At 43.3% G+C, this 288,358-nt stretch overlaps 7 protein-coding genes and 4 long non-coding RNA genes across 17 annotated transcripts; 5 read left to right on the top strand and 6 right to left on the bottom strand.

Annotated features, from left to right (window-relative positions):
• Window positions 1-1,946: 1,946 nt before the first annotated feature.
• On the top strand, window positions 1,947-3,997 carry LOC139538365 (relaxin-3-like). The gene is made up of 2 exons (XM_071340339.1): window positions 1,947-2,348; window positions 3,160-3,997. The coding sequence occupies exons 1-2, from the start codon at window positions 2,171-2,173 to the stop codon at window positions 3,507-3,509; spliced, it is 528 nt and encodes a 175-aa protein (XP_071196440.1). The 5' UTR covers window positions 1,947-2,170; the 3' UTR covers window positions 3,510-3,997.
• Window positions 3,998-4,637: 640 nt separating this feature from the next.
• Window positions 4,638-79,492, bottom strand: LOC139538359 (tyrosine-protein kinase JAK2-like). The gene is made up of 24 exons (XM_071340325.1): window positions 79,233-79,492; window positions 56,055-56,282; window positions 32,145-32,268; window positions 31,800-31,911; window positions 27,745-27,890; window positions 25,269-25,560; window positions 24,861-24,980; window positions 24,439-24,596; window positions 22,431-22,542; window positions 22,025-22,211; window positions 20,937-21,061; window positions 20,390-20,524; window positions 20,074-20,161; window positions 17,762-17,883; window positions 17,084-17,222; window positions 16,634-16,785; window positions 15,949-16,099; window positions 15,546-15,679; window positions 14,090-14,279; window positions 11,671-11,795; window positions 9,281-9,453; window positions 8,977-9,088; window positions 7,307-7,420; window positions 4,638-7,238 (listed from the first exon to the last, which is right to left on the bottom strand). The coding sequence occupies exons 1-24, from the start codon at window positions 79,291-79,293 to the stop codon at window positions 7,131-7,133; spliced, it is 3,408 nt and encodes a 1,135-aa protein (XP_071196426.1). The 5' UTR covers window positions 79,294-79,492; the 3' UTR covers window positions 4,638-7,130.
• Window positions 79,493-103,998: 24,506 nt separating this feature from the next.
• LOC139538357 (uncharacterized) lies at window positions 103,999-106,263 on the bottom strand. Its single transcript, XR_011667717.1, has 2 exons — window positions 106,111-106,263; window positions 103,999-104,406 (listed from the first exon to the last, which is right to left on the bottom strand). It is a non-coding gene; the product is annotated as an uncharacterized lncRNA (long non-coding RNA).
• Window positions 106,264-109,423: 3,160 nt separating this feature from the next.
• Window positions 109,424-127,151, bottom strand: LOC139538350 (uncharacterized). Of its 2 annotated transcripts, XR_011667715.1 has the most exons (4): window positions 126,572-126,749; window positions 125,906-126,109; window positions 109,640-109,766; window positions 109,424-109,523 (listed from the first exon to the last, which is right to left on the bottom strand). It is a non-coding gene; the product is annotated as an uncharacterized lncRNA (long non-coding RNA). The 2 variants fall into 2 exon arrangements; XR_011667714.1 differs by lacking the exon at window positions 125,906-126,109 and having other exon boundaries at window positions 109,640-109,714; window positions 126,572-127,151.
• A 6,894-nt stretch (window positions 127,152-134,045) lies between these two features.
• Window positions 134,046-148,645, top strand: LOC139538344 (GTP:AMP phosphotransferase AK3, mitochondrial-like). The gene is made up of 5 exons (XM_071340293.1): window positions 134,046-134,688; window positions 138,038-138,157; window positions 144,620-144,792; window positions 146,674-146,792; window positions 147,495-148,645. Exons 1-5 carry the CDS (start codon window positions 134,541-134,543, stop codon window positions 147,613-147,615), a joined length of 681 nt encoding a protein of 226 aa, XP_071196394.1. The 5' UTR covers window positions 134,046-134,540; the 3' UTR covers window positions 147,616-148,645.
• A 5,953-nt stretch (window positions 148,646-154,598) lies between these two features.
• Window positions 154,599-166,987, bottom strand: LOC139538330 (hsp90 co-chaperone Cdc37-like 1). The gene is made up of 8 exons (XM_071340274.1): window positions 166,813-166,987; window positions 165,298-165,576; window positions 162,499-162,589; window positions 162,257-162,372; window positions 161,743-161,865; window positions 160,308-160,484; window positions 160,125-160,196; window positions 154,599-156,209 (listed from the first exon to the last, which is right to left on the bottom strand). The coding sequence occupies exons 1-8, from the start codon at window positions 166,918-166,920 to the stop codon at window positions 156,090-156,092; spliced, it is 1,086 nt and encodes a 361-aa protein (XP_071196375.1). The 5' UTR covers window positions 166,921-166,987; the 3' UTR covers window positions 154,599-156,089.
• exd3 (exonuclease 3'-5' domain containing 3) lies at window positions 166,975-231,162 on the top strand. Of its 4 annotated transcripts, none has more exons than XM_071340252.1 (21): window positions 166,975-167,112; window positions 170,276-170,350; window positions 175,628-175,692; window positions 176,215-176,376; window positions 176,756-176,941; window positions 177,111-177,164; window positions 177,253-177,392; window positions 177,480-177,586; window positions 177,788-177,861; window positions 178,031-178,069; window positions 178,240-178,406; window positions 178,548-178,695; window positions 178,975-179,176; window positions 182,406-182,515; window positions 183,116-183,299; window positions 183,965-184,131; window positions 184,353-184,574; window positions 184,660-184,713; window positions 184,831-184,962; window positions 229,568-229,634; window positions 229,767-231,162. In XM_071340252.1, exons 2-21 carry the CDS (start codon window positions 170,326-170,328, stop codon window positions 230,147-230,149), a joined length of 2,688 nt encoding a protein of 895 aa, XP_071196353.1. In that variant the 5' UTR covers window positions 166,975-167,112; window positions 170,276-170,325; the 3' UTR covers window positions 230,150-231,162. The 4 variants fall into 4 exon arrangements, with proteins under 4 accessions (XP_071196353.1, XP_071196342.1, XP_071196333.1 ...); XM_071340241.1 differs by lacking the exon at window positions 166,975-167,112 and adding an exon at window positions 167,171-167,296; XM_071340232.1 differs by lacking the exon at window positions 166,975-167,112 and adding an exon at window positions 167,408-167,509.
• On the bottom strand, window positions 199,811-238,194 carry LOC139538338 (uncharacterized). The gene is made up of 2 exons (XR_011667711.1): window positions 238,055-238,194; window positions 199,811-200,472 (listed from the first exon to the last, which is right to left on the bottom strand). It is a non-coding gene; the product is annotated as an uncharacterized lncRNA (long non-coding RNA).
• Window positions 238,195-239,989: 1,795 nt separating this feature from the next.
• Window positions 239,990-240,622, top strand: LOC139538314 (notch-regulated ankyrin repeat-containing protein A-like). The gene has a single exon (XM_071340222.1). The coding sequence runs from the start codon at window positions 240,133-240,135 to the stop codon at window positions 240,469-240,471; it is 339 nt and encodes a 112-aa protein (XP_071196323.1). The 5' UTR covers window positions 239,990-240,132; the 3' UTR covers window positions 240,472-240,622.
• A 19,118-nt stretch (window positions 240,623-259,740) lies between these two features.
• On the top strand, window positions 259,741-276,339 carry LOC139538311 (uncharacterized). Its single transcript, XR_011667704.1, has 2 exons — window positions 259,741-260,167; window positions 274,663-276,339. It is a non-coding gene; the product is annotated as an uncharacterized lncRNA (long non-coding RNA).
• LOC139538305 (protein AMBP-like) lies at window positions 275,154-282,263 on the bottom strand. Of its 3 annotated transcripts, XM_071340187.1 has the most exons (11): window positions 282,034-282,263; window positions 281,609-281,751; window positions 281,019-281,095; window positions 280,559-280,675; window positions 280,082-280,183; window positions 279,698-279,759; window positions 279,381-279,462; window positions 276,044-276,211; window positions 275,563-275,739; window positions 275,288-275,358; window positions 275,154-275,251 (listed from the first exon to the last, which is right to left on the bottom strand). In XM_071340187.1, exons 1-10 carry the CDS (start codon window positions 282,145-282,147, stop codon window positions 275,330-275,332), a joined length of 1,071 nt encoding a protein of 356 aa, XP_071196288.1. In that variant the 5' UTR covers window positions 282,148-282,263; the 3' UTR covers window positions 275,154-275,251; window positions 275,288-275,329. The 3 variants fall into 3 exon arrangements, with proteins under 3 accessions (XP_071196288.1, XP_071196277.1, XP_071196299.1); XM_071340176.1 differs by having other exon boundaries at window positions 275,154-275,358; XM_071340198.1 differs by lacking the exon at window positions 280,559-280,675 and having other exon boundaries at window positions 275,154-275,358; window positions 282,034-282,228.
• Window positions 282,264-288,358: the final 6,095 nt, after the last annotated feature.

Genomic DNA, 288,358 nt, shown 5'->3' with positions numbered 1-288,358 from the left:
GAGTTTCTATTGGACAAATTCAGGTATGTTTATCCCTGTTTCGCTACGTTTGCTCCCGTTCAAGAAAGGTTTTTCATATACAGCCATAATCACACGTAAACTCAGTTCACTTTCATAGCAGCCACGTTGTTTTCCTCATCACATCTATGCGCTCTCCCCCTCTCACCTTTTCCCTTCGTTTGTGGACTTCAATGCACAACACATCAGCTGTATGTAGCCAGGCGTATGTGACCTTTCCAAGCCAAACCATATCATAACTGCTACACAGCCTACATCTTTGTCACCATATTAGTTGAAGTAACGGCATAGTCAACACAGATACTAGAACTAATGCATTAGTAAGCCCGCTACAATCATGCAGTAACATTAAAGTGTATAGTCAGTAAGCAGTTTAGCAGTTACATCGGCAGGCCCCGGTGGCAATACATTTGTAAAACCGAAAGCTTACCTTGACTTGGAAGAGTTACAGTGTTGTGTTGGATAGTCATAGCCAGATAGCTAACATAGCATCCCTCTGTTTGAGCAGGGTGTTTGAGTATGCTTAACTAGCTAGCTGCATTTGTTAGCTAACTAAGTCAAACTGAAAGTGAAATAAAATGACAAATTATCTCGCTCTCTTACTTCTCCTTCATTTTTGAAGAAATCAATTTGTTAAAAACTGTTCAACTATTGTCTTTCTCACTATTTCAGTCAAATACTCAACACATTTTATGCACAGCAGTGCTGTAGATTAGCTGTAGATTATTCTTTCAGAACTAGATTCATTCTCTGATCTTTTGATTGGGTGGACAACATGTCAGTTCACACTGCAAGAGCTCTGATAGGTTGGAGGACGTCCTCCGGAAGTTGTCATAATTACTGTGTAAGTCTATGGAAGGGGTTGAGCCTCCTAGGTTTTGTACTGAAGTCAATGTTCCCAGAGGAGAACGAAAGCTAGCTGTCCTCCGGCTACACCATGGTGCTACCCTACAGAGTGCTGTTGAGGCTACTGTAGACTTTCATGGCAAAACAGTTTTAATCAATTATTTGGTGACGTGAATTTATATTTAAACAATTTAATTTAAACTTTATTTAACTAGGCAAGTCAGTTAAGAACAAATTCTTATGTACAATGACGGCCTACCAAAAGGCAAAAGGCCTCCTGCGGGGATGGGGGCTGGGATTAAAATAAAATAATATTGGACAAAACACACATCACAACAAGAGAGACACCACAACACTACATAAACAGAGACCTAAGACAACCTATTCATGGAACATTTGTTTTTCAATACTGATGTCACATTGTGTGACGATATGTACATCATATTACTGCTGATGATACTTTTCCTAACTTGAATAAAAGACGATGGTCTGATATTTCTCTTGACAAAGTTTACTTTCTCAAATAGAGAAAAAAATCGGATCCATCCATTTCCACAGAAATTATTAATTTTCTGCTGTCATAGTACCATCTCCACACACACACACACACACACACACACACACACACACACACACACACACACACACACACACACACACACACACACACACACACACACACACACACACACACACACACACACACACACACACAGTCAGTTATTAGCCTGTCATCATTTACAACACAGGTTGTTTATTGTAGATTAAGATTTGATTGGAGCCAGTCTCAGGTGTTTAGCTCTGAGCTGTTTCTCTAGAACCACACCAAACCCAAACACAGATATTTCACTGTAATTCTGCCATATGAAAAATTATACTCGGAATACTGAAAAACTAAAAATATGAGGTCATTAATTATTACGCATCTAAGTGTGTGCGTGCGTGTGTGAGAGAGAATGCACACGTGCGTGGGTGTGTGCAATGTACGCGCTTGCATGGTATGTGTGCGCGTGTGTGAGCGAGCATGTTGGGGAGGAAGGGGAGTTGGCATCAGGTTGATGTGTATGGAGAGTAGGGTATCATGACTCGCACACAAGATAGTGAGGGGTAGAGACTATAAGAAGCAGCAAATGGTAGCGAGAGAGAGTCACTTCATGATATCCTACTGACGTCTACATTGACAGAAAACGTTGACGATAGAGTAGCAACGGCATCTAAAGAAACTCTTCACACTTGCACTAGAACCGCACGCTAGGGCGACTTCAGTTTCTCTACAACGAAACCAGCTCTACTTCTTTAACTGAAAATGCCTCTAAAGCTTACTACTGTTATCCTTGTGTGTGTTGGTAGTTTGTTCTTGTGTGCGAGCGCTCAAAGCCTATCACGAGACTACGGGGTGAAACTGTGCGGCAGAGAGTTTATAAGAGCCGTTATCTTCACGTGCGGCGGGTCCCGTTGGAAACGATCCTTAGATGAAGACTTGGGTACGTCTGCTAAAACATAATTTACGATCTTCTAAATGCAAACACTCGTCGGTCATGTTGAACTGGTAAAACTGACTTTTATTCGCAGCTGCTGTATAATCTTGTTACTTTCATGCGAACGTTTTTGAAAGCAGACTTTAAAAAAACTTTAACATGAGCTACATTATTAATTTCCATTGTGTTAAAGTTAAAACAGTAGCTATATTCTTAAATCAAAGTTGTTTCCTAACGTTTCGAAAGTCCCATTTTTGGAAATCGTATTTTGCCCGAGAACGCCGAAGAAACATAATCTGCTTGATAATGCCACTTCAGCACCACAGACAGCTCCTTGATTGGAAAATGAGCGTACCCTACTTTCGCCTCAAAGAATATGTTACCCTGATTACTGAGAAGTAGCCTAATTGAAATGCAATCATAGGTTAATTGTTGTCACTTAGGCTAATTTGTAATTTCCTATTCAACGGCTGTTCAGAGCTCTTTCAATTTATTTAGCCAGGTGGGTCTGCAAGGCACTCAGCATGGTTTCTGAGAGATTGCTAGCCATGTAGAAACATTCTAGGACCTCTGATTTTCACTTAAATTAATTGTAAGGGTGTCTTGACACATGGTGGGAAAAGTTTAAAAAAATAACCCAAATCATTTAGTATTTTGGAGGGATTTTACGGGATTTTATTTATTCACTTTAGAGTTTGTGTACCGGTATTCACATTACAGTCTATGCAGTGGAGATCTTAATCCCCCCAAAAATGTATCAAAATAAAACAGGTGTCAACACTAACTGTACCACTCCCTCTGCTCTGACTCCTTCCAGATCCCTTCCAGCCCGGTTCCTACAGTGATGTCACGGAGGGCAGCAGAATCAACTGGCCTCACGGACATGGTCAAGACCAGGCAGCAGACCACCCTCTCCAGCTATCTTCATCCTCCCTGGCAGACCTCCTCTCACTCTTGGGTGGAGTGGGAGACCTCAGGGGGTCAATGGTTGATGTCAACCCCAGCGAGGGGCTTCAGAACCAGGCTTCAGTGCTGGGAGGAGTGGCCAAGAACCCAAGCGTCAACTGGCCACGCCGTGACAGACAAAAGAGGAACTTTTCCCTGGGCTTAGCTGGCATGTGTTGTAACCAGGGCTGCACTAAGAATGACATTGGGCGTCTGTGCTGAGTGAGACTGGGGCAGAACAGAGGTGGTGGACACTGGCTGAGGGAGCTCCCCCTGTGCAGAACGGAGAACGTTGATCAAATTCTCCTTTCTCGTACAGGGTGAGGAGAGCTCCACCTTCTCTCTGTGTTGCTGGACTGGGTGTGAGAGACAGCAGTTTTAAGTTTTCATTTCAGTGTTCCAAGACAATCACAAGGTTTGGGTTGTTGATGGGGGAACTTTAAAATGGCTTTGTATACTTTTCTGTATAATGTGAAAGGAAAATAGTTTACATTTCATTTTAATTATTGCTCAAATTTTGTCTCATCATTAAATTAATGACTTTGCTACTGAAGCAAGAGCATCATTGTACTTCCCTGAGAAATAAAATAGTTTGAATGACATGTATCTCCCCTAACAACCCACCACACATACCCCATTACAATACTGAGAAAATATGTTGTGTATGTTAAACTAATCAAATATCAATATAAAGTATCTTTTGGAAATCACATCTTGTCCATGTCAAAATGTCTCATCCACTCAATGGAAAAGCGCCAAAAAAATGTGCTAGTTATATAATGCTATTGCACGGAAAGATATTTATTATTCTAATAAAAATTAATGATTTCATATGTGCATTCTACCAGAGTTAAAACCACTAATCCATCAGTCATAATCATGGTTACAACGCTTCTACAGAACATCGGTTACACTTACCACCACTACCAAGGTGTACCTGGGACAGACCTCAAAGCTGTTGACCAACTCGTGATTCAACCCCATTAGTCTCAAAGCGATCATGATAGACCATTGCCTGTATTTTACGTGTAATTGACAAGCTCAGTCAAGGCATTGAGGAGACATGTCTCTCTGAGGAGGAGCTGCGAGCATCTTCACTGTGTTTCTCTCAGGAGGAGCTGGGAGCATCTTCACTGTGTTTCTCTCAGGAGGAGCTGCGAGCATCTTCACTGTGTTTCTCTCAGGAGGAGCTGGGAGCATCTTCACTGTGTTTCTCTCAGGAGGAGCTGCGAGCATCTTCACTGTGTTTCTCTCAGGAGGAGCTGGGAGCATCTTTACCATATGTAAATGATATTTGAGAGCCGACTGTACAGTGTGGACGGAGACGTTATAACGGAGACGAGCCACTGATCAATCTAATATGTTTAATGTGAGGCAAGACAGGATGACTACAACCAAATAACATTGCAGATCAACTTTAATAGTGGCTCTCTTATAAATAAAAAAACATGAAGGTTACCCAAAGCAACAAAAGCCATTTCTGACCAGTTCTGCAATAACATTGACTGCTTTGATATAAAATAGCTGACAGTTTACAATCAATTTAGCCTACGGATTATTATTCATATTCAACAACAGCAGATTTACATTCAACACGCAAACACAGGGAAATACTGGCTTGTATATATAAAAAAACAAGTTGTTTTTTTAAAGACACTTCCCACTTCTTCGTGATCATGTCATGATTTTTTAATGAAAAAAACAACATGTTCACACAAAACACTGACCTTGACATGACAGCATCATGTATGACTGTCAGCACAGCTACCATAACATTCAATAAAAAGTAGACAGAAACAAACAAGCAGACAGATTAAACCAGGGTTCCCCAACCGGCGGCCTGTGGGCCAAATTTGGACCATGGGTGGTTTTATTTGGCTCCCCAAGTTCTGAGCAAAAATGTAAAAAAAATTGGGGTGTGTGGAGTTTCCATTGTTGGACATGAAAGACAGTACAAAAATATCAGGAAATCAGCTACAAGTGAGTTTTATGTAAGAAATCTGTTCCCAAGTATTCCCATGCATAAGAGACACAATGTGATCGTATACAAATTTAAGAAATGTTTGAAATGATTATGTTGTAGACAAACATCTGTTTGTGCTTCTTGCGGTCAATTTGCTGTTCACAAATGATTTGTAATTATGTTCCAACCCTCTGACCATCCGCTCAAGAAAAAAACCACATCGTCCCGCTTCTGGATCTAGTTGATGATCGCTGGATTAAACTCAATTATTACAATAGAGTAGTGGGACAAACAAAGCCTGTCAGCGCACGTTGCTGCTTTACAGTTACAGATCAGAGAGTCACTCTGACAGAATTAAAGACAGCATTACATTGCATCTCTATGGACAGGTCACAGGGGGGCACTATGTGTTTTGTCACGGGGGGCACTGTGTTTTGTCACACACCAGATAGGTATAGTGAAATGTGCTGTTTTACAGGGTCAACCCCTGGAGTAAATTAAGTACTTCGCTCATGGACAGATTTTTCACCTTGTCGGCTTGGACATTCAAACCAGAGACCGTTTACTCTAACCGCTAGGCTACCTGCATACTTACTTAAATGTCCATGAACTGAAATTCCACCTCGTCTCTGCACTTCTCGTCTGTTGATGCTTTCACCTACACCATTTAGTCTGTTGATGCTTTCACCTACAGCATTTAGTCAGTCTCATTCCAAATATTGCTATGTAGCAACACTATAATGAAGATATTATTTTCCAACTGGCAGTGCACAGCATCCTAGACTCGTCAAGTTAGAGAATATTATAAAAAGGGGAAGCGCATAAGTCAACAATTCCTTCTGCATGTTACTTTGCAATAGCCCAAGATTTCAGGGTATGACGATAAGTAGGCGGGAGCTTAGAGAAAAATTAAATAAAGGTTGCACCCTTTGTCAGACATCTCCTTTCATTGTTTTTTTATCACCCTTTTCTCCCACATCTTTGTGTCTCTAAAAGCAGTATTGCTTTATTAGTTCTTCCCTTAGGTGAAAAAGAGAAATGTGGTTTGACATAATCCACTTGAGTTAAGGAAGAAGGCAGTTGAACATCCTTTACTAACTGTACAGTACATCTTCTGTGTTGCTTTCCCTCACGTGCCTTCTGTGTTGCCGTTAACACATCATCAACAGCTGGGTGTTCTGTGTTGCCTTTAACACATCATCAACAGCTGGGTGTTCTGTGTTGCCGTTAACACATCATCAACAGCTGGGTGTTCTGTGTTGCTGTTAACACATCATCAACAGCTGGGTGTTCTGTGTTGCCGTTAACACATCATCAACAGCTGGGTGTTCTGTGTTGCCTTTAACACATCATCAACAGCTGGGTGTTCTGTGTTGCCGTTAACACATCATCAACAGCTGGGTGTTCTGTGTTGCCTTTAACACATCATCAACAGCTGGGTGTTCTGTGCTGGAGAGAGTCTGAGACCCTGACAGAAGTCAAACAGTGAAAACATCTCCAAATGGAGAAATGACGGCAACAAAGTAACAGCATATGGTAATTTCAGAGATCCCCAGAATCCCTGAAAAAGTGGGTAGGTTTGAACACAAAGTAGACCGTTTTTGAGACGTTGTCCCAAAATGCCATTGGTAATGCTCCAGAAGACGGTTGGGTCAGGTGACTTCATTGTCGTCGTCTTTTAGAGTTGAGGCGTCGTCAGGGATGTTTTTTAGGGCACACCGTAGCAAAACGCTTTGCAACAGAAAAGGAAACCGAGCGTTTCTTATTGGACAAGTCCAGGTAATCCCTTTCAGTCCGTTTGGTGCCTAATGAACACAACCCAGGTGATCGGTGTGGGCTGGGCCAGGTACCCTCCAGCAGAGACCTCCAGGAAGGGTTCCTCAGCCCTCCTTACTGTCCCGGAACATGTCCACGGTCTGGGCTAACTTCTTGAAGGTGGGCCGCAGGGCTGGGTCATTGTTCCAGCACTCGGTCATCATGTGCTGGATCTGAGGGGTACAGAGGGAGGCTCAAGGTCACGTTGCAATCAGAGATACACTAAATTAGAGACACTCACCTCCTCAGGACATCCCTGGGGAGCAGGCAGTCTGTATCCTCTCTTCAGGAGATCTATGAGGTGATATACTATCATCTGACCCTGCTTGTCACGGCCCATCTTATCCATGAACGCCTGGAGAGGAGGAGGGGGAGGAGAAAGAGGAGCAGGATGAGAAATATGGGGGAGGATGATGAGGGGGGAGGATGAGGGGCAAGGGGAAGAGGGGAGGAGAGTGAGGGGGAAGGAGAAGGAGGAGTAGGGAGTGAGTTGGAAGTGGCGGTAAGAGCTGTGTTAATTACAGCATACAGTTTAAGGACTAATCAAATTTGCAAAGAGAAATGCATTAGTGGAATTATCTATTAACCTTGTACAGAGACCAGAATGGGATAAGAAAGTCTCAATGGACATAATTATGACTAACAAGTGTTATTCAAGCTCTTTCCACAGTAAGCGGCATCAAAGAGAGAAAGGTTGACAGACAGAGGAGGCATCAAAGAGAGAAAGGTTGACAGACAGAGGAGGCATCAAAGAGAGAAAGGTTGACAGAGACAGAGGAGGCATCAAAGAGAGAAAGGTTGACTGATACAGAGGAGTCATCAAAGAGAGAAAGGTTGACTGACACAGAGGAGTCATCAAAGAGAGAAAGGTTGACAGACAGAGGAGTCATCAAAGAGAGAAAGGTTGACTGACACAGAGGAGTCATCAAAGAGAGAAAGGTTGACAGACAGAGGAGTCATCAAAGAGAGAAAGGTTGACTGATACAGAGGAGTCATCAAAGAGAGAAAGGTTGACTGACACAGAGGAGTCATCAAAGAGAGAAAGGTTGACTGATACAGAGGAGTCATCAAAGAGAGAAAGGTTGACAGAGACAGAGGAGTCATCAAAGAGAGAAAGGTTGACTGACACAGAGGAGTCATCAAAGAGAGAAAGGTTGACTGACACAGAGGAGTCATCAAAGAGAGAAAGGTTGACTGATACAGAGGAGTCATCAAAGAGAGAAAGGTTGACAGACAGAGGAGTCATCAAAGAGAGAAAGGTTGCCAGACAGAGGAGTCATCAAAGAGAGAAAGGTTGCCAGACACAGAGGAGGCATCAAAGAGAGAAAGGTTGCCAGACACAGAGGAGGCATCAAAGAGAGAAAGGTTGCCAGACACAGAGGAGGCATCAAAGAGAGAAAGGTTGACTGACACAGAGGAGGCATCAAAGAGAGAAAGGTTGACTGACACAGAGGAGGCATCAAAGAGAGAAAGGTTGACTGACACAGAGGAGGCATCAAAGAGAGAAAGGTTGACTGACACAGAGGAGGCATCAAAGAGAGAAAGGTTGACTGACACAGAGGAGGCATCAAAGAGAGAAAGGTTGCCAGACACAGAGGAGGCATCAAAGAGAGAAAGGTTGACTGACACAGAGGAGGCATCAAAGAGAGAAAGGTTGACTGACACAGAGGAGGCATCAAAGAGAGAAAGGTTGACAGACAGAGGAGTCATCAAAGAGAGAAAGGTTGACTGATACAGAGGAGTCATCAAAGAGAGAAAGGTTGCCAGACACAGAGGAGGCATCAAAGAGAGAAAGGTTGCCAGACACAGAGGAGGCATCAAAGAGAGAAAGGTTGACAGACAGAGGAGTCATGAAAGCATTACAGATGAAAAGTGAAAGTGTGAGGTGGAAGAGGAGGAGAAGATACGTACTGCAGGAGGACTGCAGTTCTTGTCACTGAACAGCTCATAGAGGACCACTCCAAAGCTCCACACGTCTGAGCCCACTGAAAACTTACTCTCTGTCAGAGACTCCGGGGCATACCTTCAACACAACAAAGTCAAATAAACACAAACCAAATAAATACATAGAGGATTGTGTCAGAAAAATCCAGATTACTTTAAAATCAGGGAAAAAATATGCCGACTCATTCAAAAGACTAAGAGATGTTGGAGGGAAACAAACGTATGACTCTCCCCTCTGCTTGCTGAGAGATGTTATGGTATCTTTTCTCACCAGAAGATGGGGCTCTCGCCCGGCTCTCTGACAGTGTAGTAGTCCTTGTCCTGAGGCAGGACCTTGGTAAGGCCAAAGTCTCCTATCTTCACCCTCAGCTCACTCTCTACCAGGATGTTACGCGTGGCCAAGTCGCGGTGGATGTAGCGTTTGGTCGCCAGGTAGTCCATACCCTACAGAACACACAGGTGGAGGTAAGGCTGTTGTTTTACCATGGAAACCTCAAGGATGCTCCACATACCTCAACAATATATCTATATACATAACTCTGAAATAGATATTGATAAAATAGATATTAACTGATGGTTCAATTCATTGTAAGAGATTTCTTTCCGCCGTTTTCTTTTGACCTCAGTAATGATGAGCAGCAGTGATGACATAACATCAATTATCATCATCATTTGATTGATTGATGGTATAACATACCATCTCCGTACAGCTGTTTTTACAGTATTACAGGAGTAGAGGAGTACACTATTACAGGAGTAGAGGAGTACAGTATTACAGGAGTAGAGGAGTACAGGAGTAGAGGAGTACACTATTACAGGAGTAGAGGAGTACAGTATTACAGGAGTAGAGGAGTACACTATTACAGGAGTAGAGGAGTACAGTATTACAGGAGTAGAGGAGTACACTATTACAGGAGTAGAGGAGTACAGTATTACAGGAGTAGAGGAGTACACTATTACAGGAGTAGAGGAGTACAGTATTACAGGAGTAGAGGAGTACACTATTACAGGAGTAGAGGAGTACACTATTACAGGAGTAGAGGAGTACAGTATTACAGGAGAACAGTATTACAGGAGTAGAGGAGTACAATATTACAGGAGTACAGTATTACAGGAGTAGAGGAGTACAATATTACAGGAGTACAGTACTACAGGAGTACAGTATTACAGGAGTACAGGAGTAGAGGAGTACAGTATTACAGGAGTAGAGGAGTACAATATTACAGGAGTACAGTACTACAGGAGTACAGTATTACAGGAGTACAGTATTACAGGAGTACAGTATTACAGGAGTACAGTATTACAGTAGTAGAGGAGTACAGTATTACAGGAGTAGAGGAGTACACTATTACAGGAGTAGAGGAGTACACTATTACAGGAGTAGAGGAGTACAGTATTACAGGAGTAGAGGAGTACAGTATTACAGGAGTAGAGGAGTACAGTATTACAGGAGTAGAGGAGTACACTATTACAGGAGTAGAGGAGTACACTATTACAGGAGTAGAGGAGTACACTATTACAGGAGTAGAGGAGTACACTATTACAGGAGTAGAGGAGTACAGTATTACAGGAGTACAGTATTACAGGAGTACAGTATTACAGGAGTAGAGGAGTACAATATTACAGGAGTACAGTACTACAGGAGTACAGTATTACAGGAGTACAGGAGTAGAGGAGTACAGTATTACAGGAGTAGAGGAGTACAATATTACAGGAGTACAGTACTACAGGAGTACAGTATTACAGGAGTACAGTATTACAGGAGTACAGTATTACAGGAGTACAGTATTACAGGAGTAGAGGAGTACAGTATTACAGGAGTACAGTATTACAGGAGTACAGTATTACAGGAGTACAGTATTACAGGAGTACAGTATTACAGGAGTACAGTATTACAGGAGTAGAGGAGTACAGTATTACAGGAGTACAGTATTACAGGAGTACAGTATTACAGGAGTAGAGGAGTACAGTATTACAGGAGTAGAGGAGTACAATATTACAGGAGTACAGTACTACAGGAGTACAGTATTACAGGAGTACAGTATTACAGGAGTACAGTATTACAGGAGTACAGTATTACAGGAGTAGAGGAGTACAGTATTACAGGAGTACAGTACTACAGGAGTACAGTATTACAGTAGTAGAGGAGTACACTATTACAGGAGTAGAGGAGTACACTATTACAGGAGTAGAGGAGTACAGTATTACAGGAGTACAGTATTACAGGAGTAGAGGAGTACAATATTACAGGAGTACAGTACTACAGGAGTACAGTATTACAGGAGTAGAGGAGTACAGTATTACAGGAGTACAGTACTACAGGAGTACAGTATTACAGTATTACAGGAGTAGAGGAGTACAGTATTACAGGAGTAGAGGAGTACAGTATTACAGGAGTACAGTAATACAGGAGTACAGTATTACAGGAGTACAGTATTACAGGAGTAGAGGAGTACAGTAATACAGGAGTACAGTATTACAGGAGTAGAGGAGTACAGTAATACAGGAGTACAGTATTACAGGAGTACAGTATTACAGGAGTACAGTATTACAGTATTACAGTATTACAGGAGTACAGTATTACAGTATTACAGGAGTACAGTATTACAGGAGTACAGTATTACAGGAGTACAGTATTACAGGAGTAGAGAAGTAGTGTACCTTGCAGATCTGTGAGGCGTAGTGCAGGAGCTTCTTGTAGTCGAAGCGGTCCTTGTTCTTGATGAGGTAGTCCCTCAGACTGCCGTAGGGGAGGTACTCCATGATGAGACGCAGATTCCTCCGGCCTAGGAATAGGGGAGGAAGAGTATCAGACAGGCACCCAACAGAGGGAGGGACAGACAGGCACAGAAGAGGGAGGGAGAGGGTCAGGGGGGTCAGGAAACAGCAGAGGGAGCACCCCTCTATCCACATCGACGGGTCAGTAGTGGAGAAGGTGGAAAGTTTTAAGTTCCTCGGTGTACACATCACGGACAAACTGAACTGGTCCACCCACACAGACAGCGTTGTGAAGAAGGCGCAGCAGCGCCTCTTCAACCTCAGGAGGCTGAAGAAATTCGGCTTGTCACCAAAAGCACTCACAAACTTCTACAGATGCACAATCGAGAGCATCCTGTCGGGCTGTATCACCGCCTGGTACGGCAACTGCTCCGCCCACAACCGTAAGGCTCTCCAGAGGGTAGTGAGGTCTGCAGAACGCATCACCAGGGGCAAACTACCTGCCCTCCAGGACACCTACACCACCCGATGTCACAGGAAGGCCATAAAGATCATCAAGGACAACAACCACCCAAGCCACTGCCTGTTCACCCCGCTATCATCCAGAAGGCGAGGTCAGTACAGGTGCATCAAAGCAGGGACCGAGAGACTGAAAAACAGCTTCTATCTCAAGGCCATCAGACTGTTAAACAGCCACCACTAACATTTAGCGGCCGCTGCCAACATACTGACTCAACTCCAGCCACTTTAAAAATGGGAATTGATGGAAATTATGTAAAAATGTACCACTAGCCACTTTAAGCAATGCCACTTAATACAATGTTTACATACCCTACATTACCCATCTCATATGTATATATACTGTACTCTATATCATCTACTGCATCTTGCCATCTTTATGCAATACATGTACCACTAGCCACTTTAAACTATGCCACTTATGTTTACATACCCTACAGTACTCATCTCATATGTATATACCGTACTCTATACCATCTACTGCATCTGCCATGCCGTTCTGTACCACCACTCATTCATATATCTTTATGTACATATTCTTTATCCCTTTACACTTGTGTGTGTGTGTAAGGTAGTAGTGTGGAATTGTTAGGTTAGATTACTGTTGGTTATTACTGCATTGTCGGAACTAGAAGCACAAGCATTTCGCTACACTCGCATTAACATCTGCTAACCATGTGTATGTGACTAATAAAATTTGATTTGATTTGATTTGAGACAGACACAGAGTCAGAGAGGAACCCAACAGAGGGAGGGAGAGAGAGGGTCAGACAGACCCAGAACAGAGGGAGGGAGAGAGAGGGTCAGACAGACCCAGAACAGAGGGAGGGAGAGAGAGGGTCAGACAGACCCAGAACAGAGGGAGGGAGAGAGAGGGTCAGACAGACCCAGAACAGAGGGAGGGAGAGGGAGGGTCAGACAGACACAGAACAGAGGGAGGGAGAGAGAGGGTCAGACAGACACAGAACAGAGGGAGGGAGAGAGAGGGTCAGACAGACACAGAACAGAGGGAGGGAGAGAGAGGGTCAGACAGACACAGAACAGAGGGAGGGAGAGGGAGGGTCAGACAGACACAGAACAGAGGGAGGGAGAGAGAGGGTCAGACAGACCCAGAACAGAGGGAGGGAGAGAGAGGGTCAGACAGACCCAGAACAGAGGGAGGGAGAGAGAGGGTCAGACAGACACAGAACAGAGGGAGGGAGAGAGAGGGTCAGACAGACACAGAACAGAGGGTCAGAGAGGAACGCAACAGAGGGAGGGAGAGAGAGAGTCAGACAGACACAGAACAGAGGGTCAGAGAGGAACGCAACAGAGGGAGAGGAGATCAGGGTCTTACTCCGTTTTTAATTTTTCTATGGAGAGCTACAGTTTGAACTTGTTCAATAAGAACAGATGTTTGTTTTACCCTGCAAAACGTCTTGTTACAGTGTACGCTGAGGGTCCCCCTCTTCAGGGACCCTCAGCCGTTCCTTATTGAACTGGTCAGCTAATTATCAAGCCCCTGATTAGGTAAATCAGTCCAGGGCTACAATAACATTGTGAAACATCTGGAGGTCCCAGAGGAAAAAGTTTGAAAACCTCTGGCCTGTCTTTCACAAAATGGACACGATGCACTGATCTCCTGCCTTGGTGATTCAACCTCTATGGGATCGGGTGTTTCAAAGTGTTTCCTTTCAAATGATATTAAGAAAATGCATATCCTTGGTTCAAGTCCTGAGCTACAGGCAGTTAGATTTGGGTTTGTAATTTTAGGTGAAAATAGAAAGGGGCGAATCCTTAAGATGCACTGATCTCCTGCCTTGGTGATTTAAGTTACTGTAGTTATGATGATGGTAAATCTCACCAGCGCTGTAACACACTCCCTTGTACTTGACGATGTTTTCATGCTGAAGAGACTTGAGGATCTCTATCTCCCGTTCAAAGTCTCGGAGGTGTTCTGCTGTGCTGTGCTGCAGCTTCTTGACTGCCACAACCTCCCCCGTGTTATCCTGCAGAGGGTCATACCTACACATCTCCACACTGCCAAAGTTACCCTGAGAGAGAGAGAGAGAGAGAGAGAGAGAGGGGAGAGAGAGTTAGAGAGGGGAGAGAGAGAGGGGGAGTAAAAAGTGCGGAGGGAGTGAAAAGAGAGAAAAAGAGCGAGAGAGACACAGAGACAGAGACATGGAGACAGAGCGAGAGAGACACAGAGACAGAGACATGGAGACAGAGCGAGAGCGGCAGAGCGAGACACACAGAGCGAGACTCCCATATCTACTGGGTGAAATACCACAGTGTGCCATCACAGCAGCTAGATTTGTAACCTGTTGCCACAAGAAAAGGTCTACCAGTGAATAAAAAACACCATTGTAAATACAACCTATATTTATGTTTATTTATTTTCCCTTTTATACTTTAACCATTTGTACATTGTTACAACACTGTATATAGACATAATATGACATTCAAAATGTCTTTATTCTTCAGGAACTTCTGTGAGTGTAATGTTTACTGTTCATTTTTATTGTTTATTTCACTTTTGTATATTATCTACTTCACTTGCTTTGGCAATGTTAACATGTTTCCCATGCTAATAAAGCCCCTTGAATTGAGACAGAGTGAGTGACTGACAGAGTGACAGACCGAGTGAGAGAGAGAGTGAGTGAGAGACAGAGAGTGAGTGAGAGACAGAGAGTGAGTGAGAGACAGAGAGAGTGAGTGAGAGACAGAGAGAGAGTGAGTGAGAGACAGAGAGAGAGTGAGTGAGAGACAGAGAGAGAGTGAGTGAGAGACAGAGAGAGAGTGAGTGAGAGACAGAGAGAGAGTGAGTGAGAGACAGAGAGTGAGTGAGTGAGAGACAGAGAGTGAGTGAGAGACAGAGTGAGAGAGTGAGAGACAGAGTGAGAGAGAGAGTGAGTGAGTGACAGAGTGAGAGACAGAGAGTGAGTGAGAGACAGAGTGAGAGAGTGAGAGACAGAGAGTGAGTGAGAGACAGAGTGAGAGACAGAGAGTGAGTGAGAGACAGAGTGAGAGAGAGAGTGAGTGAGTGACAGAGTGAGAGACAGAGAGTGAGTGAGAGACAGAGTGAGAGAGTGAGAGACAGAGAGTGAGTGAGAGACAGAGTGAGAGAGAGAGACAGAGTGAGAGAGAGTGAGAGAGAGTGAGTGAGAGACAGAGTGAGAGAGAGAGTGAGAGACAGAGAGTGAGTGAGAGACAGAGTGAGAGAGAGAGAGTGAGAGACAGAGAGTGAGTGAGAGACAGAGTGAGACAGAGTGAGAGAGAGAGAGAGTGAGTGACAGAGAGTGTGTGTGTTGTCTAACCTTGCCCAGCTGCTTGAGGAAGATGAGATGTCTCTCTTCAAACTGAGCAGGGTTTTGGTTCTCAAAGGCCCCTGGGAACCCAAACCCTCTGGCCCTGTTGGGCACCATGTCACTCTCCACCAGCAACTCATAGTCTGCAGCAGGAGACAGGACACAATCAACACCTTCTGGAAATAAACCAAAACATTCATACATTTTTACCCAAAAGTGTCAGAGAACTATCAACACTGACAGTGACCTCTAGCCTACATTCAGTATATGTTGCAATCCATGCGAGAATGGAACTGACGTTGGCAGTGCCATGGTTTAACACACTGAGCCACTGAAACAGTATCAGTGAAATGACTAGAAGGACATGTTTGTCTGTCTGCAGAGAGCACTAGAAAGAGAGGAGACAACCGACCAGGAGTGAAGAGGCTGTTGAGGTCTCTGATGACAGCTCTGAAGGTGGGTCTGTTGGACGGCTCATAGTCCATACAGCTGTTGATCAGGTTGGCCAGCTCTGTCCACTTCGGAGCAGGCAGCTGGTGGTGGTCCTCATAGAACAGTCGTTTCTACAGAGGACAATAAGACTACATCAACTATAAACACAGGAACTCTAATACGTCACTAACAATAGATTATTATGCTGTGCATGACAGTTGGATAGTGTTTGTTAACAAGACAAAGACAAATAACCTGATGAAGACCATGTCAGAAGACAGTTTTAGTCCCTGTGTCCAGACAAGAGAACAGTACATCAACTATGTCTCTCTAAACATAACATACTGTAACATACCAGTAAACTGAGCCACAAAACCCTCAGGTTGGACATCTTCCACTTTGATTTAAATTGATTTGATTTCCTGCTTGTAAAAACCACCTTGATACTTGGCTGTAATTTACAGTGGAGCTATACCAACAATGATACAGAAGAGATGGACTCCTGCCCTATAGACCATTCTGGCTCGCACAAAGCTTACCATTACTAACTAAATTAAATGGTATTAGAATTATATATATGAATATAATTATTAATATATATATATATAGCAATATATAATTATTCCATGAATAAAACTGTTAATTGCACCTCCAGCAATCCTTACCTTGGAGGAGTCCAGTGTGCCGAGTGGTCTGTCTCCTCCACTACAGATCTCCCACAGAGTGGTGCCGAAGGCCCACTTATCTGTAGCCAGAGTCAGATGTCTGTCCTCCTCTAAACACTCTGGAGGTATCCAGGGGATACGCTCCACAAGGACTGGAGGGGCAGTGGAGGGCAGGACAATGGGATGGGAATACATAGAGCACACAGACATTACATATACTCCCTTCCTGACTTCCTGAGCTACTGTTCTTGTTTGTTTGTGCGTTGTATGCTTTCAGCTGGTAGTGTACAAAACATTAGGAACAAACCCCTCAAAACACCATGTGTTGCTGCGTAACCAAGCCAAATAGTCTACACATAGTATTGTAAAACAACGTGCAAAAGTTCAGTAAAGTACAATTTCTTAGTACAGTATCTCTTTGTAATAACTAATACAAGGGCTGGTACTCACCATCTTTGGGCAGCACAGTGATGCTGATTCCAGGGTCACTCAGTTTGATGAAGGGGGGGTTCCCAGTCTTCCTGTCCTCCTCTCGGATCAACAGGACATTCTTGGCACATACATTCCCATGCACCAGGTTCTTATCCTCCTGTTATTAAATTGAACATGGCGGACTGATTAGTGGCAGATTGAACACAAAAGTTACACCATTACAGCGAGATATCTGCCACTTAGCAGATGCAGTGGTATTGAATATGTTTTACTGGACAGAGAGGAGAGAGAAAGTGGGAAAGATAGGGGGGGGGGGGGTGTGCATCACATAGGCTGCTTTAACACAGGCAGCCCATTCCGATCGATTGCCGGTTTATTGGCGAAAGAGCTGATCTGATTGTCCAAAAGATCAATTGGTGGAAAAAGATCAGAATTGGGCTGCCTGTGTAAACGCAGCCAAAGGCAGCGGGTCAGATTTGAACCCATGGAAACGCTGGTATACGAGACATAGGCCGCAACGCTGACCACCAGACCACCCAGGACACATAGCAGACGGCTTCTTTCCAAAACCATTTACTGTTCAGGGAGTGCATCCAGTCAGTGAACCGTGTGGGGCCTTATGAATGGAGTTTCTTCCAGATTATTATGATTAGGGTGTCTTACTAGGTAATTGGTTAATTGATGGATTGGTCTTACCAGGTAATGCATAGCCCAGGCCAGCTGCTTGGCCACCTCTAGCTTCCAGGTGATGTTCACAGAGCTCTTCTTTAGGTATGTATCCAGAGAGCCAAGCTTCCCATACTCCTGCACCATCATGTCTGAAAGGGTTAGAATTCCACAAATCACAGCTGGACCAGTGTAGCACATCAAATAAAGGGATTATAACTGCCATACTGTTTTGATGAGCCACTTCTCTGGTCAATAAGGACTGGTGGGTAAAAGCATCCAATTTCAATCCACATGGATATTCTTATTCATACTGTATCAAATCAATCTTCATTGATCCACTTGAGTGCTGGATCACACACACACACACACACACACACACACACCTTTAAAACCAGGCATGACCATGCATAGCGATATATAGAGCGAAGCCTACTTCATATGCTGAGCCAGTACTTCATACAACAGCTGGCTGCTCCAGTCCTTACATAAGATAGGATTAACCTAGAGCCTCGGCCAGTTCAGCAGGCACAGGTCACAGCAGGCACAGCTACCGTTACAAAAAGGATTTTATTCCAGACCGATGCTGGCCCTGATGTTACCCAGAAAGCACAAGTCATGTGGTCAGAGTCGTGTTCATTAGGCTACAAACTGAAGAAAACTGCCTGAAACGGGGGAGGGACTACCTGGACTTGTCCAATAAGAAACGTTAATTTCCGTGTTCTGTTGAATGCCCTAATGAACTGCTGTGTTTAATCCACATCCCCCACAGTTGGACTTAACTAGGAATAGGCCCCTATCCCATTGCTAAAAACAGAGACAGACAGAGACAGACAGACAGACAGACAGAGACAGACAGACAGAGACAGACAGACAGAGACAGAGACAGACAGAGACAGAGAGAGACAGAGAGAGACAGACACAGAGAGAGACAGACACAGAGACAGACACAGAGACAGACACAGAGACAGACACAGAGACAGACACAGAGACAGACACAGAGACAGACACAGAGACAGACACAGAGACAGACACAGAGACAGACACAGAGACAGACACAGAGACAGACACAGAGACAGAAAGAGAGAGACAGAAAGAGAGAGACAGAAAGAGAGAGACAGAAAGAGAGAGACAGAAAGAGAGAGACAGAAAGAGAGAGACAGAAAGAGAGAGACAGAAAGAGAGAGACAGAAAGAGAGAGACAGAAAGAGAGAGACAGAAAGAGAGAGACAGAAAGAGAGAGACAGACAACAGTTTTGTAGTGAGGGCAGGGAGGTAGAGTTCGGGGGGAGAGAAGGTCAGAACCCTGAGGGATAGAGTGGTAAGAAGAGTCGGCTTGGGTTAGTTTAGGCCATCGTTTCCAAAACTCGGTCCTGGAGAACCCAAGCGGTGCACGTTTTGGTTGTTGCCCTAAAACTACACAGCTGATTCAAACAATCAACTCATCATCAAGCTTTGATTATTTGAACCACTAGAGTAGGACCCAGGACCGAGTTTGGGAAACGCTGGCTTAGGCCCATTGACCCATGGAGCATAGGCCAAGGTTGGGATGGAGACAGAAGTAGGCTAACAGAGGAAAAGGTTGGGATGGAGACAGAGGTAGGCTAACAGACGCCAAGGTTGGGATGGAGACAGAAGTAGGCTAACAGAGGCCAAGGTTGGGATGGAGACAGAAGTAGGCTAACAGAGGAAAAGGTTGGGATGGAGACAGAGGTAGGCTAACAGAGGAAAAGGTTGGGATGGAGACAGAGGTAGGCTAACAGAGGCCAAGGTTGGGATGGAGACAGAAGTAGGCTAACAGAGGAAAAGGTTGGGATGGAGACAGAAGTAGGCTAACAGAGGAAAAGGTTGGGATGGAGACAGAAGTAGGCTAACAGAGGAAAAGGTTGGGATGGAGACAGAGGTAGGCTAACAGAGGCCAAGGTTGGGATGGAGACAGAAGTAGGCTAACAGAGGACAAGGTTGGGATGGAGACAGAGGTAGGCTAACAGAGGCCAAGGTTGGGATGGAGACAGAGGGAGGCTAACAGAGGCCAAGGTTGGGATGGAGACAGAAGTAGGCTAACAGAGGAAAAGGTTGGGATGGAGACAGAAGTAGGCTAACAGAGGAAAAGGTTGGGATGGAGACAGAGGTAGGCTAACAGAGGCCAAGGTTGGGATGGAGACAGAAGTAGGCTAACAGAGGAAAAGGTTGGGATGGAGACAGAGGTAGGCTAACAGAGGAAAAGGTTGGGATGTAGACAGAGGTAGGCTAACAGAGGAAAAGGTTGGGATGGAGACAGAGGTAGGCTAACAGAGGTAAAACAGGTGAGAGGTATAATTTAGTTTGGTAATGTCACTTACTCTCCTCTCCGCAGACACACACGCCATAGGTGAGGAGCAGGTGCTTATGGGATAGCTGGCTCATCATACTGGCGGCTTCAAAAAACGACTGGAGAGAAGAGAGAGAAGAGCAGTCAGACAGAGTTAAATATTGTATCGTAGGAAATGTAAGCAAACATAGAAAATGAACACATTAATTGGCAAAACATTGTGCTAAATAAAATGACTGCAATGGAAGAGTCATGTCCCTTTCAAGAACTAATCCAAAAAGACTCCAAGTCCGTCTCCTTAACACTACATGTTGTTGGCTGGAGTTGAGGAGAGGTTCTCCACCAACCTCGGAGTAGTTTCGGTGAGCCTTATCCAGGATCTTAACAATGACATCCATCTGGTGAATCTCTCCGTAGTCTCCCAGCTCCTTCCTCACGCCACAGAAGATCTTCGTAAACGTCCCCTGACCCAGACTGTCTTTCTGTAACACACAGGGAACACCGGGTCTGAGATCCTCTCCCCTGGTCATCCAAAACATGTTGTGATGATGCCAACACATCCGCCCCTTATTTCAATTGTATTTGTGAGTGTTTATTTCTATGTATATTTAATATTTTATTAATCTACATTATTCATATCATGTCATAGTTGAGATCTCATGCCACCATTTCACCTGAACCAGTTAAGGAGTGACCATTCAGTCTCTGATTGAAGTCCTCTATCATGTGTGTGAGTGGCAATGTCTGCAGGTACATGCAGGTGTATGTGACCGTGTCACAGGTAAAAGAGATCACAGGTGAAAGAGGTCATTACACCCATAATAGGAATTGATGTTAACTGACCTTTCAGTCATGGGTGAAGAAGGAGAGTGAGTGACAGAGAGGTAATCTTACGATGACAAGATCCTCCTTGCGTATCTTGTGAAAGACCATCTGGCTGATGTTGTGTCTGTGCAGAGAGGGGGACAGGGGGACCTCAGCACCCTGGTTACTGCGGCACACCAACAGGTTAGACTTGTCTGCAGATACAGGGAACACAGAGACGAGGACGCTAAGCGAGTTAGGAGTACATCATCTAGTACTCTTTATAGGTCGTATTCATTAGGGCATACCGCAGCAAAAAAGGTTTTAAACGCTAAACAAAAACAAGTTGGAAATGTTTAGGTACACCCTGAACAGAGTGTGCAAAGCTGTCATCAAGGCAAAGGGTGGCTACTTTGCAAAATCTCAAATATATTTTGATTTGTTTAACACTGTTTTGGTTACTACATGATTCCATGTGTGTTATTTCATAGTTTTAATGTCTTCACTATTATTATACAATGTAGAAAATAGTGAAAAATAAAATAAAAACACTTCAATGAGTAGGTGTGTCCAAACTTTTGACTGGTACTGTATGTGACAAGATAATGTTATGTACATTGTGTCGACGCAGCTCACAGGCCTTGTCCAAGTGTTTGACTATAGACAAAGGAATTGAACATCATGGTGAACATACGTGACCAAAATAAACCCTTTTGAACGTTATGACCTAGATGATGATCGTTTCACAAGAGCAAGATCTACAATACTTGTGCCACGTCTCCTTTTAAACGACAGTGCATTCTTTTTATATAGTTAACCTTTATTTAACTAGGCAAGTCAGTTGAGAACAAATTCTTATTTACAATGACGGCCTACCAAAAGGCCTCCTGATGGGGACGGGGGCTGGGATTAAAAATACATTAAATAAAAATATAGGACAACACACACATCACGACAAGAGAGACAACACTACATAAAGAGAGACCAAAGACCACATAGCATGGCAGCAACACATGACAACACAGCATGGCAGCAACACAACAACATTGTTAATCAAACTACTGTGAGAATATAGACTTAGTGTTGAGTGTGGCTGGAAAGCTGACGTCAGCCCACAGTTTATGATATTGTTTTAATCACAAAACACAGCTATGACCCGTATTCCCTGACCTCCTCACCTTTAGCTTTAGGCGGGCAGCACTTGGTGAACTGGAAGATGTGTCCGTCAGAGCGCAGAGCTTCTTTCTGGTAGCGGTGGAGCAGCTCCCTCAGAGAACCAAACATCTTCTTGGCCCCAGAGAGGACGTAGTCTCCCTGGTCTGTCTTCACTATCTGGCAGTGCTTGTACTCAACTAGGCTGTCACACTGCAGGGGGACACAGATCAGATATGCACCCTACCACTTCCCCATTGGTCCTTACCCTTCAAAGTTTGTAGATTTGTAAGGTGTTAGCAATACGGTGAAAGGTGCACCAGTACGCCTGCATACCAATCCAGACCCTTTCAGACCTGGAAACATTGAAGGGTCTGGACTAAACACACTTAGCACCATGTCTTTCAACAACCTGTACGGTATGATACTCACGCCCACTACAAAAGACAGGAAGTATTTGTCGTAGTCCTTAGGGCTGCTACGGAGGATGTACAGACCCTTGTGATTCCCAGACCGCCGCAGCTTACTGATAGCAAAGTCCATCCTGAGGATAGAGAGACAGGACAGATGAGATATGGTCAGTCATGGTCGTACTCTGCGTGAGTATATATGTGCAAGTTAGTGATGAGCGGGTTGATGGGGTTATATCCGCGGGACAAACGGGTTTAGGGTCATGACATTTTGTGTGGATGAAGGCCGGGTTGAATAAAAACAGAAAACAATGCCTTTAAAAATGCATAACTGTGCAATTTATATCTATAGGCTACATGAAATTATTTTAGATTATCTGTCATTAGTGCGTAAGCCTAAACTTTAGAGCCTAACTGTACGTTCGCCAAATAGCCTACACGCCAAATAGCCTACACGCCAAATAGCCTACACGCCAATCGCCAAATAGTCTACACACCAAATAGCCTACACGCCAATCGACAAAATAGCCTACACACTAATCACCAAATGCTTTTGGGAACGGACAGAAAAAGTTAACGTAGATCCATGGAAGCAAAAAGGACCATGTTGGAGTTTACTTCAGTAAAAGAATAGCTGTGAAATGTAGAGTTGAAAATAAAGAGAAGGGACGACCAGAAAGTCATGTTTGGGAAAGTGGTAAAAGAGGATGATGACAGTGTTGTGTGGTGATTGTGAGGCGCTATACACATTCAACAGTCACAAGATCGGAATTAAAATAGGCCTATGACACGTCAAGGGAACTGTAGCCTACTGTTCAGATGAGTAAAATGGAAAGTGAAATCTGGACACTGACTGTAGGTCTATAACCTCTCACAGAGCCTTAACATTAACTCTCGTTGAATGAAGCTTTTCTTGCACTGCCTGAGTGGAAACGCGTTGCAGTTGTGCGTTCTGATGTTCTATGCGGTCTGCTCCGCGTTATTTTGTAAATATATTCCGTTAATAGTTCACTACAGTTTATTGCAACGTACCAGCTGCCTTACTTGTCCTCTTTCTTTGCATTTCTTGCACTAAAATGATACACCAAATGTAGGCTACATTATTACTAGGGAACAGGAGTGGAGAAATATGATTTATTTATTTCAGTATCTTGAGAGAACGTGAATACAGATGGTATCTAACTGATCAGAGGTGCTATATTTATCAGCATCATAAAAACAGATAGTATTTCAACCACATTAAATATGCATCCGAACTGAAATCTAATCAGAAACATGTTGGTGTCGTTTACGAAGTCGGCTAGCCGAACAAGTGTGCTCGCATACTCCCTTAAAAGACCTTCCCTTGAAAAACTTTTAAAAAGTGGCAATAGTACTGTTTGTCTATTTTGAAACACCGTAGCCAGTATACACTTCCTCAAAATAGTCAGAATTAATCGACGATAACTCAAGCAATCTGTCATTAACTTCAAAGTTTTTGCCGAAGAGATCTTAATTGCGCACTTTTTACATCTAACTCCGACGTTTGGTGCAGTATTTCTCAAATGAAAAAATGTGCATGAAAACGAGTCGTCTCTCGTTGAATGACAACAAATAACTTAATGAAGAATCCCTACTGTTGACCAATCACCGACGAAGGGACGTGGACTTCAGCTCTGAAATTCGGCTTGCCTCCAGAAAAATGTGTGCCCGAACAACCGAAAAAAACACTACCCGAAGTCCAAAACAAACAAAAACTTCCTAAAATGTTATAATATATACACAAACTCTACCGAACTGTTTCGCATGGGAAGCATGCGGACGCCTAAAGAGTTTATTTAGTGTTCTAGGGCAACATAATGACAGAAGAGAAGCTGCATTTATCTAATTATAGACAAGTTATCACATATAGGTCGGGTGGTTGCGGATGGGTTATTAGCAATTGCGGGAGGGTGAACAAACCTGCTGAGCCACACACCCCTAGTTCACGTGTCTGTGTGTGTGTGGATGTTCTTGTGTTTGTACAGTATATGTGCCTAGTCTAGACTTACGAGACTGGACCATGGCAGTAACTCTGAATGGCCTCCAGCAGCCTAGGGGGCGCCACTTCTTTACACAGGAAGTGGTGAGCGTCTGCTATGAGCCGGTAGTAGCCATCCACCAAAGACACAAAGGACAGAGCCTCCGACAGGGAACGGAACTCCAGCTCCTGTGTAGCAGAGAGAGATGGAGGAGGATAAGAGGAGGGATGAATCAGTCCTCTGTTACACATAATACATGAGAAATGTTCCTGTTCTGATCTAACATAACAGCTGGTCTGAGTCTAAAATGTCACACTGTTCCCCTACAAAGTGCACTTGGCCCTATGGCCCTGCTCAAAAGTAGTGCACTATAATGGAAATAGCTTGTCATTTCAGACACAAATGATGTCCTTGTCCCTGTCTGAGTTATGAGGTTAGCAGAGTCGTCGTACCAGAGTCTGACTGTCCTGTCTGTTGATGGTGACGATGCGACTCTCGATAGAGCCATCCTTGTTGGCTTGTTTGATGCTGATGTCAATAACTTCAGGGAAATCGCAGTACGTCTGGATACCCTATAGAGAGAGAGAGTAAGAGTAGTAGCAGCCATCCCGAATGAACAACCGTTTCAAACATCCTTTCTCTGACTGACATTATTACAGGAGACTATTTGAACACATGACTAACTCTAGCCCCTTTGTGGTTGTCTCAACAGGTCATATGTGCTTTCAGAAAATAGAAAGATAAAAGGAGAAGACGAGAAGGAAAAATAGGAAAGAAAAAGACGAGGAGAACAAGGAACAAGAATAAAAAGGAAGAGAGTGAAAGAAGAATAGAGAAGAGAGCGCCACTTCTCCCCCTACCTTGTCTGCCTCCTTATCCTCCTCCCGGGACCACTGGATGCCGTTATTTCCTGTGACGACGATGGTGACCTCTCCTTCCAAGGACTCAGTGACACGGAAGCACTCCGAGTAGAAGGCTGGGTGCAGCGTCTCCAGGTTCACCAGGTATTTGAGCTTGAGGTCACGAGCCGTGGCTTTACACTGGCTGAACTGATGGATGAACTTCCTGAAGCGATGGCGGATCCTCTTCCGGGTCACAAAGTGGTACTCTTGGATATGGGCACGCATATTCTTGGGCAGGAACGATTTATAGCTAGGGAGGGAAGGTGAAAGAATTGGTTTAGTTACAATTGGGTCCATTACATACTAGTATCAATAGCAGCAAAGAGCTGAATTATGTGATACAACAAACACAATACAGGTTTTAAGAACATGGGCGGGGTGGATTGGAGTGAGGTGTGGTGATGTGGGGTGGATTGGAGTGAGGTGTGGTGATGTGGGGTGGATTAGAGTGAGGTGTGGTGATGTGGGGCGGATTAGAGTGAGGTGTGGTGATGTGGGGCGGATTAGAGTGGGGTGTGGTGATGTAGGGCGGATTAGAGTGGGGTGTGGTGATGTGGGGCGGATTAGAGTGGGGTGTGGTGATGTGGGGCGGATTAGAGTGGGGTGTGGTGATGTGGGGCGGATTAGAGTGGGGTGTGGTGATGTGGGGCGGATTAGAGTGAGGCGGGGGTGGACTGGAGTGAGGCGGGGGTGGACTGGAGTGAGGCGGGGGTGGACTGGAGTGAGGCGGGGGTGGACTGGAGTGAGGCGGATTGGAGTGAGGCGGATTGGAGTGAGGCGGATTAGGCGGGGGTGGATTAGGCGGGGGTGGATTAGGCGGGGGTGGATTGGAGTGAGGTGTGGTGGAGTGAGGTGATGTGGATTGGAGTGAGGCGGGGGTGGATTGGAGTGAGGCGGGGGTGGATTGGAGTGAGGCGGGGGTGGATTGGAGTGAGGCGGGGGTGGATTGGAGTGAGGCGGGGGTGGACTGGAGTGAGGCGGGGGTGGACTGGAGTGAGGCGGGGGTGGACTGGAGTGAGGCGGGGGTGGATTGGAGTGAGGCGGGGGTGGATTGAGTGAGGCGGGGGTGGATTGGAGTGAGGCGGGGGTGGACTGGAGTGAGGCGGGGGTGGACTGGAGTGAGGCGGGGGTGGACTGGAGTGAGGCGGGGGTGGACTGGAGTGAGGCGGGGGTGGACTAGAGTGAGGCGGGGGTAGATTGGAGTGAGGCGGGGGTAGATTGGAGTGAGGCGGGGGTAGATTGGAGTGAGGCGGGGGTAGATTGGAGTGAGGCGGGGGTAGATTGGAGTGAGGCGTGGGGGATTGGAGTGAGGTGTGGTGATGTGGATTGGAGTGAGGCTGGGGTGGATTGGAGTGAGGCGGGGGTGGAGTGGAGTGAGGTGGATTGGAGTGAGGCGGGGGTGGACTGGAGTGAGGTGGAGTGAGGTGGATTGGAGTGGGGCGGGGGTGGAGGAGTGAGGCGGGGGTGGAGTGGAGTGAGGTGGAGTGAGGTGGATTGGAGTGAGGTGGGGTAGATTGGAGTGAGGCGTGGGGGATTGGAGTGAGGTGTGGTGATGTGAATTGGAGTGAGGCGGGGGTGGAGGAGTGAGGTGTGGTGATGTGAATTGGAGTGAGGCGGGGGTGGAGGAGTGAGGTGTGGTGATGTGAATTGGAGTGAGGCGGGGGTGGAGGAGTGAGGTGTGGTGATGTGAATTGGAGTGAGGCGGGGGTGGAGGAGTGAGGCGGGGGTGGATTGGAGTGAGGCGGGGGTAGATTGGAGTGAGGCGTGGGGGATTGGAGTGAGGTGTGGTGATGTGAATTGGAGTGAGGCGGGGGTGGAGGAGTGAGGTGTGGTGATGTGAATTGGAGTGAGGCGGGGATGGAGGAGTGAGGTGTGGTGATGTGAATTGGAGTGAGGCGGGGGTGGAGGAGTGAGGCGGGGATGGAGGAGTGAGGCGGGGATGGAGTGAGGTGATTTGTTTAACACTTTTTTTGTTACTACATGATTCCATACGTGTTATTTCATAGTTTTTATGTCTTCACTATTATTCTAGAATGTAGAAAATAGTAAAAATAAAGAAAAACCCTTGAATGAGTAGGTGTTCTAAAACTTTTGACCGGTAGTGTACACATATCAGATATTATTGCCCACTACAATATCATATGCCAAAACATGATTTGTATTGAACTCTGATTGTGAAGTGTATGAACAGTACAAGTCAGGGGTTGAAGGGGATCTAGGGATGATTAGGTGGCCAGGAAAGTAAAACAACTGGTAGGTTTGGATGTTAGACAGGACACCGCCCAGGGTTAACATCCCTTCTTTAGTGACCGCAAGGAAGGCTCTGCACCTGGTTTGACCGGTGTACACATTGCTTTGTGACCAAACGTTTTTCAGCTCTGACAGTTTCTTCTAGGTTCAACGTGCTCCATCTTCCTCCTACCAGCCTACTCACCTGGTGTCGTTATAGATGTCCACGGGGGACTGGCTACTCTCCTGAGCCATCCTCATAATGTCCAACACAGCCATGCCAAGACACTCCTCCTGGGCCTCATGGTTCACTGGGATAATCACCCAGCTATGCACAAAGTCACTACGCCACTGAGAGGAGGGAGGGAGGGAGATGTAGTGGATAGAAGTGCCATAAGGTGAAAACAAACAAGGCAAACGAGGGAGGGAGAGAGCGTAGGGAGATAGAGAAGGGAGATAGAGAGAGTAGGGAGAGAGAGAGAGTAGGAGGGTTGGTAACGTTAACATATGACAGACAGCCACAGCAGACTGGCAGACAACAGACATGTGATATGTTAGGGGTAAGGCATGAGGCAGTTGTTATACACCACTATCTGTGGCATGCCCCGGTCTCTGTGGCATGCCCCGGTCTCTGTGGCATGCCCCGGTCTCTGTGGCATGCCCCGGTCTCTGTGGCATGCCCCGGTCTCTGTGGCATGCCCCGGTCTCGTCTAAACAAATCGGACCTTCGGCAACACAGTGACCACGGTCTCAGTTCAATAATGCACTCGTGGAATAGAGGAACTATGTCCCTACATCAATGCCTACGTACAGTATAACTGAATCACTGCAATAGCAAGATGGAGATCACTGAGCTTATTTTTTTAAACTAGACCTTAGTCCCCGTGTTGCTTATGGTCGGGTTTTCCAGACTACATATAGTGTTGAAACTAGACCTTAGTCCCCGTGTTGCTTATGGTCGGGTTTTCCAGACTACATATAGTGTTGAAACTAGACCTTAGTCCCCGTGTTGCTTATGGTCGGGTTTTCCAGACTACATATAGTGTTGAAACTAGACCTTAGTCCCCGTGTTGCTTATGGTCGGGTTTTCCAGACTACATATAGTGTTGAAACTAGACCTTAGTCCCCGTGTTGCCTATGGTCGGGTTTTCCAGACTACATATAGTGTTGAAACTAGACCTTAGTCCCCGTGTTGCCTATGGTCGGGTTTTCCAGACTACATATAGTGTTGAAACTAGACCTTAGTCCCCGTGTTGCCTATGGTCAGGTTTTCCAGACTACATATAGTGTTGAAACTAGACCTTAGTCCCCGTGTTGCTTATGGTCGGGTTTTCCAGACTACATATAGTGTTGAAACTAGACCTTAGTCCCCGTGTTGCTTATGGTCGGGTTTTCCAGACTACATATAGTGTTGAAACTAGACCTTAGTCCCTGTGTTGCCTATGGTCGGGTTTTCCAGACTACATATAGTGTTGAAACTAGACCTTAGTCCCCGTGTTGCCTATGGTCGGGTTTTCCAGACTACATTTTCTGCACTACTTTTGACCAGAGCCCTATGGGCCGTGGTCTAAAGTATTGCACCAGAGCCCTATGGCCCGTGGTCTAAAGTAGTGCACCAGAGCCCTATGGCCCGTGGTCTAAAGTATTGCACCAGAGCCCTATGGCCCGTGGTCTAAAGTAGTGCACCAGAGCCCTATGGCCCGTGGTCTAAAGCAGTGCACCAGAGCCCTATGGGCCGTGGTCTAAAGTAGTGCACCAGAGCCCTATGGGCCGTGGTCTAAAGTAGTGCACCAGAGCCCTATGGCCCATGGTCTAAAGTAGTGCACCAGAGCCCTTTGGCCCGTGGTCTAAAGTATTGCACCAGAGCCCTATGGCCCGTGGTCTAAAGTAGTGCACCAGAGCCCTATGGCCCGTGGTCTAAAGTATTGCACCAGAGCCCTATGGCCCGTGGTCTAAAGTAGTGCACCAGAGCCCTATGGCCCGTGGTCTAAAGCAGTGCACCAGAGCCCTATGGGCCGTGGTCTAAAGTAGTGCACCAGAGCCCTATGGGCCGTGGTCTAAAGTAGTGCACCAGAGCCCTATGGCCCATGGTCTAAAGTAGTGCACCAGAGCCCTTTGGCCCGTGGTCTAAAGTATTGCACCAGAGCCCTATGGCCCGTGGTCTAAAGTAGTGCACCAGAGCCCTATGGCCCGTGGTCTAAAGTATTGCACCAGAGCCCTATGGCCCGTGGTCTAAAGTAGTGCACCAGAGCCCTATGGCCCGTGGTCTAAAGCAGTGCACCAGAGCCCTATGGGCCGTGGTCTAAAGTATTGCACCAGAGCCCTATGGCCCGTGGTCTAAAGTAGTGCACCAGAGCCCTATGGCCCGTGGTCTAAAGTATTGCACCAGAGCCCTATGGGCCGTGGTCTAAAGTAGTGCACCAGAGCCCTATGGGCCGTGGTCTAAAGTAGTGCACTATATTGGGAATAGGGTGCCATTTGGGACGCACACTTTGTCTGTTCATGCTGGCTAGCTCCACACAGGCAGGGTTACAACCTAACTGGGGAGAAAAGACTGCCTGTGTTTGAGGAGATCCATTTAACCAAGGCAGGATGCAGGCACAACCACTTCATTACATAATGATTAGTTAAGCTATTTAAGACGCAAGGTGATTTGCAGTTCAGTGATTCCGACTGCAATGTTGTCCATCTCAAACACGTGCACCCTGCATCTCTGCATCCCTCGTCTTCCTGACTGCACCACCACTTTTCTAGTTACAGCAAATAACAGCCTGACATGGTATGTGGGATACACAAAGCCATGTTTCCACAAGCTACACCGGAAGTAGTACACTCCCTCTTCCATTGTTTTGCTCAACAACTTTCTGTGCTGCACCAAAAGCGATAGGGATCTTAGTGTGTTGTGTGTGTGTGCTCTAGAACTATGGCCAGTCCAGTTGAACTTCTATTCTCTCTGTGGATAAACATCAAGTGAAACCACAAGAGACATCGGCCTCGGCTATACAAACACCACATCAGCAGAAAGAACGTCTTGAGGAACATAACCCACACTTCCAAGAATAGAAACTAAAGAAAACTAGTTATTTTTTTTTTACATGGAAACAAGGTCCCTCAGTTCTCAGAACTGTGGAATAAAGTCAACACCGTTTTCCTCACAGCAACCCAGGGCCTCCATTCCTCTAGAATACAGACTTAAAGGGGCCATCCACTGTTGAAACAATAAACTAAAGGGATCCTCCCCCAGCCTCTGTTTTGGTAAAAAGCTGAGGGATGGACCTGGAGAAATGTAACCACTCTTAAATTCATAAACGGAGGTATTGATGCAAGGACTGACCATCCAAAATATCAACATTATAGTTATAAGCAGTTGTATACAGTGTTTGTTTACATTTTCAATCTTTACAAATATTGAAGTAAAACAAGCTTGTATTTCAGGTGCTGATGGGGTATTACAGTTGAACTAAGCTCATAAAGGCATTTATAAGTTATACTCTTCAAGAATCAATGGATGTAGCAATTGTGGCTTGCTCTTTAAAACGACAGCAGGACCTCGCATAGTAACTAACGTATACAGGGTAATCTCTCACACCCAGTGTGTTTTGTGACAATGTGAATGTGAAGATAAAAACTGAAAAGGACACCACAGTCCACACAGACATTCTAAAACACACGCACGTCCACACAAAAACACACCCTACCAGCCACAGCTTTCACCACTGCCTCTCACCCTCCCAACACTGCTTCCCCTTTTCTTCAGCATATGTACGGACACACACACACGGACACACACACACACGGACACACACACACGGGTAGATTAGGCAGTTATTTACACCACACAGACTTTACAGCTTCGCTGATTGGTTTATAGAAACCAGTCGCCCCTAAAATTGATTTTGCTTGGAATTATGGTCTCACCAGCTGGCTCTCTCTCTGTAGCAATTGAGCCCGGGGATGAGGTTACTTAATACTTCAGGTTACTGAAAGGTGGCTTTACAGGTAGGCCATTTTAGGGGAGTCTGTAGCATACATGTCAGAATAGAGCGCATATTTACAAAGCAACTCAGAGTAGAAGTGCTCATGTAAATGAGAACTTGTTCTCAACTTGCCTACCTGGTTAAATAAAAGGTGAAATAAATAAAAAAATAAAAAATGATCTTTAAGGCAAAGCTGATCCAAGATCAGCACGCCTACACTCTTCTATTTCACACTACCAGACTGAGAAAACTTTCCTGGTAAAAAATATAGCCCAAGACTAACCTGAGCGAAGAGGTAGGACATGACGGTATCGTCTAACACCGGGCTGTCCATTCCCTTGTTGACCCCATAGCGGTGGGAACAGGAGTCTCCATACCAGCCAGGGAAGTAGTACCTGGGGGGACGACGACGCAGAAAGGGAGAACAGGAAGAGGAGAGAAGATAAAGAGGACTATATAGAAGACAAGCACAATGTGTCTAATACTACTACCGTACAATGATACTTTAATTAAACGTCACTGCATATTTCACACTTTAATTCCTTAATATTTTTAATAGTCAATCTAATTGTTTTCCTTTTCAACAGAAAAATAAAATCTAGACCCCTGACCACACGCCACATCCTACCTCACTCTGAAGAGGAGACTGTCATTTGCTGATTGGTCGAGTTTGAGGATGTGATTGGGTGGGAACCACATGCGGTCGCTCTCCCTCATCAGGCCAAACAGGCTGCAATACAACGGTGAAAGGCCTGGGAGACAGGAGAGAACAGAACAACATAAACATTAACACCAAACACATCCATAGGGATAAGCAGAGCCATATGTATCCCTGTGGTTAGTGCGTCAGCCCTGAGATTGGAAGGTTGGGGGATTTGATCCCCCGTCAAGTCATACCAAAGACTCCAAAACTGGGACCTGATGCCTCTATGCTTGGAACGTCAGTATTTAGGAGATGGATTAGGGGTAAGGCCCTGCGATAGACTAGCGTTCTGTCCAGGGGGTGTCTCACCCTACAGAAATGGGAGGCAGAGCAATGGACATTAGACCGGTGGAAATCTGTCCCTTTGTCCAAATTTGAGATTTTTGGTTACAACCGCCGTGTCTTTGTGAGATACAGAGTAGGTGAACAGATGACCTCTGCAAGTGTACTTCCCACCGTGAAGCATGGAGGAGGAGGTGTGATGGTGTTTTGCTGGTGACAGTCTGATTTATTTAGAATTCAAGGCATACTTAGCCAGCATGGCTACCACAGCATTGTGCAGCGATACGCCATCCCATCTGGTTTGCGCTTAGTGGGACTATCATTTGTTTTTCAACAGAACAACGACCCAAAACACACCTCCAGGATGTGTAAGGGCTATTTGACCAAGAAGGAGAGTGATGGAGTGCTGCATCAGATGATCTGGCCTCCACAATCCCCTGACCTCAACCCAATTGAGATGAGTTGGACCGCTGAGTGAAGGAAAAGCAGCCAACAAGTGCTTAGCATATGTGGGAACTCCTTCAACTGACTGTTGGAAAAGCATTCCTCATTATGACCTTTAAGGCAAAGCCAATCCTAGATCAGCACTCCTACTCATGCACAAACACAAAGGTGGTTATGGTCAACTGGTCCCTGTAAGAGGGTTGGGGTTGTGAGGGTTTAGAGTTTAGGATTTTAAGCTTGCGGCGAGACATTTTAGTGGATAGTATTGGGAATCAGTCAGCTGTGCTCTAGTCTGGAATCTGGGAGTGAAATCTGCTGCTCTGGTCTGGGTTCTGGGAGTGAAATCAGCCTCAGCTGTGCTCTGGTCTGGGCTCTGGGAGTGAAATCACTCGCAGCTGTGTTGTCTGGTCTGGGCTCTGGGAGTGAAATCTGATTAACTGGCCAAAAGGCACCTACTGTATGAAATGTCACTCTTCTCAGCATGGAAATAACGTTGTAAAATGGTGTAAAAACTTGCCATTTCAGGAGCATTAAACACACTAGCCATTTCAACAGCTTTAAAGTTATAAATAGATGTATGTTTTTCCCACGTATGTAGGCCTATAGCTTCGGGCTGCAATGTGTCCACTATGTGAGAATGCTTATCATTGACTACAGCTCAGCGTTCAACACCATAGTACCCTCAAAGCTCATCACTAAGCTAAGGAACCTGGGATTAAACACCTCCCTCTGCAACTGGATCCTGGACATCCTGACGGGCCGCCCTCAGGTGGTGAGGGTAGGTAGCAACACATCTGCCACGCTGATCCTCAACACTGGAGCTCCCCAGGGGTGCGTGCTCAGTCCCTTCCTGTACTCCCTGTTCACTAATGACTGCATGGCCAGGCACGACTCCAACACCATCATTAAGTTTGCAGATGACACAACAGACCTGATCACCGACAACGACGAGACAGCCAATAGGGAGGAGGTCAGAGACCTGACCGTGTGGTGCAAGGACAACAACCTCTCCCTCAACGTGATCAAGACAAAGATGATGATCGTGGACTACAGGAAAAGGAGGACCAAGCACGCCCCCATTCTCATCGATGGGGCTGTAGTGGAAAAGGTTGAGAGCTTCAAGTTCCTTGGCGTCCACATCACCAACAAACTAACATGGTCCAAGCACACTAAGACAGTCGTGAAGAGGGCACAACAAACCTATTCCCCCTCAGGAGACAGAAAAGATTTGGCATGGGTCCTCAGATCCTCAAAAAGGTTTGACAGCTGCACCAGAGAGCATCCTGACGGGTTGCATCACTGCCTGGTATGGCAACTGCTTGGCCTCCGACCGCAAGTCACTACAGAAGGTAGTGCATACAGCCCAGTACATCACTGGGGCCAAGCTTCCGGCCACCTAGGACCTCTATACCAGGCGGTGTCAAAGGAAGGCCCTAAAAATTGTCAAAGACTCCAGCCACCCTAGTCAGACTGTTCTCTCTGCTACCGCACCGCAAGCGGTACCGGAGCACCAAGTCCAGGTCCAAGAGGCTTCTTAACAGCTTCTACCCCCAAGCCTTAAGACTCCTGAACATCTAATCAAATGGCTACCCAGACTATTTGCATTGCTCCCCCGCCCACTGCTGCTACTCTGTTATTATCTATGCATAGCCACTTTAATAACTCTACCTACATGTACATAATTACCTCAATACCGGTGCCCCCTGCACATTGACACTGTACCGGTACCCCCTGTACATAACCCCACTATTGTTATTTGCTGCTGCTCTTTAATTATTTGTTAGGTCTTAACTCTTACTTTTTTAGGGATTTTCTTAAAACGGCATTGATGGTTAAAAGCTTGTACGTAAGCATTTCACTGTAAGGTGTACACTTGTTGTCGTCGGCGCATGTGACAAATAACATTTAATTTTAGTTAACTTCGGTCAACTCTGATGTTCTCAGATGTTGTGTGTTTAAAAAAAAGAAGTACGTTAAAATACCTGTCATATTACACATCTAGTAATGACCGAAGGCATTTGAACCTTCACAGTAAAACTTGTGTACTACTTAATATAATTATTGTATCGCTCGGAGTGGAGGGGAAAGTTGCTTGTGCATTGATAAACACACTGAAGATGGTATTACATTGTTACATTACATTTTTATTTTCTATTTAAACCTTTATTTAAAGGCAAGTCAGTTAAGAACAAATTCTTATTTACAATGGCGGCCTAAACCGGCCAAACCCGGACGACGCTGGGCCAATTGTGCACCGCCCTATGGGACTCCCAATCACGACTGGATTCGAACCAGGGTGTCTGCAGTGACGCTTCTAGCACTGAGATGCAGTGCCTTAGACCGCTGCAGGAGCCACAAAAACGGTAAGTTAACAGTAAGTAATACATAAAGACGTCTATTTCACCCCATGGCCTGCTGAATTTGCAAATAGGGATAGGCATGACGGAGTACTGAACAGACATACTCTTTTTCCCCCCAAATACTGTAAAACTAAGATTTGTCTTGAGTCTAGAGTTCCATTTGTACATGTGCAAGCTCCCGTTAGTCCTACAGAAATAAATGCTCATTAAAAACACATAACATTCGTTGTTAAATGTGGAGTTTCATCACAAATCCAAAATGGACTGGTTGATTGAAGTAGGGAAATATGTGTTCCAACAACGAGCTGCAGTTCTGGAATAATTGCGTCCAGCCTATTTTCCGCTTAGTCTACTTTGCGGTTGTCATTAGTTACCACAGACACAAAGTCTGGCTATGTCGTAAAAATGTAAGAAAACAAACATTTGTTTGTTGGTCTTAATTTAAGGCTAGGGTTAAGGTTAGCAGTGTGGTTAAGGTTAGGTTAAAATTCAGATTTTAATTAGATAAATTGTAGAAATAGGCAGGATTTATGACTGTGGCAACTAGTTTATTTAAATATTTTATTATAAATAAAAATGCAGTTTTTTTTTTACCCGAAAGATTTTGAGACAAAAACAAAGAACATTGACATACATTTCCACAAACGATGACATCACCGTATCCACAGCCAAAGGTGATTGGGGTGGCAGGTAGCCTGGGGGGGGATAGCATTGGCGAGTAACCAAAATGTTGCTGGATTGAATCCCTGAGCTGACAAGGTAAAAATCTGTCATTATGTTGTTTGTTTGTAGCCCTAAAAAAATCTATATTTAAATAAAGCATTTGTTTCTTCCATTCTCTTAAAAAGTTGGAGTATTATTTTTACTTCTAATATTTAATGAACAGCTTCTTCAATATACAGTGGGGAGAACAAGTATTTGATACACTGCCGATTTTGCAGGTTTTCCTACTTACAAAGCATGTAGAGGTCTGTCATTTTTATCATAGGTACACTTCAACTGTGAGAGACGGAATCTAAAACAAAAATCCAGAAAATCACATTGTATGATTTTTAAATAATTAATTTGCATTTTATTGCATGACATAAGTATTTGATAACCTACCAACCAGTAAGAATTCCGGCTCTCACAGACCTGTTAGTTTTTCTTTAAGCCCTCCTGTTCTCCACTCATTACCTGTATTAACTGCACCTGTTTGAACTCGTTACCTGTATAAAAGACACCTGTCCACACACTCAATCAAACAGATTCCAACCTCTCCACAATAGCCAAGACCAGAGAGCTGTGTAAGGACATCAGGGATAAAATTGTAGACCTGCACAAGGCTGGGATGGGCTACAGGACAATAGGCAAGCAGCTTGGTGAGAAGGAAACAACTGTTGGCGCAATTATTAGAAAATGGAAGAAGTTCAAGATGACGGTCAATCACCCTCGGTCTGGGGCTCCATGCAAGATTTCACCTCGTGGGGCATCAATGATCATGAGGAAGGTGAGGGATCAGCCCAGAACTACACGGCAGGACCTGGTCAATGACCTGAAGAGAGCTGGGACCACAGTCTCAAAGAAAACCATTAGTAACACACTACGCCGTCATGGATTAAAATCCTGCAGCGCACGCAAGGTCCCCCTGCTTAAGCCAGTGCATGTCCAGGCCCGTCTGAAGTTTGCCAATGACCATCTGGATGATCCAGAGGAGGAATGGGAGAAGGTCATGTGGTCTGATGAGACAAAAATAGAGCTTTTTGGTCTAACTCCACTCGCCGTGTTTGGAGGAAGAAGAAGTATGAGTACAACCCCAAGAACACCATCCCAACCGTGAAGCATGGAGGTGGAAACATCATTCTTTGGGGATGCTTTTCTGCAAAGGGGACAGGACGACTGCACCGTATTGAGGGGAGGATGGATGGGGCCATGTATCGCGAGATCTTGGCCAACAACCTCCTTCCCTCAGTAAGAGCATTGAAGATGGGTCGTGGCTGGGTCTTCCAGCATGACAACGACACGAAGCACACAGCCATGGCAACTAAGGAGTGGCTCCGTAAGAAGCATCTCAAGGTCCTGGAGTGGCCTAGCCAGTCTCCAGACCTGAACCCAATAGAAAATCTTTGGAGGGAGCTGAAAGTCCGTATTGCCCAGCGACAGCCCCGAAACCTGAAGGATCTGGAGAAGATCTGTAGGGAGGAGTGGGCCAAAATCCCTGCTGCAGTGTGTGCAAACCTAGTCAAGAACTACAGGAAACGTATGATCTCTGTAATTGCAAACAAAGGTTTCTGTACCAAATATTAAGTTCTGCTTTTCTGATGTATCAAATACTTATGTCATGCAATAAAATGCAAATTAATTACTTAAAAATCATACAATGTGATTTTCTGGATTTTTGTTTTAGATTCCGTCTCTCATAGTTGAAGTGTACCTATGATAAAAATTACAGACCTCTACATGCTTTGTAAGTAGGAAAACCTGCAAAATCGGCAGTGTATCAAATACTTGTTCTCCCCACTGTACACAGAGCGTACAAAACATTAGCAACACCTGCTCTTTCCATGACAGACTGACCAGGTGAATCCAGGCGAAAGCTATGAGCCCTTATATCACTTGTTAAAGCCACTTCAATCAGTGTAGATGAAGGGGAGGCGCCAGGTTAAAGAAGGATTTTAAATCCGGGAGACAGTTGAGACATGGATTGTGTATGTGTTCTATTCAGAGGGTGAATGGGCAGGACAAAAGATTCAAGTGTCTTTGAACGGGGTATGGTAGTAGGTGACAGGCGCACCGGTTTGACTGTGCCAAGCACTGCAACGCTGCTGGGTTTTTCACAGTTTCCTGTGTGTATCAAGAATGGTCCAACTCCCAAAGGACATCCAGCCAACTTGACACAACTGTGGGAAGCACTGGAGTCAACATGGGCCAGCATCCCTGTGGAACGCTTTTGACATCTTGCAGAGGCTATGCCCTGATACACTTGCTGATGAATTGAGGCTGTTCTGTAGGCAAAAAGGGGGGAAGCAACGTAATATTAGGAAGGTTTTTCCTAATGTTTGGTATACTCTGTGTAAGTGACAAAAATAATATTGTCCAACCCATTGGGTATCTCACCGCACACCCAAATGCCATGTCTTGAAATATGCACATAGACAGATTAAAAGTAATCTTACATTGTAAAACTTCTGACAGCCAGCTTTCTAGCTCTGCCAATAACTTTTGAACATTATAGTATTGCCAGAAGCCATGAATTATTGAGTCATTGTTAGTTTTACACTGAAGACATGACTCTGTGGTAACTGGCTGTGGTAACTAGTGACGACCCTACTTTGCGAACTGCTAGTTCCATTTAGTAGTATTGGTTAGCCTAGGCTATAACCCCCCCTAATCATAGACAGGTTCCACACTGAAAATATGCATTAGTTTGATAAAGACAAATAGTGTATGTTTGTCAGAATTATTATGCCTAGACCTACTCACCAAACAGATGCCGTGTCCGTAATTCATCCTCATGCAGTGTTTAATGTGGAATTGTTCATCCATTTTGAAAATGCCCAAGAACATGCAGAATAAACTAAATCAAACATCTGTATATATCGAAAAGAGACATTTTGGTTTGTAACCCTGAAAAAAATGGCGCTCCGTTTCAAATGATCACTGTTTGATAATAACGGTTCCAGACAGGAGACGTGCATCACTTCACACTGGTCACTTTGTTCATTTGGTGAAATATTCTGTTCTACAGTTGCGCACTGTTGGCATATAGAGGCACACATTTTCCCCCAGTTCTTTTTTTAAATCATGGGAGTACTCCTAACAGTAAAACATGTCAAATGCCCATCCCTATTTGCAACTTTTCTTTCATTTTTATTTCGGCCCCCCAAAGATGGGCCGAAATGTGCCATTGACTCGCCCATGGATTGATGTTTCAACATTATCTCAATGAAGAGTTTGGCGTTCGACTAGCATTGTGCAGTTACAAGCCTGCTAGAGTTAGCGGCAGGCGGACAAGCAATATCCACCGTCGTAGTACAGATGAAACCTGAGCTGGGAGCTGGACAGTTTTAGAAAACCCTGACTAGATCTAGTTTCAATAGTAGTATACCCCTTTGGGCCAAGTCCTCAAAAACAACAACGTCTATGAGACGAGAGTGTGACAGACAGTAGATGAGAAACCGGAAGTGAGAATAGAGTGCCGTGTGACAAGAGGAAGAGAAGCCTAGGCGAGCGTATTGCATAGTGGAGGTTAATAAGTTTGTTAGCTAGCCAGCCCCACTTTCTGCCTGTCGGGGGAGACTGCGATAAGGAAGCCTGGGGGAGCAGAGGAAGAATAGAATACAAGTCAACAACACCAGCCATCAGAGGGCTGACTGTCCCCATATAAACAAAAGTACTAGATTGAGTGTATCCGTCAAATTTCTGTGGTCTGAGGAGCTTTTCCCATTCTACTAGACCTAATTATATGGTTGTCACCTTCTCCCTTAGGTGCTCAGAATAACGTCACTGTCTCTCTAAACTTCGTAACATAATAACTCTGACATGGCAAAATAATCACTCAAGCATGTTGGTCTACACTGCAGTGTGGAGTAGTTAAACGTCAGAAGGAATAGGTGGACACAGAGAGAGAGCGAGAGACAGCCAGAGAGAGAGCGAGCCAGAGACAGAGAGAGAGAGAGAGACAGAGAGAGAGAGAGACAGAGAGAGAGACAGAGAGAGAGAGACAGACAGAGAGAGACAGAGAGAGAAAATGAAAGTAAATGAGTAAATGAAAGCGAGAGAGTAAATGAAAAAGAGAGAGAGTGCGAGAGAGAGTGCTGCAGGGTGCATATCAGAGACATTGTGTTTGAGAGAGATAGAGACATAGAGAACTAAAAATCAACAAGTCAACAGCCTGCTGAGGTCAGTGTATGAACATCCAGGTCAGGGGTTGGCTATATTCAACATAACTACACGACATGACTGTGGCTTCAAGCCAAATTCAAGCAAAACTGCTATCAAGGCTTTTCCGGATTAGGACTAAGAATATATTCTCCTTAAACTACGTGTCGATGCATATTTACACTTTACAGATTAAACTACCAGATACAGAACAATGTTTACACTTTGAAGTAAAATTGAAAAAGGATAATTTGGAATGAAAAGAAGTAATTTTTTTGAGTGCTCTGTAAACCGGGCCAAACAGATAGCAGTTTGACACATTTGTCCTCTTGCACAGATGAGCTGACCTCTGCAAGTGGAGGTGTCAAATAGGTTTTAAAGCTAAAAATACACCGACTGTTGGACATCTAGTTAAACAACCACCACCACAACTGTATAACTGCTTAAAATGACATTAAGACTGATCAAGGAGAGATGGGTCTAAGTAGGCTGGTACTGCTCTAACGTAAGAGCAGATTATGCTTCAACTCAGGTGACTGTACACCACTCGCTACCTACCACCAAACATTGCACACTACCTTGGCAAGAAGCACAATGCTCAAATACTGCTGCGTTAGTCAAAGACTAATCAAATAATTAATTTATCAAATAATGAGTAATGAATCTGCTTACAGCCTCTCCAGGCCCAGATTACCCTAGTCACAAAACAGGTCTAAATCAGGGGGATATGAAGCTGGATTTACTGCCACAGTGGCTAGGCTGGTTACACACGTGCGGAATCCCAAATCGACTCTTCGCTTGCCATTGCCAGACGTTCTATGCGTCTACATCTTAAATTGGACGGGTGTTGCAGTGTCCCATATCCAGTAAGCATCACACCCACAACCTCAGTTTACATTTACCGCTTGATGACATACAATGGCGCCGTCTATGTCAAGACAAAATGAGGAACCCCGTCTGCAGTAAACAATGACCTGAGTTGTAGTTACACAAAACTGAGAGACTGTGCTCGTGAAAAAGAGAAGTAAAGCTGAGAGACTGTGCTCGTGAAAAAGAGAAGTAAAGCTGAGAGACTGTGCTCGTGAAAAAGAGAAGTAAAGCTGAGAGACTGTGCTCGTGAAAAAGAGAAGTAAAGCTGAGAGACTGTGCTCGTGAAAAAGAGAAGTAAAGCTGAGAGACTGTGCTCGTGAAAAAGAGAAGTAAAGCTGAGAGACTGTGCTCGTGAAAAAGAGAAGTAAAGCTGAGAGACTGTGCTCGTGAAAAAGAGAAGTAAAGCTGAGAGACTGTGCTCGTGAAAAAGAGAAGTAAAGCTGAGAGACTGTGCTCGTGAAGAAGAGAAGTAAAGCTGAGAGACTGTGCTCGTGAAGAAGAGGTCAGAGGAGATATGTGTGGATTACACTCCCTCCTCATTGAAACCTCTTCCATGTGCTTCTGTCTGCGCTGAAAAGGTTGACTATTATGGGTTAGGGCTTGTTTTGATGTTTGTTGTGTGGGAAATAAGAGCAAACGTGATGTACTTTAGGCCCTGTAGGGCAGGAGATCGTCTCTGTGGGCAATTTTTGTATGTATTTTTTTATTTTTACATTCTAGTCATTTAGCAGACTTGCAGTTATAGTGCATTCATGTCAAAGAGATTCTCCAGTACTTTTGTATACTTTTCAGCCAGTAGTTCTGAAAGTAGCGCTCACGAGCCAAAAGTGGTCGCCAACAGTTGTGTACTTCGTCATCACGTCACTGTTCTCGAGCCTCTGTAGAATGCACAAAGAGAATTTAAAAAAAAACTCCTGTGCTTAGCCTCACCTCACAACCTCATTGGACAATGCTGTGCCGATCTGATCCCGCCTTCCACTTCAACCTTGAAACCCTCATTGTACATCATTCCACCTGTCAATCAACATTGTCCCTCAAGCTTGGTTGCAGCTAATTGCCATTGTTGTACAGACTAGTATGGCAAGCAAGCGATTGTCATCATGTAATTTATACAAGGCAAAAGGTATAACATACTTAGACTACGGTTTGCATCCAATGACCTACTCCTTTAAAGTCACCTAATGATTATATATAGGCCTAGCATTTGTCTACATGATGAATGATGATCACTGGCAATCAACTGCAGTTTTGGCTTTACCCCATATAATGGAATACCTGCTGTGTGCAGATATGACAAAAGGTGGACGGATACAGAAATTATTTGAATGGATGGTTGAAACAAAGATAGGGTGATATTTTCTTATGTAAAAATGTTCTTATCTAAAAATTAAGTGGGTGAAAGTTTGCAGTATACATTTCTCTAGCGCATCAACTAGGTGTGTTGAGTCCGTGATTCACGCCTGGTAAAAACAGTCTATTCAGCAATATATTCCAAAAGTCAAACAAAATCCACCAGTGACACCATTTAGTAGATTCAGGTTGTGAGCATAGTGTTTCTGATTGGTTGACTATTGTCTTTTAATGTATTCGTCTGGCTACAACGCCATGTTTACACCGATTTTCTGCTTGCTTCCAGAGAAATGTAGTCTGTTGAAAGAAATTAAAACTACAAATGCGGTCTAATAGATCTAACTTTAATTTTCAAAAGTTTTCTAATTTAGGATGCCTGGATTTGATCAACGTATTCCATGCATTTTCGCTGTTATCAAAACAACTCATGGTAAGGTCACGTAGCCAGGCAATCCCACTCGCTTCAGAGCGCGCGCTACCTACATAAGATGAATGACCGCGTATCTCGTGTGCACTAAATTATGGCAGGTTAGAACGTAAGGATTATGTGCTTTCTCTGCTGGGAGAAGACTGAAGATGGTTTAAGACAGACAGACAGACGACAAAGTCGGAAGTTTACATACACCTTAGCCAAATACATTTATATTCCTGACATTTAATCCTAGTAACAATTCCCTGTCTTAGGTCAGTTAGGATCACCACTTTATTTTAAGAATGTGAAATGTCAGAATAATAGTAGAGAGAATGATTTATTTCAGCTTTTATTTCTTTCATGACATTCCCAGTGGGTCAGAAGTTTACATACAATCAATTTGTATTTGGTAGCATTGCCTTTAAATTGTTTAACTTTGTCAAACGTTTCAGGTAGCCTTCCACAAGCTTCCCACGATAAGTTGGGTGAAATTTGGCCCATTCCTCCTGACAGAGCTGGTGTAACTGAGTCAGGTTTGTAGGCCTCCTTGCTCGCACACACTTTTTCAGTTCTGCCCACGGATTTTCTATGGGATTGAGATCAGGGCTTTATGATGGCCACTCCAATACCCTGACTTTGTTGTCCTTAAGCCATTTTGCCACAACTTTGGAAGTATGCTTGGGGTTATTGTCCATTTCTCCATGATGCTGCCACCACCATGCTTCAATGTGGGGATGTTGTTCTCGGGGTGATGAGAGGTGTTGGGTTTGCACCAGACATAGCATTTTCCTTGATGGACAAAAAGCTCAATTTTATCTGACAAGAGAACCTTCTTCCATATGTTTGGGGAGTCTCCCACATTTTTTTTCTTCATACAATGGCTTTTTTTCTGGCCACTCTTCTGTAAAGCCCAGCTCTGTGGAGTGTACGGCTTAAAGTGGTCCTATGGACAGATACTCCAATCTCCACTGTCAAGCTTTGCAGCTCCTTCAGGGTTATCTTTGGTCTCTTTGTTGCCTCTCTGATTAATGCACTCCATGCCTGGTCCGTGAGTTTTGGTGGGCGGCCCTCTCTTGGCAGGTTTGTTGTGGTGCCATCTGTGAGATGTTACAAGTTTCAGTTTTTTTTTTTTATAACTCAACCCTGATCTGTACTTCTCCACAATTTTGTCCCTCACCTGTTTGGAGAGCTCCTTGGTCTTCATGGTGCCACTTACTTGGTGGTGCCCCTTGCTTTGTGGTGTTGCAGACTCTTGGGCCTTTCATAACAAGTGTATATATACACCGAGATCATGTGACACTTAAATAAAGTCCACCTGTGTGCAATCTAACTAATTATGTGACTTCTGAAGGTAATTGCTTGCACCAGATCTTTATTTAGGGGCTTCATAGCAAAGGGGGTGAATACATGCACACACTACTTTTCATTTATTTAAAAATATATATATAATTCAAACAAGTTATTTTTTTCATTTCACTTCACCAATTTGGAATATTTTGTCTATGTCCATTACATGAAATCCAAATAAAAATCGATTTAAAATTACAGGTTGTAATGCAACACAATAGGAAAACACCAAGGGAGATGAATACTTTTGCAAGGCACTGTACAGGAGAGGGCTGAGAACGCACCCTTGTGGGGCCCCAGTGTTGAGGATCCGCGGGGTTGAGATGTTTCCTACCTTCACCACTAGGGGGCAGCCCGTCAGAAAGTACAGGACCCAGTTGCACAGGGCGGGATCGAGACCCGGGGTCTCGAGCTTGATGACGAGTTGAGGGTACTATGGTGTTAAATGCTGAGCTGTAGTCAATGAACAGCATTCTTTCATAGGTATTCCTCTTGTCCAGATGGGATAGGGCAGTGTGTAGTGTGATGACGATTGCATCGTCAGAGGACCTATTGGGGTGGTAAGCAAATTGGAGTGGGTCTAGGGTTTCAGGTAGGGTGGAGGTGATATGGTCTTTGACTAGTCTCATCAAAGCACTTAATGATGACAAAAATGAGTGCAATGGGGCGATAGCTTAGGTAACTGAACTAAATGACTTTCTTGGGAACAGGAACAATGGTGGCCATCTTGAAGCATGTGGGGACAACAGACTGGGATAGGGATTGGTTGAATATGTCCGTAAACACACCAGACAGCTGGTTTGCGCATGTTCTGAGTGCGCGGCTAATGATACCGTCTTGGCCGGCAGCCTTGCGAGGGTTAACACGTTTAAATATTTTACTCACGTTGGCCACGGAGAAGGAGAGCCCGCAGGTTTTGGAAAGCGGGTCGTGTCAGTGGCACTGTATTTATTGTCCTCAAAGCGAGCAAAGAAGTTGTTTAATTTGTCTGGATTAGGACCTGCTCCGCTTTCTGTGTGAGGAAAGGTAGTGGTGTTGTAGAGCATAAACCTGCAGGAGAGAGTCAATGCCTTGATGTTTGCAGAGAATGACTGGGTGTTGTCCAGAATCACAACAAGACACTAATGTCAGGCCGGACACTAGTCTTGTGTTCAGAGCCAATGTTGGTTCTGATGGAGGCTGGGGCCAGTCTGTGATATGGGCATTGTGTGGATTTGGATGAGCGGTGGAGTCTGGGCCCTTTGGTGTCAACAGCAGTCACAGGACATGGACGTGTGTTGGTATGTGGTTTTCAGAGGAGGTTGGTGTGAAGAGCTATAGGAAGACAGGCTCATTGTAATGGCTGGAATGGAATAAACACATCAAGCATATTGAAACCACAATTTGACTCCATTCCAGCCATTACAAGACAGTCCTCCTATAGCTCCTCCCACCAGCCTCCACTGGTGGAAAGTGTCATCCACCCAGATGTTTGTGTCAGCGTCAGAGTTTCAGTTAGCCGGTAATTGCTTGCTTTTGGCCTCTTTCCCCCCCCCGATAAAAAAAATAGTTGCCAGCCAAATTGACCGGGGAAAAAACAATCCCATGGCAAAATAATGCTTTTTGTTCATTGATGGAAATACTTTTACCCGACATGCTTATCGGCCTATAAGTTCATTTGCATATTTTAGTGTAATTAAAATTGGCATGTGTGTATTTTCTTATTTATATAACTAACTATCACAGGCATACAGAGCCTATTTTGAGCGGGATGTCTGCTCAGTTGTGTAAAGTACTTAAGTAAAAAATACTTTGAAGTACTACTTAACTCGTTTTTTGGAGGTATCTGTAATTTACTTTTTATATATTTGGGACAACTTTTACGTCACTACATTACTAAAGAAAATAATGTACTTATTACTCCATACATTTTCCTTGACACCCAGAAGTACTAGTTACATTTTGAATACTTTTAGCAGGACAGGAAAATGGTCCAATTTACACACTTATCAAGAGAACATCCCTGGTCATCCCTACTGCCTCTGGCCTGGCGGACTCACTAAACACAAATGCTTTGTTTGTAAATGATGTCAGTGTTGGAGTGTGCCCCTGGCTATCTGGTAAAAAAAGAATTGTGCTGTCTGATTTAAAATAATTGATACTTTTACTTTTGATACTTAGGTATATTTTAGCAATTAAATGTACTTTTGGGTATTTTTTCCTATTTTATTAGGATTCCCATTAGCTGTTGCAAAAGCAGCAGCTACTCTTCCTGGGGTCCACACAAAACATTACATAATACAGAACATTAAAAGACAAGAACAGAACTACATAAATTATTTTAAAGGCACACGTAGCCTACATATCAATACATAGACACAAACTATCTAGGTCAAATAGGGGAGAGGCGTTGTGCCGTGAGGTGTTGCTTTATCTGTTTTTTGAAACCAGGTTTGTTCTTAATTTGAACAATATGCTATGGAAAAGGAGTTCCATGCAATAATGGCTCTATATAATACTGTACCCTTTCTTGAATTTGTTCTGATTTGAGGACTGTGAAAAGACCCCTGGTGGCATGTATGGTCGGCTAAGTGTGTGTGTGTATATATACAGTGGGGAGAACAAGTATTTGATACACTGCCGATTTTGCAGGTTTTCCTACTTACAAAGCATGTAGAGGTCTGTAATTTTTATCATAGGTACACTTCAACTATGAGAGACGGAATCTAAAACAAAAATCCAGAAAATCACATTGTATGATTTTTAAGTAATTAATTTGCATTTTATTGCATGACATAAGTATTTGATACATCAGAAAAGCAGAACTTAATATTTGGTACAGAAACCTTTGTTTGCAATTACAGAGATCATACGTTTCCTGTAGTTCTTGACTAGGTTTGCACACACTGCAGCAGGGATTTTGGCCCACTCCTCCCTACAGATCTTCTCCAGATCCTTCAGGTTTCGGGGCTGTCGCTGGGCAATACGGACTTTCAGCTCCCTCCAAAGATTTTCTATTGGGTTCAGGTCTGGAGACTGGCTAGGCCACTCCAGGACCTTGAGATGCTTCTTACGGAGCCACTCCTTAGTTGCCATGGCTGTGTGCTTCGTGTCGTTGTCATGCTGGAAGACCCAGCCACGACCCATCTTCAATGCTCTTACTGAGGGAAGGAGGTTGTTGGCCAAGATCTCGCGATACATGGCCCCATCCATCCTCCCCTCAATACGGTGCAGTCGTCCTGTCCCCTTTGCAGAAAAGCATCCCCAAAGAATGATGTTTCCACCTCCATGCTTCACGGTTGGGATGGTGTTCTTGGGGTTGTACTCATACTTCTTCTTCCTCCAAACACGGCGAGTGGAGTTAGACCAAAAAGCTATATTTTTGTCTCATCAGACCACATGACCTTCTCCCATTCCTCCTCTGGATCATCCAGATGGTCATTGGCAAACTTCAGACAGGCCTGGACATGCACTGGCTTCAGCAGGGGGACCTTGCGTGCGCTGCAGGATTTTAATCCATGACGGCGTAGTGTGTTACTAATGGTTTTCTTTGAGACTGTGGTCCCAGCTCTCTTCAGGTCATTGACCAGGTCCTGCCGTGTAGTTCTGGGCTGATCCCTCACCTTCCTCATGATTATTGATGCCCCACGAGGTGAAATCTTGCATGGAGCCCCAGACCGAGGGTGATTGACCGTCATCTTGAACTTCTTCCATTTTCTAATAATTGCGCCAACAGTTGTTTCCTTCTCACCAAGCTGCTTGCCTATTGTCCTGTAGCCCATCCCAGCCTTGTGCAGGTCTACAATTTTATCCCTGATGTCCTTACACAGCTCTCTGGTCTTGGCCATTGTGGAGAGGTTGGAATCTGTTTTATTGAGTGTGTGGACAGGTGTCTTTTATACAGGTAACGAGTTCAAACAGGTGCAGTTAATACAGGTAATGAGTGGAGAACAGGAGGGCTTCTTAAAGAAAAACTAACAGGTCTGTGAGAGCCGGAATTCTTACTGGTTGGTAGGTGATCAAATACTTATGTCATGCAATAAAATGCAAATTAATTATTTAAAAATCATACAATGTGATTTTCTGGATTTTTGTTTTAGATTCCGTCTCTCACAGTTGAAGTGTACCTATGATAAAAATTACAGACCTCTACATGCTTTGTAAGTAGGAAAACCTGCAAAATCGGCAGTGTATCAAATACTTGTTCTCCCCACTGTATGTGTCAGAGCTGTGTGTGTACGTTGACTACGCAAACAATTTGGGATTTTCAATATATTGTTTCTTACAAAAAGACAAAGTGATGCAGTCAGTCTCTCCTCAACGCTTCGCCAAGAGAGAATGCCACTCTGTTCTGGGCCAGCTGCAGCTTAACTAGGTCTTTCCTTGCAGCACTCGACCACACGACTGGACAATAATCAAGATTAGACAAAACTTGAGCCTGCAGGACTTGCTTTTAGGAGTGTGGTGTCAAAAAAGCAGAGCTTCTTTTTATTACGGACAGACCTGTCCCCATCTTAACAACCATTGAATCTATATGTTTTTACCATGACAGTTTACAATCTAAAGGTAACACCAAGTAATTTAGTCTCTTCAACTTGTCACACCATAACATTACCAGATTTAGCTGAGGTCTAGAACTTATGGAATGATTTGTACCAAATTTCAATGCTCTTAGTTTTAGAGATGTTCATGACCAGTTTATTACTGGCCACCCATTCCAAAACAGACTGGAAGTCTTTGTTAAGGGTTTCAGTGACTTCATTAGTTGTGGTTGCTGATACGTACGTGGCTGAAGCATCAGCATACATGGACACACATGCTTTGTTTAATGCCAGTGGCAGGTCATTGGTAAAAATAGAAAAGAGTACAGGGCCTAAAAAACTGCCCTGCGGTACACCACACTTTACCTAGAAAACTGCCCTGCGGTACACCACACTTTACCTAGAAAAGCTTCCATGAAAAGAAATCCCTTTAAATTCTATTAGAAAGATATCTCTGAATCCACGCTATTGAAGGGGGTTCACCTAGGGGTCGTGATAGGGGCTGAACCAAATGTTTGATGTATTATAATAATTGATTATGCTCATGTTGTATTAATAGAAGGGGAGGGGTTATAAGACCCCTCCCTCTTTACATTTATAGGGTCCTAGACTACAGATTAACAATATATATACACATTATAAGGTTTAATATTGTTCCACAGTACTTTTCTAGGCTCTCTGCCTCTCATGAAGAAACTGTCTGAGAAATGTGTGACTGAAGACAGAACTCTGCAGGGGAGCATAAGAGATATGAGACTAGTTAGACATTCCACTATAAATCAACTTGGACATTTACTGCTAAGCTTTTAGATAACACTAAAAGCTTTGTTTATATAGCTGTGTAGGCATAGTTTTGGTCTCATGAGTAAAAGGTAATGACTTAGGCAGTGACATCACTAAGGCTGGACTTGGGGTTTAATAAAAACAACTTGGGACTTTTCCTATTTTGCAGAACTTACTCAGAAACATGCGTCATGTTCCTGTTGTCAACTTCTGTCTGCAATTGCATTAATAAAAGGTTTTTGAATGATTTAATTAAAAGATAGTCACAATGCTAATTTCACCAATGAGCCAATGATTGACAAAGAACAAGGAAACGAACCCCAACACTATGACAGAGGTTGAAAAGCCATAACACATGAGTGTTTTAAACAACAGGTTATGGTCAATAATATCAAAGGTTGCACTGAAATCTAACAGTACAGATCCCACAATCTTCTTATCAATTTCTTTTAACCAATCATCAGTCGTTTGTGTCAATGTGTCACATGTTGAGTGTGCTTCTCTATAAGCATGCTGAAAGTCTTATTACTAATTTGTTTACAGAGAAACACACTTTTCCCCAACAGTTTGCTAAGAACTGGCAGCAAGCTGAAATGTCTGCTGTTAGAACCAGTAAAGGCCGCTTTACCACTCTTGGGTAGCGGAATTACTTTGGCTTCCCTCCAGGCCTGAGGACAGACTTTCCTCTAGACTCAGATTAAAGATATGACAGATATCTACCTTCCTCAGTAGCTTTCCATCTAAGTTGTCAATGCCAGGAGGTTTGTCATTACTGATCCATAACAATCATTTTTCCACCTTTCCCACAATACTTTACAGAATTTAAACTTGCAATGCTTTTCTTTCATTATTTCTTATTTTTTTATGCATAAATACGATGTCTCACTGTTCGTTGTTGGCATTTCCTGCCTAAGTTTGCCAATTAAGTAATCATAAAAATGATTGTCAACATCAAATGGTTTTGTGATGAATAAGCCATCTGATTCGATGAAAGATGGAGTTGAATGTCTTTCTGGCCATAATTTCATTTAAAAAGTACTCAAATGTATCATTGATCTTGGTTTCACAATACAGTTTCTTCTTTCGGTTGAATTTAGTCACAATCTCTCAATTTGCAGTAAGTCAGCCAGACAGATGTGCAGCCAGACTTTTGCCTCATTTCATTTTTCAACCATACAGATTTTAAATTGCTCATCAATCCAAGGAGCCTTAACAGTTCTAACAGTCAGTTTCTATGCAGGTGCATGTTTTTCAATAATTGGAAGAAGCAATTTCATAAATTCATCAAGAGCAGCGTCTGGAGGCTCCTTATTAAATCACATCGAACCTACATGTTTTTAACATCATCTACATAAGTCACAGCAAAATATTTTGTATTATCTCTTGTACGCTATTTTAGGCCCAGCTGTTGAAACTTTGGCTTTCCTGGATAAAGCCACTCTATTGTGATCTCTGCATCCAATGGGTACAGATACAGCTTTAGAACAAAGTTCTACAGTATTAGTCAACATGTGATCTAAACAGTACATGTGGATGATCTTGTTCCTGTAGTGTTTGTAAACACCCTGGTAGGTTGATTAATAACCTGAACCAGATTACAGGCACTGGTTACAGTGAGAAGCTTCCTCTTGAGTGGACAACTTGATGAAAACCAGTCAATATTCAGGTCCCCATGAAAGTAGACCTCTTTACATCACATACACTATCAAGCATTTCACACATTATTAAGATACTGACTGCTAGCACTATCTGGCATATAGCAACACCCCAAAAGAAAAGGCTTTAGATGTGCCAAGTGAACCTGCAACCACAACACTTCAATAACACTTGACATAACATCTTCTCTAAGCATTACAGGGTTATGGCTCTGAATATATATACAGCAACACCTCCCCCATAAGCATTCCTGTCTCTTCTATAGATGTTATCCTTGTATTGCTACTGTTGTATCAAATGAATTATCTAAGTGAGTCTCAGAAATGGCTAAAATATTAATGTTATCAAGTTATTGACTTAATGAACCTTATTTCTAAGGCTACCTATAATATGGTCTATTTTCAGGCCTTTCCTGGGTCGCTTATCAGAGATAGACATAATATGGAAAAGAGCAAACAAAGCAAGATAAAAAATATACATTCAGCAGTCCATTAATCAGTTGGTGTGTGTAAGTAAATATATATATATATATATAGCGGGGTTGAAGCTAGGAACTCTGGCTTGGCTCTCTTATCCCTTCCAGGCTTCTGGGAGGAAGGGTGTACAATGAGTGTCATAATGGATGTAAGCAATGTCCCCATGTGCTCTGGCAGCTTTCATGGCTGGGAAAAGTTATTTTTGAGTATAAGTATAAACAGTGCCTTTGGGAAGTATTCAGACCCCTTGACTTTTTCCACATTTTGTTAGGTTACAACCTAATTCTAAAAATGATACAATTATTTTGTTCATCAATCTAGACACAATACGTCATAACGGCAAAGCAAAAGCAGGTTTTTAGAAATTGTTAATTTATAAAATAAAAATATCACATTTACATAAGTATTCAGACCCTTTACTCAGTACTTTGTTGACGCACCTTTGGCAGCGATTACAGCCTTGAGTCTTCTTGGGTATGATGCTACAAGCTTGGCACACCTGTATTTAGGGAGTTTCTCCCATTCTTTCTGCAGATCCTCTCAAGCTCTGTCAGGTTGGATGGGGAGCGTTGCTGCACAGCTATTATCAGGTCTCTCCAGAGATGTTCGATCGGGTTCAAGTTCAGGCTCTGGCTGGGCAATTCAAGGACATTCAGAGACTTGTCCCGAAGCCACACCTGCATTGTCTTGGCTGTGTGCTTAGGGAAGGTTCCAACAGGACAACAACCAGTCTGAGGTCCTGAGCGCTCTGAAGCAGGTTTTCATCCAAGATCTATCTGTACTTTGCTCCGTTCATCTTTCCCTCGATCCTGACTAGTCTCCCAGTCCCTGCCGCCGAAAAACATCACCACAGCATGATGCTGCCACCACAATGCTTCACCGTAGGGATGGTGCCAGGTTTCCTCCAGACGTGACGCTTGGCATTCAGGCCAAATAGTTAAACCAGAGAATCTTGTTTCTCATGGTTTGAGAGTCTTTAGGTGCCTTTTGGCAAACTCCAAGCGGGCTGAAATGTGCCTTTTACTGAGGCACATGGCAGCCCGTTACTAGAAGTAACTAGTCTGCTGGGAGCAAATGTAGGAAAGTGCCCATTTGGGGATGTCCGATTTTCTGATTGTCTTAACTCACCACTTCCACCACTAATAAGCTGAACTCCTCAAAAATGTTTTCAGCTCACACAGTAAGTGAACGATGTCTTTTTTTTAAAACTTTTTTTTTTATCCTGTTATCATGATCACTATTATCATGCAAATGATAATAGTTCTTCACAGTATTTTATAAATCTTTCCAACAATCTTTCCCTCAATGCATTAGTCATCAATGCATTCAATGCGTTCTACGTGTGCTGAGGCGTGTGCTCAGGCGTGTGCTCAGGCGTGTGCTCAGGCGTGTGCTCAGGCGTGTGCGCTCCCTCAATATTAACAGGACAGAGAAACCAGACACATGCTCATTGCTCACATGGAGCCCTCCAAACAAAATCCTTTTTTTTTTTTTTTTTTTTTTTTTTTTTTACAAAACTTGTGATGGTTCTGAAATAAATCAAAACTGATTTCTCACACGTGTAGCAGGTTGTGAACTCTGCAAACAATGTTTCCACTGCGAGAATGAGAACAGTAAATTACTAATGCATTAACATAAATGTATGTAACCAAATGACAGGGATTAACAGTAAATTTACTACTGGTTACATATGTAATGGGGAATTGATAAAAAATAAACAAACAAAGGACAAACAATTCACATGAAACAATGAATGCGCAAGAATTGACTGGAGACAGCTGAGCGCATTCTGGAGAGCTGAGAGACGTGCCTATATCTTCGCCACACCCCTCCCCTTCTTGTGTCAACATTTAAAATGATACTCAAGACACCATCTTCAAATATATTTTAGATGCTTTTCACTGACAGCTAATCAGCTAGGCCTATTGCCATGTGGGCTTCACAAACAGACACAGGCCTACGAGCCTGTGATGTCAAACAGTCCACAGCTCATTCTGTAAAGAAGCTAATGATTCTCCATTCCTCTGTGGCCAAGTGATGCTCTCTGGTGAAGTATTTTGGATGATTTTATTAATTTCTGTATAGAAAGGAGTAATTATATAAATATATTTTTTTACTTTAAGGACTAATTAGACATGCCGCCTATGAAAGACTTCCTCATATGACATTCCTCTCCTGTTCCACTGGTTTTCATATCAACTTTCTTTCGTTGTGCAGAAGCCAAAGGCACAATCCTAGTCATATTATCAACCCATCCTAGTCATATTATCAACCCATCCTAGTCATATTAGCAACCGATCCTAGTCATATTAACAACCCATCCTAGTCATTAACAACCCATCCTAGTCATATTAACAACCCATCCTGGTCATATTAACAACCCATCCTAGTCATATTAACAACCCATCCTAGTCATATTAACAACCCATCCTAGTCATATTAACAACCCATCCTAGTCATATTAGCAACCCATCCTAGTCATATTATCAACCCATCCTAGTCATATTATCAACCCATCCTAGTCATTAACAACCCATCCTAGTCATATTATCAACCCATCCTAGTCATATTATCAACCCATCCTAGTCATATTATCAACCCATCCTAGTCATATTATCAACCCATCCTAGTCATATTAGCAACCCATCCTAGTCATATTAGCAACCCATCCTAGTCATATTAGCAACCCATCCTAGTCATATTAGCAACCCATCCTAGTCATATTAGCAACCCATCCTAGTCATATTAGCAACCCATCCTAGTCATATTAGCAACCCATCCTAGTCATATTAGCAACACATCCTAGTCATATTAGCAACACATCCTAGTCATATTAGCAACCCATCCTAGTCATATTATCAACCCATCCTAGTCATATTAGCAACCCATCCTAGTCATATTAGCAACACATCCTAGTCATATTAGCAACCCATCCTAGTCATATTATCAACCCATCCTAGCCATATTAGCAACCCATCCTAGTCATATTAGCAACCCATCCTAGTCATATTAGCAACCCATCCTAGTCATATTAGCAACACATCCTAGTCATATTAGCAACCCATCCTAGTCATATTAGCAACACATCCTAGTCATATTAGCAACACATCCTAGTCATATTAGCAACACATCCTAGTCATATTAGCAACACATCCTAGTCATATTAGCAACACATCCTAGTTGTTTCATCTTTAGAGTCCTTCTTTCTAAGGTTCTAACAGAGATTTTCATCTCTGTCACATATGGAATCAAATTTCAATTAAATGTATTTATAAGGCCCTTTTTACATCAACAGAAGTCACAAAGTGCTATACAGAAACCCAGCCTAAAACCCCAAACAGCAAGCAATGCAGAAGCACGGTGGCTAGGAAAAACTCCCTAGAAAGAAACCTAGAGAGGAACCAGGCTCTGAGGGGTCCCCTTCTGGCTGTGCCAGGTGGATATCATAACAACACATGGCCATTAAGGCCAGATTGTTCTCCAAGATGTTCAAAAGTTCATAATGACCAGCAGGGTCAAATAATAATCACAGTGGTTGTAGAGGGTGCAACAGGTCAGTACATCAGGAGTAAATGTCACTTGGCTTTTCATAGCTGGGCATTCAGATGTCGAAATAGCAGGTGTGGTAGAGAGAGAGAGTGGTGCGCTGCTGGAATGGCATGTTCCCGCAAATCGCATTTTGTCAAATGTTTGAAAATTACATGTTATTTCATGTTTCATTACAGGAGTTGCATGTTCCGTTAAGATACATTACCATAGCCTAAATGGGATCTGTAATTCTGGCCACCGTAGGTAGACACCCTAATGGGCAACACACCCAATGCATACGAGTCCGGTACATTTCTCAAATGGCCGGTAAATTAAAATCTTCCCAGTCACGTTGTCCGGCGTCACATTTCCCTAACGGAAACCCTGGTGTGTGTGGATCTGGATCACCAAGCAGACACACCAGGCCCCTGAAGCCTGCGGGCAGTGGTTTCTGGGCCCTGTTGTGTCAACAGCAGTTACAAACAAGGAAAAGGGTGGGGAAGGTGTGTGTGTGTTTGGCTACTGGTGTAGGCCTATGCTGTGGCCTAAGCATTTTAAATGAATCTGGCACAAACCTGAACCACTCACAGTCTATCAACACTAGAAACAATCACTAAAGTGTTTTAGCCAAACGTTAAGGCTAACGAAACAAGCGCTGAAGTGTTTTGGTTAAAGGCCAGAGATGACGCTTTAGAGTTAAAGTCAGAGACAGGGGAGCACAGTGAACATAACGGCAAAGTCTCATAAACCTGCCCACACTTTAATACCTCAAACAAGCACCGAGGGGGAAATAGCAAGTCTATTATCTCGTTCCCAAACTAAGCACTACTAACACAATGCAGTATGTGTCAGTCCTTGTTTATGGCTTTAGTTCCACTCAACATTGTTCATGCTTTATTAAATAATCTCCTTTAGAGCAGAAAAACATTGAGCACTGGCTCACTCACCGCATGCCTTGGCCGCGTCGATGCACAGCTCCTCAGCCACATAGTCCCCTGCCGGATAGGTGAGGTCTTGGCTGTTGGCTCCGCCCTGGCCCAGGTGGTACAGGTGCACCCTCAGACAGGGAGGTGGAGCTACTTCCTGTTCCTGTTTGGTCTCGGAGACAGGAAGTGGGTTCAGGATGCAGCCGTTCTGATTGGACGAGGGACATACTGCAGACTCCATGTCCATCACTGCAATCCATTGAGAGATGGAGAGGGGAAGACATAGCAGGAAAGGGAGATAAATGTGGTGTAGAGGGGAGGAGGAGGGAGGATAAAGAGAATACGGGGAGCGAGAGAGAAAGAGGTGGTGGGGGAGGGGCAGAGGGGAGAGTCAGCAGTCAGTTGAGTGTCATGATTACGACGCGTGTCATTAGTGAACTATAAACATGAACTGCTCTGCATTGTTTACAGTTCGTTATGGCCTATGCTGAGAATAGAACTTACAGACTAGGGGTTTTTCTGGATCCAAAAGGGACTTAGGTGGTGGGCTTGGCAGGGGGTGTGGCAAACAGCACAGTCACACCGGCCCGTCGACGCGGCTAGATTTTAGAGCACTCCCATCTTGGCGATGTACAGACATTTTTAAGCCAATCAGAATGAGTCTTTCCACACAAAAAGGCTTTATTACAGAAATAAATAATCCAGTTTCATTAGCTGTCCGGGTGGCTGGTCTCAGACAATCCCGCAGGTGAAGAAGCCGGATGTAGAGGTCCTGAGCTGGCGTGGTAACACATGGTCTGCGGTTGTAAAGCCAGGTTGGATGTACTGCCAAATTTTCGAAACAGACGCTGGAGGCGGCTTATGGTAGAGAAATGAACATTCAAGCTTCAACTTCCTGACTGATGTCTTGAGATGTGGATATATTGAAGCAACAATTTTCCTACCTCATGATGCCATCTATTTGGTGAAGTGTACCAGTCCCTCCTGCAGCAAAGCACCACCACAGCATGATGCTGCCACCCCCGTGCTTCACGGTTGGGATGGTGTTCTTCTGCTTGCGAGTATCCCCCTTTTTCCTCCAAACATAACGATGGTCATTATGGCCAACAGTTCTATTTTTTTTTTTTTTTCATCAGACCAGAGGACATTTCTCCAAAAAGTACGATCTTTGTCCCCATGTGCAGTTGCAAAACTTAGTCTGGCTTTTTTATTGCGGTTTTGGAGCAGTGGCTTCTTCCTTGCTGAGCAGCCTTTCAGGTTATGTTGATATGGGGCGGCAGGTAGCCTAGTGGTTAGAGCGTTGGACTAATAACCAAAAGGTTGCAAGATCGAATCCCCGAGCCGACAAGGTAAAAATCTGCAGTTCTGCCCCTGAACAAGGCAGTTAACCCACTGTTCCTAGCCCGTCATTGAAAATAAGAATTTGTTCTTAATTGACTTGCCTAGTTGTGGATATAGATACTTTTGTACCTGTTTCCTCCAGTCCTTTGCTGTTGTTCTGGGATTGAATTGCACATTTCGTACCAAAGTACGTTCATCTCCAGGAGACAGAACGCGTCTCCTTCCTGAGCTGTATGACGGCTGCGTGGTACCATGGTGTTATAATGGTGTTATACTTGACTCAAATTATGTCAATTAGCCTATCAGAAGCTTCTAAAGCCATGACATCCTTTTCTGGAATTTTCCTGGCTGCTTAAGGCACAGTCAACTTAGTGTATGTAAACTTATTTAAAAAAAAAAAAAAAAAAAATTACTTGTCATGCTCAAAGTAGGTGTCCTAACCGACTTGCCAAAACTATAGTTTGTTAACAAGAAATTGTGGAGTGGTTGAAAACCGAGTTTTAATGACTCCAACCTAAGTGTTTGTAAACTTCCGACTTCAACTGTATGCATATGCACGCACACACGGAAAGTACTCAGACCCTTTGAATCTTTCCATGTTACTTTACAGCCTTATTCTAAAATGAATCAAATAAAACAAATCCTCATCAATCTAAAACAATACCCCATAATGACAAAGCGAAAACAGGTTTAGAAATTTTTGCACATTTATTAAAAATAAAAAACAGAAAAACCTTAAGTATTCAGACCCATTGCAATGAGACTCAAAATTGAGCTCAGGTGCATCCTGTTTCCTTTGGTCATCCTTGAAATGTATCTACAACAGGATTCTCTGGTCTGATGAAACCTAGATTGAACTCTTTGACCTGAATGCCAAGCGTCACGTCTGGAAGAAACCTGGCACCATCCCTATGGTGAAGCATGGTGGTGGCAGCATCATGCTGTGGGGATGTTTTTCAGTGGCAGGGACTGGGAGACTAGTCAGGATTGAGGGAAAGATGAACGGAGCAAAGTACAGAGAGATCCTTGATGAAAACCTGCGCTCAGCACCACAGACTGGGGTGAAGGTTCACCTTTCAACAGGACAACGACCCTAAGCACACAGCCAAGACAACGCAGGAGTGGCTTCGGGACAAGTCTTTGAATGTCCTTGAGTGGCCCAGCCAGAGCCCAGACTTGAACCCGATTGAACATCTCTGGAGAGACCTGAAAATAGCTGTGCAGCGACGCTCCCCATCCAACCTGACCAAGCTTGAGAGGATCTGCAGAGAAGAATAGGAGAAACTCCCCAAATACAGGTGTGCCAAGCATGTAGCGTCATACCCAAGAAGACCAAAGTACTGAGTAAAAGGGTCTGAATGCTTATGTAAATGTGATATTTCCGGGTTATTATTATTTTGCAAAAATCTCTAATAACCTGTTTTTGTTTGTCATTGTAGGGTATTGTGTATAGATTGATGAATGATAAAACAATTTAATACATTTTAGAATAAGGTAAACGTAACAAAATGTGGACAGTCAAGGGGTCTGAATACTTCCGAAGGCACTGTTTATAGGTCCATTATCTTGTTCTACATACTTTCTCTCTGGTTTTAGTCTTACGTTTACACTGGAAAATGTTTGTCCATCACAAATTATTGAAATTCTCTCAATGTTTTGGACTTCGCACACAAAGATAACAATGACGGCAAAATCCCTGCAATGTCAATATTTGTATTTATTACAGATCCACATTAGCTGCTGCCAAGGCAACTCTTCCTGGGGTCCAGCAAAATTAAGGTAGTTATACAATTTTAAAAATATTACAATACATTCACAGATTTCACAACACACTGTGTGCCCTCAGGCCCCTACTCCACCACTACCACATATCTACAGTACTAAATCCATGTGTATGTATGTATGGTGCGCGTGTGTGTGTGTGTGTGTGTGTGTGTGTGTGTGTGTGTGTGTGTGTGTGTGTGTGTGTGTGTGTGTGTGTGTGTGTGCACGCGCGTATCTGTGCCAATGTTTGTGTTGCTTCACATCCCTGCTGTTCCATAAGGTGTTTTGTAATCTGTTTTTTTAATCTAATTTTACTGCTTGCGTCAGTTACTTGATGTGGAATAGAGTTCCATGTAGTCATGGCTCTATGTAGTACTGTGTGCCTCCCATAGTCTGTTCTGAACTTGGGGACTGTGAAGAGACCTCTTGTGGGGTATGCATGGGTGTCAGAACTGTGTGCCAGTAGTTGACAGACAGCTTGGTGCATTCAACATGTCAATACCTCTCATAAATAAAAGTAGTGATGAAGTCAATCCCTCCTCCACTTTCAGCCAGGGGAGATTAATATTAGCTCCCCGTGTAAATCCAAGGGCCAGCCGTGCTGCTGTATTCTGAGCCAATTGCAATTTACCTAAGTCCTTTTTTGTGGCACCTGACCACACGACTGAACAGTAATCAAGGTGCGACAACTAGGGCTTGTAGGACCTGCCTTGTTGATAGGGATGTGAATCACTGTCTATGCAAGTGTTATGCCTGCAGACTGTTGACAGTTGAATCGATTAACTCTTTTTCCATTCAATATTTTGTTCCTCAGAGTTAGCAGCTAGAGACGGGTGATGTTCTGAAAACAAAAGGTCAAAGTTGACTCATGTCCAGGGTGTTCTTGAAAGCATTAGATTAAATCAAATCCAATTTTATTAGTCACATGCGCCGAATACAACATTTCACCTTAGAGTGAAATACTTACTCACAAGCCCATAACCAACAATGCAGTTACATTTTTTTTTTTTTTATGAATAAGAAATATAAGTAACAAGTAATTAAAGAGCAGCAATAACAATAGCGAGACTATATACAGGGGGGTACTGGTACAGAGTCAATGTGTGGGGGCACCGGTTAGTTGAGGTATAGAGTGGAGGTGGAGTTATTAAAGTGACTATGCATAGATGATAACAACAGAGTAGCAGCAGTGTAAAAGAGGTGGGGGGGTCAAAATACTAGCATGTATGAGGAACAAATCATCATACCAACATTCCAGTAAAAATGGTGTCCGTCTGTGGTATAGGCGGGCGTCTATACCACATTCAGGCCAATCGCAACCAGAAAGAGTCGTCCATTCGTCTTCCTGCTACAATGAATGGGTTAAATGCAGGGGGGGGTTCAGTAATCACATCTAAGCTGACAGTGCTACTCTTGGGATGGCAAACTACAATATGTCTGGAGCTAAGGGTCTTGTTCTGGAGTCTTTGTTCAGCGACAGGCCTGATTTGAGGGTGGCTAGCTGGGATTCGTACAGAACAGTACAGGGGACAGGCCCATGTGAGCTGGCCTCGACTGGCAGAGCTCAGATGGTACTGCTGGGAAGGCCTGACAAGCCCATTTAGCATCAGCAGCCATCTGGAATTAGGCCTAATCTGTGATAAATAGCCAGCCAGGAAAGCACATTACGCATATCCTACACCATCGACATGAGCAAGAGCAAACAGCCTCAGGCGGAGATAAGCTAGAAATCTGAATTTAAAAATGTAAAAAACAGTCCAGGGAATGTTCTAGAAACTAAAATGTAGCCTAATTAGGGTGTACTGTTTGCATTCTTTATTGATTTATTGTAGTGGCATCATCGGGATTTGCTCGATGACTTCTAGATGCCATGTAGGGAAGCAAACAATTATCTGCAGGTAGCAAGATTGATGCTGCTTTGCTGAGTCAGCGACCACCACCTACCTCAGATTGAAACCTGATGATTCATAGGTAAGCGGTCGTCAGCCTAAAGCTGAAGGATAGAAAAGTACTGGGAAATAGCATGAGTAACAGCACCAGAGGGACAGTGTAATCATGTCAAACGGTAGGCTTGCATCATCGCTCTGATATAGTTGGTGGATCATATACTCTGCCTCATCTCCTCTCTCTCTTGGATTGCTTTTGTATCACTGTTTATCAATACATCTTATTATAAAAGTATGGTTATTATACATTATGGATATCAGAATTGTTGGTGTAATTACAGGATCTTAAAATTGTATTTTTGTATAATCTTTGTTCCACCATGTGAAACATCTAACTGGTCACTGCAACTGTAAAGAAATGTGCAAATTGCTACCTTTACACAACAGATAGATGTCTACCCCAGGTATGACATGGGAACAACAGTGAGTATATATACAGTAGGTTATATGTTGTACTTAAATAAATACAGTAAGTTATACAAGGGCAATTCCACATTAACAGATCGACACCGAGCGTGTTTCTCAATATGCATACTACTGTGCTTCACACTCTAATGCTCCGAGTGCATTCTCCGACGACTTTTTCTTGATTACGTTCTTGTGAGGACGAGAGTGTGGAGAACGTATAAAACATGCTCAGCCTCTATTTGATAAGCACTCCCCCTACTGTATTACCTCACGCTGAGCAGCACTCCCCCCTACTGTATTACCTCACGCTGAGCAGCACTCCCCCTACTGTATTACCTCACGCTGAGCAGCACTCCCCCTACTGTATTACCTCACGCTGAGCAGCACTCCCCCCTACTGTATTACCTCACGCCGAGCAGCACTCCCCCTACTGTATTACCTCACGCCGAGCAGCACTCCCCCTACTGTATTACCTCACGGCGAGCAGCACTCCCCCCTACTGTATTACCTCACGCTGAGCAGCACTCCCCCTACTGTATTACCTCACGCTGAGCAGCACTCCCCCTACTGTATTACCTCACGCTGAGCAGCACTCCCCCTACTGTATTACCTCACGCTGAGCAGCACTCCCCCTTACTGTATTACCTCAGGCTGAGCAGCACTCCCCCTACTGTATTACCTCAGGCTGAGCAGCTCTCCCCCTACTGTATTACCTCACGCTGAGCAGCACTCCCCCTTACTGTATTACCTCAGGCTGAGCAGCACTCCCCCTACTGTATTACCTCAGGCTGAGCAGCACTCCCCCTACTGTATTACCTCACGCTGAGCAGCACTCCCCCTACTGTATTACCTCACGCTGAGCAGCACTCCCCCTACTGTATTACCTCACGCTGAGCAGCACTCCCCCTACTGTATTACCTCACGCTGAGCAGCACTCCCCCTACTGTACTACCTCACGCTGAGCAGCACTCCTCCTACTGTATTACCTCATGCTGAGCAGCACTCCCCCTACTGTATTACCTCATGCTGAGCAGCACTCCCCCTACTGTATTACCTCACGCTGAGCAGCACTCCCCCTACTGTATTACCTCACGCTAAGCAGCACTCCCCCTACTGTATTACCTCACGCTGAGCAGCACTCCCCCTACTGTATTACCTCACGCTGAGCAGCACTCCCCCTACTGTATTACCTCACGCTAAGCAGCAGTCCCCCTACTGTATTACCTCACGCTGAGCAGCACTCCCCCCTACTGTATTACCTCACGCTGAGCAGCACTCCCCCCTACTGTATTACCTCACGCTGAGCAGCACTCCCCCCTACTGTATTACCTCACGCTGAGCAGCACTCCCCCCTACTGTATTACCTCACGCTGAGCAGCACTCCCCCCTACTGTATTACCTCACGCTGAGCAGCACTCCCCCCTACTGTATTACCTCACGCTGAGCAGCACTCCCCCCTACTGTATTACCTCACGCTGAGCAGCACTCCCCCTACTGTATTACCTCACGCTGAGCAGCACTCCCCCCTACTGTATTACCTCACGCTGAGCAGCACTCCCCCCTACTGTATTACCTCACGCTGAGCAGCACTCCCCCTACTGTATTACCTCACGCTGAGCAGCACTCCCCCCTACTGTATTACCTCACGCTGAGCAGCACTCCCCCTACTGTATTACCTCACGCTGAGCAGCACTCCCCCTACTGTATTACCTCACGCTGAGCAGCACTCCCCCTACTGTATTACCTCACGCTGAACCTTCTTCCAGTCAGGACATTGACAACAATAGAGACCAAACAAGATATACACAAAGCAAATGTTTTACTTAATAATAATCAACTAGCTATATGTGAATCGTAATAATCTAGCAAACCAGATAGTTTAACAGGCAGAAATTACCTCAAACTAAATGTTTAACAAGGTAGATGTCAATTCTTTGTGCGTAGCTAGCTAGCTAGCTACCAATTCTTTGTGGCCATTTAGCTGGCTAACAATAGTAGCTAGCCAGTTCGCCCAATTGAGTTACTATGGGCTTGTGATCGTCACACACTACAGTGGGTATTGTAGACAGGTAAACCTGCCAAAATTAACACAGTACGTATTTGTTAACGTATCAAGATAAAATATAGTAGTCAGGCAAAATATGTTATGTGAATGGGCAATATTTCATTCTGAAGTCAGAGTTTATTTTCTCTCGCTTCAGCTCAAATAATGTCCGCCATTGATTTCCATTGAAGCTTGCATCTATGCATTCTTCAAAACATGTACAAAAGGATTACACATCAGAGAAGTGTCCCTCCGTGCTCTGTTTCACATACTTTGATTTGGACTCATCCTCCGACCCTCCTGTGCTCGGACAGTAGTATGCATTTTGAGGAACACCCCCAGGACTCAGATTTTTCACTTTAAAATGCATGTCAAACAAATACCAATGATAGCAAAGTTAAACAAACCATACAACTTCATGCACAAGGACTACTTTTGTACAATTTTCACGGAACATTTTACCAGAACACATTTACTTGAAGAACAGTGCGGATGCAAAGTTAGATAAACGAATGACGGCACAAACAGCGCAAATCGTCATTCTGTTACCAAACTTTGCATTTTCATGTCTCAGGGTCACTATTACCGTGGTAATCGCCCATAAGAGACATCACCACACATCACAAAACATTGCTACCAAACCTCTTACAGTACGTGACCCAGGACATATTAAAAAAAGGGCCTCCTACCTACAGTACATGAAGCATCTTCAACACTCCTACTCTGAGACGCTTGATACACAACCCCTGGTTTCAAACAGTGTAGCTCAATTGTCTTTCTCAAAGAGGACCTTGCCCTATAGACCCAAAACTTAGATTCTCAAACTTGCCCACAAAACTTCAGCCTGTATTGGTGTACCGTTGTGTGGCCAGACTAATGATGTGACGGATCTTGAATGGTCCGGAATGAAATGACCTGAAATAAACTTGAAGTATGAATGAACCGATATGGAAGCACATCTGAAATGCTGATCTCAACAGACTGTGTGCAGTTCATGTATAGGACTAATGTATGAATGAACCGATATGGCAGCACATCTGAAATGCTGATCTCAACAGACTGTGTGCAGTTCATGTATAGGACTAATGTATGAATGAACCGATATGGCAGCACATCTGAAATGCTGATCTCAACAGACTGTGTGCAGTTCATGTATAGGACTAATGTATGAATGACATAGACTATGCAACCAGACAATGATCTGATCATATTTGATCTTAGCATGCTGTAAGCCTACAGTGCACTTTCAGTCTACCTTGCTACCTATGTGTGCACTGACACAAAGTCCAAGGGTACACATCCTATACATGAGAAGAGGTCATATGGTTTGAATAAGTAGGCTTAAATGGTTTTTACTGCTGTCAACACATGCTGTATCCTAGGTCAAAAAAATATATATCTCAGCACACAGAGGAGAGGTAGGCAACTCATTTGCAGTGCTACTGCAGCCCAGTGTGTGTAGCGTTGTAAACCTAACTGCCAGTCTTCATGTTAGCATTGCCATAAGAAGCTAGGCTCCCTTGCCTCCAACCCAGATATTGGCACTCCTATAAAATATATATACATTTCAGAAAGTATTCAAGGGTTTCCATGATATGCAACTTTAACAAATTAAGGCTAGTGATAAATCTTTTAATTGGTGCAGCGAAACTAGGCTACACTGACTTCTTCTGTCAAGATGACGACTACATGCTCCTGGGCAGGTTCTGTGTGCTCCTGGGCAGGTTCTGTGTGCTCCTGGGCAGGTTCTGTGTGCTCCTGGGCAGGTTCTGTGTGCTCCTGGGCAGGTTCTGTGTGCTCCTGGGCAGGTTCTGTGTGCTCCTGGGCAGGTTCTGTGTGCTCCTGGGCAGGTTCTGTGTGCTGCTTGGTAGGTTCTGTGTGTTTTTAACTGTAGTTACTTACTGGGTATGCTGTGTTCATATCTATACACATGTTATATGATCTGTATGTTTTCATTGGAACCCAGGACTCCCTGGAAAACAGTGGCAATTGTTACTGACTATCCTGGCTAAATAAAACAAACTCATTGCACGCGGGTGCTTGCTGCCATTATGTTTCATAACCATAAAGATGCAAACCACACACAGGCTAAACAAGGTCCACATAAACATGTTTCAGGCCCTCTGCGTCACACCACAGCTTGTTATTGTGCTTCACTTTTGCACTGTGGTGTCCCTGCAGACCGACGACAGCCCGACGACGGCAGGAGAGAAAAAAAAGAAAAACGTGAACATAAGGTTGGCATGTAAACATACTGCCTTAACCTTAGTGTGACTATTTACGCAGCACTTTGACACTTCCTCTATTAGAACTCCTGCGTCTCTCTTAAAAAGGTCCAGAATGCACAGCTCCCGTCACAGACAGTAGCCCAGAAAGAGCTGAACATGCCCTTCCTCTATGTTAAGCAACATTGAAAAGTGAACTGACGCCACTTCACACGGCTGTTGTTCAGTTTCACACGTCATCAACTGAGCTAGTCTAAAATCTATATTTCTACAGCTGTTTGAACTCCTAAAGGTGGGTGGAGTTAATCAAAGGGTGTCTCCCAAATGGCACCCTATTCCCTATATAGCACACTACTTTTTGACAAGAGCCCTATTGGGAATAGGGTGACATTTTGGGCAGCCATGCCAATGTCAATTAGGCTAGCTCAGTGTTCCCTCCGCAGTCTCCACGCCAATGTCAATTAGGCTAGCTCAGTGTTCCCTCCGCAGTCTCCACGCCAATGTCAATTAGGTTCGCTCAGTGTTCCCTCCGCAGTCTCCACGCCAATGTCAATTAGGTTCGCTCAGTGTTCCCTCCGCAGTCTCCACGCCAATGTCAATTAGGTTCGCTCAGTGTTCCTTCCACAGTCTCTGTTTTGGTGAAACAATAAAAACATGCTGCATGGGGTTCTCCCTGATAAATCCTCTAAACCACCAACCCCCTCACTTGTTTAGATCACACACACACACACACACACACACACACACACACACACACACACACACACACACACACACACAATATGGCAACACACAACTCTGTACATACCCCTAGTTTGTCAATGGTGTTTTGCTGTTATCGGCCCGCAGGCAGAGAGAGTTAGCCTACTTGTTCCAGGCTTATCAGGGCTTTGGGGGAAACTGGGGTCAACCACTATCACTGTAGCCAGACTATGTCCTGTAGGCTGCCCTGCCTTGATGTCACATGGCTTGCTATATCGACTCTAATGGGTCTACAACTCTTACAAATGCTCCCGTCCTCGGTCCCGTCACTGACCTAATGTCAAAAGGAGCCTCATGCACTGCATCCGAGGCATATTCACAGAGTTCTACCACTGGACACGGAATTCATGAGCAGGATGTTGTAAAGACGCAAAGCTTGTGTAAAGATGACAGGCAGCGCACGACAACGAGGAAGCTGCTCAAACACCCTTCTTCACAGGCTGTTGTAGGGGTGAGGTGGTAGCAACTCGCAAGACCCCCTACCAACTCCACAATCAGGTCAATCACAAGGCATTATGGCAGAGAAACATTGACAGAATGTTCCATGGTTAGGTTGAGGGGTGGCTGGGTATAGCTACCATACCAGCCAGGGGTATTCAGATCTTACCCTGCGACATCCAGACTACTGCTGGTTGTGTTCTACCTGATAATGAATTGAACCCACCAGTCCATGAGAAGAGGGGAAGACTGAAAAAAAAACAGTGGAAATGGTTTGGAGGTCAAGATTTGAAATTGTGGGCACTATACTATACACAGGAAGCTATAGGGGCAAGGTGAGGGGAAGCCCCAAAGTGCTGCATTATGGCAGAGGAACATTGACAGCATGTTAGTTTTCAGGCAAGGGATGTGGGATAAGGGGCTTTGAGACTGATTAGGCTACTTTTGCCATGCAAGAGAGACAGCAGCTCCGAGTTGACCTGTGGTTGTCAGGTCTGCTACCTGGGATAATCCTCTCACACAGCTAAGTCAGTTTGTTTCATCCAACAAATACTGTGGGTCCTCTACGCTGGCTGACGCAAGCCAACAAAGCCAATCAGACGTCCTGTGAGAGAAACGAAGGACTGGCACTCAACTAGTTGTATTGTGTGCTGTATAGGGGAGAAGTGACCAATGAGTGGACACTTGATCATCATACTTGCATAGAAACTGAAAGCTGCAAATACACTGAACAAAAATATAAAAGGCAACAGGTAAAGTGTTGGTCCCGTGTTTCATGAGCTGAAATAAAACATCACAGAATTTTTCCCATACACACAAAGAGCTTATTTCTCTCAAATGTTGTAAACACATTTTTTACATCCATGATAGTGAGCATTTCTCCTTTGCCAAGATAATCCATCCACCTGACTGGTGTGGCATATCATGAAGCTGATAAAAAAAAGCATGATCATTACACAGGTGCATCTGGAGGCGAAAGAAACACCTGTTTAGGTGAGGTGCTGGCTAGCGGAGTAGAACACCTGTTTAGGTGAGGTGCTGGCTAGCGGAGTAGAACACCTGTTTAGGTGAGGTGCTGGCTAGCGGAGTAGAACACCTGTTTAGGTGAGGTGCTGGCTAGCGGAGTAGAACACCTGTTTAGGTGAGGTGCTGGCTAGCGGAGTAGAACACCTGTTTAGGTGAGGTGCTGGCTAGCGGAGTAGAACACCTGTTTAGGTGAGGTGCTGGCTAGCGGAGTAGAACACTTGAAAAAGAAAAAGGAGAGTCTCACACTCTAGGAGCTCAGATGCGATAATTGAAATACCTAATAACCAACGTTTCGACAAACAAGCTGTCTTCATCAGGGTATAATGACAAACACTGCAGGCCACTAGTTTATATAGTGTCAAAGGATACACAGGTGTCTGTAATCATGGCCGGGTGTGGCTTGATATCATTTGTTAATTTACAGATACAAATAGAACATATAAAAAAACAAATGGATAGCATACGATCATAGATACAATTTGGCTAGTAGTGAAGACATCAAAACTATGAAATAACACATACGGAATCATGTAGTAACCAAAGAAAGTGTTAAAGTTTTTATATTTGATATTCTTGAAAGTAGCCACTGTTTGCCTTGATGACAGCTTTGCACACTCTTGGCATTCTCTCAACCAGCTTCACCTGGAATGCTTTTCCAACAGTCTTGGAGTTCCCACATATGCTGAACACTTGTTGGCTGTTTTTACCTCAGTCTGCAATCCAACTCATCCCAAACCATCTCAATTGGGTTGAGGTCAGGTGATTGTGAAGGCCAGGTCACCTGATGCAGCACTCCATCACTCTCCTAGGTCAAATAGCTCTTACACAGCCTGGAGGTGGGTTGGGTCATTGTCTTGTTGAAAAACAAATGATAGTGGGACTAAGCCCAAACCAGATGGGATGGCGTATCGCTGCAGAATGCTGTGGTAGCCATGCTGGTTAAGTGTGCCTTGAATTCTAAATAAATCACAGACAGTGTCATCAGCAAAGCACCCCCACACCATCACACCTCCTCCTCCATGCTTCACGGTGGGAACCACACATGCGGAAATCATCCGCTCACCCACACCACGGCGGTTGGAACCAAAAATCAGACCAAAGAACACATTTCCACGGGTCTAATGTCCATTGCTCGTGTTTCTTGGCTCAAGCAAGTCTCTTCTTATTATTGGTGTCCTTTAGTTGTGGTTTCTTTGCAGGAATTCGACCATGAAGGCCTGATTCACACAGTCTCCTCTGAACAGTTGATGTTGAGATGTGTCTGTTACTTGAACTCTGTGAAGCATTTATTTGGGCTGCAATTTCTGAGGCTGGTAACTCTTATGAACTTATTCTCTGCAGCAGAGGTAACTCTGGGTCTTACATTCCTGTGGCGGTCCTCATGAGAGCCAGTTTCATCATAGCGCTTGATGGTTTTTGCGACTGCACTTGAAGAAATTTTAAAAGTTCTTGAAATTTCCCAGATTGACTGACCTTCATGTCTTAAAGTAATGATAGACTGTAGTTTTTCTCAGCTTATTTGAGCTATTCTTGCCATAATATGGACTTGGTCTTTTACCAAATAGGGCAATCGTCTGTAAACCACCTCTACCTTGTCACAACAACTGATTGGCTCAAACGCATTAAGAAGGAAAGAAATTCCACAAATTAACTTTTAACAAGGCACACCTGTTAATTGAAATGCATTCTAGATGACTACCTCATGAAGCTGGTTGAGAGAATGCCAAGAGTGTGCAAAGCTGTCATCAAGGCAAAGGGTGGCTACTTTGAAGAATCTGGAATATAAAATATATTTTGATTTGTTTAACACTTTTTTGGTTACTACATGATTCCATGTGTTGTTTCATAGTTTTGATGTCTTCTCTATTATTCTACAATGTAGAACATAGTAAAAATAGAAGAAAAACCCTGGAATGAGTAGATGTGTCCAAAATTTTGACTGGTACTGTATATGGAGACTGTTAAGTGACAAAAATAACAGGTTAAATACATGTCCCAAAAAAATGGTGTTTCCTGATCTTTCTTATCTCTCTCAGATACAGAACAGACACTTCAGAACAAACGTCCTTTAGATCTTTTTGGGGACTCTCTGTAGTGTATCTGTAATTCAATGCGTTTGTATGGGCTAATAGCAGTAAGGCTAAAAATACATACATATAATAATATATATATGTTTTTTTAGATACTTCAAGGGCCCAAAAACATTTTTGGCCGTTCTGGCAATCGTAATTTACATAGGCTTTCTAGGGCAGCCCAGGGCACAGTTTCCCGATAGCAATGGAACTTAGGCTTACGAGTGTTTTAACGATGCATCTTTCCTACAACAGTCGAAGATGTAACATGCGTTTCCCAAAATACCACGTAGAGACAACAGTCGCTAGGTGCATCGTTGAGGCACCTAGCGATTGATAGGATCGAAAGAAAGGAAGCACTGCTCTCGGATCAGCATTCTCCCTTTCCAAGCTTACCTTAACATTAGAATTATTCCACAATACTGACGACGGATCAGCTCCTAGAGAGATATCACGTATGGCTACAAATATTGAGGCGGCTTATTCTAATACTTACCCTATAATAATGTATTAATCAAGATTTGGCACATCATTGTGGACGTTAATTAAACATCATGAAATAGGCTATGTCGAGGCAAAAATGTCAGAGTAGCGTACAAATAGCTAAATAAAACTCAGTTGAATTACCATGAAATTGATTTTAATATATAGGTCTTTGTAGTCTATTCTGTATTTATCTTTTAACACAGTAATCTCGGTTTTCATGGGAAGTGTCTTCATACCCTTCACTTGTTATGCAAATAAATGGGCAACTGTATTTGTAGTCACTGTCACATTCATTCTGAAGTTATCAGCAGTCACAGAAAAACAGATAAACATCTTGATTTTGTGTTTAGTGGAGATTGTGATAAGTGGGAGGGAGCATTTAATGACATACTTAGCTGTTCTAGGAGTGGTCTGAGTTGGTCATTAAATAACGAGCGTTTTCTAGAGCAACTTTAGAGATTAAATTATGCTAACAATTGAACATAGCCTTAAAACTACAATATGTAACTTCTTGGGCGACCTGACCAAATTCACATAGAAAAGGTGTGATATACAGTATATACATATTTATAAACTGGGTGGTTCGATCATTGAATGCTGATTGGGGGAAAGCCGTGGTATATAAACACAGTATACTGTCATGACGTTGGCCTCTTTGGGTATAGAAAGCCCCATCCTCCTCTCCCTGCCTCCAACTAGGCTGCAGTGGTCAGAGAGAGGTTGTAAATTCCTGAGGAGAAGACCCTGCCACATGGCCACACTGCCTCTTATACTGAGTGAGCTTTCATAGAAAAGAAAGGAATTTCTTCCACCTCACAGAACTTGAGGTCGGAACAACATTTACGTTCCGGAGAAGGTATAAAAGATCGGTGAAGAATCCAGCTACGAACTTGTCCGTTTGTTACAACTTGGGGAAGCTCGTGGGAGACGGTGCGGCCACATTACCATAACGCTGTTTATATAATAGCCTCAGATATGAGGTTTACATCTAATTGTTGTATAAGATGAATGAGTGAGTATGATACTGTTCACACAATTTTACAATGTGATTTTGGACCGTTTAATGAAGAAAAACTCAAAAGGGAATTGGAGTTAACTAAATCAGAGGACCGCCCCTGAGCCCAGTTAGGGTCAGGCATCCTGGGACAGCCCCTTTTCTGCAATTCCGAATAAAACCCAAGTTTGAGAAATTATCACCAGACCATGTTTTTCTCCATTAGGAGGGGACAAAGTTTGCAGACCATTGCTGAATCTTTTAACCATACCACGTGGTTAAACTCTTAGACTATCGATACCGACAGAATAAGAACAAGTCTTTGATATGAATTACTAGTCTGCAGCTAGGAATTCGGTATCATGGAACGCGAAGAACGACAACCGCCGAAACATCCATTCTACAACAACACGAATGAATGTCACTCTGAACTATCCACTCTAACCACGACGACAGAGAGAGAGAGAGAGAGAGGACGGAAACTCTCCAACAGAAACTAACTTTTCAACAGCGATCAAGACGACACACTGAGCGTAAATATATATATTGATTGCAATTGTTCCCGAATGAGTGAGCGTTCATGTGCAAAGGATTAGCATTTCAATTGTTATAATTATTAACTCTGTAGTGACTTCTCAGTCGACCCCCACTTCCCTTTGGTCTAACAAGCCGCCATAGCCCACATTCTCCTATCATTTCTTGTAACCATATTTACGTTGTTTGTTTGTTTATGCATTTCTGTGAATTACTTAGTAATATTTTTTATTTTATTTAAGACAATTGATGGATGGATGACTCATAGTGAAGACGGTTTGTGCAGATAACCAACAATTTACGATGTTTGGAATGAGACTAACGTGAGGTAAAATAAATAATTCATTAATTAAGAAGACTATTGATCAGATATGAAAATATCTGAAAGGTTATATTGGGAAATTATAACTTTGTAATCTGAATATTTTCCTTGGTGCCTCAACTTCCTAGTTAATTACAGTTACATGATTATTCAGTTTAATCGCGTAATACTAATTACAGGAATCTTTGATAAAAACTAAGTCTTCAATTTAATGATAGTAAAGACACGACAATACCATGAGTATGACAAAACACGGAGTCATGGGTATGACTGTCGTGCTTAACAGCCCTTAACTGTGGTATATTGGCCATATATCACAAACCCCCGAGGAGCTTATTGCTATTATATAAACTGGTTACCAACATAATTAGAGCAGTAAAAATAAATGTTTTGATGAATTTATGAAATTGCTTCTTCCAATGATTGATAAACATGCACCTGCATAGAAACTGACTGTTAGAACTGTTAAGGCTCCTTCGATTGATGAGGAATTAAAAAACTGTATGGTTGAAAGAGATGAGGCAGAAGGAGTGGCTAATAAGTCTGGCTGCACATTTGACTGGCTGACTTACTGAAAATTGAGAAATGTGACTAAACTCAACAAAGAAGAAACTGTATTGTGAAACCAAGATCAATGATACATTTGAGTACTTTTTAAATGAAATTATGGCCAGAAAGACATTCAACTCCATCTTTCACAAAAACATTTGATGTTGACAATAATTTTTATGATTACTTCATTGGCAAAGTGGGCAAACTAAGGCAGGAAATGCCAACAACGAACAGTGAGCTATTGTATTCATGAAGAAAAAAAGAAAGAATGAAAGAAAAGCATTGCAAGTTTAAATTCTGTAAAGTATTGTGGGAAAGCTGGAAAAATGATTGTTATGGATCAGTAATGACAAACCTCCTGGCATTGACAACTTAGATGGAAAGCTACTGAGGAAGGTAGCTGACTCTATAGCCACTCCTATCTGTCATAACGTTTATCTGAGCCTAGAGGAAAGTCTTTGTCCTCAGGCCTGGAGGGAAGCCAAAGTAATTCCGCTACCCAAGAGTGGTAAAGCGGCCTTTACTGGTTCTAACAGCAGACCTATAAGCTTCCTGCCAGCTCTTAGCAAACTGTTGGGGGAAAATTGTGTTTGCCCAAATTCAATGCTATTTCTCTGTAAACAAAGTAACAACAGACATTCAGCATGCACATAGAGAAGGGCACTCGACATGTACTGCACTGACACAAACGACTGATGATTGGTTGAAATAAATTGATAAGAAGATTGTGGGGTCTGTACTGTTAGATTTCAGTGCAACCTTTGATATTATTGACCATAACCTGTTGTTGAAAAAAACTTGTGTTTTGGCTTTTCAACCTCTGTCATAGCGTGGATTCAGAGATATCTTTCTAATAGAACTTAAAGGGTTTTCTTTTAATGGAAGCTTTTCTAGGTAAAGTGTGGTGTACCGCAGGGCAGTTTTCTAGGTAAAGTGTGGTGTACCGCAGGGCAGTTTTCTAGGTCTCTCCCTAACACAGCGCCTCTCCCCTATTTGACCTAGATAGTTTGTGTGTAATAGAGGTCGACCGGCACGGCCGATTTCAAGTTTTCATAACAATCAGTAATTGGCATTTTTGGACGCCGATTATGGCCGATTACATTGCACTCCATGAGTAGACTGCGTGGCAGGCTGAACACTTGTTACGTGAGTGCATCAGGTAGCCAAGGTAAGTTGCTAGCTAGCATTAAACTTATCTTATAAAAAATAAAAAAAATCTTAACATAATCGCTAGTTAACTACACATATTTGATGATATTACTAGTTTATCTAGCTTGTCCTGCATTGCATATAATCAATGCAGTGCATGTTCATTTATCATCGAATCACAGCCTACTTCGCCAAACGGGTGAGGATTTAACAAGCGCATTCGCGAAAAAAGCACTGCCGTTGCACCAATGTGTACCTAACCATAAACATCAATGCCTTTCTTAAAATCAATACACAAGTATATTTTTTTTAAACCTGCATATTTAGTTAATATTGCCTGTTAACAGGAATTTTTTTTCACTAGGGAAATTGTGTCACTTCTTTTGCGTTCTGTGCAAGCAGAGTCAGGGTATATGCAGCAGTTTGGGCTGCCTGGCTCGTTGCGAACTGTGTTTAGACCATTTCTTCCTAACAAAGACCGTAATTAATTTGCCAGAATTTTACATAATTATGACATAACATTGAAGGTTGTGCAATGTAACAGCAATATATTAGACTTATGGATGCCACCCGTTCGATAACATACGGAACGTTTCCGTATTTCACTGAAAGAATAAACGTTTTGTTTTTTAAATGATAGTTTCTGGATTTTACCATATTAATGACCTAAGGCTCGTATTTCTGTGTTTATTATTATATAATAATATTATAAGTCTTATATATTATTATAAGTCTATGATTTGATATTTGATAGAGCAGTCTGAGCGGTGGTAGGTAGTTTTAAGCAAGGAACTTAAACATTAGCTTTTTTACATGGCACATATTGCACTTTTACTTTCTTCTCCAACACTGTGTTTTTGCATCATTTAAACCAAATTGAACATGTTCCATTATTTATTTGAGACTAAATTTATTTTATTGATGTATTATATTAAGTTAAAATAAAAGTGTTCATTCAGAATTGTTGGAATTGTCATTATTACAAATATATATATATAAAAATCATCCGATAAATCGGTATGGGCTTTTTTTTGGTCCTCCAATAAATCGGTATCGGCGTTGAAGAATCATAAAATTGGTTGACCTCTAGTGTGTATGCATTGATATGTAGGCTGTGTGCCTTTTAAAATGCATGTAGTTCTGTCCTTGAGCTGTTCTTGTCTATTAATGTTCTGTATTATGTCATGTTTAAAGTTGTGTGAACCCCAGGAAGAGTAGCTGCTGCTTTTGCAAAAGCTAATGGGGTTCGTAATAAAATATCAAATACCAAAAACCATCAAGCTCTATGATGAAACTGGCTCTCATGAGGACAACCACAGAAAAGGAAGAGCCAGAGTTACCTCTGCTGCAGAAGATACGTTCATTACAGTTACCTGCTTCAGAAATTGCAGCCCAAATAAATGCTTTAAAAGAGTTCAAGTAACAGACACATCTCAACATCAACTGTTCAGAGGAGACTGCGTGAAGCAGGCCTTCATGGTCAAATTGCTGCAAAGAAACCACTACTAAAAGGACACCAATAAGAAGAAGAGACTTGCTTAGGCCAACAAACCTGAGCAATTACTTTAGACCAGTGAAAATCTATCCTTTGCTCTGAGGAGTCCACATTTGAGATTTTTGGTTCCAACCGCCGTATCTTAATGAGACACATAGGTGAACGGATGATTTCCGCATGTGTGGTTCCCACCGTGAAGCATGGAGGAGGAGGTGTGAAGGTGCTTTGCTGGTAACACTGTCAGTGATTTATTTAGAATTATTTTTCTCCCCAAGTTTGTGATATCCAACTGATAGTTACAGTCTTGTCTCATCGCTGCAACTCCCGTACGGACTCTGGAAAGGTGAAGGTTGAGAGCCGTGAGTCCTCCAAAACACAACCAAGCCGTACTGCTTCTTGACACAATGCCCACTTAACTCGGAAGCCAGCCGCACCAATGTGTCGGATGAAACACCGTACACCTGGCGACTGTCAGCATGCACTGCACCCGGCCCACCACAGGAGTCGCTAGTTCGCAATGTACCAAGAACATCCCTGCTGGCCAAACCCTCCCTTAACCCGGACGACGCTGGCCCAAATGTGCGCCGCCCCATGGGTCTCCTGGTCACGGCCGGCTGCGAAAGAACCTGGACTCAAACCCAGAATCTCTAGTGGCACAGCGATGCAGTGCCTTAGACCACTGCCACTCGGGAGGCCCTATCATTTGTTTTTCAACAGGACAATGACCCAAAACACACCTCCAGGCTGTGTAAGGGCTATTTGACTAAGAAGGAGAGTGATGGAGTGCTGCATCAGATGGCCTGTCCTCCACAATCACCCGACCTCAATCCAATTGAAATTGTTTGGAATGAGTTGGACCGCAGAGTGAAGGAAAAGCAGCCAACAAGTGCTCAGCATATGTGGAAACTCCTTCAAGACTGTTGGAAAAGCATTCCAGGTGAAGCTGGTTTAGAGAATGCCAAGAGTGTGCAAAGCATCATCAAGGCAAAGGGTGGCTACTTTAAAGACTCTAAAATAAAATATATTTTGATTTGTTTGACACTTTTTTGGTTTCTACATGATTCCATGTGTTATTTCATAGTTTTGATATCGTCACTATTATTCTACAATGTCTAAAATAGTAAAAATAAAGAAAACCCCTTGAATGAGTAGGTGTTCAAACTTTTAACTGGTACTGTATGTCGATCTCATTAAACGCAAGTCTTAGAAGAGGTAGATCTGTCCTATGCTTCCTGTTCTAAAGTTTAATTTATTTTACTTCGGTTTTGTACACCAGCTTTAAACAGCTGAAAATACAATATTTGGGGTTATGGAAAAGATGTCACAGCGGTTTAGATTGTACAATGATTCTCTACACTAAAATTGCTTGTTTTGTCACAATCAGAAATTAAGCGGACTACTAGAATTTTAGTAAATGGCGGTTCTGCATAGCGCATATTTAAGATGCTTTTAGGAAACCAGGCTCAGGGCTTTTGGCACCTCTAGGTTGCTACTCAGTAGCCAGCCAGCAGAGCTCTTGACTTCATGTTCCAGACAGGACACGTTACAACCTTATTCGAAAATCGATATAATTCATTTCCCCCCCCATCAATCTACACACAATACCCGATAATGACAAAAGCGAAAAATAGGTTTTTAGAAATGTTTGCAAATGTTTTAAAAATAAAAAACAGAAATACCTTATTTAAATAAGTATTCAGAACCTTTGCTATGAGACTCAACATTGAGCTCAGGTGCATCCTGTTTCCATTGATCATCCTTGAGATGTTTCTACAGCTTGATTGGAGTCCACCTGTAGTAAATTCAATTGATTGGACATGATTTGGAAAGGCACACGCCTGTCTAGATAAGGTCCCACAGTTGACAGTGCATGTCAGAGCAAAAACCAAGCCATGAGGTCAAAGGAATTTTCTGTAGAGCTCTGAGACATGATTGTGTCAAGGCACAGATCTGGGGACATTTCTGCAGCATTGAAAGTCCCCAAGAACACAGTGGCCTCCATCAATCTTAAATGGAAGAAGTTACAAAACACCAAGACTCTTCCTAGAGCTGGCTGCCCAGCCAAACTGAGCAATCGGGGGAGAAGGGCCATGGTCAGGGAGGTGACCAAGAACCCGATAGTCACTGACAGAGCTCCAGAGTTCCTCTGGAGATGGGAGAACCTTCCAGAAGGACAACCATCTCTGCAGCACTTCACCAATCAGGCCTTTATGGTAGAGTGGCCAAACGGAAGTCACTCCTCAGTAAAAGGCACAACAGCCCACTTGGATTTTGCCAAAAGGCACCTAAAGACTCTCAGACCATGAGAGACAAGATTATTTGGTCTGATGATACCTAGATTTAACTATTTGGACTGAATGCCAAGCATCATGTCTGGAGGAAACCTGGCACCATCCCTACGGTGAAGCATGGTGTTGGCAGTGTCATGCTGTGGGGATATTTTTCAGCAGCAGGGACTGGGAGACTAGTCAGGATCAAGGAAGGAAAAGATGAACGGTGCAAAGTACTGAGAGTTCCTTGATGAAAACCTGCACTCAGGACCTCAGACTGGGGTGAAGGTTCACCTTTCAACAGGACAACGACCCTAAGCACACAGCCAAGACAACGCAGGAGTGGCTTCGGGACAAGTCTCAATGTCCTTGAATGGCCCAGCCACAGCCCAGACTTGAACCGGATTGAAAATCTCTGGAGACCTGAAAATAGCTGTGCAGCAATGCTAACCTGACAGAGCTTGAGAGGATCTGCAGAGAAGAATGGGAGAAACTCCCCAAATACAGGTGTGCCAAGCTTGTAGTGTCATACCCAAGACTTTAATAGCTACCAAAAGGTGCTTCAAACTGAGTAAAGGGTCTGAATACTTATGTAAATGTGAAGATTTTTATTTTATTTTATACATTTGCAAAAAGTTCTAAAACTGTTTTAGCTTTGTCAATGTGGGTGTGCAGATTGGAGAAAAACGATTTAATACATTTTAGAATAAGGCTGTAACGTGGAAAAGTCAAGGGGTATGAATACTTTCCGAATGCACTGTAAATCAGATGCATCACAGATATTGACTGTCCGTGAATCCGCGTATGCAAACCTGAGTAGATTACCTTAAACAATGGTTGGACATCTTGGAAACATTCTCCAGTTCTTATTATACCTCAGTGAGGTGACTCTTCGTTTGGTTCTTAAACGGTTTCAGTAATGAATACACCCCTGGGCTGGGTTTCCCAAAAGCATCGTAGTACTAAGATTGTCTCTAGTTTCAATGGATGATCTTAGTTCAACGATACTTTTGGGAAACCCAGCCAATGTCTGTCAGTTTCGCAACGCGTTTCCCCAGAAGTATCGGGATGTTGCGCCTCTGCTTGAAAACTGACAAGTGTGTAGGAGGCACTTTGTGCTTCTCTGCAGTTCATGCTCTGAGACTGACTGTGTCACAGTGAATCACTGAAGGAAATAGAAAATAAAATCCCCTTGAATTACTTGAAATTCCTTAATAAAAAATGTACTGAAAACAGCCTCACTTGCTAATGTTAACCACCCTGCTGTACAGTTCTCTTTGTAGCAAGTGAAGAGGACTGAACTAGCTAGCTGGTCAGCTAATTTATCTAGTTAACCGATAAGCGATTGACAGCAGCTGTACGGTTACTTACGTGAATGTTGCCCAACAGTTACCGTTTTGAATGTCGTGGTTGTCGCTGTTCCGAATGACATGAGTTTTGCAGAAATCAAGACCGCTAAAGTTACAGTCCGCGTGCTTCACCATCCATTTCGGCTCCTTCGTGTCACATTCATTAAAAGCCAGTAAGGCGTTAAACGTGTCTATACCTCGATTGTAATATTCAACTAACTGACAAGGCAATGCCGCAATAGAGTGATCATTGGAAGACACCGACTGCTCGTGCAACGAGAACCGGAAGTGACGACTGTTCAGAGGAGGAGAGGACGATTTTAAGTGGAAATGTCATTGCAAACTTCATTGGAAAACTGTTGTGGAGAAGTAGAGGGAGGGAAACGGTAGGGTGCAATATGTGTAGCTACAGCTCAGACTGCTGGACTGTTGAGTGGAACTTGTTATGTGTAATGACTAGCTAGTGCAGTGTTACTCACTGTTTTGTTGTAAGGAGGCCACTTTGGGTTGAGAGAATCATTCAGAGGGCTGCACATATCTTTAATATGTTGTACTTTTTCTTCCAATATTATCAATTGAGAGCAAATATCGAGCACATGCAATTGATTTGACGTACAGCACATCACAAATATATACATACACACATCAAATAGGCTACGTCACATGTAATAGTTTGTGTCAGGGGCTAGAGTCAGTCTGTTATATCTGGAGTATTTCTCCCGTCTTATCCGGTGTCCTGTGTGAATTTAAGTATGGTCCCTCTAATTATCTCCCTCCCCTCTCGGAGGACCTGAGCCCTGGGACCATGCCTCAGGACTACCTGGCCTGATGACTCCTTGCTGTCCCCAGTCCACCAGGTCGTGCTGCTGCTCCAGTTTCAACTGTTCTGCCTGCGGCTATGGAACCCCGACCTGTTCACCGGATGTGCTACCTTGTCCCTTCTCTCTCTCTCTACCACACCTGCTGTCTCTAACTCTGAATGCTCGGCAATGAAAAGCCAACTGACATTTACTCCTGAGATGCTGACCTGTTGCACCCTCTACAACCACTGTGATTATTATTTGACCCTGCTGGTCATCTATGAACGTTTGAACATCTTGGCCATGTACTGTTATAATCTCCACCCGGCACAGCCAGAAGAGGACTGGCCACACCTCAGAGCCTAGTTCCTCTCTAGGTTTCTTCCTAGGTTCCTTCCTTTCTAGGGAGTTTTTCCTAGCCACCGTGCTTCTGCATTGTTTGGGGTTTAAGGCTGGTTTTCTGTATAGCACTTTGTGACAGATGTAAAATCGTCAGATGTAAAAGGGCTTTATAAATTAATTAGATTTGATTGATATTAAGGGTTACCTCAGTAGTTGGGTGAGCGAAAATGTCCCTTCTGCTCCTTGACTGAATTCATTCAAAATGTATAGTCTGTTGTTCCTATCCTTGTGAGGCAATCCAGGTGTGCATTGGTCAGTCTGTTTCTCTGTTTTCGTTTCACAATGTTCATTGTTCAAAATGTTGCTTCGCATGAATAAGTGCTGACAGAAAAGTGTCCCCTTTGGTACACACTGCTTCAGAAGTGGATACACTGTATCTGACACAGGGCTCAAGAAATATGTAACACCTTCACCTTGCAATGTGTCATTTGCCTGCAGCTCCACTATCTCACTCTCTATTCCAGCACGGTCAGGACAGAGGGCTGTGATGACTGCGGTCAGAGATGACACTGGCACATGAAAGAGGTTCTCAATGAAGTTGAAAAACTCCTTGTACTCCATGATATCCTTGAATTTTGACTCAAACTCCCAACTTCAACTCATCCAACACACGCACAAAAGCATCATAGCTGAAATGTTGCTGTATGTCTGGGTTGGATGTGGTGACTGCACTAAGTTTTTGGAAACAAACTGTCAGGTATGAACAGTGTGGTGATTTTATTTTGAAATACTGTGACCAAATGCAGCATTTTTCCCAGAGTTTTAGCTTTCCCTTGGAGCTGGAGATTCACTGTGTTCGGGTGGCAGGTGATTTCAGTTAAAAAAGCCAGCTTTAATATCCACTGTGGATTATCCAGGCTCTCTATCTCTGGCTCCTCTCTCCCCTTGCTTGCAACAAATTCACGGAATTGAGGGAGGAGAGAGAGAAATCTTACCAAATCTCTGCCACAAGACAACCATCTCACCTCATTGTGAAATATCAAGTTGCTGGATTCTGTCTGGTATTCCTCCAGCAACTGGCGGAATTGTCGGTGATTCAGTACCCTCGCAATAATAATTTTCACCAGGCGCACCACTTGCTGCATCACATTCTGTAAGTCACAGTCTTTGAATTTAGCCACAAGTGCTTCCTGATGAATGATACAATGAAACGTAACAAATTCGGGAATATCCTCTTTCTCATCAGTCCCTTCTCCTTCCCTCGCATGTTTGGGGCGCCGTAAGGCACACAGATGGCAGATTTTAAAAATGTAACAAGGGCTTTCAGAATATCCTCTCCTCATGTTTGTCCTTGAAGGGGCAGTAAACATAAAAGTTCCTCTCTGAACGACTCGTTTTGAGGGAATCGGACCCAAACACATAATTGGGCAATGTCACTTACATCAAGCGTCAAGCGCAATACTAAAACAGGGCACCAAGGATATGTCAGTAATCAGTTGCTTACTGATGTCCTCACCAACGTTTTTAATGCGTCTTGTTATGGTCGAGTCTGAGAGTTGCAATCCCTTAATTTGCTTTAAAATATAGCTTCCTTGTTTGTGAAATCAGCATACAATATTTTGTTTGAGGCCAAAAAACATTATTTGACAATCTCCGCGTCTGTGAAGGCCTTCTTGTTTCTCACATGTATCCAAGCAATCTCATATGTTGCCTCTGTGGTTTTCTCTGCAACAGTGCTAGATCTGTCCATCATTTGTTGTTGTCCTTTTGAGTTGAGCTATTTTGTTGTTTCTGAGGTTACTTTGTGGTGGATATGTTTTGTCAAAGTAGGCAGGGTGTGACTGGAAATGTCGCTCTAAATTTGCTCGTTTAGAACAAGTGACTGTCTTCTGGCAAATAAAACAAAGTGAGCTAGTCCCATCATGCAGTACAAAAAAATACTTGTCTGTCCATTTCTCTTGGAACTGTCTGTGTTCTTCTTGAATCGACCGTATTCTTTTCTTAGCCACCAGAACCATGTTAGCTACATTAGCTAGCTGCATTTCCCCGCCGCCATCTTTGTGATTTTCCTGGTTCTCCAGTGGTTGTTCGTTCACAGCTGTCATGTTGTTCTCCAGCTCTTCCCCCTCATTTTCATTGTCAATAGATTTCCGTTTATTTTTTACAATAAATCGATCCATGTCGACAAGACTGCAAAATGAGCTAGTAGCAAACCGATATGTGTCGGTCGCTGTAGCTGAGCAGTTGCATTCTATTTCGGCAAATGTTCTATTTAGGCCTTTCTGTTCAACATCTGCGCTATACTGCCATCTATCTGCCATCCAGGGAACAATAGATATATTCAATGAAGTAATTCAGGCCTGCATTAAACACATTGAATTGAAATTGTATTATGAATGGAAAACAGGAAAATCACCGCGAGCCACAAATTAAGGGATCGTGGGCCGCATGCGGCCTGCGGGCCACGCAATGAGTACCACTGAGCTAGTGTGTAGTCCAGGGGATGGAATGGAACCGTACAGAGAATCAACATTTTGCTAGCCTGATCCCAGATCTGTTTATGCTATTTTGCCAAGTCCTACTGTATGATTGTTGTCATGCCATGTTACCATGGGAGTAGGCTATACATAGACATTATCTATCTGGCACAAATAGATCAAAGACCACGCTTACATTTGTTGTTGGCTTTGTTACAGGAAAAATAGGTGGTTTGTTTGTGTAGCACCTTAATGTAAGGGCAAATGGTTATGCATAGTAAGGGACCTAAATTGTTTTATATTGTGGCACTCTATACCTCATCATTTATCATAAGGAACAATATACCTCATCATTTATCATAAGGAACAATATACCTCATCATTTATCATAAGGAACAATATACCTCATCATTTATCATAAGGAACAATATACATCATCATTTTTCATAAGGAACGATATACTTCATAGCACCATCACACACTCATACTACACAAGCGGCCAAAGCACAATAACACACTGTCTGATATGCAACCGACCTCACTCCCACGCACGGCTTCACAAACTATCAACTTCACATTGGGGAAGAAAGTACTTCTGGGAATCCTAGATTCTAGTAAAATCCTTGAATTCAAATTATTTAACTTTGCGAACTCTATGGGAACAACATCATGTCCCACGCGTCCACCCTAATTCCACCCCAACACACAATATAATCCCTACTACACACACTGTAAAACACTGTCCTGAATCCTGAATGATATGTCAACTGAATATGATCTACCCAGAGAGACAACCAACACCTCAGTGATACCAGCCTTCAGCACACTGGTGGATGTCATGACAACACACCATTTTGACTCTCTAACTCACATCAACACCAACCTTCCCCCACACGTTTGACTAAGTTTATTTTGTACACAGCAGAGACTGTTCCCAGTCAGCACACCAAGGTGAACATAAGGATGAAAGAGATTCCTTCGTGTTGCTACTGGGTTGTTCTGGTGTGTGGTTTTCCCCCCGACATGTAACCAAACACGTGAAGACAGCTTTGCCAGATTGTGGACCGATTAACCAGTGTCAAAATGGTGTGTGTGTGTGTGTGTGTGTGTGTGTATCAGAGCCAGATTGTGAAACCAACATCATAATAGTTTCCATGTGGCGTCTCCTCCCTCCTCCTATTTCCACTCTCTTCCCAGCAGTAGTCAGTTATATGCCCTGTGGACTGACAAGGACTACAGTGTACTACTGTGCGAATTCCCATTTGAATTCATTGGTGGACTAAACCCATCCAGCCCAGACATGCTTGGCTCAATGAAGCATTATTCATCATAGGCTTAGAATGAATGATGGGATGGAGACACACACAAACGCACACACACACACACACACACACACACACACACACACACACACACACACACACACACACACACACACACACACACACACACACACACACACACACACACACACACACACACACACACACAAATACACATACACTGTAAGCAAGTAATGGCAGGTAAGCAAAGGTGTGTTTGTCCTCACATCTTGGGCCAAATCCAATTCTTTGACGTATACCTTAAAGCTAGAATCCTTCATTGCCACATAACTTTTTGGACTTATAAATTAATGATATTGACCAATTTATTCTTGAGGAATATAACTTATAAAAGCATTGTGAGCTTAGTTCAACTGTCATACCCCACCAAAACCTGAAATATATGCTGTTCTTACACAAATGTTTGTAAACAATGTAAAAGTAAACAAAGACTGTATTAAACATGGTTAAAACTATAATTTTGATATCATGGATGATCAGTCCTTGCATCCATAGCTCTCGCTATGAATTTGAGAGTGGCTACATTTCTCCAGGCCCATTCCTCAGCCTTTTACCGAAACAGAGGTTTGGTGTGCGCTTTGTTATTGTTTCAATTAAGGACTCTAGCTTTAATCTATGCAAAGAACAGACTGAAACGTGATATTTTGGTAAGAGAGAGAGAGAGACATGTATCAGATGCTTAGCAGGCTCTGCTCACACTTACTGTGGAGATAATCCACACGACTAACAACATATGACACTTTATGGAACACAAAGCCTTCACTATCTCATCCTGGAACATCCCAGGACTGAGGTCATCTGCCTTTGGCCTAAAGAGCAGGAACCTGGACTTCACCAAAGAAATTAGAAATACAGACATTGTCATCCTACAATAAACATGGTATGGAGGAGATGGATCCACTGGTTGCCCTCTAGGTTACAGAGATCTGGTAGTCCCATCCACCAAACTACCAGGTGTGAAACAGGGAAGGGACGGGGGTATGCTAATTTGGTATGAAGCAGACCTAACTCACTCTATTAAATTAATCAAAACAGGAACATTTTACATGTGTCTAGAAATTAAAAAGGAAATTATCTCAACAGAGAAAAATGTCCTCCTGTGTGCTACCTATATCCCCCCACTAGAATACACATACTTTAATGAAGACAGCTCCTCCATCCTGGAGGGGGGAATTAATCATTTCCAGGCCCAGGGACATATACTAGTCTGTGGTGACCTAAATGCCAGAACTGGACAAGAACCTGACATCCTCAGCACACAGGGGGACAATCAATCAAGTTTATTTTATATAGCCCTTCGTACATCAGCTAATATATCGAAGTGCTGTACAGAAACCCAGCCAAAAACCCCAAACAGCAAGCAATGCAGGTGTAGAAGCACGGTGGCTAGGAAAAACTCCCTAGAAAGGCCAAAACCTAGGAAGAAACCTAGAGATGAACCAGGCTATGAGGGGTGGCCAGTCCTCTTCTGGCTGTGCCGGGTGGAGATTATAACAGAACATGGCCAAGATGTTCAAATGTTCATAAATGACCAGCATGGTCAAATAATAATCAGGAGTAAAACACCTACCTGGAGGTGACAGCATTCCCTCCCCCAAATGCCCCCTTGGCACAACTACAAAAACACAACCAACAAAAACGGGTCACAACACCTGCAGCTTTGTCGCACGCTGGGCATATACATAGTCAATGGTAGGCTTCGAGGGGACTCCTATGGTAGGTACACCTATAGCTCATCTCTTGGCAGTAGTACTGTAGACTACTTTATCATTGACCTCAACCCAGAGTCTCTCAGAGCGTTCACAGTCAGCCCATTGACACCCCTATGAGATCACAGCAAAATCACAGTTTACTTGAACAGAGCATTACTGAATCATGAGGCATCAAAGCCAAAGGAACTGAATAATATAAATAAACTCAGCAAAGAAAGAAACGTCATCTCACTGTCAACTGCGTTTATTTTCAGCAAACTTAACGTGTAAATATTTGTATGAACATAACAAGATTCAACAACTGAGACATAAACTGAACAAGTTCCACAGACATGTGACCAACAGAAATTGAATAATGTGTCCCTGAACAAAGGGGGGGTCAAAGTAACAGTCAGTATCTGGTGTGTCCACCAGCTGCATTAAGTACTGCAGTGCATCTCCTCCTCATGGACTGCACCAGATTTGCCAGCTCTTGCTGTGAGATGTTACCCCACTCTTCCACCAAGGCTCCTGCAAGTTCCCGGACATTTCTGGGGGGGAATGGCCCTAGCCTTACCCTCCGATCCAACAGGTCCCAGATGTGCTTAATGGGATTGAGATCCGGGCTCTTCGCTGGCCATGGCAGAACACTGACATTCCTGTCTTGCAGGAAATCACGCACAGAACGAGCAGTATGGCTGGTGGCATTGTCATGCTGGAGGGTCATGTCAGGATGAGCCTGCAGGAAAGGTACCACATGAGGGAGGAGGATGTCTTCCCTGTAACGCACAGCGTTGAGATTGCCTGCAATGACAAGCTCAGTCCGATGATGCTGTGACACACCGCCCCAGACCATGACGGACCCTCCACCTCGATCCCGCTCCAGAGTACACGCCTCGGTGTAACGCTCATTTCTTCGACGATAAACGCAAATCCAACCATCACCCCTGGTGAGACAAAACCGCGACTCGTCAGTGAAGAGCACTTTTTGCCAGTCCTGTCTGGTCCAGCGACAGTGGGTTTGTGCCCATAGGCGATGTTGTTGCCAGTGATGTCTGGTGAGGACCTGCCTTACAACAGGCCTACAAGCCCTCAGTCCAGCCTCTCTCAGCCTATTGCGGACAGTCTGAGCACTGATGGAGGGATTGTGCATTCCTGGTGTAACTCGGGCAGTTGTTGCTGCCATTCTGTACCTGTCCCGCAGGTGTGATGTTCGGATGTACGATCCTGTGCAGGTGTTGTTACACGTGGTCTGCCGCTGCGAGGACGATCAGCTGTCCATCCTGTCTCCCTGTAGCGCTGTCTTAGACGTCTCACAGTACGGACATTACAATTTATTGCCCTGGCCACATCTGCAGTCCTCATGCCTCCTTGCAGCATCTTTTTTTGCTTAGTTTATGTAGTGGGTATATGATAAGATAATTTTGTTCTCCAGGTACATAACCCAATTTAATTATATTACTCAGTCTGCCAACCAGAATTTGTAAGATCCTGGTCGAATGAAACAGACGGTGGCCCAGCTACAATAGATAGTCAAAAAGGTTTATTCAGAGAACGTTCTAAAGTCAGGAATACAAAACAATTCATTTCATACTGACTTCTCATGCCCACACACACACACACACACACACACACACACACACACACACACACACACACACACACACACACACACACACACACACACACACACACACACACACGCATACAAAAAGACGCACACACATGTCCTGCTACCCAGCCGCCAGAGATTAGTGACCTTGTCCTTGAGACATACTCCCTGTTCTCTCCCAAATCTCTAGTCAGGTCGGCACCAAGCTCAGACAGTCTGTGTTTATAATACCATAAAGACATATTGCCTTTACCCTAATTCTGACTAGACTACACATTTATTGATTATGATGTTATACATTCTAATCACTTCCATACAATTATATGTTTCAGGGCGGAATATTCTAATCATTCAATTAACCGATAATTCTCACCTAACAGTATACTTTCCAAGTTACAGTATTTCCTTTGTAAAATGTTTTATGAAATCACAAAATAACAAATAAAATGACATTAGTGTTTAATAGATCGCCTCTGACCATTCCCCAAGCTCTACGTTAGAAATATTGATCCAGTATTCGCTTTTGAATGTGTTAGAGTTTCAGCAGGAAAAGGTCTTGAGACAAAGCACAATCCTTTGGTGAATTTGGAGAGCACAGGCCTGGATCTTCTCTGTTGATTTACAACAGGACGTGAGAGTCAAGCTCCACTAGTTCTTTCGTCCCTCCTCTACGGGTGAAAGGGGTTCTGATTGAAGTTATTCATTGCAAACCTGATCTGACCTATTTGGATTCTCGTGGTCAGTCATGACACAGTTCATATGAGGAAATCAGTCAATTGAAATAGATTCATTAAGCCCTAATCTATGGATTTCACATGACTGGGAATACAGATATGCATCTGTTGGTCACAGATATCTTTAAAATACAATGGGACTCACAATGTGTCTCAAGATCTCGTCATGGTATTTTTGTGCTTTGAAATTGCCATCGATAAAATGCAATTGTGTTTGTGGATGTTCTTCTCCACTGAACATGTGAGGTATTGTAAGGGACTGGAACTCTGCATCCAGCGTCTCTATGGAGAATTAAGATTCTACACACAGAGAGTCAAATACAAAGTACATTTAGTTAATTGCACATTACACATTGTCCCTGTCCCTCCCCAGAAAAAACAGAGGGGCATGTCATGATACTCTAGTATATACAGAGCCATACCATGCAAGGCAGGGAAGGGCAGCCGTGTTGTGCCTGCCTATATGTGTAGTGTCACTGTCAACACTGCCAGCTTCAATCTCACCCAGTGGTGCAGGTGTAATGCTGGCCATATGCAGGGATACTCATTATGCCCACCTATTTCTCTACAGATATACTCACCTACACTCACTAATTACCATTGAGAATAATTGAATGATTGAACAATTGACTAATCCATCTTAATTCCTTTCATCTCTGCCATTATTAGCTGGAGGGAATGACCACCTACAGCTAGCTACCTACACCATATAGACAATTGATAATAATTCATTCATACTCACCTGATGGCAGAGAGAGGGTGATGGTCAAAACTTGGTATGACAAGCCGTGTTAGCTGGGGCTGGATAGTCTTGAACCATCCTTGCACATTATCCACATACTCAGACAGAGAGACAGAGAGACAGAGAGACAGACACACACACACACACACACCTGTTTGGTATGATAGCTAGCTAGCTGGGTCATTCTTACAATGCGTTGCCTTTTCTGTCCCCAGGAAATATCACTTCTTATTTAGTGTAAAATGTGGAAATATAATGTCAGGTGTCATTTACCTGAAAAACACATTTTTATTTGATTTATTATAATTTTATTTAAGATGTTCTGTGTGTTCCTAATATCCCTTTCCACCCTGTTAGTTTGTTTTAATTCTCCATTTAAGAAAACAACCCCTTCCTACAATGACACCACATTCAGTAAGTGTTGTAATTCTCCATTTAAGAAAACAAGCCCTTCCTACAATGACACCACATTCAGGAAGTGTTGTAATTCTCCATTTAAGAAAACAACCCCTTCCTACAATGACACCACATTCAGGAAGTGTTGTAATTCTCCATTTAAGAAAACAACCCCTTCCTACAATGACACCACATTCAGGAAGTGTTGTAATTCTCCATTTAAGAAAACCGCCCCTTCCTACAATGACACCACATTCAGGAAGTGTCATCATTTCTTTGGTGGGAAAACAATAGTGCAAAGGTAAATAAATGTAAACACTCAGCTTTATCTGTTCTTCCATGTTTCATGTTGTTAGTCTGTATGTCCCACTCATACATTTACACCCTGCTAGGCTTAATTATAGAGAAAAATCAACCACATTTCAAATATGTTTGATAGGGAAGTAAAAATCCTGTTCAAGTGTTCAACAATGTTGCTCACTCACAGAGCTATGGCTAATTTAGGCTCCAAATGTCCACCCTGTTAGGTTCCACCATGTTAGAATTATGCACCTAGCAGGTTGGAAAACGCACCTAAAAAAAAGGCATGAGCTTGACCAATATGTTTTTCTGAAAGTCAATCATTTCCTTTTTCTGATTTCCTTTTTTCTAAGATTTTTCCCCCAGAAGTTACGACGTCCAAAAGGCACTGCATAGTAGACATGACCCAGCTAGCTAGCTTTAGCCTTTAGCTCAATGGTGGCTTTTAATATAAGCTCCATGTGTTGTCTGTCAGTAAAGCCACCAAGCATTGAAGGAAGCAGCTAACATTACTTGTTGGTGACCCTTATTATAACCAACCTGGCGAAAGCTAGCTGGAGCGATGGTCAGGTAAGTTCAGAGTCACACAGCTTTTACTTTGAAAACCGCTAGCACACGTATACTGTTACAGCCCCTCCTCTCCACGCGGACACCGTCTCTGTTCATGAATTCAATCTTGTGGACGACATGACAAAATCCATTCACGCAGTCGAAATTATTATCCATCTTCGTTGTTTAAATTCGGATCTTGATTGAACGAACCGTACATGGATCTATAACTATAGGTTATTTTCATACAGTGCCTTGCAAAAGTATTCATCCCCCTTGGCGTTTTTCCTATTTTGTTGTATTACAACTTGGAAATTAAATGGATTTTTATTTGGATTCATGTCATGGACATACACAAAATAGTCCAAATTGGTGAAGTGAAATTAAAATAATAACTTGTTAAAATTAAATTAAAATAAAAAAAATAAAGGAAAAGTGGTGTCAAATCAAATCCAATTTTATTTGTCACATACACATGGTTAGCAGATGTTAATGGGAGTGTAGCGAAATGCTTGTGCTTCTAGTTCTGACAATGCAGTAATAACCAACGAGTAATCTAACCTAACAATTTCACAACAACTACCTTATACACACAAGTGTAAAGGGATGAAGAATATGTATATAAAAATATATGAATGAGGGATGGTACAGAACGGCATAGGCAAGATGCAGTAGATGGTATCGAGTACAGTATATACATATGAGATGAGTAATGTAGGGTATGTAAACATATAAAAGTGGCGTTGTTTAAAGTGGCTAGTGATACATGTATTACATAAAGATGGCAAGATGCAGTAGATGGTATAGAGCACAGTATATACATATGAGATGAGTAATGTAGGGTATGTAAACATTATATTAAGTGGCATTGTTTAAAGGTGCTAGTGATACATTTATTACATCAATTTTTCCATTATTAAAGTGGCTGGAGTTGAGTCAGTATGTTGGCAGCAGCCACTCAATGTTAGTGGTGGCTGTTTAACAGTCTGATGGCCTTGAGATAGAAGCTGTTTTTCAGTCTCTCGTTCCCCGCTTTGATGCACCTGTACTGACCTCGCCTTCTGGATGATAGCGGGGTGAACAGGCAGTGGCTCGGGTGGTTGTTGTCCTTGATGATCTTTATGGCCTTCCTGTGACATCGAGTGGTGTAGGAGTCCTGGAGGGCAGGTAGTTTGCCCCCGGTGATGCGTTGTGTAGACCTCACTACCCTCTGGAGAGCCTTACGGTTGTGGGCGGAGCAGTTGCCGTACCAGGCGGTGATACAGCCCGACAGGATGCTCTCGATTGTGCATCTGTAAAAGTTTGTGAGTGCTTTTGGTGACAAGCCAAATTTCTTCAGCCTCCTGAGGTTGAAGAGGCGCTGCTGCGCCTTCACCACGCTGTCTGTGTGGGTGGACCAATTCAGTTTGTCCGTGATGTGTACGCCGAGGAACTTAAAACTTACTACCCTCTCCACTACTGTCCCGTCGATGTGGATAGGGGGGTGCTCCCTCTGCTGTTTCCTGAAGTTCACAATCATCTCCTTTGTTTTGTTGACGTTGAGTGTAAGGTTATTTTCCTGACACCACACTCCGAGGGCCCTCACCCCCTCCCTGTAGGCCGTCTCGTCGTTGTTGGTAATCAAGCCTACCACTGTAGTGTCGTCTGAAAACTTGATGATTGAGTTGGAGGCGTGCATGGCCACGCAGTCGTGGGTCAACAGGGAGTACAGGAGAGGGCTCAGAACGCACCCTTGTGGGGCCCCAGTGTTGAGGATCAGCGGGGTGGAGATGTTGTTACCTACCCTCACCACCTGGGGGCGGCCCGTCAGGAAGTCCAGGACCCAGTTGCACAGGGCGGGGTCGAGACCCAGGGTCTCGAGCTTGATGACAAGTTTGGAGGTTACTATGGTGTTAAATGCTGAGCTGTAGTCGATGAACAGCATTCTCACATAGGTATTCCTCTTGTCCAGATGGGTTAGGGCAGTGTGGTTGCGACTGCATCGTCTGTGGACCTATTGGGGCGGTAAGCAAATTGGAGTGGATCTAGGGTGTCAGGTAGGGTGGAGCATATCCTTGACTAGTCTCTCATAGCACTTCATGATGACGGAAGTGAGTGCTACGGGGCGGTAGTCATTTAGCTCAGTTACCTTAGCTTTCTTGGGAACAGGAACAAGGCTGGCCCTCTTGAAGCATGTGGGAACAGCAGACTGGGATAAGGATTGATTGAATATGTCCGTAAACACACCAGCCAGCTGGTCTGCGCATGCTCTGAGGACGCGACTGGGGATACCGTCTGGGCTTGCAGCCTTGCGAGGGTTAACACGTTTAAATGTTTTACTCACGTCGGAGAGTCCGCAGGTTTTGGTAGCGGGCTGTGTCAGTAGCACTGTATTGTCCTCAAAGCGAGCAAAGAAGTTGTTTAGTCTGTCTGGGAGCTAGACATCCTGGTCCGCGACGGGGCTGGTTTTCTTTTCGTAGTCCGTGATTGACTGTAGACCCTGCCACATACCTCTTGTGTCTGAGCCGTTGAATTGCGACTCTACTTTGTCTCTATACTGACGCTTAGCTTGTTTGATTGCCTTGCGGAGGGAATAGCTACACTGTTTGTATTCGGTCATGTTTCCGGTCACCTTGCCCTGATTAAAAGCAGTGGTTCACGCTTTCAGTTTTGCGCGAATGCTGCCATCAATCCACAGTTTCTGGTTTGGGAATGTTTTAATATTTGCTGTGGGTAGGACATCGCCGATGCACTTGCTAATATACTCACTCACCCGAATCAGCGTATTCGTCAATGTTGTTGTTTAACGCAATGCTGAACATATCCCAGTCCACGTGATCGAAGCAATCATGAAGCGTGGAATCAGATTGGTCGGACCAGCGTTGAACAGACCTGAGCGTGGGAGCTTCCTGTTTTAGTCTCTGTCTATAGGCAGGAAGCAACAAAATGGAGTCGTGGTCAGCTTTTCCGAAAGGAGGGCGGGGGAGGGCCTTATATGCGTCACGGAAGTTAGAATAACAATGATCCAGGGTTTTACCAGCCCTGGTAGCACAATCGATATGCTGATAGAATTTAGGGGGTCTTATTTTCAGATTAGCCTTGTTAAAATCCTCAACTACAATGAATCAGGATATGTGGTTTCCAGTTTACATAGAGTCAAATTAAGTTCGTTCAGGGCCATCGATGTGTCTGCTTGGGGGGGAATATATGCGGCTGTGATTATTATCGAAGAGAATTCTCTTGGTAGATAATGCGGTCGACATTTGATTGTGAGGAATTCTAAGTCAGGTGAACAGAAGGAATTGAGTTCCTGTATGTTGTTCTGATCACACCACATCTCGTTAATCATAAGGCATAACCCCCTGCCCCTCTTCTTACCAGAAAGATGCTTGTTTCTGTCGGCGCGATGCATGAAGAAACCAGCTGGCTGTACCGACTCCGATAGCGTGTCTCGAGCGAGCCATGTTTCCTTGAAGCAAAGAACGTTACAGTCTCTTATGTCTCTCTGGAATGCTACCCTTGCTAGGATTTCATCTACCTTGTTGTCAAGAGACTGGACATTGGCGAGTAGTATGCTCAGGAGTGGTGCGCGATGTGCCTGTCTCTGGAGCCTGACCAGAAGACCGCTTCGTCTGCCTCTTTTACGGCGTCGTTGTTTTGGTTCGCCTGCTGGGATCCGATCCATTGTCCTGGGTGGTGGACAAAACAGAGGATCCGTTTCGAAAGTCGTATTCCTGGTCGTAATGATGGTGAGTTGACGTTGCTCTTATATCCAATAGTTCCTCCCGACTGTATGTAATAAAACCTAAGATTACCTGGGGTACCAATGTAAGAAATAACACATAAAAAAAACAAAATACTGCATAGTTTCCTAGGAACGTGAAGCGAGGCGGCCATCTTTGTCGGCGCCGGAAGTAAGTGTATTCACCCCCTTTGCTATGAAGCCCCTAAATAAGAACTGGTGCAACCAATTACCTTCAGAAGTCACATAATTATTTAAATAAAGTCCAAATGTGTGCAATCTAAGTGTCACATGATCTGTCACATGATCTCAGTATATATATACACCTGTTCTGAATGGCCCCAGAGTCTGCAACACCACTAAGCAAGGGGCACCACCAAGCAAGCGGCATCATGAAGAGCAAGGAGCTCTACAAACAGGTCAGGCACAAAGTTGTGGAGAAGTACAGATCAGGGTTTTGTTTATAAAACAATATCCGAAACTTTGAACATCCCACGGAGCGCCATTAAATCCATTATAAAAAAAAATAAGATTATGGCACCACAACAAACCTGCCAGGAGAGGGCTGCCCACCAAAACTCACGAACCTGGTAAAGAGGGCATTAATCAGAGAGGCAACAAAGATTGGGGTATTGTCCATAGGACTACTTTAAGCCGTACACTCCAAAGAGCTGGGCTTTACAGAAGACTGGTGTCACGATCGTCGTATGGTGGAAGAGAGGAGGACCAAGGCGCAGCGTGAAGTGAATACATACTACGTTTAATGACACGAAACGAAGAACACTTGACAAACTAAACAAAACAACAAACCGACGAACGTGACGCTAAAGCTAAACAGTGCAGACACAGGCAACTGACATAGACAATAACCCACCAACTACCCAATGCATATGGCTGCCTAAATGTGGTTCCCAATCAGAGACAACGATAGACAGCTGTCTCTAATTGAGAACCAATCTAGGCAACCATAGACATACATACACCTAGACTAGACATTGCCCCATAAACATACAAACCCCTAGACAATACAAAACACATACCTCCCCCATGTCACACCCTGACCTAACTAAAATAATAAAGAAAACAAAGATAACTAAGGCCAGGACGTGACAACTGGCCAGAATAAAGACATTGCTTAAAGAAAAAAATAAGCAAACACATTTGGTGTTTGCCAAAAGGCATGTGGGAGACTCCCCAAACATATGGAATAAGGTACTCTGGTCAGATCAGACAAAAATTTAGATTTTTGGCCATCAAGGAAAACGCTATGTGTGACGCAAACCCAAGACCTCTCATCACCCCGAGAACACCATCCTCACAGTGAAGCATGGTGGTGGCAGCATCATGCTGTGGGGATGTTTTTCATCGGCAGGGACTGGGAAACTGGTCAGAATTGAAGGAATGATGGATGGCACTAAATACAGGGAAATTCTTGAGGGAAACCTGTTCAGTCTTCCAAAGATTTGAGACTGGGACGGAGGTTCAACTTCCAGCAGGACAATGACCCTAAGCATACTGCTAAAGCAACACTAGAGTGGTTTAAGGGGAAACATTTAAATGTCTTGGAATGGCCTAGTCAAAGCCCAGACCTCAATCCAATTGAGAATCTGCGGTATGACTTAAAGACTGCTGTACACCAGCGGAACCCATCCAACTTGATGGAGCTGGAGCAGTTTTGCCTTGAAGAATGGGCAAAAATCCCAGTGGCTAGATGTGCCAAGCTTATAGAGACATACCCCAAGAGACTTGCAGCTGTAATTGCTGCAAACGGTGGCTCTACAAAGTATTGAATTTGGGAGGTGAATAGTTATTCGCGCTCAAGTTTTCTGTTAATTTGTCTATTTTCTTGTTTGTTTCACAATAGAAAATATTTAGCATCTTCAAAGTGGTAGGCATGTTGTGTAAATTCAATGATACAAACCCCCAAAAATTGAATTTCAATTCCAGGTTGTAAGGCAACAAAATTGGAAAAATGCCAAAAGGGGATTGAATACTTTCGCAAGCCACTGTATACCATACTATTGTATATCTAACATGTTTACATACAACTGCACAATACAGTACACAGAAGACACAGTACAGGACCAGAGGACCTGTAGCACTCACTTCTGTAATTATGAAGTGCTTTGAAAGCACAGTCTCAATTGCACTTCACACTGCCCCAAGAGGAGAAGTAAGCATGTAAGAATGATGTTCATCGACTACACCTCAGTGTTCAACATCATAGTCCCCTCCAAGCTCATCACCAAGCCAGGAACCCTGGGACTGAACACCTCCCTCTGCAACTGGATGCTGGACTTCCTGACGGGCCGGCCCTAGCTGGTGAGGGTAGGCAACAACCCCTCCGCCACGCTGACCCTCAACACGGGGGCCCCTCAGGGGTTTGTGCTTAGTCCCCTCCTGTACTCCCTGTTCACCCATGACTGCGTGGCCACGCACCACTCCAACACCTTCATCAAGTTTGCTGACGACACAACAGTGGTAGGCCTGATCACAGACGGCGATGAGACAGCCTACAGGGAGGAGGTCAGAGACTTAGCAGTGTGGTGCCAGGACAACAACCTCTCCCTCAACGTCAGTAAGACCAAGGAGCTGATCATGGACTATAGGAGAAGAGAGGAGAGCAAGCCCCCCATTCACATCGACGGGGCTGTAGTAGAGCAGTGTTGAGAGCTTCAAGTTCCATTGCGTCCACATCACTAAGGACTTGTCCACACACATTGCACAATCATGAAGAGGGCATGGCAGCACCTCTTCCCTCTCAGGAGGCTGAAAAGATTTGGCAAAAAGTTCTGAACCTGCACAATCAAGTGCATCTTGACTCATTGAATCACCGCTTGGTATGGCAAATGCACCACCCTCAACCCCAGGGGGTGGTGCGGGCGGGCCAGTACATCACTGGAGCCGAGCTCCCTGTCATCCAGAACCTCCAGGCTGTGTCAGAGGAAGGCCCAAAACATTGCCAAAGACTCCAGCCTCTCAAGCCATAGACTGTTCATTCTGCTTCTGTCCGGCAAATAGTATTGGAGCATCGGCTCTTGGAACAACAGGCTCTGAGACAGCCTCTACCCCTAAGCCATAAGACTGCTCAATAGCCATAATACTGCTAAATAGTCAGTTAAGGGTTACACAAACTATCTGCACTGACCCTATCTTGCACTGACCCTACATACAGTAATATGCTGATTAGTGATTGACCTTGTCTCCCCTCATTATTGATTAGAAGTTCCAAGACAGGGTATGTAAACAGCGTATGTAAACAGCGTATTCCACGACAGCATATGTAAACTTCTGACTTCAACTGTATAAGTCTCCAGCTTCAGTGATTTCCTTTGTCCTCTCTCGCCTACTTTTGAAAAAGGTCAAAGGTAATCGAGGAGAGGGAATGTAGACTTTCTTTCTCCACTTGCGAATGACATTTACAGGGGTGGATGACAAAAACAAATGGAATCTGTTGCGCAAGACATTTAATAGATAAAATGAAAAAAGTTGCATGTTGTTTTTAAACACATGCATGCTTTTCTCCTCAGACTAACTGAACTAACTCTTCTGGGAAGGACTCCTTTATGATACACATGACTATCCTCGATGAAAGGTGGCTATCGAGGAGGGGAGGACTCTTCCGTTTACCTACTAACCAATTGACATCGCTATCAGTTTCCGAGTCACGGAGGAGGACTTTTGTCTAAATGAGAATAAGTCTATTAGTAGTAGGCTACAACATCCTGCTCAGCATCATAACGTCGTCGACCAATTCATCTTATTTTATTTAATACTTTGGTGTGAAAAGTGAAAATCAATCCCAGAACAACAGCAAAGGACCTTGTGAAGATGCTGGAGGAAACAGGTACAAAAGTATCTATATCCACAGTAAAATGAGTCCTATATCGACCTAACCTGAAAGGACGCTCAGCAAGGATGAAGCCACTACTCCAAAACCGCCATAAAAAAGCCAGACTACAGTTTACAACTCCACATAGGTGGCAAAGATCGTACTTTTTGGAGAAATATCCTCTGGTCTGATGAAACTGTTTGGCCATAATGACCATCGTTATGTTTGGAGGAAAAAGTGGGAGGCTTGCAAGCCGAAGAACACCATCCCAACCGTGAAGCACGGGGGTGGCAGCATCATGTTGTGGGGGTGCTTTGCTGCAGGAGGGACTGGTACACTTCACAAAATAGATGGCATCATGAGGAAGACAAATTATGTGGATATATAAAAGCAACATCTCAAGACATCAGTCAGGAAGTTAAAGCTTGGTCGAAAATGGGTCTTCCAAATGAACAATGACCCCAAGCATACTTCCAAAGTTGTGGCAAAATGGCTTAAGGACAACAAAGTCAAGGTATTGGAGTGGCCATCACAAAGCCCTGACCTCAATCCCATAGAACATTTGTGGGCAGAACTGAAAAAGTGTGTGCGAGTAAGGAGGCCTACAAACCTGACTCAGTTACACCAGCTCTGTCAGGAGGAATGGGCCAAATTTCACCCAACTTATTGTGGGAAGCTTGTGGAAGGCTACCCAAAACGTTTGACCCAAGTTAAACAATTTAAAGGCAATGCTACCAAATACTAATTAAGTGTATGTAAACTTCTGACCCACTGGGAATGTGATGAAAGAAATAAAAGCTGAAATAAATCATTCTCTCTACTATTATTCTGACATTTCACATTCTTAAAATAAAGTGGTGATCCTAACTGACCTAAGACAGGGAATTATTACTAGGATTAAATGTCAGGAATTGTGAAAAACTGAGTTTAAAGGTATTTGGCTAAGGTGTATGTAAACTTCCAACTTCAACTGTAGTTGTGGTGTGGTTTTTATATCAGCCTTTGGGCTTCCAACCTGCAAACCATTTTATATTTATTAGTTTTTATCTGTATTGTAGTTTATCACTTATTTTCTTTGGTACAAATAAATTAAACCTAAAACATTAAAAGACTTGTTTCCAGTATGGTCTTCTGTTGAGCTGCAAGGCAAAAATGAAGTGACATGGGCACTCTGTCAGCCTCAACTATTTCACATCACAACCTACCCAGTGAAAGAAACACTAAGTGACCAGATCACAAAAAAAAGTGTTAACATCACACACTTATATTTTCACAAATCAGAGAAACTTTATAAATGGCTAGTTACATATAACTAACTATAGGTTACAGTTTCATACCATACCACTGTATATCTTAACTTGTTTACATACAACTACACAGTACAGTAGCAGAGGACTGTTAGACAAATAGCTAGCGCCACCCTGTGGCTGTTGAAGCAGCCCTGTGCGGATAATGAAGGCACACAAGGTTTCTTCTTTCAGCACATTGACGACTACAGTTGGTCCCAATTCAATCTCTACCTACCCCTTCCCCTTGGCCCTAATGTGGACATGTTTGCCGATCTGAAGGGTCTGGATAGATATTAGCAGTGTAGAGGTGAAGCTTCCGCCATACAGATCTGCAAACATCAAAGGTTAGGTCCATGGGCAGTAGGTGGAGGGAGGCCTTTGCTGAGCCACTGGGGCGTTCTGATGCTGCTGCAGGGCACTGTTGGCTATGTAGAACAGCTACTGTAGCTGGCGGCCTGTCACCATGGGCGGGCACCATAGACATACATATTAACTATGGGCGGGCACCATAGACATACATATTAACCCTGGGCGGGGACCATAGACATACATATTAACCCTGGGCGGGGACCATAGACATACATATTAACCCTGGGCGGGGACCATAGACATACATATTAACCCTGGGCAGGCACCATAGACATACATATTAACCCTGGGTGGAGACCATAGACATACATATTAACCCTGGGCAGGCACCATAGACATACATATTAACCCTGGGTGGAGACCATAGACATACATATTAACCCTGGGCGGGCACCATAGACATACATATTAACCCTGGGCGGGCACCATAGACATACATATTAACCCTGGGCGGGCACCATAGACATACATATTAACCATGGGCAGGCACCATAGTCATACATATTAACCCTGGGCAGGCACCATAGACATACATATTGTGCTTCTACACCTGCAATGCTTGCTGTTTGGGGTTTTAGGCTGGCTTTCTGTACAGCACTTTGAGATATCAGCTGATGTAAGAAGGGCTTTATAAATATATTTGATTTGATATTGACCATGGGTGTGCACCTCAGGGAGTCAGTGAAAGGGACTCCAAACGAACACTGATTACAGTATCACAGGGCATACGGTATGCACATACCCATTTATTTAACCTGCTGAATTACTGAAATGGATCCTACGGAGGGATGTTCATTTAATGTTCTATAGCAGGAGAGAATCCAGATGATGAAAACTGGAAGGATCATTATCGGCAACATAACTAAATAAATATGAACACAATTAGTAACAACAATGAAAGGCACATTAAAGGTACGAATAAAATACAAGACTCATTGCAATTTTGGAGGAGGGTCAGAGAGAGAACACTCAGGTACCAAGGACAGAACAATCCAACAACATAGCCTACAGACAGGTATCTTGGCATACCAAAGTGCCTCGGAGACACGGGTGAGAGTGCCACAGAATCATACATGGTTCATTCTTGAATTGTGGTGGCATGTGTCCCTTAAAAACCATGAAAAACTGACAAATAGTTAGACAATAATAAAACAATTTGTATTTATTATGGATCCCCATTAGCTGCTGCCAAGGCAGCAAAATTAAGGCAGTTTATACAATTGTAAAAACAATACATTCACAGACTGTGTGCCCTCAGGTTCCCTACTCCACCACATATATACAGTACAAAATCCATGTGCGCGTGAGTGTATAGTGCGTATGCTATCGTGTGTTTATGCTCCTCTGTTTGTATTGATTCACAGTCCCCGCTGTTCCATAAGGTGTTTAAACATTTTTTTTAATATTATATTTTTTTGTATCTAATTTTTGTGCTTGCATGAGTTACGAGATTTGGAATAGAGTTCCATGTAGTCATGGCTCTATTTAGTACTGTGCGCTTTCCATATTCTGTTCTGGACTTGGGGACTGTGAAGAGACCTCTTGTGACATGTCTTGTGGGGATATGCATGGGTGTCCGAGCTGTGCGCCAGTAGTTCAAACAGACAGCCTGGTGCATTCAACATGTCAATTCCTCTCATAAATACAAGCAGTGATGAAGTCTATCTCTCCTCCATTTTGAACCAGGAGAGATTGACATGCATATTATTAATATTAGCTCTCTGTGTACATCCAAGGGCCAGCCGCGCTGCCCTGTTCTGAACCAGTACTGTGTGCCTCCCATAGTCTGTTCTGGACTTGGGGACTGTGAAGAGACCTCTTGTGGGGTATGCATGGGTGTCAGAACTGTGTGCCAGTAGTTTAGACAGACAGCTTGGTGCATTCAACATGTCAATACCTCTCATAAAAAAGTAGTGATGAAGTCAATCCCTCCTCCACTTTCAGCCAGGAGAGATTAATATTAGCTCCCCGTGTACATCCAAGGGCCAGCCATGCTGCCGTATTCTGATCCAATTGCAATTTACCTAAGTCCTTCTTTGTGGCACCTGACCACACGACTGAACAGTAGTCCAGGTGCGACAAAACTAGGGCCTGTAGGACCTGCCTTGTTGACCGTGCTGTTAAGAAGGTAGAGCAGCGCCTTATCATAGACATACTTCTCCACCTCTTAGCTACTGTAATGCAAATCCATTAAACAATGTATTAACAGAAAGTTTTGCAGTATAAAGTACTTAGGGTAAGTAATCACATTGGCTTGTCCCAGTAGTGATGTGTGAAGTTGTAGTGACATTTTGGGGATTTAGAGCTATATATTATTTTGAATGTTAGAAAATGAAAAAGGTATTTAATATATTGTATAGATCAATAAAAACAAAGGCTATTAAAACACTTTTTTTTTTACTACTATATCTGTCCCTCAGTTTTATTTCCTTGGTGTTACCGCCTTGACAACCACTCATTACAAAGATATACAAGGACCTCGACCATTCCATCCAGTGGAAAACATCAGGGGAGGGGGTCTTTATTAAAGTAAATTGTTAGCTAATCACACTTTTTTTTTTTTATTATGTCATACATTTGAGGATTCCATTGATAATGTGGTGTGTCTAAATCCAGTGTCATTTGGGGTTAGTCAATTTAAAAAGGGAAATAACATTATGAGCTAAATTATTAATCATATCCCTTTAGTCAACTATTTTATGCGTTAATGACCTTAGATTTAAGCATCTGTGGCCTCCATTTAAGAAAATCCTCAATAAAACACAATTCTCATTGGTGTTACGACTCCTACTGGTGGCACAATGTTATCCTAATGGTAAATACATTTCAATAAATACAAATCTAGAAAGAATGTTGTTTTTAATTACGCCATACCCAAATGCCACCGCAATTCAAGAACGACTCTGGTATAAAAATATTGATTTGCTGATGTTGGTAAAGCCGGCTCTCAATACAGGTCATTGGTACTTGGTCTCCTCCTTTTCTCTTGTCCTCCGATGATTTAAAAAAAATGTTATCTTTATTTAACTAGGCAAGTCAGTTAAGAACAAATTCTTATTTTCAATGACGGCAGAACGACAGATTTGATGATGTCGCAGTCTCCATCTTAAACCTCATCTGGAAGAAGTCTGTCGTGTCTGAGTATGTGAAACCTGGGAGAGAGTATTTCAGGTGGGTGGCTTGGCAACTCAAATACAGCAGTGCAACAGGCTAGCTCACGAAACAGATTATTTGTTATTTTACAAACACAGTCAAATACAAAACACGAGAGCATCCTACAAACAGGCTGTGAAGGCCAGAGGGGAAGTCAAAACACAATGGAATACTGAGAAGCACTGTGACCTCTGCCCATGTGTGATGTCAGAGAGATGACCCAGGACAGTGTGTGCTTTGGGATACCTTCAAACAACTAAATAGCAGCTCAAAGGTCTCCATGATCCCCCATAGACAACAAAATATACACGTCAGGGAAATTCTAAATAGGACAACATCATTACTGAGAATTCAGAATCAGAAAACGGATAATACATATAGTAGATTCTAGAATGTTGATACTCAGAATTGAAAGAAACCAGTGAGCTTTAGATCTGGCTGCCTCAGAAGGTTGCACAGAGAACCATTGCGATGGCACTGCCAATCTTCAGTTATCATAGTACTGTACTTGACAGGCACACAGCACCGGTACCATGATAACTGAAAATGGACAGTTCATAGTCTGAGGTCTAACTCTGAGAGGATTGATGAACCCACTGTCCTCCTGATTGAGCCACCTGATGAGACACTACAAGGTATAACATGTCAACACACACACGTAGAAATCTAAATGTAACTGAAAACGGACAGTTCATAGTCGGAGGTCTGACAGAGGAGTGACGCACTCCTCCTGAATGAGCCGCCTCCTGGCTGACTGCTCCTGAATGAGCCGCCTCCTGGCTGACTGCTCCTGAATGAGCCGCCTCCTGGCTGACTGCTCCTGAATGAGCCGCCTCCTGGCTGACTGCTCCTGAATGAGCCGCCTCCTGGCTGACTGCTCCTGAATGAGCCGCCTCCTGGCTGACTGCTCCTGAATGAGCCGCCTCCTGGCTGACTGCTCCTGAATGAGCCGCCTCCTGGCTGACTGCTCCTGAATGAGCCGCCTCCTGGCTGACTGGTATCAGGGGGTACAATGTAAACACATGGAGAAACACACACCAACATTCATATAGTCCTCTCTGTAGCTCAGTTAGACCAGCAGTACGTGAAATGTATGCACGCATTAGATAAAAGCATCTGCTAAATGGCATATATTATTATATATTAAGTACAAATGTAAACACACACCAACTTACAGTATATGTAGAAACACACCAATACTCAAGTAGATATGTTAAACAGAAGGTTACAAGCTATTTACCATTATGGCTTGGTCTTAACTTATTAACATTGGGATATTAATTGGTTAGATTACATTTCAAACTTTTCTCGCGAGATAATTAAATTCAAAATTAAAACAAAATGTGCTTTAAATATTAGTTATTTTTCAATCATTTGTAAAACGGCATTGTTGGTTAAGGGTTGTAAGTAAGCATTTCACTGTAAGGTGAACCTGTTGTTTTCCGTGCATGTGACAAATAACATTTTATTAAAACAATATTTTGAAGTTCGTAGAAGAATCCAAAGTATTCACCCTAAATGTTTTGCACAAATCGACAAACAAATGATTCTACAAAAATGCGAACAAATGTTTATCGGAAATGACAGAAAATATACTTGTTTGCGTTCCACCTTCAAGTTAGTCCCCGTTTTTTTGTTATGCTTTCAGCAGTTTCCGTTATAGGAATTCCTGCTACAGGAGAGAACTTTGGATCGGACGTCCTGCCAAGCCGACTGTGAAAAAAATACAAATAAAGGTACGTGTATGGAGAGAGAGGTGGCCGTGCAGCGCAATACATACATGTTCTTGGCCCAGGGTCATGTACATGAGTGCCAGGCTCTGATTGGTTGAGTCGATACAGCCGACCTGAAAGACAGAGTAAAGTGGTGGGGTGTCAGTGTATCAGAAACAACAGCACAACACACAAATGTCACAAGGGGAGCGACTTGATGTCCTCAAAGTGAAATGTGGCATTGTGGTCAAGCAGATTAGACTGATCATTTAGTGTTATACTGGTATTCAAAATTCAACATTGATATAACCCATCTAGGAATACTTACAATATTAGTGCTAGTGACACAACAAGTATAGCAGCTCTGATATTGAAGTATTTGCAATTTCAAAGGGTTTCCAGACAGACAGGGTTTCAGTATTCAGGTTTTTAGTCTGGAAGACACAGAGGGTGGGTAGTCTGGAAGACACAGAGGGTGGGTAGTCTGGAAGACACAGAGGGTGGGTAGTCTGGAAGACACAGAGGGTGGGTAGTCTGGAAGACACAGAGGGTGGGTAGTCTGGAAGACACAGAGGGTGGGTAGTCTGGAAGACACAGAGGGTAGTCTGGCTGTCTGCATCACATGCCATGTCAGCATGCAGTGTCAGTGACTGTGGCCTTTATGCCTAAAATCTGGTCTTCAGCTTGAATATGATTCAATTACTTAACCACTTTATCTTAGAACTAAGGCAACATTGTCTCACGTCATTCCGTGTTCCATGAGACTACTGGGATTCCAAACTCAGTTTTTTGTCAGAACCAAATATGTAGGAAAGGTCTGTCCTGATGAAAACGTAACAGAAACAGGACATAAGAGCTACATTGAAAATCATATTATAAAAAACACAGTCTAGACCTAGCATTTACAATGGTCATTTTCAAACCGTAACATTGCATAAGGAGATCTTCTCTCACGACAAAGTATCCCTCTCCCACTTCAACCAGTCTACAAACCTCCTGATGGGACACTAAGCAACTGCAGTCACGAGGCTTGTAAACAGATGCTTAGGTTAGAACCTCAAGACTCATCATTGAATCATATCAGGTTTTCCACTAAAGCCATCAACATAGATGAATAACCCTGACATCTGCTTCCATACATGTAAACAAACACTACACAATATCAGTTTTAGAGTGAGGAGGTTTTTGAGGATGCTCATTAAACATGGCCCTGTTCTCAACTGTCATTGGGTGAGGCCTGAGGGGAAATGTCTAGAATCCACAGCTCCAATATGTTTTCAGTTGCAGCCATTCTCGCCTTTCAAATGATCAGACCCTGTGACCTAGACATTACACACTACAATGAGTGAGTGGAAAGAAAGGGGGGGGGAATGTTGTTCTCAATTCAAGCCATTGCCATTATATTTGGCATCTCCTGACCTGGCCGATGTGAAATTGTAAAATTGAATTAGTTCACATTGGAAGCCATTACATTGATAAATAATTTTGCCAAGAAATAAGGATGCCAAGGGAGTGGTATAATCCCCTGCCCAAGAAGCGTAGTTGTCTCTAAACAAGGAATATGAACTTTTTTTTTTTAAGTATTCCACTATGTTGGTCTGTCATCATGCATAGAAAAATCATCAGAAGCGCAAGGAGACATATGACATAAGGTAACATATGGTCAATTACTGGACGTAACAAACTTGCAATCGGTCTTCAACCAGACATACAACAAACATGCAGATACTGTCAAATAATTTCAAACCGAAAAGTTCAAGCTCACATACTTCATATCATATTTAACAATTTGCTAAATCCACTAAATTGAGTCAACTTTCAACAGATAAATAACTCACATAAATAGTCCACCACTACGTACATCAGCTCTCCTCACCGGGCGCTCCTAAATGCAGTGATGGTAACATAGCTCCCGTTTACTACGACCGCTAAGCTAGCTGCCCGCCTGCCGACCTGCTGCCAGTACTACTCATTAGCCACTGAACAAACACACAGAGGCCTCAAAAATAAACCTTATATGCTTCAAATATTAACCATTCCCAGGAGACCCCAGTGACTCCTCTATCGCCTAGTCTTCTCCTTCCCTCCTCTCGGCCAATGAGCAGACTCTCTCCACGGGCCTAGTTTAGTAGAAAAGAGAACAACAATACTGGGCATTCAAAATGATTCATCAAATTCTCCTGGATAACTGGACTCACATGCTCTTATGAAGGGGGTGGCCAGTGGGAGTCAGGAGTAAATTGGTGTCAGACTCAGTAGCTAATTTAATATTTTTTTTATAAAGTGCATTTTGACTCTTAAAAGAGGAGAGTTCTGCATCACATTCACATCGTTATCATATCACCATATAGATGCAGTGAATTAACTTTCAATTCTAATTATAAAAATGCTAAATAGGCATTGGTCTGAAGCGGGGAAAAACGAAGGAAATTCACATGAGCACCACAATGCCTACTACTCCAGCCATGCTCTACCAAGGTTTTCCACCACACAGCTTTCACCTACTACAGTAGCTGTGTTACTTCAAACAATGTGTAGGCAGGTTGTTTAGGATTCAAACCTTCTCAAAACAGCCTAATTCATACTCTTGGAGGAGGTGCTCCCACAATAATGTAATCTTCACACGTACACCACACTAATCCCATTCCACTACCTTTTCAAACTTTTTATTTTTAGAAAACAAGATTTGCTTTTATACTAACAAGACCATCATGCTTGATTGATTGAGCTGTTTTGTATTGTAGTAACGTGGTGCCTGCCTGTATTTCCCTAAACATGTATTTAGAAATTCATGTCATTGATCAAATAAAATAAAAGTATAAATGTTTTTGGGGTCTTTTTTATTTAACTAGGCAAGGGGTCAGTAGGTATCCAACATAACCCTAACTCCATATCCACATACTACCTCAATCCGCCTGACTAACCAGTGTCTGTATGTAGCCCTGCTACTTTTATAGCCTCGCTACTGTATACTGTCTTTTTACTGTTGTTTTATTTCTTTACTTACCTATCGTTCACCTAATAATTTTTTTTTGCACTATTGGTTAGAGTAAGCATTTCACTGTAAGGTCTACACCTGTTGTATTCGGCGCACGTGACAAATAAACTTTGATTTGATGTGGATGGAGTGTGTTGGACACAGTAACTCATACACACCACTTGACCTTTCCAACATGTTGTTGTGTTACAGCCGGAATTTAAAATGGATTCCATTGAAATTGTGTCACTGGCCTATACACTATACTTCATAATGTCAAAGTGGAATTATGTTTACAAATTAATAAAACATTTAAAAGCTGAAAATGTCAAGTCAATAAGTGTTCAACTCCTTTGTTACTGCAAGCCTAAATACACTCAGGAGTAACAATGTGCTTAACAGGCAGACGAAGGCAGTCTTGTCCTGACTGACGGGATCCATTGCCACCTGTCAATATCCGCTGTTCAGATCCAGATGACTGAAAATAGTTGCTCCAGCCAGAGATTCCTTTATGACATTGATGTTCGGTAGAGGAAAGTCATCGCTTCAGCCTGAAATCAGTCCATTTCCAGGTTGAAAAGGTCAGAGCGCAGCCAATGGGATGGTTCTGACATCAAACTGGTCAGTCCAATGAAGAACATAAAGTTCAGGCCAAGGACCACAGCAAATGCAAGGCACGGATCTGGAATAGTCACAGGAAGGGTGATAATCTCATCATGCAGCTTTATCTCCATATCAATCCAGCCCTAGGGATTGGTCGGTTCTCCATCGGCCAAGTACAATGGTCTTTCCTCCCAGGTTCGAAGCTCCTCATGCAGTAATACCATCTTTCTCCAGAGAGGCTCCTGCATCAGGGTGTAAGTTGACCCTGTGTCCATTATGGCTTTCCTTCTCCAGTTCCTAACATTCAAGGGGACCAACAGTTGTTGAGGAATAGGAATAAGACAGCTAGCGGTCTGAAGGCTTCATGGATGGCATTGAGACCGACCCAATTGAATGGAAGCCCCCATGCCTGTCAGTCTTCTGTCCTTTGACCTTTTTCTGTATCCTAACGCTGGCCATAGAGAGGGAGGAACCTGGAGGATGTTGGACCTTACACCTCCAGCACATCACTGGACTCTTGTCTTGGTTCTTGGGCACAAACTGTTGAGACGGTTTAGCCCCAGGAAAGTTGTTGGGATACCGGGATGAGGGAACAAGGTTGAGTTTAGAGGTGGGGCTTCCAGTCCTTCTCAAACTGGGTCCCAAGACACACCAGATCCTCCACATTCTGCACACGTTCGTGAAGTTGGCTGGCAAGGCGGGAAGATTCCTCAATCATAAATCGCATTTCCCCTGTGAGAGAGTTTTTCCATGTCATCCATAACATCTTTCAGGTGAGCACACACTTCTTTCACAAGAGGCCAACGCCTCTGCTTTCTGTTCCCCCTCAAGACAGGTCATGACTAAATGATGGTTAGTTTGAGTGTTTTGAAATTTAGCATTTTCCCTTGAACATCCTGTTTAGGAGAGTCTTGCTAATTATTCTGTCTCTGAACATTTTGTTAACCTCAGCCACACATCTTTCTGATGGGCCTCCACACTTCCATTAAGTTTTGCGAATGCCATTCTTCTGCATTGTAAAACTATACTGAACAAAAATATAAACACAACATGTAAGTCCCATGTTTCATGAGTTGAAATAAAAGATCACAGAAATGTCCATATGCATAAAAAAAGCTTATTTCTCTCAGATTTTGTGCATATATATATCCCTTTAAAAAAAATATATATATCCCTGTTATTGAGCATTTGTCCTTTACTAAGATAATCCATCCACCTGACAGGTGTGGAATATCAAAAAGCTGATTAAACAGCATGAGCATTACACAGGTGCACCTTGTGCTGGGGGACAATAACATGCCACTCAAATGTGCAGTTTTGTTACACAACACAATGCCACAGATGTCTCAAGTTAAGGGAGTGTGCAATTGGCATGCTGATTGCAGGAATGTCTACCAGAACTGTCTGGTGGTAATGGGGCTACATTATCAAACCTGTCAGTGGTCATACCTTCCTGTGTGGTTTCCTGTATACAACAAGAGTTCCCTGATCCTGGTGCAAATACACAGGATTTCCCACTCCTCATATTGACTGATAAATTTAATAATAAAAAAAGACAATACAAGTAAAAGTTGTCTAGTAAAATTTTAATGCCGAGTGCCAGGTCTCTCTCCATTTAGAGACATCAGTATCAAGCCCGTCTGTCTCCATGTGCTGGCTCCATACATGTTTCTGTGAATGCATACACACACAGTCACTGTTCTATTACCAAAGGCAGTTAGGATAGGTCATATCTGATACACAAACAGGTACTATGTTGAAATTTGAACAGGTCAGACTAAACCTACCTAATTCTGTTGTCATCGACGACCATTGGTGAGCAGGCAAGAGGTGAGGCTGGAGGTGAGGTCTTTGTCAGAGCCCTATTGATGGGAATAGCAGCATAGATCAGCTCCTGGCCCCCCATCAAAGATACTGGTTGGTCACACACACACACACACACACACAGCACTGATTACATTATCAATGGTGGTTATGATCAGCCTGGTGAAACCAACCTGATCTCTGTGTTCACCTTTCTATTTCACTTCAAATATCATAAAATGTGACGTGAAATAGAATGATGAACACAGGGATCAGGTTCTTCCAGGCTAGATTATGACCTGGCCATTACAGTGCCTTCAGAAAGTATTCACACCCCTTGACTTTTTCCACATTGTTGTGTTACAGCCTGAATTTAACATGTATTAGATTTATATTTTGTGTCACTGGACTACACACAATACCTCATAATGTCAAAGTGGAATTATGTTGAGACATTTTAACAAATTAATAAAAAAATGAAAAGCTGAAATGTCCCGAGTCAATAAGTATTCAACCCCTTTGTTATGGAAACGCCTAAATAAGTTCAGGAGTAAAAATGTGCTTAACAAGTCACATAATAAGTTGTATGGACTCACTCTGTGTGCAATAATAGTGTTTAAAATGATTGTTGAATGACTATCTCTATCTATCTCTTTACCCCACACATACAATAATCTGTAATGTCCGTCAGTCGAGCAGTGAATTTCCAACACAGATTCAACCACAAAGACCAGGGAGGTTTTCCAATGACTCGCAAAGAAAGGCACCTATTGGTAGATGGGTAAAAATTTAAAATGCAGACATTGAATATCCCTTTGAGCATGGTGAAGTTATTAATTACACTTTGGATGGTGTATCAGTTAGTACAAAGATACAGACATCCTTCCTAACTAAGTCGCTGGAGAGAACGGAAACTGCTCAGGGATTTCACCATGAGGCCAATAGTGACTTTAAAACAGTTACTGAGGATGGATCAACAACATTGTAGTTACACCACAATACTAACCTAACTGACAAAGTGAAAAAAAGGAAGCCTGTGCGGAATAAAATTATTACAAAACATGCGTCCTGTTTGAAATAAGGCACTAAAGTAAAACTGAAAAATAAATTAACTTTATGTCCTGAATACAAAGCGTTATGTTTGGGGCAAATCGAACACACCACATCACTGAGTACCACTCTTCATATTTCCAAGCATAGTGGAGGCTGCATCATGTTTTGGGTATGCTTGTCATTGGAAAGGACTAGGGATTTTTAGGGGATAAAAAGAAACAGAATAGAGCTAAGCACAGGCAAAATCCTAGAGGAAAACCTGGTTCAGTCTGCTTTCCAACAGACACTGGGAGACAAATTCACCTTTCAGCAGGACAATAATCTAGAACACAAGGCCAAATAGAGATAAGGTGCAGCCTGCCAGCTTAGTGGAGACTGCCACTAGCACAGTCAGTGTAGTCAGCTCAGCTATCACCATTGAGACCGTGTCTGTGCCTCAATGTAGGTTGGGTAAAACTAAATATGGCGGTGTTCGCTTTAGTAATCTCACTGGAATAAAGACCTCCTCCATTCCTGTCATTATTGAAAGAGATTGTGATACCTCACATCTCAAAATAGGGCTACTTAATGTTAGATCCCTCACTTCCAAGGCAGTTATAGTCAATGAACTAATCACTGATCATAAACTTGATGTGATTGGCCTGACTATCATGGCTTAAGCCTGATGAATTTACTGTGTTAAATGAGGCCTTTCCTCCTGGTTACACTAGTGACCATATCCCTTGCGCAACCCGCAAAGGCGGAGGTGTTGCTAACATTTACGATACCAAATTTCAATTTACAATTATTATGTTTTTACTGCGTTTGTCTTTTGAGCTTCTAGTCATGAAATCTATGCAGCCTACTCAATCACTTTTTATAGCTACTGTTTACAGGCCTCCTGGGTCGCATACAGCGTTCCTCACTGAGTTCCCTGAATTCCTATTGGACCTTGTAGTCATGGCAGATAATATTCACATTTTTGGTGACTTTAATATTCACATGGAAAAGTCCACAGACCTCCTCCAAAAAGCTTTCGGAGCCATCATCGACTCAGTGGGTGTTCTGGACCTGTTAGTTGTTTAGCAACCCCTAGTGGCAGTTTAAGTTCAGCAGTCTAGAATTTACCTGTTTGTGTCATGTGACAGGAAGCAGTTTCAGAAGTAAAGCAATGTATAAGATGTGAGTAGTTACAATCCATCTTTATAAACTTTGTATGATGCAATGTCTGTACGTACATTTGTTTATTAACACAAGATAAATGTTTGTCACAATTTTCATGTTTCTGTAAAAGATTAATAATTGAGTTAGCTGTTCGCTACTTTGCATTAGCTTCAATGCTATTTCTCCATAGGGATATCTAGCTGAGTAATATCAAGCATACAGTTGCATTCTAGTAACTTTATTTTATATTTGGCTTCAGATTGAGTACTCTTATTCCTTATTTCATTCATTTAGTGCAGTTATTGTGGAAGACATTATGCGCTCTACACTACTGTAACTGAAAACATGTACTTTTGTGTTTGTTGCAGTTTCCCAATGTGATTCAAGTAAACTTCCAAAACGGCATCCTGCTTCCCACAGAGTTATTTGAATGAGTGTTTAGCTAACTGGATAGCTGGATAAGGGCTACTGTACATTTAGCAAGTCCCGTATAGTGGGTTTTGTCCAACATGTCTCCAGACCTACTCTGGACCTAGTTTTGTCCCGTGGTATAAATATTGTGGATCTAAATGTTTTTCCTCATAATCCTGGAATATCGGACCACCATTTTATTACGTTTGCAATCACAACAAATAATCTGCTCAGACCCCAACCAAGGATCCTCAAAAGCCGTGCTATAAATTCTCAGACAACCCAAAGATTCCTAGATGCCCTTCCAGACTCCCTCCACCTACCCAAGGACGTCAGAGTAAAACAATCGGTTAACCACCTAACTGAGGAACTACATTTAACCTTGCGTAATACTCTAGATGCAGTCGCACCCCTAAAAACATGTGTCATAAGAAACTAGCTCCCTGGTATACAGAAAAACCCAGAGCCCTGAAGCAAGCTTCCAGAAAATTGGAACGGAAATGGCGCTACACCAAATTGGAAGTCTTCCGACTAGCTTGGAAAGACAGTACCGTGCAGTATCGAAGAGCCCTCACTGCTGTTTGATCATCCTATTTTCCAACTTAATTGAGGGAAATAAGAACAATCCTACATTTATTTTTGATACTGTCACAAAGCTAACTAAAAAGCAGCATTCCCCAAGAGAGGATGGCTTTCACTTCAGCAGTGATAAATTCGTGAACTTCTTTGACGAAAAGATCATGATCATTAGAAAGCTGCGTATTTCTCCAAAGCTCAGTTGTCCTGAGTCTGCACAACACTGCCAGGACCTAGGAACAAGGGAGACACTCACGTTTTTTAATACTATATCTCTTGACACATTGATGAAAATTGTCTTGGCCTCTAAACCTTTAAGCTGCATACTGGACATTATTCCAACTAACCTACTGAAAGAGCTGCTTCTTATGCTTGGCCCTCCTATGTTGAACATAATAAACGGCTCCCTATCTACCGGATGTGTACCAAACTCAGTGAAAGTGGCAGTAATAAAGCCTCTCTTGAAAAGGCCAAACATCGACCTGCTAGAATCTTGACTAGAACCAATTTTTAAAATAATATTACTCCAGTGCTAACCTCTTTACACTGGCTTCCTGTTAAGGCTAGGGATCAATCGAAGGTTTTACTGTCAACCTACAAAGCATTACATGGGCTTGCTCCTATCTATCTTTTCGATTTGGTCCTGCCGTACATACCTACACGTACGCTACGGTCACAAGATGCAGGCCTCCTTATTGTCGCTAGAATTTCTAAGCAAACAGCTGGAGGCAGGGCTTTCTCCTATGGAGCTCCATTTTTATGGAGACGCAGACTCGGTCTCGACCTTTAAGTCTTTATTGAAGACTCATCTCTTCAGTAGGTCCTATGATTGACTGTAGTCTGGCCCAGGGGTGTGAAGGTGAACGGAAAGGCACTGGAGCGATGAACAACCCTTGCTGTCTCTGCCTGGCCGGTTCCCCTCTCTCCACTGGGATTCTGTCTCAAATCACTGGATTACTGGTGCTCTTCCATGGTGTCCCAAGGAGGGGAGCGTCACTTGAGTGGGTTGAGTCACTGACGTGATCTTCCTGGTTGGCGCCCGCCTCGGGTTCGTGCCGTGGGGGAGATCTTCGTGGGCTATACTCGGCCTTGTCTCAGGGTAGTAAGTTGGTGGTTGAAGATAGCTGTGCTGGTTGGTGGTGTGGATAGCTGTGCTGGTTGGCTGTGCTTTGGCAAAGTGCGTGGGGTTATATCCTGCCCGGTTGGCCCTGTCTGGGGGTATAGTCGGACGTGGCCACAGTCTCGCTGCAATTGTTTATGTGTCGGGGGGCTAGGGTCAGTCTGTTATATCTGGAGTATTTCTCCTGTCTTATCCGATGTCCTGTGTGAATTTAAGTATGCTCCCTCCAATTCTCTCTCTCTCTTTCTCTTCTCTCGGAGGACCTGACCCTAGGACCATGTCTCAGGACTACCTGGCCTGATGACTCCTTGCTGTCCCCAGTCCACCAGGTCGTGCTGCTGCTCCAGTTTCAACTGTTCTGCCTGCGGCTATGGAATCATGACCTGTTCACCGGACGTGCTACCGTGTCCCGGACCTGTTGTTTTTGACTCTCTCTCACTACCACACCTGCTGTCTCTAACTCTGAATGCTTGGCTATGAAACGCCAACTGACATTTACTCCTGAGATACAGACCTGTTGCACCCTCTACAACCACTGTGATTATTATTATTTGACCCTGCTGGCCATCTATGAACGTTTGAAAATCTTGGCCATGTACTGTTATAATCTCCACCCGGCACAGCCAGAAGAGGACTGGCCACACCTCAGAGCCTGGTTCATCTCTAGGTTTCTTCCTAGGTTCCTGCCTTTCTAGGGAGTTTTTCCTAGCCACCGTGCTTCTGCATTGCTTGCTGTTTGGGGTTTTAGGCTGGGTTTCTGTACAGCACTTTGTGACATTGGCTGATGTAAAATGATCTTAATAATACATTTGATTGACTGATTGAAATATACACAGGATTTTCTTACGAAGACGAAATTGAATGAGACTGAGTAGCCTAGTTACAGTTTTGACTTAAATATACTTCAAAATGTATGGAAATACTGGCTGTTTAGCAATTATCAATAACCAACTTGACTGAGCTTAAACTTTTTTTTTTTAAAGGGACATTTAAAAAATGTATTTAACTATTGTACAATCCAGGTGTGTAAAGCTCTTAGAGACTTACCCAGAAAGACACACAGATTTTGTTGATGTCAAAGGTGAATCTAACATGTATTGACTCAGGTGTGTGAATACTTACAGTACCAATCAAAAGTTTGGAAAAACTATTCATTCCTATTCAACTATTAATTTTTACTATTTTCTACATTGTAGAATAATAGTGAAGTCATTAAAACTATGAAATAACACATGGAATCATGTATTAACCAAAAGTGTTAAACAAATCAAAATATATTTTATATTTGAGATTCTTCAAAGTAGCTACCCTTTGACTTGATGACAGCTTTGCACACGCTTGGCATTCTCTCAACCAGCTTCATAAGGTAGTCACCTGGAATGCATTTAACATGTGTGTCTTGTTAAAAGTTCATTTGTGGAATTTCTTTCCTTCTTAATGTGTTTGAGCCAATCAGTTGTGTTGTGACAAGGTAGGGGAATGTTGTATTTCATTAGGATCCCCATTAGCTGTTGCAAAAGCGGCATCTACTCTTCCTGGGTTCCACACAAAACATGAAACATAATATCAATAGACAAAAACAACTCAAGGACAGAACTACATTAAAAAAAATGTAAAGGCACATGTAGCATACATATCAATGCATACACAAACTATCTAGGTCAAATAGGGGAGAGGTGTTGTGCCGTGAGGTGTTGCTTGATCTGTTTTTTGAAACCAGGTTTGATTTTTATTTGAGCAATATGAGATGGAAGGAAGTTCATGCAATAAGGGCTCTATATAATACCGTACGCTTTCTTGAATTCGTTCTGGATTTGGGGATTGTGAAAAGACCCCTGGTGGCATGTCTGGTGGGATAAGTGTGTGTGTCAGAGCTGTGTGGAAGTTGACAAAGCAAACAATTTGGGATTTAACACAATGTTTCTTATAAAAAGAAGAAGTGATGGAGTCAGTCTCTCCTCAACTCTTAGCCAAGAGAGACTGGCATGCATAGTATTTATATCAGCCCTCTGATCACTATAGATCAAGATGTGCAGCTCTGTTCTGGGCCAGCTGCAGCTTAACTATGTCTTTCCTTGCAGCACTGGACCACACGACTGGACAATAATTATGATTAGACAAAACTGGAGCCTGCAGAACTTGCTTTTTGGAGTGTGGTGTCAAAAAAGCAGAGCATCTCTTCATTACGGCCAGACCTCTCCCCATCTTTACAACCATTTAATCTATACGTTTTGACCATGACAGTTTACAATCTAAGGTAACACCAAGTCATTTAGTCTTCTCAATTTGTTCAACAGCCACACCATTCATTACCAGATGATTCAGCTGAGGTCTAGAACTTAGGGAATGATTTGTACCAAATACAATGCTCTTAGTTTAAGAGATGTTCAGGACCAGTTTATTACTGGCCACCCATTCCAAAACATTCTTTGTTAAAAGTTTCAGTGACTTCATTAGCTGTGGTTGCTGATGTGTATATGGTTGAATCATCAGCATACAGGACGCACATGCTTTGTTTAATGCCAGTGGCAGGTCATTGGTAAAAACAGAAAAGAGTAGAGGGTCTAGAGAGCTGCCCTGCGGTACACCACACTTTACATGTTTGACAGAGAAGTTTCCCTTAAAGAAAACCCTTTGAGTTCTATTAGATAGATAGCTCTGAATCCACGATATCGCAGAGATTGAAAAGCCATAACACATACGTTTTTTTCAACAACAGGTTATGGTCAATGATGTCAAAGGCTGCACTGAAATCTAACAGTACAGCTCCCACAATCTTCTTATTATCAATTTATTTTAACCAATCATCAGTCATTTGTGTCAGTGCAGTACATGTTGAGTGCCCTTCTCTATAAGCATGCTGAAAGTCTGTTAAATTTGTTTACAGAGAAATAGCATTGTATTTGGAATACAGAAGATAGCCCTATTTAGTAAAAGACCAAGTCCATATTATGGCAACAGCAGCTCAAATAAGCAAAGAGAAACGACAGTCCATCATTACTTTAAGACATGAAGGTCAGTCAATCCGGAACATTTGAAGAACATTGAAAGTTTCTACAAGTGCAGTCGCAAAAACCATCAAGCGCTATGATGAAACTGGCTCTCATGAGGACCGCCACAGGAATGTAAGACCCAGAGTTACCTCTGCTGCAGAGAATAAGTTCATAAGAGTTACCAGCCTCAGAAATTGCAGCCCAAATAAATGCTTCACAGAGTTCAAGTAACAGACACATCTCAACATCAACTGTTCAGAGGAGACTGTGTGAATCAGGCCTTCATGGTCGAATTCCTGCAAAGAAACCACAACTAAAGGACACCAATAATAAGAAGAGACTTGCTTGAGCCAAGAAACACGAGCAATGGACATTAGACCCGTGGAAATGTGTTCTTTGGTCTGATTTTTGGTTCCAACCGTCGTGGTGTGGGTGAACGGAGGATTTCCGCATGTGTGGTTCCCACCGTGAAGCATGGAGGAGGAGGTGTGATGGTGTGGGGGTGCTTTTCTGATGACACTGTCTGTGATTTATTTAGAATTCAAGGCACACTTAACCAGCATGGCTACCACAGCATTCTGCAGCGATACGCCATCCCATCTGGTTTGGGCTTAGTCCCACTATCATTTGTTTTTCAACAAGACAATGACCCAACCCACCTCCAGGCTGTGTAAGAGCTATTTGACCTAGGAGAGTGATGGAGTGCTGCATCAGGTGACCTGGCCTTCACAATCACCTGACCTCAACCCAATTGAGATGGTTTGGGATGAGTTGGAACCAGAGTGAAGGAAAAGCAGCCAACAACTGCTCAGCATATGTCCTTCAAGACTGTTGGAAAAGCATTCCAGGTGATGCTGGTTGAGAGAATTTTTAAAATGAATTACATTTCACCTTTATTTAACCAGGTAGGCCAGTTGAGAACAAGTTCTCATTTAAACTGAACTCTGTCTGAGAAGTAGTTAGTGAACTAGGCGAGGCAGTCATTAGAGAAACCAAGCTGTTGAGTCTGCCGATAAGAATACGGTGATTGACAGAGTCGAAAGCCTTGGCCAGGTCGATGAAGACGGCTGCACAGTAGTCTTTTATCGATGGCGGTTATGATATCATTTAGGAGCTGGAGCGTGGCTGAAGTGCACCCGTGACCAGCTCAGAAAACGGATTGCATAGCGGAGAAGTTACGAATGCCAAGAGATTGCAGGAATGTGTAGGAATGCCAAGAGAGTGCAAAGCTGTCATCAAGGCAAAGGGTGACTACTTTGAAGAATCTCAAATATAAAATATATTTTTATTTGTTTAACACTTTTTTGCCTACTACAGTCATGGCCAAAAGTTTTGAGAATGACACAAATATGAATTTTCACAAAGTTTGCTGCTTCAGTGTCTTTAGATATTTTTGTCAGATGTTACTATGGAATACTGAAGTATAATTACAAGCATTTTATAAGTGTCAAAGGCTTTTATTGACAATTACATGAAGTTGATGCAAAGTCAACATTTGCAGTGTTGATCCTTCTTTTTCAAGATCTCTGCAATCCCCCCTGACATGCTGTCAATTAACTTCTGGGCCACATCCTGACTGATGGCAGCCCATCCTTGCATAATCAATGCTTGGAGTTTGTCAGAATTTGTGGGTTTTTGTTTGTCTACCCGCTTCTTGAGGATTGACCACAAGTTCTCAATGGGATTAAGGTCTGGGGAGTTTCCTGGCCATGGACCCAAAATATCAATGTTTTGTTCCCCGAGCCACTTTAGTCATCTCTTTTGCCTTATGGCAAGGTGCTCCATCATGCTGGAAAAGGCACTGTTCATCACCAAACTGTTCCTGGAAGGTTGGGAGAAGTTGCGCTCGGAGGATGTGTTGGTACCATTCTTTATTCATGGCTGCGTTCTTAGGCAAAATTGTGAGTGAGCCCACTCCATTGGTTGAGAAGCAACCCTAAACATGAATGGTCTCAGGAAGCTTTCCTGTTGGCATGACACAGGATTGATGGTAGCGCTCACCTTGTCTTCTCCAGACAAGCTTTATTCCGGATGCCCCAAACAATTGGAAAGGGGATTCAGAGAAAATTACTTTACCCCAGTCCTCAGCAGTCCAATCCCTGTACCTTTTGCAGAATATCAGTCTGTCCCTGATGTTTTTCCTGGAGAGAAGTGGCTTCTTTGCTGCCCTTCTTGACACCAGGCCATCCTCCAAAAGTCTTTGCCTCACTGTGCGTGCAGATGCACTCACACCTACCTGCTGCCATTCCTGAGCAAGCTCTGTACTGGTGGTGCCGCGATCCCGCAGCTGAATCAACTTTAGGAGACGGTCCTGGCGCTTGCTGGACTTTCTTGGGCGCACTGAAGCCTTCTTCACAACAATTGAACCGCTCTCCTTGAAGTTCTTGATGATCCGATAAATGATTGATTTAGGTGCAATCTTACTGGCAGCAAAATCCTTGCCTGTGAAGCCCTTTTTGTGCAAAGCAATGATGAAGGCACGTGTTTCCTTGCAGATAACCATGGTTGACAGAGGAAGAACAATGATTCCAACCACCACCCTCCTTTTGAAGCTTGCAGTCTGTTATTCTAACTCAATCAGCATGACAGAGTGATCTCCAGCCCTGTCCTCGTCAACACTCACACCTGTGTTAACGAGAGAATCACTGACATGATGTCAGCTGGTCCTTTTGTGGCGGGGCTGAAATGCAGTGGAAATGTTTTTGGGGGATTCAGTTAAATTGCATAGCAAAGAGGGTCTTTGCAATTCATTGCAATTCATCTGATCACTCTTCATAACATTCTGGAGTATATGCAAATTGCCATCATACAAACTGAGGCAGCAGACTTTGTGAAAATATATATTTGTGTCATTCTCAACTTTTGGCCACGACTGTACATGATGTGTTATTTCATAGTGTTGATGTCTTCACTATTATTCTACAATGTAGAAAATAGTAAAAAGAAAAGAAAAACCCTTGAATGAGTACGTGTGTTCAAACTTGACTGGTACTGTATGTAAATGAGATATTCATTATGGGGTATTGTGTGCAAAACATTTATTGGCTTTGAATTTTTTATTCATTTTAAATTCAGGCTATAACACAAAAAAATAAAAAAATAAAAAATAAATATTTCACCAGGTAGGCCAGTTGAGAACAAGTTCACATTTACAACTGAGACCTGGCCAAGATAAAGCAAAGCAGTGCGACAAAAACAACACCGAGTTACACATGGAATAAACAAACGTACAGTCAATAACACAATAGAAAGTGTATATACAGTGTGTGGAATAAGTCAAGGCATCCATGAATACACGCCAATGTAAAGGTAGCAGCGTGGCAATTTGCCCAAAGTTGGTGTTGGTTTTGAACTGATGTACATTAGCTAGCTACCTATGTTTTGTGGAATGTAGGACTAGCATTTGGACATGAGCTAGCTAGCATTGGCTAGCTTCTGTGACAAGGTCAGCTGTTGTGTTCTGGCTCTATCTAGCTAGCTAGCAAATGACTTAAGTAATTTGTGTAAAAACTTTCCAGAACCAAATATAGCTAGCTACGTTTCTTTCCCTGTTCAGTAGCTAGCTAGCTTTTAGCTGACTGATGTTACCTAGCTACAGAGGCTAGCTGTTGGACTTTGAACAAGCAAGCTAACGTTAGTTAGCTAGCTAATCAAAATATCTGTTTGCATTTATTGATTAACATCAGCTTGAATACCACTATATAGCTAGCTATCTACATTAGCCTAGGTTTGTTCCATACACTTCTGATTGGCAGCCTTGTGCAAGCAGCTGTGTTGTTGCAGAGCAACGGAGTTGATCGACACGGTGTTAGAACTGAGCTTAGGCTAAAAAAGATGTTAGCATTGTCAGAAATGCTACAAAAAGGTAGCACATCATTGGTTGTTAATGGACAGAATACATTTAATCAAAACTATTGCCCCTACAAACTTATTCAGTCCGAAAGGTGGCAAGTCTAATGGTCACTTTATGGATGCTGTAGTCTCGTTCTTATCTGACGCCTAGATGTTGAGCTAGGTCGGGGCTAGAAATATATATTTTTTTTCCCCTAATGCTAACGACCCTGTTAAAAATCAAGTATGTGGTTCTCTGTAATGGCCGGACGGCTCACAAGAGGCAGGGAGTGCATTGTGTACCTCCAATCAAGATGATTTGAAAATTTTCATCGACATTGGTGTCATATTGGCTTAGATATTATGGTAGGGAGACTTTAATTTAACATTGAGCTTCAATTAAAGCAAATTATTGGTCAGCGCAACAATCTAAATTCAAGCCCTTTTTAAACCAACCACTTAGCTAACCAACATTAACACTTATTGCATTCCACTGGTGATTAAAGACGTGGAACACATTTCTTCACGCGTTAAATCACAAAACTACAGTGCCTTGCGAAAATATTCAGACCCCTTGGATTTCTTCACATTTTATTGTGTTACAAAGTGGGATTCAAATTGATTTGTAATTTTTTTGTCAACAATCTACACAAAATCATCTGTAATGTCAAAGTGGAAGAAAAATTCTAACACTTTTTAAAAGATTAATAAAAAAAGGATATTAACTAAAATATAGTCGTATTCAGCTCCCTGAGTTGAAACCTGTTAGAAACACTTTGGGCATTGAGTCTATGAGAGCTTTGCACACCAGGATTGTGCAATATTTGCCCATTTTACTCCTGAACTAATTTAGGCTTGCTAAACAAAAAAGGGGCGGAATACTTAGTTATTCATATTTTATTTATCTTTAAAAATATATATAATTTATCTTCCACTATGAGTGTGTGTGTGTGCATATTGTTGACAAAAAAAAGACAATTAAATCCATTTTAATCCCACTTTGTAACACAAACAAATGTGAAGAAATCCAAGTGGTCTGAATGCTTTTGCACTCTTGTATAAACTTTAATGAACACTCCATTTAAAAACACTCCATTAACCACATTACATAGAACATGCAGTGTAATGTGTCCCTAGATTGGTAGTCACTATAGTCTAGACTGACATCCTAACATAGTCTTAACATTACTCACACCACAAGGCTTCATTGTCTGTCACCGACTCGTGTTAGATAAACCCATGCAGGCACTGGTTATAACATACAGACCAGGGCCTGCGTTATCAAACCATCTCAGGGTAGGGGTGTTGATTTTGGATCAGTTATGCCTTGTCAGTCATAATGAATAAGATTATATGGACATGGGGGGGGGACTGATTCTAGATCAGCACTCCTACTTTGACACGCTTCGTCAATACCGGCCCAGATGTCCGCAGCACATAAGGGTCTATAACACAGCGGAGGGCTTGACTCAATCACAACATGTAAAACACTGCATCCAGCCTGTTTACCTACATTCCCCTGTAACGATGAGCCAAGTCTAATCTCTATCTGAGGGACGGCTGTCTGTCTGTTTCCCTCTGTGCATCACTGATGGTACATACCACACACTGAGAATGGCAAACGTTTTGTTTTATACATAAACAGATGGTGATTTAAAACGTGTGAATTAAGGAGTCCAAGTAAAGCCACTCTGTGCCTGGCATGCAGTGTACTGTACACAACAGCTGTAATGAGAGTTATACATAGTCCAGGGCCCATATCCACAAAGCATCTTTGAGTAAGAGTGCTGATCTAGTATCTGTTTAGCCTTTTAGATCATAATGAATAAGATTATATGGACAGATCCTAGATCAGCGCTCCTACTCAGATGCTTTGGAAAAGAGGTCTTCTGACCTCTATGGGACATCATGGCTAAATAAATAGTCCTTTCACCAACAATAAGAGCTTAAACATGACTTAATAGAGCTACAAATGAAGAGCCAGTTTTGTTGCTATTCTTAAAACTAGATTTTCAAGCAAATATTCTAAAATCTCCATAAAAACAATATGCACATTTTCCCACCAGAGGTGTGTTTACATCAAACTGACTTGTTGTGGACAAAAAGGCTGTGAGTGATGACGTAGTGCACACAAAAAATATGTTGTTGTTAAGTTCCCATGTACCGAATAAAAACACAAACGTCACTGATGAAAACTTCATAACTCAATGTTAAACCAATTTTCATATTTTTTAGGTGTTTTGAAAGCAGTAACCCCCTGAATGTACTCTGAACATTTCATGACTCTAGGACCAAGAACATTTATTCAAAATAGCATGTTCGTTATTAATGGTAGATTATGGCAGCTTTTTCCATTTCCTAAAAAGTTTATGATTTGGAGATGAGGTTTTCATCCAAAAGCGACGATAAGTTAAATAGGCTTCCATCGCAATTTCAACTCCACCAATGTTTTGTCACAAAAAAACTCTGTGATAAATAGCAATCTTACATGTGGTTTTGGTGCATGCTCTCTAGATAAGACAGGGGGTTATATGAGATATGGACAAGATCATTTTATTTGATAATTGGCAGCCAATTGATGGGCTACCTGTTGGAGACCCATGGGCTAAAGCCAGCAACAGGTCAGTGGAGCAGGCAGTGCGCTCGCGCTATAAGGAGACATCTGTTGGGCTGATAGACTTGATCTTCTCTCAATCAGTAGACCGACGTCGGTTCAATTATTTTAATTCCATTTTGTTAATTTCTTATTTCAGTGAGCTCAATGCGCAGTTTCTGTAGAGATAAATTAGATCAAGCCTGAACTGTGCGATGTAGTAGGGAGCTGTAGTGTTCAACAGTCCAATGTTCGACATATTTTAATTACCACGTTTTCTGCGCTAAACTAAGCGTTTATCCAAGGTCTCCCATTTTCCATTTATTGAAGTGGGAGATTACGTTGTAGTTTACTCTCGCGTGACTGCGTGGTCTACAATGGAATACAATTGCAGCCCACAGGTGGAAAATGGGAGGACACATTCAACATGTCGAATCGAAAGTATTGTTCCTAGAGATACAATTAAAAAATATATTTTTTATTTAACTAGGCAAACCAGTTAAAGACAAATTCTTATTTACAATGATGGCCTAACCCCGGGCAAACCCTCCCCTATGCCAGACAACCCTGGGCCAATTGTGGGCCGCCCTATGGGACTCCCGATCACGGCCGGTTGTGACAAAGCCTGGTAACGAACCAGGGTCTGTAGTGACACGTCTAGCATTGCAGTGCCTTTAGACCGCTGCGCCACTTGGGTATGCCTCTGTTGACTGGAAACGTTATTTTGGTGATACCGAATAGTTTAGATATGGTTGATCAAGGACACCAGGCTACAGAAGTTTCCTCAACGAATCATCTCTAAACAATTTTCTCGTTGCGGGACAGAGCAAAAATAATAGCTGCAGTCCGATTCTCTACGAGTGCACACTTTTGAGAGAAGGGGGAAGAATTGGAACACAACCAATATCATTCTTTCAGCAGGCAGATATAATCAGTCATATCTATTTATAAAGACATTTTTACGCCAGCAGTTTTCACAAAGTACTTTTAAGGTAGGAAAGGAACATGGTATCACCGAGAAGTCCATGGGATCGTTGGTGACCCCCTTCAGCACAGCCTTCAAAGGGTGCTTCATGAAGGGAGCCAGCATAAGCAGGATAACCAGGTTAATATCCCAGAGAGCGCTGGGTGTAAGTGATGTTCCACCACGCCGCCATACAGCAGGCCTAGTTGGTAGAACAGCAACGTTCCTACAAAACAGGGAGGTTCCACTTCAACTTAATCTGTGTCCACAGACGCAACTATACCCACACTAGCATGTGCCTTGCAAATGCTGTGTTTCAACATCTATGACAATGTGAGGGGGTCCAAGGCCTCCAAAATAGATTGGATACATTTCCCAACTTAAAATACATTCAAGAGCTGGAGGGCAACATTCATGTTACAAGGAGAGATCATTACGGATAATCAATAATATTACAGGGCTACAAATTATTATGCATGTTTTAGTAATACCAATATGTTAATTATCCTTAAAGGGCTGATGAGTTCATGCGTGTGTGTGACACTGAAGTGTGAACTGCCATGGACAGTTTGATGTACATGCATTCACAGGTATGTGGCTGTGTAACGGATGTGAAATGGCTAGCTAGTTAGCGGGTACGCGCTAGTAGCGTTTCAATCAGTTACGTCACTTGCTCTGAAACGTATTAGTAGTGTTACCCCTTGCTCTGCAAGGGCCGTGGCCTTTGTGGAGCGATGGGTAACGATGCTTCGTGGGCGACCGTTGTTGATGTGTGCAGAGGGTCCCTGGTTCGCGCCCGTGTCGGGGCGAGGGGACGGTCTAAAGTTATACTGTTACATTGGTGCCGTGACCCGGATCACTGGTTGCTGCGGAAAAGGAGGAGGTTGAAAGGGGGGTGAGTGTAACGGATGTGAAATGGCTAGCTAGTTAGCGGGTACGCGCTAGTAGCGTTTCAATCAGTTACGTCACTTGCTCTGAAACGTATTAGTAGTGTTACCCCTTGCTCTGCAAGGGCCGTGGAGCGATGGGTAACGATGCTTCGTGGGCGACCGTTGTCGATGTGTGCAGAGGGTCCCTGGTTCGCGCCCGTGTCGGGGCGAGGGGACGGTCTAAAGTTATACTGTTACAGCTGCAGAGTACAAACAACACCAATGACATCAGTCTTTGGGGGGTGTGATATGCACTGGCTGTAGCCATTCATCCAGTGTTGCCAATTTTGCTATATATGCTGCCGTGGGCCCCACCCCTGTCCCAAAGCACTCACAGACGGCCCAGTACTCACACAGCAGTCAGAGCAGGAGATGTTAACTCCTTTGAGTCCAGACTGCAAATGAATCGCGCATGCGGGAAGCCGCTGCTGGCTGATCCCGCCTTGGTTTACATAAAAAAATGTTTTTTAAACGAATTAGGGCCAGACTAGTTACCATAATTTTCTCACAATGCTATTGACAGTTTTTTCTATTGTCTCTTTTTGGTCCATTTAGATGGAATTGTGACATCTAAAAAAACAAGAATGACAGAAGTTAATATGCAGTTCTAAACATATTTAGGGTGTTTTTAACTCACTTTTTGTCTCTCCCACGACATTATTCCTACAGCGTCCATCACAATTACATGCACATGGCCAATTATGCAAATTAGGCGATGACGTCATTTAGCGACTTTTAGGACAGCCAATAGCTACTTTCCTTACTGAGGAGTTGGCAACACTGTATTCATCCTCTCATGACTTGATTTAAATTTTGGTCCTGATGAAGCTGGCTACAAAATCTAGAAGATAAGAGTCATTACAATCAGTCAATAAAGGTTTAGCTCCACCCCAGAGACAACCACATCCTGTCTATGGCATATGCAGCATTAAATTGACTGTGCGTCTACAAATAACTATGGGCTAATTTGCAGGATTAAAGGTGTATGTGGTGATAAAAGCATATTCTACTAAAGAGCATTGACATTGTTAGTCTTTGGTTGAACACAAACAAAACAGATTATAAACTAGAGTACAAACGACATGTCATCAAAAAGGATCACATACATATTTATTTATGTTCTTTATTCATTCTGCATAAGATGTTGTTCAATAACTTGTCCGGTTGACTCATTTCTATGTTTTTTTGTGCCAAAAAGCAACAATTCAGTCTACTTGGGCGTGCTGGCATGGATGAACTTGTAACTGCGTAGTAACAGCTAGCTAGCGTGTAATACTGCGACGATGTTTTGTAGCCCACTTACCTCTGGGTCCTGAGTTATCCTCTTTAGATCGTATGTTTTGCTTTTGCATGTTAGCGTTGATAACACTGGTGGTGTTTGTCTGAAAAGATTACAACCATCGTAGGTGAGCCCCCGGCTCGCCGTGTTGTTGTTGTTATTTCCACACATGTTGATGGTCGTCACTAGTTACCACAACCACAAAAACATAATTGGCTAACCCCCGCCAACTTCTACAATTTTTCTTAAAATAAGACTTTAAACCCAACCCTGACCTTAACCCTAACCACACTGCTAACCTTATGCCTAACCTTAAATTAAGACCAGAAAACTATTATTTGTATTAATACATTTTTACGATATACACTTTTGACTTCGTGGCTGTGGTAACTACTGACAACCCAAAAAGCAAGACGATGAAGCAGTATTCCTCCAGGTGGCGCTCCAACACTTATTTATTATCATTATTTTATACGACCATAGGCAGGCTTTATCAAACTGCATAGCGCACAAGGTTCAGTAAGAGAGCGTCAACGCTGCTCACACGGTGACCGAAATGCTTTCTCACAATATTAACAAACCTGTTGACCGTGCAAGGGGTAAGAAAATATCAGCAATTGTTCATTCATTTATGTAGCCTAAATCATTGGGCGCGTTCGAGCGGATCACTTTTGTCAAGTCTTCAAAGTGTGTTGCATTATGGTTATAAAAATCTTCCCACTTGCGACTAGGCTACTGCCGCGTTCAAGACAACTGGGAACTTGGAAATCTCTGACTTCCGACTTCACTGCGTTCAATACAACTGGCAACTCTGGAAAAAAAATAAGCTCAGACTGGGAAAATCGTTTTGAATGGTCATTCAACTCGGAATTCCAAGTCAGAAACGCGGGCATATTTCTAGAGCTCCGACTTTATGACCTGAAGATCACTGACGTCAGGATTTGACCAAGTTATTTTTCAGAGTTCCCAGTTCTCTTGAAAGCACAAAATATGTTAACTGCATGCAGTTTTTGATGAAGTCGCTCCCGTTGCTTCTCATAAACTGCACCATGCAGCCATCACCTGCATTAAGTACCCCAGTGTGAGTCTTTATAACCATAAAAACTAGCAGTAAAACCACCCAGAAAGGGTTCCAATCGTTTTTACACCATCCACTGTGCTGTAAATACTGGCCGTCAACTTCCCTCCTCATGGTGTGCCAGTTGGGGTTGGTGTGCTGTCCAACTGTTGCCTGTTGTATAGCCGCCTGCTGCTCCAACAACAATGCCATGCCAGCCAAGATGCCTGCATGCCCCAAAATTGTATTTTACCCCCTTTTTCTCCCCATTTTTTGGGGGGCCCACCACAAGGAGTCACTAGAGCGCAATGAGCCAAGTAAAGCCCTGCCGGTCAAACCCTCCCCTAACCCAGACGGTGCTGGGCCAATTGTGCGCCGTCCTATGGGACTCCCGGGCCACGGCCGGTTGTAGCACAAGTGCCCTTGTTTTTTAACAATGTCCAGTACAGACAGGGATGACAGGGAGGTTAGCGGTTGTTCTGCCTCAGGTTAAGGAGACATGCCACTAAACCTGCCCCAGAGACTGTTCCTTAGACACTGAAGATTTTCCTCTGTGGACTCTCGGGTCAGAAGGTTGTAGTCTTCGGCCGGGTACAGGTCCTCCACTCACTGCAACTGGTTGTGCACGGCTGGCTTCCTCCACTAGCATTCCACATACGTACGGCCGATATTGTGAACTGCCAAAATAGGCTGCATGGCTACACTTATGAGCTCCAAAGAGGCATTTTCATGTGGTAGAGAGAATCCCCTGGTCACCTATAAAGACCTGCCAAGAGGAAGGATATTAAGTGCCTCATGCCTTTCAATGCATGACTTTGAACACCTTGAAATGCATGCGTTGTAAGAAATGAGCTATATAAATAAAGTTTGATTTGATTGGTGACATTACAGCTATAGAATATTGAATAAACTGTCATTTTCACATGAGGACAAGTGCAGTGTTTTCATAAACTTTTAATTGATCATTTGGGATTTTATCACTTGACATATCAATCATATAGTGGGAAGGATCCTATAAATCAAGACAGTGTGAATTCATGTACCACTCTGGATAAATAAATACTGTGCCTCTGAAGATTTGTCTCTGGTCATGAAACTACAAAACAGGCTGGATGTCTAAACAAAGGCAATTCTGAATGTCAATAGAATATTTTAGATTCATTCTCATCAATGGCAACATTCTAGAACTGAGTTATCACTCATCGAAGTCTGGTATCTGGGATAAACTGGTTAATGATTATATAATGGATTAAGTGGCTCTATCCTTGTAGAATGTTGACAGCTGCATAGAACACATTGTACTGCTAAGACGCTCAAACTTAACAGCTACACCAGTGGCGGTCGGTGCCGATAAAAGATCAGGGAGGACGCGAAAATGTTTCATGAGCATGTCCTTATTTCTATTACAGCATATTGGATGACTGTCATTCATATTCCATTCACCCAGTTCAATGTAACATCGATAGGTTTAGTTAGGCCAGGGTGTGACTAGGGGGGGCATTCTAGTTTCTTTATTTCTATGTTTTCTATTTCTTTGTTTTTGGCAGAGTGTGGTTCCCAATCAGAGGCAGCTGTCTATCGTTGTCTCTGATTGGGAATCATACTTAGGCAGTCCTTTTTCCCTCTTTCATTTGTGGGTTCTTATTTTTGCATTGGTTCTTATTTTGCCCTGCAGAACGTCACGTTCGTATTTGTGTTGTTGTTGTTCATTAAAGAAATAAATAGAATGAACACGTACCACGCTGTGCTTTGGTCCACTTCTTCCCATGACGATCGTGACACCTTGTCCGAAAGAGAATTACACGGTTATCAAAATCTCACGCCAGGGTAAGCCTACACGAATCACAGACCATATATGAAGTAGTTCTAAAATATAAATATATGGTGAAAAAACTATTGGAACCATTACCTGGTTTTACCGCTATTATGACACATCCACTGTGCGAACTATTGTATGAGGCACTTTTTTGTCTACCAATCACATGAACCTGGCCAAAGACTTGACTGAAACAGGAACCAACTTTGCTGCATTTTAGCTACAGGGGACACAAATCAAAGTGATATTTGAGACCTGAATGAATTGTAGCCGACACATGTTATGTTTTCAGTTTGTGTATGGGATATGGGGGTAGCCTATAGAAACGTTTTATAAACAATAGCACCTGGTTTCTTCCCGCATCGCGCCAACAGAAACAAACATCTCTCTGGTAAAAAGAAGGGCGGGGCTGTATGCCTTATGTTTAACGAGTCGTGGTGTGATCATAACAACATACCGGAACAAGTCCTGTTGTTCACCTGACCTAGAATTCCTTACAATCAAATGCCGACCGCATTATCTACCAAGAGAATTCTCTTCGATTAGAATCACAGTCAAGCAGACACCTCGACGGCCCTGAAAGAACTTCATTGGACTCTATGTAAACTGGAAACCACATATCCTGAGGCTGCATTTATTGTAGCTGGGGATTTTAACAAGACTAATCTGAAAACAAGGCTCCCTAAATTTTATCAGCATATCGAATGCGCGACCCTGGCTGGCAAAATTCTGGATCATTGTTACTCTAACTTCTGCGACGCATACAAAGCCCTCCCTCGCCCTCCTATCGGCAAATCTGACCACGACTCCATTTTGCTGCTCCCAGCCTATAGACAGAAACTAAAACAGGAAACGCCCGTGCTCAGGTCTGTTCAACGCTGGTCCGACCAATCTGATTTCACGCTTCAAGATTGCCTCGATCACATGGATTGGGATATGTTCCGGATAGAGTCGGACAACAACATTGATGTATACGCTGATTCGGTGAGCGAGTTTATTAGCAAGTGCATCGGTGATGTTGTACCCACGGCGACTATTAAAACTTTCCCCAACCAGAAACCGTGGATTGATGGCAGCATTCGCGCAAAACTGAAAGCGCGAACCACTGCTTTTAATCAGGTCAAGGCGACCTGAAACATGACCGAATACAAACAGTGTAGCTATTCCCTCCGCAAGGCAATCAAACAAGCTAAGTATCAGTATAGAGACAAAGTAGAGTCGCAATTCAATGGCTCAGACACGAGAGGTATGTGGCAGGGTCTACAGTCAATCACGGACTACAAAAGAAAACCAGCCCCGTCGCGGACCCCGATGTCTAGCTCCCAGACAAACTAAACAACTTCTTTGCTCGCTTTGAGGACAGTACATTGCCACCGACACGGCACGCTACCAAAACCTGCGGGCTCTCCTTCACCGCAGCCAACGTGAGTAAAACATTTAAACGTGTTAACCCTTGCAAGGCTGCCGGCCCAAACGGCATCCCTAGCCGCGTCCTCAGAGCATGCGCAAACCAGCTGGCTGGTGTGTTTACGGACATATTCAATCAATCCCTATCACAGTCTGCTGTTCCCACATGCTTCAAAAGGGCCACCATTGTTCCTGTTCCCAAGAAAGCTAAGGTAACTGAGCTAAACGACTATCGCCCCGTAGCACTCACTTCCGTCATCATGAAGTGTTCTGAGAGACTAGTCAAGGACCATATCACCTCCACCCTACCTGACACCCTAGACCCACTCCAATTTGCTTACCGCCCCAATAGGTCCACAGACGACGCAATCGCAATCACTCTGCCCTAACCCATCTGGACAAGAGGAATACCTATGTGAGAATGCTGTTCATCGATTACAGCTCAGCATTTAACACCATAGTACCCTCCAAACTCGTCATTAAGCTCGAGACCCTGGGTCTCGACCACGCCCTGTGCAACTGGGTCCTGGACTTTCTGACGGGCCCCCCCCCCCAGGTGGTGAGGGTAGGAAACAACATCTCCACCCCGCTGATCCTCAACACTGGGGTCCCACAAGGGTGCGTTCTCAGCCCTCTCCTGTAATCCCTGTTCACCCATGACTGCGTGGCCATGCACGCTTCCAACTCAATCATCAAGTTTGCAGACGACACTACAGTGGTAGGCTTGATTACCAACAACGACGAGACGGCCTACAGGGAGGAGGTGAGGGCCCTCGGAGTGTGGTGTCAGGAAAATAACCTTACACTCAACGTCAGCAAAACAAAGGAGATGATCGTGCACTTCAGGAAACAGCAGAGGGAACCACCCCCCTATCCACATCGACGGGACAGTAGTGGGGATTTGATTTGGATCTCTTTTAGTTCCCATTTGGACTAATCTTCCAAGAGTCCTTAAACATTAAAATACAATTTATAATACAAACACATTTTCACATATAACACACTATTACAAACATACATAATATACTAACATAATCACCCAATAAATACTCAATCTAAAAAATATTGATTACTCATCTACTATAGTCCCACAACATTTCTATGTATTATATTTAAATCGTTTAAAATAATATTTAAATTTATATATTGAAATGTTTCTGGTTTGCTCTGTTAATTTATTCCATTTCTTTATTGCTCTAAATCGAAATGTTCTTTTGCCTATTTCTCTTTTCTGTCTGGATAACACATAGATGGTGGACAATCTATTCCTAGTATTTACACATCACGGACAAACTGAAATGGTCCACCCACACAGACAGCGTGGTGAAGAAGGCGCAACAGCGCCTCTTCAACCTCAGGAGGCTGAAGAAATTTGGCTTGTCACCAAAAACAGTCACAAACTTTTACAGATGCACAATCAAGAGCATCCTGTCGCGCTGTATAACCGCCTGGTACGGCAACTGCTCTGCCCACAACTGTAAGGCTCTCCAGAGGGTAGTGAGGTCTGCACAGCGCATCACCGGGGGCAAACTACCTGCCCTCCAGGACACCTACAGCACTCGATGTCACAGGAAGGCCAAAAAGATCATCAAGGACAACAACCACCCAAGCCACTGCCTGTTCACTCCGCTATCATCCAGAAGGTGAGGTCAGTACAGGTGCATCAAAGCTGGGACAGAGAGACTGAAAAACAGCTTCGATCTCAAGGCCATCAGACTGTTAAACAGCCATCACTAACATTGAGTGGCTGCTGCCAACATACTGACTCAAATCTCTAGCCACTTCAACAATTAAAAGTTGGATGTAATAAATGTATCACTAGCCACTTTAAACAATGCCACTTTATATAATGTTTACATACCCTACATTACTCATCTCATATATATATACTGTACTCTATACCATCTACTGCATCTTGCCTATGCCGTTCGGCCATCGCTCATCCATATATTTATATGTACATATTCTTATTCATTCCTTTACACTTGTGTGTATAAGGTAGTTGTTGCGAAATTGTTAGATTACTTGTTAGATATTACTGCACGGTCAGAACTAGAAGCACAAGCATTTCGCTACACTCGCATTAACATCTGCTAACCATGTGTATGTGACAAATAAAATGTTATTTGATTTGATCTATGTTGACACTGCCATGTTGATCTGATCTTTGCTGTTGGAGAACAGCTACAGTGCCTGACTTCCGGCTGTCATAGATGCATCTCCCCCGACTTCATACGCTGATTTAAACATACCCACATACATGAAAACAAGTTGTCTATTGTTGAATGACAACAAAGACTTTATTGAAGAATACCTACAGTTGACCAATCATTGACGAAGGGGCGCACACTTCGGCTCCGGAACTTCTGTTTGCCATGAGAAAAAATGTTGTGTGACAGAACAGCCGAAAAAACCCTTACCGAAGTCCAAAACGAACAAAAACGTCAAAAAAGGTCGTCATAATTTATGCACGAACTCTTCTGAAGTGTTTCTACTGGGAAGCATATGGTCATCGCTTGAACCTACCCATTATCTCTCCAAATGGTATTTTATGTTATTGTGATTTTTATTCGGATCCTCAATAGCTGAAGCAGCAGCTATTCATCCTGGGGTCCACACAAAACAAGACAAAATAAAGAACACTAATGGACCAGAACAGCAACACAAATTTAAACTAGGAACACTATGACTAAAGAACAATAGGCCTACGACTATTTTGGTCTAAATAAAAGGCTATAAATCCACACAAAAAAACATAGCATATCCTTATTTAGAAAGCACCAAACAACAGAAAACAACGTGGTGCATTTCTAGGGCAAAGGGTAATATTAATTTAATTCCTCAAGAGTAGGCAATAAAAACTCGTATTTCACCACATGCACAGATATCTGGGAAATTGTGATGGGGATTAGGCTACTACAGCCAGCTCTGTAACGGAAAACAGTCCGTCTACTGCGCACCTTCCTGGTTTCAGCAGGTCCAATGTACAGTATTTGAAGTTTAAATCTGATGAGCGATTAAATTGCAGCCAGCCAGGCAGTATTAACACTTGCCAACACGCTTTTCTATTTAACCCAGGCACCATACGAATTACATAAGAGTGTTATACAATTCACAGGACACATTTCCTACTATATTTTTTTTCTTCTTCATGTAATGTATTTTATTATCACTGGACCTGATTAAAGGAATAAGGACAAGGCAGGAAATAGGCTATAGTGGGCTGGCTATTCAAGCCAGGTCACCCGTTATACAAGTCAATGGAACAACTTCGAAATTTGACCTTTGAGAAACATGGGTTAACGTCTAATTCTGATATAAAACTGTGCGCGATGGTAAGCAGCCGGCGAAACAGTGCACGTCTTGGTGGATGTCGGACCCAAAATCCGCCAGAGTGCGCTATTATTCCTGACGTCGTTAAGATTGGGGCTGTGTGGATGCGAGCGTCCTCACCGAGTAGCGAGACGAAGCGGTTTTCTCGTTATGAACTTCTTCCTCCTCAAGGTCTTCGAAAAAAGAGCTGATTTCAAGAGCCAAACTAGAACTGCTACAGGAGTCGTCCACAGTAGGCGATTGCACTTTTGCACACAGTGGATAGACTTGGCCACCAAGGGTGCATGGAGAATTCCGCTCGAACAGAAGTTCTCTTGTTTAAACGCACAAATTACAGCTTCATGGGAAGGACGTGCTGATTACAACAATAACATTGGAAAATGGTTCTACAAAGGATATTCCGGGTGGTTATCATGGGACCTCCAGGTTCAGGGAAGGGCACAGTGTCGGGGCGCGTAGTAAAACGTTTCGGATTAACGCATCTTTCAAGTGGAGACCTTTTGAGAGCCAACATTAAAGCCCAAACAGGTAAGATTAGACCATGGTGCAGTTCTTAACCTCTCCACACAAAGCAGATAATGGAAATGGCTGCTATGGCTGATGATGAAAATAAGCAGAATTTGAAGTAATGCATAGCCTTGTCAGTTTTCTCGAAGTAGTCAGATTGTTCCCACTTGCTTGTGTTAGGTTTTTATCATGCATGAACAGCAGCAGTTGACACATTAGATAGCGTAGACGTTGCTACCATGTTCAGACCCACTGGACACGGACGTCAATTCAACGTCTATTCCACGTTGGTTCAACGTCATTTCAATGAAATTACGTGGGAAACAACGTTGATTCAACCAGTGGATAAATTGTAGATGTGTGATATTAATACTTGTAAAAAGAATCATTCATAAACTAAAATGAATATGAAAATATCGGATGCAATCAGATTCTTTTGGATGTTATGCACAAAATGTAACAGAGAATAAACAAATTGTTATCCACAAGATGATGCAATGAAGCATGCGATGTCTTGAAAACGACGATGGTGGTTGGCCATTACCCGACTCCCCTTGGGAGAAAGATCAAGATTATTATCATTTTTTTCTTCTTCAAAGATTACAGAGATGGTAATATACCGATACCTTGCAAACAAAATTCTCCTCAGCAGTAACAAAAAAAGTGTTTTTCTGGTCTGGCTATGATAAGAGAAACAGTTCAGTCCAGTTCCACAATCATATTCTTATCTTGCTGCAAAAAGGTCGAGCCTGACTGGAGAGCTGACAAGACCCCGATCTCATATTATTGAGTGGAAAGAAGAGTTGTTCCAAAAAAAAAAAAAGTTTTATTTTGAAACAATTTCTACAGCAGATCTACAGCTATAGTAGACCTGTGCACAGGTACCCTGATATCTGAACTACCTGCCACCTGAGCTTTTTACAGTGAAGGTCATGTGGTCTGGTATGTAACTGCAACTTGTTATCACACTGCTCTAGCTCTTATCTTGACTGAAGTCCCATCAGATGTGAGGACCATCATAAACGGAGGAGTAGCCTATAGCAGACCACTGACTTTCAAGGACTTTGTTCCCACATCCCCTTGCTAATTTCCCCCACACTGGAATGATATGAAACACATAAAGGACTACAGAGTTCTTTCAGAACACCCACATTTAAAACATGACGTAAGACTTTGTTTTATTGCCCATACAATCTGTGATCTAGTTATCAGTTTAATAGTACCTTTTTTTTAAAGTACGTGCACACTTGGCACATGGCTTGCTGTGTGCCAAGTCCTCAAAGAATGTAATAGTTAAAAGAATGCAAGCCTGTATTATTTTCAGTGTGGTGTGTAGCTTCTTTGTTGTAGCCTGAGATGAGCTCCACTGTGCACAGTAGGCTAGCATTCTATGCTGCTCCTTATATGGCCCAGGCCTGCAAAACCTCCTCCCTCGACTGTTACAGAAATTATTTTCTGCTGTTGGAGTCAGACAGACTCAAACCTTTTTGGGGCCGGGGACCGCTTTTATGATAGCAAATTAATCAAGGATTCCCTCATAATCAGAACACAACTCGAGTGAGATTTAAAAAAATAGCATACAAGGAGTTATGACTTCGGCAGTGCATTGCCCTCGGGCCCAGGGAATTAACATGTTAAAGGCCCGCCTCTTGGCATTGGAGAGAACATTTTGTACTTTTCAAGCTCATTTCCTGCAGTTCTACACATTTTTACATGAGGCAGAGAACTTTGCAGTTTTAATCATTTATTGTATTTTTTATTTAACCTTTATTTAACTAGGCAAGTCAGTAAAGAATAAATTCTTATTTACAATGACGGCCTAACCCGGAATCGAACCAGGGTGTCTGTAGTGACGCCTCTAGCACTGAGATGCTGTGCCTTAGACCGCTGCGTCACTCGGGAGCCCCCAAAGCTAATTTAAAGCTTAAATTAGAGTGCATTTATGTTATAAAAAAAAAAACTTTTTGGAGAATACATGAAGTATTCAGTTTAAAAAGATACAATTGGTGGAGTACTGTGGATACCAATATTCATGTGAGCCTCCCAGACCATAAATTGTGGATTCATAATATTACATTGTATTCTATTACACTCTAAACTTATTCCACAGATCGCTTGGCCAAAACATTTTAAGTTGTTGTTAGTCATATTCATTTAAAATAATTATGTAAAAGGAAAAGTATTATAAAAATATATATATATATTTTGAGACCTGGCCGGGGACCTCCTGCAATTTGGGCGGCAGGTAGCCCAGTGGTTAGAGCGTTGGGCCAATAACCGAAGGTTGCTAGATTGAATCCCCAAGCTGCCAAGGAAAAAAATGGTCGCTCTGCCCCTGAACAAGGCGGTTAACCCACTTTGTTCTTAACTGACTTGCCTATAACTAAAGAGGAAAACAATAAATACGTCAGACCCCACTTTGAGAACCCCTGAATTAAGGGGAAAGGAGAAAAATAATTCTGGCCTGGAAATAATCTACTAAAGTTTTTATAAACCTATCAGAAATATAGTTTATTTGAGTACATATCGCAATCCATTGGGGTGATTTTGTCAGTCTTTTCTTGACTTGGTAAAAATACAGGATCTTTTTGTCTTTAATATACATGTTATATAAGATATAAACTATATTCTGGACAGGATAAGATCTGGTAGAATATGTTCTCACTAGAGAATGCATAATAAAGATGACAGAGCTGAGCTCTTTGTGTTCCTGTATCTCTCCTTCTGGCAGAGCAGGAAAATATAACAGCTTTGTGTTTTATCCTTTCAGAACTGGGTCTTCTGAGATAATAAAAAGCTAAGATCACAGCTCTGATCCTTGTGTTATTCTGCATCCTCTCCTGGCAGAGCTGGGTCTTAGCTTTATGTTGCTCTGTGCATCTGCTCTCCTGGCAGAGCTGGGTCTTACACAGAGCAACATAAAGCTAAGACCCAGCTCTGCCAGGAGAGGAGATACACAGAGCAACATAAAGCTATCTCCTCTCCTGGCAGAGCTGGGTCTTAGCTTTATGTTGCTCTGTGTATCTCCTCTCCTGGCAGAGCTGGGTCTTAGCTTTATGTTGCTCTGTATCTCCTCTCCTGGCAGAGCTGGGTCTTAGCTTTATGTTGCTCTGTGTATCTCCTCTCCTGGCAGAGCTGGGTCTTAGCTTTATGTTGCTCTGTGTATCTCCTCTCCTGGCAGAGCTGGGTCGTAGCTTTATGTTGCTCTGTGTATCTCCTCTCCTGGCAGAGCTAGGTCTTAGCTTTATGTTGCTCTGTGTATCTCCTCTCCTGGCAGAGCTGGGTCTTCTGATGAAGTGCATAATGTGTACATGTTTAAATACTAAAGATGACCGCTCTGATCTTTATGTTCCACCGTGAATTCTTGCAGAGCTGGGTCTTCTGATGAAGTCATGCATCGATCAGGGTCAGCTGGTACCTGATGACGTCATCTCCCGTCTCATCCTGACAGAGATGAGGAGCATAGAGCAGAGCAGCTGGCTGCTGGACGGTAAGCAGTAAGCACCTGCACCATACGCATTACGCCAACAGAGAGCGAGAGGGAGGATGACAATGGGGAAAGATAGAGAAAGGTTGTATCAAAGGGCAATATAGGTCGGACTTAAACGATGAAGTGTGTCGGAGGCTGCAGCATTACCGCTAGACCAGCCAGGCCACCCATTACTCAGATTTAGACATATCAACATAGACAAGGCAATAGGCATATGTTTTAAAAAGGCATTCAGTACACTCCAGACACCTTCAAGTGACTAGGAATTTGTTTCTAAGAAACATTTACATTATTTGAACAGCTTGCTGCTGAACAGTAAACAGCACCTGCACTCATTAAGCTATTCTTGAATAATGGTGCCGGAGGGGATGGCTGTCGTTTTACGGGCTCCTAACCAACTGGGCTATTTTTATATTTTTTTTTTGCATTGTTTGCAACTTATTTTGTACATACATTTTCTGCTACCGTCTCTTATGACCGAAAAGAGCTTCTGGACATCAGAACAGCGATTACTCACCACGAACTGGACAAAGATTTTTTCTTTAATGAGTCCGACACAAAGGATATACTGCTTTCCGGAGAACAGGCCCAAATCCCCGTCATTAGCGTGAAGAAAGGGGCGGAGATACCGAGGGAGAAGGTCGGGGTGCCTGGTTAGGATTTTTTGTAGGCGAGTGAGTAAATTGCCATTACGATTCTATTGGCCAACGTGAAATCACTGGAAAACAAACCTGATGATCTACGGTCGAGCTTATCTTATCTACGGGACATAACAAAACTGTAATATCTTATGTTTCACTGAGTTGTGGCTGCACAACGACATGGATAATATAGAGCTGGCGGGATTTTCTATGCACCGGCAGAACAGAGAAGCTACGTCTGGTAAGATGAGGGGTGGGTGTGTGTGTCTATTTGTCAATAACTGCTGGTGCGCGATGTCTAATGTTAAAGAAGTTTCTAGGTATTGCTCGTCTGAGGTAGATTACCTCATGATAAGCTGTAGACCACACAATATACCAAGAGAGATCTCATCTATATCATTCATAGCCGTCTATTTACCACCACAAACTGATGCTGGCTATAAGACCACCTCAGTCACCAGCTTCATCATTAAGTGTATTTACGACGGCATCCCCACAGTGACTGTATGTACAAATCCCAACCAGAAGTCATGGATTACAGCCAACATCTGCACCGAGCTAAAGGCTAGAGCTGCCGCTTTCAAGGAGCGGGACACTAATCCGGACCTATATAAGAAATCTCGCTATGCCCTCCGACAAACCATCAAACAGGCAAAGCGTCAATACAGGACTAAAATTGAATCCTACTACACTGGTTCTGTCACTTGTCAGATGTGGCATGGCTTGCAAACTATTATAGACTACAAAGGGAAACCGAGCTGCCCAGTGACGCGAGCCTACCAGACAAGCTAAATGCCTTCTATGCTCTCTTTGAGGCAAGCAACACTGAATCATGCATGAGAGCACCAGCTGTTCCGGACGACTGTGTGATCATGCTCTCCATAGCTGATGTGAGCAAGACCTTTTAAACAGGTCAACATTCACAAGGCCGTGGAGCCAGACGGATTACCAGGGCGTGTACTCAGAGCATTTGCAGACCAACTGGCAAGTGTCTTCACTGACATTTTCAACCTCTCCCTGACCGAGTCTAATACCCACATGTTTCAAGCAGACCACCATAGTCCCTGTGCCCAAGAACGCCAAGGTAACCTGCCTAAATGACTACCGCCCAGTAGCACTCACGTCGGTAGCCATGAAGTGCTTTGAAAGGGAGGCTCACATCAACACCATCATGCGCGGAAACCATAGACCCACTCCAATTCGCATACCGCCCCAACAGATCCACAGATGATATAATCTCAATCGCACTCAACACTGTCCTTTCCCACCTGGACAAAAGCAACACCTATGTGAGAATGCTGTTCATTGACTACAGCTCAGCGTTCAACACCATAGTGCCCACAAAGCTCATCACTAAACACCTCCCTCTGCAACTTGATCCTGGACTTCCTAACGGGCCACCCCCAGGTAGTAAGGGTAGGCAACAACACATCTGCCACACTGATCTTCAACACCGGGGCCCCTCAAGGGTGCGTGCTTATCCCCTCCTGTACTCATTGTTCACCAACGACTGCTTGGACAAGCACGACTCCAACACCACCATTAAGTTTGCTGACGACACAACAGTGGTAGGCCTGATCACTAACAACGATGAGACAGCCTATAGGGAGGAGGTCCGAGACCTGGCAGTGTGGTGCCAGGACAACAACCTCTCCCTCAATGTGAGCAAGACAAAGGAGATGATCGTGGACTACAGGAAAAGGAGGGCCGACCAGGCCCCCATTGACGGGACTGTAGTGGAGCGGGTCGAGATTTTCAAGTTCCTTGGTGTCCATATCACTAACTAACTATCATGGTCCAAACACACCAAGACAGTTGTGAAGAGGGCACTGAAAAGGAGACTGAAAGATTTGGCAGGGGTACCCAGATCCTCAAAACATTCTACAGCTGCACCATCGAGAGCTTCCTGACCAGTTGCATCACCGCCTGGTATGGCAACTGCTCGGCATCCGACCGTAAGGTGCTACAGAGGGTAGTGCGTACAGCCCAATACATCATTGGGCCAAGCTTCCTGCCAACCAGGACCTATATTTTTATTTTTTTATTTCACCATTATTTAACCAGGTAGGCCAGTTGAGAACAAGTTCTCATTTACAACTGCGACCTGGCCAAGATAAAGCAAAGCAGTGCCACACAAACAACAACAGTTACACATGGAATAAACAAACATACAGTCAATAACACAATAGAAAAGTCTATATACAGTGTGTGCAAATGAGGTAAGGGAGGTAAGGCAATAAATAGGCTATAGTAGCGAAATAATTACAATTTAGCAATTAAATACTGGAGTGATAGATGTGCAGAAGATGAATGTGGGGTGCAAAGGAGCAAAAAATTAATAAATATGGGGATGAGGTAGTTGGATGGGCTATTTACAGATGGGCTATGTACAGGTGCAGTGATCTGTGAGCTGCTCTGACAGCTGGTGCTTAAAGTTAGAGAGGGAGATATGAGTCTCCAGCTTCAGTGATTTTTGCAATTCATTCCAGTCATTGGCAGCAGAGAACTGTAAGGAAAGGTGGCCAAAGTAGGAATTGGCTTTGGGGGTGACCAGTGAAATATACCTGCTGGAGCGCGTGCTACGGGTGGGTGCTGCTATGGTGACCAGTGAGCTGAGATAAGGCGGGGCTTTACCTAGCAAAGACTTATAGATGACCTGGAGCCAGTGTGTTTGGCAACGAATATGAAGCGAGGGCCAGCCAACGAGAGCATACAGGTCACAGTGGTGGGTAGTATATGGGGCTTTGGTGACAAAACTGATGGCACTGTGATAGACTGCATCCAATTTGCTGAGTAGAGTGTTGGAGGCTATTTTGTAAATGACGTCGCTGAAGTCAAGGATCGGTAGGATAGTCAGTTTTACGAGGGTATGTTTGGCAGCATGAGTGAAGGATGCTTTGTTGTTAAATAGGAAACCAATTCTAGATGTAATTTTGGATTGGAGATGCTTATTGTGAGTCTGGAAGGAGAGTTTACAGTCTAACCAGACACCTAGGTATTTGTAGTTGTCCACATACTCTAAGTCAGAACCGTCCAGAGTAGTGATGCTGGACGGGCGGGCAGGTGCGGGCAGCGATCGGTTGAAGGGCATGCATTTAGTTTTACTTGCATTTAAGAGCAGTTGGAGGCCACGGAAGGAGAGTTGTATGGCATTGAGGCTCGTCTGGAGGTTAGTTAACACAGTGTCCAAAGAAGGGCCAGAAGTATACAGAATGGTGTCGTCTGCGTAGAGGTGGATCAGAGAATCATCAGCAGCAAGAGCGACATCATTGATGTATACAGAGAAGAGAGTCGGCCCGAGATTTGAACCCTGTGGCACCCCCATAGAGACTACCAGAGGTCCGGACAACCGGCCCTCTGATTTGACACACTGAACTCTGTCTGAGAAGTAGTTGGTGAACCAGGCGAGGCAGTCATTTGAGAAACCAAGGCTGTTGAGTCTGCCAATAAGAATTTGGTGATTGACAGAGTCGAAAGCCTTGGCCAGGTCGATGAATACAGCTGCACAGTATTGTCTCTTATCGATGGCGGTTATGATATCGTTTTGGACCTTGAGCGTGGCTGAGGTGCACCCATGACCAGCTCGGAAACCAGATTGCATAGCGGAGAAGGTACGGTGGGATTCGAAATCGTCGGTGATATGTTTGTTAACTTGGCTTTCAAAGACCGTAGAAAGGCAGGGTAAGATATAGGTCTATAACAGTTTGGGTCTAGAGTGTCTCCCCCTTTGAAGGGGGGGATGACCGCGGCAGCTTTCCAATCTTTGGGGATCTCAGACGATACGAAAGAGAGGTTGAACAGGCTAGTAATAGGGGTTGCAACAATTGCAGCGGATCATTTTAGAAAGAGAGGGTCCAGATTGTCTAGCCCGGCTGATTTGTAGGGATCCAGATTTTGCAGCTCTTTCAGAACATCGGCTATCTGGATTTGGGTGAAGGAGAAATGAGGGAGGCTTGGGCAAGTTGCTGTGGGGGGTGCAGGGCTGTTGACCGGGGTAGGAGGAAGGCTGAAAAAATTGTCAGACTCTAGTCACTCAAGTCATAGACTGTTCTCTCTGCTAACGCACGGCAAGAGGTACCGGAGCGCCAAGTCTAGGTCCAAAAGGCTCCCGAACAGCTTCTACCCCCAAGCTATAAGAATGCTGAACAATTAATCAAATAGCCACCCGGACTATTCACATCTACTATTTATGAAAATTGCTTTTAAAGGGTTAAATAACCTTCGGCCACTAATATCACAACTGATATGTGATGCTAGGCGGATGGACTATCAGATAAATTTGTGTTCAGCCTGGCCCAAGGCGGTTTTCCATTTCAAAATAGCTGTCAAAGTGGGAGATAATGGCAAATAGTACAGTCATGCATGCGTCATGTTAAAGGGATACTTTGGGATTTTGGTAATGAGGCCCTTCATCTAGTACCCCAGAGTCAGATGAACTATTGGATACCATTTTTATGTCTCTGTGTCCAGGGACGGCCTGTTCATTAAGCAGGATTAGTTGGTCGCCAAACCGACCAAGACGCACCTTTCTCTCAACCAGTGGCATATGGGCTTTTCAGGTGAGTGCTGATGCCGCCCTATGATAAGCAGTGCCCACAAAGGCAAGGCCGCAAAATATTGCTATTGTTCATTCCCAGCGCGCCTCTCCAGGGTGCTGTTGAAGAGAGACACATTGTAGCAATGTACCCTGAGAGTCGGGAAGCAAGTTCAGAGAGTGACTACATTTAATAAATGAATGAACAAAACAAGAAACATGAACAGCGCACCGACATGAAACGGCAACAATGACGCCTGGGGAAGAAACCAAAGAGAGTGACATATAAAGGGCAGGTAATCAAGGAGGTGATGTAGTCCAGGTGAGTGTCATTATGCGTGTAACGCTGGTGACAGGTGTGTGCCATAACGAGCAGCTTGGTGACCTAGAGGCCAAAGAAGGAGCACATGTGACAGTACCCTCTGTATATTGCTGAGGATTTTAAAAAAAAGTAATCTATTTCAGAATAAGGCTGTAACGTAACAAGGGGTCTGAATACTTTCTGAAGACACTGCAAGTAGGGGTAAAGTGACTGCATAGATAATAAACAGCGAATAACATTTTAATAATTGTTCAGCAGTCTCATGGCTTGGGGGTAGAAGCTGTTTAGGAGCCTTTTGGACTTGGCCCTTCGGTACCGCTTGCCATGCGGTAGCAGAGAGAACAGTCTAAGTTGACTGGAGTCTTTGACCATTTTCGGGCCTTCCTCTGACACCGCCTAGTATATAGGTCCTGGATAGCAGGAAGCTTGGCCCCAGTCACGTACTGGGCTGTACGCACTACCCTCTGTAGCGCCTTACGGTCGGATGCCGAGCAGTTGCCATACCAGGCGGTGATGCAACTGGTCAGGATGCTCTAGAGGGTGCAGCTGTAGAACTTTTTGAGGTTCTGGGGACCCATGCCAAATCTTTTCAGTCTCCTGAGGGGGAAAAGGCGTTGTCGTGCCCTTTTCACGACTGGCTTGGTGTGTTTTGTGACAGTTTGTTGGTGATGTGGACACCAAAGAACTTGAAACACATTGGAGAAGAAGGTACGAGGGAAGGGACCTTGGACCTTCTCCACCTATACGGTTAAGAAGGAGGCGAGGAGAGATGAGAGGAATCGCAGAAAGATGAATTGGAAAAGAGCCATGTCTCTCTGCCTCTACTTTCCTGTCAGGGTTCCCCCTTGGGAAGATTGTGAACATAAAACTCTAGAATGGACATTGTCAAGCTATGAAGGTTTATAACATTAACCACTAGTGTATTATATATCTCTATGCTTACACTGGTCTCTCCTGTCTGGAAGGGTTCCCCCGCACCGTGACTCAGGCGGAGACTCTAGACGGCGTGTGCAGTGTGGACACAGTCATCAACATGGACGTTCCTTTCCAGACCATCAAACAGAGACTGACCTCTCGCTGGCTCCACCTGCCCAGCGGACGCGTCTACAACATCGAGTTCAACCCGCCCAAGATCTCTGTAAGTATAGTCGGAGTCACAGATGTATTTGACAGCTAGATACTACTGAGCTATATTGAAGCTTCTGCTCCAAATGTATGTGGCTAAGTTTTAACACACAGGCCTTATTACAACATAATTAAAATGATTACACATGTAATAACCATGTAACAGGATAGTAAAAACACACTTATACACTGTGTATTTTTAAAAACAATTTGATAAGACTGCTTTGTTCCATCTCTCCCACCACACAGTTGCTCTTGTCGTTAGCTAGCTTTAGCTGAATATCAAGCTGCTCTTTCACCATGCAACCACCTGACAGCGCCTGGCTCCCTTACAAGTCATGCTATCAAAATATGGGTATTAAAATAAAATAAACAATCCTGGAACGTTAAAGTAGGGCACAGACTGCGTGTACCTGCGGCCTGGAGAGATTTAGAGGAGAAAGAGAGACAGATGGCAGAAGAAGGGATTAGACAGATAAAACTGGGCATCCCAAATGACACCCTATTCCCTATATAGTGCACTACTTTTGACCAGAGCCCTATGGCCTATACAGGGAATAGGGTGCCATTTCCAAACGCATCCAGGGTGGCATTCGTTTGCTGTGGCAATCCAAGTGGGGACCTTTGCTCTCGTCCATACAATTAAACTGGAGCAAACAAGACATTGTTAGCACACCTGGGTTCAAATACTATTTGGAGTAATTTTAAGTACTTTAGCTGTGTTTGATTGAACTTGCCTGGCGCAATGAAACCAATAGAAAAGCCCTACAATTGCAAACCCTGCTCATCTGACACTCCAAAGAGGCTAAAGCATATGCTCAAAGCATTACGATTTCAAATAGGTGGTTGCATGGTGAATTAGGAGCTTTTAAAAGAGCAGCTTGATATTTAGCTAAAGCTAGCTAATGACAAGAGCAACTGTTCTTAACCATGAAAAGAACACGGAATGAAATCTCCTTCACCTCTCCCAGCAGCTTTCTGTATTCTGCTCTTTAGAGCCTGTTCATTGTACCTGTGCTAGTGTTGTTTTTTTGCAATTACAAACATGCTGGTAGGAGGTTGAATGCAATTTGAATAGTAAGACTTTCAGGTTAAACACTTACCTACAGTAGTGTTTGTATTCCAACGTGTTGAGTCTAATGCTTCATACAATAGAGGTGCAAATGTAGTCAAAAAGCAGCGTTTTATGTGAATTGTGCAAACAGGATGACACTTCAGTAGATGACAGCCTCTTACTAATCTTTGCACTTCAGAGGCTGCTTGATCTGGGAGGGAGGTGTATATGGTTTACTCTCGCAAGGGTCTGTTCACGTTTGCTTTCTACGTCACCTAAGGCAAGGTTATCATAGTTTTTTTTTTTTTTCTACTAACCATACAGGTTTCTGCATGAATGTTCAGTTCCCCCTCCATGCATTTCTCAGAACAGGCAGTACTGGCTTAGGCTGTGGTGTTTACTGACATAGTGGTATGTAAAGTGTATGTTGGACTACTAAATCGTCCAATATTTATATATTTTTTATTTAACCTTTGTTTAACTAGGCAAGTCAGTTAAGAACAAATTCTTCTTTACAATGACGGCCTAGGAACAGTGGGTTAACTGCATTGTTCAGGGGCAGACCAACATATTTTTACTTTGTCAGCTCTGGGATTTGATCTAGCAACCTTTCGGTTACTGGCCCAACGCTCTAACCACTAGGCTATATACCTCAGTGTAGCTCAGTTTGTGTAAGATGCTAGCAACGCCAGGACTGTGGATTTGATTCCTGCTTGGGCCACCTATACGAAAATGTATGCACGCACCATTGTAAATTGCTTTGGATAAAAGTATCTGTTAAATGGCATATCTTAACACGCTCACTGTTTGGTCTGTTTTGGTTGGCCCTCCTGGCTACAGGGCCTTGATGATGTCACTGGAGAGCCTCTGATTCAGAGAGACGATGACACACCAGAGACCATCACCAGGAGGCTGAAGTCCTACGAAAACCAGACACAACCCGTGTTGGAGTACTACAGGTAATGTCCCAAACCTGAGCTATATATATATATATATATTTTTTAGCTTTTAAATTCATTATTACATTATATAAGCTGTAACTGTGTAATAACGTTGTAGTTTATCTTCTTACATCATAGCTTTAAGGCTTATATCTGCCCTTTCAAAGTTGGGACATAACAAATGGACATTAATCTCAATTAGACATCATTGTGCATGACTCAATGTCAGTTTTGATTCATATCACATCCATTTCTGTGGCCAATTAAAGAAGGAAAACATTAGTCAAGAGCTCCTGTGTACATAGGATGTTAAAAGCATCCAAGTTATTTCTAAGATGGCTTCTGGGGCTCTTTGTCACTGGTAACTGGACAACGGGAAGAGAACTCTGAATTAACCCTACTACAGGGGCCGGTCTGATTATAGCTTGGGACTGTAACAAAGGATTCAGGCTCAGACAGGAGATCAGACAGTGAATTCATTCCAGTGATTTCTTTCCCTTTGTTAAACAGTGAATCTATGTTGGTAACCTTGAAAGCATTATGTAGTTGAGTACTAGGTTGTATTCAGTAGACTAGACTGTAGCAAAACATTTTGCATTGGAATGCGGAAATATGTGTTCTTATTGGAGACAATCAGGGAGTACCTACCTGTTTCAAAACTAGTGCTTATGTTTATTATGATGACTGTCAGGAGGTACTAATGTCTGTTTCTACCAACAGGAGCAAAGGGATGTTGGAGACATTCTCAGGAACGGAAACCAACAAGATCTGGCCTCACATTCAGGCATTTCTGTCCAAAAAACTCTTCCCCCAAAATGATAAGGTTGTTTGGAAATACTAGAATCCACTCTGGGAACGGATGGATTAGTTTACCACAACTTAAATGGAACTCAACTCTTTGGTCCAAACCATAGCAGTATCTCTGTGCCTATATAAGACCATGCCACTTAGTACAACATATTGTAGTTGGATGAGGACAACTTGTTCAACCAATGTCACATTCTATCTCTGTTCATTCCATATGTAGCCTGATCCCAGATCTGTTTATGCTGTCTTGCCAACTCCTATTGTCACTGTCAAGCTAAACATCGATCGTAGGAGTTGACAAGACAGCACAAACAGATCTGGGAACAGGATACTCCATATGTAACTTGTTGCTAGGTGATGTGGTTTTGTGTCCTTGGTCTGTGTGTGTGTGCGTGCGTGTGGGTGTGGGTGGACAAGACAGGACTTGAGGGTAAAGTGCCATTATGTGAAGTGGTCTTGAATTAATCAATGTTTGTAGGGCCAAGTGCCTGTTGTTGACTGTACTTTATCATGTAGTAGTTTTTAAATGATCGAAAATGTGAATCACCATGCAATTAATACATTTTAAAAAAAATACTGATTTTATGCCTATGACTGAGACACTGATTGTAGGGAAACATTTGTCACCATTTTAAATTGTTAGCATGGTTAAAGTGAAACGTAGCAATATTACCATAGTAACCACGTTTCCATCCAGTTTTATTTGAGTGAAGTCATATCGTATAAAATTAAATACAATTATCACGACAGCTGTGATGGAAACAGGTTTCGGTGTAATTTTGTAAATGCTGACAGATAATTTGTTGGTTCTACATGGTGGGATCTTTTTGTGTCAGTAAAATGTATTATGCGGTAAATAGTGGTGGAAACGTCTATGCGCAAATATTGAAATAACCATATCAAAGTAAATTTGGAGTCACGCGATGATATGGTGTATGGTCCTCCCACTACGACTCGGGAAACCACACAGTTTATTAGGCTACAGATGAAATAAGTTATGAAGGGTGGTGGAACTGATAAGCTTGATGCTGCTTTCCAATAAATAGAGGGTCTTATTCTGGTGACATGGTGATTGATGCGTGACTGCCGTTTGACAAATACAAATACTCTGGCTCTTATCCATCATAATCTCATGTAGATAGCCAACCTACACAGCCTACCCACATCGTATATAGGAGATGTGGGCTAGGTCACAGGTGCCAAGATCAGAGTAGGCACATTTTCTATTTAACACAATAGTTTGTGATTTTTTTATTCAGTACATTTTGTGTGCACTACGTCATCGATCACTGATTTTTATCCGCATTCGCCAATTGGATAGAAACCTAACTAGTGAGATTTTATTTGAAAAGCTGTAATTAGCTGATGCCTGGTTGTAATACTGATATGATATACACCGAGTGTACAAAACATTAGGAACACCTTCCAAATACTGAGTTGCACCCCCCCTCCCCCCTTTTGCCCTCAGAACAGCCTCAATTCGTCAGGACTCTACACGGTGTTGAAAGCGTTCCACATGGATGCTGCCCCGTGTTGACTCCAATGCATCCCACAGTTGTATCAAGTTGGCTATATGTCTCTTGATGAATTCATTACTGTGTGAAAAATTGACCTACCAACTAATCCTGAACCCATTAAAACCTCCCCACTATTCCACTACTCTGGTCCTATCTGATCCTACTTCAGGTCAGCAGCCTAGGAGGACGGGGACATTGTCGTTCAAAATATCCTGTAACTCTTCTGCAGTAAAATCTCGTACACCCCAGTACTTCTCTGCAGCTGGCACCACAACATCTATCCTCTGTGATTTACATTCCATTCCTGCAGTACAACTGACCACCACGGCCGTAAACATTTATTTTTAACTGAAGCAGGTTTTTCCTATCATTCTGTTGGCCTACTCACAGGAATCCTCTTAGGATCTCTCACCCTGGACCCATCTTCATCTACTACTCTCTTCACTGCCTCAGCATACAAAACATTCTGCACTAATCCAGGCAACCTCAACCTGTCTCTCACCCGACCCCTCTGATCTTCAGCACCACGGGTACCTCTATAACTCTTTACACCGATGCTACACATTATTTTGTCTCTTGTCCTCCTGCACACTTCTCACATCTAGAAATCTCCCTCCTACACACTGCTGCCACATGATCATAAGCTCGACACCTAAAACACCGTAATGGATTTGGGACAAGCTCTCACGGCATAACTGACACATCCTAACTTGACTTCATCTGGTAAAGACTCTGCATCAAAACTCAATAGTACAGACAGTGTCTTCTCTGTTTCACCATACTCTTCACCGGGTCTGCATCGCACCAAATTTCGGGCGTCACAGACACCGGGTATCTTCAACTTCTGTTGATCCTTCAACACTTAAGGCCAAGCCAGTGTTCTTGTTCCCATTTGTGTGGTGCGGATGTAACCGATGTGAAATGGCTAGCTAGGTAGGTAGCGGTGGTGCGCGCTAGCAGCCTTTCAGTCGGTGACGTCACTTGCTCTGAAACCTTGAAGTAGTGGTTCCCCTTCAAATCAAATCAAATCAAATCAAATTTTATTAGTCACATACACATGGTTAGCAGATGTTAATGCGAGTGTAGCGAAATGCTTGTGCTTCTAGTTCCGACAATGCAGTAATAACCAACAGTAATCTAACCTAACAATTCCACACTACTACCTTACACACACACACAAGTGTAAGGGATAAAGAATATGTACATAAAGATATATGGATGAGTGGTGGTACAGAACGGCATGGCAGATGCAGTAGATGGTATAGAGTACGGTATATACATATGAGATGAGTACTGTAGGGTATGTAAACATAAAGTGGCATAGTTTAAAGTGGCTAGTGGTACATGTATTGCATAAAGATGGCAAGATGCAGTAGATGATATAGAGTACAGTATATATACATATGAGATGGGTAATGTAGGGTATGTAAACATTGTATTAAGTGGCATTGCTTAAAGTGGCTAGTGGTACATTTTTACATAATTTCCATCAATTCCCATTTTTAAAGTGGCTGGAGTTGAGTCAGTATGTTGGCAGCGGCCGCTAAATGTTAGTGGTGGCTGTTTAACAGTCTGATGGCCTTGAGATAGAAGCTGTTTTTCAGTCTCTCGGTCCCTGCTTTGATGCACCTGTACTGACCTCGCCTTCTGGATGATAGCGGGGTGAACAGGCAGTGGCTTGGGTGGTTGTTGTCCTTGATGATCTTTATGGCCTTCCTGTGACATCGGGTGGTGTAGGTGTCCTGGAGGGCAGGTAGTTTGCCCCTGGTGATGCGTTCTGCAGACCTCACTACCCTCTGGAGAGCCTTACGGTTGTGGGCGGAGCAGTTGCCGTACCAGGCGGTGATACAGCCCGACAGGATGCTCTCGATTGTGCATCTGTAGAAGTTTGTGAGTGCTTTTGGTGACAAGCCGAATTTCTTCAGCCTCCTGAGGTTGAAGAGGCGCTGCTGCGCCTTCTTCACAACGCTGTCTGTGTGGGTGGACCAGTTCAGTTTGTCCGTGATGTGTACACCGAGGAACTTAAAACTTTCCACCTTCTCCACTACTGACCCGTCGATGTGGATAGGGGGGTGCTCCCTCTGCTGTTTCCTGAAGTCCACAATCATCTCCTTTGTTTTGTTGACGTTGAGTATGAGGTTATTTTCCTGACACCACACTCCGAGGGCCCTCACCTCCTCCCTGTAGGCCGTCTCGTCGTTGTTGGTGATCAAGCCTACCACTGTAGTGTCATCCGCAAACTTGATGATTGAGTTGGAGGCGTGCATGGCCACGCAGTCGTGGGTGAACAGGGAGTACAGGAGAGGGCTCAGAACGCACCCTTGTGGGGCCCCAGTGTTGAGGATCAGCGGGGTGGAGATGTTGTTACCTACCCTCACCACCTGGGGGCGGCCCGTCAGGAAGTCCAGGACCCAGTTGCACAGGGCGGGGTCGAGACCCAGGGTCTCGAGCTTGATGACGAGTTTGGAGGGTACTATGGTGTTAAATGCTGAGCTGTAATCGATGAACAGCATTCTCACATGGGTATTCCTCTTGTCCAGATGGGTTAGGGCAGTGTGCAGTGTGGTTGCGATTGCGTCGTCTGTGGACCTATTGGGTCGGTAAGCAAATTGGAGTGGGTCTAGGGTGTCCGGTAGGGTGGAGGTGATATGGTCCTTGACTAGTCTCTCAAAGCACTTCATGATGACGGAAGTGAGTGCTACGGGGCGGTAGTCGTTTAGCTCAGTTACCTTAGCTTTCTTGGGAACAGGAACAATGGTGGCCCTCTTGAAGCATGTGGGAACAGCAGACTGGGATAAGGATTGATTATGTCCGTAAACACACCAGCCAGCTGGTCTGCGCATGCTCTGAGGACGCGGCTGGGAATGCCGTCTGGGCCTGCAGCCTTGCGAGGGTTAACACGTTTAAATGTTTTACTCACCTCGGCTGCAGTGAAGGAGAGCCCGCAGGTTTTGGTAGGGGGCCGTGTCAGTGGCACTGTATTGTCCTCAAAGCGGGCAAAAAAGTTGTTTAGCCTGTCTGGGAGCAAGACATCCTGGTCCTCGACGGGGCTGGTTTTCTTTTTGTAATCCGTGATTGACTGTAGACCCTGCCACATACCTCTTGTGTCTGAGCTGTTGAATTTCGACTCGATTTTGTCTCTGTACTGAGACTTGGCCTGTTTGATTGCCTTGCGGAGAGAATAGCTACACTGTTTGTATTCGGTCATGCTTCCGGTCACCTTGCCCTGGTTAAAAGCAGTGGTTCGCGCTTTCAGTTTCACGCGAATGCTGCCGTCAATCCACGGTTTCTGGTTTGGGAATGTTTTTATCGTTGCTGTGGGTACGACATCGTCAATGCACTTCCTAATGAACTCGCTCACCGAATCAGCATATTCGTCAATATTGTTGTTGGACGCGATGCGGAACATATTCCAATCTGCGTGATCGAAGCAGTCTTGAAGCGTGGATTCAGATTGGTCGGACCAGCGTTGAACAGACCTGAGCGCGGGAGCTTGTTGTTTGAGTTTTTGTTTGTAGGCTGGAATCAACAAAATGGAGTCGTGGTCAGCTTTTCCGAAAGGGGGGCGGGGGAGGGCCTTATAAGCGTCGCGGAAATTAGTGTAACAATGGTCTAGTGTTTTTCCAGCCCTGGTAGCACAATCGATATGCTGATAGAATTTAGGGAGTTTTGTTTTTAGATTAGCCTTGTTAAAATCCCCAGCTACGATGAATGCAGCCTCAGGGTGTGTGGTTTCCAGTTTACAAAGAGTCAGATAAAGTTCGTTCAGGGCCATCGATGTGTCTGCTTGTGGGGGAATGTATACGGCTGTGATTATGATTGACGAGAATTCCCTTGGTAGATAATGCGGTCGACATTTGATTGTGAGGAGTTCTAGATCAGGTGAACAGAACGACTTGAGTTCTTGTGTGTTGTTATGATGATCACACCACTTCTCGTTAATCATAAGGCATACCCCCCCGCCCCTCTTCTTACCGGAAAGATGTTTGTTTCTGTTGGCGCGATGCATGGAGAAACCAGCTGGCTGCACCGACTCCGTTAGCGTCCCTTGAGTTAGCCATGTTTCCGTGAAGCAGAGCACGTTGCAATCCCTGATGTCTCTCTGGAATGCTACCCGTGCTCGGATTTCATCAACCTTATTGTCAAGAGACTGGACATTGGCGAGTAGTATGCTAGGGAGTGGAGCGCGATGTGCCCGTCTCCGAAGCCTCCGTCTCCCTTGCTCTGCAAGGGCCGCAGCTTTTGTGGAGCGATGGGTAACGATGCTTCGTGGGTGACTGTTGTGTGCAGAGGGTCCCTGGTTCGCGCCCGGGTCGGGGCGAGGGGATGGATTAAAGTTAAACTGTTACACGGAGCACACGCCCTCTTGCAGCAATGCAAGAGGGCCAATTAGAGTCACTTTCACCGACCCAACATTCCCCAACCTCTTCTCCACCCAACCTGACACCACATATTGATCAGCCAGAAGGCAAGGATCCAGTCTTTCCAAAATTCACACTCCTACTGGGTCAGAATCATCAGGACAAGGCTCAAACTCAGTCTTCGCCGCACCTGCCATTGCGGTTAATTCATCCTCATGTCACATTCAAGTTCCTTCTGTAGCTCTTCCAAAAGTTCTGTGATCCACCACTCCATATTCACTCAAAACATGTTCCACTTTTTTTCCCCCGTCCACCATCTTACACACTCACCTCATGGCCACACCGGCGTAAATATCTTCTTCCCTCAAATTGTTTCAAGGCTTAAAAATCCTTCTTTAACCAGTCTCCTCCATGTGAAGTGGGTTTTGGATTTAACAGGTGACATCAATAAGGGATCACAGCATTCACCTAGTCAGTCTGTCATGGAAAGAGCAGCTATTCCTAATGTTTAATACACTTTGTATATTATGTGTATTTGGTCCGACTGTGGCCTTGCGAGTATAGATTTGTCATCTAATGACTGTCTCTATACTGAAAAAGCTATATTGAAAAGCTATTATATGCAGTATTTTTGTAGCACATTGACCTGTTCTTTGATAATCTCTCGTCGGCAGAATATGTAAACATAAAATGATGCAATATATCTTTCTATTATGAGCACTGATAGATAACGAGCAGCTATAGTTCTGGTGCCTAGTTTTTTTCCATCACTGGTTATTTGGACAAATCACAACTTCCGAGGTGTTAGCATTTTTTTTCAAATTTAGGAAGGGCAGTCATTCGGCCCATAACTTGCAGAGAGAGAGGATGGAGCTCCTCGTTCTAGCATCTCATGGACCCAGAATTTAATCGAGCAGACTTTAGTTCTGGGTTACCCCGAGATTAGCTCTTTGATAATCAGAGATAAATGACTTTGTTAAAACATCCATATATGAATGAATATACAGTGCCTTAACTTATTACAAAACAAGTATATTATTTATTATCGAGTCTCGCTTTCTGGAAGAGACTTATCAGGCTGATAAAGTTAATAAAAAAATCTTATCATGAAAAAAAAAACCTAGTGAAAAGCAACAAAACAGATTTCCATTAATTTATTTTATTTCATTAGACTTTTGCAGAACGTTTAAACTGTGTTCAGGTAGACCTAATGTATTATAGCCATTTACCCTGCACAGTTGATTTAAAGCGGTTCCATTTCAAACAGAGCACAGACTAGTACAGGATGTTTTCACGTTATGGCAGCCAGAGTAAGTTCTACAGGTTGTTTCCAGTTTCACAATCAATTATGTGAGCAGTTGAGTTTAGCAGCCATACATTGATATGTTGAGAAGCTTATTCTTCTGTGATGGACAGAGCAAGACATTTTTTGGAGTGTTGGTTGAAGATGAGTGACCAGCAGTAACAAAAACAAAATAACAGCAAACTCATTGCTTTGCATAGTGAAGTCGTCATAGCTACACCATGGTAGTATATCGGCATTAAATATTGGCCTAATGACGAGCTGAAAGAGCACAGGGCCCTCATCCACAGTGTCAGAGTAGGAGTGCTGATCTGAGATCAGTTTAGCTTTTTAAACCATTATGAATTAGAGGTGGGACCAGACCTTATAAACCATTCTGAATTAGGAGGGGGGGTGGGACCAGACCTTATAAACCATTATGAATTAGAGGTGGGACCAGATCCTACTCACGCTTTGTGAATATGGGCCCAGAGCGTTTGCACGCGTATATGACAGTTTTAACCACATGCAGTAGTGGCTCAGCGGTGTTGGACAGAACGTTAGAGACTGCAGAAATATGACTCCAGGATTAGGCCTCTTGTTTCTTCAACCAAAACAATGTGCACTTTTATTTACGACAAGAGCAGGTTTGATTGTAATGCTCAGGTTTTTCCTCTCCTACTAAAGGAAGGGGGATACCTAGTCATTTGCCCAACAATTCATTCAACCGAAATGTGTCTTCCGCTTTTAACCCAACCTCTCTGTATCAGAGAGGTGCGGGGGGCTGCCTTAAATCGACGTCCATGTCGTCGGCACCCGGGGAGCAGTAGTTATTGTTGGGGGTTAACTGCTTTGGTCAAGGGCAGAACGGCCAATTTCTCTGTTACTGGCCCAACGCTCTTAACCATTAGACTTCCTACCTGCGAGTCCAGTGAAGCCTACTGTAGATGACTGTTATCTCCCTTCACACCCATAAGGTTGATAAACAGTCACAGGAATACACCAAAATATAAAAACAATTCTCAAAAGTTTGAAGTAGCTCTTGTAAATTCCTGTGTAAAGATGACTTCCTTACAAAGCAAGGTTCACTCTGCTAAAACAAGATATGACATGAGAAGAGATACTCTAGCTATATGAGAAAAGGTACAGTAAGTGCCTCAAAATACCTACCACTCGCCTTCTTTAAATAGTTTGTTTTGAAACAAATATAAAGTGCAAGACACATTCAGGTGCAGATTCTGCTGCATACAAAAATAAGTCTCTGTGGGGAGCTCAGCCCTTTTCCTATTGAGAGTGTCAATTCCTAGAGGGGAGATGGGAGAGATGGAGGGCGCTTCCACCACAGTCGTTATGTCTCCATCATGCGCAGGTCGTCTGTTTCTGGATTAACTTCCTCCTTGGACCGTCTCCCTTCTTTGTTAGTCCACAAGCCAGACTCCAGACAACGCTTCACATGGTACTCTGCCACCTGGTGGTACAACCAAAACAGCAACTTCAACTCACGAGAGAAAACAAAAATAATTTACAAAGCAATAACTGTGTAATCTAAAGAAGAAACAGACACCCTTATACGATATGATTAATGAATCTGTATGAGTTAGTTCTAAGGTTGCCTGTTCCAAACACTATGTCCCCTGGGAAGTGTAGTTTGGGACGATAATCCACCTTCTCTGTGGGGCATCTTGACACGAACACTGATAATTCCACCTTTCATCAGCATTCATCAGGACCAGTAGTGCTGAGTGAGGCACAAAGTGCCTCAGAGTAGATAATTGGTCGTAAGTTCTGAGGAGACATTTTACTCCTACTCTTAAGGGTAAAAATAAAAGCTATGCATGAAACATTTTTAGTCATGAGTCTCACCTTGTCGACAGATATTTAGGAGACCTCATGAGCTGTCCTAACCAGTTAACCCTTTACGCTTGTGGGAATTGGCCTAAATGGATAGGGCTAAATTGAAAGGTTTCTTATAGAAGAAATATGAAAAGCTTATGCATAACCATGGTAGCAATTAAAAGGGAACAGTTTGGAGATTATGGGAAAATGATTAGACCAAAGTTGAGGATAACAGTTCAGACAAGACTGAATCCAAAAACATTACACTTGATTTTACGGCCCTTTTTTTTTTTTACTGTACTTTTATTTCTTGATAACAAAAGCTGAAGGTAATCTCAGTGGTCTAGGGCACTGCATCGCAGCGCTAGCTGCGCCACCAGAGACTCTTGGTTCGCGCCCAGGCTCTGTCGCAGCCGGCCGCGACCGGGAGGTCCATGGGGCGACGCACAATTGGCCTAGCGTCGTCCGGGTTAGGGAGGGTTTGGCCGGTAGGGATATCCTTGTTTCATCGTGCACCAGCGACTCCTGTGGCGGGCCGGGCGCAGTGCGCTCTAACCAAGGGAGCCGGGTGCACGGTGTTTCCTCCGACACATTGGTGCGGCTGGCTTCCAGGTTGGAGGCGCGCTGTGTTAAGAAGCAGTGCGGCTTGGTTGGGTTGTGCTTCGGAGGACGCATGGCTTTCGACCTTCGTCTCTCCCGAGCCCGTACAGGAGTTGTAGCGATGAGACAAGATAGTAATTACTAGCAATTGGATACCACAAATTGGGGAGAAAAGGGGGTAAAATGTAAAAATAAAATAAAAATTCTGAAGGTAATCTGAATACATTCAGTAATATATGAATATTCCTGGAAAATGTGGTGTAGGCGCAACATAAGACAAAAAAAGTACAAGGGTTTGAGTGCGAGGTCTAACTGGTCTCCCAAGTCTGCACAGTACATAAGTCATTTCAACAAGCTTTTATGACTCAAAAGGAGAGTCTACAATTATAAAATACTTTTTTGAGCTCATTGCTGGACCATTGAGGAACTACAGCAAGAACACTTGTCGTAGTTGTGTTTGGAATGCAACCCTGCAATCACAGAACGACTGTTGATGTCTATGCACTCTAAAAACGGTCCATTATAAAATCGCAATCTGGCTCAGGTGGGCATCATTTAAAAGCTTGTTCTATTGCCAACGTGACTAGCTTAGTTATAAAATATGACATTTGTGTTAGGCTTTCACAATGCAATTCAGGGAAAAAATATCCTTTTGGCGTGCACACAAAAGGAGTCATAAGTGCATTTAGTTGTGTGTACCGCGGAAAATTCTCTTTACATAAAGAAACATAGGCTGATTCTGTTCAGAACAACCCAGAGTATGAAGCCATGTCATCTGGTAACTGTACATAGAATGGTGATTATACATGTTGACACTGTATATGACAGGAGTTTTATGATATGAAATGTGAAGTGCACATTAGGATTCATGGGTATTTGGCTTGCTTCTATTGACATTAAAGCAGTATTCATCATCCTCAACATCTCATATTTCAAAATACATAGTGCTCTTAATTTACAGCATTTCCCTCACTAAGACAACAAAAACATTTGCTAAAGTTGCCCAATTAGTGGGAGGGATGGGGGTAACTTAATGTAGCGTGCGGTGCTCAAGTTCAGAACGGCTGTCAGTCAGAAGCCTAGTGCTGTGAGGCAGAGAGCCAAAGCGCTAACGTCATGCATAGCATGTTACTGTACAGTCACCGCATTCCAATTTATGCATTTATGAGTGACCAAATCTACCATTGGAGTGTAAAGGGGTAAGAGTTGCCAGCAGGTGTCTTGATAATAGAAAAATGCAGCGAGTCGGCGTTTCCTGCGCCACATGCAACTGCTTTGTAGTTGATAACATTTTTATAGGATCAATCCATTAATAATCTCTTGTGCTTTTGACAATGATTTCACATGACATGCATAAATATAACCACTAGGGTAATAAATAATCTAAGAAAAAATGTTTGATTTAATTACCTACATGTTAGTTCAAGTTATCCCTTTGGAGTGCAACATCACATTGCAATTAAATGAAAAAGCCTACATTGGGCACGTCTATAATTTGGCCAATTGACGGCTTCTAGGGCTTATGTTTACTTTGCTTGTGTTCGATGAAAATCATAGATCTTTCAAAACGTTGTACGCAATGGACTTGAGGCCTACTGTGCCAAAGCGATTCAGAGTTGTAAAACGAGAGTGACGAGTGTATTGATATAACAGTAATATTGTCAATTCTACTTTTAACAACCATCAGAACTGGTTAAAACAAGGTTATGCATGCCAACATATTAGGCAATAATTAACAGTAGGCGAAGTGATCTTGTCAGGCGACAGTTATATCAAACGTTTTAACATTGCAACATTTGGTGTACGTTCACAGTGCGCGTCTGAATAGAGTTCACAGCTGGCGATGGCTCATCGCAATTGGTTATTCTCCATCATTTGCAACAATGTCAATGAGGGTCATCACTATCTTTCCTTTTCGGAACCGCAAACTGTCGTGATTACCAGCTGAGATAAAACTTTTATGACTTGATTTTACTCATGGCTCAGAGTTTGTCTGGGCAGTGTCTTAAAACAGGTTCAGTTTTAGGATGACGTTAAGACTAAAAAAAGGTAACAGGATTCCTAAGACCTTTTCATCTAGGATCAGCTCCCCACTCCCTGTCCATATAGTCATATTTATTATGATCCAAGAGGCTGAATTGATCTGGGACTCTAAAATAGGCCCAGTGCTTAATGAGACGGTGGGGGAGAGGTTTGGAAAGTAGACCTGTCTGAGCTGCTCTGAATGGATGTACATGGGATGTGTACCAAACGGCACTCTATTCCCTTTATAAAGCACTACTTTTGAATGAGTCCTGGGCAAGAGTAGTACAATATCTAGGGAATAGGGTGCCATTTTGGGACACACTGGGATTAACCCAGTGTACTGCTCAAGCTGATTATACTGCTTATGTAACAGGAGTTTATTTTCTGCGTTCATTGTCCCACATCTAGAGTTCCAACCAGGCCCCAACTGCTAACTAAGTGTTATTTGTGGAGGAGGACATGTTTCATTTCCTTGTTTCACTCTCTTTTAGGATTCGACAGAGTCAGGTTTCAGGGGCCAGTTGGGGGTGATATTCTTTCACCCTCTTCCTGTTTGTTTGTTTATTTCTCTCTCGCTCGAGGAAGGAATTCAGTTCTGGAGAAACACACTGACTGTTAATTTACTTCAGTTTAAAAACAATAGAGAGAACGGCTTGAAACGTGAACATTAACTTAGGCTCTTTGGATATTTCAATCTTTTAACTCAATGTTTATATAAGAAATAAGGCCCCTCGTCTCACAGTATAGCTGACATTTTTTAAGCTTCCCGAGGTTATACCTTGTACATGTGGTATCAATTGGCATAGGAGTAATTAATAGTCATCAACAAATAAGTGTGGCTGAATAAACAGATCTAATTCTCATGTACAGTATGTGTCTGACTGTAGTCAGTCTACCAAGAAAACAGAACTGTAACCACTACCTGTGGATTCATGGTGCTGAGAACATTCTGGAGAATCTGCATGTCTTGCAGCTGGAACCCTGCCTTCAGTTCCTGTTTCAGAACAGAAGAAATATATCAGAACAAAACATTGAAATTACTATATTAAATTGTTACCATACAGGTGCATGTCAAAAATGTTAATAGGTCATTTAGAATACTCACTGGGGGTAAAGATTCTAGAACCTCTTTGGGATCCAGATGACAGCGTGCTGTACTGCTCTGGAGCGGTGTGTCGTTGGAGGGAGTCTCTCCTTTGAACTTGATGGTGTACTCTTTTACTCTCTGCTTAAAGGCCTCTAGCTCAGCATGGAAGATGTTTAAGTACCCCTCTTGTCCTGCCTTACACAGGGGAAAATATGACAATGGAATTAGAGACTTACTTGATCATCCTCGGTTGACAAGAGGAACTTAGAATCATAATAAATAAATGTATTTGACCCCCTTTTTCTCCCCAATTTGGTGATATTCAATTGCGATCTTGTCTCATCACTGCAACTCCCCAACGGGCTCAGGAGAGGCGAAGGTCGAGTCATGCGTCTTTGGAAACATGACCCGCCAAACTGCGCTTCTTAACACCCGCCCGTTTAAACCGGAAGCCAGCCGCACCAATGTGTCGGAGGAAACACCGTTCAACTGACGACCGTAGTCAGCCTGCAGGCGCCTGGCCCGCCACAAGACGTCGCTAGAGCGCGATGAGCCAAGTAAAGCCACCCCCAGCCAACCCCTCTCATAACCTGGGCCAATTGTGCACCGCCCTATGGGACTCCCAGTCACTGCCTGTTGTGACACAGTCTGGGCTCGAACCCGGGTCTGTAGTGACGCCCCAAGCACTGCGATGCAGAGCCTTGCACCACTCGGGAGGCCTCTTATTAAAAAAAATTCTCTAAACATTAAGAGTGTGTTACGCAGTTATAGATACATGATTACAGCTGAGAAAAGCAACAAATATTTTGGAATTAAACCATGCACCCTCTTAAAATCATATCAATATGTAAAACACTGGTAATCATACAGAAATTCTTACAATGTTTTGGCATGAAAGCATGTAGCTGTATATCATTGCGGTGTTGTAGGAGTCTGTCGTGACTCCTGTCTCTCTCTAGTGGTCATTTGACCACATTACATCACAGTACAGTACATCTTCCTCCAGCAAACTATTTTTAGTGAATGACAGTTAGTTACATAACATTAAATAATAACATAAAATCAGTCAAAACATTGACAAGTTTGATCATTAAATCACACATTAAAACATTTGATCAATCCTCAACCTAGCTTATCAATAACCACTGGTTATATGGTGGGTGAACAATTTGCTTTATATTACTTTGCAGTATAATGACTTGACAGTGACTCAGCAGACAGATGGGGATGGTTAGATAGAGCCTTTGCTAGTCTTAGGATGCCTCAAATAGCACTCTATCCACTTTATAGTGCATTACGTTTGACCAAAGCCCTACGTGACCCCTTGTCAAAAGTAGTGCACTATTATATAGGGAATAGGGAGCCATTTCACCCCATTCTTAGGGTGCCTGACGTGGTATAATGACTTAACCGTGACTCATCAGCAGACAGACCAGGATAGCTAGATGCTTACTTTGGCTTTGTGGAAGAACTGACGGAAGCAGCCTCTGGGATCCTGCTGGGAGGTGCTGGCCATCTCCAGGATAAACTGCATAGCAACAGCCTGGTGAGCTACCTGCTCCATTAACGCCTCTTTCTGTGGTGGAATATATCAAAGTGGGAAAGATGTGAATTCATCCGTATAACACAATCAAGTCTGTAGGCTATACTATAAAGTCAATGTTTGTAAACCTGAACAAATATCTGTCAGGAGAAAGGGAACAGGATAGAACCTCTAACATAAGTGACCCATAGTCGTAAGTATACAATTAACTAATTCAGAAATGTAATTTGTTAGAAAAGATAAAGGGGTAGGATCAGTCTGGCCTTTTAACAATAGTTAGATCTGTCGGTCAGTAAACAATAGTTTACACATCAACCCTGAACAGGAAACATATGGCCGGCTGATATTGGCGTTTAGATAAAAATCTATTGTATCAAATACTAGCGGCAAATAAATTCACAGGACAGTGTGATGTTTTTCTGACCTCTTCGGCCTGAAGTCTGAAGCACCAGAGGATCAGGTAGTTGGCTGTCTCCTCACAGATGAGGTGATGCAGGTCAGACAGGAAGCGCTGGCTGTCATCCCACCTCCGCAACATGCCTGACCAATCACAATGGAGACACATCGGACCAATCACAATAGAGACAACGGACCAATACCATTCCACACCTGCTGCATCACTCAATATTAAACCATGATAAGCAGTAGATTAAACATTTCACTCACCAAAATGTCTCAATTCTTTTTCATACTTCTGAACAAAGGTTTTGCTCTTGTCGTGAACCTCCAATTCAACGTTTTTACTATTAATAATACTCTATAGGAGAAGGAAAGAGAAGCACAGTCCACTGAGAAGAGGGTAGCAGCATCCCAATATGGCGATCGGAGTATGGGCGAACGGGTGTGTCGAAAGGAAAGGATTGGGTGTGTGAAAAGGAGTGGGTCAAAAGCACTCTGCGATAGTTTGGACTTTTAAAGAACAAGTCAGTTGTATTTTAGTTTAATAACTGAATGTGTAAAACTGACTAAAAGTATTGATGATCGTGTACTGTTTCTTCATGAGTTGTATGCGTGTGCTTACTGTGACGGTCACCCTAATATTGGCTACTACGTAGTTACTTCGCACGGAGTTGCCAGACAATAGTGCTTGTCAAGCGGGAGTGAAGGGCACTGTGTCGCCATTCATGCCCTCCTCATTGAGTAGTAGGCTGTCGGTAGTCTACGTATCAAGGTGACATCTAGATGGCTATCAATATTAGTTATTTCTTGTGTAGGCTACTTTTGTACTTGAAATAAAATAGTGTGAGAAAATGAACGGCCACGTTAGCTACCGCCGGCGACACTACAGTGATACCAAGTAGGAAGCATTTCAAGTCGGCAGGCACGTCGATACAACACCGGTGCACAGGTCGCGGTCTTATCGACTCATAGTGCAGCACAATCAGCCACGCAAAACGGTCTTGAGTGGCAACAAATCTATGTATTCACCCCCTTTGCTATGAAGCCCCTAAATAAGATCTGGTGCAACAAATTACCTTCAGAAGTCACATAATTAGTTAAATAAAGTCCACCTGTGTGCAATCTAAGTGTCACATGATCTGTCACATGATCTCAGTATATACGTTCTGAAATGCCCCAGAGTCTGCAACACCACTAAGCAAGTGGCACAATGAAGACCAAGGAGCTCTACAAACTGGTCAGGGACAACGGTGGGGAGAAGTACAGATCAGGGTTGGATTATTTTTTTCAATCTAAAAGTTTGAACATTCCATTAAATCCATTATTTAAAAAAATGGAAAGAATATGGCACCAACAACAAACCTGCCAAGAGAGGGCCGCCCACCAAACTCACAGACACCTTCCAGCAGGACAATTTTTATTTCCATTTATATAACCTTTATTTAACCAGCAATGACCCTAAGCATACTGCTAAAGCAACACTCGACTGGTTTAAGGGGAAACATGTAAATGTCTTGGAATGGCCTACTCAAAGCCCAGACCTCAATCCAATTGATAATCTGCAGTATGATTTAAAGACTGCTGTACACCAGCGGAACCCATCCAACTTGAAGGAGCTGCAGCAGTTTTGCGTTGAAGAATGGGCAAAAATCCCAGTGGCTAGATGTGCCAAGCTTATAGAAACATACCCCAAGAGACTTGGAGCTGTAATTGCTGCTAAAGGTGGCTCTACAAAGTATTGACTTTGGGGGATCGAATAGTTACACACGCTCAAGTTCTGTTTGTCTTATTTCCTTGTTTGTTTCACAAGAAAAAATATTTTGGATCTTCAAAGTGGTAGGCATGTTGTGGAAATCAAATGATACGACCCCCCCCCAAAATTCATTTTAATTCCAGGTTGTAAGGCAACAAAATAGAAAAATGCCAAGGGGGGGTGAATACTTTGGCAAGCCACTATGTGTTGCCATCCTAGGGTCACACACTACTCATAAAGCAAATGATTTTACCTGTATTATTCAAAAACATAAAATACTGTAAAAAGTGATATATTTTGTCCATATCACACAGCCTTGTTTAATACACAAGTGAATTTGCCCCAATACTTTTGGTCCCCTAAAATGGGGGGGGGGACTATGTACAAAAAGTGCTGTAATTTCTAAACGGTTCACCCGATATGGATGGAAAATACCCTCAAATTAAATCTGACAGTCTGCACTTGAACCTCATAGTCATTGTATCATTTAACATCCAAAGCGCTGGAGTACAGAGCCCAAACAGACAAATTGTCACTGTCCCAATACTTTTGGAGCTCACTGTATATTTCCCCATAGTATGTTGTACCGAAGTTGACTGACAAAGGGAGCGTAACGTTATGACTGTAACTACTGTTCCCTGAAGGAGGGTAATGAGGCACAACACCTATATGGCCCTGTGCCACCCCTTCCTGGGCTCTGAAGAGAGGTTTTAAATTGAAAGAATGAAACCAAGCCACACACTTATCACCTGTGGTAGGCGGGGCTTCCACCGAGGCGTGGATTTCATTTGCCTTGTCAGGCGTGAATTGTAGATCCTTCAAAAGAACTTGTGTGCAACTCCCCATAGTATGCTGTACCTTGTTTTCCTCCTTCGGGGAACAGTAGTTATAGTCATAACGTTACATTTTCTAAGGCTGTGTCTAGACTTGACAGTTCATGCAGCATTAGTATTCTGATCATGAATTCCAAACCCCTCCTGCATCAACACCTACATTTAAAATTTGTCTCCCGTGTCCGGATTCCTTTTTCCCTGGCTATATTCAAATGTTAGTATGCATTCTACAAACGCTGGTGGGAGGAGTGCGGATGACGTCGCCCACTGTATGTGCTTTAGGTAGCCTGATTGTGTCCAGACTGAGGAGAAACCCCCCACACAATGCATTCCTAACCACCTCTTGAAGTGGTCAGACAGATCTAACACAATCAGACCACAAAGCGACTTGGGTGTCTAGAGCTGTCTTTCAATGCGATCTTCATATTCTGATAGCAGAAGTCAAATGTAAGTGTCAAGTGTAGACACAACCTTAGTTACCTTGTCGAACATGTCCCGGCTGCTGTCAGCGCTGAGCACGGGGCTCCTGCTGCCTCCCAGCATGCTCTCCTTCCGGCGCCACTCATGTTCAGTCTGCGAGAGCTCTGATTGGCCGGCGACAGCGCGGGCGCGCTCCTGCTCGACGCTCTCGGAGCCGTGCAGCTCCATCCCACACAGCTGGTCCTGAGCCTCCACTAACTGCCAGCTGGAAACGGAGGCCTTCACACACTTCTGCTGGCTCTGGCACAGGGATGCCATGGACTCTGCACTGGCAACCTCCTGGAAGAAGAAGAGAATTAGCTTATTAAGAACTGATAACCTAATATCTTTGTAAGGAGACCCTCACACACTGTAGCTGGTATTGGCACAGGGACACTGCAGCAGCACCAAGGGGTCACAGAGCAGAGGGGAGAAGAGGTTATAAACAACTTATATCCAAGTATCTTTACATTGTATTCTGCTGCCATCTCTGGCACAGAGACCATGTTCTCTACACCACCATGGTCACAGAGAAGACAGTAACTTATGATTGATATCTGAAAATATTTTTGACATTACATTCTGCAGCAGAATATTACATCTACAATAATCATGGCCAGTATTCTCATTCTCCTCCTCCTGATGACGATGCATTGCTGTAACTCTGTTATGGCGAACTATGTGCAATAGTTATATTTGGACATGTAAAAACACAGGTTGCGAGCTAATAATAACATGAACACCACCCACAAGCTTCAGCTGTCAACTCAATACCGCATTAATGGATATAACTATCAGGGAATAGAGATGACAGCACACACTAGCTATGGATGCTTATCGTATCCACAGTAGCTGGGAAAGCTATGTAAGTAGCTAGCTGTTACTGCTTGACTGGCTAAAGCAGAATTACAGCAAGTATTACTGAAAAACAAATTTGGTGTAGCTAGCTAGTGCCATTTTCACCAATTTGCTGTGTAATACCTGTAGACCACTGTAAATTAGTCAGTGACACTCACTTGGCTGGGGTAAGGACGACTGGCTTAGACTCGCTGATGTCAAACCTGGCAATGAGACAATGTCTACAGCCGGTCGTTCGGCTGATGACAATGAAAATAACCTGACAAGCTAGCTAAATCGTATTGAGTTTAATCGGCTGGCTACTAGCTAAATAACTAGTTACTGTAACGTTAGTGCATCTTCAGTCATTAAACGTCGTTCGTTAAGTAAAAAGTTACAAATGAAGGAGTCGGACTCAATTGCTCAGACTCGTTTCCATTGTTGACATTATGTAATGTACTTGACTTGTTAGCTAGCCAACTAATTACATACTGACTGTAACTATTATTATCACTGATTTAACGTCACGTAAGGATTTATCGAATAGCTAGCGGCAGGCTAAAAAACTAGCTAATAACAGGGGAGGTGGTGGGTTGGCTTGCCTTTATTTCCTCGATGACTGACGTAGTTACCAAGCTAGCTAACAATCAAGTAAAGAATTAAGTGGTAAATGTGCATTGGCATTTAGCCTCACAATACCTGCAGTGAGGAGTTGTGAAAGCTACTTGGCACAGAAGAGGCAGAGGCACTGTAACCCTCTTCTTCTTCGGGAAACATAGGGGAGTTTCCAGTCCCGAACCACTCCATCGCTGCTGCTCCGTCTCGAGCCGCCCAAAACACCGAGGCCGAATCTATCAATGGGAAAATAGCGATATCGCCTAAGTTCTCCCTAAGAAAGGCAATGCGCTAGCAAAAGTGATATTTGGATCAAAGCACAAAAATACAGCAGCCTCCATGCTTTTATTCAAGTACCACGTGGTGTGGAACTTTGATCACGTGGTAAATATGTTTTGGCATTTTATTTATTATTTATATTGATGACCAATATTACTATACGTGTTTTAATATAGAGCACGTTTCAGGACAGAAATAGCCGATCATTACTGTACTTAAAAATAAATGAAATCGCCGTGAAATTATTTTATTAAGCGGAGGAAACGTTTACCTGTTTTCAAATATCTGTGTAAGTATAAAATTATATAAATGATAAAAACTACCAGGTAGCCATTTCCATCACTATACTATTACATTATATTCTGTTCAGTTATTTTCTAAAACTCGCGAGCCATAGACGAGAACGATAACTTGGTGGTGTCCGTTCTGAAGCCTTCCGGGCAAAACCTCTATCATTTCAATTTCATTTCCTTGCTAGTGCTAGCTAGAGGCAAGTTGTAACGTAAGTCTATTTTTCACCTTCAAAACATTGTAAGATAGCATGTATTGTGGTTAATTCGGTTAACATTCAACCCATGCCACATCACATTGACAGAGTTGATAGCTTTTTAGTTAGGTAACGTTCACACGTGAGATAAATGCTTTAAAATGCTAGCAAGCTACCTTGCTAATTTGTGGCCAGCTGGGTGGGCCAGCTAGCTAACTGGACATGGGTTAGCTAGCTACTAGTAACAACCCACCATGCATCATTTGTCACATCTCGCACTACTCTGGGCTAGTTGTCAAAATAGTGAACATAACAGGATGTTACAGCAGAGAGGATTCTCTTTGGGTACATGTTGTGTATATCTCTTCATCAAGTAGGAGCCGCCTAACAGAGGGCTTCCCATCATACTGTACTGTTCCATAGTCGCCAATAGGTGGCAGCAGAGTACAGTAGGGCGCCCTGCATCAGAGTCCGCTACTGCTGTACGAGTCAATTGTGAGAACCAATAACATACCACGAGGAGAGAAACAGTCCAGACGTCAGACCTAAAAAAACATCCTCAGCCTCAAAAGCATGTCTCACAGCCAGCTGGCAGCATGCCCTTTCGTGGTCTGCTGTTCCCACAGGGTGTGTGCGCAGGGACTCTTCAGCTCTGGTTCATAACTTGTTCAACTGAAATATGTAGGACATGGGTCTTCAAACTTTTGCTGCCCATCTCAGGCAAAATGGCGTCCCAGGGACCCTCATCACAGTTAGCAACAAAAAAAAATTCTCCAAATGTCTTGTCTTATCATCAGGTGAATGATAATAGCAAGGAGAAGTAATCAACATTTGAAAATGAATAGATTTGGTATATAGTTTTTCTAAAATTGACCTCCCACATTATAATTGGAAAAGGAAATGTAAAACTCTAACATGGGAGTTACCTTTCTAACTAATAGGCTAACACATTTTTGCTAATAGTAACTGTTTAGCTGGTAAACAAAGGTTAGCCATGTGTTGGCAAAAACGTATTAAGTCAAGAAAGCTTACCAGCAGCCAGCACCACTTGCCGCACTTGTAGCCTATTGACTGGTAGCCTATTCGTGGGTGCTTTTTCAAAGCCTGTGTCAGATACTCCAGTGGGTGTAATTTGACTCCAGTGGGTGTAATTGACTCCAGTGGGTGTAATTGACTCCAGTGGGTGTAATTGACTCCAGTGAGTGTAATTTGACTCCAGTGAGTGTAATTTGACTCCAGTGAGTGTAATTTGACTCCAGTGGGTGTAATTTGACTCCAGTGAGTGTAATTTGACTCCAGTGGGTGTAATTTGACTCCAGTGGGTGTAATTTGACTCCAGTGAGTGTAATTTGACTCCAGTGGGTGTAATTTGACTCCAGTGAGTGTAATTTGACTCCAGTGAGTGTAATTTGACTCCAGTGGGTGTAATTTGACTCCAGTGGGTGTAATTTGACTCCAGTGGGTGTAATTTGCTCAACATTAGCAGTTGAAATAAAGTTAGTTCATTCTGTTGTTGCTAGAGATATTTATGACAACATTGAGAGAGAAAAAAAATGTATGGACCCCTTGTAGTATCTTGGACCCCAGATTGAATACCCCTGATGTAAGATAAGGGTTTTCAAGTTAATAAACGTTTTTTTTTTTTATATAGTGATGGAGGAAGAAATCGATAGTCTCACACCGGGATATTATTTGAAACAAAATCACAATATTATTTTTGCGTTAGTCAGCTGTGCCTGCACCAAAACTCAGTATTTTTTTCTTCATAGCTTGTCCTCCATCTTCTTTTTAAATAGGGAGCCAATTTGTTTTCAGCACATTTTCCAAAACTCATTTTGTCATGGCTCTCCCTCGTCCCTCTGCAGCAGACATATGGTGAGCAATATGTTTGAACATGGAATCGCAATACATAGAGAATCGCAATACATATCATATCGGTAACCTAAGTATTGTGTAATATTGTATCGTGAGGTCCCTGTTAATTCCCAGCCCTAGTTTTTAAGAGCCTGTCAGTATTTTATAGACCCTTTTTTTATATAGCGCTATTTGAATTAAGGCTGGGAATTGCCAGGTAATCACGATACGATATTATCACGATACTTTGGTTGCCAGTACGGTATGTTTTGCGATTCTCACGATTCTATAGGTATTGCAATTCGATACTGTGATTTTATTGCGGCTTGATGCTCCAAACATATTGCTCACCGTAAGTTTTGATCAGTCATGGAAATAAGTGCTGAAAACAGATTGTCTCCCTATTTAAAAAGAAGATGGAGAACAAGCTATGAAGGAAAAATACTGGAGTTTTGGTGCAGCTACAGCCAACTTATTTTGCGATATGTAACTATTTTTCCCCCAATCACTAATATGAATACAGCTTGTGAGAGGTTCTGGAAATAGGGTAGCAACTATGTCATTTAAATGAATATAACAAAAAGAAATGTGAAAATTATTTGATCAGACACTGAAAGAAAAGCACGCTGAATTTCTAATGTGGATGAAATTATGGTTTGAGTTTGGGATGCATAACTGAACTTTAGTCAATAACTAATTAAATGTCCCCAGTCAGGAAGTGTCTATGCATTATATTGTGAATTCCCACCAATCAGGTGCTGTTAATCAGCCCTGCAATGCCAGTCAGGGTGTGTCCCCATTCACCCTGATGTTTGTTTGTATACCAGAACAGGCATTCCGGTCTGTTGCTGAACTCAACTACCAGTACGTGTCTCCCCCCAATACTGTCTCACCCTCCCTCACTTTGTCTCCCCTCCTCCCCCCTAGGAACGCAAGACCCCTCAGACTTACGACTCAGCGCAACCCACTGGAGAGGAATGAGCCAGGCTACGCAAAAATTGGGTCAGTAGTTAAGCCAAACAAACACTTGTCTGGGACCTACACACACGCATCAGTCCAGACATCAATCTTAAATACACAAACACACATGTTCTGGTATGGTTTTGCCTCTGTTGGAATGACAGGAAGGATAGTCCCGAGAGGTGTAAAGGTATACAAGTTGAACGACACACACACACACACACACACAACAAACTCTCTCCCAGGTGGAGTGCTCCTCCATATATAGCTCTGAGTCCCTGCTTACCTGTCACTCAGCAGCTCACCCATACAATTGAGAAGCGACATGTTCCACATTCCTGAGCCCCCCCCCCTCTTTTTTTTTCTCTCTGTGGAACTAGGTTGGGGGATAACTGCTAAAGTAGAGAGAATAGCAACGGAGAGGGAGAAAGATGTATACGATTTCTATGAAGTGTGCTGTGTTCTTCCGCCATGCATTGTGTTGTGCTTTGGGGTGTCTGAAAAGTGTCTCTGCTGTGTAGGCATGAACCAGCTCTGATCCATGAAGACCTGAGAGTTAAAGTGTGGGTAGGGAGAGAAACAAAGAGAGAGAGAAGCCCTTTGGTCTGCTTTCCCAGGCTGTCCGTCAGGAAGGCTGGATTTTTTACACCGTGACCACCGCGTTGCCCTTTCCTGGGGAAATCCGAGACAAACAGAAAGCAGTGGGGGGAGGGGAACAGGAACACTGGGCCTGGGAAGGAGAGGAGGGGGGAGAGCGAGGCAGGAGCTTTTGGGAATGCTTAGGAACATACCCAGTCTACACCTCCCCTTTTGTTACCAGGCCTTTTTAAACCCTAGCCTTCCAAAAATGTGCCCTGTCCTCTCAGTTCTCAGTGGGTGTTATGGCTTTAAATCAAACCCAAAGCAGAACTGCTCCAAAACTCGGTCATTAACCCTAAACAACTGCTGTTAATACTATACTATCCCACTCCTTTTGAGTTAATGATAATCCAGTTATTCTTAAAGGGGAACTGACAACGTTTTAACTCGTTTGCAGTCATCCCCACAGTGACCGTACATACATCAGTTTGCTGATGACACAACGGTGGTAGGCCTGATCACCGCATTCACATCGACGGGCTGTTGTGGAGCAGGTTGAGAGTTTCAAGTTCCTTGGTGTCCACATCATCAACAAACTGTCTTGGTCCAAACACACCAAGAAAGTTGTGAAGAGGGCACGACAATGCCTTTTCAGCCTCCAGGAGACTGAAAATATTTGGCATGGATCCCCAGGTCCTCAAAAAGTTCTGTAGCTGCACCGTCGAGAGCATCCTGACCGGTTGCCTCACCACCTGGTATGGCAACTGCTCGGCATCCGACCTTAAAGCGCTACAGAGGGTAGTGCGTAGGGCCCAGTACGTGACTGGGGCCAAGCTTCCTGCCATCCAGGACATATATAGTAGGCGGTGTCACGGGAAGGCCCAAAAAATAGTCAAAGACTACAATCATCCAAGACACGGCAAGCGGTACCGGAGCGCCATGTCTAGGTCCAAAAGGCTCCGTAACAGCTTCTACCCCCAAGCCATAAGACTGCTGAACAATTTATCAAATGGCCACCCGGAGTATTTGCATTGACACTGTTTTTACACTGCTGCTACTTACTGTTTATTATCTATGCGTAGTCACTTTACCCCTACCTACAAATTACCTTGACTAAGCTGTACCCCCGCACATTGACTCGGTACCGGTACCTCATGCATATAGCCTTATTATTGTTATTTTATTGTGTAACTTTTTATTATTTTTTACTTCAGTTTATTTAGTAAATATTTTCTTAACTGCATTTTTGGTTAAGGAAGCATTTATTCGGCACATGCGATTTGATTTAATTGATTTGATTTAATTGATTTGAAACAGAGTCAAAAACATAAAATTCCCATTTTATTCTACAAAACCAACTTTATTTATTATTATTATACTTTATTATGTATTATTTGCGTGATTTATTGTTGTCTCTACCTTCTTGCCCTTTGTGCTGTTGTCTGTGCCCAATAATGTTTATACATGTTTTGTGCTGCTGCCATGTTGTGATGTTGTGTTGCTACCAGGCCGTTGTTGTCTTTGGTCTTTTTTTATGTGGTGTTTCTCTTGTCGTGATGTGTGTGTTGTCCCCACAGCAGGCCGTTATTGTAAATAATAATTTGTTCTTCTTTTTTTTACTTTAACTGGGCAAGTCAGTTAAGAACAAATTCTTATTTACAATGACAGCCTACTGGGGAACACTGCCTTCTTCAGTGGCAGAATGACCATTTTTTACCTTATCAGCTCAGGGATTCGATCCAGCAACCTTTTGGTTACTGGCCCAATGCTCTAACCACTAGGCTACCTGCCTCCCCTTAACCTCTACAGGATCGGTGTCCTTCCCCATGGGACGGTTAAGCTAATGTAGGCTAATGTGATTAGCATGAGGTTGTAACATTTCCCAGGACATAGACATATCTGATATGGGCAGAAAGCTTCAATTCTTGTTAATCTAACTGCATTGTCCAAGTTACAGTAGCTATTACAGTGAAAGAATACCATGCTATTGTTTGAGGAGAGTGCACAATTATGAACTTGAAAATGTATTAATAAACCAATTAGGCACATTTGGGCATTCTTGATACAACATTTTGAACAGATATGCGATGGTTCATTGGATCAGTCTAAAACGTTGCACATACACTGCTGTCATCAAGTGGCCAAAATCTAAATTGCGCCTTGGCTGGTATAATACATTACAGCCTTTCTCTTGCATTTCAAAGATGATGGTACAAAAATAAAAAACACGCATGTTTGTTGCTTTGTATTATCTTTTACCAGATCTAATGTGTTATATTCTCCAACATTAATTTCACATTTCCACGAACTTCAAAGCGTTTCCTTTCAAATGGTATTAAGAAAATGCATATCCTTGGTTCAAGTCCTGAGCTACAGGCAGTTAGATTTGGGTTTGTAATTTTAGGTGAAAATTGAAAAAATAGGGTTGGATCCTAACTGACTTGCCTAGTTAAATGACAAATAAAATGTTTCTTTAAATAGGTTCTATTTGAATAAACATTCCATGACGTACAATAACGGGTTGTTGTCAGAATATTCATATAATTCACCAATTCATTTCTTGGTAGTCCAAAAAATATTGCTATCAAGTTGTAAATCACAGCTGGTGTGGTACATTGTCTGCTGCCTCCATTCGGGGTGCACTGTTTCAGTTTTATTGACATCTGTTTTTCTCCAAACTATTGAATGTAACTTTTAAATTTTATTTCACCTTTAACCAGGTAGGCCAGTTGAGAACCAATAATCATTTACAACTGCGACCTGGCCGAGATAAAGCAAAGCAGTGCGACACAAACAACAACACGGTGTTACACATGGAATAAACAAATGTACAGTCAATAACACAATAGAAAAGTGTATATATACAGTGTGTGTAAATGAGGTAAGATTAGGGAGGTAAGGCAATAAATAGGCCGTAGTGGCGAAGTAATTACAATTTAGCAATTTAACACTGGAGTGATAGATGTGCAGAAGATTAATGTGCAAGTAGTGATACTGGGGTGCAAAGGAGCATAAATAAATAAATAACAATATGGGGATGAGGTAGTTGGATGGGCTATTTACCGATGGGCTATGTACAGGTGCAGTGATCTGTGAGCTGCTCTGACAGCTGATGCTTAAAGTTAGTGAGGGAGATATGTCTCCAGCTTCAGTGATTTTTGCAATTAGTTCCAGTCATTGGCATCAGAGAACTGGAAGGGAAGGCGGCCAAAGTAGGAATTGGCTTTGGGGATGACCAGTGAAATATATCTGCTGGAGCGTGTGCTACGGGTGGGTAGTGCTATGGTGACCAGTGAGCTGAGATAAGGCAGGGCTTTACCTAGCAAAGACTTATAGATGACCTGGAGCCAGTGGGTTTGGCGATGAATATGAAGCGAGTGCCAGCCAATGAGAGCATACAGGTTGCAACTAAGGCTGGGAATGTCAATACGGTCAAACTAGCTAATAGGCTAGTGTATCTATTTAGGTAGCAAGCTAAAACCACGGAGCCTAACGTTAGCCAGCTAGCTGCTAGGAGGATGTCATGTCATTGGAGGAGTGGGTGAGTGAGTGACTTTCTCCCCTCATCATTGTTTTTGGTGGCTACACGCAACTAGAGATGCAGGTGTCATTTGGTTAGCTAGCAAGAACTGGAACAACATGTCTCCTATATTCGCAAACTCACTCTGACGATCTACTCCAATTTCAGAGCACTCTCGTCTGTGTGCCAGAGCGCAGAATAGCTGATGAATTTACGATCGCACAACACCCACTGAATATGACCGGTGTCGGGAAACGTAGGCAAAAAATAATAAGTCATAGTTAGTCACGAACACTCTAGATAACATGTAAACAGCCTAGCTAACCAGCTCTGCTAGGGCGAGTAAACTGGTCAAAGTGAGGTGTTCTTTCTCATTTGTGTCTGAAAGGAGCAAGCTAGCTAACTTTAGCCAGTTAGCTTAGGTGCTTGGTTGGGACAAGCATGCATTGGCAGGCAAGCTGCAGAAGGATGAATAGGCTACAATTCTACATCGTTTCAGTGCAATTTCATTCAGGTGTATTTTGTGGCTTTTGGCAAATACGTTTTAATGATTTTAAAGTCTCGCTGTTGCTATTGCCTGTAAACACACAGTTCAGTTCAAAGTAAATGATGGCAGGCTTGTGTGGCAAATGGCTTGTTTGTATAAAGGCCTACTGTAGCTCTGATTGGTCTATGGCGCACCAGTTTGCGTCGACTCCGGTCCTGGACGAGACGGATGTTTTATTTACTGCAGTGTCTATTAATTGTCCGAATGTACGTCCGCTTTTCCTACTCTATATTGTTATATAATTTTCACATGCCTTACTATACGTAATTCCCAAACATTCTAAGAATTTGTGAAAATGACCATATCTAAGTGCTGGCTTGTCAGATTTTTTTTTTTAAAAGTATAATATTCTTCCTGGGGGGTGTATATGAACCGATTCTAATAAGATGTCATGTTGCTAAAATTCTGTCAGTTCCACTTCAAGTAGTAGTGATATAAACATTGATGGAGTGGTTAGTGTAGCAATAGGCTAACTTCAGAAAGGACAAGTGCTAGTGTGTGTGATTTTGTTCAGTTTGCCATGCTTCAGGATTCGGGAGGTTAGGCATATCTAGTGTGAGGGGAAAGGGAGTGAGAAACACATTAGGCTGGTAACCCCTATGCCAATGACAGGTTGGGGTGAGAGGTCAGTAGGGGTCAGTGTGTAACCCCATATCAACTGTGTGACCTCCAGGTGCTGACCCCACGGCACTGAGAGAACAACTCTTTGACTTCTGGACCAGGAAAGAGCTAGAGACGGTGAGACAGAAAGCTGCATTTACAGTGTGTATGTCGTCAACTTCACAGTCTGTGTGTGTGAGAAAAAAGCTTGAGGGAAGGAATGAGCGAGCAGTGCATTATCATGTCGCATGCCAGGTCTAAACTGGATATATCTATAAGAATGTTGAGTGAATGACTGTGTGCCTGAAAAATTGTGTAAAAGATCAAGCCTCAAGATTACAATCTCTCAAACAGACTTGCCTTGTTTGTAGATATTGACTAACTGTGCAAATTGTGAGAGATGTTGAATGAGAGAGGGAAAGTGTGTGACAGAGAGTACAAAGTACTGTGAGTACCAAAATCTATCTAAAACAAGATTCAATACTTTAATGCCATACCAAACAAAGTGTTATGCAATTGATAGCTTTATGTGTAACTTTGAAATGTGAGGTTTTAGCATAAAAGTTAATATGCAGAGATTGATTTGGCACAGATGGAGAGTGTGTATCTAACCCCCCCCCCCCACCTCACATCCATCCATCTCCTCCCCTGTCCTCTCAGCTGCGAGCTGTAGCCTTCAAGGGCTTTTCAGACTTCCAGACACCCCTAGAGGACCTGCTGTGTGTCCTGGAGGGCTGTCCAGGCAGGCAGAAGGGGAAGGCCACCACCATGGGCCACAGCATCCTCATGGAGTTTGAGCGCTGGAGACGCACACATCCCAAGGTCAGTCTCAGTGAAGGAAAACAACATGCTCAGTTCCACTGAAGATCCTCTATTGTAAACAAGTAGAAAGGGTGCCAGGAACCAAAAATAGTTCACATAAAATGGTCAGCACTTTATTTCACTTGAATATGATTTAAAAAAAAACTTGTTTCTGTTTTGTCATTATGGAGTATTGTGTGTTGATTGATGAAAACAACAAAGAATTTAATCCATTTTAGAATAAGGCTGTAACGTAACAAAATGTGGGGAAAAAGGGGTAGGGGTCTGAATACTTTCCAAAGGCACTGTATGCTTGTGGTTTATTAATTAAGACATATCTCTACTTTGAGCTAAAGAAAATAATCACGAATCGTCATTTGTAAATCTCACCTACCTCCAGGTGACCCTCCAGGCCGTCCCAGAAGTCTCTAAATTGGGGCTGCAGCGTCGTGCTCTCAGCCTCCTCACGGACGCCCAGCCCAGCTTCATGGATCCTCTCATAGACATCTACCAGCTGGGGAATCTGGACCGGAGCATCCTGAGGCTGCATATCATCAAACTGCAGGCTGTCAACTGCTACAGGGAGGTGGGTTGGTGTTGTGCTATTCTTCTTCATCTGGTTGTTGTGGTGGGACGGGGTGGATGGGAATCAAATGGGTTAATCATGATGGAGTCAGTGCCCTATATTGGGGGGGAATCAAAATGAATGTTTGGGGATTTTCACAATTTAAATAAATGTTTACATTGTTTTTCAGGCTGCGTTGTTAAGCATGAAACTGGAGCTTCAGAATGAAATGGATATGGAGGAGGTGAGAGATCAGAACTTGTTATTAAAAGCAAAGGTGTGTGTTGGTACTAAACCATGACCCCCCCCCCCCCCCCCCCCGTGTGTTGCAGATCTGTGTCCCCCTGATTCTACAGGACAAGCTTCCTATGGCCGAGTCGTTTGTAAGGGGCCATCCTAGACTGGAGGAACGTATGGTCACACTGCTGGACTCCTGGTGCCATCCTGTCTTCAGCATAGCACAACTACGCAGGTATAGTGTGTGTGTGTGTGCAACTCTTTCTGTGCGTGTATGTGTGGCGTTAGTGGGTGGTTTATGTTTCCTTGTGCTTCACTGCAGGCAGTTTCCCCGCTTGTCCCTCTCCAAACATCAAACTGATCAAATCCAGCCCAAGATGCTCAGCAAACAAGTGTTTCGACTGATGGAGAAATTCAACATCGACCCAGGTGTGTGTGTGTGTGTGTGTGTGTGTGTGTGTGTGTGTGTGTGTGTGTGTGTGTGTGTGTGTGTGTGTGTGTGTGTGTGTGTGTGTGTGTGTGTGTGTGTGTGTGTGTGTGTGTGTGTGTTCTGATAGTGCCCATGTGTATCACTGATCATCAGAGTGCCTGCTCTACATTTTCATTGGTTTCAATGGTTTCACTTTGCAGGCCTGTGTCCCAACTCTGTGTACAAGCGTAAATCAGACTCCATGCGTTTCCTCATGTATAAAAGGTTTGTGGAGGTAAGCAGCAAACCTGGGTCCCTTTAACATGATATATTTCAGTCCTGTTCTTATGCGGAGTTACTTGCAATCAGGTCATTCAATTAAAGTATGTTTCCTTATGTTCTGTGAGGCCTCTGCTTTCTGCCCCATTCACATGTCCTCACTTCTCACCGTCTCTGACTTTCAGAAAGGCATGTCAGAGGAGAACTGGTGTGACCATGTACAGGTACGCCATGTGAAATCAGCTTCTCTTTTTGCTTAGTTTAGTCTTTAAAAAAAAAAAAACACACACAACAGGGCCCATGCATGATATAATCTCAGTGTCTTGGTTATTGGTTGGTTGATTGATGGTGTGTGTGTGTGTTCAGTGTTCACTATATTGACGAGTATGGTCAGTCCACAGTGGCAGACGACCCAGAGCTGCAAATCCAGTTGGTTGAGTTGATGGTTAAGTATGGTGGGATGGTCAACGCTGCCCAGTGGTCACTACACTACGGTCTCCCCAAAGATCGTTTGCCGTTTGGGGTGTGGGACACACAGGAGAGCCTACCACCCTCGCTGAGGTACAGAGCTGTGGAGAGAATGAAGGAAAATAAATGTAATCTATCAGTCAATCTACATCTCTGTGTTGTCCGCTGTCCACATACACACACACACTCTCTTTCTCATATATTCATTCATTCAATCCTCTGCCTCTTCTTCAGGAAGGTATCTAAAGGCTGCAATGCTGAGTCGTGGGACCCGTCCCAGGCACACCGTGATAGGTTCTACCAGCTGCCAATCACCAGGGACCATGTCCACTTCCTGGAGACCCTGGAGGGGCTACAGCGCTGCAGAGACACAGTGCTACAGGTATCAGTCAATCAGAGAGGTGGTTCCACTCCTCACTGGCTTGTGTGTGTGTGTGTGTGTGTGTGTGTGTACACGACAGCATGTCATTTTAGTTTATAAAGGATCTCTTGTAGAAAACTTGCAGACTAAATGGTAAGCACCAAACACCTATGGAAAAATGTAAACAGTAGTAAAATAATAGCATTTATCAAATTTTATTTGTCACATGCGCGGAATACAACAGGTGTAGACCTTATTCACAACCCCAAAATATCTTACCTCCTCTCCCCTGTTCTCCAGCCTGGTTGTATAGTAGGGGTGGATATGGAGTGGAGAGCAGGGTTCGGTGCAGTGTCTCCCCAGCAGAGGGTAGCTTTGATCCAGCTGGCAGTGCCAGGCCAGGTGTTCCTGTTGGACCTGTGTGCCCATGGATTCTCTCAACACAACATCACTCTCACCTTCATCAGGAGCCTCTTCTCTGCTACCACGGTCCTCAAGCTGGGTGAGTGAAGAGATTGGTCTATATTGGATTTATTTTTGTCTTCAAAACATTTGTGGAATGGGTCTTGATATGCCTTCTGTTGTCTGTCCATGTGTCGGCCAGACCTACAGTACCAGTCAAAAGTTTTGGACACACCTACTCAGTCAAGGGTTTTCTTTATTTGTACTATTTTCTACATTGTAGAATAATAGTAAAGACATCAGATCTATGAAATAACATATGGAATCATGTAGTAACCAAAAAAGTGTTAAACAAATCAAAATAAACTCAGCAAAAAACTGTCAACTGTGTTTATTTTCAGCAAACTTAACATGTGTAAATATTTGTATGAACATAACAAGATTCAACAACTGAGACATAAACTGAACAAGTTCCACAGACATGTGACTAACATAAATGGAATAATGTGTCCCTGAACAAAGGGGAGGTCAAAATCAAAGTAACAGTCAGTATCTGGTGTGGCCACCAGCTGCATTAAGTACTGCAGTGCATCTCCTCCTCATGGACTGCATCAGATTTGCCCGTTCTTGCTGTGAGACATTACCCCACTCTTCCACCAAGGCACCTGCAAGTTCCCGGATATTTCTGGGGGGAATGGCCCTAGCCCTCACCCTCCGATCCAACAGGTCCCATATGTGCTCAATGGGGTTGAGATCCGGGCTCTTCGCTGGCCATGGCAGAACACTGACGTTCCTGTCTTGCTTGAAATCACACACAGAATGAGCAGTATGGCTGGTGGCATTGTCATGCTGGAGGGTCATGTCAGGATGAGCCTGCAGGAAGGGTACCACATGAGAGAGGAGGATGTCTTCCCAGTAACGCACAGCGTTGAAATTGCCTGCAATGACAACAAACTCAATCCGATGATGCTGTGACACACCGCCCTAGACCCTCTACCTCCAAATCGATCCTGCTCCAGAGTACAGTGTAACGCGGTGTAACGCTCATTCCTTTGACGATAAACACGAATACGACCATCGCCCCTGGTGAGACAAAACCGCGACTCGTCAGTGAAGAGCACTTTTTGCCAGTCCTGTCTGGTCCAGCGACGGTGGGTTTGTGCCCATAGGCAACGTTGTTGCAGGTGATGTCTGGTGAGGACCTGCCTTACAACAGGCCTACGAGCCCTCAGTCCAGCCTATTGCGGACAGTCTTAGCACTGATAGAGGGATTGTGCGTTCCTGGTGTAACTCGGGCAGCTGTTGTTGCCATCCTGTACCTGTCCCGCAGGTGTGATGTTCAGATGTACCAATCTTGTGCAGGTGTTGTTACATGTGGTCTGCCACTATGAGGATGATCAGCTGTCCGTCCTGTCTCCCTGTAGTGCTTTCTTAGGCGTCTCACAGTACGGACATTGCAATTTATTGCCCTGGCCACATCTGCAGTCCTCATGCCTCCTTGCAGCATGCTTAAGTCACGTTCACACAGATGAGCAGGGACCCTGGGCATCTTTCTTTTGGTGTTTTTCAGTCAGTAGAAAGGCCTCTTTAGTGTCCTGTTTTCATAACTGTGACCTTAATTGTCTGTAAGCTGTTAGTGTCTTAACGATCGTTCCACAGGTGCATGTTCATTAATTGTTTATGGTTCATTGAACAAGCATGGGAAACAGTGTTTAAACTTTTCTTTTAATGCTGAGTTTATATTTTATATTTGAGATTCTTCACGTAGCCACCCTTTGCCTTGATGACAGCTTTACACACTCTTGGCATTCTCTCACCCAGCTTCAATAAATAAAATAAATACAAAATTCACCTGGAATGCTTTTCCAACAGTCTTGAAGGAGTTCCCACATATGCTGGGCACTTGTTGGCTGCTTTTCTTTCAATCTGCGGTCCAAGTCATCACAAACCATCTCAATTGGGTTGAGGATGGGTAATTGTGGAGGCCAGGTCATCTGATGCAGCACTCATCACTCTCCTTCTTGGTCAAATAGCCCTTACACAGCCTGGAGGTGTGTTTTTGGTCATTGTTCTGTTGGAAAAACAAATGATAGTCCCACTAAGCGCAAACCAGATGGGATGAGGTATCGCTGCAGGATGCTGTGGTAGCCATGCTGGTTAAGTGTGCTTTGAATTCTAAATAATTCACAGACAGTGTCACCAGCAAAGCACCATCACACCACCTTCTCCATGCTTCACAGTGGGAACCACACATGCAGAGATCATCTGTTCACCTACTCTGCAACTCACAAAGACACAGCGGTTGGAACCAAAAATCTAACATTTGGACTCCAGACCAAAAGACAGATTTCCACCGGTCTAATGTCCATTGCTCGTGTTTCTTGGCCCAAGCAAGTCTCTTCTTCTTATTGGTGTCCTTTAGTAGTGGTTTCTTGGCAGCAATTTGACCAGCAAAGGCCTGATTTACGCAGTCTCCTCTGAACAGTTGATGTTGAGATGTGTCTGTTACTTGAACTCTGAAGCATTTATTTGGGCTGCAATTTCTGAGGCTGGTAACTCTAATGAACGTATCCTCTGCAGCAGAGGTAACTCTGGGTCTTCCTTTCTAGTGGCGGTCCTCATGAGAGCCAGTTTAATCATAGTGCTTGATGGTTTTTGCGACTGCACTTGTAGAAACTTTCAAAGTTCTTGAAATGTTCCGGATTGACTGACCTTCATGTCTTAATGTAATGATGGACTGTCATTTCTCTTTGCTTATTTGAGCTGTTCTTGCCACAATATGGACTTGGTCTTTTACCAAATAGGGCTATCCTCTGTATACCCACCCCTACCTTGTCACAACACAACTGATTGGATCAAATGCATTAAAAAGGAAAGAAATTCCACAAATTAACTTTTAACAAGGCACACCTGTTAATTGAATTGCATTCCAGGTGACTACCTCATGAAGCTGTTTGAGAGAATGCCGAGAGTGTGCAAAGCTGTCAAGGCAAAGGGTGGCTACTTTGAAGAATCTAAAATATATTTTGATTAGTTTAACACTTTTTTGTTTTGGTTATGACATGGTTCCATTTGTGTTATTTCATAGTTTTGATTTCTTCACTATTATTCTACCATGTAGAAAATAGTACAAATAAAGAGAAACCCTGGAATGTGTAGGTGTGTCCAATCTTTTGACTGGTACTGTATGTTCAAGTAATTGTCCTAATACTTTAGATGCGCTTTATTGAGCTCGTCTGACACGATGTAATGAACCAATGGAATAATCCAGGCAGACTCAAGTATATACTATTTGAACCCTGGTGTGATATTCCTCTGTCTGTGTCCAGGTTATGGGATGGCAGGGGACCTGAAGTGTCTTCTGGCCACATGGGCCCAGTTCTCTGAGGAACCTCTGAAGATGGAAGGAGTGTTAGATCTACTCAACGTGCACCAACAGGTACAGTTCACCTCAGACCCACCTGGTCTCATGTAGCGTGTTGGCCCTGGAGAGTGTTATGTACATACGGTATGTCTGACTACATGACCAAGAGCATCTGAGTATTTTCAATATCTAGCTGCAAGTTTGAGGCACGGTCAAGACTACAATCAAGTTCTTCTGGGGGTATAGATTAGTATTTTTAGATGGTAGGCTATATAGGTTAAAAAGCAACAAAACTACATTTAAGCAATAATGCCCGAGGGGGCGTGATATATAGCCAATATACCACGGCTAAGGGCTGTTCTTAAGCATGACGCAACGCAGAGTGCCTGGACACAGCCCTTAGCTGTGGTATATTGGCCATATCTCACAAACTCCCAAAGTGCCTTATTGCTATTATAAACTGGTTACTAACTTAATTAGAGCAGTAAAAATAAATGTTTTGTCATGCCCGTGATATATACGGTCTGATATACACGGCTGTCAGCCAATCAGCATTCAGCGCTCGAACCACCCAGTTTATAATATAAGATTATATAAAAACAGGTTGTGTTACTACGGTATTGAAAATAGGCCTCCCCTGTTCTAAATGTGACCCGTATGCTGTATGATCCCTAGATGCAGCGTAGCACCAGCAGTCGTGGTAGCGGGGGACCCCGCGGTGTGCTGGTTGGGGAGGGCCCAGCAGAGAAGGGTCTCAGTCTCATGGTCCAGCAGGTCCTGGGGAAACCCCTAGATAAGATGGAACAGCTGTCTAACTGGGAGAGACGACCACTGAGGACGAGTCAGCTACGCTACGCAGGTAAACCCTCACACACATTCTAGTACTGCTATGCAGGCACACACACATACCAACTGTGAGATATGACCGCTCCGGACCAGCCAGCTCCGCTACGGAGGTGTTCACACACACATACCAACTGTGATCAGCCTGTTGTCATCTTCTTTACCATTCTCACTGTGCTCCAGAATGCCAGACACATCTCTCACGCTCTTCCTCTCGCCTTGTTCTCCTTTCTCTCTCCGCTCTCTCCGCTCTCTCTCATTCCTGCAAAGGCCAATTTAGGGAACTGAACTGGAGCCTCGTTCCAATGTCCATACTTCATTTCGTAGCTACTTCTTAGAATGCATGCCAAATATATGTCCTCATACTTCAGTAGTATCCTTGTGTGGACATTTTAAACGCTGTCTGAGAGATAAGAGATAAAGGGACAGACGATACTATCTCTCTCTTTTGATCTTCGGTCTTATCTTTATGGCTCTCATCTCTTCATCTCTTATTTTTTCCAGTGTTTTTCTCTCACGCCTTCTCACGTCTACCTCCTCTCTCTCTCTCCCTATCTCTCTCTCTCGCTCTCTCACCCTCCTCTCGCTCTCTCACCTTCCTCTCTCTCGTCTGTCTCTCTCTCACACACACTCCTCTCTCTCTGTCTCTCTCACCCTCCTCTCTCCATCACCTCTCTCTAGCTGTCGATGCGTACTGCTTACTGGATGTCTACTCAGTCCTCTCTCGTGATCCAGCATGCTTTGGGCTGCCACAGGACTTGTGCTCCATCTCCTCACTTCAGACGGAGAAGAGTAAAGAGGAGAAGAAGCGTAAAGAGGAGAAGAAGAAGCAGGCCCGGCGCCGAGGGGTCAGAGGCTAACTACAACTTCTTCACATTGACACCACTGTTGTTTTGTTTGGTTAAGGGTTAGCCAGGGTTGTCATGGCTACATTTTTTAAAACATCATGAAACTTGAATTCCAAGTGTGTTACTCCCTATAAAAGGTCAGGAAGTATCTCCCCATTTCAAGACGTTTCTCTCTACTGAACACAACCCATGTTTATAGCTTTCTCTCTTTGTAATATCAGGCACGCCAGGAGTCAGACCCAGCCCCAACCCAGACCCTAGGCCCAGAGAAAAGTACCCAGCCTGGGGAGGAGAGTCAGAGTCCACTGCCCCCACGCATGGCTCCTCAGCAGCTGCGTGTGGTGTGTGACAACATGCTACAGGGTCTGGGGCGCTACCTGCGCTGTCTGGGGGTCGACGTGGTACTGCTGGAGAATACTGATGACCACAGGGTGGCTGCACAGGTAGGATAGACAGTAGGACAGACACACTGAGGCAGAAACCGGCTTGGATAATGACGCTCTCTCTATATTTTCTTCTGTTCCTCAGTTAGCCCAAGAAGATGGACGAGTCATACTCACCTGTGGTCAGCCGTACCAGACGGTAAATATGAACTGTGTGTTACATGAACATGTCTCACGTCTGTTTTGAGCAGGGTTCTGGCTGTACAGTTTGTATATGCGGAGTCAGGGGATGTTCAGTGTGTTTTTGTGTGTCTAGCTGAAGTCCCAGGTGGGAGAGGGCCGCTGCATTGCGCTGGACTGCTCAGAGAAAGCCCGGGACCAGGCAGTACGAGTCCTGAAACACTTCAACGTCCAGCCAACCCAGTCAGATATATTCAGCCGCTGTCAGGTCAGTCAACAGTGTGTGTGGGTGTAATCGTTTGTACGTGTGTGCGTGCCATGGTTTCTGTTAGGAAAGTTTGGCACTGGACAACGTGTCCGGCAAGATTTTAATTTACCGGATATTTAAGAAATTGACCAGATATTTACTTTTTAAGTTACTCTGCCATTTTGAAAGTAATGTCCATCCTGTCCTGGACTTTACCCAAATAAGTCTATATAAAACACTGTCGTTGTTAGAATCTTAACATCCCTAACAGAATTTGTGTTTATAAGCAGTTTGTAAGAATTGGCCCCTTATTCTCTGCCAGTCAGCCTAGGCAGCTGATGGCCCATCGAATCTACACCTAAACTACACTGAACAAAAGAGAAACACAACATGCAACAATTTCTAAGATTTTACTGAGTTACAGTTCATATAAGAAATCAGTCAATTGAAATAAAATCATTAGGCCTTAATTTTTTGAATGTATTATTTATTTTAACTAGGCAAGTCAGTTAAGAACAAATTCTTATTTACAATGACGGCCTTTACAATAACTGGCTTGTTCGTGGGCAGAACGACAGATCTTTACCTTGTCAGCTTGGGGATTCGATCTAGCAACCTTTTGGTTACTGGTCCGACGTGCTAACCACTAGGCTACCTGCCGCCTCTAATCTATGGATTTCACAAGACTGTGAATACAGAGATGCATCTCTTGGTCACAAGGTAGGGGCGTGGATCAGAAAACTAGTCCGTATCTGGTCTGATATCCATTTGCCTCATGCAGTGCGACAAATCTCCTTCGCATAGAGTTGATCAGGCTGCTGATTGTGGAATGTTGTCCCACTACCCTTCAATGGCTGTGCGAAGTTACTGGATTTTGGCTAAATGATAATCATATATTTGACTTTGAAGTTGGAGCACATTGACTGGTATTTCAATCAATGAATAAAAAGCATTATTTTACTATTTCTTCTTCTCCTGGACAGTTTGACCCGTCAACAATTGTATTTATTAGCTTTTCGGAAACCCTGCGGAAACCCTGCTACGTGCATATATGTGTGTATTCACTTACATTCATTTTCACATGGACAGTTTCATAATTTCTGTCTCACTCTGAAGATGATAATCTACATAATGAAATAATTAGCTAGAACACGCATCTTATTTCCAGGTCACTTCCTGTTCATAACATCATGTGACTGTGGTTGTGCATTATGTCATCATAGACTTTACATTGTTTGTTTGTTACATTGTTCTTTAGGTATAATACATTATTCTTTAGGTATAATACATTGTTCTTTAGGTATAATACATTGTTCTTTAGGTATAATACATTATTCTTTAGGTATAATACATTATTCTTTAGGTATAATACATTATTCTTTAGGTATAATACATTATTCTTTAGGTATAATACTATCACAGCAACTGTTGAACAAGGGTGTGGAACTCTTATGAACATAAACAACAGAAACATATTGGTTGCTAGGGTGATGTGTACAGAATAAGCCAGCTCATGGTTGCTAGGGTGATGTGTACAGAATAAGCCAGCTCATGGTAGTTTTGTTTAATGTATTCGCCATGAATGATAAAAAGAAATACAGTTATGACGTGTTAACAGAGTTATTTGTCAGTCATTTGTCCAAGAGGATGTCCAGCACTGTACAGTATCTCTAAGACATGTCATGTCCTGGAATGGTGGGAAGGAATTGAGTGTGTCAGGAAGTAGCAGAGGGATAGAGTGGCGCTGGAGACCAGTTTCCTGTAAATCATAATGTTTGAAGTGCCTACTGTGGTAATATCACTGGAACAATGGGATCTTTACTGTGTGCTGTAAACAGGAGGTGACTGCTGGGAACCGACAAGACAGACAGACAGACAGACAGACAGACGGACGGACTGAGCAGAGAGAGGGGTCAGCCACAGAGAGGAGAAGGATGAGGGCAGAGAGGAGGCGTAGGGAGACTGAGGAGGATGGGAGAAACTGAGTAGATTGATGTAAAGCAGAGGAAGGTGAAAATATGCAGAAAGAGGATAAAAGAGATTGATAGAGAGAAAGTGAAATATGCAGACAGAGAGGATAAAATAGACAGAGAGAAAGTGAAATATGCAGAAAGAGGATAAAAGAGATTGATAGGGAGAAAGTGAAATATGCAGACAGAGAGGATAAAAGAGATTTGAAAGAGAGACCTGGAGAGAGGATGAAATGGAAAAGGTAGAGGGGGTAGAAAATACCAGAAAATAAGAGGGATAATGTTCAGACATGATTCATTAATACCATATCCCGTCAAGTCGTCTGTTAATTTGTTTATTTGTACTCATAACTACAGAAGTCCATCTCTCCGTGTTCTATTGGGCCAGACCTATAATGTTTACCAACAACCATTACTGGGGTAATGTTTTGATGTATTGTTGTCTTCTACTTTTAAGTGTGGGAAAATAAGATATGCTTCTTATTACAGATGTTTGAAGATACAGTGAATTCAGAAAGTATTCAGACCCCTGGACTTTTTCCACATTTTGTTCTGTTACAGCCTTATTCTAAAATGGATTAAATTGTTTTTTTTCTCCCTCAATCTACTCACAATACCCCATAATGGCAAAGCAAAAACAGGTTTTTAGAAATGTTTGCAAATGTGTAAAAAAAACCCAACAACAACAAAAAAACAGCCAGTCAGACTACAGGACATATTTTAGACAAGACCTGGGTGTTCCCTCCTTCCCAAATGTGTCATTGTCTTTAACCTCCTGTAACGTCTTAGCTCGTGACTGACTGACTACTGGACAAGTATCTCCCTCCTCAATGCCTCCAGCCACCATTTGTCCAAGGCAGTTTACCTCAAATGGTTCTGTCTCTGACCACACTGCTTTTTCTAACCCATACAGTATCTGTGGAAGCGAGAGGACCTTAGTTTAGTTTAAGAGTTGGTTTGTGGTCTGAAATATGTTAGATTGCTGCTGAAGACTCATGAAAAGCTGCTACGCAAAAGCACTGTCTTAAACTAAGCCAAGTGAGCAGCTTTCTTGTTCTGATTAAAAGATACAATAGACTGAAATAAATAGACACTGAAACTCCAGTTTCTTGTGTAACGTCGGCCATTGACAAACCACTTCTATAAAGTCATTGGTGAAACAGTGAAGGGAAAGGGGAGGTGAAGTCATGCGTGATACGACGGGGCAGAAGGGCTGATATTGGGAAGGAAGGGTGCATGTCTGAGCTCTCGTAGGCACCCCTGGGGCTGGGGGTGTGTTGAAAGCCCACCCAGGGGACGTTAACCCCTTTGTTATCTGATTGTAAAGTCCTTTGATTAGCTGTGTGGTGGGTGTCTTTCTCTTGACCAGGCCCAGTTTCAACTCCCACCAAAACCCTACTTAGCCCCCTCTCCCGCGCGTGTACACACACACACGAGCACGCACGTACACACACACAGTGGATGGGTGTCTTTCTTGACCAGCCTCAACTCAGACCCCCCCCCCCCCCCCCCTTCTGCTCCCCTGAAAGCCTCTCTCTCTGGGAGGCACTAGAGGTCATTCCTGGTCGTGGACCTCCTCTATACCCCCTGTGTGGCCCATTGATACACAGCCTGACCACAGCCTGAGAAAAGACCATGTCATTTAAAATCCCCTTTTTCTCTGTCTCTTTCTGTCTCTCTCTCTCTTTCTGTCTCTCTCTCTTTCTCTTTCTGTCTCTCTCTCTTTCTGTCTCTCTCTCTTTCTCTCTCGTTTCTCTCTTGCTCTTTTTCTGTCTATCTCTCCTCTCCACTCACTTGTCTTTGACTGTTTTGAAGTTGTGAATGTGAGATTGGATTCCATTTTGCTTCTCTAAAAGCTGACCTTTCTACCACAGTCTTTACAAACCCAGCGATAATTCCCAACTCTGACTCTCTTCAGCAGGACTTTCATCCAAATGACACAACAGTATTGAGTGAAACGACCACTAACAACTGGGAGAAAGGGGTAGACTAGCTCTCGGTAACAGTAGTTTCTGAGATGAACTCAGCATGTGCTTAGATCAGATAATTGTTTCAGTCTGCCAGCCTTTGGTCTCTGTATAGCCAGACATTTATTTTTTAGCAGACGCTCTTATCCAGAGATGACTAACAGTAGTGAGTTCATACAATTTCATACTGGTCCCCCGTGGGTATCGAACCCACAACCCTGGCATGACAAACGCCACGCTCTACCTACTGAGCTACACCTGGCCAGACCTCAACAATATAACCAAGGCTCTCGGGAGGGGCTCGTGGGTTATTCATAGAAATCATCTGGGATTCCTACAGTAACAGAACGGCGGAGTCCATTCCAGACGAAGGTTGAGCAAATAAGTCACTGAGCACTGCACTACCATCACGCTAGCTATCAAATATCAAAATGTGTTTTATATGTTATCGCCTGAGACGAACAGTCCATTAGTGCCCAACGTTCTACTCCAAAGTTGTTCATATAAACGCCTCGCATCATATTACTACAGTTGGTTTACCATTAACTTTACTGATAACTAAGTAGTGAATCATGAATTTATTCATGTTATTGTGGACGCATGAGAGATTCAACTCTGTGTGTGATTCTACTTAAATACCAAGGAGGTTTCACTTCTTCTCTGCTGACCTATTTATCCTTTTAGATATCTGTAGAATTTACCCTTGACGTGCCCATATCATTTTAATCTCTGAAATCCTTCCGCTCCCCGAATTCCATGAAGGGGATAGGTGGATAGAGTTAGGTTCACAGTCTACCACTCCCTCACCACCACTACCACCAGTGGAGGCTGCTGAGGGGAGGACAGCTTATAATAATGTCTGGAACAGAGTAAATGGAATGGAATCAAACCATGTGTTTGATACCACTCCACTCCAGACATTATTATAAGCTGTCCTCCCCTCAGCAGCCTCCACTGGTGGTAGTGGTGGTGAGGGAGTGGTGGACTCTAGCTTTATAGTGGACTACTTTTGACCAGAGCTACTTTTGACCAGAGCCGTAGTGCACTATGTAGGGAATAAGGTGCGTTTTGGGACGCAGAACTCTGACCGTACCCATCCTAATCTATATCTAGGACGGGGGTGGGCAACTCCAGTCCTCCAGGGCCTGATTGGTGTCATAGTTTGGCCCCAGCTAACACACCCGACTCCAATCATCACATAATCATGATCTTCAGTTTAGAATACAATTTGATTAATCAGCTGTGTTTGCTAGGGATGGAGAAGAAGTGTGACACCAATCAGGCCCTCGAGGACCAGAGTTGCCTACCCCTGATCTAGGGAATAAGAGGCCTTTTGGGATGCAGAACTCTGACCCTGCTGTACCCTTCCCAATCTATATTTTCCGTCAAATGCATCAGATGTTTGCCCCGGACTTGAGATAATAATAAATGAGATAGGCAGCTAGGCAGGGCAAGCAGATGTCTGTCTAGCCCCAGCCCTAGACAGGATCAGCAGTGCAGAACCCAGGTTCCCACGAGCCACAGTGAGAGAAGTGAAAACAGCAACAGGAACTGCAACAGCGTGAGAGAGGGTGAGAGTAACAAACGAGTGAGGGATTGAGAAAGGGAGAGATTGATAGTGAGAGAGAAAGGGAGAGATTGATAGTGAGAGAGAAAGGGAGAGATTGATAGTGAGAGAGAAAGGGAGAGATTGATAGTGAGAGGTGAGAGAGAAAGGGAGAGAGAGGAGGGTGATAGAGAGCGAAGAGAGATTTCTAGTGCGGGGGGGAGAAGAGGGAGGGGAGAAGGACGAGAGAGGGAGGGAGAGGCGATTGGAGGACTCTGTGCTTTGAAATTTGATCTACAAAGAGGGCAATGGGCTGAGAGAAAAAAGGAAGAATGTGAGAGGATGAGACAAGTTTTAAGTTTCCCTTCACTGGGTGGGGGTGTGAAGTGTGTTACACTCTCACACTCCCAGTAAAGGGTATCTGTGTGTCAGAATCTGGGTTTGGCCTTGCAACACAATTAACACTTTTGCTCTCTCTCTCACATACATACATACATACATACATACATACATACATACATACATACATACATACATACATACATACATACATACATACATACATACATACATGCATCACACACTTACAGTGCATACGGAAAGTATTCAGACCACTTCTCTTTTTCCACATTTTGTTACGTTACAGCCTTATTCTAAAATAGATTAAATAAATAAAAATTCCTCATCAATCTACACACAATACCCCATAATGACAACGCCTTATTTACAGAAGTTTTCAGACCCTTTGCTATGAGACTTGAAATAGTAAAAATAAAATGCATCCTGTTTCTATTGATCATCCTTGAGATGTTTCTACGACTTGATTGGAGTTCACCTGTGATAAATTCAATTGATTGGACATGATTTGGCAAGACACACACCTGTCTATATAAGGTCTCACAGTTGACAGTGCATGTCAAAGCAAAAAACAAGCCATGAGGTCAAAGGAATTGTCCGTAAAGCTCTGAGACAGGATTTTGTCGAGGCACAGATCTGGGAAAGGGTACCAAAACATTTATGCAGCATTGAAGGTCCCCAAGAACAGTGGCCTCCATCATTCTTAAATGTAAGAAGTTTGGAACCACGAAGACTCTTCCTAGAGCTGGCCGCCCGGCCAAACTGAGCATTCAGGGGAGAAGGGCCTTGGTCAGGGAGGTGACCAAGAACCTGATGGTCACTCTGACAGTGCTCCAGAGTTCCTCTGTGGAGATGGGAGAACCTTCCAGAAGGACAACCATCTCTGCAGCACTCCACCAATCAGGCCTCTATGGTAGAGTGGCAAGACGGAAGCCACTCCTCAGTAAAAGGCACATGACAGCCAGCATGGAGTTTGGCACCTAAAGACTCTCAGACCATGAGAAACAAAATTCTCTGGTCTGATGATACCAAGATTGAACTCTTTGGCCTGAATGCCAAGCTCACGTCTGGAGGAAACCTGGCACCACCCCTACGGTGAAGCATGGTGGTGACAGCATCATGCTGTGGGGATGTTTTTCAGCAGCAGGGACTGGGAGACTAGTCAGGATCGAGGGAAAGATGAAGGGGGCAAAGTACAGAGAGATCCTTGATGAAAACCTGCTCCAGAGTGCTCAGGTTGAAGGTTCACCTTCCAACAGGACAACGACCCTAAGCACATAGCCAAGACAACATTCTCAAAGTATGAATTCCTGAGCTGCGTGGTGAAAAGTCTATGCCCTTGAGCAAGGCGCTTGATAAGTGTGTATGCTAAATGACTTAAATGTAAAATGAGGAGGGTAAGAGGGGGAGAGACATTCCTCAGACATGCCAAGACATTCCTAGGAGAAACCATCTCAAATATTTCCCACTGTGTGGCGAAGGGTTGGTGTCTCCTGTTACTGACTGGGCTCGGAGCAAAGTCACACACACACCTTTCACAAACACTGACTGACAGGCGGTCTATAGACTGAGGAAAGCCTGAGGCCCTGTAGATGATTGTATCTCTGCCTGGTGTGTGAAAGTCGAGTGTGTGTGTAAGAAAGTCAGAGAGAGTGCGTGAAAGTCGAGAGAGAGCGCGAAAGTCGAGGGAGAGCGAGTGAAAGTCGAGAGAGAGCGAGTGAAAGTCGAGAGAGCGCGTGAAAGTCGAGAGAGAGCGCGTGAAAGTCGAGAGGAAGAGAGAGAGAGAGCCCGTGAAAAGAGAGAGAGGGAGCGAGAGAGCGCACGTGGAAGTCGAGAGAGAGCGCGAAAGTCGAGAGAGAGCGCGAAAGTCGAGAGAGAGCGCGAAAGTCGAGAGAGCGAGTGAAAGTCGAGAGAGAGCGAGTGAAAGTCGAGAGAGAGCGAGTGAAAGTCGAGAGAGCGCGTGAAAGTCGAGAGAGAGCGCGTGAAAGTCGAGAGGAAGAGAGAGAGAGAGCCCGTGAAAAGAGAGAGAGGGAGCGAGAGAGCGCACGTGGAAGTCGAGAGAGAGCGCGAAAGTCGAGAGAGAGCGCGAAAGTCGAGAGAGCGAGTGAAAGTCGAGAGAGAGAGCGTGAAAGTCCAGAGCAAGAGAGAGAGGGAGAGAGAGCGCGCATGAAAGTCGAGAGAGAGGGCGTGAAAGTCGAGAGAGAGAGAGAGAGAGAGAGAGAGAGAGAGAGAGAGAGAGAGAGAGAGAGAGAGAGAGAGAGAGAGAGAGAGAGAGAGAGAGAGAGAGAGAGAGAGAGAGAGAGAGAGAGAGAGAGAGAGAGAGAGAGAGAGAGAGAGAGAGAGAGAGAGAGAGAGAGAGAGAGAGAGAGAGAGAGAGAGAGAGAGAGAGAGAGAGAGAGAGAGAGAGAGAGAGAGAGAGAGAGAGAGAGAGAGAGAGAGAGAGAGAGAGACTGTCTGTCTGTCTGTCTGTCTGTCTGTCTGTCTGTCTGTCTGTCTGTCTGTCTGTCTGTCTGTCTGTCTGTCTGTCTGTCTGTCTGTCTGTCTGTCTGTCTGTCTGTCTGTCTGTCTGTCTGTCTGTCTGTCTGTCTGTCTGTCTGTCTGTCTGTCTGTCTGTCTGTCGAAGAGAGGAAGACTCTCTTCCTGAGAGTCTGTCTCAGGAAGAGAAGCAGGCTGATGTTGACATCCCTGGATGAGCCATAAGATGCGCTGTCTGTCAGCAGCATCTGGTCTGAAAGGAACCACGTCTAGTCTGTTTTCTCAGTCGTTTTGGCCTGGGGATCACATAGTACAAGGATGACACCTCTAGGTGTGTGTGAGAACCGCCTGTCTGTGTGTGAGAGAAGCATGGAACATGCATGTCACCTTACACGGTTAGCCAGAATGACGGACCCTGTGTGTCTTGGTGTGAGAGACTGTGACTGTGTGTGAGGACGGACCCCGGGGTTGGCGTGCTCAAGGACACTTCATTAAAGATCCTGGGGATTGTTTTAGAGTTAATAATCTGGCCACCGCTTCCTGTTCACACCCCTCCCTCCCCCGTCTCCCCCACACCGGGCCCTCCAGCTCTCTCTCTGATTCAGATTAGCCGTGGCGAGGAATCCGGAGCACCTGGCTGCTGGAATGTCCTGTTTGTCTTTGCTCTGTTTGTGCTTTTGTACGCTGTGTTTTGATTGGCTGGCTGGCATTTGTGTGTGCGTGTGTGTGTTTGTGAGAGAGCGAGAGACTGCCTGCGAAAGGTCCTGGGCTGGCCTGATGTGTCCCATTGTCTGGGAGCCAAGCTGCTTCCTGCCCCTGCTTTCTCCTGTAGCCAGACCAGAGAGGTGTGTGTGAGAGAGAGAGAGGGAGAGAGAGGGGACCCTCGATGGGGCTTTTCCTCCAAACACCAATACAATGAAGTAGTGCGTAATTTCCACTGTACCCCCCCCCCCCCCACCCACCCCCAACATCTTTATAACACACACACACACACACACACACACACACACACACACACTGCTTCTCATGCACTCAATAATGAACCTATATTTTTTTCAGTGTTCCACCAGTTGCTCTGAGCTCTTTCTCCATTTCTAGAATGGTCTCTCCTCTCTAGCCTACACTGTTCTGACTTACTGTTCCTAGTGTTCTGTGTAGTTGTCAGTTACATGCGTGTGTGTGTGCGGTGTGTGTTCTGAATTACTGTTGTGTGTTCTGAATTACTGTTCTGTGTGTGTGTTCTGAGTTGTAGTCAGTTACGTGTGTGTGTTCTGAATTACTGTTCTGTGTGTGTGTGTTCTGAGTTGTAGTCATGTTGTAATGTATTAAACTACAGTGAGTGTTGTGGTCTGACAGTCTAAATGGAAAAGGTCTGACTAAGGGGCCAATGTGAGGCCTTCAGCAAAATAATGACAGATCGAGATGGAGGGGGGGCACGGAGAGGGAGGGAGGGGGAGAGAGAGCAATTGGATGAGGAGGGAGGGAGAGAGAGGGGGAGCAGTTGGAGAGAGAGAGGGGGAGCAGTTGGAGAGAGAGAGGGGGAGCAGTTGAAGAGAGAGAGGGGGAGCAGTTGAGAGAGAGGGGGGAGCAGTTGAGAGAGAGGGGGGAGCAGTTGGAGAGAGAGAGGGGGGAGCAGTTGGAGAGAGAGAGAGGGGGGAGCAGTTGGAGAGAGAGAGGGGGGAGCAGTTGGAGAGAGAGAGGGGGGAGCAGTTGGAGAGAGAGAGGGGGGAGCAGTTGGAGAGAGAGAGGGGAAGCAGTTGGAGAGAGAGGGGGGGAGCAGTTGGAGAGAGAGGGGGGAGCAGTTTGAGAGAGAGATAAAATATGGAGAGCGAGCAAGAGACAGAGGAAATATGAATTCCTGCTGTGTGGTGATGTCATGAGAACTGGCCCAGGGCAGACAGAGCTGTTTATGTTCTCCAGAGTAGAAACCGCTCTGGGGGGGGGGGGTCACTTTTTTGTGCCCGCAGCACAGGGAGAGAGCCGAGCAGTGTGCATTCTCAGAACGGAGTGGAGGGAACACCAGCGAGGAACTTAGTCATAGCCTACGGTAGCTAGCTAGCTGGTGTGTGTCTGTGACACGCAACGACCACAGTTATACATCCTGCAAAATCAACTAACCAAGCTTCTAGAGCTGCCTGGCAGTCTTTCCAGTTATAGTAATAATATGCCACTCGTTTTATCCAGAGACTCACACTAGTAGTTTAGGGCTGTCCCTGACAAAAAAATATATATATTGGTCGACCGAAAGTCGTCTGTCAATAAATTGGTTGAAAATGTTAAAGTATTTTTCCATATATAGACACATCCTATGTGTTTTAATAAAATCACCAATTTTTTTTATTGAATTGTTTTATTTAACTAGGCAAGTCAGTTAAGAACAAATTCTTATTTACAATGATGGCCAAACCCGGACGACGCTGGGCCAATTGTGCGCCGCCCTATGGGTCTGCCCCAGGTGGCATTGAGCTTGTCTGATGCTTAACGCTTACGGTCTTGATGAAATAAGACAAATGCCTCCGATGGCACCAGAGATCTAGATAACCAGAAGAAAAACACCTTAACCTGACTCAACTATTCTCCTCCTGCTGGCTTTCACAGATTCTGCCATTACTCTCCTGAAGTACCCGGTAAAAGGCTACATGAAGAGTCAGCAACCTTTCTCATGTGGAATGCCAATTTATCTTACCATTTCTACTGATCTGCATGCCAGTTATGGTTTTCATATACACATTTTCGTGAAACAGTTATATTTAATTTATAATAACATCTTCCTATTTCAAAACCATGTGGTTAATCAAAATGATATCCAAATCTAAATGAAAATGATACAAACCTAAAAAGTTACTTCTATTGCCATTGCCAACAATGTACAAATAGCCTACATAAAGCCAACAAATAAAAGCATTGCAGCCTGCAGGTAGAAAATATCCTGATTTAAAAAATAAATATCCTATAAATCACATTGGCAACACATGGCCTGTCTGCAACCAACTTGAAACATTGTATCAACTATTAACTTGGGTCTGGCCTGAAGCTTGAGCTAGCTAACTTGCAACATTGTATAAAATACTTTGGGCCCTCAGTTTCCTGCCCAGTGAGCTCCAGACATACACAGCTGTAGGGTATTTACGCAAGGGATAAGAAGCAGTGTTTGACTTGGGCAGGAGCTCACCAGAGCTGAGTACCGACACCTCAAATGTTCTACTGCTTGAGCTCCTGTTCCTCTTTATTGAATAGTAGCTCAGAAGTGTTGAGGAGCTCCTGCACCTAAATATAAACAGTACCAGAACCCAAAATGAGGACCGGAACCTATTTCAGTCCAAGTCAAGCCCTGATGAGAAGTAATCAGTCAGGCCTATTTTATGATGTTTCCACTGGATTAAAGCATAGCATTTTTCCCTTTCACGCTGAGTTGTTATCGAAAGGGAGAGGGCTGGAAAGATTTTTCAAGTACATCGAGGAACTATTGTCATTCTCAATGGATGTTAAAACAAACTTTGTTTGCTGTTTGAGGAAGCTTTAGGAAGCTCCACAGGTCATTAGTGGTGGTGCATTAAGCCAATCAGAAATACTATCAGATCCCCAAATGGGCACATTTACATGGCATTTGGAAAGTATTCAGACCCCTTTACTTTTTCCACATTTTGTTACGTTACAGCCTTATTCTAAAATGTATTAAATAGTATTTTTCCTCATCAATCTACACACACAATAACCTATAATGACAAAGCAAAAACGTAAATAAAAAAATAAATAAAAAAAACGGATATCATAGTTACAAAAGTATTCAGACCCTTTACTCAGAACTTTGTTGAAGCACCTTAGGCAGCGATTACAGCCTCGATTCTTCTTGGGTATGACGCTACAAGCTTGGCACACCTGTATTTGGGGAGTTTCTCCCATTCTTCTCTGCAGATCCTCTCAAGCTCTGTCAGGTTGGATGGGGAGCATTGCTGCACAGCTATTTTCAGGTCTCTTCAGGGATGTTCGATCGGGTTCAAGTTCAGGTTCTGGCTGGGCCACTCAAGGATATTCAAAGACTTGTCCCGAAGCCACTCCTGCATTGTCTTGGCTGTGTGCTTAGGGTTGTTGTCCTGTTGGAAGGTGAACCTTCACCCCAGTCTGAGCTTGTAGCGTCATACCCACGAAGACTCGAGGCTGTAATCGCTGCCAAAGGTCTGTCAACAAAATCCTGAGTAAAGAGTCTGAATACTTTTTTAATTGTTCTAATAAACAGTTTTGCTTTGTCATTATGGGGTATTGTGTGTAGATTGAGGGGGGGAAAAAACAATGTAATCAATTTTAGAATAAGGCTGTAACTTAACAAAATGTGTGAAAAGTCCAGGGATCTGAAAACTTCCCGACTGCACTGTATATATATTTGTTACTGCTTGACTACAACATTCTCGGTCGACCAACAGCCTAACGAACAAACAATTGACCAATTGACTATTTGGGGTCTGCCCTAGTACAGTGAATACAACACATGTTTAGGTATGTGTAAATGATCCCTGCAGGAGTTGAACCCACAACCGTGGCGTTGCTAGCGTTTGACTCACACGGGGACAGGTAAGTCTATCTACATATACAGTCTTAATTTTCAAAACCTGCTTTTTTCATTCATTGTTGGAATAAAAATACAGTTCCTAATTCAGTTTAAAGACCCTAAAAGCCAAAACACAATCAAAACAAACTGCAGATGCATCCAATGCGTTTGTAGAGTCACAAGCTTGATGTAGTTATTGCATGCTAGGAATATGGGCCAAAGAATAAATGTTTGGTAAGTGACATTTTTCCAAATACTTATGACATCTTCAAAGTGGGGTACTAGATCTATACAGTGCTTTCATTAGTAAATGGTTAATCAGATGTGTATGAAAATACCCTCAAATATAAGTTTACATTCTGTACTTTTGCGCTCAAATCCAAAATGTAGTATAGAGTCAAATTTTGAGCATCACTGTCCAAATACATATGTAGGGAAGTGTACATTGTGCAGAGAAAGACACATTTCCATTCCTGAATTGCAGAAGTGGTGGGAGTTTTTTGTGCAGGTGTAGAGGTGTGTGTGTGTCTGTGTGCTTCTGTAGACGTGTTTAGTCTCCTTAACTCAATGTTATTGATGCATCTCAACTGGTTGTGTCTAGTACTTTTACACTAGTTACGGCCAATAAACTTTGATTTGATTTGTCTGAGTTGGGTCTCCTGGTCTGAGTTGGGTCTCCTGGTCTGAGTTGGGTCTCCTGGTCTGAGTTGGGTCTCCTGGTCTGAGTTGGGTCTCCTGGTCTGTGTTGGGTCTCCTGGTCTGTGTTGGGTCTCCTGGTCTGAGTTGGGTCTCCTGGTCTGAGTTGGGTCTCCTGGTCTGAGTTGGGTCTCCTGGTCTGAGTTGGGTCTCCTGGTCTGAGTTGGGTCTCCTGGTCTGAGTTGGGTCTCCTGGTCTGAGTTGGGTCTCCTGGTCTGAGTTGGGTCTCCTGGTCTGAGTTGGGTCTCCTGCTCTTGTCCCCAGTGGTCTAGTCTCTCGCTGCTTGGTGTCGGGTAATATAGCTTGTGTAAACATAACATGACAGGCATTTAAAGAAATTGCTCTCAGGTCATAGTGTAAGAGGGACATTAAGAAGAGATGTGGATTCCTCATACACACACGCACACACTCTCACACAGAGACACCCACACACACACACACTGTGCAGGGGAATGTTAACTGTGTAAGCAGCACCAGGGTTTAGACTCACGCTGATCCCTGAGGAGACCCCCAGCACTAGTGCTGAGTGATTAACCGAGACTCCACGCTGATTCCTGAGCCCAGCACTAGTACTGAGTGATTAACCGAGACTCCACGCTGATCCCTGAGGAGACCCCCAGCACTAGTGCTGAGTGATTAACCGAGACTCCACGCTGATTCCTGAGCCCAGCACTAGTGCTGAGTGATGAACCGAGACTCCACGCTGATCCCTGAGCCCAGCACTAGTGTTGAGTGATTAACCGAGACTCCACGCTGATTCCTGAGCCCAGCACTAGTGTTGAGTGATTAACCGAGAGTCCACGCTGATCCCTGAGGCAACCCCCAGCACTAGTGGTGAGCTATTAACCGAAATGTAGGTTATTTTTTGTTCAATTATTTGAATTCCATTTTGTTCCGTTTTTTTCTTCTTCTGTGAGTTCAATGCACAGATTGCACTGCAATTTCTCTAGAGATAAATCAGATCACGACCAAACTGTGCAATGTCGTAGGGAGTTGTAGTTTCCAACTGGCCAATATTCTACGTAGTTTAGCGCAGAAAACGTGATAATTAAGTACAATGACCATAATCCGTTGAGTGGCTACTTGTCCGGTCTGTGTTACTTTTATGCCTGCTATGTGAGGGGATACGTAGAGAGCAGTTGCTTCGTGAGGTATCGCTACCTGAAGATACATGATCTAAGTGATTGATAGTTGGTGTTCAGCCTTATTTACTTTGATGAACTACTAAATAGTGATTTTGTCAGACAGCAGCTCTATAGGGATGAGATGATGACTTGGAATTAAATAATACATTCATCAAATAAAACAAATGTAATATACACAACTGAAATATATTTTATTAAAGTAATGTGAATAACTGATGGTTGCTAAGCAGTAATGGTCAGTCACTACCACCATGGGACTTGTATTAACTGTTTTATTGTGTTGTTACAGTGTTCAAACCACATAATGCAGAGTGCATTTAATGTTTTTTTTTTAAATACGGAAACCAAAATCGAAAATAATATATTTTTATTTATTTGATTCATATTTTGTTGTACTTTTTACCCCTTTTTCTCCCCAATTTCGTGATATCCATTTGGTAGTTACAGTCTTGTCCCATCGCTGCAACTCCCCTACGGACTCGGGAGAGGTCAAGAGCCATGCGTCCTCCGAAAAACGACCCTGCCAAGCCGCACTGCTTCTTGACACACTGCTCGCTTAACAAGGAAGCCAGCCACACCAATGTGTTGGAGGAAACACCGTACAGCTGGCAACTGCAGTCAGTTTGCAGGCGCCCGGCCCGCCACAGGGAGTCGCTAGAGTGTGATGGGACAAGGAAATCCCAGCCGGCCAAACCCTCCCCTGACCCGGACAGCACTTGGCCAATTGTGCGCCGCCTCATGGGTCTCCCGGTCACGGCCGGCTGTAACACAGCCTGGGATCGAACTTCGGGCTGTTGTGACGCCTTCGACCGCTGCGCCACTCGGGATGCTGAAATAGAAAATCTTGATTTATTTTGTGATAATTGAACCGGAACCTAACCGGCCTCAAAAAGCACTAATCACTCAGCATTACCCAGCACAAACCCAGTGTGTGTGTGAGTGTGTGTCAGAATGACCAGAATGATGTGTGTTTTTGACGTATTGCTGTTTGACGTTTGTCTATGTGCTGTCTTGTATGATCCATCACTGTGATGTATTGTGTGTGTGTGTGTGTGTGTGTGTGTGTGTGTGTGTGTGTGTGTGTGTGTGTGTGTGTGTGTGTGTGTGTGTGTGTGTGTGTTTTACGTGTGCGTGTGTGTGTGTCCAGCGTTTCCCATCTCCTCTATCCAGCCTGCTATGCTGCCTGCGTGATGTTATCAGGGTTGGGAGTCTGTTTGCTTTGGGAGTGCTGGGCAGTCCGGGGTGGAAACGAGACACCCCCAGGGGACAGCCGAGGTAGAGGACCCAGGAAGTTAAAGACTTTGGCCTGGGAAAGGGCTGCTGGGGCTGGGAGAGGGAGAGACCCGGACCAGTACTGAAAGACCGAGTAGATAAAAATGGAATGGAAAAATAGCTAGCCCCGGTTGTGTTGAGATGATGATGCTACTACCTTCCCTCCCCTCCTTTCCTCAAGACAAAAGCAGTTTTCTCATAGGAACAGGAAATGTAGGCTGCGCCAGCAGTTTAACTCTTGTGGTGTAGGAAGAACAGAAAGAGGATTCACATTTTTATGTAACCTTTATTTAACCAGGTTAGTCTAATTACGGTTGACTTAAGTGCCTTGTTCAAGGGCACAGAGATTTTTCACCTAGTCAGGCTCAGGGATTCGAACCAGATACCTTTCGGTTACTGGCCCAACTCTCTTAACTGCTAGGCTACCTGCCGCCAGGTAGATTGAGGGGTGGGTGAGGGTGTATAGAGGGGTGGGTGAGGGGCGTGGCAGTGCCGGTACAGGAAGTATAAATATGGTAATTTGAAAGACGGTTTTATCCAAAGTGACTTACAGAACTGTCTTGTTCAGTATGGCCCATACATGAATCCAACCCACAATTTGATGCTGTGACACCATGCTCTCTAACCCACAGACTGTAGACCATGCTGTGACACCATGCTCTCTAACCAACAGACTGTAGACCATGCTGTGACACCATGCTCTCTAACCCACAGACTGTAGACCATGCTGTGACACCATGCTCTCTAACCCACAGACTGTAGACCATGCTGACACCATGCTCTCTAACCCACAGACTGTAGACCATGCTGACACCATGCTCTCTAACCCACAGACTGTAGACCATGCTGTGACACCATGCTCTCTAACCAACAGACTGTAGACCATGCTGTGACACCATGCTCTCTAACCCACAGACTGTAGACCATGCTGTGACACCATGCTCTCTAACCAACAGACTGTAGACCATGCTGACACCATGCTCTCTAACCCACAGACTGTAGACCATGCTGTGACACCATGCTCTCTAACCCACAGACTGTAGACCATGCTGTGACACCATGCTCTCTAACCCACAGACTGTAGACCATGCTGACACCATGCTCTCTAACCCACAGACTGTAGACCATGCTGTGACACCATGCTCTCTAACCAACAGACTGTAGACCATGCTGACACCATGCTCTCTAACCCACAGACTGTAGACCATGCTGACACCATGCTCTCTAACCCACAGACTGTAGACCATGCTGTGACACCATGCTCTCTAACCCACAGACTGTAGACCATGCTGTGACACCATGCTCTCTAACCCACAGACTGTAGACCATGCTGTGACACCATGCTCTCTAACCCACAGACTGTAGACCATGCTGACACCATGCTCTCTAACCCACAGACTGTAGACCATGCTGTGACACCATGCTCTCTAACCAACGGACTGTAGACCATGCTGTGACACCATGCTCTCTAACCCACAGACTGTAGACCATGCTGTGACACCATGCTCTCTAACCAACAGACTGTAGACCATGCTGACACCATGCTCTCTAACCCACAGACTGTAGACCATGCTGTGACACCATGCTCTCTAACCCACAGACTGTAGACCATGCTGTGACACCATGCTCTCTAACCCACAGACTGTAGACCATGCTGACACCATGCTCTCTAACCCACAGACTGTAGACCATGCTGTGACACCATGCTCTCTAACCAACAGACTGTAGACCATGCTGACACCATGCTCTCTAACCCACAGACTGTAGACCATGCTGACACCATGCTCTCTAACCCACAGACTGTAGACCATGCTGTGACACCATGCTCTCTAACCCACAGACTGTAGACCATGCTGTGACACCATGCTCTCTAACCCACAGACTGTAGACCATGCTGTGACACCATGCTCTCTAACCCACAGACTGTAGACCATGCTGACACCATGCTCTCTAACCCACAGACTGTAGACCATGCTGTGACACCATGCTCTCTAACCCACAGACTGTAGACCATGCTGACACCATGCTCTCTAACCCACAGACTGTAGACCATGCTGTGACACCATGCTCTCTAACCCACAGACTGTAGACCATGCTGTGACACCATGCTCTCTAACCAACAGACTGTAGACCATGCTGACACCATGCTCTCTAACCCACAGACTGTAGACCATGCTGACACCATGCTCTCTAACCCACAGACTGTAGACCATGCTGTGACACCATGCTCTCTAACCCACAGACTGTAGACCATGCTGTGACACCATGCTCTCTAACCCACAGACTGTAGACCATGCTGTGACACCATGCTCTCTAACCCACAGACTGTAGACCATGCTGACACCATGCTCTCTAACCCACAGACTGTAGACCATGCTGTGACACCATGCTCTCTAACCAACAGACTGTAGACCATGCTGTGACACCATGCTCTCTAACCAACAGACTGTAGACCATGCTGTGACACCATGCTCTCTAACCCACAGACTGTAGACCATGCTGTGACACCATGCTCTCTAACCAACAGACTGTAGACCATGCTGACACCATGCTCTCTAACCCACAGACTGTAGACCATGCTGTGACACCATGCTCTCTAACCCACAGACTGTAGACCATGCTGTGACACCATGCTCTCTAACCCACAGACTGTAGACCATGCTGACACCATGCTCTCTAACCCACAGACTGTAGACCATGCTGTGACACCATGCTCTCTAACCAACAGACTGTAGACCATGCTGACACCATGCTCTCTAACCCACAGACTGTAGACCATGCTGACACCATGCTCTCTAACCCACAGACTGTAGACCATGCTGTGACACCATGCTCTCTAACCCACAGACTGTAGACCATGCTGTGACACCATGCTCTCTAACCCACAGACTGTAGACCATGCTGTGACACCATGCTCTCTAACCCACAGACTGTAGACCATGCTGACACCATGCTCTCTAACCCACAGACTGTAGACCATGCTGTGACACCATGCTCTCTAACCAACGGACTGTAGACCATGCTGTGACACCATGCTCTCTAACCCACAGACTGTAGACCATGCTGTGACACCATGCTCTCTAACCAACAGACTGTAGACCATGCTGACACCATGCTCTCTAACCCACAGACTGTAGACCATGCTGTGACACCATGCTCTCTAACCCACAGACTGTAGACCATGCTGTGACACCATGCTCTCTAACCCACAGACTGTAGACCATGCTGACACCATGCTCTCTAACCCACAGACTGTAGACCATGCTGTGACACCATGCTCTCTAACCAACAGACTGTAGACCATGCTGACACCATGCTCTCTAACCCACAGACTGTAGACCATGCTGACACCATGCTCTCTAACCCACAGACTGTAGACCATGCTGTGACACCATGCTCTCTAACCCACAGACTGTAGACCATGCTGTGACACCATGCTCTCTAACCCACAGACTGTAGACCATGCTGTGACACCATGCTCTCTAACCCACAGACTGTAGACCATGCTGACACCATGCTCTCTAACCCACAGACTGTAGACCATGCTGTGACACCATGCTCTCTAACCCACAGACTGTAGACCATGCTGACACCATGCTCTCTAACCCACAGACTGTAGACCATGCTGTGACACCATGCTCTCTAACCCACAGACTGTAGACCATGCTGTGACACCATGCTCTCTAACCAACAGACTGTAGACCATGCTGACACCATGCTCTCTAACCCACAGACTGTAGACCATGCTGACACCATGCTCTCTAACCCACAGACTGTAGACCATGCTGTGACACCATGCTCTCTAACCCACAGACTGTAGACCATGCTGTGACACCATGCTCTCTAACCCACAGACTGTAGACCATGCTGTGACACCATGCTCTCTAACCCACAGACTGTAGACCATGCTGACACCATGCTCTCTAACCCACAGACTGTAGACCATGCTGACACCATGCTCTCTAACCCACAGACTGTAGACCATGCTGACACCATGCTCTCTAACCCACAGACTGTAGACCATGCTGTGACACCATGCTCTCTAACCAACAGACTGTAGACCATGCTGACACCATGCTCTCTAACCCACAGACTGTAGACCATGCTGACACCATGCTCTCTAACCCACAGACTGTAGACCATGCTGACACCATGCTCTCTAACCCACAGACTGTAGACCATGCTGACACCATGCTCTCTAACCCACAGACTGTAGACCATGCTGACACCATGCTCTCTAACCCACAGACTGTAGACCATGCTGTGACACCATGCTCTCTAACCCACAGACTGTAGACCATGCTGACACCATGCTCTCTAACCCACAGACTGTAGACCATGCTGTGACACCATGCTCTCTAACCCACAGACTGTAGACCATGCTGTGACACCATGCTCTCTAACCCACAGACTGTAGACCATGCTGTGACACCATGCTCTCTAACCCACAGACTGTAGACCATGCTGTGACACCATGCTCTCTAACCCACAAACTGTAGACCATGCTGAGCACCATGCTCTCTAACCCACAGACTGTAGACCATGCTGTGACACCATGCTCTCTAACCCACAGACTGTAGACCATGCTGTGACACCATGCTCTCTAACCCACAGACTGTAGACCATGCTGTGACACCATGCTCTCTAACCCACAGACTGTAGACCATGCTGTGACACCATGCTCTCTAACCCACAGACTGTAGACCATGCTGACACCATGCTCTCTAACCCACAGACTGTAGACCATGCTGGGACACCATGCTCTCTAACCCACAGACTGTAGACCATGCTGACACCATGCTCTCTAACCCACAGACTGTAGACCATGCTGACACCATGCTCTCTAACCCACAGACTGTAGACCATGCTGTGACACCATGCTCTCTAACCCACAAAATGTGATGTTATTATAACTTTATCAGAAGCTTATGCATAGACCACAGGCTGCGTTGAGACAATGACTTATCAATGACCCAAGCCCAGCTCAGTTAATCCCTACCATTGTGTCGCTGAGTTGTCATAATGCTTCAGCAAATGTACATTATCCTTGGGGAGTTGATAGACACAATGTAAGTAACCTAATTTATGTACCTCTAACTGCCCTGAATGCCTCTGCTGATCCCACAGCTGTTGTATGCTGTAATCATATGCCTATATCATATGCCTTTGAACCAGAGTAATACTGTTTAGACTGAGGGGTAGGGCCCTTGTAGGAAGTCCACTGTGTGCAGCTCACCCTGCACTAATAAAAATAATCTGAGCATGTCTTCCTCTGCTAAGCTTCCCAGTAAAGCACTAAAAATAATCAAGCATCCCAGAAAAGTGTTTTAAAAAAGCCCATGTTAACATATGTAGCTTAAACAGGGTTCATAAAATCAATAATTTGCTCGTAACAGATTACATTCATGTTCTGATAATCTCTGAAAATCACGTAGACAGTATCTTTGATGATACAGTGGTAGCAATACATGGTTTAAAATATACAGAAATGCCGAAGGTGGAGGTGTTGCTGTTTATATTCAGAACCACATTCCTGTAAAGATTAGAGGATCTCATGTTAAATACTGTTGAAGTAATATGGCTACAGGTTCATCTGCCTCACCTAAATCCCATTCTGGTGGGAAACTGCAATAGAACACTAAATGCTAACAGTCAGTATCTGGATAATGTGTGTGAAATGCTTGATAATGTATGTGATATCAATGGAGAGGTATACTTTATGGGTGATTTTAAATATTGACTGGCTTTCATCAGGCTGCTCACTCAAGAAAGCTTCAAACTCTAACTAGTGCCTGCAACCTGGTTCAGGTTATCAGTCAACCTACCAGGGTATTTACAAACAGCACAGGAATTAAATCTTGTTTTGGCAAAAAAGGCAAACTCCACTCCATTTATTCAATCAGATGGCTCATTCATCACAAAACCCACTGATATTGTCAACTACTTATTATTTTTTTCATTGCCAAGATTAGCAAACTTAGGCATGACATGCCAGCAACAAATGCTGACACTACACATCCAAGTATAAGTTTGAATTCCGTAAAGGAAGTATGGAAGAGGTGAAAAAAATATTGTTGCTATCAACAATGACAAGCCACTGGGGTCTGACAACTTGGATGGAAAATTACTGAGGATAATAACAGATGATATTGCCCCTCCACTCCTAAATTTAAGCCTACTAGAAAGTGTGTGCTCTCAGGCCTGGAGTGAACCAAAAGTTATTCCCCTACTTAAGAATAGTAAATCCCCCTTAACTGGCTCAAATAGCCGACCAATCAGCCTGTTACCAACCCCTAGTGAACTTTTTGAAAAAATTATGTTTGACCAGATACAATGCTGTTTTACAGTAAACAAATTGACAACAGATTTTCAGCATGCTTATAGGGAAGGACATTCAACAAGCACAGCACTTACACAAATGACTGACTGGCTGAGAGAAATTGATGATAAAAAGATTGTGGGGGCTCTTGTGTTAGACTTCAGTGCGGCTTTTGACATTATCGATCCTAGTCTGTTGCTGGAAAAACTTGCGTTATGGCTTCACACCCCTGCTATATTGTGGATAAAGAGTTACCTATCTAACAGAACACAGAGGCTGTTCTTTAATGGAAGCCTCTCAAACAAAATCCAGGTAGAATCAGGAATTCCCCAGGGCAGCTGTCTAGGCCCCTTACTTTTTTCAATCTTTAGTAGTGACATGCCACTGTCTTTGAGTAAAGCCAGTGTGTCTGCGGATGACTCAACACTATACACGTCAGCTACCACACCGACTGAAATGACAGCAACACTTAACAAAGAGCTGCAGTTAGTTTCAGAAGAGGTGGCAAGGAATAAGTTAGTCATAAATATTTCAAAAACTAAAATCATTGTAGTTGGAACAAATCATTCACTAAAACCTAAACCTATTGGAGTAACCCTGGATTGTAAACTGTCATGGTCAAAGCATATTGATAAAACAGTAGCTAGGATGGTGATAAGTCTGTCTATAATAAAGTGCTGCTCTGCATTCTTAACATCACTATCAACAAGGCAGGTCCTACAGGCCCTAGTTTTGTCGCACCAGGGCTACTGTTTACTCATGTGGTCTGCTGCTACAAAGATGCACTTGGTGCCACACTTAGGAAAATTGTAATTGGTTCAGAACAGGCCACCAACACGGCTGACCCTTGGATGTACACAGAGTTAATATTAATAATATGCATGTCAGTCTTTCCTGGCTCAAAGTGGAGGAGAGATTGACTTCATCACTACTTGTATTTGTGAGAGGTATTGATATGTTGAACTCACCGAGCTGTCTGTTTAAATTACAGGCATTACTCGGACACCCATGCATACCCCAAGTCCGGAACACACAGTACTACATAGAGCCATGACTACATGGAATTCTATTCCACATCAAGTAACACATGCCAGCAGTAAAATTAGATTTAAAAAACAGATAAAAATACACCTTATGGAACATCGGGGACTGTGAAGCAACACAAACATAGACACATGCATACAAACACACGATGACTTACACATTATACACATGTATTTTGTGTTATAGATATGTGGTAGTAGAGTAGAGGCCTGAGGGCACACACTTAATATGTTGTGAAATCTGTTATGAATGTATTGTGATGTTTTTAAATGTTTAACTGCCTTAATTTTGCTGGACCACATAATAAATACAAATAAACTCAGCAAAAAAAGAAATCCCTTTTTCAGGACCCTGTCTTTCAAAGATAATTCGTTTAAAATCCAAATAGACCAAATAGATCAAATATATCCACAGATCTTTATTGTAAAGGGTTTAAACACTGTTTCCCATGAACATGCACCTGTGGAACGGTCGTTAAGACACTAATAGCTTACAGACGGTAGGCAATTAAGGTCACAGTTATGAAAACTTAGGACACTATGGAGGCATTTCTACTGACTCTGGAAAACACCAAAAGAAAGATGCCCAGGGTCCCTGCACGTGCCTTAGGCATGCTGCAAGGAGGCATGAGGACTGCAGATGTGGCCAGGGCAATAAATCGCAATGTCCGTACTGTGAGACGCCTAAGACAGCGCTACAGGGAGACAGGACGGACAGCTGATCGTCCTCGCAGTGGCAGACCACATGTAACAACACTTGCACAGGATCAGTACATCCGAACATCACACCTGCGGGACAGGTACAGGATGGCAACAACAACTGCCTAAGTTAAACCAGGGACGCACAATCCCTCCATCAGTGCTCAGGCTGTCTGCAGTAGGCTGAGAGAGGCTGGACTGAGGGCTTGTATGCCTGTTGTAAGGCAGGTCCTCACCAGACATCACCGGCAACAACGTCGCCTATGGGCACAAACCCACCGTCGCTGGACAAGACCGGACTGGCAAAAAGTGCTCTTCTCTGATGAGTCGTGGCTTTGTCTCAGCAGGGGTGATAGTCAGATTTGCGTTTATCGTCGAAGGAATGAGCGTTACACCGAGGCCTGTACTCTGGAGCAGGATTGAGGTGGAGGGTCCGTCATGGTCTGGGGCGGTGTGTCACAGCATCATCGGACTGAGCTTGTTGTCATTGCAGGCAATTTCAACGCTGTGCGTTACAGGGAAGACATCCTCCTCCCTCATGTGGTACCCTTCCTGCAGGCTCATCCTGACATGACCCTCCAGCATGACAATGCCACCAGCCATACTGCTCGTTCTGTGTGGGATTTCCTGCAAGACAGGAATGTCAGTGTTCTGCCATGGCCAGCGAAGAGCCCGGATCTCAATCCCATTGAGCACGTCTGGGACCTGTTGGATCGGAGGGTGAGGGCTAGGGCCATTCCCCCCAGAAATGTCCGGGAACTTGCAGGTGCCTTGGTGGAAGGGTGGGGTAACATCTCACAGCAAGAACGGGCAAATCTGGTGCAGTCCATGAGGAGGAGATGCACTGCAGTACTTAATGCAGCTGGTGGCCACACCAGATACTGACTGTTACTTTTAATTTTGACCCCCCCCTTTGTTCAGGGACACATTATTCCATTTCTGTTAGTCACATGTCTGTGGAACTTGTTCAGTTTGTGTCAGTTGTTGAATCTTATGTTCATACAAATATTTACACATGTTAAGTTTACTGAAAATAAACGCAGTTGACAGTGAGAGGACCTTTCTTTTTTTGCTGAGTTTATATCTAGCTACTGTGATGAGACCGGGCCTCTTGGTCATCCACTGATTCCCAAGCTAGTTACTCCATATAGCGCCACTACTGTGGTGTGGGACCCCATGATTCTCATTTCCATTAGTTTTTTCAATTAACTCAGCAAGTCAGTTGACGGCCTACACCGACCAAACCCGAACGATGCTGGGCCTATTGTGCGCCGCCTTTTGGGACTCCCAATCACGGCCGGATGTCATACAGCCTGGAATCGAACTAGTGACGCCTCTTGCACTGAGATGCAGTGCCTTAGACCGCCTCGCCACTCGGGTGCCCTCATTTCTAATGAGGTAGGACAGTGCCAGGCCAGGTCTCTCGGCCGTCCACCGCTTCCCAGAGCCAGTGTGTCTGTGTGATCACCACGGTGACAAAGATTCAACTGATTCCAATCAAAGCAGCAGCTCCATTGATGTGAGAGATTACACGCTGTCTGTTGGGGCCAAGATGAGGGTTCCAGGTGATTGGACACCCGTGTACCTGTCCATCTAGATAAGCCCCCCCCCCCCCCCCCGGATGGATTCCTTTCTTTCTGTTCTCTTCCCGTCCTTTTCCTCCGTCAGCCTCTGTCTATTTTTGTGAACTTGTGGCCGGTTCCCACAGTGTGGTTCCCATGGTTATCAGCATGGAGATAGCGAGCGAAGGGAGTGGGGGGGGGGGGGGTTGACAGAGAGCGGGAGACAGCAGTGTTGCACTGACTGCTTTGAGAGCGAGCATAGCGGGCTCAGCTCTGTCACTGGAGGGAGAGAGGGTGGGGGGGGGGGGGCAAGCTGGTGTGCAGTTCATGAATATCAGTGTAGTGCAGGCTGCTGGGGAGGGGAGGGGTGCTCTGCCTCTGAGATAGAGGGCTGAGGTGGGGTAGGATGGAGCGAGGGGGAATAGAAGGGGGAGGGAGAGTTGTTTAGGGGGCGAAGGGGCACTGAAAAAGGGACAGATTCAGTTCCCACACTTATAATTACTGTGTCACAGGAGACTGAAAGGGACTGCCGCTGGCCCTGGGGAATTTAGCCGGGGGGAGGGAGGAGAGTGACACAGGAACTCTCTGCTCTTTCTATTGACTTTATCTCATTGCTTTCACACCAGTAGAGGTGACCCCCCCCCCCCCCCCCCCCCCCTTTCCATACCACCCCAACTCCTTAACCACGTCCTCCTCGCTGCTTCTTAACCTTCCCTCTCTTCTCCTAAACCTCCCCCCTCTCTTCTCCTTAACCTCCCCTCTCTTCTCCTTAACCCCCCTCTCTTCTCCTAAACCTCCCCCCTCTCCTCCTTTTAACCTCCCCTCTCTTCTCCTTAACCCCCCCTCTTCTCCTTAACCTCCCCTCTCTTCTCCTTAACCCCTTCTCTTCTCCTTAACCTCCCCTCTCTTCTCCTTAACCCCCCTCTCTTCTCCTTAACCTCCCCTCTCTTCTCCTTAACCCCCCTCTCTTCTCCTTAACCTCCCCTCTATTCTCCTTAACCCCCCTCTCTTCTCCTTAACCTCCCCTCTCTTCTCCTTAACCTCCCCTCTCTTCTCCTTAACCCCCCCTGTCTTCTCCTTAACCCCCCCTGTCTTCTCCTTAACCTCCCCTCTCTTCTCCTTAACCCCCCTGTCTTCTCCTTTTAACCTCCCCTCTCTTCTCCTTAACCTCCCCTCTTCTCCTTTTAATCTCCCCTCTCTTCTCCTTAACCTCCCCCTCTCTTCTCCTCAACCTCCCCCCTCTCCTCCTTTCAATCTCCCCCTCTCTTCTCCTTAACCCCCCTCTCTTCTCCTTAACCTCCCCTCTCTTCTCCTTAACCCCCCTCTCTTCTCCTTAACCCCCCCCTCTCCTCCTTTTAACCTCCCCTCTCTTCTCCTTAACCTCCCCTCTCTTCTCCTTAACCTCCCCTCTCTTCTCCTTAACCCCCCTCTCTTCTCCTTAACCCCCCTCTCTTCTCCTTAACCCCCTCTTCTCCTTAACCTCCCCTCTCTTCTCCTTAACCCCCCTCTCTTCTCCTTAACCCCCCTCTCTTCTCCTTAACCCCCTTCTCTTCTCCTTAACCCCCTTCTCTTCTCCTTAACCCCCTTCTCTTCTCCTTAACCTCCCCTCTCTTCTCCTTAACCCCCCTCTCTTCTCCTTAACCTCCCTCTCTTCTCCTTAACCCCCCTCTTCTCCTTAACCCCCCTCTCTTCTCCTTAACCTCCCCTCTCTTCTCCTTAACCCCCCTCTCTTCTCCTTAACCTCCCCTCTCTTCTCCTTAACCTCCCCTCTATTCTCCTTAACCCCCCTCTCTTCTCCTTAACCCCCCTCTCTTCTCCTTAACCTCCCCTCTCTTCTCCTTAACCCCCCCTGTCTTCTCCTTAACCCCCCCTGTCTTCTCCTTAACCCCCCCTGTCTTCTCCTTAACCTCCCCTCTCTTCTCCTTAACCCCCCTGTCTTCTCATTTTAACCTCCCCTCTCTTCTCCTTTTAACCTCCCCTCTCTTCTCCTTTTAATCTCCCCTCTCTTCTCCTTAACCTCCCCCTCTCTTCTCCTTAACCCCCCTCTCTTCTCCTTAACCCCCCTCTCTTCTCCTTAACCCCCTCTTCTCCTTAACCTCCCCTCTCTTCTCCTTAACCCCCCTCTCTTCTCCTTAACCCCCCTCTCTTCTCCTTAACCCCCCTCTCTTCTCCTTAACCCCCTTCTCTTCTCCTTAACCCCCTTCTCTTCTCCTTAACCCCCTTCTCTTCTCCTTAACCTCCCCTCTCTTCTCCTTAACCCCCCTCTCTTCTCCTTAACCTCCCTCTCTTCTCCTTAACCCCCCTCTTCTCCTTAACCCCCCTCTCTTCTCCTTAACCTCCCCTCTCTTCTCCTTAACCCCCCTCTCTTCTCCTTAACCTCCCCTCTCTTCTCCTTAACCTCCCCTCTCTTCTCCTTAACCCCCCTCTCTTCTCCTTAACCCCCCTCTCTTCTCCTTAACCTCCCCTCTCTTCTCCTTAACCCCCCCTGTCTTCTCCTTAACCCCCCCTGTCTTCTCCTTAACCTCCCCTCTCTTCTCCTTAACCCCCCTGTCTTCTCATTTTAACCTCCCCTCTCTTCTCCTTTTAACCTCCCCTCTCTTCTCCTTTTAATCTCCCCTCTCTTCTCCTTAACCTCCCCCTCTCTTCTCCTTAACCCCCCTCTCTTCTCCTTAACCTCCCCTCTCTTCTCCTTAACCCCCCTCTCTTCTCCTTAACCCCCCTCTCTTCTCCTTAACCTCCCCCTCTCTTCTCCTCAACATCCCCTCTCTTCTCCTTAACCTCCCCTCTCTTCTCCTTAACCTCCCCCTCTCTTCTCCTTAACCCCCTTCTCTTCTCCTTAACCCCCTTCTCTTCTCCTTAACCTCCCCTCTCTTCTCCTTAACCCCCCTCTCTTCTCCTTAACCTCCCTCTCTTCTCCTTAACCCCCCTCTTCTCCTTAACCTCCCCTCTCTTCTCCTTAACCTCCCCCTCTCTTCTCCTTAACCTCCCCCTCTCTTCTCCTTAACCTCCCTCTCTTCTCCTTAACCTCCCCCCTCTCCTCCTTCTTAACCTCCCCCTCTCTTCTCCTTAACCCCCCTCTCTTCTCCTTAACCCCCCTCTCTTCTCCTTAACCTCCCCTCTCTTCTCCTTAACCCCCCTCTCTTCTCCTTAACCCCCCTCTCTTCTCCTTAACCCCCCCTGTCTTCTCCTTAACCTCCCCTCTCTTCTCCTTAACCCCCCTGTCTTCTCATTTTAACCTCCCCTCTCTTCTCCTTTTAACCTCCCCTCTCTTCTCCTTTTAATCTCCCCTCTCTTCTCCTTAACCTCCCCCTCTCTTCTCCTTAACCCCCCTCTCTTCTCCTTAACCTCCCCTCTCTTCTCCTTAACCCCCCTCTCTTCTCCTTAACCCCCCTCTCTTCTCCTTAACCTCCCCCTCTCTTCTCCTCAACATCCCCTCTCTTCTCCTTAACCTCCCCTCTCTTCTCCTTAACCTCCCCCTCTCTTCTCCTTAACCCCCTTCTCTTCTCCTTAACCCCCTTCTCTTCTCCTTAACCTCCCCTCTCTTCTCCTTAACCTCCCTCTCTTCTCCTTAACCCCCCTCTTCTCCTTAACCTCCCCTCTCTTCTCCTTAACCTCCCCCTCTCTTCTCCTTAACCTCCCCCTCTCTTCTCCTTAACCTCCCTCTCTTCTCCTTAACCTCCCCCCTCTCCTCCTTCTTAACCTCCCCCTCTCTTCTCCTTAACCCCCCTCTCTTCTCCTTAACCCCCCTCTCTTCTCCTTAACCTCCCCTCTCTTCTCCTTAACCCCCCTCTCTTCTCCTTAACCCCCCTCTCTTCTCCTTAACCTCCCCCTCTCTTCTCCTCAACCTCCCCCCTCTCCTCCTTTTAACATCCCCTCTCTTCTCCTTAACCTCCCCTCTCTTCTCCTTAACCTCCCCCTCTCTTCTCCTTAACCCCCTTCTCTTCTCCTTAACCCCCTTCTCTTCTCCTTAACCTCCCCTCTCTTCTCCTTAACCCCCCTCTCTTCTCCTTAACCTCCCTCTCTTCTCCTTAACCCCCCTCTTCTCCTTAACCTCCCCTCTCTTCTCCTTAACCTCCCCCTCTCTTCTCCTTAACCTCCCCCTCTCTTCTCCTTAACCTCCCTCTCTTCTCCTTAACCTCCCCCCTCTCCTCCTTCTTAACCTCCCCCTCTCTTCTCCTTAACCTCCCTCTCTTCTCCTTAACATCCCCCTCTCTTCTCCTTAACCTCCCCTCTCTTCTCCTTAACCCCCCCTTTCTCCTCCTTCTTAACCTCTCTCTCTTCTCCTTAACCTCCCCCCTCTCTTCTCCTCCTTAACCTCCCCCTCTCTTCTCCTTAACCTCCCCTTTCTCCTCCTTCTTAACCTCCCCCTCTCTTCTTCTTAACCCCCCTTTCTCCTCCTTCTTAAACTCCACCTCCGCCCCCATTCTCCTCTTATACTTGTGCTTTTGTTCACTGTCTTGTCCTGCTTCCTTTTTGAAACCCGTCTCTTTCTCTCTCCCCCTCTCTTCCTCCGCTGCGTTCTACCTCCTCAGGCCACTGCATCTCTTGTTGACACTGACGCTCTGAGGGAGAGCTTTGATGTCCCTCTGCGCTCTCTCTCACACACACACACACACACATACCGATGCCTTATCCTGCATCTTTGCCACTTAACCCTACCATCGCGTGCGTGCGTTATTAGATTAACCACACATTATTTACCTAGCTAGATGTCCCGTCTATAGACTGGTCTGACTGGACCAAATGATTACCGCTGTCAGTGATCATGGTGGTCATTCCATATTGCTGTGTGTCGTCCATTGATTTCACATGCTGATGGAAGAATGCTTTTTATCTCTGCCTGTACGCTTCAAGAACTTTTTCATTGCATGTTTTTTCTAGGGTATTAAAACCCTATTTATGCATTTTATCCATCAACTCAATCCTACTTCTATCTAGGTAGTTTAATGCACAGTAAACCCCTAGTTTCAGCCATAATTGTGTGAAACAGTAAAAAAAAAAAAAACTAAAAGTGTAGAAATTCACTTCTCCTTCCCCGTCCCACAGCTTCCTCATCTTTCTCCTGTGCACCTCACCCTAGTCTTCCTACCCTGGCAACGTCCTTGTCCCACCACCCCACACACCCTTCCCAGTCCCATCCCACAGCTTTCTCAGGGAGAGGCTCCTGCAGGGCAGAGCAGCAGCCACTGTCAATATTTACAGTTGATTATGAATCATGTAACATTACAATGTCATCCCGTGCATGCTTGTGTGTGCTTGTATCAGAACAAAGGTGTGAAATATGCGGCCGCGGTAGCGGGGTTGCGCAACGTAATCTGGTGGTGCTCCCATGACGGAGCCGTCAGACAGAAGCTTGGGAAGAGATAAGACAGAATGTTGACTTTGAGTGAGTGGGTGGGTGCACTCACTAACCGTTGTTTTGGAACAGTTATGATCTGATTGTCTGTCGTAGGGAATCCTGTCCGCCGTTCATTCCATTTCTATCTGCAACATTGTCAACATTGTTCTTATCTCTCAATAAACCCGTGGGAGTGCCGATTTAGAGTCAGTTTCGTGTCTTAGTTCATATTGAATAAGATTACATGTATGGGGGGGGGGGGGGGGGGGGTGATCCTAGATCAGCACTTCTCCTCTGAGATGCTTTATAAATACGGGCCCTGGTCTCTGAATTCTCAGTATATTTTATGAGATATGACTAGTGGTTCTATTGTTGCTAATAATAACACAATGTTAGCAAAGTAACAACACTGCCATAACACAGTTAGGGCTGGCACACAAGCAAGGTGTTGTTGTAAACAAGTATTTTGGTTCCCTTGGCAATGCCCACCACAATGCAGCAGCAGCACACATAGAAATATAATGAATAGAAGGGTCTTGGAACCTCTAACCCTAACAATTAGCTTGGTAAACTCCTGGGTATTGTAGAATGTTCATTCAAATGATGTTAACTGATGTGGCTCATGCAATGAAATGTATTTATTTTCTAATGCCAGTTGAGTTGAATCAACAAATTACAGAACATATTGATGGGTACACTTCCTACTTTTACTTCCTGCTTTACTCCTATTGGTACACTCCCAATGGCTGCTGGTCCCCCCCATTATGCCATCATTGACTTGAATGGGGATACCCATTATATTCATTCAATTTCTATGGCAGCTCATGCGGTCAGGAGCGGAGGAGAGTGGATTGCTATTCCAACGGTTATTACGGAGACTGCGGTCATTTGGTTGGCCAATTACCGTCATCCAAAATTCCATGAAATGGAATGTAGTATTCGAGGCTCCAGTTACAGCATGTTTCAATCTATAGCTACTACTTGTCCCTTAATCTATATTCCAAAAACAGTTTATTCCGGTCAGCAACACTCACAGACTAGCTGTTGAATACATTTTTTGGGAGGGTTAGCTGTTTTTAACCTCCTTCAAAACTCATTACCCCAATCGCCTTGTCCAAGGACCTTTTCAACATGTTGGTTGCCTGAGCTGTTTTGAGATAGTAAGCCTCACCTATCTGGCCTGGTAAAGAAAGAGAGAGAGAGAGAGATGAAAGGGAAAATAGAATGAACTCATAGGGCCAGGGAACAGTATTTGTGACTATCTAATGCTGAGACTACACTGAGGGCTAGGAGGGCAACAATCAATGAGGGTTTCTGTGCGTGTGTGGAGCCCCTGGCTGTTCCCAAGCCACTACCAAACAAAGCCACTACCGGCCGGGATCCAGGGGCTAAGCCAAGGACATAAAGACTCCTCTTAATCAATTGCTCTGTTGCCTGGCCCTCTTTTTGCACTCTAACCTAAAGTACCCTTTTGAGCTCCAACATAACATATGCTAGGCAAGAGAAAGAATGGGATTCTTCCTGATGAATCATGAATTTCTGTTTTTCTGACATTAACCTCCATTGATATAAAATTGGAGCTGACCCATCCCTAGACAAACTCCTGTTGTCCTGATTACATTCCTGCCAAGAAAAAAACTAGAGATGGCCGAAACCAACAGTGAGCACAACCCAACATTATCTAGGCTACATAACCCAACACTATTAACATAACACAACATTATCTAGACTCCATAACCCAACACTATTAACATAACACAACATTATCTAGACTACATAACCCAACACTATTAACATAACACAACATTATCTAGACGCCATAACCCAACACTATTAACATAACACAACATTATCTAGACTACATAACCCAACACTTAACATAACACAACAATATCGCAATTCACAAAGTTGGAGGAAAACAGAAAGGAAAAAGCATGTTTGAAAAATCCCAGAAACTTGCACCAAAAATCAGTGGAACCCAACATTATCTAGGCTACAGTGCATTCGGAAAGTATTCAGACCCCTTGACTTTTCCCACATTTTGTTGCGTGACAGCTTTATTCTAAAATGGACTAAATAAATAAATAAATCTTAGCAATCTACACATAATACCCCATAATGACACAGCCGAAAAGTTTTTTTTTTTTTAATTTTAGCAAACAGAAATACCTTATTTACATAAGTATTCAGACCCTTTCCAATGAGACTTGAAATTGAGCTCAGGTGCATCCTGTTTTCATTGATCATACTTGATGGCCACCTGAGGTAAATTCAATTGATTGGACATGATTCGGAAAGGCACACAACTGTCTATATAAGGTCCCACAGTTGACAGTGCATGTCAGAGCAAAAACCGCCATGAGGTCGAAGGAATTGTCCGTAGAGCTCCGAGGCAGGATTGTGTCGAGGCACAGATCTGTGGTACCAAAAAATGTCTGCAGCATTGAAGGTCCCCAAGAACACAGTGGCCTCCATTCTTAAATGGAAGAAGTTTGGAACCACCAAGACTATTCCTAGAGCTGGCCGCCCGGCCAAACTGAGCAATCGGAGGAGAAGGGCCTTGGTCAGGGAGGTGACCAAGAACCCGATGGTCACTCTGATAGAGCTCCAGAGTTCCTCTGTGGAGATGGGAGAAACTTCCAGAAGGACAATCATCTCTGCAGCACTCCACCAATCAGGCCTTTATGGCCAGACATGACAGTCCGCTTGGAGTTTGCCAAAAGGCACCTAAAGACTCTCAGACCATGAGAAACAAGATTCTCTGGTCTGATGAAACCAAAATTGAACTCTTTGGCCTGAATGTCAAGCGTCACGTCTGGAGGAAACCTGGCACCATCCCTACGATGAAGCTACGATGAAGGGATGTTTTTCAGCGGAAAGGATTAGGAGACTAGTCAGGCAAAGATGAACAGAGAAAAGTACAGAGAGATCCTTGATGAAAACCTGCTCTAGAACACTCAGGACTTCAAATTGGGGCGAAGCTTCACCTTCCAACAGGACAACGACCCTAAGCACACAGCCAAGACAACGCAGGAGTGGCTTCGGGACAAGTCTCTGAATGTCCTTCAGTGGCCCAGCCAGAGCCCGGACTTGAACCTGATCGAACATCTCTGGATAGACCTGAAAATAGCTGTGCAGCAATGCTCCCTGTCCAACCTGTCAGAGCTTGAGAGTATCTGCAGAGAAGAATGGGAGAAACTCCCCAAATTCAAGTGTGCCAAGCTTGTAGCGTCATACCCAAGACGACTTGTTGCTGTAATCACTGCCAAAGTACTGAGTAAAGGGTCTGAATACTTATGTAAATATGATATTTCTGTTTTTTATTTGTAAAAAATTTGCAACAGTTTCTATAAACCTTTTTTCATTATTATTATGGCGTATTGTGTGTAGATTGAGGAGAGAAAAATATTTTAATACATTTTAGAATAAGGCTGTAACGTAATTTTTTTTTTGAAAAAGTGAAGGGGTCTGAACATTCCGAAGGCACTGTAAAAAAAAATATATATATATATACCTTTTATTTAACTAGGCAAGTCATTTAAGAACAAATTCTTATTTTCAATGTCGGCCTAGGAACAGTGGGTTAACTGCCTTGTTCAGGGGCAGAACGACAGCTTTTGTACCTTGTCAGCTCGGGGATTCGATCTTGCAACCTTTCGGTTACTAGTCCGATGCTCTAACCACCAGGCTACCTGCCGCGTACATAACCCAACATTATCTAGGCTACATAACCCACCATTATCCAGGCTGCATGACCCAACATTATTAACATGGAGCAACATTATCGGCATAGCCTTTGCATTATCTGGGATAAATAACCCAAATTATCAACATGGCCCAACATTATTTAGGCTACATAACACAACATTATCAACCTAAATCAACATTATTCGGAATAACCCAACATTATCAACATAACCCAACATTGTCTAGACTGCATAACCCAACATTATCAACATGACCCAACATCATCAATATAACCCAACATCATCAACATAACCCAACATCATCAACATAACCCAACATCATCAACATAACCCAACATCATCAACATAACCCAACATTATCAACATAACCCAACATTATCAACATAACCCAACATTGTCTAGACTGCATATCCCAATATAACCCAACATTATCAATATAACCCAACATCATCAACATAACCCAACATCATCAACATAACCCAACATCATCAACATAACCCAACATTATCAACATAACCCAACATTGTCTAGACTGCATATCCCAATATAACCCAACATTATCAATATAACCCAACATCATCAACATAACCCAACATCATCAATATAACCCAACATCATCAACATAACCCAACATCATCAATATAACCCAACATCATCAACATAACCCAACATCATCAACATAACCCAACATCATCAACATAACCCAACATCATCAACATAACCCAACATTATCTGACTTCACAAAGCGGTATGTTGGTGGAAACACAAATGGAAAAACATGCCTGGCTGCTGACCTGTCTGTGACATTAGCCAGAGTTAGACTGTAGATAATAGATATTCAGTCAGGACAGGCCCCTAGCTGTTCCACGTTCAGGGTTCATCACAGGTCAGACCTACTCATTAACCCAGATGCACTAATCAAAGAGCTGCAGGGTCTCTGTGATGTGAAAGTGGGGAGTTCAAACTCAATGAGTTTTCTACTACAGAGCAGCTAAATGCACACATTACCCCCTTAAACAAGTCATTTCCATAGTTGTAACTGGGTAGTCACGAGTCATGAGGTAGTCACCTGGAATACATTTCGATTAACAGGTGTGCCTTGTTAAAAGTAAATTTGTGGAATTTCTTTCCTTTTTCATGCGTTTGTGCCACTCAGTTGTGCTGTGACAAGGTAGGGGTGTGCAAAGCTGTCATCAAGGCAAAGGGTGGCTACTTTGAAGAATCTCAGATATAAAATATATTTTGAGGTGTTCTACAATGTAGAGAATAGTAAAGAAATAAAGAAAAACCCTGGAATGAGAAGGTGTGCCCAGTTTATTTGTATGTCATGTACTCAACAATCAACGTGTGAGCACTGACTGTACCGTATTTATTTTGGTTCATTTAATCATTTTAAGCACGACGGTTTGGTTTGTACCCACTTGTATTTATTTTGTTTTCAATGAAACAAACAGATAATGTGCTTTTTATTTTGCAACTGTATCCATGTGTTGGCCATCGTTCCTAGCATACCAACTACCACATAGCAGAGAGGTCAGGTAACTACTAGTGGAGAGAGAGGCTGGTCCTGGAGAATCTCTCGCCTGCTCTCGTTCTCTGTCTCCAACACCCCTCCCCCCAGTTCCACGCTGTTAATCCTCCCTCCCTAGCAGATCTTTACCTGACTCATTCCACTCTCCCGCTCACTGCAGTTTGAATCAAATCACTAGCGCTCCATTGGCTAGAGGCCCGGGTCACTAGCGCTCCATTGGCTAGCGGTCCGGGTCACTAGCGCTCCATTGGCTAGCGGCCCGGGTCACTAGCGCTCCATTGGCTAGCGGCCCGGGTCACTAGCGCTCCATTGGCTAGCGGCCCGGATCACTAGCTCTCCATTGGCTAGCGGCCCGGATCACTAGCGCTCCATTGGCTAGCGGCCGGCTCACTAGCTCTCCAATGGCTATCGGCACTGGGTTGTGTGACCCAGCAGTCGGCCAGTCCTGCCTCCTGTGTGCAGTCCAGGATTTTCCCATGGGAGCGGCCTGAGGAGAGCGTACGTGTGTCGGTTGAAGAAAAGTCTCTCTCCCACCACCTCCCACCTTTCCTCTCCCTCTTCACTCGCTAGCCCTCTGCCTTTCTCCTCTCTAGCCTTATCTCCACCACCTCTCCTTTCAAACACAGTATCACATTCTTAATACCCTTATTGTCACAACAATGAACATTCTCTTTGGCTTTGTCCCCAAAAAGTGTGAGATACCCAGACTTGTAAGAAGAGTATAGAGAGCTGGGTTACAAGTGTATCTTAGCAACACTCATGAAACGTTTGACACATTTTTACATGTTGTGTTTATGTGTGGACAACATGTATTTATTTTTTAAGTAGTTATTATTACATAGGCTAGTTAATTTGTTCTCTGTAGACAACAATGCCTATACTGTTTTAAACAGTCATTCATATGCTATTCATATACTTTGAGAAAGAGGATGCAGTGATTGCATTATAACAAAATTAAAAATCACATTTTAACACCAAGGTGGCATTTTATGGTAGTGTGTGTGTAGCGAGGGAATGGTGTGTGTGATGAGGATGGTGTCTATTTGTGTCAGAACGGTGTGTGTGTGTGTGTGGACAGTGTGTGTGAGGACGGTGTGTGTGTGTGAGGACGGTGTGTGTGTATGGGAGGACGGTGTGTTTCTGTGTGTGTGTGTGTGTGGACAGTGTGTGTGAGGACGGTGTGTGTGTTTGTGTGTGTGGACAGTGTGTGTGAGGACGGTGTGTGTGTGTGAGGACGGTGTGTGTGTATGGGAGGACGGTGTGTGTGTGTGTGTGTGTGTGTGTGTGTGTGTGTGTGTGTGTGTGTGTGTGGACAGTGTGTGTGTATGGGAGGACGGTGTGTTTCTCTGTGTGTGTGTGTGTGTGTGTGTGTGTGTGTGTGTGTGTGTGTGTGTGGAAAGTGTGTGTGAGGACGGTGTGTGTGTATGGGAGGACGGTGTGTTTGTGTGTGTGTTGTGTGTGTGTGTGTGTGTGTGGACAGTGTGTGTGAGGACGGTGTGTGTGTGTGTGAGGACGGTGTGTGTGTGTGTGAGGACGGTGTGTGTGTGTATGGGAGGACGGTGTGTTTGTGTGTTGTGTGTGTTGTGTCTGTGTAACAAACGTGGATGGAAGGAATGAAAACAGCACATGGGTGAGCTGGGAGAATTACGGGAGCAGGTTTTGACTTGCTCAACCATGGGAAACTTTGAGCTGAGTAAATAGTGACTGTTTTCCTGGCTGAAATGCTGGTGTGTGTGTGTGAGTGAGTGAGAGATCAGCCAAGGTAGAATACTGAGGGCGTGAGAGCGATGTCTCCATTCAGAGGTTAACACCTGTGTCACTCCCTCACCTCAATGGACTACACTGCAGTCTCTACACTCACATCGCTTATATCCCTTTCATACTAAGACGATTTTTTCCCACCAACTGTTTTCTTACTTTTCTTTATATCTGAAAGGTATTGTTATCTGAAAGGTATTGTCAGTATCAAAGCAGAAACTTTTATTTCCGCCAAATGACTAGTAATTTCAGTAAAGTTCGGACTATGGCTTAGTATGAAAAGTAGCCGTAATGCTGAGGTTGCATCGACACGGACTACACTCTTAATCTCTTGATTGTTGCTAGGCAGCGCCCGTTACTACTATCCTCCTGGCAGTTCTAAACATTGCAAGGCATGGTTTTCTCAACCACAACTAGATGGATCCATGAAGAATTACTGTGGGAATGAATAGCACTGAATGATGAAAATATTGGAACAAAGTAGGCTAATGTGTCCACATCACCAACAAACTATCATGGTCGTGAAGATGGCACTATTCCCCCTCAGAAGACTGAAAAGATTTGTCATGGGTCCTCAGATCCTCAAAAAGTTCTACAGCTGCACCATCGAGAGCATCCTGACTGGTTGCATCACCGCCTGGTATGGCAACTGCTCGGCATCAGACCGCAAGGCGCTACAGAGGGTAGTGCGTACGGCCCAGTACATCACTGGGGCAGAGCTTCTTGCCATCCGGGACCTCTATACCAGGCGGTGTCAGAGGAAGGCCCTAAAGTCACAGACTGTTCTCTCTTCTACCGCACAGCAAGCAGTACCGGAACGCCAAGTCTATGTCCAAAAGGCTTCTTAACAGCTTCTACCCCCAAGACTGCTAAACAGTTAATCAGATGGCCACCCAGACTATTTACATTGACCCCTTTTTTACACTGCTGCTACTCTATGCATAGTCACTAATAACTCAACCTACATATACATATGACCTCAATTACCTCAACTAACCTGTCCCCTTCACATTGACTCGATACCGGTACCCCCTGTATATAGCCCCTTTATAGTTATTTTATTGTAACTTTTTTTTAAACTTTATATAGTTTTTATTTAGCAGATATTTTCTTACTCTGCATTGTTGGTTTAGGACTTGTAAGTAAACACTTCACTAAGGTTGTATTCGGCGCATGTGACAAATACATTTTTTATTTGATTTAATGCAATTGAATGCATGTATCAAATTGTTGCTTACTGAAACTCCCAAAGTCATCCAATCCTTGTAATACATTTTAAGCAATAGCCTATCCGCGTGTGGTCAACTAGACGATCATTTCAGCGCCATCGCGCTGCTTTGAGACAAGCGTTGGGACTCATCTTGATAAATCAATGTCAGATTTTTATTTTCACTGAATCGCCATTTGACTATTGGTTAGACTACAATTAGGCTGTGGAAATGTTAGCTAAGTTGAGCTGAATGCTGCTCATGATCATCTTGTCTGGTTGACTAATTTATTAGTAGTGATCAGAACATTTTGCCAGGATGTTATGTAGTTTAACAAGGGGATTATTTGGCTCTTCAGTCACTTTGTAGCCAAGGCGTACTCCCGATCAAAATCCTGTGACTTCACTGACTTGTCTGATAATCAATTAATGTGATTTTGTTTCACTGAATCTGTCTGTATAGGCTATTTGGTTAATCTGTTTCTGGCTGGGCAAAAAAGTGGTGCCGGTATGGCAAAAAAGTGGAGCCGGTATGTATGGCAAAAAAGTGGAGCCGGTATGGCAAATATGTGGAGTCGGTATGGCAAAACTATTAATTTGCTCATCTATCACTGATCAGAAACATTTAGCATGCAACAATGTAGCCTAAATCAAGAGTAGGACTTTCATTTTGATCGATCTCATATAGGCAACTCCAAAAGCCAGAGGAGGTTGTGAAATATGAGCACGAGACATGATTTTGAAAATATAGATTGCTATTATTTTCTATCAGTGTCATGGTGAAGATCAGACCCTATGCCTGCTCCCTAATATAGGGGAGTGAGGGTAGCCCTAACCCTAACCCTGCTCCCTAATATAGGGGAGGAAAGAGATTAAACGTGGGTAAAAAAAAAACATGAGCTTGGGCCCTCAGAACAGCCTCAATTCGTCAGGGCATGGACTCTACAAGTTGTCAAAAGCGTTCCACAGGAATGCTGGCCCATGTTGACTTCAATGTTTCCCACAGTTGTGTCAAGTTGTCTGGATGTCCTTTGGGTGGTGGACCATTCTTGATACACACAGGAAACTGTTGAGCGTGAAAAACCAAGCGGTGTTGCAGTTCTTGACACAATCAAACCGGTGCACCTGGCACCTACTACCATACCCCGTTCAAAGGCACTTAAATCTTTTGTCTTGCCATTGACCCTCTGAATGGCACACATACACAATCCATGTCTCAATTGTCTCCAGGCTTTAAAATCCTTCTTTAACCTGGTGCCTCCCCTTCATCTACACTGAATTGAAGTGGATTTAACAAGTAACCTCAATAAGGGATCATGGCTTTCACCTGGATTCGCCTGGTCAGTCTGTCATGAAAAGAGCAGGTGTTCGTCATGTTTTGTCCAATCAGTGTACAGTCATGGCCAAAAGTTTTGAGAATGACACATATTAATTTTCACAAAGTCTGCTGCCTCAGTTTGTATGATGGCAGTTTGCATATACTCCAGAATGTTATGAAGAGTGATCAGATGAATTGCAAAGTCCCTCTTTGCCATGCAAATGAACTGAATCCCCAAAAACATTTCCACTGCATTTCAGCCCTGCCACAAAAGGACCAGCTGACATCATGTCAGTGATTCTCTCGTTAACACAGGTGTGAGTGTTGACGAGGACAAGGCTGGAGATCACTCTGTCATGCTGATTGAGCTCGAATAACAGACTGGAAGCTTCAAAAGGAGGGTGGTGCTTGGAATCATTGTTCTTCCTCTGTCAACTATGGTTATCTGCAAGGAAACACGTGCCGTCATCATTGCTTTGCACAAAAAGGGCTTCACAGGCAAGGATATTGCTGCCAGTAAGATTGCACCTAAATCAACCATTTATCGGATCATCAAGAACTTCAAGGAGAGCGGTTCAATTGTTGTGAAGAAGGCTTCAGGGCGCCCAAGAAAGTCCAGCAAGCGCCAGGAACGTCTCCTAAAGTTGATTCAGCTGCGGGATCGGGGCACCACCAGTACAGAGCTTGCTCAGGAATAGCAGCAGGCAGGTGTGAGTGCATCTGCACGCACAGTGAGGCGAAGACTTTGAGGATGGCCTGGTGTCAAGAAGGACAGCAAAGAAGCCACTTCTCTCCAGGAAAAACATCAGGGACAGACTGATATTCTGCAAAAGGTACAGGGATTGGACTGCTGAGGACTGGGGTAAAGTCATTTTCTCTGATGAATCCCCTTTCCGATTGTTTGGGGCATCTGGAAAAAAGCTTGTCCAGAGAAGACAAGGTGAGCGCTACCATCAGTCCTGTGTCATGCCAACAGCAAAGCATCCTGAGACCATTCATGTGTTGGGTTGCTTCTCAGCCAAGGGAGTGGGCTCACTCACAATTTTGCCTAAGAACACAGCCATGAATAAAGAATGGTACCAACAAATCCTCAGAGCAACTTCTCCCAACCATCCAGGAACAGTTTGGTGACAAACAATGCCTTTTCCAGCATGATGGAGCACCTTGCCATAAGGCAAAAGTGATAACTAAGTGGCTTGGGGAACAAAACATCGATATTTTGGGTCCATGGCCAGGAAACTCCCCAGACCTTAATCCCATTGAGAACTTGTGGTCAATCCTCAAGAGGCGGGTGGACAAACAAAAACCCACAAATTCTGACAAACTCCAAGCATTGGTTATGCAAGAATGGGCTGCCATCAGTCAAGATGTGGCCCAGAAGTTAATTGACAGCATGCCAGGGCGGATTGCAGAGGTCTTGAAAAAGAAGGGTCAACACTGCAAATATTGACTCTTTGCATCAACTTCATGTAATTGTCAATAAAAGCCTTTGACACTCATGAAATGCTTGTAATTATACTTCAGTATTCCATATTAACATCTGACAAAAATATCTAAAGACACTGAAGCAGCAAACTTTGTGAAAATTAATATTTGTGTCATTCTCAAAACTTTTGGCCACGACTGTATATGTGTGTTGACTGTGATCGGGTAGGTGTGTCTAGTCTGTTTATGAACAAAATAACCAACTATTGATTTAATTTGGATGGTGCAGCCACGGCTACACAGACCCGTATTATTGGCCTAATTAAACGCAAAATATGCTATTCTATTCTTTTGAAAATACATTTTTATTAGTCTCAATGTTTCTTAGGACCTGCCTAAAATGTATTAATAATGGATTTATTGTTGATGGTGTATGTTTATTAAAATAGACGCCCACCACTACTACCACTCGTCCCAGAGATTTTTTACATTTTATTTAACATTTATATAACTAGGCAAGTCAGTTAAAAACAAATTCTTATTTTACAATTATGTTTTACCCCGGCCAAACCCGGACGATGCTGGGCCAATTGTGCACCGCCCTATGGGACTCCCAATCACGGCCGGTTGTGATACAGCCTGGGATCGAACCAGAGTCTGTAGTGACACCTCTAGCACTGAGATGCAGTGCCTTAGACCGCTGCGCCACTCAGGAGCCCAAAATACCGTGAGTCCTATGAGAAAGGAGTATTAGCAATAGACAGAATAGGATCACGATTAGTCCAAAAAATGATCAAACTCATTTTAATTTTACCTTTATTTAACTAATTCAAAAAGGCACTTGCACATCTGAGCAATCTTATTTGCAGGTGCATGGCAACAATTGAACAAGATGAAGGAAAAAGGAAACTTTATTTAACTAGGCAAGTCAGTTGAGAACAAATTGTTATTTACAATGACCTAGGAACAGTGGGTTAATTGCCTTGTTCAGGGGCAGAACGACAGATTTTTACCTTGTCAGCTCCGGAATGATATCTAGCAACCTTTTGGTTACTGGCCCAATGCTCTAACCACTAGGCTACCTGCCGCTCCGGTGTAAGGCACTTCATCTCAGTGCTAGAGGCGTCACCACAGGCCCTTGTTCAAACCCAGGCTGTATCACAACCGGCCGTGATTGGGAGTCCCAAAGGGTGGCGCACATTTGGTCCAGCGTCGTCCGAGTTAGGGATTGGCTGGGGTAGGCAGTCATTGTAAATACTAATTATTTCTTAACTGACTTGCCTAGTTAAATAAAGGCTAAATAAATAGACCGCTGCGCCACCTGGGAGCCCATCATATCATTTATACACATTATTATACATGTTATTAACGTAGACTATTAATGTTCTAATATTAAGGTGTTGTGCGCCGCCTTATAGTTGGATCAGTCCACAGAGGACAGGAACTGAGCTGGCTGGTATTCATTAGGCACCAAGCAGAGTTCAAAAGACTGGAACGGGGAGGGAATACCTGAACTTTTGCAATGAGAAACGCTCATTTTCGTTGCTACACTTTCCCCTGATGAATACAACCCTGTTTTCGCTCTACTGACCGTCTGTTGATTTACAGCCCCCTTCTTTAAGTGGTGTTGTTGTACAGGGGTGGAGTTCAGGTGTATTTACAGGGCGTTTAGCACCAGTGTGCTGCCAGGGGGGCTAGAGACGGGAGAACTAGAGAACACAAAAGCACCAAGGAAGTGTGAATTCTACCCAGGCGTCAACGCTGTCTCCACAGTTCCTCTCCATCCCCTGGTTGGGGTGGGGGGTGAGGTGTGTGTTATGGGCTGTGGGGTAGACACTGGTTGACTCTCGTCTGGTGTCTGGTGTGTGGGTGCTGCGGAAATGCCTGATTGTCTTCACAACATCACATGAAATGCCTTACCTTGGAGAGGAAGGTTTACACAGGCTCTCTTTTTGGCTAGCAGATGTTTTTATTCAAAGTGACTTACAGTTGACACAGCTACATTTATTCAGTACATGTGGTGTTGCCAGCTCCATGCTTCATTCGTGTCTCTTGTGAATACCATGCCGATGTAATACAGTAGATAAATATGAACTTTTCTTTCTGTATTTCAAGGTGTGTTGGAGGGCTGGGCGTGTAAAGTCGTCCGCATGCTTCCGAAACAGTTTGGAACAGTTCTTGCATTATATTATGACTAAATTGTATGACGTTTTATTTAGTTTTGGTGTTCGTTAAGGGTTTGTGCTGTACCAAACAGCTTAGTTAGATGTCAAATTGCGCGACCTATTTTTATTTTTTATTTAACCTTTATTTAACTAGGCAAGTTAGTTAAGAATAAATTCTTATTTACAATGACGGCCTAGGAACAGTGGGTTAACTGCCTGGTTCAGGGGCAGAATGACACATTTTTACCTTGTCAGCTTGGGGATTCGATCTAGCAACCTTTTGGTTACTGGCCCAAAGCTCTAAACACTAAGCTACCTGCCGACTAAGATCTCTGCAAAAACGTCAAAATGAATGACAGATTTCTTGAGCTATCTTAGATTCATTCTGACTTTTGACGAAGTGTATATTGGCTACGGAGTCTCAAAATGGACAAACTATTGAAGCTAAGGTCTTTTAAGGGAGTATGATCGAAACACTCGTTTGGTTCGCTAGAACACTCATTGGGTTCTCGGCTAGGCGTCAGCCGAACCGAAGCATGCGGAAGCCTTAACAGTGACCAGTATCTTTATGTATTTCAAGGTGTGTAACAGTGACCAGTACCTGAAGATGCCTAGAGAAAACATGACACGCCTGCTGAAGGAGAGAGGTACGTTCCCTGTCCCTTCCTCAGACACCTTTTGGTTTCAAAGGTGAGACATTTAATTTAGAAAAGTAAATGAATGGAGTTCCTGCGGGACAAATATTTTCTATTGAGTGAGTTTTCTATTCCTCTCTGCAGGGTTCTTACAACAACAGCAGCAGGCTCCTATTCCACCGGAGGGTGAAACCTGGGACGACCCCCCTTCCCCGGCCCCATTCCTGGCCCCAGGGGCCCCCAGGTACTCCCCTCACTGTCGCTGGGCCCCTCTGTCAGACCTGGACTCCTCCACCCTCACCTTCCCTAGGGGAGCAGTGTTACAGCTGCACACCGTGCCCCCCGGCCTGCTACACAGGATACCCTTCTTCTTTATCTGCACCGGCTGTGGCAAGATCTTCTGGGAGGGCTCCCACTTCAGCAGGGTCCTGTCACAGTTTCAGGAAGTGTTGTGTATCACTGAGGATACTGAGGATACTCCGAGTTTTTCAACCCAACAGGCCCAACCCCTAACCTCTGACCGCTAATCTCTGTCCATCTTGCAGGGATCAAAATGGCCGCTGACTGAACTAGGCCTACTGTACTGATTACTGTCTTCACACACCTATTTTGGTGCTTTTCCATTTCGTCGAACTTTATCTTCCTAGTTTACTACGTCCCGTTCTACAGACTGTTATGTTATTACAATGGAATTAACACAAGTTTTGAAGCCATATGTTATTATGAGTTGAAAGACTGGTTTGTCTTTTTATGTGGGAATGGATCAGGTTATGACTGCGGTCTACTGTCTGGGAAGCTTTGTTATGACTGCGGTCTACTGTCTGGGAAGCTTTTTTACCAGTATATGTTTTATGAAGACACAGTACCAGTCAAAAGTTTAGATGCATCTACTCAAGTTTTTTTTATTTTTTTTTAAACTATTTTATACTTTGTAGAATAATAGTGAAGACATCAAAACTATGAAATAACACATATGGAATCATGTAGTAACCATAAAAATATATTTTAGATTCTTCAAAGTAGCCATCCTTTGTCTTGATAACAGCTTTGCACAATTTTGGCATTCTCTCAACCAGCTTCATGAGGAATGCTTTTCCAACAGTCTTGAAGGAGTTCCCACATATGCTGAGCACTTGTTGGCTGCTTTTCCTTCACTCTGCGGTCCAACTCATCCCAAACCATCTCAATTAGGTTGAGGTCGGGTGATTGTGGAGGCCAGGTCATCTGATGCAGCACTCCATCACTCTCCTTGGTTACTACATGATTCCATATGTGTTATTTCATAGTTTTGATGTCTTCTATTATTCTACATTGTAGAAAAGAGTTTAAAAAATCTGAAAAACCCTGGAATGAGTGGGTGTTCTAAAACTTTACTGCTACGGTATATGTTCTTCATCTTAAACTCGGTTTGATTTTAACTACTTTTCCATAAGTGACAAGGGGCTTCATACTATTCTATATTCTGTGAATGCTGTATTTTATTGTTGATTATGAAACAAGTTGTTTTATAAAAAGGTAACTCTTGTTATCACTGATGGCGTTCCGTATTTCTGTCAATTATTTATTTCATTCTTATCTTAGGATGGTGGTAGACAGGCTTCAACCAGCCTGAGATGAGGTGTAGCCAACATCTTAGTTCGTTTTCTTACTTTTCTTGAATTATTAGCATAAAGTTTTGGATGTCTATGTCTATTATGTGCTGATCTTATTGCTCTATTTCAACAGGAGGGCTGCATTGACTTTTAGGCAATCTAAAGACTATTACAAAATCACTCACCTAAGATGTCTGGAGGCACTTCTCATATTGGATGGTGATAGTGGTTTACTTGACTTCACCTCTGGGACTGGTGGTGTATCGTGACCCACCGCTCACCTCTGGGACTGGTGGTGTATCGTGACCCACTGCTCACCTCTGGGACTGGTGGTGTATCGTGACCCACCGCTCACCTCTGGGACTGGTGGTGTATCGTGACCCACCGCTCACCTCTGGGACTGGTGGTGTATCGTGACCCACCGCTCACCTCTGGGACTGGTGGTGTATCGTGACCCACCGCTCACCTCTGGGACTGGTGGTGTAACGTGACCCACCGCTCACCTCTGGGACTGGTGGTGTATCGTGACCCACCGCTCACCTCTGGGACTGGTGTTGTAACGTGACCCACCGCTCACCTCTGGGACTGGTGGTGTATCGTGACCCACCGCTCACCTCTGGGACTGGTGGTGTATCGTGACCCACCGCTCACCTCTGGGACTGGTGTTGTAGCGTGACCCACCGCTCACCTCTGGGACTGGTGGTGTAACGTGACCCACCGCTCACCTCTGGGACTGGTGGTGTATCGTGACCCACCGCTCACCTCTGGGACTGGTGGTGTATCGTGACCCACCGCTCACCTCTGGGACTGGTGGTGTAACGTGACCCACCGCTCACCTCTGGGACTGGTGGTGTAACGTGACCCACCGCTCACCTCTGGGACTGGTGGTGTAGCGTGACCCACCGCTCACCTCTGGGACTGGTGTTGTAGCGTGACCCACCGCTCACCTCTGGGACTGGTGTTGTAACGTGACCCACCGCTCACCTCTGGGACTGGTGGTGTAACGTGACCCACCGCTCACCTCTGGGACTGGTGGTGTATCGTGACCCACCGCTCACCTCTGGGACTGGTGGTGTAGCGTGACCCACCGCTCACCTCTGGGACTGGTGGTGTAACGTGACCCACCGCTCACCTCTGGGACTGGTGGTGTAGCGTGACCCACCGCTCACCTCTGGGACTGGTGGTGTATCGTGACCCACCGCTCACCTCTGGGACTGGTGGTGTATCGTGACCCACCGCTCACCTCTGGGACTGGTGGTGTATCGTGACCCACCGCTCACCTCTGGGACTGGTGTTGTAGCGTGACCCACCGCTCACCTCTGGGACTGGTGTTGTAGCGTGACCCACCGCTCACCTCTGGGACTGGTGTTGTAGCGTGACCCACCGCTCACCTCTGGGACTGGTGTTGTAGCGTGACCCACCGCTCACCTCTGGGACTGGTGGTGTAGCGTGACCCACCGCTCACCTCTGGGACTGGTGGTGTAACGTGACCCACCGCTCACCTCTGGGACTGGTGGTGTAGCGTGACCCACCGCTCACCTCTGGGACTGGTGGTGTAACGTGACCCACCGCTCACCTCTGGGACTGGTGGTGTAGCGTGACCCACCGCTCACCTCTGGGACTGGTGTTGTAACGTGACCCACCGCTCACCTCTGGGACTGGTGGTGTATCGTGACCCACCGCTCACCTCTGGGACTGGTGGTGTATCGTGACCCACCGCTCACCTCTGGGACTGGTGGTGTATCGTGACCCACCGCTCACCTCTGGGACTGGTGGTGTATCGTGACCCACCGCTCACCTCTGGGACTGGTGGTGTAACGTGACCCACCGCTCACCTCTGGGACTGGTGGTGTAACGTGACCCACCGCTCACCTCTGGGACTGGTGGTGTATCGTGACCCACCGCTCACCTCTGGGACTGGTGGTGTATCGTGACCCACCGCTCACCTCTGGGACTGGTGGTGTAGCGTGACCCACCGCTCAAGGTCACCCGGCAACTCAAACCCTACCCTGGCCCCCTTTCTGTTTCAGTCCCTGGTCAACAGAGGTGTGAGCTGCTTTATCCTCTATCCGTCCATGCTAAACAAATGAACACAAAGGACCAAACATCAAGATAATAATGGCTTTTGTTGCTTCAGTTGACGGTTACGGTACTTGGTCTTGTTTTGTAAAGTAAAAGTGCTTCTCTGTACATCAACTGTTCTTCTGTGACAGTAGTTCATCAACTGTCAGTCAGAGCAGGTTAAAGGTTAAAGCAACATAAGGAAGAACAGTAGAATACACCAGGTGCAATGTGGTTATGCATCAGCAGTTTTTCTCTTGTCAGTCACTGACAGTCACTCAATTAGCCATGTCAGCTAAGCATTTGTAAATTGGTAGTTAGTCTAGCCAGCTATCTAAACTTTTAGAAATCATGGCCGAATAGCGAACAATACCAAACCGTTTCCCAGTCCCTGCAGCTGAAAAACATCCCCACAGCATGACGCTGCCACCACCATGCTTCATTGTAGGGATGGTGCCAGGTTTCCTCCAGACGTGACGCTTGGCATTCACGCCAAAGAGTTCAATCTTGGTTTCATCAGACCAGAGAACTTGTTTCTCATGGTCTGAGAGTCTTTAGATGCCTTTTGGCAAACCCCAAGTGGCTGTCATGTGCTTCTTACTGAGGAGTGGCTTCTGTCTGGCCACTCTACCATAGAGGCCTGATTGGTGGAGTGCTGCTGAGATGGTTGTCCTTCTGGAAGGACCTCATGGCTTGGTTTTTGCTATGACATGCACTGTCAACTGTGGGACCTTATATAGACAGGTGTGTGCCTTTCCAAATCATGTCTAATCAATTGAATTTACCACAGCTGGACTCCAATCAAGTTGTAGAAACATCTCAAGGATGATCAATGAAAACAGGATGCACCTGAGCTCAATTTCAAGTCTCATAGCAAAGGGTCTGAATACTTATGTAAATAAGGTATTTCTGTTTTTTAATTTCTTCGAAATTTGCACACACAAAAAAATGTTTTCGTTTTGTCATTATGGGAAATTGTGTGTAGGTTGATGAGGAAAAACAATTATTTAATACATTTTAGAATAAGTCTGTAACGTAACAAAATGTGGGAAAAGTCAAGGGGTCTGAACACCTCCCTCTGCAACTGGATCCTGGACTACCAGATGGGCCAACCCCAGGTGGTGAGGGTGGGCAACATCACATCTGCCACGCTGACCCTTAACACAGGGGCCCCACAGGGGTGTGTGCTTAGTCCCCTCCTGTACTCCCTGTTTACCCATGACTGCGTGGCCACGCACGACTCCAACACCATTATCAAGTTCTCTGACAACAACGGTGGGAGGCCTGATCACCGGCGACGATGAGTCATCCAACAGGGAGGAGGTCAGTGACCTGGCAGTGTGGTGCTGGAGCAACAACCTCTCCCTCAATGTCAGCAAGACCAAGTAGCTGATTGTGGACTACAGGAAACAGGGGGGCGAACACACCCCTATCCACATCGATGGGACGGATGCGGAGCAGGTAGACAGCTTCAAGTTCCTCTGTGTCCAAATGACTAAAGACTTAACATGGTCCAAATACACACGAACAGTCGTGAAGAAGGCTTCACAATGGCTCTTCCCCTTCAGGAGGTTGAAAAGGTTTGGCATGGGACCTAAAATCATGAAAAGGTTTTACAGCTGTACCATTGAGACCATGTTGACTGGCTGCATCACTGCTCGGTATGACACCAGCACCGCCCTTGATCACTTGGTGCTAAAGAGGGTTGTGTGGACAACCCAGTACATCACTGGGACCGAGCTCCCTGCCATCTAGGACCTCTATACCAGGCGGTGGGAAAAGAAGGCCCGGAAAATCGTTAGAGACCCCAACCACCCAAGTCATAGACTATTTTCTCTACTGCCGCACGGCAAGAGGTACCGGTGAATCAAGTCTGACACCAACAGGCTCTTGTACAGCTTCTACCGCCAAGCAATACGACTGATAAATAGCTACACTGACTGAGTTTACCTTGTATCTTTATTGACCTCTATTTCAATTGTTGCACTGTCTCTGCACACTCACAGGGCCATACACACAATCACACACACTGTCTCTGCACACTCACAGGGCCCTACACACACTGACACTCCAACACACAAACACTCACTCCATAATTTGCTGACACACACATAATATGAACATACATTTATATGACTCTACACACTCTACACACTCACATACAAGCTGCTTATATCCTGTTGCCTAGTCCCCTTACCTCCATCACTTCAGTATCCCTGCACATTGTAAATATGGTATTGGAACTGACTTTAAAAATATATTTCCTGTATATAGTATGCTTACTTACTTTATTGTGTATTTAATATTTATTTGAATTTATTTTTTCTAGTAATACATTATTATTGATTATTGCATTGTTGGGTTTTGAGATTGCAAGAAAGGCATTTCACTGTACTTGTGCATGTGACATTAAAACTTGAAACTATTTGCTTGGCAATTTGCCCGAAAAATGTGGTCTCTCTGTATTGCTGGGGGATCCTCCGTCTGTAGAGAGAGAAAAAAATATTTAGGTCAATTCGCGTTTTGTTGCAAGGGAAAGAAGACTGGATAATCTATCATCTAAAACGGAAGTGCATGGTGCGTTCTCATGGTTTCCCCGAAGTGTTCTGTGCTCCATTTAGTCTACGTCTAACTTTGAAGGTATAATTTTGTTTAAACATGTTTCAATGAACCCTGAATAGTAGGTTAGTATTTTAAGTATTTAGCACCACTATTTTTTTCTCCAGCCCTCCTGAAATAAAGTGCCCCGCCTGGCAGTCCCTGTCTGGTTGCAGGGTCTATCTATCCCTGGCCGCGCTGCGTATAGAAGCTGCCTGCTCGCAGTTTTTTGCTGCACTGTTATTTGATCCTCGCTCTTTCTTTGCTGGGAAGAAAAACTCGCCTCTTTCCCACGCTCCTTAAACACGTGGTGCTGTAATGAATTTGATTCTGAAGCCCCTCCCTCCATTGAAACGTCACAGCCCGCTCCACAGAATCCCTGTGCTCTGAGTCAGTGGCGGTTAGGGGCTCCTCCCGTCCTGTCTGTTCTGTCGACCCGGCGCCAAACCTTACATGACGGCCTACATGACATTACTCTTCAGTTTGTACACATAATATCAAGTCACGCTTGTGTTTTCTCTTCCGTCGATTATTTAAAAAAAAAAATGGTATTGTTTATCAGAAATAGAAATAGGATAGATCTGGTATTTATTTCACATAGCTTATTATATACCATTCAGTAACTGTCCATTTAGAAGTTTGAAAAGTAGGATACGCTACTAGTCTAATGTTGTTTTGACTGCTACGAATCGATACCCTCTTGAAATTATGGAGGTCCTCCAAATATGGGAGATTACCGTTGCGCTACAAGCACCAACACATTTGTCACATTCCTCTCACATTTTTGTTTATTGGTCATCCTATGGAGACCACTGATTCTACTTTGCGTACGGATTGCGCATGGATTTGGGTAGGGTAAAATGCTAAATTTGGAATGATGGTGTGAGTTAAAATGACAAAGATTCCACTCCAGTAGATATCATGTAGACTACTAATAGAACGAATAGTTATATACCTGTCAAAGCATTTTAGAGACAATGTTAGAGTACTCGTTTTTTGGCATCACGATGAAAACATTAATTTGCTTATTTAATCCAAAGATTAATTATTGTTTGAGTGCTTTCGTTTGCTCCATATACAGAAAACCCAGTTTTTTAAATGACATACACAACATATCTTTGCTGTCTTCACAAAGGGGCGTAATTACATCCACATGTTATTAAAGGTACATTTTGGTTGTATAGAGCAAATGTTTCAAGAGTCTGAATAAGAATACCATTTGGATAAAGCCACAGAAACGAGCGTGGGGGAAAAAATCAGAATAAGACCAGTACGTTACGTCAGGCACTCTGTCCAGACACCTTCCTTTGGCCAAAGGCTCCTGCAGGGTTCTGTGCAAATGTTTTCCAACTGGCCTGACACAGCTTTTTGATAAGTGGACAGATGTTCCTGAGATGTTTAGGATCTCTGCTGGCTAGTTTGGGGAGCTCTATGACTGTGGGCTATGGTTTAGTATTGTCTAAAGATGCCTATATATGACATTAAATAATAATAAAATAGTCCTACACATCACAGACACTGCAAAGTATGATACATTTTCCAAAAGGAGTATGAAAAGGTTACTATTATAAGGAGTATGTCAAGGTTACTATTATAAGGAGTATGTCAAGGTTACTATTTTTGCCTGTTTTTGCCTTGTATCCGCTTCACATACTTATTGATATGTGATTTCAAAATGCACTTGGTTTCTCTCAGCTATGGTACAAATAAACGGAAACGTGTGCAGACTGATTAACACACACACACACACACACACACACCAGTAAATACCACGTAGGTGTATGATGAAACCATTCAACTGTGGCTTTTCCGTTATGTGAAGTTGTCAGCTGAATTGTTTTCCTATTACATACATCATAGATTTACTAACATAGCCAGCAAAGTTATGAGTTTGTTTTGTTATTATTTGTAGGCTACTATGTGCATTTACCTTTGTGGTGAGCTAAAGTAGTCCTGTGTATCGGATGTATAGGCCTATGTTATTAATCAACAGACTGAGTCATCGCATACGTGCACCAAATGTACATTGGAGTGTACAGTGGAGTGTGTGGGAACCTGAGGACAAACGGAAACTGCTTAACTATGAAAAGACGAGGTGGTTAAAGTATCATACATCGGTATATAGATAGGACTCCCAGGCTAGTGAAGCCTATACCAAACGGAGCAAAAGGTTCAATTTACCTTGTGTGGTTTCCAGGCAAGCAACAATTTACAATCGCAGCCGTCCGGTTCCCACGGTAGCTATGCTGCGGCTGAACTAGGCTGATGCGTGCCATTCTATGCGCAACGTCACCTCTTTTCACTTGCATAAGGAAGTCGCACATGCTTTTGTTATTTGAAGTTCTATTGCTTCTTGTCACTTTAAAACAACTGGAATGTCCGCAGATGACATGTAGTTGGATTGTAACCGCCAGAGAGGTGTCTCTTCTCTTGGCGTTGTTATATGGCGGGAGGCTATACCACTAGACTTGGGCTCGAGTTGTTTTATAGAAGTTTAAGGGGCCATTTGTTTTTCTCTGTCCAATGTATACATGGTTATTGCCAAAAGAGCTAGATGTGTGAGCAGACAAGTAAATAAACCAAATATGTTTATTTCCTAAAGTAGGCTCATGCGTATTTTGTCACCCTCTTTTATATAAGATTAGGATATACATTATCTGTTTGTGTGAAATGTATAAACCTAACAAAGTTTTAGTTTTGAGTATTTTAGAGTCGTTAGTCTATGGAAGAAGCGTATGTTACCTATATTTGGCCACATGTTATGTGTACAGTATCAGATCTCTAGCGATCGGCAATAGCACACACAGTATTTTAGTCTACACCAATGGTGACAATCCCTTACTGCTTTTTATGCAATTTCATTGTTTCAGAAGGAGTTGGACATCGTTTTTGACATACAGTAAGTAGCAAACCACAACTCGGCTTTGCTAGTTTGTAGCTTTTAACGCCGTCTGAGCCCGAATTAACACCATGGCACGAAATACGACGCATAACAGGCCCTTTACAGTACAGTATTACTCCTTTGCTTTTTACATTTAAAAAATATATATAAATATATATATGCTTGTGTGGTTGCACTATTCGTCCGTCGAAATACAACTTCAGATCCGAATAGTTTTGCAACATGCGTTATGGCTCCATGCGCAATACTCTCGTTAATCCCTTGGATCCGCTGCTCTCCTAAACAACATTATATTGCTTTTCTCTGTATTTTTTCACTTTGTCGTTTATGACTCCTTCAACACCATCCTCCCTTGAGTCACGTCTCTCACGCGAGGGAGTAAAATTGTCAATTTTATAGTTGTTTTATTTTATAGATGCCATTTGTTTCCACGAGACCACGCCTTACTCTAAGGTTTCACACTTGTGGACCCTGCCCAAACCGACCCAGTAGCCAATTACCTCGCTCCGTTTCCGCCCATTTCACAAGAGTTGATTCTATGGAATACCATTGTCATGCAAATAAAGGACGCGTAAAATATCCCCCTCGCGCGCACTGCAGAGCAGAGACTCACTGGGATCGCACGAAGGACGCGAAGCACGGGGCACGCGGGGGAATTTCATACTACGTCGTCGCCAGGACCCGTCCAATTGTCACAGGCAAGTAGTACCCACATGTTTTCTATTTTAATCATAACATAATATTTATCGGGAATTGTATCTCAACCGTATTCTTTAAAGTGTGCATAAAAGTGTTTTTGATGTAGAAGTTGGAATGTAACCGTTGGGGAGTATTGTTCAGTGCACTGACGTGGACCCTACCTGTCTCACACAGCCCTCCTTGCCAGACGAACTGCGGCGGCTCCAGGATCCTGCAGGCAAGAGGGTAAAATCACAAGAAGAACCAACCTGCCCAGATTCAACTGCATTTTATTCACCTTGTTTGGAGATAACGATACCGTGGCCGTTCATACAGAATACCTGTCGCTCTGCTCCATCTCTGCAATATAGCATATACTACCTGTTGCTGCTAGTAACAACGGAGGAGAAGAGGGGGAGACTACACCTTGCGACACTTGGATCTCTTATAAACACACTTTGTAGGGAGTTGGATTTCGCAACCTTTAATCTTTTGCACACCAAGTGTGTTATTTTGTCTGTGTCCATTTTGGGATATTAGTGGTTTTATCATATATATAGTATACACGTTTCTAAAGTGCCTTACAACTGGTATTAATCCAGTATTCCAACGCCAGAGACTCAACCAGTGACTATCACATAGAAAGGCACAGGATCTATCTCTATATCCCAGTTTCACCATGAGTCAAGGGGATGTATCAACTTGCTCTGCGCCTCAGATCGTATTCCAAGAGGCGGTGAAGCAAGGTAACACAAAGGAACTCCACTCGTTGCTCCAGAACATGACAAACTGCGAATTCAATGTCAACTCCTTCGGGCCCGAAGGACAGACGGCGTTGCATCAGTCAGTCATCGACGGGAATCTCGAACTTGTAAAACTGCTGGTGAAATTCGGAGCCGATATTCGATTGGCGAACAGGGAAGGGTGGAGTGCCTTACACATTGCCGCTTTTGGAGGACATCAAGACATAGTCCTATACCTCATCACTAAGGCAAAATACTCTTCTGGCGCACGGTGATCTGCTACACTGCTGTCAGGTAAACACACGGAAAGCCCTTATAAATTAGCGTTTCGATCTATAGTTGTGCCAAATTATAGCCTACAAAACACAGTAACTTCCCTTTCATCAAAACCAAACGGGGGTCTCTCTCACTCGTGAGTCAAACACCACATGGTTCTTGTATCCGCTTCAGCATAAAAAAAACGCCATTTTGGTGGGTTGGTACTAAAGCTTTTTCCTTGAACGTGTATAATAGATTGGGACGTATAAAATAACTAAGCCAGTGTTTGGGTCCCGAGACCTGATAGCAGCCTAGTTTTACGCAGCGATAGACTTTCTATATGTTTTTGTCGCGGTTACATTGAAACACTTCTTTATTGGGCTTCGTATTGAGGTGTCGCCCTGTAGCTGCGGTGGTCACTTTGTAAGACCCTTTTAAATGATTTTATATACTGAAAGATGGCACTTGTTGCTGTGGCTGCATGCTGGAATATATGAAAGGGAAGAAAAGGTGAACACGGGAAATGAAGGCCATCCTGTATTTGGCTATTATTTCTTTTTTAAATTATAGAATTTGATCTATTTCAAAGAGCAGCATTATTAGGCCTATATATATATATATATATATACCCAACTGGCATTTCCAGATGTGTAATCATTGTAACGACTATTGACTTAATGTTGTTAAGTACTTTACACAATAGCTTTACTTTGTTTCTTTATAATAAAAAAAAGTAGCTGAATGCGCCCTGCCTTCTTCAAGCAGGCTGCTGGCATGTATCAATGTCTTTTCAGGCCAGTGCGACCGCAGTGTCAATGGTTAATGTGATATAAACCGCTGCTTTCGCTTTGTATCAAAACGTCAGGAAAGTGGCATTTGGAATTCACTTTAATCTCCTTTCAGTATTTTAACGAACAACACCCTGGTCATCACTGTGAATACAGGCTGGGTTCTATTTATGAAGGTACATTGACAAGATGCATTTTGAAAATTCTGTGGTTATTCTTTTCAAATCAAATCTGTTACGTTTAAGAAATATTTAGGGTGACTTATAAAGCTGCTTCAGACTCTATGCTTATCATAGTATAAACTATCCTGTGTGGAGACCCCATGTCACAATAAGCCTAAATTTGACCTTGCTAAAGAGAGACTCTTCTTTGTCCCTCATTAACTTCTTGTTTGGTTTTCTTTGCCAACTACCTCGACTGTAAAGTATTCAAAACCATTGGACTCTTGCTCACTCACAACACTCCAATATGGGGAGTCACACACATCCTTTAGCACAGTGGTTCGCAACCATTTTTGGTTACTGTACCTGAAGTACCCCCTCATGTGCATTTTACCAGTAGGCCTAGGGTCTGAGTCTTCTCAAGTACCACCTGTGGATAGGCCAAGAACCCCCAGGGGTCCTAGTACCCCCTAGTTGGAAACCGCTGATCTAGCCTATCCCCAAGCCTGTCTATAGGCCAAAATAATGCTCATACCCACACAAACATTTTAAATAATAGCTATTTTAGCAGTAGGCCCCAAGCCAATGTTATTTAACCCGGTGATATAGGCTAGGAGACAACTATGGTGTTTCTTCTGCAAAGCAATAATGTCTATTTCATATTAATCAAGCCCGTTTCTTATCTTCATCTGGGATGAATTTATTTCCCACACTACAACCAAACCAACCAAGCGTTTTTTTTGTTTTTTTTTGCCTTTCTGTAAAGGTATGGTTGCAAACACACATTGCCGATTAAAAAATATTATAAAAAAATACATTATATAGTCGTTCTGTTTGAAGTTTCTATTTAGTCACAAAAATTGCATTTTATTGCCTGACTTATAAATGCAGGGAGTTTTATTGCACAAAATGCAGAGCCTTTTACTCCCCCTGGTGCCTGTCCGGGTAACTGCAGGAGTTGAGGCTTAAAAATAGTTACTACTGAGCAGGAGTAAAACATTTTATTACTGTCATGTTATGATGACTAACATCTACATGACTATTGCAGGATATATATAACAAATGGTTTAAACTGCCTGCTGCATTTTGAAAGTCATGGCACCATAATGTTTGTTTCAATGCTGCTTGTATGTTTTATATTTGATTTTACTCAATGGCCAACAGTAAGTGAAAGACAAATATCTGATAGCATCACAGTCATTCAATGGAAATCCCTGTGTGTGTGTGTGTGAGAGAGAGTGCACATGCGTGCATGAATGAATGTGTATATATGTCTGTGTCTGCTGCATTCATCTGTCTGTTGTGTCCTGAGTGAGTTGAGCTGTGTTCCCCTTCCCTGGCCTGTGTGTGGCCTGCTCCTCTCCTCGAGTGTGTGGCTTTATGTTGCTACCTGGGGGTCTTCCCTCGCTACAGTAAGGAGAGACACCAGGGATTAAGGACTGTCCTTCCATGTACCTGGAAAAGCAAACTAAAGCCATTAGAAAGAAACATCAAGGAATAGATTGGTTTTAGTGGAACAAAAAAATATGCATCGCTTGTCTTAAACTTGATATTTTTTATATATATATATATATATTTTAAATATTGCACTGACTGTTGTTGATTTAAGTTGACTTTTTATCAAGTCAAATGTATTGTTTTTCCAAATAGAAAAAAAGGAACACAACAAAATACTATTGTTCAAAACATCTCCAGGTTGTAATGTTGTGTGTTAACTTTGTGAAACATCGTGTTCAGGCAAAGATTGTTTGAATCTTTGTGATCGGGTATGTGTTTATATACAGTACCAGTCAAACGTTTAACACCTACTCATTCAAGGGTAGGTGTAAAAAACTAGAGAAAACCCCATGAATGAGTAGGTGTTAAACGTTTGACTGGTACTGTGTATATATATATATATATAATATGCTGAAATATCTTGCAGCACTTTCTTTTCTGAAGTGCTGCCTCCCTCCTGTTGTTATGAAAGGGGAAAAATACATTTGATGGTAAGATCATTGTTACAAAACAAATTGCACAGCGTATGGTTGTTCTACTTAAGTGTCATAACATTTATGGCCCGAGAGAGGGCGACTGGATAGGTGTCAATGAATGAGAGAAAGTGCTGACGTTTAAAAAAAACATTTTTTTGGGGGGGGGACACATGTTCTGTTTTCATTTTGCTTTTTTTCGAGCGAAACAAAAACAAATGTCTGAGTTTAATGAGAGATGCTGAGGTTCCATCGTGTTTTGATTTTGGGTTTTCTTGTTTTTGTTCTGTATTTTTTGTTTTTGAACGTTTGTAACACTGTGATCATGATGTGTGTTGAGGAAATGAGTGCTGTAATATTTTTGTACGTTTGTGTACAAGCCAGTAAAAAAATCTTTAAACTCTGTGTGTCTATGCATGTTTCATTTTCCCTAACCCCAGGCAGTCCCAGCCCCCGTTACCCATAGAGAAGAATAGTGATGGGCACAGACCCCCCCTCTCCTGTTCTCCCAGGCTAGCCCAGATCCCCTCTCCCCTCCTCTCTCCCGTTCTCCCAGGCTAGCCCAGATCCCCTCTTCCCCCTCTCCCAGGCCATCCGGATTCCCATTCTCTCCCTTTGTTATTCAGTCAGCCTCATCTTTTCACATGCTGGATAAAAGAGCCACGCACATGATTGTGGGTAGTTCTGGTTTATAGAAGGCAGGGTCCCCTCCCCAGTGTGTGCAGGTTTTATGTTACCCTCTCTCTCTCTGTGTGTGTAGTCTGAGGAAGGTCCTTAACTCAACTCTCTGGCTCTGCAACACTATTCCTCTTCTCTCTATTAACCCCCTGGGCACTCTTGTCTGTTTCTCTCTTTTTCTCCCTGTCGGTCTCCCTCTCTCTCCCTCTATCGGTCTCGCTCTCTCTCTCCCTCTGCCGGTCTCCCTCTCTCTCCCTCTGTCGGTCTCGCTCTCTCTCTCCCTCTGTCGGTCTCGCTCTCTCTCCCTCTGTCGGTCTCGCTCTCTCTCTCCCTCTGGTGGTCTCGCTCTCTCTCTCTCCCTCTGGTGGTCTCGCTCTCTCTCTCCCTCTGGCGGTCTTGCTCTCTCTCTCCCTCTGGCGGTCTCGCTCTCTCTCTCCCTCTGGCGGTCTCGCTCTCTCTCTCCCTCTGGCGGTCTCGCTCTCTCTCTCCCTCTGGCGGTCTCCCTCTCTCTCTCCCTCTGGCGGTCTCCCTCTCTCTCCCTCTGTCGCTCTCTCTCTCCCTCTGTCGCTCTCTCTCTCCCTCTGTCGCTCTCTCTCTCCCTCTGTCGGTCTCGCTCTCTCTCTCCCTCTGTCGGTCTCGCTCTCTCTCTCCCTCTGGTGGTCTCCCTCTCTCTCCCTCTGGCGGTCTCCCTCTCTCTCCCTCTCTCTCCCTCTGCTCTGGCGGTCTCCCTCTCTCTCGCTCCAATTCAAAGGCTTTATTGGCATGGGAAACATGTTTACATTGCCAAAGCAAGTGAAATAGATCAATAACAGTAAACATCACAAGTTCCAAAAGAATAAAGACATATCAAATTTCATGTTACAGTGTTGTAGTGATGTACAAAAGGGAAAGTAAACATAAGTATCTCTCTCTGTCTCTGTCTCTGTCTCTGTCTCTCTCTCTCTCTCTCTCTGTCTCTGTCTCTGTCTCTCTCTCTCTCTGTCTGTCTGTCTGTCTGTCTGTCTCTCTCTCTGTCTCTCTCTCTCTGTCTCTCTGTCTCTCTGTATCTCTCTGTCTCTCTCTCTCTCTCTCTCTCTGTCTCTCTGTCTCTCTCTGTCTCTCTCTCTCTGTCTCTCTCTGTCTCTCTCTCTCTGTCTCTCTCTCTCTCTGTCTCTCTCTCTCTCTGTCTCTGCAGCCTAATTCCATGCAGTACATATCTTTAGATGTATTGTAGTGGTAAATAAACCAAGACTACTAAAGCTTTGTGTTGAAAGACTAAAGTCACCCCTGCTGTTGGCTTGAGACCACATAGTTGCTGCTTGCCCTTCTATTCTACCTCCTTTCCCTCTCTCTCTCCCCCATTCTCTTTCTCCCTTGCTCTCCTGTCGCTCTCTCCGTCTCCCTGGCGCTCTCTCTCTCCGTCTCCCTCGCGCTCTCTCTCCATCCCTCCGCCTCCCTCCCTCGCTCTTGCCACCTCTCCGTCTCCCTCGCTCTCTCTCTGTCTCTCTCTCCGCCTCCCTCTCTCCATCTCCTTCTCTCTGTCTCCCTCGCTCTCTCCACCCCTCTCTCCGTCTCCCTCGTGCTCTCTCTCCACCCCTCTCTCCGTCTCCCTCCCTCGCTCTCTCTCCACCCCTCTCTCCGTCTCCCTCCCTCTCTCTCTCTCTCCTTTGCTCTCTCCGTCTCCCTCGCTCTCTCTCCACCCCTCTCTCCGTCTCCCTCGCTCTCTCTCCACCCGTCTCTCCGTCTCCCTCCCTCTCTCTGTCTCTCCTTTGCGCTCTCCGTCTCCCTTGCTCACTCTCTCTCCACCCCTCTCTCCGTCTCCCTCGCTCTCTCTCCACCCCTCTCTCCGTCTCCCTCGCTCTCTCTCCACCCCTCTCTCCGTCTCCCTCCCTCGCTCTCTCTCCTTTGCTCTCTCCGTCTCCCTTGCTCGCTCTCTCTCTCCACCCCTCTCTCCGTCTCCCTCGCTCTCTCTCCACCCCTTTCTCCGTCTCCCTCCCTCTCTCTCTCTCTCCTTTGCTCTCTCCGTCTCCCTTGCTCGCTCTCTCTCTCCACCCCTCTCTCCGTCTCCCTCGCTCTCTCTCCACCCCTCTCTCCGTCTCGCTCTCTCTCCACCCCTCTCTCCGTCTCCCTCCCTCGCTCTCTCTCCTTTGCTCTCTCCGTCTCCCTTGCTCGCTCGCTCTCTCCACCCCTCTCTCCGTCTCCCTTGCTCGCTCTCTCTCTCCACCCCTCTCTCCGTCTCCCTCACGCTCTCTCTCTCCACCCCTCTCTCCGTCTCCCTCGCTCTCTCTCCACCCCTCTCTCCGTCTCCCTCACGCTCTCTCTCTCCACCCCTCTCTCCGTCTCCCTCACGCTCTCTCTCTCCACCCCTCTCTCCGTCTCCCTCGCTCTCTCTCCACCCCTCTCTCCGTCTCCCTCATGCTCTCTCTCTCCACCCCTCTCTGTCTCCCTCGCGCTCTCTCTGCACACCTCTCTCCGTCTCCCTCGCGCTCTCACTTCTGCAGGATGTTTTTGTTGAGTTGGATTTTCATTGTCCAGCGGCTGAGTTGGCTGCCGTCCCAAAGCAGAGCTGCTGTACAGCAGAGCAGAGAGGTCCGCTAATAGATTCTTCATGTGCCTGCCACACATCCAAGCAGGAATTTGGAAATTATTTTAACAGAGTCCCCCCAACGAAAAGAGAGACAGAGAAGAGGACTGTGTTTGTGTTTCAGTGGGGAGTGTGTCGGTGTGTGTGTTCATCTTGCCTGAAAGAAGCTGGGTGTGATAGTGCATACCCCCTATCTGCCAACGATCTCATGCAGGGGTTTCATTTGCTCAAAGTATGTTTTGTGTATGTTTTGTGTATGTTTTGTGTATGCTTTTGTGTATGTTTTGTGTATGTTTTGTGTATGTTTTGTGTATGCTTTTGGTGGGTGGTGAATGTGTCAGCACTGTTGTAGTGTTCTCTCGTACTTCAGCAGAGGTGAATGAAGAAGGTGAACTGAACATTGCTCATACAGCTCCACCGGATCAATGCATTATCTACAAAGTTAAAGGATTATTTTATTTATTTAACTAGGCAAGTCAGTTAAGAACAAATTCTTATTTACAATGACGGCCTAGGAACAGTGGGTTAACTGCCTTGTTCAGGGGCAGAACGACAGATTTTTACCTTGTCAGCTCGGGGATTTGGTCCAGCAGTTACTGGCCCAACGTTCTAACCACTAGGCTACCTGCTGCCCCAAAGAGTCATCACATGATGTAAAACTCGTCATACCGGCTGTATTTCTGCTTGCTTGAACGGCAATAGCTCAGATAAACATGAAATGACCCCGCTAATCGATAGAACCTCGCTCAGACATGCACAACATGGGTGAATCTTTCCTTCAAGAACGTACCGTACGGTCACTCCACAGCTAGCTTGAAATGTAGTCGATGGAGCCAAGAACGTACTGTAAGGTCACTCCACAGCTAGCTTGAAATGTAGCCGATGGAGCCAAGAACGTACTGTAAGGTCACTCCACAGCTAGCTTGAAATGTAGTCGATGGAGCCAAGAACGTACTGTAAGGTCACTCCACAGCTAGCTTGAAATGTAGCCGATGGAGCCAAGAACGTACTGTAAGGTCACTCCACAGCTAGCTTGAAATGGAGCCGATGGAGCCAAGAACGTACTGTAAGGTCACTCCACAGCTAGCTTGAAATGGAGCCGATGGAGCCATCCAATTAAGACCTTTTGGGTGTCTCAAACCGTTGGAACATTGTCAAGGAGGGTGGTCGCTTGTGTTAGCAAAGCAGAGGTCTCGAGTTCCAGCCAGGTATTTAGCCCAATCAGGGTGGTACTCGCTAAGCAGGCAACATGACGTCTGTAACATGCATGTGCCTAGTGTCCACTTTTGATGTGATCTTGTGCTCTAAGAACTGTTCCTCAGTTGTCTACTTCCCAACACACACCAAATAGGCCTACTGGTTTTATGACACAGTCCCTTGTGTCTCACTTGGTAGAGCATGGCACTTGCAACGCCAGGGTTGTGGGTTGTGGGTTCAATTCACACAGAGGACCATATGAAAATGTATGAACTCACTACTTTAAGTCGCTCTTGATAAGAGTGTCTGCTAAATGACTAACATGTAAATGTAAGTGAGCATGCAGAGGTATTAAAGAAAAAATCCACTCAAAAACTAGATTTTTTGTGATTAATCCACTGTTAATATAGTCCCAAAGTGTTTTGCATGTCAGCAGTCAAGTTTTCCAGATATTGGGTTTTCAAGAAGCAAAATGTCACTTGCCTATAACATTATGGTGATGCTGCAAAATGCATCATATGCTGCAAAACGCATTAAATGCTGCAAAATGCATCATATGCTGCAAAACGCATCAAATGCTGCAAAACGCATCATATGCTGCAAAACGCATTAAATGCTGCAAAATGCATCATATGCTGCAAAACGCATCAAATGCTGCAAAACGCATCATATGCTGCAAAACGCATCAAATGCTGCAAAACGCATCATATGCTGCAAAACGCATCATCATGATGATGTGGCAAGTGACACTTTGCTTCTTGAAAATCCTATATCTTGAAAACTTGACAACTGACATGCAAAACATTTTGGGACTATATCAACAGTGGATTAATGAACAATAAAATACTAAAATATCGTTTTTTGAGTGGATTTTAAGTTAGTTTAAGAAGGCAGGCTGGTTGGAACAGTAGACAACATAAAATACACTGGGACACACTGGGTATGTGGTGTTCAGAGGCTGATGGGGCTCTGAGACCTAGAGAGAGAAACAATATTAAATGATGCATCTACAACTTCTTTTGCAAAATACCGTACAAGACAAACATGATTAAATTACTTAGCCATACAAGACAAACATGATTAAATTACTTAGCCATACAAGACAAACATGATTAAATTACTTAGCCATACAAGACAAACATGATTAAATTACTTAACCATACAAGACAAACATGATTAAATTACTTAGCCATACAAGACAAACATGATTAAATTACTTAGCCATACAAGACAAACATGATTAAATTACTTAGCCATACAAGACAAACATGATTAAATTACTTAGCCATACAAGACAAACATGATTAAATTACTTAACCATACAAGACAAACATGATTAAATTACTTAGCCATACAAGACAAACATGATTAAATTACTTAACCATACAAGACAAACATGATTAAATTACTTAACCATACAAGACAAACATGATTAAATTACTTAACCATACAAGACAAACATGATTAAATTACTTAGCCATACAAGACAAACATGATTAAATTACTTAACCATACAAGACAAACATGATTAAATTACTTAGCCATACAAGACAAACATGATTAAATTACTTAGCCATACAAGACAAACATGATTAAATTACTTAGCCATACAAGACAAACATGATTAAATTACTTAGCCATACAAGACAAACATGATTAAATTACTTAGCCATACAAGACAAACATGATTAAATTACTTAGCCATACAAGACAAACATGATTAAATTACTTAGCCATACAAGACAAACATGATTAAATTACTTAGCCATACAAGACAAACATGATTAAATTACTTAACCATACAAGACAAACATGATTAAATTACTTAGCCATACAAGACAAACATGATTAAATTACTTAGCCATACAAGACAAACATGATTAAATTACTTAGCCATACAAGACAAACATGATTAAATTACTTAGCCATACAAGACAAACATGATTAAATTACTTAGCCATACAAGACAAACATGATTAAATTACTTAGCCATACAAGACAAACATGATTAAATTACTTAACCATACAAGACAAACATGATTAAATTACTTAACCATACAAGACAAACATGATTAAATTACTTAACCATACAAGACAAACATGATTAAATTACTTAGCCATACAAGACAAACATGATTAAATTACTTAACCATACAAGACAAACATGATTAAATTACTTAACCATACAAGACAAACATGATTAAATTACTTAACCATACAAGACAAACATGATTAAATTACTTAACCATACAAGACAAACATGATTAAATTACTTAGCCATACAAGACAAACATGATTAAATTACTTAACCATACAAGACAAACATGATTAAATTACTTAGCCATACAAGACAAACATGATTAAATTACTTAACCATACAAGACAAACATGATTAAATTACTTAGCCATACAAGACAAACATGATTAAATTACTTAACCATACAAGACAAACATGATTAAATTACTTAGCCATACAAGACAAACATGATTAAATTACTTAGCCATACAAGACAAACATGATTAAATTACTTAGCCATACAAGACAAACATGATTAAATTACTTAACCATACAAGACAAACATGATTAAATTACTTAACCATAGAAGACAAACATGATTAAATTACTTAACCATACAAGACAAACATGATTAAATTACTTAGCCATACAAGACAAACATGATTAAATTACTTAGCCATACAAGACAAACATGATTAAATTACTTAGCCATACAAGACAAACATGATTAAATTACTTAGCCATACAAGACAAACATGATTAAATTACTTAGCCATACAAGACAAACATGATTAAATTACTTAGCCATACAAGACAAACATGATTAAATTACTTAGCCATACAAGACAAACATGATTAAATTACTTAGCCATACAAGACAAACATGATTAAATTACTTAACCATACAAGACAAACATGATTAAATTACTTAGCCATACAAGACAAACATGATTAAATTACTTAGCCATACAAGACAAACATGATTAAATTACTTAGCCATACAAGACAAACATGATTAAATTACTTAGCCATACAAGACAAACATGATTAAATTACTTAGCCATACAAGACAAACATGATTAAATTACTTAGCCATACAAGACAAACATGATTAAATTACTTAACCATACAAGACAAACATGATTAAATTACTTAGCCATACAAGACAAACATGATTAAATTACTTAGCCATACAAGACAAACATGATTAAATTACTTAGCCATACAAGACAAACATGATTAAATTACTTAGCCATACAAGACAAACATGATTAAATTACTTAGCCATACAAGACAAACATGATTAAATTACTTAGCCATACAAGACAAACATGATTAAATTACTTAACCATACAAGACAAACATGATTAAATTACTTAGCCATACAAGACAAACATGATTAAATTACTTAGCCATACAAGACAAACATGATTAAATTACTTAGCCATACAAGACAAACATGATTAAATTACTTAGCCATACAAGACAAACATGATTAAATTACTTAGCCATACAAGACAAACATGATTAAATTACTTAGCCATACAAGACAAACATGATTAAATTACTTAACCATACAAGACAAACATGATTCAATTACTTAGCCATACAAGACAAACATGATTAAATTACTTAACCATACAAGACAAACATGATTAAATTACTTAGCCATACAAGACAAACATGATTAAATTACTTAACCATACAAGACAAACATGATTAAATTACTTAGCCATACAAGACAAACATGATTAAATTACTTAGCCATACAAGACAAACATGATTAAATTACTTAACCATACAAGACAAACATGATTAAATTACTTAGCCATACAAGACAAACATGATTAAATTACTTAACCATACAAGACAAACATGATTAAATTACTTAGCCATACAAGACAAACATGATTAAATTACTTAACCATACAAGACAAACATGATTAAATTACTTAGCCATACAAGACAAACATGATTAAATTACTTAACCATACAAGACAAACATGATTAAATTACTTAACCATACAAGACAAACATGATTAAATTACTTAGCCATACAAGACAAACATGATTAAATTACTTAACCATACAAGACAAACATGATTAAATTACTTAGCCATACAAGACAAACATGATTAAATTACTTAGCCATACAAGACAAACATGATTAAATTACTTAACCATACAAGACAAACATGATTAAATTACTTAACCATACAAGACAAACATGATTAAATTACTTAACCATACAAGACAAACATGATTAAATTACTTAGCCATACAAGACAAACATGATTAAATTACTTAGCCATACAAGACAAACATGATTAAATTACTTAACCATACAAGACAAACATGATTAAATTACTTAGCCATACAAGACAAACATGATTAAATTACTTAACCATACAAGACAAACATGATTAAATTACTTAACCATACAAGACAAACATGATTAAATTACTTAACCATACAAGACAAACATGATTAAATTACTTAACCATACAAGACAAACATGATTAAATTACTTAGCCATACAAGACAAACATGATTAAATTACTTAGCCATACAAGACAAACATGATTAAATTACTTAGCCATACAAGACAAACATGATTAAATTACTTAGCCATACAAGACAAACATGATTAAATTACTTAACCATACAAGACAAACATGATTAAATTACTTAACCATACAAGACAAACATGATTAAATTACTTAACCATACAAGACAAACATGATTAAATTACTTAGCCATACAAGACAAACATGATTAAATTACTTAACCATACAAGACAAACATGATTAAATTACTTAACCATACAAGACAAACATGATTAAATTACTTAGCCATACAAGACAAACATGATTAAATTACTTAGCCATACAAGACAAACATGATTAAATTACTTAGCCATACAAGACAAACATGATTAAATTACTTAGCCATACAAGACAAACATGATTAAATTACTTAACCATACAAGACAAACATGATTAAATTACTTAACCATACAAGACAAACATGATTAAATTACTTAACCATACAAGACAAACATGATTAAATTACTTAGCCATACAAGACAAACATGATTAAATTACTTAACCATACAAGACAAACATGATTAAATTACTTAACCATACAAGACAAACATGATTAAATTACTTAACCATACAAGACAAACATGATTAAATTACTTAGCCATACAAGACAAACATGATTAAATTACTTAACCATACAAGACAAACATGATTAAATTACTTAGCCATACAAGACAAACATGATTAAATTACTTAACCATACAAGACAAACATGATTAAATTACTTAGCCATACAAGACAAACATGATTAAATTACTTAACCATACAAGACAAACATGATTAAATTACTTAGCCATACAAGACAAACATGATTAAATTACTTAGCCATACAAGACAAACATGATTAAATTACTTAGCCATACAAGACAAACATGATTAAATTACTTAACCATACAAGACAAACATGATTAAATTACTTAACCATACACGACAAACATGATTAAATTACTTAACCATACAAGACAAACATGATTAAATTACTTAGCCATACAAGACAAACATGATTAAATTACTTAGCCATACAAGACAAACATTATTAAATTACTTAGCCATACAAGACAAACATGATTAAATTACTTAGCCATACAAGACAAACATGATTAAATTACTTAGCCATACAAGACAAACATGATTAAATTACTTAACCATACAAGACAAACATGATTAAATTACTTAGCCATACAAGACAAACATGATTAAATTACTTAGCCATACAAGACAAACATGATTAAATTACTTAGCCATACAAGACAAACATGATTAAATTACTTAGCCATACAAGACAAACATGATTAAATTACTTAGCCATACAAGACAAACATGATTAAATGACTTAACCATACAAGACAAACATGATTAAATTACTTAACCATACAAGACAAACATGATTAAATTACTTAACCATACAAGACAAACATGATTAAATTACTTAGCCATACAAGACAAACATGATTAAATTACTTAACCATACAAGACAAACATGATTAAATTACTTAACCATACAAGACAAACATTATTAAATTACTTAACCATACAAGACAAACATGATTAAATTACTTAACCATACAAGACAAACATGATTAAATTACTTAGCCATACAAGACAAACATGATTAAATTACTTAACCATACAAGACAAACATGATTAAATTACTTAGCCATACAAGACAAACATGATTAAATTACTTAACCATACAAGACAAACATGATTAAATTACTTAGCCATACAAGACAAACATGATTAAATTACTTAACCATACAAGACAAACATGATTAAATTACTTAGCCATACAAGACAAACATGATTAAATTACTTAGCCATACAAGACAAACATGATTAAATTACTTAACCATACAAGACAAACATGATTAAATTACTTAGCCATACAAGACAAACATGATTAAATTACTTAACCATACAAGACAAACATGATTAAATTACTTAGCCATACAAGACAAACATGATTAAATTACTTAACCATACAAGACAAACATGATTAAATTACTTAGCCATACAAGACAAACATGATTAAATTACTTAACCATACAAGACAAACATGATTAAATTACTTAACCATACAAGACAAACATGATTAAATTACTTAGCCATACAAGACAAACATGATTAAATTACTTAACCATACAAGACAAACATGATTAAATTACTTAGCCATACAAGACAAACATGATTAAATTACTTAACCATACAAGACAAACATGATTAAATTACTTAACCATACAAGACAAACATGATTAAATTACTTAGCCATACAAGACAAACATGATTAAATTACTTAACCATACAAGACAAACATGATTAAATTACTTAGCCATACAAGACAAACATGATTAAATTACTTAGCCATACAAGACAAACATGATTAAATTACTTAACCATACAAGACTAACATGATATGATTAAATTACTTAACCATACAAGACAAACATGATTAAATTACTTAGCCATACAAGACAAACATGATTAAATTACTTAGCCATACAAGACAAACATGATTAAATTACTTAACCATACAAGACAAACATGATTAAATTACTTAGCCATACAAGACAAACATGATTAAATTACTTAACCATACAAGACAAACATGATTAAATTACTTAACCATACAAGACAAACATGATTAAATTACTTAACCATACAAGACAAACATGATTAAATTACTTAACCATACAAGACAAACATGATTAAATTACTTAACCATACAAGACAAACATGATTAAATTACTTAACCATACAAGACAAACATGATTAAATTACTTAACCATACAAGACAAACATGATTAAATTACTTAGCCATACAAGACAAACATGATTAAATTACTTAGCCATACAAGACAAACATGATTAAATTACTTAGCCATACAAGACAAACATGATTAAATTACTTAGCCATACAAGACAAACATGATTAAATTACTTAACCATACAAGACAAACATGATTAAATTACTTAGCCATACAAGACAAACATGATTAAATTACTTAGCCATACAAGACAAACATGATTAAATTACTTAGCCATACAAGACAAACATGATTAAATTACTTAGCCATACAAGACAAACATGATTAAATTACTTAACCATACAAGACAAACATGATTAAATTACTTAGCCATACAAGACAAACATGATTAAATTACTTAGCCATACAAGACAAACATGATTAAATTACTTAGCCATACAAGACAAACATGATTAAATTACTTAGCCATACAAGACAAACATGATTAAATTACTTAGCCATACAAGACAAACATGATTAAATTACTTAGCCATACAAGACAAACATGATTAAATTACTTAGCCATACAAGACAAACATGATTAAATTACTTAGCCATACAAGACAAACATGATTAAATTACTTAGCCATACAAGACAAACATGATTAAATTACTTAGCCATACAAGACAAACATGATTAAATTACTTAGCCATACAAGACAAACATGATTAAATTACTTAGCCATACAAGACAAACATGATTAAATTACTTAGCCATACAAGACAAACATGATTAAATTACTTAACCATACAAGACAAACATGATTAAATTACTTAACCATACAAGACAAACATGATTAAATTACTTAACCATACAAGACAAACATGATTAAATTACTTAGCCATACAAGACAAACATGATTAAATTACTTAGCCATACAAGACAAACATGATTAAATTACTTAACCATACAAGACAAACATGATTAAATTACTTAGCCATACAAGACAAACATGATTAAATTACTTAACCATACAAGACAAACATGATTAAATTACTTAGCCATACAAGACAAACATGATTAAATTACTTAACCATACAAGACAAACATGATTAAATTACTTAACCATACAAGACAAACATGATTAAATTACTTAGCCATACAAGACAAACATGATTAAATTACTTAACCATACAAGACAAACATGATTAAATTACTTAGCCATACAAGACAAACATGATTAAATTACTTAACCATACAAGACAAACATGATTAAATTACTTAACCATACAAGACAAACATGATTAAATTACTTAGCCATACAAGACAAACATGATTAAATTACTTAACCATACAAGACAAACATGATTAAATTACTTAGCCATACAAGACAAACATGATTAAATTACTTAGCCATACAAGACAAACATGATTAAATTACTTAACCATACAAGACTAACATGATATGATTAAATTACTTAACCATACAAGACAAACATGATTAAATTACTTAGCCATACAAGACAAACATGATTAAATTACTTAGCCATACAAGACAAACATGATTAAATTACTTAACCATACAAGACAAACATGATTAAATTACTTAGCCATACAAGACAAACATGATTAAATTACTTAACCATACAAGACAAACATGATTAAATTACTTAGCCATACAAGACAAACATGATTAAATTACTTAGCCATACAAGACAAACATGATTAAATTACTTAGCCATACAAGACAAACATGATTAAATTACTTAACCATACAAGACAAACATGATTAAATTACTTAGCCATACAAGACAAACATGATTAAATTACTTAGCCATACAAGACAAACATGATTAAATTACTTAGCCATACAAGACAAACATGATTAAATTACTTAGCCATACAAGACAAACATGATTAAATTACTTAACCATACAAGACAAACATGATTAAATTACTTAGCCATACAAGACAAACATGATTAAATTACTTAGCCATACAAGACAAACATGATTAAATTACTTAGCCATACAAGACAAACATGATTAAATTACTTAGCCATACAAGACAAACATGATTAAATTACTTAGCCATACAAGACAAACATGATTAAATTACTTAGCCATACAAGACAAACATGATTAAATTACTTAGCCATACAAGACAAACATGATTAAATTACTTAGCCATACAAGACAAACATGATTAAATTACTTAGCCATACAAGACAAACATGATTAAATTACTTAGCCATACAAGACAAACATGATTAAATTACTTAGCCATACAAGACAAACATGATTAAATTACTTAGCCATACAAGACAAACATGATTAAATTACTTAGCCATACAAGACAAACATGATTAAATTACTTAGCCATACAAGACAAACATGATTAAATTACTTAGCCATACAAGACAAACATGATTAAATTACTTAGCCATACAAGACAAACATGATTAAATTACTTAGCCATACAAGACAAACATGATTAAATTACTTAGCCATACAAGACAAACATGATTAAATTACTTAGCCATACAAGACAAACATGATTAAATTACTTAGCCATACAAGACACACATGATTATATTAAACAAACCACCAACTGTTGACAATCATTTGTGGGGTTTGTGTTTACATGGCAGTATAATAATCTCCAGTTTAGCTGGCAGATTCCACCATTGTTTTGAGGATTGTGCAGAAACGACGAAGGACCAATCAGAATACAAACCTGTGGATTGGGAGTTAAGCTACTTTTGTTCACAAGTTGCAAAGGGATACTATGTTATTGAATCCCTGCTATAAAGTTATCTTTGCGTAAAACATTGTAAATGGTTTTGTTCACCATTTCTGCACAAGGATTGACAGGAGGGTTGTGTTGATCAACTTGTTGTTATCAGCTTGTTATCAGCTTGTTATCAGCTTGTTATCAGCTTGTTATCAGCTTGTTATCAGCTTGTTGTTATCAGCTTGTTATTATCTTGTTATCATCATGTTGTTATCAGCTTGTTATTATCATGTTATTATCATGTTATCATCAGCTTGTTATCAGCTTGTTATTATCATGTTATTATCATGTTATCATCAGCTTGTTATCAGCTTGTTATCATCATGTTGTTATCAGTTTGTTATCAGCTTGTTATTATCATGTTATTATCAGCTTGTTATCATCATGTTGTTATCAGTTTGTTATCAGCTTGTTATTATCTTGTTATCAGCTTGTTATTATCTTGTTATCATCATGTTGTTATCAGCTTGTTATTATCATGTTATTATCATGTTATCATCAGTTTGTTATTGTCATGTTATTATCATCATGTTATTATCATCATGTTATTAGCTTGTTATCATCAGCTTGTTATTATCAGCTTGTTATTATCAGCTTGTTATTATCAGCTAGTTATCATCATGTTATTATCATCATGTTATTATCATCATGTTATTATCAGCTTGTTATTATCAGCTTGTTATTATCTTGTTATTATCATGTTATTATCATGTTATTATCAGCTTGTTATTATCAGTTTGTTATCAGTTTGTTATTATCAGCTAGTTATTATCAGCTTGTTATTATCTTGTTATTATCATGTTATTATCAGCTTGTTATTATCAGCTTGTTATTATCTTGTTATTATCATGTTATTATCAGCTTGTTATTATCAGCTTGTTATTATCAGCTAGTTATCATCATGTTATTATCATGTTATTATCATCATGTTATTATCAGCTTGTTATCAGCTTGTTATTATCAGTTTGTTATCAGTTTGATATTATCAGCTTGTTATTATCAGCTAGTTATTATCATGTTATTATCATCATGTTATTATCAGCTTGTTATTATCAGTTTGTTATCAGTTTGTTATTATCAGCTTGTTATCAGTTTGTTATTATCAGCTTGTTATTATCAGCTTGTTATTATCAGCTTGTTATTATCAGCTTGTTATTATCATGTTATTATCTTGTTATTATCATGTTATTATCAGCTTGTTATTATCATGTTATTATCATGTTATTATCAGTTTGTTATTATCAGCTTGTTATTATCAGCTTGTTATTATCAGCTTGTTATTATCAGCTTGTTATTATCAGCTTGTATGCACTGGCCTTTTTTCTCCCAGAAGAAAATAAAACATGTCTGTTGCTAAATAATCATCTCTGCTCTCTTTCTAGGAGAGAGAGAAACAGAAAGACTGAGAGACAGAGACAGGTGGCCAGGCCGCTTCTTTCCTTGCCCTCCGCTCATTTTTCAACTTTTTCTTTCATTCTTTCACTCCATTCTGTGCTTTTCCATTGAAAAGTGACAAGCCGCCCCATTCACTCGTTCATTCTTCTCTCCCCTCCTCTTTTGTCTGGGCTGCTGGGTCCTGGTTCAGCTCTATTCAAGACCCAGACGCCGTGCCATTGACTGGAGCCCCCCCCCAAACCTGCACTGTCCCCACTCTGCACTCTGCAGCTGCTATGCTAATGAACAGAGGGATGGACCGGGCAAAGGAGAGGATGGAGGGATGGGAGGAGGGAGGGAAGAGAGGAGGGAGGGACAGAGGGAAGAGAGAGTGAAAAGAGAAGAGCTGCAGCAGAGGGAGAGAGAGAACAGAACAGAGGGGTGACCCTTCCTCTCCTCCATCTCCATAACATGCTGGAGGCTCAGAGCAGCAGATCTGTCCCCCTCCATCCTCACTCTACCCCATGTCCCTCCTCCTGCTTCTCCCCCTGTCCTCCCCTTTCTCATTCAAATCCATTTTATACCCTGGTGTTAAAGGAAAGTGCTGTCACTGCAGTGTGTAAAGTACCTCTGTTCCTCCCCTCCAGGCTAACACACACTGTGTGTGTGTGTGTGTGTGTGTGTGTGTGTGTGTGTGTGTGTGTGTGTGTGTGTGTGTGTGTGTGTGTGTGTGTGTGTGTGTGTGTGTGTGTGTGTGTGTGTGTGTGTGTGTGTTCATTCCTCTGCTCTGTCCAAGATGGCGACCCATACCTCTACATTGCCTGGTAAGCGGAACCTGTCTCTTCAGCCTTTGTTACACGCATACACAAGGAGTGGAGCAGGCCTCACACGGGTAAATAGTTGACAACATGAAGGAGAGATTTACAGTAGGGAGAGGAAAGTTAGATACTGAACAACAATGTGACAGAAAACGTTTGGAGCAGGGACATGCTCTAGTCAAATCAGGGCATGTTAGTGGTTGCATTTGAGGATGAAAGTGCCTTATTCTGTGTGTGTATTGAATGCATGCTTATCAAATCAAATTGTATTGGTCACATGCACAGAATACAATAGGTGTGGACTTTACAGTGAAATATTTACTTACGAGCCCATACCCAACTGTGCAGATTTAAAAAACTAGAGTCTATTGACACACCGGTGTGTCAATCTAAGTAACATAATCAAAAAATCCCCATCCAAATCCCTACATTTAAGCTACAGATAGCTGTTTGCATGGGCCTCAATCCACCGCATCTGCCTAGGTTGTACTTCCGCATCTACAGTATGTTGGAAAGTGGCAGAGCGCTACAGCTCTGTTTGTCAGAGCAGGAGACATCCCAAAAATCGGTTTTCTCACCAAAACGTCTGTAGCATCTGAACGGTTTGGCTAATATGACCACTCTAAACTAATATGAGCACTGAATAGAAAGGGGAGGCTCTCACAAACAAGGTGGTGTTCTCTGTTTTGCTCTACGACCCCCACAAATTTCACAGGACTCGTCTGAAGGTAACCCATACAAAGTAATATTTTTTTAAATATATTTTTTAGGGATACCTAAAGGGGTTCTAAAACTCTAAATCAAATAGCTAAATGATACATGGTATGACCTTCTTAAAACAATTCCATATGTAAGATTAGACAACGGCTTAAACTTTTAAGAATGAAAAAGTAAGACAAATATTTGCTCAATAAAAAAGGAAATGGTAACAAACTAAAAACAATAAGGAGGCTATATACAGGATGTACCAGTTTATATATACAGGAAGTACCAGTTTATATACTGGAAGTACCAGTTTATATATACAGGAAGTACCAGTTTATAAAAACAGGAAGTACCCGTTTATATATACCGGAAGTACCAGTTTATATACATGAAGTACCAGTTTATATATACAGGAAGTACCAGTTTATATATACAGGAAGTACCAGTTTATAAAAACAGGAAGTACCCGTTTATATATACCGGAACTACCAGTTTATATATACAGGGAGTACCAGTTTATATATACAGGGAGTACCCGCTTATATATACAGGGAGTACCCGCTTATATATACAGGAAGTACCAGTTTATATATACAGGAGGTACCAGTTTATATATACCGGAAGTACCCGTTATATATACAGGGAGTACCAGTTTATATATACCGGAAGTACCTGTTATATATACAGGGAGTACCAGTTTATATATACCGGAAATACCCGTTATATATACAGGAAGTACCCGTTTATATATACAGGAAGTACCCGTTATATATACAGGGAGTACCAGTTTTGCTGACGACACGACAGTGGTAGGCCTGATCACCGACGACAATGAGACAGCCTATAGGGAGGAGGTCAGAGACCTGGCAGTGTAGTGCCAGGACAACAACCTCTCTCTCAACGTCAGCAAGACAAAGGAACTTATCGTGGACTACAGGAAACGGAGGCCCGAACACGCCCCCATTCACATCTGGGCTGTAGTGGAGACGGTCGAGAAGTTCCTCGGTGTCCACATCACTAAGGACCTATCATGGTCCAAACACACCAAAACAGTCATGAAGAGGGCACGACAACACTTCTTCCCCCTCAGGAGGCTGAAAAGATTTGACATGGGCCCTCAGTTCCTCAAAAAGTACTACAGTTGCACCATTGAGAGTATCTTGACTGGCTGCATCACAGCTTGGTATGGCAACTGCTTGGCATCCAACTGCAAGGCGCTACAGAGTGTGTATGGCCCAGTACATCACTGGGGCCAAGCTCCCTGCCACCCAGGACCTCTCTAACAGGCGGTATCAGAGGAAGGCCCACATTTCTTTTTCAAAGACTCAAGCCACCCAAGTCACAGACTGTTTTCTCTGCTACCGCACAGCAACCGGTACCGGAGCGCCAAGTCTGTGACCAAAAGGCTCCTGAACAGCTTCTACCCCAAAGCCATAAGACTGCTGATCAGTTAATTAAACAGCTACCTGGACTTTCTGTTTTTCACCCCCTACCTTCCACATAGAACTTCAATCAATCACCTAACCCAAACATACATATTAGATCAATCACCCCAACTACCTCATACCCCACCCAGTACACTGACTCTGTACCGGTACTCCTTGTATATATATTTTTTAATTTAACCTTTGTTTAACTAGGCAAGTCCGTTAAGAACAAATTCTTATTTACAATGACGGCCTAGGAACAGTGGGTTAACTGTCTTGTTCAGGGGCAGAACGACAGATTTTTACCTTGTCAGCTCAGGGATTCGATCTAGCAACCTTTCGTTACTGGCCCAATGCTCCAACCACTAGGCTACCTGCTATATATAGCCTCATTATTGTTATTTTATTGTGTTACTATTTTCTTCTGATCTATTTTATCATGTTCATACTTTTGAACTGCATTGTGGGTAAAGGGCTCATAAGTTTCACGGTAAAGTCTAAGCTTGTTGTATTCGGCGCATGTGACAAATACAATTTGATTTGATGTATTTGTATTTGTATTAATTATGGATCCCCATTAGCTGCCAAAGCAGCAGCTACTCTTCCTAAATTAAGCCAGTTTATACAATTTTAAAACATTAAAACCTTTTTAAAACATTACAATACATTCACAGATTTCACAACACACTGTGTGCCCTCAGGCCCCTACTCCACCACTACCACATATCTACAGTACTAAATCCGTGTGTATGTATGGTGCGTACGTTATCGTGTGTGTATGCATGTGTCTGTGCCTATGTTTGTGTTGCTTCACAGTCCCCGCTGTTCCATAAGGTGTTTTTTTAATCTGTTTTTTAAATCTAATTTTACTGCTTGCGTCAGTTACTTGATGTGGAATAGAGTTCCATGTAGTCATGGCTCTATGTAGTACTGTGTGCCTCCCATAGTCTGTTCTGGACTTGGGGACTGTGAAGACACCTCTTGTGACATGTCTTGTGGGGATATGCATGTGTGTCCGAGCTGTACACCAGTTGTTCAAACAGACAGCTTGGTGCATTCAACATGTCAATTCAACAGCTCGAACACCTCTCATAAATACAAGTAGTGATGAAGTCTATCTCTCCTCCACTTTGAGCCAGGAGAGATTGATATGCATATTATTAATATTAGCTCTCTGTGTACATTTGTCCTATTTTCTGTGTACAATTGAATCCAATTTTCCAATTTTCCTATGTCCTTTTCTGTGGCACCAGACCACACGACTGAACAGTAGTCAAGGTGCAACAAAACTAGGGCCTGTAGGACCTGCCTGCCTTGTTGACAGTGTTGTTGAAAAGGAAGAGTATCACTTTATTATAGACAGACTTCTCCTCATCTTAGCTACTACTGCATAAATATGTTTTGACCATGACAGTTTACAATTTAGGGTTACTCCAAGCAGTTTAGTCATCTCAACTTGCTCAAAACCCACATTATTTATTACAATATTTAGTTGAGGTATAGGGTTTAGTGAGTGTTTTTTTCCAAATACAATGCTTTTAGTTTTAGAAATATTTAGGGCTAACTTATTTCTTGCCACCCACTCTGAAACTAACTGCAGCTCTTTGTTGAGTGTTGCAGTCATTTCTTAAAACCTGTTTTCGCTTTGTCATAATGGGGCATTGTGTGTAGATTGATGAGGGGAAAAAAATATTTTAGAATAAGGCTGTACATAACAAATTGTGGAAAAAGTGAAGGGGTCTGAATACTTTCTGAATACACTATATATATGTGCGTGTGTGTGTGTGTGTGTCTGTGTGTGTGTATGCCTGTATGTATTAGCATGAGTGTGTGTATTTAAATGAGCCTGTGTGTATGAGCATGACCATGTTTGTGTGTATTGTGGTGTTGCTGTTCTGGCAGGCAGCTGGGCTGGGCCTCTCTCTCCTGTCCTCCTGCTCTGTTATTTACCCCGTCATGTTGTGACCCGCTGGCCCACAGGGCGGGGCCGGCCAATGTGACATCTGCCTGCAAGGGGAGCTCCCATATGGAGCATCAAACCTCCCTCCATCCCTCCCTGACCCGCTGGCCCACAGGGCGGGGCCAGCCAATGTGACATCTGCCTGTTTGCACAGAGATGGCGAGGAAGGGTAAGGGAGCTCCCATATGGAGCATCAAACATCCCTCCCTCTCTCCCAGTCCCCCCCCCCCCCCCCCCATGTCACATCGCTGTACTCTCCTGCTGCATCTTTTGTCCCTTTGTGTTGCCACTGTCTGGCTCATTCCTACACAGACCCTTTTGGAGATTGGGGGAGGTGTGTGTGTGTGTGTGTGTTTGTGTGCATGCGTGTGTGCATTTGGTGTTTGTGTGTGCGTGCGTGCGTACGTGCGTGTGTTTGGTGTGTTTGCATGTGCGTGCGCTCATGAAGGAGTGTGTGTGTGTGCTTCATGAAGCAGTGTGTGTGTGTGCTTCATGAAGCAGTGTGTGTGTGTGCTTCATGCAGAGAACAGAGCGTCTGATCTGGGGTGCTTCCATGCAACAGGCTGCAGCAGGGCAGGGCCATGACATCAGACACCTCTCTTCCCTCTCTCTCTCCATCCCTCCAAACCCAACCCCCCCCGGGCCTCCTCCCCTGATCTCCCAGCCTGTGAAGAGGATACCGCAGCAGGCTGGAGGGCTGGAGGTCGGAGGGGGCTATGGCCCGATGATATGGCGCCCAGCCCAGGCAGTGTGGGGGGGCTGGTGGACTGGAGAGGGTTGGAGAGAGCCTGATGGTATGGGGCTGTGGAGCTCTGAAGCTCCCTCCCAGTGAAGGGTCAAACCCCCCTCTCCCTACACAAGTTCTGGGGTCTGTGGGGGTTTCTGTCTCCTGACCTGGCCCAGCTGGACACCCTGGATCTGTGTGTGCGTGCGTGCGTGCTTGGATGCATGAAATATGGACTGCTGAACCCAAGGACACTCAGCTCGGCCACAACACAACATCAACACAGTTTGGAGTTTCTTCATGAGCTAGTCTCTCATTTCAGACTGTGTTCCAAGACCTGGTGCCAGGATTAGGTATAACATGTATTAGACCGATGCTGGATGCCAGGATTAGGTATAACATGTATTAGACCCGGTGCTGGATGCCAGGATTAGGTATAACATGTATTAGACCGATGCTGGATGCCAGGATTAGGTATAACATGTATTAGACCGATGCTGGATGCCAGGATTAGGTATAACATGTATTAGACCAGATGCTGGATGCCAGGATTAGGTATAACATGTATTAGACCGATGGTGGATGCCAGGATTAGGTATAACATGTATTAGACCGATGCTGGATGCCAGGATTAGGTATAACATGTATTAGACCGATGCTGGATGCCAGGATTAGGTATAACATGTATTAGTCCCGATGCTGGATGCCAGGATTAGGTATAACATGTATTAGACCGATGCTGGATGCCAGGATTAGGTATAACATGTATTAGACCGATGCTGGATGCCAGGATTAGGTATAACATGTATTAGTCCTGATGCTGGATGCCAGGATTAGGTATAACATGTATTAGTCCTGATGCTGGATGCCAGGATTAGGTATAACATGTATTAGTCCTGATGCTGGATGCCAGGATTAGGTATAACATGTATTAGTCCCGATGCTGGATGCCAGGATTAGGTATAACATGTATTAGACCGATGCTGGATGCCAGGATTAGGTATAACATGTATTAGTCCTGATGCTGGATGCCAGGATTAGGTAGAACATGTATTAGACCGATGCTGGATGCCAGGATTAGGTATAACATGTATTAGACCGATGCTGGATGCCAGGATTAGGTATAACATGTATTAGACCGATGCTGGATGTCAGGATTAGGTATAACATGTATTAGACCGATGCTGGATGCCAGGATTAGGTATAACATGTATTAGACCGATGCTGGATGCCAGGATTAGGTATAACATGTATTAGACCGATGCTGGATGCCAGGATTAGGTATAACATGTATTAGTCCTGATGCTGGATGCCAGGATTAGGTATAACATGTATTAGACCGATGCTGGATGCCAGGATTAGGTATAACATGTATTAGACCGATGCTGGATGCCAGGATTAGGTATAACATGTATTAGACCGATGCTGGATGCCAGGATTAGGTATAACATGTATTAGACCGATGCTGGATGCCAGGATTAGGTGTAACATGTATTAGACCGATGCTGGATGCCAGGATTAGGTATAACATGTATTAGTCCCGATGCTGGATGCCAGGATTAGGTATAACATGTATTAGTCCCGATGCTGGATGCCAGGATTAGGTATAACATGTATTAGACCGATGCTGGATGCCAGGATTAGGTATACCATGTATTAGTCCCGAGGCTGGATGCCAGGATTAGGTATACCATGTATTAGTCCCGATGCTGGATGCCAGGATTAGGTATAACATGTATTAGACCGATTCTGGATGCCAGGATTAGGTATAACATGTATTTGTCCCGATGCTGGATGCCAGGATTAGGTATAACATGTATTTGTCCCGATGCTGGATGCCAGGATTAGGTATAACATGTATTAGTCCCGATGCTGGATGCCAGGATTAGGTATAACATGTATTAGACCGATGCTGGATGCCAGGATTAGGTATAACATGTATTAGTCCCGATGCTGGATGCCAGGATTAGGTATAACATGTATTAGACCGATGCTGGATGCCAGGATTTTTTTTATTTTTACAAATAACATAAAAGTATGCCATTTTTCTGCACCCTTGTATCTAACTCTGCGATATATTGAACCAAAACCTACGCCCGTCTTTCCTGCGTTGCGTGACATTCGCAGCCTACCCCACCAATAATTATGCATGTATAATACAGCGAAACAGTGATTCTTTCTGTGTACTTAGTAAGTGTACACAATGACTGCCGCCCCACCACAACACATCAGCTTTAGGCACCAGCCTACAAGCAAGATCTCAATGTAGGTTAACGAGCTCCGTAGAGTTTAAATGGACCGCTCGCTACAACACTGATGAATAATATGGACGATACTGTGTTGTAGTCTACTTCGTAAACTAATGCACACACTATTCAATTAAATGTGGATCGTCAGATAGTCATATTTTGTAATATTGTTGTATGGTGGTATTATACATTTTGTATTGTAGATATGTAGTGGTGTAATAATGTTATATAACGTATTGTTTTATATTTTGTTTATTACTGTATGTAATGTAAGTGCCTTAATGTGTTTGGACCCTAGGAAGAGAAGCTGCTGCCTTGGCAACGGCTAATGGGGATCCCTAATAGATACAAAGGGCTCCCGAGTGGCGCAGCGGTCTAAGGCACTCAGCGTCACTACAGACCCCGGTTCGATTCCAGGCTGTATCACAACCGGCCGTGATTGGGAGTCCTATAGGGCGGCGTACAATTGGCCCAGCGTTGTCCGGGTTAGGGTTTGGCCGTGGTAGGCTGTCATTGTAAATAAGAATTTGTTCTTGACTAACTTGCCTAGTTAAATAAAGGTTAAATAAAAAATACTAATATTTTCATCTCAGTATATATTGCATGTACATATATAGCTATCATATAGAGTTTAAATAATAATGAATAATGTGGATGATATTTTGTACTGTGTAGTTTATGACTATGTCATAAACACTAGGTATTAAATACAGATTACAGTTATATTTACAGACAGATATAGCATACTACTAGGCTATCCATTGTGTTGGTATGTGTCTCACCATTCTTGCACTTCTTTATGCTTGTGTGTGTGTGTGTGTGTGTGTGTGTGTGTGTGTGTGTGTGTGTGTGTGTGTGTGTGTGTGTGTGTGTGTGTGTGTGTGTGTGTGTGTGTGTGTGTGTGTGTGGGTGTCACTATGCCTTAAATGTGCGTGCGTGCGTGTATGTGCACGCCTGTGTGTGTGTTGGAGAGTAATCACAGAATATAAAGAGCTTGTTGTACAGAGTGAAACTGGGTTTGAAGTAAGAGGGGAGATGTTTTCTGTTTGGCTGGCCACACTGAATAGCCCTATTCACCAGGCCCTCTTACTGCAAGCTCCATTATCCCCATTGTCATCTCCCCTCAGTCTCTCTGCCCCCCCTCCCCCTTAACACTGCTGGGACAGGGTGAGGCCGGGGGGGGGGGGGGGGGGGGGGGGGGTAGGAGGGGAGGCCCGTAGGAAAATAGAGGGGAAGAGGGAGGGACAGAGAGGCTGAATGAGAGGAGTGGGGGAAGTGTGGAGAAAGAGAAGAATGAGGATCCAAGAGAGGATAGAGGGGGAAGAGGGGAAGAGGGGTGAGAAGTAGTCTCCCCATCTCCTCTCTCCCTCCCCATCTCCTCCCTCCCTCTCCATCTCCTCCCTCCTTCTCCATCTCCTCCCTCTCCATCTCCTCCCTCCACATCTCCTCCCTCCCCTTCTCCTCCCTCCCCATCTCCTCCCTCCCCTTCTCCTCCCTCCCCATCTCCTCCCATCCCCTTCCTCGCTCCCTCTCCATCTCCTCCCTCCCCATCTCCTCCTCCCTCCCCATCTCCACCCTCCCCATCTCCTCCTTCCCAATCTCCCTCGCCTTAATGATTCTGCATATATGTTTAGGCCAACTCATTTTCCTTCAACATGAGGGAGATCAACCCTTATATTCCCCAGTTGTTTTCTGTGTTTGTTATATACGTGGACCTCTAAAGCATTTACGTATGATACAAGCCATGTAAACATACAGTAAAATAATTGTGTCACAAAATGTATTAGTTTGAATGCAAATCTAGTGTCCATGTTTTCACAGACGGTTTTACAGAGACCATTGAGAGCAATAAAGTCCTTCTGACTGTAAACTCTGCCCTCAGCCTGTGTTTCCCCCTGATAAACCCCAGACACAATTCACAATGAAGTAAGTTAGGGTTTAAGAAGTGACGCTGTAGCTGTTTTTTCTCAAGCAATATCCAGTGTCTCCCAGGCCGCCCTGCAGCTCTCGCAGTTCAAATATTGTGTGTGATTGCGTGCGTGTGTTTGCGTGCGTGCGTGTTTGTGGGAGAGTTAAATCATCAGACCTGTCAGATATCCTCAACACCACTATATGAAACTCAACAAGAAAGAACAACAGGACACAGTGGGGTAATGGGGCTGTATAGCCTATAATAGGACACAAAACCAGCACAGGCTAAATGATTTGCCATTGATTAGAGTACCCCACACCAGGGATATCTCTGAGGAGATGTGAGGGATGTGGCTTGCTGCTGGGACTGGGCAGACCATTGTGTTGTTCTTTCACAACTACTAGTGTCAAAGAGCGTGTTCACACACAAGCACACACACACACAGTTGAGATGTAGAGCTCTGAGAGAAGGGGAGGAGAAATGGGAGAGGGGAGGAGAAAAGGGGAGAGAGAATAAAAGAGGTCTGGTAGTTAGCCATATAATCTGATAGTTTGTTAGCCATGTAATCTGGTAGTTAGTTAGCCATATAATTTGGTACTTTGTAAACCATATAATCTGGTAGTTAGTTATCCATATAATCTGGTAGTTAGGAGGAATGGGAGAGGGAAGGAGAAAAGGGGAGAGAGCATGAGAGGTAAAGCATTTGGTAGTTAGTTAGCCATATAATCAGGTAGTTAATTAGCCGTGTAATCTAATAGTTAGTTAGTTATATAATCAGGTAGTGAGATGGCCATATAATTTGGTAGTTAGCCATATTATCTGGTAGTTCGTTAGTCATATAATCAGTTAGTTAGATGGCCATATAATCTAGCTAGCCATATAATCTGGTAGTTAGCCATATAATCTGGTAGTTAGTTAGGAGAAAATGGGAGAGGGGAGGAGAAAATGGGAGAGAGAATGAGAGGTAAAGCATTTGGTAGTTAGTTAGCCATATAATCAGGTAGTTCGTTAGCCGTATAATCTGGTAGTTAGTTTGCCATATAATCTGGTAGTTAGTTAGGAGAAAGTGGGAGAGGGGAGGAGAAAAGGGGTGAGAGAATGAGTGGTAAAGCATCTGGTAGTGTCACGTTCGTCGAAAGGAGTGGACCAAGGTGCAGCGTGAATAGAGTTCCACATACTTTATTAAAATGTGAAATTTAACAAAAACAACAAAGAATCAACGAACGTCCAGTACCGAGCACACTAAGACACTAACTGAAAACAAAACAATATCCCACAAACGCAGGTGGGAAAAGGACCACGTTAAGTATGATCCCCAATTAGAGGCAACAATCATCAGCTGCCTCCAATTGGGAACCATACTCACACCAACATAGAAATATAATACTAGAACACCCCCTAGTCACGCTCTGACCTACTGCACCATAGAGAACCCCAAGGGCTCTCTATGGTCAGGGTGTGACAGGTAGTTAGTTAGCCATATAATCTGGTAGTTAATTAGCCATATAATTTGGTACTTTGTTAGCCATATAATCTGGTAGTTAGGAGAAATGGGAGAGGGAAGGAGAAAAGGGGAGAGAGAATGAGAGGTAAAGCATCTCGTAGTTAGTTATTCATATAAACTGACAGTCATATAATAAGGTAGTTTGTTAGCCATATAATCTGGTAGTTAGTTAGCCATATAATTAGGTAGTTAGATGGCCATATAATCTGGTAGATAGCCATATTATCTGGTAGTTAGCCATATAATCAGGTAGTTAGTTAGCCATATAATCTGGTAGTTAGGTTGGATGGGCTGGGGGGTAAGGGGACTGCTGGAGAGGACAAACAATAGCCCCAGCTCTACCAGCAGCAGCTGAGTAAAAAGCTTTGATGAGAGAATTGTCTCTTTCTGTGGTCTAGCATAATGACGTCTCCAGGCTCTCTCTTTCTTCCCTTGTCTTTTCTGTTTCTCTCTTTCTTTTTCTCCCTCCCTCTCTGTTTCCTGAAGCCACATTTATTGAAGTTGGGGACTTTAATAAAGGAAATCTGAGGAAAATATTACCAAGGTTTTATAATTTCCCGTGCTTCTCGCTCATTGAGCACTCTTGACCATTCCCACTCCCCCTTCCGGAACTGCTACAAGGCCCTCCTCCGCCCTCCCTTCAGCAAATCAGATCAGGCCTCCATTTTGCTCCTCCCCTCCTATAGGCAGAAACCTAAACAGGAAGTACCTGTGGTAAGGACTGTTCAACGTTGGTCTGACCAATCGGAATCTATGCTTCAAGATGGTTTTGATAACATAGACTGGGAAATGTTCCGGGCTGCTTCTGAGAATAGTATTGACGTATACACTGACTCTGTGACTGAGTTCATCAGGAAGTGCATAGAGGATGTCCACCATTCATATTCAATCTCTCCCTATCCCAGTCTGTTGTTCCCACTTGCTTCAAGATGTCCACCATTGTTCCTGTACCCAAGAAAGAGAAGGTAGTGCTTTGAGAGGCTAGTTAAAGGATCATGTCACTTCCACCTTACCCGATACCCTAGACCAACTACAATTTGCATACCGCCCCAACAGATCCATGGAAGATACAATCACCATTTCACTGCACACTACCCTATCCCATCTGGACAAGAGGAAAATCTATGTAAGAATGCTGTTCATTGACTATAGCTCAGCTTTCAACACTCCAAGCTCATCACTAAGCTCGGAGCACTGGGTCTGAACCCTGCCCTGTGCAACTGGGTCCTGAACTTCCTGACGGGCCGACCCCCAGGTGGAGAAGGTAGGCAGCAACACCTCCGTCATGCTGATCCTCAACATGGGGACCCCACAAGTCTACGTGCTCAGCCCCCTCCTGTACTCCCTGTTCACCCTTGACGTGGTCGCCACGCACAACTCCAACACCATCATCAAGTTTGCTGATGACACAACACAGCTCGGCCTGATTACCATCAACGATGAAACAGCTTACAGGGAGGAGGTGAGGGCCCTGGCGGAGTGGTGCCAGGACAACAACTTCTCCTTCAACGTCAGCAAGACAAAGGAGCTGATTGTGGTTTACAGGAAACGGAGGGCCGAGCAGGCCCCCATTCACATCGATGGGGCTGAAGTGGAGCGGGTCGAGAGTTTCGAGTCCTTCGGTGTCCACATCACTAAGGATCTATCATGGTCCAAACATACCAACACAGTTGTGAATAGTCGTCTACTATTTGACTGCAGTTTCCTTCCAGTTCCCAGACTGCATCAAATCAAACTTTATTTGTCACATGCGCCGAATACAATAGGTGTAGACCTTACCGTGAAATGTTTACTTACGAGCTCTTAACCAACAATGCAGTTCAAGAAAGAGTTAAAGAAAATATTTATGAATAAACTAAAGTAAAAAAGAATTAAAAGTAACACAATAAAATAACAATAACGAGGCTATATACAGGGGGTACCGGTACCGAGTCACTGTGCGGGGGTACAGGTTAGTTGAGATAATTTATACATGTAGGTAGGGGTAAAGTGACTATACATAGATAATAAACAGCGAGTAGCAGCAGTTTTAAAAACAAATGGAGGGGGGGGGGGGGGGTCAATGAAATTAGTTTGGGTGGTAGCAGTCTTTTGGCTTGGGGGTAGAAGCTGTTAAGGAGCCTTTTGGTCCTAAACTTGGCACTCCGGTACCGCTTACCGTGCAGTAGCAGAGAAAACAGTCTATGACTTGGGTCACTGCGTATAGAGTAGAGCTCCAACAAACCCAAACCTGCTGGACTTAACCGACAACACTTATGTGATTCACTCAGGTCAGACCATCAGACTCTTAAGCCTCTGTGAGAAAACAAGAGGTGCACTTTCTACCAAAAGTGTTGAAGTCTCACAGTTTCATGTGTCTTTGCTTTCCGTTGGTCTCACTTGCCAAAGCTGATAGAAAACATCCTGAGGATTTTCATGGGAACTCTTTCTTTTTTTCTTTTTTTTGTTGTTGGTCAAACAGCAAATACTGTGGGCATGTCTGTCGGACAGTCACAGTTGACGTCTTTTTCTGCCACTTTGTGTGTGTGTGTGTCAGTCTCTCATTAGTAACAGTCTGCTGTAACAGAAAGGGATATTGCACTTCCTTTTCATTTGAAAGACTATACTGAAACAGTGTTAAAGAAATAGGGCAAACTACAATTAAATAGCCAACTTCAATGCCAACTACACTGAAACTTCAACTACAATAGCTAACACTGAAATATTGTTATAAAAGAGGCATATATCAGCATTGAGTGATTGTTTTCATTTCCTCACGTGTAAAGGGGGTCGGTGCATTAAGTCCCGGTTGAAAAGGCTGCAGGTCTATGTTTCCTCACCATGTTCACTGAACAAAAATATAAATGCAACATGTAAAGTGTTGGTTCCATGTTTCATGAGCTGAAATAAAAAGACCTCATAAATGTTCCATATGCAAAAAAAATATTTATCAAAAATGTTGTGCACAAATTTGTTTACATCCCTTTTAGTGATTATTTTTCTTTTGCCAAGGTAATCCATTCGCCTGACAGGTGTGGCATATTAAGAAGCTGATTTAACAGCATGAGCATTACACGGGTGCACCTTGTGCTGGGGACAATAAAAGGCCACTCTAAAATGTGCAGTTTTGTCACACAACTCAATGCCACAGATGTCTCAAGTTTTGAGGGAACGTGCAATTGTCATGCTGACTGCAGGAATGTCCACCAAAGCTGCCAGATAATTGAATGTTCATTTCTCTACCATAAGCCACCTCCAACGTTCTTTTATAGAATTTGACAGTACATCCAACTGGCCTCACAGCCGCAGACCACGTAAGTGTATAGCGTCATGTGGGCGAGCGATTTGCTGATGTCAATGTTGTGAACAGTGCCCCATTGTAGTGTTGGGGAATGGTATTGGCAGGCATAAGCTACGGACAACCAACACAATTGCATTTTATCGATGGCAATTTCAATGCACAGAAATACCGTGACGAGATCCTGAGGCCCATTGTGAGACCCATTTATTTTAAGGTGTCTGTGACCAACAGATGCATATATGTATTCCCAGTAATGTGAAGTCCATAGATTAATAATAATGATGAATTTATCTCAATTGACTGATTTCCTCATATGAACTGTAACTCAGTAACATTTTTGCATGTTGCGTTTATATTTTTGGTTCAGTATATGTTTAGTATGTGTGCTCTGTGTGAGTAGATCTCAGCAGCATATTTGGTCAGTCTGTAAGACTTCTCTCTCTGTCTCTGTCTCTGTGTGCGTGTGCATGTGTGTGCGTTCACGTGCACTGAATGCATGCTTGCGTGAGAAAGTGAAAAATTCTAGGAAACTCACCGAATGATCACTTTTTGGTGAATATATCATTGTGTCTGACTCTAAGAGGGAATGTGTATTGTATTTTATTTCTGTCTGAAAGTTAAACTGTATGGTATACTGAGCCATGTGTACGTGCTACTATTTGTGTGAGAGTTGTCTGTGCTAAAATCCCTAGCTGGCCCAGTGGTGTATTTGTTTGCCATCTCTCTCTCCGTCCGACCAGGTGGTGTGCCCTTGTACAGATGGTCCCTCCATGCTGTCAGTTCCCTTTTCCTCTCCGGATATTCCCAGCATTCTACGGCCAGCGGAACGCAGAGAGCAGCCGGGAACTCTGGGAACCAGGAGCAGGAAGCTAGCACCGATCCAGTCGTTCCTTGGTTGTGGCCAAGCAGAGCAGCGCTAGACGGGGAGCAGAAATTTGGGAGACGGCTGTCACTGTAACTGGAGCAACATCGCCCTCTGCTGGTTACTCATACACCGGTCATCAGATCCCGCCATAATACACTGTATTACATTACAAGAAATACAGTATATTGTATATTTTATATCTTTGGTAAACTCTTGGCTGAACAATAACTTTACCTAATATATACCTTTATATTACATATATGAATGGGTGTATCATCAGCATTCAGTTGGTGGCGGTTAACCAAACAGACTATCAACTCAACAGCACAAAGTCAGGATCTAGTTTACATAAGACATGATGCCAAGCAGGTTCATCCATCATTTTATTGTGCTCTATGGTAATGTATGATATCCATAGTGTGTTACTGTTGATCAACATATTGATCTGATCTGTGCTGTACGTTATGTGGTTGATCTTTGGTTGATCTGTGCTGTACGTTCAGTGGTTGATCTGTGCTGTACGTTCTGTGTTCTCATCTCCTTTAGTTTGTTTTGAGGAACTCCCCTTCTCCTGTAATACAAAGGCACATTCACATCAGATAAGCAGACTAAAACCAGATAAATAATGCCTTTTTTTGTGGTCACTAAAAATATGTTGAAAAACGTAATTTCACAATCAGTACAACTTGACCATGTAATCCCAAAAGATATCAGAATGACATGGCAGTGTTGCCCTAGGCCTTGTTATAACAGACAATATGTGTGTGTCTCTTACCTGGATCCTTCATCACCCCACAGTACTCCTCACACTCCCTCTTGGAGTAGAACTTGTTACTGTTGACCTGGCAATAGTCCTTTTCATGATCCAGACAGAGACCAGAGTTTGAGTGGAAGACCCAGATCTTGGGCTGTCCAGTGCAGGGCCGAGCATCCATGGGCAGTCTACAGGCAGCTGTAGAGAGACACACACCAGACAGGAGGAAAGACATGAGGGACAATCTTGTCTCACGTAGTTTATGGGCATGGACATCATATTGGTTCTTGAAGTGGGTTGAGCATTGTCACATCATCAACTAGGTTAGAAGTCAAGCCTGTGTCTCCTACGCACCACAAGACTGTATAAGCCCACTGAGCTAAAGTGAAGGCATTAGCTCTGTGGAGCTAACGCAAGTCTCAAGCTCTTAGACAAGATGACCCGTCACACGAGTGTGGTTCACCAACAGAAAAACCACCACTGTTACACTCTATCCACTCACCCTCATTGCGACAGCTCTGGAGACACTCCCTCTCGGTCACAAAGTTGTTCTGGTTGCCCATGCAGCCTCCGTAGGTGAACAGCTGACAGGCCATACTGGTGGAGTTGTAGAAGTACCTCTGCACTGTCCCGAAACAGGGACCTGCGTCCGGATCGGCGTTACAGGACTCTGAAGAGAGATGTATAGCAGTGCATTGTGTGTTTTAGCCATAGACATACAGTAGGGTCTGAAATGATTGACACCCTTGATAAAGATGAACAACACTGACTGTATAAAATAAATCATTCAAATACTGAGCTATATTGTATGCTACACTTTTTGGGAAATTATATTATTTTATACATAATACAGTTGCTCAGAGAAAGAGATTTAGTAATAATAATAATCAGTAATAAGTAATAATTATTTTCTCAAAAAGGTAGCGGTCAAAATTATTGACACCCTTTTCAATACCTCACCTTGCGAGGATAATGGCACCCAAAACTGGTGTGCATGGCCAAATAACTATATTTTCATGTCATCTGACCAAGCACTGGTTTCAATCCAAGTGCCAATGCACATGGATGACATGAAAATAGAGGTCTTTGGCCACGCACACCAGTGGTGGGTTTGGCATCAAAATGAGAACGCCTTGAGCAGAAAATAACTTCATACCTACTAAAGAAATATGGTGGTGGATATTTAATGTTAAGGGTTTGCTTCCATTGGTCCTTGGACCCTTGTTTAATTCATTTATTATTATTATTTATTTTCTCCCCAATTGGTAGTTACAGTCTTGTCTCATCGCTGCAACTCCCGTACGGACTAGGGAGAGGCGAAGGTCGAGAGCCGTGCGTCCTCCGAAACGCAACCCAACCAAGCGCAACCCAACCCAACCACACTGCTTCATGACACAATGCCCACTTAACCTGGAAGCCAGCCATGCCAATGTGTTGGAGGAAACACCGTACACCTGGTGACTGTGTCAGTGTGCACTGCGCCCGGCCCGCCACAGGAGTCGCTAGTGCACGATGGGACAAGGACATCCCTGCCGGCCAAACCCTCCCTAACCCGGACGACGCTGGGCCAGTTGTGCGCCGCCCCATGGGTCTCCCGGTCGCGGCCGGCTGCGACAGAGCCTGGACTCGAACCCAGAATCTCTAGTGGCATAGCTTGCACTGCGATGCAGTGGCTTAGACCACTGCGCCACTCGGGAGGCCCATTGGACCCTTGTTAAGGTCAACGGCATCATGAAGTTTACCCAGTACCCAAGAATGTTTGCCCAAAATCTGGTTGCCTCAGCCAGGAGGTTGAAACTTGGCCTCAAGTGGATCTTCCACAAGACAATAACCCCAAGCTCACATCAAAATCCACAAAGAAATGGTTAACCCTATCAGTCCCGAGACCCCATCAAAAATCTGCTTTTCATTTATCTGACTTTCTTCATTCTGCATGTCCAGACCTATTTAGCATCACAATGAAGTGTTTTACCATTTTCCTTTCAGGACAACCGGGGCTGCAAGTAGAACATACATTTGACATAAACAGTTTGATCAATGAGTTTTCTTGACAAATGTTTAAAAAAGTCTGGCAAAGCAGAAACCTGATAAAAATGAATTTATATGAATGTTGTAAGTACAGAAATGGTTTGCTCGGTGGGAAATTAATATCCAACTAGTCAGTGACAATTGTGTGGAGTTAAGAGTTTGTGACAGCAACTATGTGAGCTTATAACAGTATTATAGACACTATGTCCTGGGATTTACTAGGATCTTCTATGTAGAAGAACCCCTTACAGTATTATAGACACTATGTCCTGGGATTTACTATGATCTTCTATGTAGAAGAACCCCTTGCAGTATTATAGACACTATGTCCTGGGATTTACTAGGATCTTCTATGTAGAAGAACCCCTTACAGTATTATAGACACAATGTCCTGGGATTTACTATGATCTTCTATGTAGAAGAACTCCTTACAGTATTATAGACACTATGTCCTGGGATTTACTATGATCTTCTATGTAGAAGAACCCCTTACAGTATTATAGACACTATGTCCTGGGATTTACTATGGTCTTCTATGTAGAATAACCCCTTACAGTATTATAGACACTATGTCCTGGGATTTACTATGGTCTTCTATGTAGAAGAACCCCTTACAGTATTATAGACACTATGTCCTGGGATTTACTAGGATTTTCTATGTAGAATAACCCCTTACAGTATTATAGACACAATGTCCTGGGATTTACCATGATCTTCTATGTAGAAGAACCCCTTACAGTATTATAGACACTATGTCCTGGGATTTACTATGATCTTCTATGTAGAAGAACCCCGTACAGTATTATAGACACTATGTCCTGGGATTTACTATGATCTTCTATGTAGAAGAACCCCATACAGTATTATAGACACTATGTCCTGGGATTTACTATGATCTTCTATGTAGAAGAACCCCTTACAGTATTATAGACACTATGTCCTGGGATTTACTATGATCTTCTATGTAGAAGGCCCACTTACCTTCTAACGACTCTTGTGTAGCTTGTGAGGTCATAGAGCAAAACATGTTACACGTGCATATTCATGAGACTTTTGTAGCTCAAAACATTCAGATTCTACAGACGTTTTAGTAAAAAGACCAAGTCCCAGGCCAATTCGGGATCCGCCCTTGTTCCGCAAACACCGCTCTAGCTCAGCCCCCGTTAATAACACAGACTAATGGTTGGTATTTACGAGTGCAGAAGAAATAGACTAATTGAATGGTATAAACGATTCTGTATGGAGGACTGGTCTAAGACCCCTCCCAATGTGGTCTCCAACTCATAAAACCTTTTAGAAAAAGGCTCAGTGCTGTTATCCTCGCAAGGTGAGGTATTGAAAGGTATTGAAAACAGGAGTGTCAATAATTTTGACCCCCTACCTTGTTAAACAAAATCAAATTTTCTGAGCAATTGTATTAGTATAAATAAAATAATTTTCCAATTTATTTGAGCGTATGATTTAGCTCAGTATTTAGAATTATTTATTTTATACAGTCATTTTTGCTCGTCGTTATCAACAGTGGGAATAATTTCGGACTCCACTGTACACTGTAATTACATGTAATATACATGAGTGTTACTCAACTTCAGTCCTCCAGTATCCCTAACAGTACACGCTTCTATTGTAGCCCTGGACAAGCACACCTGATTCTTGTATGACTTTAATTAGCTATGTTTGTCCGGAGCTACACCAAAAATGTGTTCTAGCAGCTTCCAGCCATTCAATGACTAGACCCACACAGAGCTGATGCTAAAACGTACCTTCAATGTAGAGGTCACGGGCCTAGCAGGCCCACCAGGCACTCTCACCTTTACTCCTGAACATCATGGTTCCGGCACCAGAACCCTCCTCAGCGGGCAACTCAGGGAGGACTATGTTCCTCTTGGCTCTCTGGGGACAGACAGACAGGTGAGTACTCAGCAGGGTTGGGGTAAATTCCATTTTACTTCCAATCAATTCAGGAAGTATACTGAAATTCCAATTCCAATTATCGTCAATGCTTTTCATTTAGGAAAATGTTGATTTACTTTCTGTAATGCCTTTAACCAAAGCTGCTTTTCGATATAATCCCAGACTCTGACACGGGGTACAACCTCAACATTGAATAATTGAATACAGGAAGTACCAGTGCTGTAACCTCAGGCTGAGGCTCTGCTGCTACAGGCTCTGTTCCTGGTACACACTCCCCTGTGGACAGAGACAGGAGTTCAAAGGTCAAACAATGTCCAGACACATAGTGGATGTCACTGGAGTGTGTGTGCATGCGTACGTGCGCATGTGGCTGTGTACTTGCTGCCTGGTGTATGTGAGTATTTGTGCATGTGTGTGCAGGGGCACACACAAATGGCTGGTCCATATTTTGCCCAGTGGGCCTGTTCAACTTTGTTTTTTTGTGCAAAATTATAAATATTCGGCTAATAACGGGCGCCTGAAGGAAAATGCCAAGGCCGATTTAGAAATGCCAAGGCCGATTTCTGGTCCCAGTCCGCCCCTGTGTGTGTGCCTCTACCTTTGTTCTGTTTGATGATGATTGTGTCGTCAGCCATGCCCTGCTCCCTCACCAGCCTCCTGAAGTCATCCAGGATAGTGGGCGACAGTTCCATGGTGCGACCTGAAGGAGGCAGCATTTTAATTGACTTCTACTGCTTAATATAATTAACACTATAGCTGTTTCTGAGTGGCCTGGTCTCAGATCAGATCTTCTGCTGCTGAATATAACAACACTATAGCTGTGTCTGATAGGCCTGGTTTCAGATCTGTTTGTGGACCTGCCAACTCCTATAGTCATTATCATGTTTGTGTTTGTGCTGCTCTATAGCCAAATCAATTGGTTGATTGATTGACTGTATAGCCAAATCCTATGGTCGTTGTCGTGACAATCATAATTACAACCAAAGGAGTTGGCAAGACACCACAAACAGATCTGGTACCAGGCTACTGTCTCAGTGGTGTGAAGTTAAATAAATGACACTGGGGTGACACTCACTGTATAGCTTGGCAGACTTTGTCTTCTCGCCTCCTGTTTTTTGTTTACTCAACATGACGATGGCGTACTCATCATAGTTAGTGTCAACCACATAGGCATCAACATCAGCCGCCCACTCTGCATGAAGGAAACATGGACTTATACGGTAGGAGAGTACGAGCATAAATATAGTACACAATGCCCATTACCTCTCACCGTTGACCTCTCATCGATTACAAAAATACACAGACTGTGTATGGAAACATTACTAGCTGTCACATCCTTGCTTCCTCCGTCACTAGCCGTCCTTGTTTCCTTAATTCCTCTCAAAGCGCATTGTAAGAGAGGATCCAAGGTCCCTCCCTTGAACATTCTCTTCCAATTAGCTTTGAGAGGACTAATTGTGACGGGGACTAAACAAGGACGGGGAAGGTAAAGTTTTCAGACATGGTTGAGGAGAGGAAGTGACAAACAGACTTACTGGCGATGTGGTAGGTGAATCTTCCAGGTGTGTTGGTCAGCTCGTAATCACCAGAGATCTGCTTACATGTCCCGTGCCTGCACACGCACGCACGCACACAGCATATATTGAATTAAAGGCCAAAGCAGCCGTTTTAATCTCAATATCTGCTTAACAATTAAGTACCTTACTGTTTTTAATTAAAATCTAAAAAACTATTCCTCAAACAATAATTAGGTAGGACTGTCTGGGAGTGGTCTGAGTGAGGGGCCTAATTGGAGGGATATGTAACCTGAAAACTAGCTGTTATTGGCAGAGATTTGGAACTCTTTGTTATTGGTCTAATAACTTATACTGCCTGGTGATGTCACCAGGCAAGCCAGAACTCCACCCATACAAAACCTTCTGATTAGAACGTCCCGTGTAATTGCATTTTTTTTAACCAACAACTATGTAATATCACAGATTTTTTACAAAATAATCTCACTTTTACAGCGTTAGTTTCAAACAGAAGTTTGACTGCATTGGGTCTTTAAGCTATGGTGAATCCAGTTCCATTATTAGGTACAGTTCAGAGACACGAATATCAATGTGTGTGTGTGTAACCTCACTTTGTCATGCTCCTTGTCATGCTGACTTTGTCTCCGGTGCTGCTGGCCTGCAGCTCCAGGGTTCCGATGGCTGCATCTCCCTTGTGGCGCTGCATCCAGGGGCAGGTGGACGCTACCGCAATATCATGCCACTTCCCCATGAACTGACCAATAGAGAGACAGATGGAAAGGTTTTAACAACCTGTAATACTGTACTGGGAACAGCAATATTTAGACATCTGAGGCGTATAAACTTACAAGCGAATAGACACTAAAATCACAAAATCTACATAGCTTGACAACTCAACTGAATCAGTCTATTGGCCATTTGGCCATCAAGTAACGTTACGAAGAATTTTCAAAACAATTACTCTACTGATTATGACTAATAGATCAGATAAGGCGAGAGACAGATCCATGGTCTGAGAAACAGAAGACACTCTGACCTTAGTCAGGTCGAAGTTCTCCTGTGTGGGGAAGAGAGGTTCGGGAAGCACGGGCACTCCATGGAGGAGGCAAACGAGGCCCAAGAGGAGCGTGAGTACGACAACCTGCTGCATTCTGTCTTTCTGTCTCTGATACCAACCTCTGACTGAGGCTTACCCTGAGCTCTTGGAACTGCTGGGAGAGCTAATCTCTCCACCCCTCCAACCTTTATCCCTCCAACCCTCTACCTCAACCCCCTCCACTGGATTAGGCTAGCAAGCCAATGGCCAATGACCATGTGTGTTTACCCCTTCCTGTACCCCTCAAACTCCAGCAGAAAACAAACCGCAAACAGAGCAAAGTTCTCCTTATCTCTCTGTTTGTCACTGTAATATTCGACTTCTAAGTGGAATTTAATAGGAAAAAATATCTCAAATTTAACCACAACCGAGCAGTAGCATGCATAGCTAAAACAATATTGGCCTAATATAGAACCCTGCAGATCTCTTTCTCTCTCTCTCTATCTGACATCTGACATCTGAGAGGACGTTGGTTGTAAAATAAGGGGCGTCTAAAAGTAAATTTAACATATTCCATATGGAGAGGCAAAAATAAAACCTACAGTTCATTCAAATATCACGTGTTTCAGTAATTGTAGTCCGTCATCAACAACATAGACTGTCTGTAGAAAGGAAGTCTATTAACTTACCTAGTGTCCATAGGGACGGCAGTTCTCTGTAAACAACAAGGAGAGCAACAATGTTTTGACACATAAATGTCTGCTTTAAGACTACCTGTTTGGGGTCAAACTGCACTCCTAGGGACATTTTTTTATCATATCAGGCTTCACCTTCAGGGAATGACCTATAAGACCAGAAGAAGAGTAATATGTAGACAGACTCACCATAGAGGGACACCTGTGTTTACTAGGGTTGAATGGTGGGAATCCGGTTTCCGGGATTTACTGGGATTTACCACCACAAACCATTCGCTTTTTCCGGGATAAATAACTGCGAGAACCCAGTAAATTATAATAAATGATTTATATGAACAGCATGGCGTGAAATTTTAACTGTTATATGTGATGTCTAAATCTGGCTTCTCTACGGCCTCTGCATGATCAACGCTCAGAGTAGGGACAAGCAGCCCATCTCAGATTAGAGTGCAGTTCGCAATGCATGTAGATCTATCATCTCATCATGGTAACTTTTTTTCTTGTGACAAGTAGGCCTATATTTGCTGCAGCATAGTCTATCATTTAAATACTGAACGTGTGTCTAATTGACCCATCTCCGTCTGACTTTCGCAGGTCACCTTATGTTTTAATTGTAACGTTTTTATTTATTTATTGCAGCTGAAGAGTTTTAAAGCAGCCTATAACTCGAATATTGTTGTTTTAATATCATTGCACTCTCTTGCAGTCTTTCTCCATCAATTCCATAAAAATATATCCAAAATAGATCATCCTGTTCTAGATTGATATATAGCCCTGTATATAGATGTCCTAGCTTACCTCTTTCAGGTAATACATTCAATGCAGTATTGGCCTTATATTTAGCTAATTCATTCTGGGTTATGCTAACTTACTGTCTCTTGCGCAACACGCATGCACCTGTGCTCCGCTGGCCTCTCTCCTTAAAAAATGCTCCTTTGCTCTTGGAGTCCCATGCAGGACACGCTGGACTAGAATAGCCTGCTGGACATTTATTTTTTTAATATTTTTTTTACATTTCTTATACCTATAGACTATTCAAAGAGGTACGCAAGCTCTTGTTTGCTGAATGTTAAAAAAGCAGCCAATAGAAATCATGGGTAGTTTGAAAGAAGCGTGAACGCGCAATGGCGGTAGGCTATGGCAGTTCAGACCCATAACTATTCAATCTTCGTGAAGAGAAGTGCATCTAAGAAGAGGACAACGAAACGTATTTCATTTAACTGTTGAAAGCAAGGAAGGATTGAAGCAACAATAGAGAGAGAAAGAGATATAAGAGCTATTATATTTCATCATTAAAATTAAATTAGCTGGCCTATACTTTTAACTTTGTAGGTGCAACAGAATCGCATGAGCTCTCCCTGCTTTATAATGGTTTGAACAATGTGTGTAATTTCAGTCCATATAATACAGTATAATACAACAAAGTACAATAATACAGTTCACACTCAAAAAGATTAGCCTACTGGAGCTAGTTTCTTCGTTTTACCCAAGAGAGTATATAGCTAGCTACATCTATGGGCTTTCATGTTGTGAGTAATGTGCAGTAGCCTATATCATATACAGTACATTCAGAAAGTTTTCAGACCCCATGACTTTTTCCACATTTTGTTACGTTACAGCCTTATTCTAAAATTGTTTAAATAATTTTTTGCCCTCATCAATCTAATCCTGTAATGACGAAGTGAAAACAGATTTTTAGATATTTCTGCCAATTTATAAAAACAAAAAAACGGAAATACCTTATTTACATAATTATTCAGACCCTTTGCTATGAGACTCGAAATTGAGCTCAGGTGAATCCTGTTTCCATTGATAATGATTGAGATGTTTCTACAACTTGATTGGAGTCCACCTGTGGTATATTCAATTGATAAGATAAGATCCCACAGTTGACAATGTATGTCAGAGTAAAAACCAAGCCATGAGGTCAAAGAATTGTGCGTAGAGCTCTGAGACAGGATTGTGTCGAAGCACAGATCTGGGGAAGGGTACAAAAGCATTTCCGCTGCATTGAAGGCCCCCAAGAACACAGTGGCCTCCATCATTCTTAAATGGAAGAAGTTTGGAACTACCAAGAAGGGCCTTCGTCAGGGAGGTGACCAAGAACCCAATGGTCACTCTGACAGAGCTCCAGAGTTCCTCTGTGGAGGTGGGAGAACCTTCCAGAAGGACAACCATCTCTGCAGCACTCCACCAATCAGGCCTTTATGGTAGAGTGGCCGGACGGAAGCCACTCCTCAGTAAAAGGCATGATAGCCCTCTTGGAGTTTGCCAAGAGGCACATAAGCGACTCTGACCATGAGAAACAAGATTCTCTGGTCTGATGTTACCAAGACTGAACTCTTTGGCCGGAATGCCAAGCATCACGTCTGGAAGAAACCTGGCACCATCCATACGGTGAAGCATGGTGGTGGCAGCATCATGCTGTGGGGATGTTTTTCAGCGGCAGGGACTGGGAGACTAATCAGGATCGAGGAAAAGATGAACGGAGCAAAGTACAGAGAGATCCTTGATGAAAACCTGTTCCAGAGCACTCAGGACCTGGGGCAAAGGTTCACCATCCAACAGGACAACATCGCTAAGCACACAGCCAAGACAACACAGAAGTGGCTTCGGGACAAGTCTCTGAATGTCCTTGAGTGACCCAGCCAGAGCCCGGAGTTGAACCCGATCAAATATCTCTAGAGAGACCTGAAAATAGCTGTGCAGCGATGCTCCCCATCCAACCTGACAGAGCTTGAGAGGATCTTCAGAGAAGAATGGGAGAAACTCCCCAAATACAGGTGTGCCAAGCTTGTAGCGTCATACCCAAGAAGACTCGAGTCTGTAATCGCTGCCAAAGGTGCTTCAACAAAGTACTGTGTAAAATGGTCTGAATACTTATGTAAATGTGATATTTCAGTATTTCATTTTTAATAATTTTGCTAACATTTCTAAAAACCTGTTTTTGCTTTGTCGTTATGGGGTGTTGTGCGTAGATTGATGAGGAATAAAGCTATAACATAACAAAATGTGGAAAAAGTGAAGGGGTCTGAATACCTTCCGAATGCACTGTACAATATGTATTGGATAACGGCACAATCTTTTGGGCTTGGTCTCATTAAATGTCTTTAATGTATGCTTTACTGTATGCCTCATCAGGCTCATTTAATCAAAGCTCTAATCAAATCCATACTTAGGCCTATTTATAAGCTTTATCATGCTTTTGAATGAAACTTCAGGTTTTGGTGGGGCATACCGGGTTACCCGGGAGAAAAGGGATTTATTCTCAGGATGGAACATTTGTAAAATACTGGGAAAATATTAAATCCCCAGTGTGTACTCTCCGTCCATCTTCTTGTGCTTCAGGACCACTGCACAGTCATTGTAGTTGGTTGGTCGCCTCTACCGTAATGTCCTTCACCTGGTTATAGTCTGGAAAAAACGACGATGTTCAAAGGACTTTTAATATTGTAATCCTGGGATTTTCAACTAGATTCAGCCACAGGACGATTTTTTCATGAGTGGACATAATTACAAATAATTTGTAGACTGCAAATCGACCGCAAGAAGCCCAAACTGTAAGACTGTAAGAAGCCCAAACTGTAAGACTGTAAGAAGCCCAAACTGTAAGACTGTAAGAAGCCCAAACTGTAAGACTGCAAGAAGCCCAAACTGTAAGACTGCAAGACGCCCAAACAGATCTAATATTTGACTAAAACATAATAATCTCAAACATTGCTTATGTTTGTATACGGTCACATACACTCACCGGCCAGTTTATTAGGTACACCCTTCTAGTACTGGGTCGGACCCCCCTTTGCCTCCAGAACAGCCTGAATTCTTCAGGGCATTCTACATGTTGGACCATGCTGACGCCAGGGCATTATGCAGTTGCTGAAGATTGGACGGCAGTACATTCATGCTGAGAACAGCTTGTTCTAGCTCATCCCAAAGATGCTCTATTGGGTTGAGGTCATGTTTCAGGCCATGTTTTTCCACTCGTCAATTGTCCAGTGTTGGTGATTTCTCTCTCTCTTTCACTATGTTTAGAATCACAACAGTTCCCAGATGAAACCAAGATCACCAACTTTTAACAGATATGCTGGTTTGTTATGAAGATGCTGAGAGAAGGCTCTTCTCTTGTTAAGGCAAGCATATGACTTATCTTGTTAGGGCAAGCAGAGGCCTTCTCTTATTAGGGCAAACAGAGGACTTATCTTGTTAGGGCAAGCAGAGGCCTTCTCTTATTAGGGCAAACAGAGGACTTCTCTTGTTAGGGCAAGCAGATGACTTATCTTGTAAGGGCAAGCAGAGGACTTCTCTTGTAAGGGAGGCAGAGGAATTCTCTTGTAAGGGCAGGCAGAGGACTTCTCTTGTAAGGGTAGGCAGAGGACTTCTCTTGTAAGGGAGGCAGAGGACTTCTCTTGTAAAGGCAGGCAGAGGACTAGAGCAGTGGAGGATCCTCAGAGGAGGAAGGGGAGGACCATCTTTATCAGTGTAAAAGGTGAAATTGTTATTTTTTATGAAACGTTTTAGATAAAACTACACTAAATATATTCACATCACCAAATAATTAATTAAAACACACTGTTTTGCAATGAAGGTCTACAGTAGCCTCAGTAGCACTCTGTAGTGTAGCACCATGGTGTAGCCGGAGGACAGCTAGTTTCCGTCCTCCTCTGGGTACATTGAATTCATTATAAAACCGAGAGAAAGCGAGCTTGCTATATTTTGTTGTATTAATTTTCACTTTAACTTTCACTTAGCTAGCGAATGCAGCTAGCTAGTTTAGCCTACTCAAACACCAGGCTCAAACAGAGAGGGATGCTATGTTAGCTAGCTGGCTATGGCTATCCAACACTGGAACTCTTCCAAGTCAAGGTAAGCTTTTGGTTTTATTAATTTATTGCCACCTAGGCTGCCAGTGTAACTGCTAAACTGCTTGCTGACTGTACACTGTACTGCATGATTGCAGTGGGTTTACTAACACGTTAGTTCTAGTAACTATGTTGACTGACGTTAGTGAATATGGGGACAACGATGTAGCGCTTAACGGTTATGATATCAAGATTTGGCTTGGAAAGGTTTTTCGCCTGGTCACAGACAGCTAATGTGTTGTGAACTGAAGTCTACAAGTGAAGGGAAAATGTGAGAGGAGGAGATCGCGTAAATGCGAGAAGGAATTATACAATGAGAAAAGTGATCATGTTGTTTTTATGTGGCTCCTATGAAAGTGAACTGTGTTTGTGTGTGATCAGGGGTGCATTCATTCCGTCGATTCTGGTGAAAACATTTCCTAAGGGTAAGAAAACGGAATGAAACGGATAAATTGCAGGCAAAGGCTAGACAACCTAGCCAATGAATGAAAGTTTACAGATTTAGAGAAAAATGGAAAATTCAAGTATCATGTAGAAGCCTAAACCTATCGATGCTACATTGAACTGGGTGAATGTAATATGAATGACAGTCATCCAATATGCTGTAATAGAAATAAGGACATGCTCATAAAACAAAAAAGGATGAATTCACCATGTATCACTGTCTTTTCGTATGCGTGGAGCTTACTGCGGCATCATGACGATCTTCACACAAGGAGAAAGAACATAATGATACGGTAGGAATATTTGTCCATCTTCAATACCCTAACC

This window comes from Salvelinus alpinus, chromosome 1 (assembly GCF_045679555.1).
Source record: "Salvelinus alpinus chromosome 1, SLU_Salpinus.1, whole genome shotgun sequence".
NCBI classification, from domain to species: domain Eukaryota; kingdom Metazoa; phylum Chordata; class Actinopteri; order Salmoniformes; family Salmonidae; genus Salvelinus; species Salvelinus alpinus.
Note: the sequence above shows the minus strand (reverse complement) of the source record. Positions and strands in the feature narration are given on the sequence as shown.

What these genes read in the sequence shown, in the direction of transcription:
- LOC139538344 (XM_071340293.1), top strand. Translation starts at nt 134,541, where the DNA reads ATGGTTCTACAAAGGATATTCCGGGTGGTTATCATGGGACCTCCAGGT. An exon ending in GAGCAGCTGGCTGCTGGACG is followed by an intron (nt 138,158 to 144,619) that starts GTAAGCAGTAAG and finishes CCTGTCTGGAAG; the next exon opens with GGTTCCCCCGCACCGTGACT. An exon ending in CCCGTGTTGGAGTACTACAG is followed by an intron (nt 146,793 to 147,494) that starts GTAATGTCCCAA and finishes TTCTACCAACAG; the next exon opens with GAGCAAAGGGATGTTGGAGA.
- LOC139538365 (XM_071340339.1), top strand. Translation starts at nt 2,171, where the DNA reads ATGCCTCTAAAGCTTACTACTGTTATCCTTGTGTGTGTTGGTAGTTTG. An exon ending in ATCCTTAGATGAAGACTTGG is followed by an intron (nt 2,349 to 3,159) that starts GTACGTCTGCTA and finishes GACTCCTTCCAG; the next exon opens with ATCCCTTCCAGCCCGGTTCC.
- LOC139538314 (XM_071340222.1), top strand. Translation starts at nt 240,133, where the DNA reads ATGAGTCAAGGGGATGTATCAACTTGCTCTGCGCCTCAGATCGTATTC.
- LOC139538359 (XM_071340325.1), bottom strand. Translation starts at nt 79,293, where the DNA reads ATGTCATTCGGAACAGCGACAACCACGACATTCAAAACGGTAACTGTT. An exon ending in CTGCCCGCCTAAAGCTAAAG is followed by an intron (nt 21,062 to 22,024) that starts GTGAGGAGGTCA and finishes CTGTATCTGCAG; the next exon opens with ACAAGTCTAACCTGTTGGTG. An exon ending in GGCGAGAGCCCCATCTTCTG is followed by an intron (nt 9,089 to 9,280) that starts GTGAGAAAAGAT and finishes GTTGTGTTGAAG; the next exon opens with GTATGCCCCGGAGTCTCTGA.
- LOC139538305 (XM_071340176.1), bottom strand. Translation starts at nt 282,147, where the DNA reads ATGCAGCAGGTTGTCGTACTCACGCTCCTCTTGGGCCTCGTTTGCCTC. An exon ending in AAAGTCTGCCAAGCTATACA is followed by an intron (nt 280,184 to 280,558) that starts GTGAGTGTCACC and finishes TGCCTCCTTCAG; the next exon opens with GTCGCACCATGGAACTGTCG. An exon ending in AGCCTGAGGTTACAGCACTG is followed by an intron (nt 279,463 to 279,697) that starts GTACTTCCTGTA and finishes GTCTGTCCCCAG; the next exon opens with AGAGCCAAGAGGAACATAGT.
- exd3 (XM_071340252.1), top strand. Translation starts at nt 170,326, where the DNA reads ATGAGCCAGGCTACGCAAAAATTGG. An exon ending in CCAGGCTACGCAAAAATTGG is followed by an intron (nt 170,351 to 175,627) that starts GTCAGTAGTTAA and finishes TGTGACCTCCAG; the next exon opens with GTGCTGACCCCACGGCACTG. An exon ending in AGCCTACCACCCTCGCTGAG is followed by an intron (nt 178,407 to 178,547) that starts GTACAGAGCTGT and finishes CCTCTTCTTCAG; the next exon opens with GAAGGTATCTAAAGGCTGCA.
- LOC139538330 (XM_071340274.1), bottom strand. Translation starts at nt 166,920, where the DNA reads ATGGAGTGGTTCGGGACTGGAAACTCCCCTATGTTTCCCGAAGAAGAA. An exon ending in AGTTCTTCCACAAAGCCAAA is followed by an intron (nt 160,485 to 161,742) that starts GTAAGCATCTAG and finishes CCCCTGTGTAAG; the next exon opens with GCAGGACAAGAGGGGTACTT. An exon ending in TTCTAGAATCTTTACCCCCA is followed by an intron (nt 160,197 to 160,307) that starts GTGAGTATTCTA and finishes GTTCTGAAACAG; the next exon opens with GAACTGAAGGCAGGGTTCCA.